General features: G+C 44.2%; 2 protein-coding genes across 2 annotated transcripts; both read right to left on the reverse strand.

The window, feature by feature from the left end:
* Positions 1-47,933: 47,933 nt before the first annotated feature.
* On the reverse strand, positions 47,934-124,582 carry LOC115077627 (vomeronasal type-2 receptor 26-like). The gene is made up of 5 exons (XM_029579922.1): positions 124,473-124,582; positions 116,210-116,501; positions 78,725-78,952; positions 49,348-49,471; positions 47,934-48,850 (listed from the first exon to the last, which is right to left on the reverse strand). Exons 1-5 carry the CDS (start codon positions 124,580-124,582, stop codon positions 47,934-47,936), a joined length of 1,671 nt encoding a protein of 556 aa, XP_029435782.1.
* A 25,267-nt stretch (positions 124,583-149,849) lies between these two features.
* Positions 149,850-216,568, reverse strand: LOC115077628 (vomeronasal type-2 receptor 26-like). The gene is made up of 5 exons (XM_029579923.1): positions 216,287-216,568; positions 192,738-193,538; positions 169,769-169,996; positions 165,245-165,371; positions 149,850-150,745 (listed from the first exon to the last, which is right to left on the reverse strand). Exons 1-5 carry the CDS (start codon positions 216,566-216,568, stop codon positions 149,850-149,852), a joined length of 2,334 nt encoding a protein of 777 aa, XP_029435783.1.
* Positions 216,569-288,358: the final 71,790 nt, after the last annotated feature.

Below are 288,358 nucleotides of genomic sequence, written 5' to 3' on the forward strand. Positions count from 1 at the left end.
GGCGTAGCTGAAGTAACTCACAGGCGGCAGTGGGTCTGCGAGAAGGCTCGTCGAAGATATGTCGAAAGGTTGAGACAAACTGTTCCATATTCCCTAGAAGGGGATCTTTACGCTCCCATAGCGGAGAGGCCCAGGCCAGGGGCTTCCTGTCCAACACAGAGTAATATAACTGGTCTTAATCTGATCTGTAGAAAACTGGGAAGGCAGCAGATTGAATCAGATGAAACACTGTTTGAGGAATCCGCGGCAGTACTTCGCTTCCCCCGAGTACCGTGAGGGTGCCAGCAGCTGTGTGGGCATTGCTGGTCCAGGATCGGCTGTGGCAATTGGCGCAGGAGGTACGAGTGCAGGAGTTTCATCAATATGATTGGCCAGTCTGTCTACAGTCACCATCAAAGCATCAAGGCAGACTTGCTGTTGCTGCAAACATTGGGCAATTCCTGGGATGGCCTTTAAGCCCACCACATCCGCCAGGTCCATGTCCTTGCAAATTGTTGGATTTGTGGACCCTTGAGCTGGCTGGGACAGATGACACACCATGGAAATACCCACAGTGGAAGTCGAAGCCGGGAGGCGGCACAGGGCAGGAGACCGGAGGGATCTTCCTCACTGGAAGCCCGAGGTCCCCCCAGGCGGAGCTGTTTTCCATTCATCTCCATGTTTGATCCAAATTATATTGTAGGCCCCACGGAGGTCCAGCTTTGTAAATACACTAGATCCCTGGAGATGGTCAAATAACTCGGAAATGAATAGTAAAGGGTACTGGTCCCTTTTCATTATTGTATCAACCCACTTTAATTGTTGCATGGAAGTAATGAGTTATACTTTTTGGAGATGAAGAATAAGCCTGCCCTGGTGGAAAATGTGGAGGGACTGATGAAACCCTGGTCATGGTTTTCTTTCATGTAGCCTGACATCGCTTTTGTCTCTGGGGAGGATTAAGAAGAGACTCTCCTATGAGGCGGTTCAATGTTGAGTAGCAGATTGTACCATCATAAACCCTGTGGGAAGACAAAGTTCAGCCTCCTTCTTGGAGAACATATCAATGTAATCTGTGTACTGTAGAGGCAGCCCTACCAGGGTTGTTGCCAAGAGCAAGAGAGGTGGTGGTTCAACACTTTGTAGGCATGAGTTGTAGCAATGGGAGCCACAGCTGGTCAGCTGTAATGAACTCCAGTCAAAGAGTGAAAAGTAGAGTTGAAACCAGGGTAATCCCAGCATGTACCACCTTGTCAATGTGAAAGACTATGCTTTCTTTGTGTAACAAGTTGGTGTGTGGACGCAAGGTTGTCATGGCTAGGGTGATCTGGCTGGGGAGAGTATTCCGGTGAATAGAGGAGTTGACTAGAGGTGTCTTTCTGCTAACCATGGAAGCTGAAAGTGGTTGATGAGGGCTTTCATTATGAAATTCACCCTAGCACCAGAGTCTACTAGGACCTGAGTAGGAAATTATTGGTTACTCACAGCGACAGTCACTGGGAGCATTAGTTGAGGAGCAGTAGTCATGAAGCCTTCCCACTAGATCTTAGGCTGGATATTTTCCTAGCCTCAGTGGACAGCGCACAAGCTGGTGTCTGGTCCCAGCACTGCCCCAGCTGATGTCGAAGGAGTGAAATGCCCTAGTGGAGCTGCATTAGTTCCTCCAGGCAGGCCTAGCCTGGTGCTGCTGTTGGAATCGGAAATAAAGGGAGATGAAATTGAGGAGCCAGCCAGATGGGTCTATGTGGCAGGTGGAGCTCCCGAGCCCATTGCTGGAGGCGACAGTCAATTCTCCCGGTTAAATCAATAAGACCATCCAGGGATTCTGAGAGCTCGCAGGTGGGCAACTCATCCTTGACCAGAAAAGATATCCCCTCCATGAATATACTATAGAGGCTGTCATCTCCCCAATTTAGCTCCATAGCCATGGTCTGAAATTCTATAGTATAGTCCATCAGCATTCAGGAACCCTGGCATAGGTGCAGAAGGTCCGAACTGTGGCCAGTCGGCCGGGTTTATTAAAGTTGTGCTTCAAGGCCTTGACAAATTGATGAAGATCATGGAGAAGAGGATTTGCTCACGCCCATAAAGGGGAGGCCTAGACCAAGGCCTTACAATCAGAAGGCAGAGAACAAAGATTGACTTGACCAAGTCACTTGGAAACAGTGCTAGCTGAAGAAAGAAGTGCATGAAACATTAGTTCAAATACCCTCGGTACTGTTTAGAGACCCCAGCATACAGAAGCAGTGTCAATAGCCAAATCATGGGAAGATTAGGTACAGCTGATGAAGAGGCAGCCGACATTGCCACTGCATCCAGGCATGTACTGATCACTCCATAGAGCTTGCCAGGAGCTCAAGAAACTGCTGCTGCTGCTGCTGCTGCTGGATTTTCTGTGTTAGGCCCAGGATGGCCTGAAGGGCCGAGGTGTCTGAAGGATCCATGGCTTCAGCAATTTGTTGCAGAAGTGAAACCTTAGACCAAGATGGAGTTGGCATAATCCACATGGGAAGAACTCTGCAGGTCCCCACCATCGACAGGTGGAGCTGGCTGTAGCAGAAGCCTAACTGGCTTTTCGCCCAAGCCTTCCCTTAAGCCTAACATAGCTACAATTCTTCCATTTAGCCCAATAGACTAAATGCCCGACCCAGCGATTGTATATCCATTCGTGTTCATTCTCCAGTTTTTTCTGTCCTTTACTTCCTGGCTACCCTAGCCCCCAAGTTCATTCTCCCTGTTTTTTGTAACTGCGCCTCGGCCTTCTTGTTATATGGTTTTGTTAAGTTAAGTTATCCCCTAAATTTGATGTAAACCGGCCTGATATGAAGCTTGTCATGAAGTTCGGTATAGAAAAATGTTAAATAAATAAATAAATAACTGGAGTTTTACCAATACCAGCCCTTGTTATCCTTATGTTGAGCCCTCAAGTGCCAGGACCAACTAGACTTAGGCATGGGACTCTGTGGATGTGAAGATCCGTCACATAGGAGATGTTGTAGGTCAGCATGGAGAAGAAGTAGAGGCTGTATGAGCAGCAATCGAGACAGGTGGCAGGCAATGGAGACAAGTTCAGGATGTGGTCAATGGCAGATTGAGTTCACTCAGTGTTGTGGTTCAGGCAGTGATCTCGGCAGGCAGATTTCAAGCAGAAAGGATAAGCAGGCAGTGGTCAGAGGCAGATGGAGATCAAACAACACAGAGGTCCTGTTAGGAACATGGATCCTTGAGTTGGCTGAGACGGATGGTGATGCTCTGTGGGAACCCACAGTGAATTAGGGATGTGCAGCCAAAAAGTTTTCGTTGCGTACGTGATACGTATTCGTGGGGGGTCAATTCCATTTCATGCAGAAGTATGGAGAATTCCATAAGTTGTCGATCTGTAAATACGTTACTACGGCGAGTTAAATTATTGTCCCAATTAAAATTAACTACAACCCCCCACTCTCCTGACCCCCCCCCCAAGACTTACCAAAACTCCCTGGTGGTCCAGCGGGGAGTCAGGAAGCCATTGCTGCACTCGTTTGCCGGTTTCATCACGGCGCCGATAGCCTGTGTCACAGGAGCTACCAGTGCCATTGGTTAGTCCCTATCACATGGTCACCGGCGCCATCTTGTGCTCCTACCATGTGACAGGGGCTGACCAATGGCATCGGTAGCCCCTGTGACATAGTATGTGCAAAGGCTATCGGCGCCATTTTGAGTCCTGGCGTCGGACGGCAGGTCGCTCCAGGACCCCCGTTGGACCTACAGGGACTTTTGGCCAGCTTGGGGGGGCCTCCTGACCCCCACAAGACATGCCAAAAGTCCAGCAAGGAGTGACCTCCTTGCACGCCGGCCATCCGATGCTAATACTCAAAATGGCGCCGATAGCCTTTGCCCTCACTATAACGGCGATCGGCGCCATTTTGAGTATTGGCATCGGACGGCGATTTTGAGTCTCAAAATGGTGCCGATCGCCTTTGCCCTCACTATGACGGCAATCGGCGCCATTTTGAGTATTGGCATCGGACGGCGATTTTGAGTCTCAAAATGGCGCCGATTGCCTTTGCCCTCACTATGTGTGTCATAGTGAGGGCAAAGGCGATCGGCGCCATTTTGAGTATTGGCATCAGACGGCCGGTGTGCAAGGAGGTCGCTCCTGGACCCCCGCTGGACTTTTGGCAAGTCTTGTGGGGGTCAGGAGGCCCCCCCCCAAGCTGGCCAAAAGACCCTGTGGGTCCAATGGGGGTCCCGGAGCGACCTGCCGTCCGATGCCAGGACTCAAAATGGCGCCGATAGCCTTTACCCATACTATGTCACAGGGGCTACCGGTGCCATTGGTCAGCCCCTGTCACATGGTAGGAGCACAAGATGGCGCCGGTGACCATGTGACAGGGGCTGACCAATGGCACCAGTAGCCCCTGTGACACAGGCTATCGGCGCCATGATGAAACCAGCACCGAGGGTGTGAGTGTGCAAGGAATGGCTCCCGGACTCCCCGCTGGACCACCAGGGAGTTTTGGTAAGTCTTGGGGGGGTCAGGAGGGTGGGGGGTTAAAATTTTTATTTAGGAGGCCGAATAAAACAGAAATCTGTTTAATACGTGGGGAGTCGCGATGCGTTTCGCCTCCCCACGTATTTAACAGATAGCAAAAAATAAGTTGCGGATTACAAATCCGTGGAAAATGGATGCACATCCCTACAGTGAATGTCACAGCCAGAAGGCGGCGCTGAAGAGATGGCCCTGGAAGGCTTCACCCTTGGAAGCCCGCAGTCCCCCCGGGAGGAGGCCGTGAGGACCCAAATCGCTGGGACTTAGGCGAGATCCTCTGCGACCGAGGACCAGAAGAGATAGGCCAGGGAAGCATCCAGCACCAGAAGGTTGATGAAGTCTTCACCCTTGGAAGCCCGCGGTCCCCCAGGGAGGAGCCCGTGAGGATCCGAGCCGCTGGGACTTAGGCGAGGCCCCCTCGTGGGTGAAGAACTGGATACCTGTGGATGAAGAGAAGCCAGAAGCCGGAGTCCAGCCAGGAATGGAAGCTGAAGCCAGAAGTCAGTGGACGAGCCAAGGTTGGAAGCCAGGAGTCAGAAGCCGAAGACAAAGCCAAGGACAGAAGCAGAATTGGAAGTCTAGGGACGGAAGCCAGAGTAAAAAACTAGAAGTCAGAAGCCGAAGACCAGATCAGGGATCTGAAGCAGCAACTAGCAACTCTAAACAGAGAGAAACCTTGTTGCAAGGCAAGGTAAGAAACTAGCTGCAGGGTTAAAGTATCCCTGCAGCATCTGATGTCATCTGGAGGCAGTCCTGTGGTTTCCCGTGCTGGCCCCTTTAAATTCTGAGCCCCTGCGCGCGCGCGCACGCATCTAGGGGGCAGGGCCAGATGCGGATGATCGCCAGCATCTCCCTCGAGGAGGGAGCGGCGTGACCGAGGCCAGGATGGGCCTTGTCGGTGTTCCAGTGGCCCGGGCTGGCCTTGAAGTAAGTGGATGTCCTGGGGCATGGCCCGGGGCCGTAACAGGTCCAATCTGAGGTCAAGCCAGAAGTTTTATCCAAGTCAAAGCCAGAAGTCCAATCTGAAGTCTATACCAAAAGTCCAGTCCAATGAGGTAAGGAACAAAGAGAAGGAGGAGGAGGGAGGACAAGGAACCTCAGGATAAAGACAAGATGCTGAAGACAGATGAAGGGAAGACTGATCACAAAGACAAGGATTCAAAAATCAAACCACTGCCAACAAACGAGAATAGGACACACAGCAGAAGCAGGAAACAGGAACGGAGAGACAAAGCACTATTGCAACAGAGTTGACCTATTGCTGAGGCCAGACGGGTATCTGGAGGAGCTTTATATGTGGTCCTAGCAGTAAAGTCACCTGGATGTGCCCGCAGGCCATTCCTGCCACTGGCCCTTTAGGTTGGAGGAGATCAGACTTGTGCGGACCTTAAGAGCACTCGGGGGAATCAACAGTGTGGCAGGCAAAAAGGGTCTGATGTCTGGCTACAGTGAGTTGCAGCAGCACAGCGGGGCATGCAGCTGTGATACAGGGAGGGGGAAGGCAGAAGTATGGCAGGCAGGCTTGACCCAGCATCTGATCATGTCGGTTTGAGGTTGCACGGCAGGTGGTCACATTCAGGAGAGAGGGGCCAGGCCCAGCATCGGGAGTGCAGATGAGTGCAGCAGTCCATGGCTTTGCTTAGACTGCCAAGCATAAAATATTATAATCATTATTCACTTTTTTCTTGAAAATAATCTTTAATCTTATTGCTTCTTTAAAGTTTAAATACAAATTATATACAAATACACTTGTTGTATAAAACATACAAGTTAACCTGCATGCATGATTCTTACATGCATGTTAATGTTAAAATGTAAACCGAATTGATTTGTAACTCTGCTACATGAATTTCAGTATATAAAAATGCTAAATAAATAAATAATATAAAAGTACTATTTCAACATTTTAAGGATTGTTTCATAACATTCTATCTCCTTAAATGACAGTCATGCAATAAACCAATCCCCACTTGTAAAAAACCTCATTCAGCCAACATACATACAACTCTCCATTCATTCATATATCCCTTCCATCCATATAAAATCAAACCTCTTTATACAGTTATCTCAACACCAATTATCTCAACACCTTTTAAATTTAACTGTTCACTTCCAACGGTAGTTCTTCTAAGTCAATACTAATCAAAACAATTTTCTCCACAATTAACTTCTTATCAGTTGAAATCCAAATTTGACATGTGATATTTCAAAACTTCCTCTACATCTAATATTCTTGGATGAATTATTAATCCCTATCAAGGAGCCCTCGTTTCTCTCTGTCGGGCTTCCTCATGGGATAATATGCCTCTATGCAATTCTAAAAACTCCCACCATTCTTCATCAATGTTAATATCAGTGTTTCATTCGTCCCAAACATAAATCATTCTTAATCCAATCTCAATTGTTTGAGTCAACGGAGAACTGTTGATGTGATTGCTTTCAAGGAAGAAGTAGGAAGATGTAAGGAATTATAACAGTTTACCTGGTATCATTCGTTGACTTAAACAGTTGAGATTGGATGAAGAATGATTTAGTTTCACATGATTGAAACACTGATATTAACATTAACAGAGAATGGTGGAAGTTTTTAGGAGTGCATCCTCTGAGGAAGCCCAACAAGGATAAATGAAGGCATCTTATTAGGGATTAAAAAGACATCTAAGAATATTAGATGTAGAGGAGTTTTGAAATATCACATGTCGAAGCTGGATTTCAACTGATCAGAAGATAATTATGGAGAAGATTGTTCTGATTAGTATTGACATTGAAGAACTATGGATAGAAGTGACTAGTTAAATATGAAAGATATTTTTGAGATAACTATAATGAGGTTTGATTTTATATGGATGTATGTAGGGATATATGAATGAATGGAGAGTTGGATGTATGTTGACTGATCGAGGTTTTTTAGAAGTGGGGGTGCGTTTATTGCAATACTGTCATTTAAGGAGACAGAATGTTATGAAACAATCCTTAAAATGTTGAAATTGTACTTTTGATTTAACTTGTATGTTTTATACAACAAGTCTATTTGTACAAAATGTGTATTTAAACTTTAAAGAAGCAATAACATTAAAGATTGTTATTTTCAAGAAAAAAGTGAATAATGATTCTGAACCAAGCTCAGCCAGAGCCTGCCTGGGCTTTTCTGACCTCCCCCTTCCCCTGCCTTCTACCTCTATAAGAAAATAATAGAGATGTGAATCGTGTCCTCGATCATCTTAACGATCGATTTTGGCTGGGAGGGGGAGGGAATTGTATTGTTGCCGTTTGGGTGTGTAAAGTATCGTGAAAATCGTTAAAATCATGAGCCGGCACACTAAAACCCCCTAAAACCCACCCCCGACCCTTTAAATTAAATCCCCCACCCTCCCGAACCCCCCCCCAAATGCCTTAAATTACCTGGGGGTCCAGCGGCACACTAAAACACGGCACACTAAAACACGGCACACTAAAACCCCCTAAAACCCACCCCGACCCTTTAAATTAAATCCCGCCCCCCCAAATGCCTTAAATTACCTGGAGGTCCGTAGCCTTAAATTACCTCCATAGTGGTGGTCCGTAGCTAAATCAGGGGAAGGGGGAGAGCAGGAAAAGCGGCACACTAAATCGTGTAGTCTTCAGCCGGCGCCATTTTGCAAAATGGCCACCGCAAAATGGCGGCAGCCATAGACCAAAACGATTCGACGCAGGAGGTCGTTCCGGACCGGACCCCCGCTGGACTTTTGGCAAGTCTTGTGGGGGTCAGGAGGCCCCCCCAAGCTGGCCAAAAGTTCCTGGGGGTCCAGCGGGGATCCGGGAGCGATTTCCTGCCGCAAATCGTTTTCCGTACGGAAAATGGTGCTGGAACCCTCGCTGAATGACCTCCTGCAGTCGATCTCCTGCCGGCGCCATTTTCCGTACGGAAAACGATTTGCGGCAGGAAATCGCTCCCGGATCCCCGCTGGACCCCCAGGAACTTTTGGCCAGCTTGGGGGGGCCTCCTGACCCCCAAAAGACTTGCCAAAAGTCCAGCGGGGGTCCGGAACGACCTCCTGCGTCAAATCGTTTTGGTCTATGGCCGCCGCCATTTTGCGGCGGCCATTTTGCAAAATGGCGCCGTCTGAAGACTACACGATTTAGTGTGCCGCTTTTCCTGCTCTCCCCCTTCCCCCGATTTAGCTACGGACCGCCGCTACGGAGGTAATTTAAGGCTACGGACCCCCAGGTAATTTAAGGCATTTGGGGTGGGGGGTTCGGGAGGGGGGGATTTAATTTAAAGGGTTGGGGTGGGTTTTAGGGGGTTTTAGTGTGCCGTGTTTTAGTGTGCCGCTGGACCCCCAGGTAATTTAAGGCATTTGGGGGGGGTTCGGGAGGGTGGGGGATTTAATTTAAAGGGTCGGGGGTGGGTTTTAGTGTGCCGGTTTTCCTGCCCTCCCCCTTCCCCCGATTTACGATTTTTTATTTATTTATTTATTTATTTATTTATTTATTTAAAAGTCTTATATACCGCAACAATGGGTAGGTAAACTATCCGTCTAGGTGGTTCACATATTTGAACATACATAATTTAGTCACATTTTAAAACATACTTACATAATTACAATACTTGGTACATAACAAGATTTAACAGATTGAAGCTATAAGTTGTGTAAAGATTTTAATATAAATTATATGCACTGGAGAAAAGATGAGTTTTTAATAACTTCTTAAATTCTGAGCGATTGGCTGTCAGTCGAATCTGTTCTGGAAGTGAATTCCACATTTTTGGACCTGCTACGGAAAAAGCTCGATTGCGGGTTAATGATAAGGCAGCAGATTTTATTGTTGGTATTTCTAAGATACATTTATCTAAGGAACGAAGTTGCCTAGTCGGTCTATAAATTCTTAAAAGTGAGCATAGCCAGATAGCATTAGGATTACAGAGCAGATTATGTATTGTGGATAAAACTTTGTAAGTTATTCGATATGAAATAGGAAGCCAAAACAGGTGAAATATGGTCTCGTCGAGAAACATTACACAACATTCGGGCTGCGGTATTCTGTATTAGCTGCAAAGGTTGTATAGTTGATTGTGGTAAGCCGAGATATAATGAATTGCAATAATCTAGTGAAGATAGAATTAGAGCTTGAGTAACCGAGCGGAAATCATTTGGAAGAAGACGTGGTTTCAGTTTTTTTAACATAAATATTTTGTAGAATGATTTTTTTACAACGTCCGATATGTGATTTGTCATAGCGAGTCTGGAATCGATGAGTATGCCCAAGTTTTTTGCATATGGTTTTATAGTAATAGTTTGATTCTGAAAAATAAAATTTGAAGCTGGTTGAAGGATTGAATCTGGTACGGTTGATAAGTAAATTAATTCTGTCTTGCTTGTGTTTAATTTGAGTCTATTGTGTGAAAGCCATGTTTTTATAGTAGATAAATATAAATCTAGTAGTGAAAAGGTTTTGGACCAGGATTCCGTAAATGGTATAGTAAACTGTATATTGTCTGCATAAATTTTAAAACTGAGATTCAGTCCTGCAAGGAGACGACAAAGAGGTAATAAATAGAGGTTAAACAGTAAGGGTGACAGCGCTGAGCCTTGTGGAACGCCTGTATCAGTGGCGTACCAGTCCGAGTGGTATTGACCAACTATGATTTTCTGTTTACGTTTTGATAAAAATGAAGAAAACCATTGTAAAACAGACCCTGTGACGATAAATCGGGGGAATTGGTATTGTATCGTGGCCCTAACGATTTTTGATGATTTAAAATATATCGGACGGTATTTTAAATCGTCAAAAAACGATTCACATCCCTAGAAAATAATGGATCCTGGACTTACCTGGCTGTGTTGGGCCAAGCCCAGCTGAGGGGACCTCCATTTCCCCTCCCATCTGGATAAATTGCAGAGGCTAGGGACACTCCTTAATCCCACATACCCCATTTCATGGAGTAGATCAGTTTAAAAGGCAAGCAACAATGTCCACTTTCTTCTGCCCTGCTTCTTGATAATTTAAAAATGATGCTGGTGGTGGCAATTTTTGGTTTGGATGTGCAATTTTTAAAAAAATGAATGCACATCCCTACTCCATTGCCTCCAAGTATTACCTGAAAAAAAGCTGTTAGCTACCCAAACTCCTTTATCCCTTCCTGATCCCCTACCAGTATGTTGCAGTTTGGGAAGCTGCAGTCCGGGAGCGAACCCTTGGGCCGAACTACCCCAATGATAGGGCAGGTTGGGAGGCGGAACCACAGGCCGAGGTATTCACCCGGGAACCAGGAACCCCCCTGGAGGAGCCCGTAGGGTCCTGGAACCTTGGGACTTAGGAGAACAGTCTGAGTCTCTATAGTAGAAGAAGGCCTGGGCAGAGAATATGATAAGGTAGTCCAATAGGAATGCGGTAGTCTGCGGGCTAGTTGGGTCGGACGTGTACTGGAGCAGACCTTGAGCAGAACCAGAGGCTGTAGCATGCTGAGGACTGGAGCAAGCTATGAGCAGGAACGGAGTCTGTAGTGAGCTGAGAACTGGAACAGACTGTGAGCAGGAACGGAGTCTGAGGCGTGCTGTGAGCTGAAGCAAGCGGTGAGCAGGAACGGAGTCTGTAGCGTGCTGAGAACTGGAACAGACTGTGAGCAGGAACGGAGTCTGTAGCGTGCTGTGAGCTGAAGCAAGCGGTGAGCAGGAACGGAGTCTGTAGTAGGGATGTGAATCGTTTTTCAACGATTAAAATTATCGTCCGATAATGTTTATATCGTCTTAAATCGTTATAGAACACGATACAATAGAAATTCTAACGATTTATCGTTAAAAATCGTTAAATCGTGTTAATGCGCACTAACTCGAGTTAGTGCGCACTAACTGAAAATGATACAAATAAACACTTTCCAGGTCACTGAAGGTCAGTTAGGAATGAATATGTGTTCCTATTGGCTGGCTGCCCTCTTATCTATTGATGTTACCACTGAGGTGATGGTTGGGGGGATGGGAAATGGAACTGGAAACTAACGAACACCAACAGAAAATGAAACAAAGTGTTCACACTTCCCAGGTCAGTAAAGGTCACTTAGGAATGAATATGTATGTATGTATTCCTATTGGCTGGCTGTGCTCTTATCTATTGATGTTACCAATATGGTTGGGGGGATGTGAAATGGAAACAGTTGGAAGCTTGACAAAAAAAGTAATGTAATGATCAGCACTCACCTGACTAGAACTTGTTTGTTTATTATTTTTGTTAGCAGGCACCTGAAATGCTAGTGCATGTTGAATTTGCCAATCACTGTGCATTTTAGAAAGGTGGTCCTGGCTGGAACTGTACACAGTTCAAATATATGTAATTGATTGTTGGTAAGTGTATTTTTTAAGTAGCCACACTGGCACCAGTATGTTTACTTTTCCTCCTACTTAACTCACTAGCTCAGCTTTGTAAGAAGGGCTTCTCTGCTTGTGTGTTGTTTTTGTTTGGTGTGAGGAGAGCAGAAACATCAGATCTTTATTCAATCTACTACAGTCATCTCTTACAGTGCCCTATCCCTATTAATACCAGGAGTGTTGTGATCTTCCTGCACACAGTGCCCTAACCCTGATACCAGTCTGAGACAGCTCCCTCCCTGCATTACTAGTGAGAGGCTGGCTTCACAGACAGGGGGGAGCTGCCTGACCCTCACTCCTGACTTCCCCCATGTCCCAGCTAGTGAATGGTGTGTGGGTGAGGGGGGGGGGGGGAGGATGGTGAAGTCTGAGACAGCTCCCTCCCTGCATTACTAGTGAGAGGCTGGCTTCACAGACAGGGGGGAGCTGCCTGACCCTCACTCCTGACTTCCCCCATGTCCCAGCTAGTGAATGGTGTGTGGGTGAGGGGGGGGGGGGGGAGGATGGTGAAGTCTGAGACAGCTCCCTCCCTGCATTACTAGTGAGAGGCTGGCTTCACAGACAGGGGGGAGCTGCCTGACCCTCACTCCTGACTTCCCCCATGTCCCAGCTAGTGAATGGTGTGTGGGTGAGGGGGGGGGGGGGGAGGATGGTGAAGTCTGAGACAGCTCCCTCCCTGCATTACTAGTGAGAGGCTGGCTTCACAGACAGGGGGGAGCTGCCTGTCCCTCACTCCTGACTTCCCCCATGTCCCAGCTAGTGAATGGTGTGTGGGTGAGGGGGGGGGGGGAGGATGGTGAAGTCTGAGACAGCTCCCTCCCTGCATTACTAGTGAGAGGCTGGCTTCACAGACAGGGGGGAGCTGCCTGACCCTCACTCCTGACTTCCCCCATGTCCCAGCTAGTGAATGGTGTGTGGGTAAGGGGGGGGGGAGGATGGTGAAGTCTGAGACAGCTCCCTCCCTGCATTACTAGTGAGAGGCTGGCTTCACAGACAGGGGGGAGCTGCCTGACCCTCACTCCTCCGGGGTATTGTGATCTTCCTGCACACAGTGCCCTATCCCTGATACCAGGGGTGTTGTGATCTTCCTGCATGCAGTGCCCTATCCCTATTAATACCAGGAGTGTTGTGATCTTCCTGCATGCAGTGCCCTATCCCTATTAATACCAGGAGTGTTGTGATCTTCCTGCATGCAGTGCCCTATCCCTGATACCGGGATGTGTGCAAGAAGATCACAACACCCCCGGTATCAGGAATAGGGCACTGTGTGCAGGAAGATCACAACACCCCCAGTATCAGGAATAGGGCACTGTGTGCAGGAAGATCACAACACCCCTGGTATTAGGGATAGGGCACTGTGTGCAGGAAGATCACAACACTCCTGGTATTAATAGGGATAGGGCACTGTGTGCAGGAAGATCACAATACCCCTGGTATCAGGGTTAGGGCACAAGTTCTAGTCACATTGACTGATCACATTACTTGTTTTGTCAAGCTACCAACTGTTTCCATTTCCCATCCCCCATATACTGTCAGTAGGAAACTTGGTAACATGAATAAATAAGAGGGCAGCCAATAGGAATACATATTCATTCCTAAACTGACCTTAACTGACCTGAAAAGTGTCAAATTGTATCATTTTCAGTTAGTGCGCACTAACTCCCAGTTAGTGCGCACTAACTCCCGTTAGTGCGCACTAACTCGAGTTAGTGCGCACTAATCGGAAAAAACGATTTTTAACAATTTTTTAACTAAAAAATCGTGCCTAAGACGATTTTCTTGCCCTGCCACACAATTTCTATCGTTAAGACGATATGGAAAACGATTCACATCCCTAGTCTGTAGCGTGCTGAGAACTGGAACAGACTGTGAGCAGGAACGGAGTCTGTAGCGTGCTGGGAGCTGAAGCAAGCTGTGAGCAGGAACGAAGATGAACCCAGGTCAAAGGCTGGCAGCAGACAGGAGCGGGATCAGGCACAGGCTGTAGTCGGTGGCTGGCGGCGAGCAGAAACGAAGTCAGGAACAGGCTGAAGTCAAAGGCAGGCAGGAGCGAAGTCAGGTACAGGCTGAAGTCAAAGGCAGGCGGCAGGCAGGAGCGAAGTCAGGAACAGGCTGAAGTCAAGTCAGGAACGTAGAACAAACGAAGCGCAACTCAGAACTACTAACCAGTAGCGAACCTCGTTGCAAGGCAATGAGACGGTAACCGAACGCCGGTTAAATCAGGCTTGGGGCGTGGCGTCGGTACCCCGGGCGGGGCCAGACTTCCGGCGGCTGTGCGTCCATAGTGTGCGTCCTCACGTGCGCGCGTGGTGGCAGGAAGATGGGCCGGTAATGGCGGACGCCCTAGGAGGCTGGCAGAGCCCCGGGAGCGGCTTTTCCACCACAGCAGGTAAGCGCAGTGCAGAGCGGATAGGGGGGAAGCGGTGGAGACCGCAACACAGTATTACAATTTTTAAAGCAATGCCAGCAGCCCAAACCCCCATTCCCTCCTGATTTCCTTCCTAGCTTTTAAGAAAATGTTCAGCCATTCCCTTTTTCATACTCTTTAAAGCCTTGTTCAAGATGAGCAAGAGGACACTGTTTTCCCTTTTCTCACTTTGGTGTCCGTAGTTGCTCTGACTCTACGAGTACTCTTTTGTTCACTGCACTGTCAAGAGGGGCATAATACCCAACCAGTATCTAATGGGAGATTGTGGGCTTGAGATGGATTTATTTATTTATTTAAAAACTTTACCAGTATTTGTGGGTACATCATATCGGTTTACAGATAACTTAACATATTACAGAGAACAAGTGTAGGGGAAACAAGGGAACCATAGAGGAACCAAAGAACAAGGGGGGTGAGGAGGGGTAAAATGGAATAATATGAGAAACTAATATGAATGAGGAAGCCAGAGGAAGGTAACAAGGGGAAAAGGGTACTAAAATACACAGGGAAGAGGATTCAGACAAAAAGTGGCGTAACTAACAAATAACGGCTAGATGGTACAGGGGTAACAAGGAATGGGAAATACTGAAGAACGGGGCAAAAATATACTGAGATACAAGGCATAAAAATTACTGAAATATAAGATGTAAAATATACTGAAATTCAAGGCATAAAATATACTGAAATACAAGGCATAAAATATACTGAAATACAGGGGGAATAAAGTACAGGACTAAAAATGGATAATATAAAAAAAGGTGAATCTAGGAAAAAAAGCAAAAGATAAACTGAAATACATGAGAGAGAATTTACAGGACTAAAACTGGATGATATAAGATGAATATATAGTAAACTATATCAAATATGATGAATACAGTGAAATAATGGGGATGAGGATCAGAAGTAAGGGGGGGGCCCTGGGGGAAGGGGTGAGAGGAAGCAAGAAGAATAGAGGGAAGGAAGGGGGAAATGGACTCTATTCAGGGTATGCTTGTTTGAAAAGCCATGTCTTAAGCTTTTTCTTAAATTTCTGAGAACATGGCTCTAAGCGGAGATTGGGGGGCATGGAATTCCAGAGAGATGGGCCTGCCAAGGATAGGGCTCGTTCTTTAGTAGAAGAGAGGTGTGTAGTTTTTGGGGAGGGAGTGAATAGGCAACCTTTATAGGCGGATCTAGTGGGATGGTTAGTAGAGAGGAAGCGGAGGGAGTCTTCGAGCCAGTAGATGTTGTGAGCATGTAGGGTTTTGTGGATAATGGTGAGTGTTTTGTAGAGTATGCAAGAGGAGATAGGGAGCTAATGGAGCTCTTTGAGGATAGGGGTAATGTGGTCAGACTTGCGAGTGTTGGTGAGAATTCTAGCTGCTGCATTTTGTAGCATTTGGAGGGGTTTAATGGTAGTGAAAGGGAAGCCTAAGAGAAGGGAATTGCAGTAGTCCATTTTAGCAAAAAATAGTCACTTGGAGTACAGTGTGGACGTCGTGGACATGAAGGAGGGGTTTAAGTTTTTTGAGAACCTGTAGCTTGAAGAAACCATCTTTTAAGGTTGTGTTATGTTTTTTCATATTTTGTTGTTGGTCAATAGTGGTGCCGAGATCCCGTACACTGTGCGGGAAGGGGATAGGGGGGAGGAGGGGATCACTGGTGAGGCATGATATTATGTTATGGTTAGAGGATGTGATGAGTAGCTCTGTTTTAGAAGTGTTTAGGGCTAGGTGAAGATTGTTGAGAAGGATATTAATGGATGAGAGACAGTTATCTCAGATTTTGAGGGATTAGGATAGCAAGCCATTGAGTTCTCTTGATCCTTGTGGTTATGTGACTGGGGGGATCAGTATAATGATTTTGAGTCTGATGAATCCCCATTAGTAACAGTGTGTGTGTGTGTGTGTGTGTGGGTGTGTGGGTGTGTGTGGGGGGAAGGCAGGTAGGGGAAGTGTCAACATGAGGTCACCAAACCTCTGTCGGCATTCTGATATGCAGGGGGAATGAAAGCATGATCTTAGGGCTGCAGCATTCTGCAATGATGGTAGCCCTAACATCACAGGTAAAGGAGAAAATTGTCATCTTGGTGCCATAAATCCCCTTTGGCATTTTATTTTGAATGGGATGGGGAATTTCAGGGCCACAGAATCCCTTGTTCTTAAATTCAGAGGAGAGATTTTGAGGATCCAGGCCACTGAAGAAGATATAGGCATGGGTGCCTATGGGGAATATGAGGAGAAATAAGTAATTTCCCATCCTCACCTGGATTTTAAAGACAAATTATTTTTGTGACTAACTCTAGGATTCTCTTTTCGTAGATCTCTATGAATTTCAATTGTGTCTTCCTTCCATCTGTAAAATGTTCTGGGGCAATACATGACTGTATGGGAGATTTAGAGTTTCTCAAATGTGGGGACTTAACTTTAGTTGGTTACTACTGAATGTAAGAGAACACTTACTTTCACTAATCTCTATCCTCCCCAAATGCTGGTGATCCCCTCTCCCACCTACCCAATCTGCAATAAAACAAAAAGTATGCCTTGAAAGTTGACCTGATCTCCTCTCCACATGGCTGAAATAAGAACTGAGCTGGGGTTTGGATCTCGATCATCCCCCTACCTTCACAATGGAAAATAACCTGGAGATCCAATCCCCACCCATATCTCCATCCCATCATCCAAAGTCAAACTGACCTCTGTTTTGTTTGCTCCCTTTCCCTCCTGCCTGAAGTTAAATGAAATATTACACCCAATTCTACCAGACCCCCTCCCACCTTCAAAACCCCCAAATTCTCCTCATGCCAAACTGGAAGCTAAGCTAATAGAGGGTAATCCTGTCCTTCTCTTGTCCAGGGTCACTCAGGCACAATGTTTTAAATGTCAGGGAGGGAGGACTGGGCATCTGGGTCATTTTTACTGTGGATAGGTAGCAGGGAGCTCAGAAGGAATAATTGGATCCCCAGGACGCTGGGTGGGTGGGAGGAAGGGATCAAGAGCCATTTTTCAAATGATCTCACAAATGAGGGGTCTCAGGGCTTTTGTCCAGCCATAAGATTTTGTTTTAACATTAGGTGGGAGGAAAGGGATGGATTGCCAGTTCCAGCAGCAGAGATAGCACAGCTGGATTTAAGTCTGCTATTCCTGCCCCTAGGTTTGGCTGGCTAAGGGGGTCATTTTCAAAGGCTTATCACGTGCGATGGCATGCTGGGGGTGGAGTTGGGGCAGGGAGGGGTGGAGTCGACGGTGCTATCGTTGGCAGTAGCGCGCCGAATAGCACTACCTTTCATGGTGCCGCTATTCAGTGCAAAAGCCAGCAGTGAAGGCACCGCGGTGGTGCGCAGGCTGCGGGCTTTTGCAGGCCTGCTCCCCCCTTTGCTCCCCGCCCCCTGTTTTTGTAGGATTCATCATTCTGCGATAGAATGATGAATCCAGGCCTAAGTTAGGTGGTTAGTACTGAAAACCAACACTAGCCACCAATCTATTGACCTCCATACAAACCAATTGCAGAGTCACTTTTAACTACAAATCTAACCAGTAAAAAATCTCCTTCCCCTTTGCCCAGCTAAATTTGTGTGCACTAAATCATATTTATTTAAAAAACCAGTGTTAAAAATAATACAAATAATTGAATTGGGTATTACATGAAATCATTTATAGTCTAGTTAGCTTTAATGACATTATAAGAGCTGAAAAGTTTTCAAGCCTCCTTTTACCAAACTAATGCCACCAGTGTGAATCTAAGTAACTCATGAGATGTTGGCTGTGCTGATTGACTTTGAGACCACATATAGGAGTCACATTGATGCACATAAATCATGAATACAGCAAAGACAGCTGGGGGAAGAATTGTAAATATTGAGAGCCTGATTTCCAAGTGCATTTGCATGCTTAAAACTGGGTTTTACATATGTAAATACCTTTACCTGTCTAAGTGGGCTTTTGAGTTTTGCTACAATATATGCCATTGGTTTTACTTAACCTGGGTAAAAGGCTTTTGAAAATTGCTATGAGAGTATATTACATTTACGTACGCACCTGCTTTGCATATTGACCTGAAAGGGGCAATAGTTAGTGTGGCCACATTAATGCAATTTCTGCAGTTACTGTTTCCCCTTGTGGTTTGCACCAATATTTACCCTTAGTTTTGATTTGATTATTGCCAGAGGAAAAAGTTTTGCTCCTGCTTTTCCCATGTGTAACTTTTCCAGGTAAAAAAGAAATGCATGAAAATTGGAAAATCTAAAACTACACATGTTGTTGCCTCCCCTGACCTCTCCCCACTCCTGGGAACACTTTCAAACAATACGGACAAAATTAGAGAAAGGAATACTTTTCTCAGAGTTCATGTCTGCTCGTAAAATTTGGTTTTACCCATGAGAATGGCTTTACAAATTGCCCTCCCCAAGTATTGCCATGGTGGAAGATGTATTTCATTCAGCCCAATAATTCTTCAGACTAGTGCTAATCAATATCTCATTATTAACTGGAATACCGAGAAAAGGATCCAATGTGGTAGCATAACAATGAGCCAATATTCCGGCCGATATATTAAATCATCTGTGGCTAGCACTTCCAAGGCTTGGTTTCAAGGCTTCTCAGGACATTTTTGTTACTAACTATACACCAACTAAATTCCTACACTGGTGATGTGGGCACTCCAGGGATATATTCAAGTCTTTCTATGGGGGGTGATATGCAAAATAAAATGTACCTTACTAAAAACTGGGGTTTAGCTGAGTAAACCAGATTACAAATCTCACCTCTCTAAACTGGCCAAATTTGAGCCAACATGACCTCAAGTGACATATATTTTACTGGGCAAAAACAGGGGCAATCTGGAAGGCTTCCCAGGGTGGATTTATCAAAGTTAGCCAATTACCACAATATTCAATATGAGCCAGCTAAATTTAATTGCATAAGTCTGGCTGCAGAAATGGCTGGCCTAAAGCTTCCTACTCAGATTTGGAGTGAGTAGATTTAAATGGTATGCACCTGTGAAATTAGCCGGGGAACTGCAACTGATTATCTACCTCTATTTATGTTCCATTTATGTTCACCAGGTTTTAAATATCCACTTTTTGGTGCATATTTAAAAATATTATGGGGCTTAGATTTCCTGTACCATGCTGCCCAGAAGCAGAAAGCTGGCAGATTCCTGCACTTAGAGGCACAGAACGTGCCCTGAGAAATTGAAGATTTTCCCTGCATAAAGTTTCTGCAATGTGCTGCCAGAGGAGAAAGGAGATGGCAAGAGCTGCTCCAGCCTTTGATGCCCCCTTTGATGCCCCCAGTGTCTGTAAGAACAAGAAACCAGTCTCCCATACTCTCTGTGAATCAGCAGAAAACAGTGCACCCTCCTCAGTAGCTTCAGAACTGGCAGGATACAGAGTTCCAATAACTTAGTATCAGGAAGTCTATTTGAATGGTAAACAGCTTTTTTAAAGCAAATTGTAAAATATTCAGAGTCCAAGTATTCTCTGGGATTCTCTGTTCAAAAATTGCTTTTCACCTTTTGTAAACAAACATGGCATCCCTTAATTGATTGAATAAATGAACATACATTGAAGTCAAGGCATTGGGATATTTATGTTAAAGTGCCATTTAAAAATAAGAACTTATTCCACTTTAGAGATGAGGAAAAAGGCTTGTGGCCAAATGTCCTATCTCTTTCAATAAGTATAAACATAGTTTTGTCCCTGCTTTTCTGGTGATTTGAAATCTTTATATAAACTGTGAGCTGCTTTCCTAACCCTCTGTATATCTAAGCTGCTGCAGAGGGCTGCTGCTCTGTCTCCTGCTGGTTGTGTTGTCTGTGAGCCGTTCCAGATCTCTAACCCTGGCCAGTTCTAATGTCTGCAAATCTAATAAACTTCTTCCTGTACGCTTTCAATTGCACTGTAAACTCACTCATAGGGAATAATACAGGTCATTCTAGGCAGAGGAATTTCCATCAAGATAAGTGCAATTTTCTTACCACTAAGGAATGATTTATGATTGTCTTTGAGTTACAAGCAGTGGCATTCCCTTTTCTAAATAAATGATATTACAGCATATTTATTCACAATTTCTCACATACATTATCAATAGAGAAAAATGTTTAGCCCTAAAGAGGTTTTGCATTAATAAAAGAAAAAATTGATATAGACAAATGAAATATGGGAGATTTGTAAGTGGATGATTATGTTTTTTTCGAGCTGAGGAAAGCTGTTTCAGCAAACTTTGCAGAGTCTAAAGTCTTTTCTTCCAGCATTTGCATTATTCTTTTTAAGAGGACATATGAGTAAGTTTAAAATATAAGGTAATTGAAAGTACACAGGAAGAGATTATTGGATTTTCACAGGAAAGTGCTCATCTTTTTGCCTCATATATTTGGGGGATTAACCAGTTTAATCCTGACAGGGGTGGGGGTGGTAACAGCCACAGCAATAATTTTTTTTAAAGAAGAAAGCATTTTACAAAGTTATTAATGGTTGAGATATTAAGAGGATGAATTTAAATATGGATTTGAGGTTGAATCACTCTGTGCAGGAATGATCTCGTAACTTTAGCTCATCCATAAAGTTTACAGCAAAACAAAGAATAACACAACCAGCATATTCACCACAGGATCGTTTGCAAACTATAAATGAGGATACAACATATTGAAAAACATTAGCATAGACTCTAGTCTAAAATAAAGTCTAAACTCGTGACTTACCTTTTCTGCCAATGATGGAGTCTTCATCTCTGTCATCAGTAGACTGAAGATGAAGGAGTTTTTAAGTGATTTGTTTAGCCCATTTGGGAAAAGATATCTGAATGCAAACACTTGGTTTGTTGTACTTTGAATCTTATTTCTAATTTTGTACACATGGCCCTAAATCCCTGGTGTGACCAGGTGCAGGGCTAGATCATGAAGAATATTAGAGCACAGTTTAAAAAATGAGAGGATAATAGTACTGTGCAGGTTAATGGAAAGAACTCATCAGAAGTAATCAAGCTGATTTAAAAAAAAAAAAAAGGGCTGAGTGTCTATCTTAGCAAGTTAGATTTTTTTGCCCCTTAAATTAAGCTGATTATTTGCTGAATCTAGCCAAATCATCAGAAATTCTAAGCTGTTAAAATTAGCTGCCTTGATTTAAGATGTTCATCCTTAGGCCACCTAAAAGCTTAACCTGCTAGTGCAGAAAATCTGCACTAGACTGCTAAGTTCTCTCCTGTCCTAAAAAACGTTGAAGGACCAACATTTCCCCATTTCTCCCATCCACCTGCTCAATTAAAAATAATTTCACAGAAAAGGTCTCCCTAGAACCCTTCTCCCACCCACTTACCTGAATAGTAAATGTATAGGAGTACACTACCGTCCACCTGTAGAAAATGGTCAGACAGATGATGGTCAGACAGATGATGAAATGCTAAGAGAAATCAGGGAAGCTAACCAATAATGGGAGATTTCAATTACCCCAATATTGACTGGGTAAATGTAACATCAGGACTTGCTAGAGACATAAAGTTCCTGGATGTAATAAATGATTGCTTCATGGAGCAATTGGTTCAGGAACCAACAAGAGAGGGAACTATTTTAGATTTAATTCTTAGTAGAACACAGGATTTGGTGAGAGAGGTAACGGTGGTGGGACCACTTGGCAATAGTGATCATAACATGATGAAATTTAAACTAAAAACTGGAAGAGGGACAATAAGTAAATCTACAGCTTTAACACTAAACTTTCAAAAGGGAAACTTTGATAAAAAGAGGAAAATGGTTAGAAAAAAACTGAAAGGTGCAGCTGAAAAAGTTAAAAGTGTTCAACAAGCATGGACATTGTTTAAAAATACAATCCTAGAGGCGCAGTCCATATGTATTCCAGGCATTAAGAAAGGTAGAAGGAAGGCAAAACGATTACTGGCATGGTTAAAAGGTGAGGTGAAAGAGGCTATTTTAGCCAAAAAAGCATCCTTCAAAAACTGGAAGAAAGATCCATCTGAAAAAAATAGGATACAACATAAGCATTGACAAGTTAAGTATAAAACATAGATAAGACAGGCGAAGAGATAATTTGAAAAGAAGTTGGCCATAGAGGCAAAAACTAATAATAAAAGCTTTTTAAAATATATCTAAAGCAAGAAAGCTGTGAGGGGGTCGGTTGGATCATTAGATGACCGAGGGGTTAAAGGGGCTCTTAGGGAAGATAAGGCCATTGTAGAAAGACTACATGAATTCTTTGCTTCCGTGTTTACTAATGAGGATGTTGGGGAGATATCAGTTCCGGAGATGGTTTTCAAGGGTGATGAGTCAAACGATCTGAACCAAATCACTGTGAACCAGGAAGATGTAATAGGCCAGATTGCAAACTAAACAGTAGGAAATCACCTGGACCAGATGATTTGCATCCTAGGGTACTAAAGGAACTAAAAAATAAAATTTCTGATCTATTAGTTAAAATTTGTAACCTATCATTAAAATCATCCATTGTACCTGAAGACTGGAGCATGGTCAATGTAACCCCAATATTTAAAAAGGGCTACAGAGGTGATATGGGTAACTATAGACCAGTGATCCTGACTTCAGTACTGGGAAAAATAGTGGAAACTATTCTCAAGATCAAAATCATAGAGCATATAGAAAGACATGGTTTAATGGAACACAGTCAACATGGATTTATCCAAGCAAAGTCTTGCCTAACAAATCTGCTTCATTTTTTTGAATGGGTTAATAAACACGTGGATAAACGTCAATCAGAAGATGTAGTGTATTTGTATTTTCAGAAGTTGTTTGACAAAGTGCCTCATGAAAGGCTTCTACGAAAACTAAAAATTTATGGGATAGGAGACAATGTCCTTTCGTGGATTACAAACTAGTTAAAAGACAGGAAACAGAGAGTAAGATTAAATGGTCAATTTTCTCATTGGAAAAGGGTAAACAGTGGAGTGCATTAGGGATCTGTACTTGGACCGGTGCTTTTCAATCTACCTTATAAATGGGCTCTGACCAATGGCCCACAAATGCGCAGTAGAGAGCAGCTCTACTGCGCATGCGCGGTACAAAGAGCTCTGCTCGACATGCTGCGCATGCCCGGGCGAGAGAACACGTTGGTTAGAGCGGTGGATGCGGCATTTTGTGGTGTTGAGGAGCAGCGGCGGTATGTGAGTGTCAGTCGGGCCAGCAACGTAGAGCGGCGGATGCGGCATGGAGGAGCAGCGGAGGTGGTAGATGAGCATCGGGCGGGCCAGCAACGAGCCCGGTGGTGAGGCACGTGTGAGATCGCCACTCCAAGAAAAGGCTCCTCAGACATTAACGGCCTGAGCCCGGCCCTCCATCTCTGGTGAAGGGGGGAGGGAGTAGGGCCGGTGACAGAGGGACGGGCTCAGGCTACTAACATGCTGCAGTTTCATCAGCAAATACCTCCTCCTTTAGCCTGGTCCCTCCCAGCCAGCCATGTAGAAGAGAAAAAGAGGGAGTGGAGGAGGGCTGAGGGAGAGGGAAAGGAAAGGGAAGATGAGAGGGAATGGAAGGAAAAGGGATGAGTGAATAAGTGGGAAGGGTAAGAAGTTGTGCAGAAGAGAATAAGAGGGAATGGAGGAGGGCTGAAGGAGGGGGAAGGGGTTGTGGATGAGGTGAGAGGGGAAGGAAAAGGGATGAGTGAGTAAGTGGGAAAGGTAAGAAGTTGTGCAGAAGAGAAAAAGGGAGTGGATGAGTGCTGAGGGAGAGGGAACGGGTTGTGGATGAGGTGAGAGGGGATGGAAGGAACAGGGAAGAGGATATGAGTGAGTAAGTGGGAAGGGTAAGAAGTTGTGCAGAAGACAGAGGGAGTGGAGGAGGGCTGAGGGAAAAGGAAGGGGTTGTGGATGAGGTGAGAAGGGAAGGAAAGGGAAGATGAGAGAGGATGGAAGGAAACGGGATAAGTGAAATGTAATGTGGACAAGTGCAAGGTGTTGCATATAGGGAGAAATAACCGTTGCTGTAGTTACACGATGTTAGGTTCCATATTAGGAGCTACCACCCAGTAAAAAGATCTAGGCATCATAGTGGATAATATTTTAAAATCGTCGGCTCAGTGTGCTGTAGCAGTCAAAAAATCTAACAGAATATAGGAATTATTAGGAAGGGAATGGTTAATAAAACGGAAAATGTCAAATTGCCTCTGTATCGCTCCATGGTGAGACCGCACCTTGAATATTGTGTACAATTCTGGTCGCCGCATCTCAAAATATATATAGTTGTGATGGAGAAGGTACAGAGAAGGGCAACCAAAATGATAAAGGGGATAGAACAGCTCCCCTATGAGGAAAGACTAAAGAGGTTAGGATTTGTCAGCTTGGAGAGAGACGACTGAGGGGGGATATGAAAGAGGTGTTTAAAATCTTGAGAGGTCTAGAACAGTTAAATATGAATCAGTTATTTACTCTTTCAGATAATAAAAGGACTAGGGGGCACTCCATGAAGTTAGCATGTGGCACATTTAAAACTAATCAGAGAAAGTTATTTTTCACTCAACATACAATTAAACTCTGGAATTTGTGGTGAGTGCAGTTATTATAGCTGTTTTTAAAAAAGGATTGGATACGTTCTTGGAGGAGAAGTCCATTACCTACTATTAATTAAGTTGACTTAGAAAATAGCCACTGCTATTACTAGCAACAGTAACATGAGATAGATTTAGTTTTTGGATATTTGCCAGGTTCTTATGGCCTGGATTGGCCACTGTTGGAAACAGGATGCTGGACTTGATGGACCCTTGGTCTAAGCCAGTATGCCACATTCTTATGTTCTTATGTTCTCATGTATACTAACGAAGGAGCCCTTGAACCCCTATTTCACTTGCTGCCAGAAGAACAAGTGTAGCAGCTCATTAGAGCTTAAGACGAGGGCACCCCTGGCGCAGTCTCTGCATGTGCCACATTATTTCCAATCATTAAATGCTCACTTTGCCGGAGTTTTCTCACTCAGTTTGCTGTGGCTATGACTCAAACACTCAAACACTTCATTTGGTACCACAATACCGTGCATAAGCCTGAAATTTCTCAAATCATGCATTTATCTTTATTGCTGTTCTTTCTACTTATCAGTGGTTCCAGGCCTCTTTGCAGACCAGCCAGGGAATACGGCATGACTGGGCAATCTGCATGACAGGAAAGAGAGTAGAAAATTGTATCAGGTCTTTTTGTATATTTAGAAATAGCTTCATGAACCTGAATATGGTCAAAGTTCTCCCCACCAGGAGAATGATCACTAAATCAATAAAGATGGTGAGATTTTCCACTAGTTCTGCATTAGGGATAGAATTATCAGCTCTCAATGCATTGAACAGATGGTAATTAACACTGTCTAAAGCAGTGGATAGGTTACTGAGAATAAAAATAGAAGGAAGGCCTTTTGTTTTAGTCATAAACAGATCTTTGGACTTCTTGGCAAGAGTGGTTTCTTTGGACTGTAGAGGGTGAAATCCAGAATGAGGTGGATCAAGAATGGCTTGAGATGGAAGAAAGTCATAAGAGGTGAAGATAAAATCTGAATAGTTTGTATGTGAAAGGGAGGAGGAAAATGGAACAATTGTTAGCAGGGTATGTAGGGTTCACTGAGAACTTTGAGGAGTGGAGGAATTACAACATATTTAACATCAGTAGGAGCTCTGAAGTAGATTAAGGATGAGATACATGAAAAGGATGACTGCAGATAAAGGACATGAATAGAATAGGGTCAGAGGAAGAAGCAGTGAGTTTGAAGAAGAACAGAAGAGATAGGCAACATTTTTTCATGACCGTGCTCCTCCTCTTCATTTCCTTCCTATATTTTTTCTGGGGCAAGCCCAGTGGTTCAATGCAGAATGCTGTACACTGCCATGCAGAAGTCCTGGGTTGAATACCTGGGCTAGAATTCTGCTTTGTAGGCAATCTAGGATTGGTGATGCTGCGTAATTCAGCAACATGCAAAAGCAACACACGGTGATTGGTTATAGGGTACATTATGGTGGGATTCAAGAGAGAGCCCTGTTGCTTGTCCTCTAAGAAGGACTGTTGCTGCTGTGTCTGGGTTATGCAAGTTGGGTATGCAATTTGAAATGGGAAGAAAGTTGTGAACAAAGTCAAAAGGTATGGCAGCTCAATGGAGGCTGGTTCAAATTTGATCTAGATGCCCAAAGAGCAGGAGGAAGATATCAGGCCAAAAAAATGTACTTTATCTTCTTTAACAGTTTGAGCAGATGATGGCCTTGTGAAAGGGCCCCATTAGAGTTGTTATTTGTGATAGATTTCCAATAGTGTTTAGTGAATGACAATTTTGCTTCCTGCTTACATAGTTTTCAGAACCACTTTTATTTCTTTACTTCTCAATCTATAAATCAGGGTTTTAACAGTGGGAGAGGCAAAGTGTGGTAGGCAGTTGTTTGAATTCAGGTAGAGTCTCCTGATCTTGGCCACATATGAACTTCCATCATAGTTCCACGTAACTGAAAAATAATTATAAAGTTGGAAGAACAGGTAGAGAAGACCTTGCATTTCCCTTCTGAAGAATGGATTTTCAGGATGGTGGGGATGATAAGCAAATAGGGCCTGATTTTAAAAAGCATTTACATGCATACATGTAACTATTTTCAAAAGCCCACTTACATGAGTAATGTGCTTTTACTTGCATAAAACCCAGTTTTACGCATGTAAATGCTTTTAAAATCAGGCCCATAGGATGCCAAGTTTAGGAGAAATGATGCAGAACAATCCTTCTGAGAAAGTCTTCATTTAAATGACAGAGGTGTATATGCAGGAAAGATTCATGAGTTCTGTGAGTTCACAAGAAATACAATTGATGACTTTGGAATCACAGAAGGAAAACTGAGATGCAACAAGAGCACGAGGAATTAGCTCCAGAAAGCCTGTTATCCATAAAATAGATTTTCTTATTCATAATAATGGGATAACACAGGAGATTGCATATTATTACACAATAGTCAGATGCAGTGCTTTTTAATAGAGAATGTGCGAACTGAGCCTCTTCTTATACAAGATGCAGTGCTTTTTAATAGGGAATGTGCCACCTGAGCCTTCTGCTATATAAGGCAAGGTGTAATGTCATCTGAGCTTGTCATAGGGAGTCCTGTTAACAGGACCAATAAAAGGGTTTAAGAGCTGCAGGAAGTTCAGCCATTTTCCTTGGATGAAACATGATGCCAGAGGTGCTTCAGACCAGAGGTGAGGGTCTTTAGAATATCTACTCCCCCCAATTCAAGCTGGGCATTTATACAGATTCTGGTAGTGGCAATATTCTACCAGTATTTATTATTCATTTATTCACTGTTCTGCTCATACTCAACAGCTATTTTTTATTTTTTTTTTTTACTATCAGCATTTCAGGAGAGAGATTAGAGTAAGATGGTGGGAGCACTGAGAGGAGAGGATCACCTTGCTGATGGCTGAAAGGAATCAGTACATTTTTGCTTGGGACATTGTCTTTTTTAAAAGTATTGGGGTGAAGTTAACTATTTGGGAATATTATTTAGTGTGTGTTTTTATGCTTTTAATAGTCAATAAGGCAGCAAATAAACAGAAGTTAGACTATATTTTTAAATAGTCAGTAAGGAAGCTAATAAGCAGTAGATAGTGTGTTTATATTTAATAGTCTGTAAAGCAGCTAATAAGCAGAAATTAGAGTGTTTGTATATTAAAAACAACAACAAAAAAAGTTAACCAGAAGCTAGAAATAAGCTAGGAGCAGTGTATACCTAAGCAAAAAGGTTGAAAAGTTCATTTCAGTTACTCACCTTGGAAAGGTGTGATTTGGTTTCATTAGGTACCAACATTTGTTAATCAAGAGAGCAGTGAGTCACTGGGGCTGACTAACTGAAGTTAGACTGTATTTGTTTTGACATTAAGGACTTTTGAATGGACCCTAGTTAGATCTCAAAATAACATGAGAGAATATATGACTCCAGTTTATCTCTCAGATACACTAGGACTTATTAGTATATCAATGGAACTTTGGATAATAAAATCCAATGAGTTGTTTCCCGTTGGTCACTTTATCTTTGACCAACGAAATGCCTGTCCTCTTTCAGATTCCTTGATGACTTTTCAACATCCTGAGACTGGGAAATCATACTGTCTCAAAAACTGATCTGATTATGTATCTACTGGGGTTATATATGTGATAAGGTACCCATGTTCTCTCTTGGATATTGGTAAGACAACTGACATGGCTAAAATAAGAATTTATGAATAGGGATGTTAATCGTGCTTCTGACAATTGAAATTATCGTACGATATTTTCAAAATCAGAAATTGGGGGTACCCCGAAACCGATAGGAACCGATAGAAAATTTTACATTGTTGTATAACAAAGAACTTTAAATGTTCAATTCTATGTTCCATCCATTGGAATACTTTCCTTTAACCTCTTTGGATGGAAACTATTAAAATGTAATGTAGTATTTTTGTCTATTGGCTTCACATAAATTGTAGCGTGTAACTGATTATCATGAACCTGTCAATTCAGCACAATGCAGGTGCAGGTGCAGTATTCCAATCAGCCGTTTTTACGCTATAGGCATATATGTTCTTCCATATAGGATTACAAGAATTGTGCTACAAAATTAATGGACAAGTTTCGTAATTGAGGTTATCCCAGTAGGTGTATCAAACATGCCTACAAAAGAGCATTATTTGCAGATCGTCAAAATTTACTCCCCATAACATGATTGATAGAGTATTTTGTTTTTTACCTTTTTTTTCAAAAGCTAATTCCATCAAAAAAGTCATCCTTAAACATTGGACAATTCTGAAAACCTTACCAGGTTTCAGTGAGGTGCCCATTTTTGTAATGAAAAAAGGTAGAAATTTAAGACCTATGCTAAAAGCATCAGATGATATTAATGAAAGTGATAACTATTGGGGACAATATGAATGTGGAGGATGCTCAGTTTGTGTACATGTTCTCAACATTAAATCGTATAGCATCACTCATTTGAAGTTTCCACATATTATCAAAGGACACTTCACGTGTAATTCTAGTAATCTATGCAATTATTTACCCATGTAATTTGGTTTATATCGGTCATACTAAGCGGACCATTAAAACATGTTTTATTGAACATAAAAGCTGCCTGAGAACTGGTAAGGTTGGTGCACCCTTAGTAGCTCATTGGCAAGTGATAAAACATAGAATTGTACATTTAAAGTTCTTTGTTATACAACAATGTAAAATTAAACAATAAGGGGCAGAAACCAGGGTTCTTAAGAAAATTGAGCAAAGGTACATATTTAATTGGATAACTGTGGCCCTGTTTAGTCTTAATTAAGAGCTAGAATGGGAGGTTTTTTTTGGATCATCGTGAAGTGTCATGTTCAAGGCTATTTGCTGGGAGTGGATAAAGTTTGTTGAAAATCCGTATTCTACCTGGTTGCTAGGGAGGGTGACGTAGGAGGTAGCTTAAGTGTTTCATTGGATGGAAAGTATTTACATGGGGTTTTGTGTTAGCTTCCAGGTGTTCATAAAGTTGATTGAAAACTTGTCTTTTCCTGGTCATCATGTGGGTTTACGTAGGAGACATACTAAGTATCCCATTGGATAGTGGGGATTTAAATAGGGTCTGGTGGTTAAAGGATTGTTAAAGCATTTAAATGCTGTGGACACTTTCAGCGTGGGTAGACATGTCGGGGTGAAAATCATAAGGAAAGGAGAGTAGGTGTAAAGGCTGTATAAGAAGGTATGTCTATGTTCGAATAGTTAGTAGTTTTCTGGTTGATTTGAGATGTGTAAGGGTGAGAGTGTTCGGAAATTATAGCGAATGTTTATGTCATAGAGTCAATTTATGGTGACATTGGCACAAGGAGGTATCCAGAAAAGCGTTGGAACATGTTATTTGAATAGTAAGTAGAGTTCTTTTGTTTAAAGGAAATGGTAGGTTGATAGTCAATTGCTAAATTATTTTTGGTATTTGAGTTTTAGGTTGAGGAGAAGAAAATTGGTAGGGATGTGCAGAGGGATGCCATAAGTTGCATTCGTGATTCGGATTCGTCGGGGAGCAGATACGTTACATTCAGCCGTATGGCGCCCTGATGCGGTAATACGGTGATTTCTATTTGTGACCCAGCTAAAATTAAAATTAACTACAACCCCCCACCCTCCTGACCCCCCAAGCCTTACCAAAACTCCCTGGTGGTCCAGTGGGGAATCTGGGAACCATCCCCTACACTCTCACACTCCCAATGCTGGATTCATCATGGCGCCGATAGCCTTTGTCACAGGGGCTACTGGAGCCATTGGACAGCCCCGTCACATGGTCATCGGTGCCATCTTGTGCTCCTACCATGTGACAGGGACTGACCAATGGCACCGGTAGCCCCTGTGACATAGTATGGCCAAAGGTTATCGGCGCCATTTTGAGTACTGGCATCGGACGGACGGCGTGCAGGAGGTCGCTCCTGGACCCCTGTTGGACCCACAGGGACTTTTGTCCAGCTTGGGGGGATTTTCTGACCCCCACAAGACTTGCCAAAAGTCCAGCGGGGGTCCGGGAGCGACCTCCTGCACGCCGGCCGTCCGATGCCAGTACTCAAAATGGCGCCGATAGCCTTTGCCCATACTATGTCACAGGGGCTACCGGTGCCATTGGTCAGCCCCTGTCACATGGTAGGAGCACAAGATGGTGCTGATGGCCATGTGACAGGGGCTGACCAATGGCACCAGTAGCCCCTGTGACAAAGGCTATCGGCGCCATGATGAAACCAGCACTGAGAGTATGAGTGCAGGGGATGACTCCTGGACCCCCCACTGGACCAACAGGGAGTTTTGGTAAGTCTTGGGGGGGGTTCAGGAGGGTGGGGGGATTGTTTAAATTTGTATTTAGGTGGCCGTATAATTCGGGGAAGATTCGTGTATTCGTGGGGAATCGCGATATGTTTCGCTTCCCCACGAATACTACAAATAGTGCAATATACATTGCGGATCGCCAATACGGTGAAAACTAATGCACACCCCTAAAAATTGGTATAATATCTGTGGGGGGAAGATTACCGAGGAGTTTGTGACACAAATGTCTGAATAGTAAGTAGTTTATAGATATAGGGTCAGCTGCAGAGTCTTTAGCAATGTTAAATGGGTTGAATATTTATATTTCAGTTTAGGTTTTGTGTCTATGTTTCAATTTAGTGAAATGTAGGTTTGGTAAAAAAAAAAGATTGGTAAATAATGAATGAGAACTGTTTATGTGTCATTGCACCAGTATTACATACAGTAAAATATTTAGAAGTATAGGAGTTATTGTGGGCTTCTAATAGAATGATCAAATGATTATGAAAGTGTTCAAAATTGGATTTAATGTGCTTTTAATAAAGGTGGAATTTTGCAAACTGGACCATGCTTAAGAATAAAGGATATGAAAAATACAATACAGGGTTGATTTGAGCAAAAAGAGGGTTGGTTCACTGAATCTCCCTGAAGAAGCCTTGTTGTACAAGGTGAAACGAGGGTCTCGTCGGAGGAAATAAGATCGCATGTAAAGTGAACGTAAGAAAGAACGTAAGAAAGAACGTAAGAAAGCATTCCCGGACCCTTAAAGATTCACTACCATCAAATGCAGCATTACTGATCATTTCCTATTAAACTGAAACAGTCTCTATCTACCAATCATTACAATGTTCTACGTCTCGTTAAACTGTTTATCTTTCCTCTAACTCTAATCCCAGTTAGAATGACCCCCGTTTTATTGTAACTTTTTTCTTCCATGCACTTGTTTTACTTTTTAATGTATACTCTTATGTTATTAGTTATTTACGTTATAATGTATTTCTCACCCCTTGTTTTATGTAAACCGACATGATACGAACTCCGTGAATGCCGGTATAGAAAAATACAAATAAATAAAAAATAAATAAATAAGATCGGGAGGAAATGAGACTGCATGCAAAATTAAAGAAAATATAGTTGCGTTTGAGGATAAAGGAGACAATACCATTAAATGCAAAATGAAAGAAAATTTACCCGTATTTGAAGATAAAAGGAGTAAATAATATTATTGTATGTAAAGTGAGAGAAAATTTACTTTGGTTCAAGGATAAAACCATATTATAAAGATACAAAAAAGAAATGAAACTGTTATGTAAGTGGACCCTTGACCCAGAGTAAAAGTCACCCACCTGAGGAATCTAGGTGCCTTTCGACTCTGGAAGTGGAAGTCCCGGTACTAGAACCCCTCAGTACCCTATGCTGGCTTCAGCATGAACGGGGTACAGGCCAACGACAACCAGGTACAGCGTCCTGGTTCCAGGCAGGGGTCAGTGTCCAATCCGAAGGTCCGGGTAGACCGCAGGTAAAGCAAGGTCCAAGTCCAATCCGGGGTCCAGGCAGGCAGCAGGCAAGCAAGGTCAAAGTCCAATCCGGGGTCCAGGCAGGCAGCAGGCAAAGCAAAGTCAGAGTCCAATCCGAGGTCCAGGCAGGCAGCAGGTAAGCAAGGTCAGAGTCCAATCCGGGGTCCAGGCAGGCAGCAGGCAAGCAAGGTCAGAGTCCAATCCGGGGTCCAGGCAGGCAGCAGGCAAAGCAAAGTCAGAGTCCAATCCGAGGTCCAGGCAGGCAGCAGGCAAGGCAAAGTCAGAGTCCAATCCGGGTCTAGGCAGGTAGCAAGCAAGGCAAAATCAGGCAGGCAGGAGTCAAACAACCAGGGAACCGCAAACAGGAACAAACCACCAGACCTATTGCAAAGGCAATCAGCCCTACACTGTAAGGGATTTAAATATCCCTCCCTGCTGACGTCCTCTTCCGGGGCCGGCCCCTCTTCCGGGTACCAGCCCCTTTAAGGGGCGGGGCCGATCGCGGGCATGACGACGCTGCTTCCCGGATGGTGGCCATCTTGCTGCCGCGGCCCGTGCGCCACGGACCACGGGGAAGGGGACCCGAGCTGGCCCGGCTGGAGAAGGTAGGGGAGCCCGGTCGCGTGCAAACGCGATCGGGGTTCACAACAGTACCCCCCCTCTTACGTCCCCTCCTGGACGGACCGGGTTTCCCAGGATGCATCCGATGAAAGTGAAGAAGCAACGATTTATCCAATATATTTGCCACAGGCTCCCAGGAGTTTTCCTCAGGGCCAAAGCCCTCCCAGCTGATCAAGTACTCCCACCGTCGATGGTGGTGCCGAATGTCCAGAATCTCACGGACTTGATAGATGGCATCCTCAGCGGACTCGACGGCGGGGCCGGACCCGGGGTCGTATGGAAAGGAGAGGAAGTCAGAGGCTTCAATAGAGACACGTGGAAGGAATTGTGGATTCGAAGACTAGTAGGAAGCCGGAGGCGGTATGTTACTGGACCCAGACGTTTACTGATAAGGAAAGGTCCGATGTACCGGGGAGCCAGTCGCATGGAAGGAACCCGGAGACGCAGATGACGAGTGGAAAGCCAAACCCGATCTCCCGGAAGAAAGAGCGGAGCGGGACGGCGATGCTTGTCAGCCATCCGTTTCGCTGCCGCGGCAGCCCTGTGCAGGCGAGCGTTGGTGGTGACCCAAAGTTCATGTAGGAGTTGAGCCGAAAGTTGAGCAGCAGGAGAAGCTACCTTAAGAGGGAGAGGTAGTGGAGGGCGAGGTTGTTTACCAAAAACAATTTGAAAAGGAGAGTGTCCAGTGGCAGAATGTACATGCGAATTATGAGAGAATTCGGCCCAGGGGAGAAGGCTGGCCCAATCATCCTGACGGTGGTTCACAAAAAGACGTAAGAATAATTTTAATCCCCTATTGACCCGTTCAGCCTGACCATTCCCCTGCGGATGGAAAGCAGTGGTAAAGTCCAATTGGATGCCGAACTTCTGACAAAGCGCCTTCCAGAATTTGGCCGTGAACTGATGTCCCCGGTCAGAAGTGATGTGAAGAGGAAGGCCGTGAAGTCGAAAAATATGCGAGGTGAAGAGATCCGCCAATTCGGGAGCCGAAGGCAATTTGGGTAAAGGCAAAAAGTGGACCATCTTAGAAAAACGGTCGACAACGACCCAGATGACCTGGTTCCCCCCAGAAGGAGGCAAGTCGACTACAAAGTCCGTGGAAATGTGGGTCCAGGGCTCTTGGGGGGGTGGAAGGGGCTGGAGGAGACCCCAGGGTCGACCCGGCAATGGCTTCTGCTGAGCACACTTTGGACAGGAGGAAACATAAGCTTGTACATCCCCCTTCATCCGGGGCCACCAGTAGTAACGGGCAAGTAGTTCCCAGGTTCGTGCTTTCCCGGGGTGTCCAGCAGATAACGAATCATGAGCCCATGAAAGTACTTTGGGGCGTAGTCTGAGAGGCACTACAGTCTTTCCGGGTGGCACCGTCTCAGTGACCGCTAGCATAAGTTTGGCGGGATCGATAATGTGTTGAAGAGTCTCTGGTGAATCTTCGACCTCGAAAGATCTGGATAGGGCATCCGCTCGCCCATTCTTTGCTGCTGGACGATACCGGAGGTTGAAGTCAAAACGTGAGAAGAATAAAGACCAGCGGGCTTGGCGAGGGTTGAGATGCTGAGCTCTGTTAAGATATTCCAAATTCTTGTGGTCAGTAAAAATGGTGATGGTGTGTTGCGCCCCCTCCAGCCACTGTCTCCATTCCTCCAAAGCCATCTTGATGGCCAGCAATTCTTTATCACCGATACCATAGTTTTTTTCTGCGGGTGAGAACTTACGAGAGAAAAAAGAACAGGGAATTAGTGCCCCTTGATCCGAACACTGGCTGAGGACAGCCCCCACAGCTACCTCGGATGCGTCCACCTCAACGATAAATGGACGATTGGGGTTTGGATGATGGAGACATGGTTCTTGTAAAAAGGCCATCTTGATATCCTTAAATGCTTGTATTGCCTCTGGAGACCATCTCTTGGTATCAGCCCCCTTTCTGGTCAAAGCGGTAATCGGAGCTATGATGTGTGAATAATGTGGGATAAAGTTCCGGTAAAAATTGGAAAACCCAAGAAATCGCTGTATGGCTCGAAGTCCCTTGGGCTGTGGCCAGTCTCGAATACTGGCCAGTTTCTCTGGATCCATCTGAAACCCCGTGGTGGATATAATAAATCCTAAGAAAGGTATTGATTGTTTCTCGAAGAGACATTTCTCAAGTTTCACAAACAGCTGGTTCTCTCTGAGACGTTGTAGGACTCGTTTAACATCTTTGCGGTGTGTGTTCAGATCCTTGGAGTAAACGAGGATATCATCAAGGTATACAATCACTTGTTTATATAGCATGTCACGAAAAACTTCGTTCATAAGGTTTTGAAAAACCGCAGGTGCGTTACACAATCCAAAAGGCATGACTAGGTATTCGTAGTGGCCATTACGAGTATTAAAAGCGGTCTTCCACTCATCCCCAGGCTTAATTCGGACCAGGTTATATGCTCCCTGCAAGTCCAGTTTCGAGAAAATTTTTGCATCGTGCAATTGGTCTAGTAATTCAGGTATCAGTGGAAGAGGGTAACGATCTTTGCGAGTGATGGCGTTAAGACCCCTGTAATCTATACATGGCCGTAATGACCCGTCTTTCTTGGGTACAAAGAAAAACCCCGCACCTGCCGGGGATGTGGAAGGACGAATAAATCCTCGGGATAAATTCTCCTTAATGTAATCTGACATGGCCTGGGACTCTGGCCCCGAGAGTGGATAAATTCGCCCCCTGGGAGGAATGGTGTCCGGGAGTAAGTCTATAGCGCAATCGAACCTTCGATGACAGGGTAAAATCTCTGCTTTTTCTTTAGAAAAAACGTCCACAAATTCGGCATATTGTGGTGGTAAAGCCAGCTTCGTGGTGATTACTGGAATTGCAGGTTGATGAGTCCATTGGATGCAAGTCCCATGGCATTCTGGACCCCATGCCGCAATTTGGAGAGTACTCCAATCAATCGTAGGGGAATGTCGTTGTAACCAGGGCAGACCCAGTACCACTGGGTGGATGGCTTTTTCCAGGACAAAAAAAGAAATCTTTTCTTGATGCAACACTCCAGTGAGGAGGAGTAAAGGGGTAGTGCAGGAGGTAATCCGTCCAGGAAGGTTCTCACCACGGATGGAGGAAATGAATAGTGGTGTCTTACGAAGGTAAGTCGGAATCTGTAATTGATGGACCAGTTCTGCCAGAATGAAGTTTCCTCCGGCACCGGAATCAACCAGGGCCTGGGTGGTGAAAGGTCCTGTCTCACATTGAAGTGTCACTGGTACAACAAATTGAGGAGCAGGATTACTCCCTAGGGTCTGCCCCTCCGAGACTCCTAGGACCGGTAGTTTCCCGGGCGCTCGGGACACTGAGCCAGAAGGTGTCCTCGGTTACCGCAGTATAGGCACAGCCCCAGCCTCCTTCGTCGTTGTTTCTCCTCAACCGTCAGCCGACTTCTTCCCAACTGCATGGGTTCATCCTTTGTCTCCGGTGGAACTTCGGCCGTGCCGGGAGTTACCAATGGACGGGAGAAATTGGGAGCCAAGGAAAATAGTCGGCGAGAGGTTCTTGTTTCTCTGGCCCTCTGTTGGATTTGTCGATCGATACGGCCTGCCAAGTCGATTAAGGAATTTAGATCCTCCGGAAGATCTCTACCCGCAAGTTCGTCCTTGATGCGGGGAGATAGGCCTTCAAGAAAAATGCCCCTGAGACAGTCCGATTGCCATCCTAACTCGGAGGCCAGTGTCCGAAATTTGATAGCAAAATCTGCCAAGGTACGGGAACCTTGGCGCAGATTTAGTAGTTCTGATGAGGCTGTGGCCAGTCTTCCGGGTTCATCGAACACCTGGCGGAATGTAGTCACGAACCGAGACAAGTCATTCAATATGGGGTCTGTCCTCTCCCAGAGAGGGGATGCCCAGGCCATGGCCTTCCCATCGAGCAAAGAGATAATAAAAGAGGTTTTTGTCTGGTCATTGGGGAATTGTTGTCCTTGTAACGAAAACCTTATAAAACACTGGTTAAGAAATCCTCAACATAACTTGGCCTCCCCGGAAAAGCGAGGAGGAGCGGGCAAGTGAGATACTGAAGCATGAATAGTTGGTGGAGGTGGTGCTGGAACCGCGGCCTCGGCTCCATGGGGTCTTTCCAGATGCCGAGCTAACCGATCCACCGTGGCTGTTAGTGCTTCCAAGCTCAGTTGTTGTTGTTGTTGCTGCTGACGTTGCTGCATCAACTGCTGGGCGAGGCCTGGGATTGCCTGAAGACCGGACAGGTCCACCGGGTCCATGGCCTTTGCAATCTGTTATGTAAGTGGACCCTTGACCCAGAGTAAAAGTCACCCACCTGAGGAATCTAGGTGCCTTTCGACTCTGGAAGTGGAAGTCCCGGTACTAGAACCCCTCAGTACCCTATGCTGGCTTCAGCATGAACGGGGTACAGGCCAACGACAACCAGGTACAGCGTCCTGGTTCCAGGCAGGGGTCAGTGTCCAATCCGAAGGTCCGGGTAGACCGCAGGTAAAGCAAGGTCCAAGTCCAATCCGGGGTCCAGGCAGGCAGCAGGCAAGCAAGGTCAAAGTCCAATCCGGGGTCCAGGCAGGCAGCAGGCAAAGCAAAGTCAGAGTCCAATCCGAGGTCCAGGCAGGCAGCAGGTAAGCAAGGTCAGAGTCCAATCCGGGGTCCAGGCAGGCAGCAGGCAAGCAAGGTCAGAGTCCAATCCGGGGTCCAGGCAGGCAGCAGGCAAAGCAAAGTCAGAGTCCAATCCGAGGTCCAGGCAGGCAGCAGGCAAGGCAAAGTCAGAGTCCAATCCGGGTCTAGGCAGGTAGCAAGCAAGGCAAAATCAGGCAGGCAGGAGTCAAACAACCAGGGAACCGCAAACAGGAACAAACCACCAGACCTATTGCAAAGGCAATCAGCCCTACACTGTAAGGGATTTAAATATCCCTCCCTGCTGACGTCCTCTTCCGGGGCCGGCCCCTCTTCCGGGTACCAGCCCCTTTAAGGGGCGGGGCCGATCGCGGGCATGACGACGCTGCTTCCCGGATGGTGGCCATCTTGCTGCCGCGGCCCGTGCGCCGCGGACCGTGGGGAAGGGGACCCGAGCTGGCCCGGCTGGAGAAGGTAGGGGAGCTCGGTCGCGTGCAAACGCGATCGGGGTTCACAACAGAAACTTCATGAAGGAAGAGTTGCATATGTTTGAATTATATATAACAGATGTTTAAGATAGTTTTAAATGTGGGGATGGTAATATGATGGGTAATGTATGTATGAGGCGTGGATGAGGGTTGTATGAATGAGGTTATTGGGAATTATATGCCTAAAATGTTGGAATTAGTGTTTTAAGCATGTACCAATAAAGTGTATGTGAATTAATAGTAATAGGTTGGGTCGCTATGAATAAAATATTGTAAGTTGGAAAATAGGTCGTGAATAAACAATTATTTGGACAATTCATTCCTAATTGCCTCTGTTTTGTGAGATAATATCCAATCCTTTGTGCCCATTTATTTTATTTATTTATTTATTTAACATTTCTTTTATACCGATATCCGTTCGCACATCGTATCAGTTCACAGTGAACAAAAAACCATTGGGCAGTGCCCGTACATATAACAGATAACATAATATAATATGATGAACTAGGCAACATATAAATAATTTATGGGAGGAGCCCTTACATATAACAGGCATCAATGGGTAGATGCTATGGAATATAACTATAACTATATACATGATAGTGCAAAGTTAAGGTTTCTATTCCAGTGCCATATGCAGAGGAAGTCCTTAGCCATTAAGTAACCTGTGATAGCCTTATAAAGCAATAAAATACATTTTTTAGGCACATCTTATTACAGAATGAGCTTCTCAAACACTGAGGGAGAGGTTTAATCCCCCCCCCCCTCCAATTATCCACAAAGCACTATCATAAACCTCCTGTAGTAGGCCTCAGACTCCCTTCACGCCCAAACTATGGCACAAAGATCCTCAAAAGATTGAAGGCTGTCTCTTTTCTCCTCCCATAACTGTCCCAAAAATCTTTGGTCTATTCTCAATCACTCAGCTGCATCTTTACAATAAGTATGTACAGTTAGCACTGGATTACACCACATTGGAGAAAGTGGGGAGAATGGTCTCTCTCTAGTCTCTATCTTCTTGCCCACAGCTCTCCAGAACTTGACTGTGTGGGATATAGTGACTCTGGGGGGAAGCAATAGGCTCCAGATGTCGGTGAGATAAGTCTGAGCCTTCTGCTAGGTGTGATTCTAATGCATTCCACAGGGTGGTTTTGTCTCTGTGTATAGTACCAACTGCAGGAATCTTAACAATGTATCAGTATTTATCATTAGTTTAAATTATACACAAAACTTAGTAAATAAGCTATTCAGATACATTAGTCTCAAAAAAATATTACAAATAATGTTTTATTATACTATTCCAAACAATCTTTCACATTAGATAATTTCAATACAATGAATGTATCATACACTACAGGTAAATATTTGTTCACAATATCAAACATTAAAGTAACTATTTTCATTATGGACATGTCAAAGAACATCCTAATCCCTCATTCCTTCAACCCCCATAATCACACACACACATTCACACCAGACATACAACATCCACTTAAAATACACCACCATATAAAATTATTAAAATATAGAGCTCGCGATTTCCCATATAACTCCTTCTCTTCTCACTTGTCCCCTTCTTCCATCTTGCAGAGAGTAACCTCTTTCCAAACTCTTCCCAACAAGGTGCCTTGTTTTGCCTGTTGAGTCTTCCTCAGGGGGTATTTCTCGACCCACTCTCGATATTTCAGGGAGACATGCCCCTAATTCCACACACAAACTCTAATGTGTAGTCACTCTGCTCTTGCCCATATTCTTCTTACAGTATTCTCCTTGAAGTACACTCTTAACTAGCGACATCAACTACCTCCACACGCTTTACAACCAGCTGATTCATCATCTGTCCTCCAACTCATATATTTCTACTTCCAAACACCTCAGATTTTCATAGCGTTTTCACAAACAGACAAAATGTGCGATGCCGGTATGCACCACGGCAGCTCCATACCATGTAACCCCACCATGGCCTCCTGCAAACAAGCCACCCAAAAACAATCCTGCATATTGGAGAAATTAATCCCACCCTACTCCTTAGGGCATCATATTGTCAATAACAATGCATGGCTGCTTATCATACCATTCAAACTTAGAAAATAAACTATTAACATTAAAAAATAATCTATCAGGTAAAAAACACAAGATTTGCTAGAAAAATTGCATGAGATGGTGGAATACATTCATTTATTAATTCTTCTGACCCATGACATAAACCGGTCATCCCATTCTCAAAGGCCCTTCTTTATCCTATTGACCACTGGTGCATAATTGAGTCTATATAGGGCAGCATTGTCTCTGGCACACAAATCTCTAAGTATTGAATGTGATCCTTGTCTATCTTGGAAGAGGAAAGACAATATGGGAATGCCTTCTCAGATGCCACCCCTATGGGGAATATTTCGGACTTACATTAATTAACTTTATACGAGACATCCTCCCATATTCTTGCAGCAGAGCCAATAGCTTGGTACCCAAATTTTTGGAGTTTGGGAAAAAGAGCAAAACCTCCTCTGCATATAAAGAAATTACATGCTCTTCCCCTCTTGCATGGAAACCAGACAATGCTGGACACATCTTCAAGGCTAGAATCTCTACCTCAAGATTAAAGAGCAGTAGTGACAATGGTTAGTCCTGTCTTGTAGTACATAAGATAATAATAGGTAGAAGTTGCCCATTCGTCAGCACCCTCATGCTGGGACAAAGATATAGCACTTATATCCAGGCCTAGAAAGTGCAGGTAGGCCAAACTTCCCCAGGACCATGAAAAGGAAGGGCTATCTCAGCTTATCAAAAGATTTCTCTAAGGCAATTATGGGTCCAGCAATTTTGTCCCTTTTAGCCATTGAAATGATATCAAATACCTTTGATTATTAGCAGTCGATAGGCGGTCCTTTACAAAACCAGTCTGGTCTTGATGAACAAGGTCTCCCATAACCGTTTCCAGCGTAATCTGCAGTACCTTAGCCAGGACCTTTACATCAGCATTCAGTAGGGAGATTGGCAGGATCCAAGGCATCACACTCCTTTTTATGTATCAAGAATGTATTAGTGCTGTTGGTCTCAGGGGACTGTTCTAACTAACCAACATAAGAGGGGCCAGATCCTGGGAAAATCTCTTGTAAAATTCAAGGACAAAAGCAACCTGTTGCAATTCCTCCCTGCACTTCTATAACAATGCATAATTTCTGGGAGAGCAAATGACCCTATGTTTAGCCTCCAGAATCCGAATTGCTCTTTCCAAGGCTTGTTCCTATTTCTTCCTAGATTTATTAAGGTGACTATAAAAACTAATAATTTGCCCTCACAATATAACTTTAAGCATCTCCTGTATTCCTGTATTGCCTGGGTCACCGTGGTGCAGAACTGATCATTTCCCAATCGGGAGAAGTTGAGATGCCACTGCTTGTTCAAAGCTACTGTCAGAGAAACTTGCAGTGGGAGGAGCAGAGGATGGTGATCAGAAATACAAGTCAAGATATCCATTGTCCTCACCAATTTAGCCAAAGAAGCAGCACATAAAAAATAGTCAATACAAATCTAGGTATTGTGTCTAGGAAGAAATACATGCAGTCTCTCACAGATGGATTTTGGGCTCTCCGGGTGTTGTGTTAAGTAGTGTAAGCCTGGCAGCTATTTCCTATATGATTTTGAAGGGGCAAGACTGATCCACAGAAAGATCCATACAGAAATTCCAGTCTCTGCCCATGAGAAAAGGGTGAGGCAAGAACCGCCTAGAGTGGCTGTCAGCATTTTATAATTCACTTGCTGAACATTATTGTGGCTGTATACATTAACTAGTACAAAATTCAAGTCATAAATAGCACACTCCAAGGCAAAAAATCTTCCTACTGGGTCTGCTAAAGATTTGGTCATGAGAGGTCTAAGACGGGAAATGTGAATTGGTTATTACTTCTTTCGGATACTAGAAGGACTAGAGGGTACTCCATGAAGTTAGCAAGTAGCTCATTTAAAAGTAATCGTAGAAAATTCTTTTTTACTCAGTGCACAATTAAACTCTGGAATTTGTTGCTAGAGGATGTGGTTAGTGCAGTTAGTATAGCTGGGTATGGATAAGTTCTTGGAGGAAAAGTCCATTAACTGCTATTTATTAAGATGACTTAGAGAATAGCCACTGCTATAACTAGCATCAGTAGCATGGGATCTACTTAATGTTTGGCTACTTGCCAGGAACTTGTAGCCTGGACTGGCCAATGTTGGAAACAGGATGTTGGGCTTGATGGACCCTTGGTCTGACAATGTATGGAAATTTCTTATTTTCTTATGGTCATGTTGGTCAGATGGAGGGGAAAGGCCTCATAAACTAGGACACATACTTCTCTACTCAGAGTTATAGAAGGAGGAATACAACTGCCCCATACATTTGCAGAGGAGTTTCACATGCTTTGTTTGCATTGAGTCTCCTGTAATATTGTGACCATTTCTCATTTTGTTTTCTAAAAATTCACTATTATTTTCCATTTAAATGAGGTTCTGAATCCCCTTACATTTAAGGAAGGATCGTTAGCTGCTCCTTTCCATTTTTATTCACGAACACTATGTGGACCTCCATCATGTAGTGTTGTGCCATCTTAGGTTTATACCATTTAACCCCAAATCACCCCAAAATAACAAACAGTAAACAGTACACTGCGTGCAACTTCTTCAGCCTAAAGGAAGTGCATCTCACCACCTTCCCCTGCCCTGCACCTCTCACATCGCCTTCCTTTCCCCAGCCCTCCTCCCCCTCCCCACTCATGCTTTTGGGTGAATGAATCCCTGTGACCCTGCACCATCCACTTGAAAACCTACAAAGAATCCCCAACAACAGTTCCCCATTTCAAATTGGATTCCTCCACTCTCCCCCCCCCCTGCTATATAACTCACATCTCTAACACCTCTCCCCCTCTCGCTAAGCCAAATGTCCATGACCCCAAATGAGTTGCAGCTTAATCCCTGAAGTGGTATAAGTGACAGGGGAAATGAATGGCCAGAGAAACCCGACCCACCATTTCCCAGCCCTCCACATTTTTTAACTACTGAACCTTGTGTCCTAGATTCTGGCAGCCCCCCTCTCCAATGCTAATGACTCTGAGCACATAACTAAACCCCTCCATTCATGCAGTATACAGGATGAAGATAGCATGATAAGAGAAAAGGATAAAGAGCATGGGAACAGCTCATTCAGCTCCAGATTCCTGCATCTCAAGCTGCTGCACAAATTGCATGCCTGCTTTTGCATCATTGAATATCAAATTTGTGCTATTCTGATGGAGCCTAAGCCTTGCCAGATATAACAATGTGTACATTAAACCTCTCTTCTGTAGCTCCTTCTTTGCAAAGCTTTGACATTTTATCTGAACGTCCATCAAGAAATCCTGGAAAAAATAGATCCTTCAACCTTGGTACATGATCTCCTTAAGTCTGCTGCTAGCTTACAGGATTCGGCTCTTGTCACTCTAGTTATGAAGCCTCAGTATGAAGGCTGCGAGAGAGTCATTTTCTTTGAGGCTGGCACCAGGGCCATATGGGTCTAAACAACTTTTAACTGCCCGTTCCTATATTTCATTTTGAGTGCAAAAGGAATCCATTTTGCTAGGAACCCAGATGAGTCCCTCTCTTCAGCATATTCTGGCATTTCTACGATGTGCAAATTGTTGTTACACCTCAGGTTTTCAATGCCATCAAGATTCTCACAAGTGAATTTATGGGCCTATTCCAAAATTTCCAAACACTGAGTAGTTTGAATGAGAGACATTTCCTTTCTCTCTACCAAGTTATTGACCAGAGCTATCATCTTTCCGACTGTGGAAACTAAATGCCATACTCAGTCCATTACATTCTTGAGTTTGGTATCAAGGCCCAAGTGGATATTTTGACTAGTTGGCACCACACTGCTCACATAGGGGTAGATTTTAAAAGGTATGCGCGGGCGTCCATGTGAGCGCGCTACCCGGCGTGCACACATGGATGCCTGATTTTATAACATGCGCGCTGGTGCGCATGTTATAAAATCAGGGGTTGGGGTACACATTAGTGCAACTTGTGCGTGCCAATGCCCGCGGCCTTTCCCCATTCCTTCCCAGGCCACTGTGCCGGGAGCCTCTGACCCCACCCTGCCCCGCCCCTCCCCGCCCCTTTTATGAAGCATATGCATAACCGTGCTCTCGGGTTCGTGGGGCTGGAGGAGAACGCCAGTGTGCGACGCTACCTGGTCGATGCCCAGGTGACCAAGGTTGGGGACATGCTAGATGCCCCTGCCTCAAGTCGTCGGCCACATCCTTAAGTTTGTGCCCGACACTCTCCATATTCTAGCGAGAGTCGTGAGTGCGGCGGGCCCGCTGCAGCCCGGGGCTCCCCGCCCAACTGCACCCCCCGGCCCCCCCTGGCACTGATTATAGGGCCCAGGTTTGCCGAGGACAGCGGGCCCCCTCGCAGAGCTGATGTTCCTCCTTGCACCCACAGTCTTAGCAGGCTGTGGGAACTGCCCGTAGCGGACTTCCGGACCATGTCCCGGAGAGTCCTGGGCCGACTGCTGCTACACACCGTGCATCGCCTCGCCCTCGCCCTGAGGCCCGACACTCCCTGCCGGGAGGTGTTGCCGCCGAGGGGCGGGGACGGGAGCGGTCCTCGCTGGGGTTTGTTCTATTCTGAGCTGATCCCCGGCTATGAAGGGGACCGCTCCTGGAGGTTGGTGCACGGGGCCGTGGCCACCGGCTGGTTCAAGGCGTGGGTTTTCCGGGAGGATCCCTCCTGTCCGTTCAGCTGCGGGCAGGAGGAGGACCTCTTCCACCTGGGGCTTCAGTGCCCCAGGCTCACCCCCTTCCTGTCCTTTTTGAAAGGTTTATTTTTGGGCTTTTGGTTACATTTCACCCCGCACCACCTCATTTACGGGCGTGCACTGAGGAGGGGACCTCTACTCCAGAGGGACACCTTGGTCAACTACCTCCTGTCTACCGCCAGATCCTCAGTCTGGCGATCGCAGCAGGAGATGTTGGCCGAGGGCCGGTCCCCCGGGTGCGAGGTCCTCTTCCGTTCGACGGTGCACACCCGGCTGAAAGCGGAGCACTTCTTTGCACTGTCCGCTGGGCAGGTAGAGGAGTTTACCCGCCTGTGGGCAGTGGACGGGGTGCTCTGCTCCCCTCCCCTCCCTCCCCTTTTTGAGTTAATCCTTTTGATTTGAGTTCTTTGTGTTATAGTTCTGTTTTATTTTTTTGTGCACTTTTTGGGTGTCCCTTTCCCCTTTGTTTTTTACCTTTCCTCCCCTCACCCCCCCGTTAAGGATCAAAGCAATGGGGGTGAAGGGGCCCCTTCCCCCCCCCCTTCCCCTCTTTGGTCCCAATAGGATCCCTTCCCTTCCCCTGTTTAGTCGGCGACCCCCCTCTTTTACCTGCCCCAACCCTCACCCTATCGGCGGAAAATGCGGGCCCCTACCCTTGAGGTCAATGTCCCCTCCCTCCCCCCCCCCCCCCTTTACATAGGGTTTGGCGGTCCTTAGCCAGCTAACAGCGCTGGTGTTGGACGCCACCCTGTGTGTCCCCCCCCCCCCCGCCCCCCCAGCGGATTGCTGGACTGAGTGGGTGCAGACTGCCAGTCGGGCCTGTGAGTGGCCGCGTGATGGGGCACCTGGTACAGGTAGGTGGGGAATCCCAGCAGTGGCGGTGGTTATTCCTGGTTTCTAGGCCACAGGGTCTCCTGTGGCTCCTTGTTAAGGCTCCCTTCCCCCCTCCCCCTTATCATTTTTATTAAACTCAGGCGCTCTCTCTAAGGGGCGCCTGAGAATTGTTGTTTTTTCCCCTTATTTGTTTTGTTGACTCCCCTTCCTTTTGTGTTACTTTTTTCTGGGGGCGGAGTAACTTTGGCTGCTCCCGCCTCCTTTTCCCTGTCTTAAGTAGTCCTGTGGCTTTTTTTGTTAAGGCTCCCCCTTCCCTCCCTTATTGTTTGTTTTTCTCTCCGGCACCTTCTTTAGGGGGTGCCTGAGAACCGTTGTCTTTTGTTTTTGTTATTGTCTCTTGTTTTTGTTATTAGACTGCCCTTCTTTTGTTTTCTTTTTCAGGGGTGGAGCGGCCTTCGGTCACTCCCACCTCCTTCTCTCCTGCCTTAAATAGTCACACCAGAGCATCCAGGCTGCTGTGGAGCAGGCCTCGAGTAGGCCCCGAAGGCCTCCCAGGCCGTGGAGCAGGATCCGGACACTTGCTCAGGTGAGGCCCTGGCTTCAGAGCGGCCTCCAGAAAAAGGTGAGATGCCTCCTGTGGTGCAGCTACAGGAGGAATCGTAACAGTTCTTTGACTGGGTACTGGTATGCTTAGGGGTGATATAATAATGTATACTATGGCAAAGGTATGATATTTAATTTCTATAATTTTGTGATCATTTTCTTTTCATTTTTGTTCCCCCAGTCAATATGAGCTGGATACAATCTTGCAATATGGGTTTACCTCTATTTCTTTTCTTTTTATTATATTTCAGTGCTTGATTTGAGTTTCTTTAGGATTTGCTTTGTAAATCTTAATAACTTTGGAAAAAATAAAATAATGGGTTAAAAAAAGATGGGATCTGAATTTCCAATCCATAGAACTTCAGTTTTATTGTTATTAAGTTGCAGTCCTTGCTTAATGGATGCAGAGAAAGGACTCAGTTTTGGGTTGGTGTAAAGAAAATACAATGAAATTGAGAGAGAAAAGATAAATACTTCAGGTGGGGGGAAAAAAGTATTGCTGGGGAATCAGGAAACGAGGACAGCAATTTTCATAGTGGCCACTGGTACTGCAGGCCAGTGGGCACTTTGTACATGTGGCCCACAAGCCAGTTTTCAAAGGCAAATGGCCCAGTGGTGTTGAAACTGAAATCTCCATTCAAACCTAACCATGCCTGCCCAGGCCCACCTACATCCTTCTCATAGGAGGTGGGGAAGTTTCAAAGAGATTATTTCTGTGGGTTTTACACCAATTTACCCAGGGAAATCTCTTAGAAAATTGACCCTTTAAATAATGGCTAAAATGTTATTCTTAAATCAAGCTGGATAACCTTTTCCAGCCATTCCCAAATACAGTCTGGCCCTGTCAGCCCACAGGTGGATCTGGCAGAGGAAGTTGTTTATACAGGAGTGAATCAAAATCACATTATTCCAGGGATATGGTTTGGCCTAGTGAATATAGAACAGAATATGAAATCCTTTATGAAATTTGTTTTACAAATTATTCTAGCCTCTCATACAACTTGCTCCGTTTCCATCCATCTCAAAACATTATTCCTAAGAACATAAGAACATGCCATACTGGGTCAGAGCAAGGGTCCATCAAGCCAAGCATCCTGTTTCCAACCGTGGCCAATCCAGGCCATAAGAACCTGGCAAGTACCCAAAAACTAAGTCTATTCCATGTTACCATTGATAGTAATAGCAGTGGCTATTCTCTAAGTCAAAATTAATAGCAGGTAATGGACTTCTCCTCCAAGAACTTATCAAATCTTTTTTAAACCCAGCTACACTAACTGCACTAACCACATCCTCTGGCAACAAATTCCAGAGTTTAATTGTGTGTTGAGTGAAAAAGGGATTCAAATAGCACAAGTAATTTCCTCCTGTGGAAAATAAAAAATAAATTAACTGTAAAATAAAATTACTTTGATTAAATTAGAAAACAATTCTCATATTTTAAGGGGATATAAATACAAAAGTAATCTGGAAGAAATCCTTTGTCATTTAGGTTTCTTAGAATATTGTTTTCCAATTAAATGCTCCCTTGTATTTAGGTCAGGCCTGAGCAGAATAATGTAGCACTTGGGGATGAAGATACAGCCCAGCAGTCCAGCACTGGAAGCCACAATGGCAAAGATCTCCACAGCCACCATGTATTTACCTTTGGTGCTCAGGTACGCTGGGATGAAGGAGACCCAAACACTGCAGAACACCAGCATGCTGAAGGTGATGAACTGGGCCTCATTGAAAGTGTCAGGCAACTTCCTTGCCAGAAAAGCCACAATGAAGCTTAACAGAGCCAAGCAGCCAATGTACCCAATCACACTATAAAATGCAATGGTGGACCCCTCGTTACACTGTAGGATCATCTTCCCAGGATCAGATTGTATGTCATAGTCTGGGAATGGTGGAGAGATGAGCAGCCATGCAATGCATATCACAATTTGAACCAAGCAGCATAGAAGGATTAGAGAGATGGAGATTCTTGTCCCTGCCCACTTCCTTAGCTTGCTGCTGGGCTTGGTGGCATTGAAGGCAATGACAACAGTGATGGTTTTTGCTAAAACAGAAGAAACTGCAATTGTAAAAATGATCCCAAAAGCAACTTGCCGGAGCAGACAGGTCACTCTTCCAGGACATCCAATGAATACCAAGGAACAGAGGAAGGACAGCATGAGGGAGATCAGGAGGCTGTAGCTGAGATCCCGGTTATTGGCTTTCACTACGGGTGAGTCCTTGTATATAATAAAGATTGCCAGTATTACATCAGTGATGATGGAGAAGAGAATAGCAATGGAAGCCAAAGCTGCACCTAAGGGCTCCTCATAGGACAGGAAGACCACGACTCTTGGGATGCACCCATCCTTCCACTCATTGGGCCATTGATTATCAGGGCACCTCATGCAGTTCTCTGCATCTATAGAAAACAATATTTTTTATTTTTATACATGTTGTTCAAGAAATTCAGAGTTTTTAAGAAAAGGGAAACATGAGCAAGGATTTTCAACATTATGTCCAAATGGAAATTCAAGAAATATTGAAACATGAAGAATATAGTTTATAGATCTATCTACTATCAAATTCTTTCCATCAGTCTCTCTGTTTATCTGTTTATTTGTGCTTTCATTGCATAACATATCCTGTTTTTTGGTAGAGTTATGCTTTAACTAATTTCCCATATAATTCCCATATAATATCCTTTGCAAATTGAAGTTTTAATAGTTCAGAAACATTACATTACACTTAAGAAAAATTATATGATAATAAGCAATCACCCTATTTTAACTAGAAATCCATGGATGTATCTAGTATATGTTGTTTGCTCGTATATTTGAAGTGCACATCTGTATTTGTTTAGATTGGGTGGGGTTAGTCCATATATAGGCATGATATGATAAACTGTATTTTCTCTACCTGTTGTGTTAGAAAATTCTCCTTCAGAGCAAGGGATGCAGTCAAAGCAGCAGACCGGCTTCTGTCTCTGAAGAACTTTTCTGTATCCAGGAACACAACTCTCAGAACACACAGAGTGTGGAGTCTGAGGACAGAATAGGGAGAAAATTATATTCATATTCCATCTTTAGCATTTGGTTCTTTTGCTGAGGGACTAAGGGCCAGATCTAATGAGGATTTTTTTTCCCAGCTTAAGTCTATGGTTAAATATCATAGTAAATGAAGCCCTGTATTCTTATTGTTCTTATTCCTATTTGGGAACTGATATCCAAAGCCATTTATGAAAAAAAAAAGAAAAAACAAAAACAGTTTTGTGTGTATAAATGTAAACATTATCCAGCTCAGTACATATAAATATTCACATTCAACACAGTGTTGTGTGTACTTTTATGTAAACTAAGGACAGGCATTAAAGGTTGGAGTAGGGGCATATTTTCAATTATAACGTATGCATGTCAGATCATAAAAACATAAAAGTATAAGAAATTGCCATGCTGGGTCAGAACAAGGGACAATCAAATCCAGCATCCTGTTTCCAACAGAGGCCAAACCAGGCCACAAGAACCTGGCAATTACACAAACACTAAGAAGATCCCATGCTAGTGATGCCAGTAATAGCAGATGCCATTCCCTAAGTCAATTTGATTAATAGCAGTTAATTCACATCTCCTCCAAGAACTTATCCAAATGTTTTTAATCCCAGCTACACTAACTGTACTAACCTCATCTTCTGGCAACAAACTCCAGAGCTTAACTGTGCATTGAGTGAAAAATAATTTTCTCTGATTAGTCTTAAATGTGCTACTTGCTAACTTTATTGAGTACCCCCTAGTCCTTCTATTATCCTAAAGTGTAAATAACCAATTCACAGTTATGTGTTCTCGAACTCTCATCATTTTAAAGACCTCTATCATAGGGATGTGAATCGTGTCCTCGATCGTCTTAACGATCAATTTCGGCTGGGAGGGGGAGGGAATCGTATTGTTGCCGTTTGGGGGGGTAAAATATCGTGAAAAATCGTGAAAATCGTGAAAAATCTAAAAATCTAAAAATCGCAAAACCGGCACATTTAAAACCCCCTAAAACCCACCCCCGACCCTTTAAATTAAATCCCCCACCCTCCCGAACCCCCCCCAAATGAGTTAAATAACCTGCGGGTCCAGCGGCGGTCCGGAACGGCAGCGGTCCGGAACGGGCTCCTGCTCCTGAATCTTGTTGTCTTCAGCCGGCGCCATTTTCCAAAATGGCGCCGAAAAATGGCAGCGGCCATAGACGAACATGATTGGACGGCAGGAGGTCCTTCCGGACCCCCGCTGGACTTTTGGCAAGTCTCGTGGGGGTCAGGAGGCCCCCCATAAGCTGGCCAAAAGTTCCTGGAGGTCCAGCGGGGGTCAGGGAGCGATTTCCCGCCGCAAATCGTTTTCGTACGGAAAATGGCGCCGGCAGGAGATCGACTGCAGGAGGTCATTCAGTGAGGGTTCCGCACCATTTTTAAAGGATGGCCCGCACCATTTTTAAAGATGGCGCCGGCCGTCCATTACTCCTACCATGTGACAGGGGCCGGCCAATGGCACGGATACCCTGTCACATGGTAAGGGCAAAGGGCCATCGGCGCCATTTTTATTAGTGGCAGCCGACGGCCCGAGAGCTGGAGATCGCTCCCGGGACCACCAGGTAATTTAAAGCATTGGGGGGGGGGGGGGGGTCAGGAGGATGGGAGAAGCTAAGAGAGATGTTTTAAAGGGTCAGGGTAGGTTTAGGGATTGTTTTTGTGTGCCGTTTTTCCCCGCCCTCCCCCAAAATGATAAGAGATCCCCACGAACTATTTTGTGGGGTTTTCCTATTGATTTCGGGGAGCCTCCGATTTCTGACGACTTTGAAAATATCGTACAATATTTTCAATTGTCAGAAATACGATTCACATCCCTAGTAAACAGTGGAGTGCCTCAAAGATCTGTACTTGGACCTGTACTTTTCTATATATATATATATATATATATATATATATATATAAATGATCTGGAAAGGAATACAACGAGTGAGGTTATCAAATTTGCGGATGATACAAAATTATTCATAGTAGTCAAATCACAAGCGGATTGTGATATATTACAGGAGGATCTTGCAAGATTTGAAGATTGGGCATTCAAATGGCAGATGAAATTTAATGTGGACAAGTTAAAGGTGTTGCATATAGGGAAATATAACCCTCACTGTAGTTACACGATGTTAGGTTCCATATTAGGAGCTACCACCCAGGAAAAAGATCTAGGCATCATAATGGATAATACTTTAAAATTGTCAGCTCAGTGTGCTGCAGCAGTGAAAAAAAGCAAACAGAATGTTAGGAATTATTAGGAAGGGAATGGTTAATAAAACGGAAAATGTCATAATGCCTCTATATCACTTCATGGTGAGACCACACCTTGAATACTGTGCACAATTCTGGTCACCACATCTCAGAAAAGATATAGTTGCAATGGAGAAGGTACAGAGAAGGGCAACCAAAATGATAAAGGAGATGGAACAGCTCCCCTATGAGGAAAGGCTGAAGAGGTTAGGGCTGTTCAGCTTGAAGAAGAGATGGCTGAGGGGGGATATGATAGAGGTCTTTAAGATTATGAGAGGTCTTGAATGAGTAGATGTGAATCAGTTATTTACACTTTTGAATAATAGAAGGACTAGGGGGCATTCCATGAAGTTAGCAAGTAGCACATTTAAGACTAATCGGAGAAAATTCTTTTTCATTCAATGCACAATAAAGCTCTGGAATTTGTTGCCAGAGGATGCGGTTAGTGCAGTTAGCGTAACTGGGTTCAAAAGAGGTTTGGATAAGTTCTTGGAGGAGAAGTCCATTAACAGCTATTAATCAAGTTTACTTAGGGAATAACCATTGCTATTAATTGCATCAGTAGCATGGGATCTTCTTGGTGTTTGGCTAATTGCCAGATTCTTGTGGCCTGGTTTGGCCTCTGTTGGAAACAGGATGCTGGGCTTAATGGACCCTTGGTCTGACCCAGCATGGCAATTTCTTATTTTCTTATGTTCTTATGTATTATCCACTATGATGCCTAGATCTTTTTCCTGGGTGGTAGCTCCTAATTTGGAACCTAATGTAACTACTGCATGGCTTTTTTTTCCCCATATATGCAACACCTTGCATTTGTATACATTACATTTTATCTGTCATTTAGATTCCCAATCTTCTAGTCTCACAAGGTCCTCCTGCAATTTATCACAATCCACCAGTCATTTCACTACTCTGAATAATTTTGTATCATCTGCAAATTTGATAACCTGACTCATTGTATTCCTTTCCAGATCATTTATAAATATATTGAAAAACACTGGTGCAAGTATAGATCCCTGAGACACTCCACTGTTTACCCTTTTCCACTGAGAAAATTGACCATTTAATCCTCCTCTCTGTTTCCTGTCTTTTAACCACTTTGTTATCCATGAAAGGACATAGCCTTCTATCACATGAGTTTTTTAGTTTTCTTAGAAGCCTCTCATGAGGGACTTTGTCAAACACCTTCTGAAAATCCTAAATTACATCTACTGGTTCACCTTTATCCACATGTTTATTAACCGATGTGATATCTCGATCGAATGTCGGTATATAAAAGAAATAAATAAATAAAATAAATAAATAAACCCCTTCAAAAAAACAAAGCAGATTTGTGATGCAAGTCTTCCCTTGGGTAAATCCTTGTTGACTTTGTTCCATTAAACCAAGTCTTTCCATATGCCCTGTGATTTTGATCTTTAGAATAGTTTTCACTATTTTACCAGCACTGAAGTCATTCTCACTGGTTTATAGTTTCCCGGATCACCCCTGGAGCCCTTTTTAAATATTGGGATTACATTGGCCACTCTCCAACCTTCAGGTACAATGGATGATTTTAATGATAGATTACAAATTTTAAGTAATAGATCTGAAATTTACTTTTTGATCGCCTGTACAAGTTGATTCTTATATGTGTTTTTTTTGTTCATACCAGAGCACTTACCTGTGAATTTAAATCAAAGTTTGGTGCATAAGTTTTCTTAGATAATTTGAGGTAAAGTCTGTGTAAAAAGTGTGGATGGGCAGAAGAAACAATTTGTTTCAGTTTATTTATTCATCTCATAGAGACCTCATTTCAAAACACACAAAAAAAGTGTATTTGTTTTTTCATTTGTCATGAACATTGCAGTCTATTTTAGGCTGCAGACTTGGGGTTTTCTCATCAATTTTCATCAAGCAAGAAGTTATAAGAAGGAGGAAAGAATTCCAAGCTACCTAGATTATGGCATAGTGACAGCAAAAGTGGCATGAATAGTCTAAGACGCCAAAAAAAAAGGCAACAGCAATAGCAGGAGTGCTCCAAGGCTCATCCAGTTTTGGAGTTAAGCATATTTTGTGTTAACTTTAAAAACTGAAATAAATAAAATAAAATAAAAAAAAGCAAAGAAGCAAAAAGAGGGGAAAGAACTCTTCAAGGCTGCAAAAGAGATCACCAATAAGTGGCATGAACCCTTGGAAGCAGCATGAGAGGCAAAGTGACACCAAAAGTGGCATCATTATTCCAAGGTACCATGAAGGGGGAAGAAACAGATAAGGAGACAGAAAAACCCCAAGACACTGATAAAGGGGTGAAGTAGCATGTAGAGTGGTAACAACATGAAAGCAACATGAGAGTTATAAAACTGCACCCCAGTGCGGCAGGAACACCTCAAGGTGTAACATCTAGGGATGTGAATCGTTTTAGGACGATTAAAATTATCGTCCGATAATTTTAATATCGTCTTAAACCGTTATGGAACACAATACAATACAGATTCTAACGATTTATCGTTATAAATCGTTAGAATCGTGAGCCGGCACACTAAAACCCACCCCCGACCCTTTAAATTAAATCCCCCACCCTCCCGAACCCCCCCCCCAAATAACTTAAATAACCGGCGGGTCCAGCGGCGGTCCGGAACGGCAGCGGTCCGGAACGGGCTCCTGCTCTGAATCTTGTCGTCTTCAGCCGGCGCCATTTTCCAAAATGGCGCCGAAAAATGGCGGCGGCCATAGACGAAAAAGATTGGACGGCAGGAGGTCCTTCCGGACCCCCGCTGGACTTTTGGCAAGTCTCGTGGGGGTCAGGAGGCCCCCCACAAGCTGGCCAAAAGTTCCTGGAGGTCCAGCGGGGGGTCAGGGAGCGATTTCCCGCCGCAAATCGTTTTCGTACGGAAAATGGCGCCGGCAGGAGATCGACTGCAGGAGGTCGTTCAGCGAGGGTTCCGGCGCCTCGCTGAACGACCTCCTGCAGTCGATCTCCTGCCGGCGCCATTTTCCGTACGAAAACGATTTGCGGCGGGAAATCGCTCCCTGACCCCCGCTGGACCTCCAGGAACTTTTGGCCAGCTTGTGGGGGGCCTCCTGACCCCCACGAGACTTGCCAAAAGTCCAGCGGGGGTCCGGAAGGACCTCCTGCCGTCCAATCTTTTTCATCTATGGCCGCCGCCATTTTTCGGCGCCATTTTGGAAAATGGCGCCGGCTGAAGACGACAAGATTCAGAGCAGGAGCCCGTTCCGGACCGCTGCCGTTCCGGACCGCCGCTGGACCCGCAGGTTATTTAAGTTATTTGGGGGGGGGTTCGGGAGGGTGGGGGTTTTAATTTAAAGGGTCGGGGGTGGGTTTTAGGGGGTTTTAATGTGCCGGTTTTTCGATTTTTCGATTTTTAACGATTTTTCACGATATTTTACCCCCCCAAACGGCAACAATACGATTCCCTCCCCCTCCCAGCCGAAATCGATCGTTAAGACGATCGAGGACACGATTCACATCCCTAGTAACATCTAGGGTATGGAAGCAAGGCAAAGGATCAGAACTCCAAGGTGTAAAGTCTTTGAATATTAGCAAATAGACCAACTAGTTTAGCAAGAGGGGTATAGCATCGAGGCAGATAGATAATGGAGATGTCAGTCATTAGGGGTGTGCATTCGGATTGACCGCATTAGTAAAACGCAACTCATATTTTTTTTTTACTTAAAAAATTGATTCGACATAAACGATCGGATTTCCCACATATCGAACATAGATATGTTCGATATGTGGGAAATCGCGATTGTTGAGCCAAAATAAAAATATAAACCCCCTCACCCTCCTTAATCCCCCCCCCCCGACTTACCACAACTCCCTGGTGATGGAGCGAGGAGTGAGGACGCCATTTCTGCAATCCTTGGCGAGAAGCATGTGACGTCGGCGGCACGTCGAGTGACGCCGGCGTCACGTGATTCCCGGCTCGTTCGCGCCGGACGGCTCGTTCGGCCCAAAAAGAACTTTTGGCCAGCTTGGGGGGGCCTCCTGACCCCCTCAAGCTGGCCAAAAGTTCTTTTTGGGCCGAACGAGCCGTCCGGCGCGAACGAGCCGGGAATCACGTGGCGCCGCGTCACTCAGACGCGACGTCACGTGATTCCCGGCAAGTTCGCGCCGGACGGCTCGTTCGGCCCAAAAAGAACTTTTGGCCAGCTTGGGGGGGTCAGGAGGCCCCCCCAAGCTGGCCAAAAGTTCTTTTTGGGCCGAACGAGCCGTCCGGCGCGAACGAGCCGGGAATCACGTGACGCCGCGTCACTCGACGTGCCACCGACGTCACATGCTTCTCGCCAAGGATTGCAGAAATGACGTCCTCACTCCTCGCTCGATCACCAGGGAGTTGTGGTAAGTCTGGGGGGGGGATTAAGGAGGGTGAGGGGGTTTAATTTTTTTTTTTGCACATATGTACATATACCCAACTCATTGGATTTTTTTTATGTCCATATTGGCCGCAAGTGGGACCCCCTTTCGGACATAAAAAATATGAACATAAAATTTTGCTCTGCACATCCCTATCAGTCATTCACATGTCAATTTTAATAGAAAAGAATGGTAAATATTTTCATGATATATGTTGCGGTCCCGACCGCTTCCCTTTTGTTAGGGCCCAAGCCCGCCTACCTCCGCTTCAGGGATCACCGCATTCCGCCCGCTCCGGACCTCGGGGGCTTCTCTCACTCCACGTGGCGGCCGCCATTACGTGCCTGCTTCCCTTCAGTCTCACGCTCGCGCGAGGATGTCCGTCTTGAGCGCCCAGCTCCCTGAAGCCTGTCCCCACCCGCGCTGCTGACATCACGCCCGATATAACCGGCGCTCAAACTCTCTCTCATCGCCTTGCAACGAGGTTCACAACTCCGTGTTGTTCTTAGTTGCGTTCCTGGTGATCTCCACGTTGCCTGCCTCTGACTCCGATTTGCTTCTGACTTCTGCTTCAGCCTGCCGCCTGCCCCGACTCCGGTTTGCCTTTGACTCCGCTTCAGCCTGCTGCCTGCCTCTGACTCCGGTTTGCTCCTGACTCGCTTCAGCCTGCTGCCTGCCTCTGACTCCGGTTTGCTTCTGACTCCACTTCAGCCTACAGCCAGCCTCCGACTCTGGTTTGCTTCTGACTCCACTTCAGCCTGCTGCCTGCCCTGACTCCGGTCTGCTTCCGACTCCGCTTCAGCCTGCAGCCTGCCTCCGACTCCGGTTTGCTCCTGACTCCACTTCAGCCTACAGCCAGCCTCCGACTCTGGTTTGCTTCTGACTTCCGCTTCAGCCTGCTGCCTGCCTCTGACTCCGGTTTGCTTCTGACTTCCGCTTCAGCCTGCTGCTGCCTTGACTCCGGTCTGCTTCCGACTCCACTTCAGCCTGCAGCCTGCCTCCGACTCCGGTTTGCTCCTGACTCCACTTCAGCCTACAGCCAGCCTCCGACTCCAGTTTGCTTCTGACTTCCGCTTCAGCCTGCTGCCTGCCTCTGACTCCGGTTTGCTTCTGACTTCCGCTTCAGCCTGCTGCCTGCCCTGACTCCGGTCTGCTTCCGACTCCGCTTCAGCCTGCAGCCTGCCTCCGACTCCGGTTTGCTTCTGACTTCCGCTTCAGCCTGCTGCCTGCCTCTGACTCCGGTTTGCTTCTGACTTCCGCTTCAGCCTGCTGCCTGCCCTGACTCCGGTCTGCTTCCGACTCCACTTCAGCCTGCAGCCTGCCTCCGACTCCGGTTTGCTCCTGACTCCACTTCAGCCTACAGCCAGCCTCCGACTCTGGTTTGCTTCTGACTCCGCTTCAGCCTGCAGCCAGCCCCTGACTCCGGTCTGCTTCTGACTCCGCTTCAGCCTACAGCCTGCTTCAGACTCCGGTTTGCTACAGACCCCGCAGCCGCCCGCTGCCCTGCCTTCAGCCGGCCCTCGGCCCTGTGCAGCCGGTTCCCTGCCTTCCGGGTCCTTGGACTTCCTATCCTTTCTGCTGGCTCTGGTCCCGGTCTACGCCTATCTCAGCCTCTGGACTTTCTGTCTCAGTTCCTAGTCCTGAGGACCCGGGACCCTACGGGCTCCTCCTGGGGGGTCCCTGGTTCCTGGGTGAACTCCAGCTTGTGGCTCCGCCTCCCGGCCTACCCTGCCTCCCTAGGTAGGCCGGCCCAAGGGTCCACTATATCACCAGCAGTGTCCAACTGCAACAGTTTGCAAGGCCATGGACTCGGCGGAGGCCCCAAGCCTGCAGGCCATCCCGGGGATGGCACAACGCCTCCAGCAGCAACAGCACTGTATCGACACGCTTGCTGCTACCATGGAACAGCTGGTCTCCCGCCTGGAGGCTTCTCCTCCGGAACCGCCTCCAGCCCCTCCTCCGGCTCCAGCACCCAGTTCAGCTTCAGTGACTCAGCTACCCACGCCGACCCGGTATGCCGGGGATATCAAGACATGCCGTGGCTTTTTGAATCAGTGCTATGTGCGTTTTGCCCTTCTGCCTGCACAGTTTCCCTCAGACGCAGTTAAAGTAGCATATATATTCTCGCTACTGGATGGTAAGGCTCTTGACTGGGCTTCACCCATGTGGGAGCGTCAGGACCCCTTGTTACAGAATCTGCAGGAGTTTGTCCTCAACTTTCGCCTTGCTTTTGATGATCCTGCACGCCAGACCACCGCAGCCTCGGAGCTCTTGCACCTCAGGCAAGGGACACGCTCGGTGGCCGATTACACCATATACTTTCGCACGCTGGCCATGGAAGTTGGCTGGCGGGATGATTGCCTTAGGGGAAACTTCCTGGAGGGGCTTGCCAGCCGCATCAAAGATGAGTTAGCCGGCCGGGACCTCCCAGAGGACTTAAATGACTTAATTGACATTGCCGTCTTCAGCAGCGGGACAAGGAGACCCACTCCTACCATAAAACATCACTGCAGTCGTCCACTGCCTCCAGAACCCCGGCACCTAAGGCTCTTCCAGTCTCTGCACACAGTGGAGAACCCATGCAATTGGGTAGATCTCCACTAACTCCCGAAGAAAGGAGGAGGCGCCGCTCGCAGGGACTCTGTCTCTACTGCGGAGGCAAGGGTCACTTCCTCGCCAATTGCCCGGAACGTCCGGGAAACGACCGTGCCTAGGTTATACCGAGGAGCTGCACCTAGGCTCTACAAGATCAGCTCCTCTATGTACCTTGCCAGTGACTCTTAAATACCCCGGTGGGGAACTCCAGATCCGGGCTTTCATCGACTCTGGTGCTGAGGGGAATTTCATTGTGGCCGATCTGGTGAAGCAGTTGTCTCTCCCCACGCAACGGAAGGTCCCTCCGCTATGGATTTCCTCTATCCAGGGCACGCTGCTCCCTGGTACCATCACCTGCTCCACAGCCCCTTTGACTCTCCAGACAGGCTTGTTCCATTTGGAAGAAATCTCCCTGCTAGTCTTGGAGAGAGCCGTGCATCCCCTGGTTCTTGGACTACCGTGGTTGCGCCAGCATTCACCTGTTATTCAATGGGATAACTTTCAGCTAACCCAATGGAGTCCCTTTTGTTTTGAACATTGTTTACGCCTCCCACGTCCACTGAAAACCTTGCACCTCTGCTCCTCTCTCCTGTTGCCCGAGCCATATCGAGACTTCGCCGACGTCTTCTCCAAAGAGATGGCTGAAATACTCCCTCAACAACGGCCTTTTGATTGCCCGATTGACTTGCTACCGGGTACCACGCCTCCCCGTGGCCAGGTGTATCCTTTGCCTTTGCCAGAGACTGCTGCCATGTCCCAGTATGTGACTGAGAACCTTGCCAAAGGCTTCATTCGTCCCTCTCGTTCACCCGCCGGAGCCGGCTTCTTCTTTGTGGCCAAGAAGGACGGCTCCCTCTGTCCTTGTATAGACTATCTTGGCTTGAATGCCATCACCAAGCGAGACCGCTATCCGCTTCCCCTGATTCCTGAGCTTTTGGATCGCCTACAGGGAGCACGCATCTTCACCAAGCTAGACCTCCGAGGGGCCTATAACCTCATCTGTATTCGTCCCGGGGATGAGTGGAAGACGGCCTTTAATACCAGGGATGGGCATTACGAGTACCTAGTAATGCCCTTTGGACTCTGCAACGCCCCCGCCGTCTTCCAGAATCTCATGAACGAGGTCCTACGCGACATGCTCCACTCCCATGTGATTGTCTATCTTGATGACGTGCTCATCTTCTCCAGAGATCTGGATACTCACCGTCACCACGTCACACAAGTTCTGCAGGCTCTCTGAGACAATCACCTCTACGCCAAGCTAGAAAAATGCGTTTTTGAAGCTGAGGCCCTGCCCTTCCTGGGGTACATCATCTCCTCCACAGGCTTCCGGATGGACCCCGAAAAAGTATCCGCCATAACTAGATGGCCTCAACCCAAGGGTCTCAAGGCCCTCCAGAGATTCTTGGGCTTCGCCAACTTTTATAGACATCGGGTTGCTCCCCTTACTGCCCTGACCTGCAAGGGAGCCGACGCCAAGAACTGGCCTGACGCTGCGGTTGCAGCCTTCACCGACTTGAAAGAGGCGTTTCTCATGGACACCTGTCTCCTTCATCCTGATCCGGCCAGATCTTTCGTCGTCGAGGTCGACGCCTCCAGCATAGCCGTCGGGGCGGTCCTCAGTCAACACTCCGAGTCCAGACAACTCTTGCCTTGCTCTTACTTCTCCAGGAAGTTCTCCCCTGCCGAGACTCATTATTCCATCGGCGACAAAGAGCTGTTGGCAATCAAACTCGCGTTTGAAGAATGGAGACAATGGCTCGAGGGGGCCAGACACACGACCACCGTATATACGGATCACAAAAACTTAGAGTTTTTGTCCCAGGCTCAATGGTTAAACCCTCGCCAAGCCTGCTGGGCCTTGTTCTTTAGCTGCTTTGATTTTGTCTTACAGTACCGGCCGGCGGCTAAGAATCTCCGAGCTGATGCTCTCTCGCGGACCTCCTTATCCGAAGAAGACCAAGAACCTCCACAGTACATTCTAGATCCTAGTAAGGTTCTCCTGTCCGCCCTGACGGTCCCCTCCCAGGAAAGGACCGTGGTTCCCCGACGAGACCGTTTAAAGACACTACGCTGGGCTCATGACTCCCTCACTGGAGGGCACGCAGGATGCAAGAGAACCTTGGAACTCCTTAACCACTTCTACTGGTGGCCCAACATGCGACAGGATGTTCGCATCTATGTTAGTTCCTGTCCCACTTGTGCTCATCAAAAGCCCAGTCCTGGACCCCCGTGCGGTCTCCTACAGCCTCTGCCAGTTCCCACAGAGCCCTGGACCCATCTCGCTACAGACTTTATGGTGGACTTGCCTCCATCGCGCGGTCAAACGGTTATCTGGGTTACCGTCGACTGCTTCTCTAAGATGGTGCACCTTGTTCCATTGACTAAGCTACCCTCTTCACCCGAACTAGCTCTCCTCTTCACCCAGCATATTTTCAGGCTACACGGCCTCCCGCAAGACATAGTTTCCGACCGGGGGCCCCAGTTTGTTGCATGCTACTGGAGGGCTCTCTGTAAATGCTTCAAGGTGAAGCTCAGCTTTTCTACCGCTTTCCACCCACAGAGTAACGGACAGTCCGAAAGGATGAATCGGTCTCTGAAGACCTATCTTCGAGCCTTCGCCAATGAAAAGCAAGACAACTGGTCAGAACTACTTCCCTGGGCCGAGTTTGCCTATAACAATCAAGCTCATGCTGCCACCGGGCTCTCACCGTTCCAGCTAGTCTATGGGAAACAGCTGAGACCTCCGCTTCCCATCGCTACTCCCAGCGCCTCTCCAGCCGCCTAGCTAATGGCTCGTCAGCTACAGACCTTGTGGCAGAAAACCCAGAACAAACTGATTCGCTCAGCTTCTTCCGCCAAACTGGCGGCTGATTGTCATCGACGACCAGCTCCTGCCTATCAGCCGGGAGACCGGGTTTGACTTAGCACCAAGAACATTCGTCTCCGCCTCCCCTCACGAAGATTTGCGCCCAGGTTCTGTGGGCCACTCCGGATCGCCGAGAGAGTGGGCTCGGTTTCATATCGACTGAGGTTGCCGTCCTCTCTTCGAGTCCACAATGTTTTCCAAGTATCCCTGCTAAAGCCCGTAGTCCTCTCTCGCTATCACCGAAAACCTCCGGATCCGTCTCCTACTACTATCGACGATGATCCCACTTACCAGGTATGCGAGGTCTTGGATGTTCGCTTCTACAACCGGAGGTGGGAGTATCTGCTCGCATGGGAGGGTGTGGCGATGAGGACAACACCTGGGAGCCCAGCCGCAACATCTTGGACAAATCCTTGTTGCAACAGTTCCACCGTGACCACCCAGAGAAACCCGGTCCTCTCAAGAGGGGCCGTAAAGGGGGGGGGGTACTGTTGTGGTCCCGACCGCTTCCCTTCTGTTAGGGCCCAAGCCCGCCTACCTCTGCTGCAGGGATCAACGCATTCCGTCCGCTCCGGACCCCGGGGGCTTCTCTCACTCCACGTGGCGGCCGCCATTACGTGCCTGCTTCCCTTCAGTCAAGCGCGCACGCGAGGAAGTCCGTCTTGAGCACCCAGCTCCCGGAATCCTGGCCCCGCCCGCGCTGCTGACGTCACGCCCAAGTCCCGATATAACCGGCGCTCAAACTCTCTCTCATCGCTTTGCAACGAGGGTCACAACTCCGTGTTGTTCTTAGTTGCATTCCTGGTGATCTCCACGTTGCCTGCTTCTGACTCCGGTTTGCTTCTGACCCCGCTTCAGCCTGCTGCCTGCCTCCGACTCCAGTTTGCTTCTGACTCCGCTTCAGCCTGCAGCCAGCCCCTGACTCCGGTCTGCTTCCGACTCCGCTTCAGCCTGCTGCCTGCCTCTGACTCCGGTTTGCTCCTGACTCCGCTTCAGCCTGCTGCCTGCCTCTGACTCCGGTTTGCTCCTGACTCCGCTTCAGCCTGCTGCCTGCCCTGACTCCGGTCTGCTTCTGACTCCGCTTCAGCCTACAACCAGGCTCCGACTCCAGTTTGCTTCTGACTCCGCTTCAGCCTGCAGCCAGCCCCTGACTCCGGTCTGCTTCCGACTCCGCTTCAGCCTACAGCCTGCGTCAGACTCCGGTTTGCTACAGACCCCACAGCCTCCCACTGCCCTGCCTTCAGCCGGCCCTCGGCCCTGTGCACCCGGTTCCCTGCCTTCCGTGTAACTTGGACTTCCTATCCTTTCTGCTGGCTCTGGTCCCAGTCTACGCCTATCTCAGCCTCTGGACTTTCTGTCTCAATTCCTAGTCCCGAGGACCCGGGACCCTTTGGGCTCCTCCTGGGGGGTCCCTGGTTCCTGGGTGAACTCCTCCAGCTTGTGGCTCCACCTCCCGGCCTACCCTGCCTCCCTAGGTAGGCCGGCCCAAGGGTCCACTATCTCACCAGCACTGTCCAACTGCAACAATATATGCTTTTATTACATTCCCTGCTTAAACTTGATCTAACTGCTGGATGGCATTATGGGTTTCTTCTGAAATTTACTTTCCGATTAAAACTTTAGTCACTATATTAAATTGGTTTCTCCTCAGAGAGGCTTTCCTAGTATTTGTGGTTTTAATAACACAACTCTTCTCATATTCTGTAGCTTAACATATGCTCTTACATTTCTTGAATTTCTGGTTTACACAAGTTCTCACACTACTGAATCTTTTACCACATTCTGAACTTCAAATCGGTTTCTCCTCAGCATCTTTCCTCTTGTCCTTGTGTTTCTTCTTTCTAACTAATGTTTTTTTGGTGTTTTTTTTTTTTTTTTTGTGGAAAAGACACCCCATTAAACCTAAACAAACCACCAGTGTAGGAGAACCAGGCTGGGATTTTGGACAAAAAAGCAGGTACAGAGGAAAGAGAAACTTATTTATATTTTTTTTTACAATTATGTTATGACAAGAAAACACTCCAATATAAAATAAAGAAGCACCCAAAGGTTTTAAAAGAGCACATGCGCCATGGCACAGATAAAAAGACAAAATAGCACAGTCACATAAACACACTAAAGAACCATGTGTTGCATCCGTCGCTGCTCGACGCCCTCACGCCATCCTCTTTACCTCTGTGGCAACTCCCTCCGGGTCTGATGGATGCTTATCAGCCGCAGCGTCTTCCTACCATTTCCCTCTGGCATTCCCGACCGGCGCGATGCTGCAGATCCGCCATGTTGCCTGATGACGTAGGGTGCACGAGCTCACGCGCTCCGATTGATCTACCAGCAAGGGTGCAAACCTCGGGGGCGTCCCCCTGATATGACGTCATCCTCTTCCAATATAAAAGGTCTCAGTAAATGCTAACAGCCTGAGTTAGCAAGGACATGGACATGAATATGGATAAGGATTCGTCCAAGCTACTCTGCCTCCTCAGACTTGCGGGGGCCTTGCTCTCTTTTCTTTATTTCAGATTGCAGATAGGAACCGGTACTCGATCCTCGAAGGCTCATGTTCCTGAATACTCTGAAGATTATCTACTGCCTGGAAGCTATCGCAGATACAGACAGAGCTTTCCCTGGAACTAGATACTCTCTCCTCGAGGGCCTAACCCTTTCCAGCTACTGAGCTTCCTGAAGACCTTATGTGAGTTTTGTCATCTAGTTCTGGCTATGAACACAGCATACCCTGTCTACTCACTATCTATAGTTTCTCTACAGCTCAGCAACCCTGGAATCGTTGTTCCAGTACCTGAGGGACTTCAGCCCTGCCGGGCATATCAGCTCACTACTGCCACCTCTGGTGTTTCTACTAACCTGTCTAATAAAAGACCTATCTGTGTCTGTCTCCGTACCCAAGCCTAGTTGGTGGTCCCTCTCAGGATATCCTCCTGGGGGAGCAGTCATCTGCCATCGGCCCAAGGATCCACCTATCTACATTCCTCTATAGCTGGGTGCTCTTTCCAAGCACTCCGCTGGTAACAGATTGCTACTCCTTCTCATCAGGAGTCTTCAGCTACAGATTCATAACAGATTGCTACTCCGCAGTCTATACCTTAACAGTTTGTTAACTCCTCCCTCTACAGGAGCTGGTCATACAGATCGCTACTCCTCATGGAGAACCCTAACATATTGTTAACTCCTCCCTCTACACTAGCTGTTCATACAGATCGCTACTCCTCACGGAGAACCCTAACAGATTGTTAACTCCTCCCTCCTCGGGAGCTGATTTGCAACAGATTGCTAACTCCTCCCCTCTTGAGGAGTAGTTCCTAACAGATTGATAACTCCTCCCTCCACGGGAGCTGATTCATTACTGATTGCTAACTCCTCCCTCTTCGGGAGCTGAGTTCCTAACACCATGAGAAATGCAAACTAATCCCGCAGAGTGGCAAGAAGTCCCCAATGTGTAGAGTTTGGAGTACATAGGTATAAAGTTTGGGTATGGCAGCAAGTCTGACCCCAAAGATGTAGCATGAAGTGTACTGCAGCAGGCAATGTCTCTTTTCCAGAGGAAGTACTTGCCACTTGTCAGATTTAGTACAAGATAAAGGTCTGTAGTCAGCATAATTTTTGTGACATGAGCTTTAATTTTTATTCTCTACTTGAGCTTGATTTTGCTACTGGTGGGAATTCTGGGTTCCTTGTGAAATGGGTTTTCTGATTGGAACTTCAGTCACATTCTGAATGGTTTCCCCCTCAGTGTGGTTTTCCAGGTAAGTTGTGAGGTTGATTTTCAGGTGCAACTTTCATTCTCTCTGCCTTCTGAAATAATTACCACACTCAGAACATGAAAATAGTCATCTACATGTTTCAGTTCTGCCTGTATTTCTTCATTCTGATTGAGGGACAATCCACCCCAGTTTAATTAAAAAAAACAGGAACCTATATGCCTCAGTCTGTTGCGCACCCCGGCCGCATTCGTACTGCGATCGGCCCTGCTCACCTCGCTAGTCCTTCTACCAGCTCTGGGCACTCCTCCTCCGTGACCACAGCCAGTTCACAGCGTCCCTGGCGCCCTGTGTCATCAGCGTCCCTGGCCCCGCCCCTAGATGCATGCGTGGCCAATACACAGACATTTAAAGGGCCAACGGCAGGAAAACCCGCGTGGGCACCTCCCGATGAATTCACCTAGGCCGGATACTTAAGGCGAGTCCCTGCTTCCTGTCCCTCACCTTGGCAATTGGGTCAACACTTCGGTGTATTAGTTTGCCTTGTCTTGTTCCAGCGTTCCTTGTTCCAGGGTCTCCGGTTCCAGTGTTTCCTGTTCCCGCGTCTCTCGTTCCCTAGTAGTACCCTCCGGACTGATCTCACGGTACTGACCATTGCTTGCTTCTAACCATGTCTGACCGCTGCCTGGAACTGACCTCTGCCTGTTCATTGACCACATCTGACTGCTGCCTGGAACCGACCTCTGCCTGTCCACTGACCATGTCTGACCGCTGCCTGGAACTGACCTCTGCCTGTCCATTGACCATGTCTGACTGCTGCCTGGAACCGACCTCTGCCTGTCCACTGACCACATCTGACCACTGCCTGGAACTGACCTCTGCTTGTCCACTGACCACGTCTGACCACTGCCTGGAACTGACCACTGCCTGTCCTTTGACCACGTCTGATCACTGCCTGGAACCTGCCCTTTGCCTGACCTGACTATACCTGGACTGACCACTGGTACTGACCCTTGCTTCAGCTGACCTTTCTGGACTGATACTCTGGCCTTGAACCTCACTATACACTCAGACACTCTCTTTCAGCCTTCCATGACCTCCGTACCATTCTGTTGGGACATTGACCATGCACCCTTGTTTGTAGTGGGCACTCCCCTGCACTTCCTCTTCAGGAGACCCTGTGAGGCCCATCTAAGACCAGGTGGCTCGGGTACCCAAGGGCTCAACCTGCGGAAACCTCAGGTTGCTATTGGTGAAGCTCCTGCTAGCCTCTGTCTCCTCCTGTGCTCCGCCTCCTGGTGGCAGGTGCTCTCTGGGTCCGACCAGAGGGCCGTACCAATCCTGCACCAGGCCAAGGGTCCACCTCCAGTGCAACACAGTCTCTGTATGGTGCTCACCTTACTGGACTGGTGCCTGCTGCCCAGATGGAGAAAAAAGTAATGCAGCAACTCTCCCACTCTCTCCCTCCCAAACCCAGAACCTGCTTCCACCCCTCCCTAAGGGAAGAGAAAAATCATTAGAAACATAAGAAACATAAGAAAATGCCATACTGGGTCAGACCAAGGGTCCATCAAGCCCAGCATCCTGTTTCCAACAGTGGCCAATCCAGGCCAAAAGAACCTGACAAGTACCCAAAAACTAAGTCTATTCCATGTTACCATTACTAATGGCAGTGGCTATTCTCTAAGTGAACTTAATAGCAGTAATGGACTTCTCCTCCAAGAACTTATCCAATCCTTTTTTAAACACAGCTATAATAACTGCACTAACCACATCCTCTGGCAACAAATTCCAGAGTTTAATTGTGCGTTGAGTAAAAAAGAACTTTCTCCGATTAGTTTTAAATGTGCCCCATGCTAACTTCATGGAGTGCCCACTAGTTTTTCTACTATCTGAAAGAGTAAATAACCGATTCACATCTACCCATTCTAGACCTCTCATGATTTTAAACATCTCTATCATATCCCCCTCTCAGTCATCTCTTCTCCAAGCTGAAAAGTCCTAACCTCTTTAGTCTTTCCTCATAGGGGAGTTGTTCCATTCTCCTTATCATTTTGGTAGCCCTTCTCTGTACCTTCCCCATCTTTTTTGAGATTCGGTGACCAGAATTGTACACAGTATTCAAGGTGTGGTCTCACCATGGAGTGATACAGAGGCATTATGATATTTTCCGTTTTATTCACCATTCCCTTTCTAATAATTTATTTATTTATTTTATTTAAAACGTTTCTATACCGTTGCTAAGTTAAATACCATTGCAACGGTTTACATGTAGGCACATACTTAATGTAGGTGAAAGTGTACTATAGTACATTCTAACAGGTGCCGTCTAAGGTTCGGTTACAATAAATCATTAGACATAATCATTTAGTGAAGTAGTTCAAAACCAATGGTACCAAGGTACGTACACGGGTAGCTTTATCACACGTAGTATTATAGTTAGGCTTATTGTGTAGAGTTCATAGACTAATCTACTGCTTTTTTGACTGCCGCAGCACACTGAACCGACGATTTCAATGTGTTATTCACTATGACGTCTAGATCTCTTTCTTGGGTTGTAGCACCTAATATGGAACCCAACATTGTGTAATTATAGCATGGGTTATTTTTCCCTATATGCATCACCTTGCACTTATCCACATTAAATTTCATCTGCCATTTGGATGCCCAGTTTTCCAGTCTCACAAGGTCTTCCTGCAATTTATAACAGTCTGCTTGTTATTTAACTACTCTGAACAATTTTGTGTCATCTGCAAATTTGATTATCTCACTCATCGTATTTCTTTCCAGATCATTTATAAATATATTGAAAAGTAAGGGTCCCAATACAGATCCCTGAGGCACTCCACTGTCCACTCCCTTCCACTGAGAAAATTGTCCATTTAATCCTACTCTCTGTTTCCTGTCTTTTAGCCAGTTTGCAATCCACGAAAGGACATCACCACCTATTCCATGACTTTTTACTTTTCCTAGAAGCCTCTCATGAGGAACTTTGTCAAACGCCTTCTGAAAATCCAAGTATACTACATCTACCGGTTCACCTTTATCCACATGTTTATTAACTCCTTCAAAAAAGTGAAGCAGATTTGTGAGGCAAGAATTGCCTTGGGTAAAGCCATACTGACTTTGTTCCATTAAACCATGTCTTTCTACATGTTCTGTGATTTTGATGTTTAGAACACTTTCCACTATTTTTCCTGGCACTGAAGTCAGGCTAACCGGTCTGTAGTTTACCGGATCGCCCCTGGAGCACTTTTTAAATATTGGGGTTACCTTTGCTATCCTCCAGTCTTCAGGTACAATGGATGATTTTAATGATAGGTTACACATTTTTACTAATAGGTCTGAAATTTCAATTTTTTGTTCCTTCAGAACTCTGGGGTGTATACCATCCAGTCCAGATGATTTACTACTCTTCAGTTTGTCAATCAGGTCTACCACATCTTCTAGGTTCACCGAGATTTGATTCAGTCCATCTGAATTATTACCCATGAAAACCTTCTCCATTATGTGTACCTCCCGAACATCCTCTTCAGTAAACACCGAAGCAAGGAAATCATTTAATCTTTCCACGATGGCCTTATCTTCTCTAAGTGCCTCTATAACCCCTCGATCATCTAGCGGTCCAACTGACTCCCTCACAGACTTTCTGCTTTGGATATATTTTAAAAAGTTTTCACTGTGAGTTTTTCCCTCTACAGCCAACTTCTTTTCAAATTTTCTCTTAGCCTGTCTTATCAATGTCTTACATTTAACTTGCCAATGTTTATGCTTTTTCCTATTTTATTCTGTTGGATCCTTCTTCCAATTTTTGAATGAAGATCTTTTGGCTAAAATAGCTTCTTTCACCTCCCCTTTTAACCATTTTTAATTATTTTAACCCCTTTTAATTATTACTGCACTACCAATTTGGTTAGCTTCCCTAATTTCTCTCAGCATTTCACTGTCCGTCCCACCATCTTGACCAGGTGGATGGTAGTATACTATCACTATCGTCTTCTCCGACATACAAGGGATTTCTACCCATAAATATTCAATTTTATATTTAGTCTCATGCAGGATGTTTATCCTGTTGGACTCTATGCCATCCCAGACATGATGCAGATTGCACCAGTCGGTTTACTTGGAAAAATGCTTTGCTGTGATATGTCTTATCTATGGTCTTCTTGACTTCATGTCCTGCCCGTGAGATCATATATGACTCACAGGGAAGGGCTTATTGCTATAGTTACTTAACTTTACACGCATTGATTCTTATGTTTCAAAAACTTCAAAGGGCTATAGAAATGAATGGAAAACAAAATAAATGAAATACATAGGATTTTCTCTCTGTGGGTCCCAAAAAAATGGAGGCACCCCGAGAAAGAAGTTAATGTTTATCTCTGCTATAACTGGCCATGGAAGATATGGCTCATTATGCTCAAGAAGTTCCTTGCCTAGGCCTGATTCCTCTCTCATTCATATTCCTTTATTACACTCCACCAAACAACAATCATCTTCATCTCTTTCTTCTTTTAAACTTTCATTATTAAACATTAGATCCATTAAAAAAAGAAAAATATCACCTCTCATCTATGACATCCTATCTGATCCACCATTGACTGTCTTTGTATAACAGAATCATGGATCACCTCAGGAGATGAATTCCTCCTAAACCTTTGCTGCCCCCACAATTACACTTTTTAACACCATCCTCGCACCACTGGTTGAGGTGGGGGTTTAATCATTTTTCAGAAACTTTCCTTTACTTTTTCCTCTTTCCCTGTAGTTATACCACCTCTGTTTAAGATAATGTTAGTCTAGTAGTCCACACTTTGATCTCAGCCTAGCATAATGGCCCCCGAGACTTCTAACTCACAACTCATCGCCTCTACTTGAATATTTTGCCACTCTCTTACCTCATCCTGATAAAACCATCATATTAGGTGATTTCAACATACATGTTGACACAATTCCACTATCCACTTCAACTGAATACTTCCTGAATAGCATGCATGCTCTAGAATGGAAAAATTCATCTCTCATCCAACCCCTAAAGCTGGTCACACACTAGGCTTGTTATTCTTAAACCCATCAACTTTTAAATACAATTCTCACCTAACAAAAATTCCTTCCATACCTTCGTCAGGCCACTTGATTGTGAATACCACTATTAAAATTAATCAGTTTCAAAACATCAATAGTTCACCAACCATTTTAAAAAATAAAGAAAAACACATCAATATGGAGATCTTGTTGCGCTGGAGGTGGACCCTTGGCCTGGCGCAAGATTTGTATGGCCCTCTGAGGGATCCCAGAGGGCGTCTGCTGCCAGGTGGTGGTGTACACAAGGAGAGATTCACCAATAATGGCCTGGGGGCTCCACGGGTTGAGCCATTGGATTCCCGGGCTGCCTGGGCTTAGGTGGGCCTCTGGGGGTCTCCAGGAGAGATGGCATTATTAATGGCTGTTTGATAAATTGAGAGTTCAGTAGTGAAGAGGCTTAAATTGGTTGAACTTTATTGTTTTTTCCATTTGCTTTCAAGAATTCATAATTTATGTTTATGAACCAGTAATGTATGTGTAAACCATGGTGCAGACTTGGTTCTTTTTATTTTTATGGTGTGTAAAGGGTGAACTTTTATCTAAGGTGTTATTATTATTAAGGAGTTATTTTGATACATGTTCTGTTCGATGGTCTTTAGATTGTAAAGCTTGTTGCTGAATTATTGTTTATTTTAACCGAGGTGATGTTCTTAACGTGCCGCGGTATATAAAAAATTTCTAAATAAATAAAATTAGTTAAAGCACTGTTCCAAGTGTCTACTAGCTCTTTGGCATCTGAAACGAAAAAGTTATTAATCAATGGTAAGAAATTATAGAGAAGATCTGTTGCACGCCCTGGCTGCGCAATGGGGTGCGTCCAGCCCTGTTCACCTTCCAGACCCAGCCTTGACTGCTCCCCCGGTCTCTCCCGCGGTCGCAACTACCCATCTGCGCCCTCGGGCTCCTAACTCCTCGGCCTCCTTGACTCTGGACCCAGTTCCCTCCTGCTCCAGTGCTCCGCATCCCTCGCAGTGCACAGAGTCTCGCGCCACACCTTCCTGCAGTCGGCCCCTAGGCGCACGCACATGTTCCTGTGCTTGTTCCAGTGTTCCTGAGTTCCTGTGCTTGTTCCAGTGTCCCAAGGCCGGTCCTGTGTTCCTTTTCTAGTTCCAGTGTTCCTGCGTTTGCTCCTGTGCTCCAGTGGTTCTTCCTGTGTTCCAGCGCCTATTCCTGTGTTCCTTCATTCCTGAGTTTTGTTCCTTCGTTCCTGAGTTTTGTTCCACGTTCTGCAACCCAAGTTGTAACTTCTCGGACTAAAACCCGGTACTGACCTTGGCTTGCCTCTGACCACACTTGGACTGATACCTGGAACTACCCTCTGCTTGGTCTGACCACACTTGAACCAATACCTGGAACTGACCCTTGCTTTGGCTGACCATCCTTCGTCAGATACCCTGGCTTTGACCATTGTGCTCCATTCGGGCACTCTCTTTGCTTCTCCTGGGACCACAAGGTCAGTCTGCCTTGACGCTGTCAGTGACCTTCCTCGAGCTAGACCACAAGGCGTTGCCTACCCTGCCAAGAGGACCTTCAGTTTCTGCCTCGTACCCATGGTCTCCAGTACTATCTGTTCCGGTCTAGCTCGTCTGTACATCATCAGCCATGCACCTCTACTCTTCGTGGCACACCACCATCTCTCCGGGAGACCCCCAGAGGCCCACCTAAGCCCAAGCAGTCTGGGAATCCAAGGGCTCAACCCACGGAGCCCCTGGGCCATTATTAGTGAAGCTCCAGCTTGCCTCTGTCTCCTAGTGTGCTCCACCTCCTGGCGGCAGGTGCCCTCTGGGTTCTCTCAGAGGGCCGTACCAATCCTGCACCAGGCCAAGGGTCCACCTCTAGCACAACATCTTGGTTTTGACATAGGATCTTCACACATTTCCATTTTCCTAGATCTTTCTGCTGCCTTTGATACCATAAACCATCAAATTCTACTGCCCGTCTATCAAACCTAGGAATATCCGGAACAGTGCATACTTGGTTTCAAATCATACTTAAAAAAACAGATACCAGCAAATATTTATAAATCAAACATATTCCATTCCTTTCGCTCTAAACACAGGTGTTCCCCAAGGATACTTCACTTTCAATGCATATCCAGCATGGCTCTCTGCTTCAACGGCAGGGGAGAAGAAAAAAAAACCAACAAGGGCTGTACAACATAGTCTAGGTAAAACAAATAAGCATGGGTGTAGCTTGCTTATCGCAGCAGTTACTGCCCCTACTACCCCTAACTAATCAAGCTAGATATTTCACTTGGATGCAGCTCCATCACTGCTCTCTACATTAATGGTGGGGGTGGAAGGGGAATAGAACAAGGAGCTAAGAGAAACAGATAAGAATGAGAGAAAAAATGTGTGAGGCTTGCTGGGCAGACTGGATGGGCCATTCGGACTTCTTCTGCCGTCATTTCTATGTTTCTATGTTTCTATGTTTCTATGATCTGCTTTATCAGCCACTCTATTCAAGAAATACCTCACACTCATCTGTCAATTATTGTCCACCTTAGGTGTAAAATATAGGGATGGATTTTAAAATCCCTATGCGCGTAAATCCAGAGGATGATTTACGCGTGTAGTGGGGGTTACGAGCACCGGGCCTATTTTATAAAAGCCCAGCAACGCGCGTAAAGGCCCGGGATGCATCTAAGTCCAGGGGCTTTACAAAAGAGGTAGTCCAGGGGCAGGGTGTGGGTGGGATGGGGGCAGGGCCAGAGACCTCCGGCACAGTGGCCATTTGCCGCTGTGTTGGAGGATCACGTGCCGGCAGGTGCAAAAGGTGAAATAACAATTTAGGGGATTTAGGTTAGTGTTAGAGGGTGGAAAGGCTAGGCAAAGGAGTGGGAAGGTCAGGTTAGGGGGTAGGGAATGGGGTAAACTTGCGGCCATGTGCGTGCGCAGGGTGCACAATTGTGCATCCCTTTGCACGCGCCGACCCCTGATTTTACAATAATATTTCCACCTGGTTATCCACAGCATTACATGTATACATCCCTTGCAAAAACCTCAGATCCAAAAACAAACTCCTCTTACAAATTCTGTTCCCTAAAACAACACGACTAGACCAGAGAGAGAGCTTTCTCAATTGAAGGCCCTATTCATTGGAATACACTGCCTCCTGACTTAAGACTATCTGCCAATAAAAAAGATTTCAAAAAAGCTCTTAAACAAACATCATCTTTTCTTATAAGCCTTCCCAGATTTATGTGTGCCATGATTATCCTTGTCACTGTCACTTTCCCGTCCCTCAATATCTTCAGTATTACACCATCAAAGTGTTTATCTTAATCTCTATTAATATTTCTGTGAAGTATTTTATTATTAGTTTATTTTAATATTTATGTTGTTGAACTTATTTGTCTTACTCTCATGTATCGATTTCCATTATGTTTGTTATTTGTAACCCGCCCCGAACTTTGGAGGCTGCTGGAAATAAATATTTATAAATAAATACATTAATAAATTAGTTTCAGCCTGTGCATTCTTTTTCAAATGACTACATCCCTAGTAAAATGTATGTGCAGTCTTTACCCAACTCTGCACAGTATGGGGTAGATTTTCAAACAGGGCGCCCTCGCGTACTTTTGTAGGCGCATCAGGCGCAAACAAAGTACGCTGGATTTTAATAGATATGCACGGAGCCGCGCGTATCTGCTAAAATCCTGGATCGGCGCGCGCAAGGCTACCGATTTCGTGTAGCCGGCGCGCGCCGAGCCGCGCAGCCTACCTCCGTTCCCTCCGAGGCCTCTCCGAAATCGGAGCCGCCTCGGAGGGAATTCGCTAACGCCCTCCCCTCACCTTCCCCTCCCTTCCTCTACCTAACCCACCCCTCCGGCCCTGTCTAAACCCCCCCTACCTTTGTTGGGGGATTTATGCCTCCCAGAGGGAGAAGTAAATCCCCGCGCGCCTAGACGCAACCCGGGGGCGGTTCCGGAGGGTGCGGCCACGCCCCTGGACCACCCCGGGCCGAAACCACGCCCCCGAGCCCGCCCCAAAACGCTGCCGACACGCCCCAAAAACGCCGCGGCGATCGGCCCCGCCCCCGACATGCCCCCCTCGGAAAACCCCGGGACTTACGCGAGTCCCGGGGCTCTGCGTGCGCCGGCAGGCCTATGTAAAATAGGCGCACCGGCGCGCAAGGCCCTGCTCGCGTAAATCCGGGCGGATTTACGCGAGCAAGGCTCTTAAAATCCGCCCCTTAAGGTATTACCATCCCAGTGTCTTAACTGCAACATCCTCAAATTCTTCCCAATAAAAAGAACATGTCTGATAATGATGTACATGTAAAATATTGGACAATTTTATGGCTGAACTACATATCTTTCCTCTTCCCAATATGGTCTCCGCAAATCACGCAACACAGAAACCCTGCTCATCTCACTAACAGACCATATTATTATGGGACTGGACAAAGGACACTCATTTCTTCTAATCCTTCTAGACATCTCAGCAGCCTTCGACACGGTCAACCACTCCATCCTCCTAGATCGTTTGTCAGACATTGGCATAACCGGATTAGTCTACAGCTGGTTCAAGTCCTTCCTTGACAACAGAAACTTCAGGGTCAGGATCAACATCAAAGAATCGCCATTGACAAATTCTTCTCTTGGCGTGCCCCAAGGATCCTCCCTTTCTCCCACCCTTTTCAATATCTACCTCCTTCCCCTTTGCCATCTGTTAACAAGTCTCAACCTCATTCATTACATCTACGCTGACGATGTTCAGATTCTGATTCCCATAACAGAATCCATCACCAAAGCTCTCTCGCTTTGGAAAAATTGTCTTCAATCTATCAACAATCTCCTCAACAATCTAAATTTGGTCCTCAACTCCACTAAGACTGAACTACTATTTATCTCCTTCAACCCAGACAACCACCCTCCACAAACACAACACAGTTATCATCTCACCCTCACTCGAGTAAGAGATCTGGGAGTAATCCTTGACAACCGCCTTAATTTAAGGACTATGATCAATACAACTACCAAAGATTGCTTCCACAGACTACAGGTGTTGAAAAGACTCAAACCCCTCCTTTATTTACACGACTTTAGGACTGTTCTCCAATCCTTAATATTTGCAAAAATAGATTACTGCAGCGCTCTTCTCACTGGCCTACCCAACTCATCCATCAAACCACTTCAAATGATACAAAATGCTGCGGCCAGAATTTTAACCAACACCAACCGAAGAGAACATATTACTCCCACTCTCCGAAACCTACACTGGTTACCAGTCTACCACAGAATCCTTCACAAATCTCTCACCCTGATACACAAGTCCATCCATAACTATCTTCATCTTGACCTTGAATTCCCTCTCAAACTCCATACTTCCAACAGACCAATTAGAGAAATCCACAAAGGAGCGCTACAATCCCCTCAAACCAAAGCTATTCGCCTCGTCTCGACCAGGGTCCGAGCTTTTTCTTTAGCATGTCCAAACATCTGGAATAGCCTCCCCGCAGACCTCAGGCTGGAACCATGCCTAATAACATTCAAAAAAAAACTTAAGACTTGGCTGTTCCAACAAGCCTTCTCGGATCCTTCAGACTCACAATAGACAAACAACCTATTCACGAGCTACGGAACCATGCTACTATTTATGTTGCCTATTATTATGATTATCCTAATACCTCAGATAATATTCTTTCCTGTTTAATCTGAATCCATTACAACTTTTGTGTTTAAGTTATTGCCCTTCTCGGGCCTTTTTATTCTACTTACTTCCAAGCTGTAAAGCCTCCAAGTTTATAGTCCTTGTTTAATGTAACTTACTGCTCTCCTCTGATTATATTGTACTGTTCCATTTCTGTTACAAGTTCTCTATCCCCCGTTCGATGTAAACCGATTTGATATGGTATTTAACCATGAAGTTCGGTATAGAAAAATGCTAAATAAATAAATAAATAAATAAATATCTGGTGGTCGCGGGGAAGGCGGGGGTCATTTAAATCTGATTTTTTTTTTTTCAGAAAATTTGCTGAAATGAAAAAGGCAAAAATTTGAGGGCGACGGGGAGGAAGCATATTTTATTTTAGATTTAATGAAAAAAGAAAGGCCTCAATTTATTCAGCATGCACATTCATTTCAGATGAGCATAGGTCCCTAATGTCTGCTTTACAAAAGAGATTCAACAAGGACACTAGGAAAAAGGTTTATTTTACACTATGAATTTTTTACCAGAGGGTAAGATATTATGTTTAATGCTATACAGGGTGGAATTTAAACTGCCCTCGTGCATAAAATCCTGGTTTTATGCACATGGTTGGCCCATGTGTGTGCCGGGCACATTTTCCAAGAGGCCTAGCAATGCACATAAAGGCCGGTACGCACACAAGTGCCAGGCTTCCTGGAAGGGGTGGCCTGGGGGGGCATGTTCTGGGTGGTGGGGTGGGCTGGGACAGTGCTATTGATGGCTGACCTGAAGACTCACATGTCAAACAAAGGGAAAAAAAGAAAAAAGGTAGAGTTTAAGGGGTGGGGAGATAAGAACAGGGAGGGAGTATGGGTAGGGGGATAGGGAAGTTCACTCCCAGTCTGCTCCTTAAGTGAAGCGGACTGGGAGAGAACTGGGGAAGGCCTGAATGCGTCGCTGCATGGGAATTGCAAACCTCCCCTTGTGCACACTGCCTGCACGTACATGTGCGGATTATAAAATCCGGTGCACATGTGCGCGCGGCCCATGGATTTTCTACCATGTGTTCACACTAGTGCACACATGGTAGAAAATCAGCTCATCCATGTGTGTGCCGGGAAGCACGCGCACATGGACGCAGCGCACACATGTGGAAAATCTACCCCTATATCTTCATTTTTAGGCAAGATTCACTTGTTCCAGCTGTTTTCAATTGCTGGTCTATCCATCTCGCTATCAGTCTATACTCATAGGGCAAAAATAGTGTATAATTTGCACAAAATTTGGCATGGTGCGTCTGCGCTAAACTTGACTTTAATTCATATTTGTCCAATATTACAATTATCTGACAATTTTTCATGTAGAAACACAGCGCTAAATAGGAGGAATGAAGATGGCAAGTGCTGCATTCACCAAAAGCTCTAATTTCCCTCCCACCATCAGCAGCCCAATAGATATAAAAGCTACTGGAGATTTGCATCCTTGCCCAAAAACCTGATGGAGCAATAAATATTGCTGTCATCACCCCCATTGCCTCTTCCAACATAACTACCACTTCTCAACAGCCTACAAGGAAATATCCTCTACTCATCCACATAAGGAGGTATGACCTTACCTCATCCCTGCTCCAATGCAGCATTTCTACTGCTGCCAGTAGGAGGCTTAGTCTACAACTACTTATTAATGTATGCATTTCACTTTCATAGAAGCAACAACTCCCCACTTCTGAACTGAGATTGGGTCACTAGTTCTAAATGGGGATTGGTTCCTTCTTTTAATGAGCATTAAATAAATGAATAAGAAGCTTGCTATGCATTCTCATTTGTATGCTAGGGTGCACATATTTAGATCTCTACATCATCTCTCATAGGGTTTTTGGTATAGACTCAACACCATTTTGGTAGTCCCTTTTTTTTGGACCACCTTTAAAATCTTCCTATACTGCTTTCTGAACTGCAGGCAAATAAACAGCAAGATAAGATGCAAATAACATTTTTGTAAATCCTTATTGGCCTCCAGTCCCATTCCCCATCACCCACCCTGCTAAATCACTAACATTAATGCCAGGCATAGTGCCTAATCTCCCCTCCACCCCTCAAAAGAGTCCAAGAGTGCCTTCACCCACTCAACCCCCTTTTCAAATTCAGAAAAAAGAAACATGGTCCATTTCTAATCCTCACCTTCTTGCCTCTCCCCTCCCACTCACAATCCCATCTCAAATCCCCTACCTGATCCAGTACCCTAAAAGACCCTCAGAGCACAAGCTTCAAGTCAAACACCAGAAAAAGGACCAGCTCCAGCCATATAAAATACCCTAGCACCAAACAGACTCATCCCATATCTCCCAACCTTCTGAAAACTGGTAAAAACATAAACCGTTGAAGCCCTGTATAACATTAATCCTGTATAATCTAATCTCCATAAATATATATGGATATATAAACCCTAGGCCCCCTGTACTAAACCTGCTGTTTTCACAGATTTAATCTGATATATCTGATATACTTCTGTACAATCACCTGCACTCTGATTTGCACCTCTACTGCACTAAATCATTCTGTTTTTTGCATATTGGATTTTAAATATCTGCTATAGAACCTGTAACATGCTTTGGGCTCTTATTGGAAAAGCGTGAATGATGATTTGACATAAAGCTGGTATCTTACGATGATATGATCATATAAACAGAATGCAATGCGTAGTCTAATGAGAACAGAGTAGAAAATGCCAAACCTCAGTAAAGGACGGATTCCACAAGATGGCACTTTGGTTCACAAAGAGCTGCTGACCACTTGATGCTGATAAATTAAAATTTCCAACACTGCTGCTGATGAATGAGCCATTAGGGAGCAGGAGCCAGTTTATGATGTCATAGTGAGCTGGCACATTCCCTTTCTCATCAAAGAAGATCTCATCTCCATCATGGGTTTTAAAGTGAACCTCCTTAATGTATTGGTTGAGCTACAAATGAAAACAAAAGGTTAGAAAATTCTGTCTCAGACTGGACCTGAAACCATTGCAAATGGTGCTACTGCACACTTGATTCAAACTTTTGCAAATTCAACCCTTTGTATGTCTATTATCATATACCCAATGTAAGCCCACATTTTTCTGAGCCTAAAAATTGTGAATAGATGTGATACCACATTGAGTTATTACAGTGAGAGAACATGCATTTCAGAATGAAGTGTAGAGATAAATGTCATAGTATTACCTAAAGATCTAACATCATAAAGGAGATTCTGGAACAAAATGAGAAGCTTGGGAGTGGGTGCCAAAGTAATAGCATGGATTGCAAATTGATTGACTGACAGGAGACAGTGAGTAATGGAAAATGGAACCTGGCTCTTCCCATTCCTTCTCTTCTATAAACAGAGTTTTGTCTACTCCACCCCCATCCACAGTCTTGTTAACTAGTGACAGTCCTTATCCTAGGGTCTTCTTTAAAGAACACTGAACTGAAATATTTGTTCAATATTTCAGCCATTTCTTCATCTCTCTCCACACATTGATCTTTGTCAGTTTTCAATTTTACTATACTACCTCGGACATTTCTCCTTTCTCTGATATATCTGAAAAATGTCTTGTCAGCTCGCTTTACCTCTTTAGCAATCCTTCTTCTGCCTGAATTTTTGCTTTCTTGTACCTGAGGCAATGGAGGGTTACAAAGAGCGACAGTAAGACTTGAACCCTGGATCGTAGCCCACTTCTCTAAGCACTAGGAATCCAGGAAAGACTATGTAAGAAAAGTAAACCCAGGGGTGGGAGGGTGGGAAGAGGGGAAGGGAGGGAGGGAACTGAACAGTTGAGATTATCTGCAGGAATTTTTTTTTCTTTCAGATACCTTCTAGCTGCCTCTCACAGGAAGAACTGCAAACACTGGCTAATATCTGTTCCCCAATCCTGGTCTCTAGTCCAATGATATCTACATAGAGTCCTTCCCCCTAGACAGACTGGTCAAACATGCAACTTATTTTTTCTCTTTTTCAGCCTCAATACACAGTTGAGGAATATTTGTTCACAAGTAAAATAACCTCCCCCAGGGTACAAAATATTACAAAAATCAGACAAGAAATATACTTAGCCCAGAAATAAATGATTACGCCCATCGGCTCCACTCGCTCCAGCGCTGGTTCCGAGCTCCGGCAGGGCCCGCACTCCTCCTGTACTGCTGAGGCCATGGCATTTTTCCTTCAGCCGAGACGTCAGCCATCTTGGCTCCGCCCCCTAGGGGCACACATGTGCATCCTCCGCATGGATTTAAAGGGCCCATGGCAGGGAGACACCGCCGACCCTTTCTGTGCATGCCGGGCCTTCCTCCCTTAAATTCTCTGCAGTGACTCAGGACAGACGACTTGGCAATGAGTCTGCTTTCCTTGTGGAGTCTTCTGAGTTGTGTGTTGAGCCTTGTTCCTGCCTTCCGAGCCTTGTTCTTGCCTTTCTTGGTCCTGACAGTCGGATTCTTCTGGCTTTGACCTCGGAGTGTCTTATGGTGATTCTTCTGGCTCTGACCTTGGACTGGCTTATGATGATTCTTCTGGCTTCGACCTTGGACTGGATTTTGATGACTCTCTGGTTTCTGATCCTGGACTGACTTCAGATGACCCTTCTAGCTGTATTTCCTCCATTTTTGCAGGGGCCCACCTAAGACCAGCCGGTCCTATGCACCCAAAGGCTCAACCCATGGGGAATGGGGCTGGTATTGGTGAAGCTCCAGTTAGCCCCTGCATCAGTCTGGCCTCGCCTCCTGACGGTAGGGACCTGCAAGGGTTCACACTCCCAGGTAGCATCAACTCCTCCTCAGGCAAAGGGTCCACATTCTCCTCCGTGAGTACAACATAAATAAGCAAATTATTTCATATAGCTTGTAGCTCCCTCTCAGATAAGGAACTGCAAACACTGGCTAATGTCTGCTCCCCAGTGCTGGTCTCTAGACCGATGAAATCTAGAAAGAACCCTTGCCCTGAGTCAAATGGGTAAAACTCATGCAACTTTTTTTCTCTTTTTCAGCCTCAGTACACAGTTAGGACTTTTTTTGCTCACAAGTAAAATACCACTCCCCCCCAAAGGCACCTTATTTGGACCTTTTCTGCCATCATTTTTATGTTTCTATGGGATTTATTCCATGCCAACTACAATCAAAGAACTGTGCACCAGCTACATGGCATGGCATGCGCACCATGGCAACCAACTACAACTTTACAGTGGTTGCCATGTAAGAAACCCTGAGCTCATTTAGTTACTTTTCTATCTTCCATCCACCAATTAAGACTTAGATTCATCAGATTGCTATATTTATCGTGGGAATATTGTGCGTAGTGGCTACGATAAAAAGGGGATGTGGTTATGTAAATTTTTGAGATGCTGCATTGTGTAGCTAAAAATCATAACCTGCGATAAATATTTGTGTCATGGAATGGCTTATCACGATGTGAGATGCATTAGCGCTGCCCGCGCACAAGTTGGATTGAATCGTAGAGAGTTTTCTTTTTAATGCCACCCGAATATGCGCATACTTCTGAGTGTGCACACGTGTGAAAAGTAGTGAAAAAGGGATAGGGCATTGGCGTGTTTGGGGAGGCCAAGAGATGTGCACGTTTAAACTTTAAGCGCACAGGCACGCGCCAGGGTCCCCTGTATCATAACTTTACTGTTTCTATGGATGGCGTGTAAGTCTTAAAAGAAAAAGAAAAAAATGTAGGCTAGACAGCAGCTCTTATGGCTAGAGGCTAATTGGGGGGGGGGGGGGGGGGAATACAAATAGCTTAGGGAGCTTTGGAAGTCCTATCCCTAGCTTAGGTGAACTAGGAACAAACAGGCGAAACTGGTAATAATGTGAGGGCATTTCCCTTTTAGTATAATTTTTTTTATTAATCCAAGTAATCAAATACACAATCCTTTAGAGTGCATTGTGTCTTATGCACTCCAAAGCAAAAAAAAAAAAAAAAAATCACCATTTTCACCTTCTTGTATACTCTTCCCACCTTGCAGCCCAGAACAAATTCACAATGGATTCTTATCTCATCCTTTAAATCCTCCCACTTACATGACAGAAGTAGGATTTGCACCCACATGTGCATGCTCATATCAAATAGGGTACACATGTAGGCGCATTCAGCCAGATACCAAGTATGCATGTACACATGCCTGGAATGAAATGGCTTCAACCCTTATAACCAAGGCACATATATGTGTGCTTGGTATCCATTAGGCTGAAAGCACCACATGTGCGCCCTATTTGAAATGTGTGCATATGCAAATCCAGATTCCATCACATAACCGGGCAAGTAAAGCAGCCAGTATCCCATTTTCCCCTAACACAGAATATTTTGGAAGACAGGGCAGGTAAGAAAAGGTATTTTATTTGGCCTAGGAGGGCTGTGTAGGTATGTGTGAGAAAGAGAAAAGCCCTCGTTTTCACGATCACAATATTAGCCATCATCATAGCCATGACCCATGATAAAGGCAGCTATCCCTTGATAAAAACTTTCTCTCCCTTTGCTGAACCAAAAAAAAGGTGTCATTTCCAACATTAAATCCCACATTACTGTGCATTCAATTTTCATGACACAAGGTAAGAGTCAGTCATTTGCATAAAATGTTAGCTTTTGCATACTTACTATAAAATTTGCATGCAAATGCTTGATAGGATTAAGATTGCATGGATATCATGTGTTAGACTGTTTTTTTATTATTCATTGAGGCCCTAACATGATTTGATGAATGTCCCTGTGTTATATATCTGCTGCTTGAGTTAGCAATCTGTTATAGATATCCATGAGGAGATAGCAATCTGTTGTGAATCTGCTATGGAGAAGATGCTTGATGGGAGGAACAATCAGATGGGAGGATCAATCTGTAGAGAAAGCTCTTTGTAGCGGGCTCCTGGAGAGGAAGGAGGCCATCGCAGAAAGATTAAATGATTTCTTTGCTTCGGTATTTACTGAAGAGGATGTTGAGGAGGTACCCATAATGGAGAAGGTTTTCATGGGTAATGATTCAGATGGACTGAATCAAATCACGGTGAACCTAGAAGAAGTGGTAGGCCTGAATGACAAACTGAAGAGTAGTAAATCACCTGGACCGGATGGTATATACCCCAGAGTTCTGAAGGAACTAAAAAAATGAAATTTCAGACCTATTAGTAAAAATTTGTAACCTATCATTAAAATCATCCATTGTACCTGAAGACTGGAGGATAGCAAATGTAACCCCAATATTTAAAAAGGGCTCCAGGGGCGATCCAGGAAACTACAGACCTGTTAGCCTGACTTCAGGGCCAGGAAAAATAGTGGAAAGTGTTCTAAACATCAAAATCACAGAACATATAGAAAAACATGGTTTAATGGAACAAAGTCAGCATGGCTTTACCCAGGGCAACTCTTGCCTCACAAACCTGCTTCACTTTTTTGAAGGAGTTAATAAACACGTGGATAAAGGTGAACTGGTAGATGTAGTATACTTGGATTTTCAGAAGGCGTTTGACAAAGTTCCTCATGAGAGGCTTCTAGGAAAAGTAAAAAGTCATGGGATAGGTGGCGATGTCCTTTTGTGGATTGCAAACTGGCTAAAAAACAGGAAACAGAGAGTAGCATTAAATAGACAATTTTCTCAGTGGAAGAGAGTGCACAGTGGAGCACCTCAGGGATCTGTATTGGGACCCTTACTTTTCAATATATTTATAAATGATCTGGAAAGAAATACGACGAGTGAGATAATCAAATTTGCAGATGACACAAAATTGTTCAGAGTAGTTAAATCACAAGCAGATTGTGATAAATTGCAAGAAGACATTGTCAGACTGGAAAATTGGGCATCCAAATGGCAGATGAAATTTAATGTGGATAAGTGCAAGGTGATGCATATAGGGAAAAATAATCCATGCTATATTTACACAATGTTGGGTTCCATATTAGGTGCTACAACCCAAGAAAGAGATCTAGGCATCATAGTGGAAAACACATTGAAATCGTCGGTTCAGTGTGCTGCGGCAGTCAAAAAAGCAAACAGAATGTTGGGAATTATTAGAAAGGGAATGGTGAAGAAAACGGAAAATGTCATAATGCCTCTATATCGCTCCATGGTGAGACCGCACCTTGAATACTGTGTACAATTCTGGTCGCCGCATCTCAAAAAAGATATAATTGTGATGGAGATGGTACAGAGAAGGGCTACCAAAATGATAAGGGGAATGGAACAGCTCCCCTATGAGGAAAGACTAAAGGGGTTAGGACTTTTCAGCTTGGAGAAGAGATGGCTGAGTGGGGATATGATAGAGAAGTTTAAAATTATGAGAGGTCTAGAACGGGTAGATGTAAATCGGTTATTTACTCTTTTGGATAGTAGAAAGACTAGGGGGCACTCCATGAAGTTAGCATGGGGCACATTTAAAACTAATCAGAGAAAGTTCTTTTTTACTCAACGCACAAATAAACTCTGGAATTTGTTGCCAGAGGATGTGGTTAGTGCAGTTATTATAGCGGTGTTTAAAAAAGGATTGGATAAGTTCTTGGAGGAGAAGTCCATTACCTGCTATTAATTAAGTTCACTTAGAGAATAGCCACTGCCATTAGCAATGGTAACATGGAATAGACTTAGTTTTTGGGTACTTGCCAGGTTCTTATGGCCTGGATTGACCACTGTTGGAAACAGGATACTAGGCTTGATGGACCCTTGGTCTGACCCAGTATGGCATTTTCTTATGTTCTTATGTTCTTAGCAATCTTGTAGTGTTTCAGATATCATCTTGCTAGGAGTAGCAATCTGTAATAAATCTGATATAGTTGTGGGTGGATCCCTGGGCCGATGGCAGATGACCACGCTCCCGAGAGGATACCCCGAGAGGGATCACTGGCTAGGCTGGAGTATGGAGACAGACACACATTAGTTCTTTTATTAAACAGGTTATTAGAAACCACCAGAGTTGGCAGTAGTGAGCTGATATGCCCGACAGGGCTGTAGTCCCTCAGGTACTGGAACAACGATCCCAGGATGGCTGAGCTGTTGAGAAACTGTAGAAAGGGAGTAGGCAGAGTAGACAGAGTTCATGAATAGAACTATATGACAATACTCACGTAAGGTCTCAAGTAAGCTCAGGAACTGAAAAGGATTAGGCCCTCAAGGAGTGAGTACCTTGTTCCAGGGAAAGCTCTGAGAGAGCGATGATAACTCACAATTGTTTGTAGCAGCGATAGCTTCCAGGCAGTAGAGAATCTTCAGAGTGTCCAGGAACATGGGACCTCGAGGAGCGAGTACCGGTTCCTATCTGTAATCTGAAAATAAAGAAAAGAGCGAGGCCCCCGAGGAGCGGGTACCTCTGGTAAGTCCGAGGAGGCAAAGTAGCTTGGGAGGTGTAGCCAAATCAATCCCCTTCCCCTTGCTAACTCCTTCCCCTTGCTAACTCAGTTTGTTAGCGTTTTCAAAGACCTTTAAATATTGGAAGCAGATGACGTCATCTCAGGGGGATGCCCCTGAGGTTTGTGCTTGCTCGTACTTTCCTTTACAATTGATACAAAATTCAGCAGCTCGGATTTTATCAGGAGTTGCTCATAGAACCCATATTACCCCTATTATCTTCTCTTTTCATTGGTTGCCAATTAAATACCGTATTCATTATAAGGTACTGAATATTATACACGCGTTAATTTACAACACGAACTCAACATGGCTTTTTTCAAATTTACGTATTTATAAACTGGCCAGACAGCTTAGGTCTCTTTCAAAAAATTTACTAGACATACCCGCTATTAAATTGGCAAGATTAGAACTAACCAGGAAGAGGGCCTTCTCAGTGGCTGGCCCTATTCTTTGGAATGGTCTCCCTGACTCTATTCGTCTCACATCCTCTGTTCCACAATTCAAAAAAATGTTAAAAACGTATCTATTTCAAAAAGCTTATAGCTCATTATCCACTTCATAAGCCTGGTATCATTACTATTTTGTTGTTCTCCTTACCATCATAAAACAATCCCGTTACCTCTTTACATTTCAATATTTTACTGATTTGATGTATCTTATAGGTTTATTATTTGTTTTAAGTGTTGATGTTGTATGCTGTTAATTTTTTATTGACTGTTTTTGGTGGCTTAATTTTATTTAATTACGAAAATGTGTATGTTTTCTGTAAACCGTTTTGATTAATTATTTGAATTGGAAAGGCGGTATATAAACATTAAACATTAAAACTTCAATCAGAGCGTGCACGCGCACCCTAAGTCTTCAGGCAACATGGCGGATCTGCAACGTCGAGCCGGTCCGGGGATGCTGGAGGGAGACGGCATGGAGACGCCCCGGCAGCCAACCGTCCATCAGATCCAGAGGGAGTTGCCACAGAGGTAAAGGGGGCGAAGTGAGGACGTCAAGCTGGGAGTCTGGGACATATTTTCAGTATCAGGTGTTACAGAATTCATTACCAGAATGTTTGCAGCAGGAACCAAATTTTATGTCTTAAAAAAAAAAAAAAATAACAACTTTGTTCTTCCATGAAGCATTTAACCTGCAGTAGCTGGTGCTTGATTCAGATGTGATTTGATTTCTTTAAACTCAAATCACGTTTTAAAAGGATGTGAATCTTCCGGCAGAGGAATTTATTATTAAATTGCTTTAACTATTTTTTCTTATTGTAAATATAAATGCTTTAGATTTTTAAGCCATCTAGAACTATGGATTGGCAGCATATAAGTATTTAAAGTTATATTTAATTAAGCCATTGTCCCATCAAAACTTAGAAACAAATCATCTAAACAGTGACTGATCCTGTCCAATTGTGCATGTGTAACCCCACCCCTGGGTGTGGACTGCTATCTAATGGGGCCATAAAAATATTTATAGGCTTTTTGGGACAATGACCCCGATTAGTTCTTATGTTTCCCTTTACTCAAGTTAGGGGTCATTTTAAGTCCCACTGTGGGGTGACTTTCCTTGAATCCCCTAGGTGAAGTGAATTTTCATACACTATAGACTTCTTTGGGAACCCAGTGCAAAGTGTATGAAAATTCACTTCACCTAGGGGATTCAAGGAAAGTCACCCTGTAGTGGGACCTGAAAGGATCCTCTTTACTGTAGACAATAATGGATTGATAATGGATTGATGGAACAATAAATCTGAATGTCCAGCATCACAGTTCTTTCTCTCTTTACTACAAATCTTATCCTCTATCTGTGCATGGGTCCTTTCTACAGGCTGGGAATCTGGCCACCCTTCTGGCGTATGTTATGTGTCAATCATCCTTTTGGTCAGGGCTTCTTTTTGTGGATAGCTAAACTCTTCCCCAGTGGCAAAAACTGACTCTGCACAGAAAGTGATTCTCTCTCTCTTTCCAGGGGTTGTGAAGACTCTGGATGGATTCCCTCTCTGATAGATGGATTCTTATTCACAGTTAGATGTCCTTTGTCTTGATGAGAATCCCTGATGAGAGGGATCCTGGATAGAAGTGCAGATCTCACAGGTCCATGGGTGGGTAGGAAAAGGGACAGAAAAGATGCGTCCTTCCAGTTCTTCTGTTTCCCAAAAGTAAATAACACTGGAGATCCTTTGCAATGGTCACCACCAGTTCAGTGGCAGGTCTTCCATATCCCTAGCTATCCTGAGCACAGGTTTCCCCACTCCCTGAGTCCTGGAAAGGTCCTGGTGTTCAGCAAGGCTCTGACCAAGCAATAGTCCAGAAATCCAAAATAGTCCCTGGACAACCACTCTTCACCTCAGCTGGAAAGAAGAGCAGTGGAGTCCTGACCAGAATTGGAGGATCTCGGAGGGCTTCTAAGGCTCCAGAAAATCTCCAACCTTCCTCTCAAATGATCAACTAAGACTGCCCCCAGAGGCCTTTTCAGAGCTCTGCAATAAAACCTCCTGCAGGGGATGTCCGTTACAGCCTCCTCAATGGGAGGGGCTGCCAACAAATGGATGCTCCCCTAATTATCCCTCTCTAACTGCACTAACATGTATGGTCCCAGGGCTTACTGGTAACCCGGATAGAGGCCCAGGTTACACAATCTTCACAATCATCCAATTCAATACAATTTATAATGTAGTGTGATTCTGGTGCTGGTGGGCGTAGGTGGGGTATCTGACAGCCACTGACTGTTAGAGATGTGAATCGTTTTCCATATCGTCTTAACGATAGAAATCGTGTGGCAGGAGAAGAAAATCGTGTTTGGCACGATTATTTCGTTGAAAAATCGTTAAAAATCGTTTTTTCCGATTAGTGCGCACTAACTCCCCGTTAGTGCGCACTAACTCAAAATGATACAAATAGACACTTTCCAGGTCACTGAAGGTCAGTTAGGAATGAATATGTGTTCCTATTGGCTGGCAGCCCTCTTATCTATTGATGTTACCAAGGTTACCACTGAGGTGATGGTTGGGGGGATGGGAAATGGAACTGGAAACTCATGAACACCAACAGAAAATGAAACAAAGTGTTCACACTTCCCAGGTCAGTAAAGGTCACTTAGGAATGAATATGTATTCCTATTGGCTGGCTGTGCTCTTATCTATTGATGTTACCAAGGTTACCACTGAGGTAATGGTTGGGGGGATGTGAAATGGAAACAGTTGGAAGCTTGACATGTGATGATCAGCACTCACGTGACTAGAACTTCTTTGTTTATTATTTTTGTTAGCAGACACGTGCATGTTGAATTTGCCAATCACTGTGCATTTTAGAAAGGTGGTCCTGGCTGGAACTGTACACAGTTCAAATATATGTAATTGATTGTTGGTAAGTGTATTTTTTAAGTAGCCACACTGGCACAAGTATGTTTACTTTTCCTCCTACTTAACTCACTAGCTCAGCTTTGTAAGAAGGGCTTCTCTGCTTGAGTGAGGGTCAGGCAGCTCCCCCCTGTCTGTGAAGCCAGCCTCTCACTAGTAATGCAGGGAGGGAGCTGTCTCAGACTTCACCATCCTCCCCCCCCCCCCCTCACCCACACACCATTCACTAGCTGGGACATGGGGGAAGTCAGGAGTGAGGGTCAGGCAGCTCCCCCCTGTCTGTGAAGCCAGCCTCTCACTAGTAATGCAGGGAGGGAGCTGTCTCAGACTTCACCATCCTCCCCCCCCCCCTCACCCACACACCATTCACTAGCTGGGACATGGGGGAAGTCAGGAGTGAGGGTCAGGCAGCTCCCCCCTGTCTGTGAAGCCAGCCTCTCACTAGTAATGCAGGGAGGGAGCTGTCTCAGACTTCACCATCCTCCTCCCCCCCCCCTCACCCACACACCATTCACTAGCTGGGACATGGGGGAAGTCAGGAGTGAGGGTCAGGCAGCTCCCCCCTGTCTGTGAAGCCAGCCTCTCACTAGTAATGCAGGGAGGGAGCTGTCTCAGACTTCACCATCCTCCCCCCCCCCCTCACCCACACACCATTCACTAGCTGGGACATGGGGGAAGTCAGGAGTGAGGGTCAGGCAGCTCCCCCCTGTCTGTGAAGCCAGCCTCTCACTAGTAATGCAGGGAGGGAGCTGTCTCAGACTTCACAATCCTCCCCCCCCCCCCTCACCCACACCATTCACTAGCTGGGACATGGGGGAAGTCAGGAGTGAGGGTCAGGCAGCTCCCCCCGGTCTGTGAAACCAGCCTCTCACTAGTAATGCAGGGAGGGAGCTGTCTCAGACTTCACCATCCTCCCCCCCCCCCTCACCCACACACCATTCACTAGCTGGGACATGGGGGAAGTCAGGAGTGAGGGTCAGGCAGCTCCCCCCTGTCTGTGAAGCCTTCCTCTCACTAGTAATGCAGGGAGGGAGCTGTCTCAGACTTCACCATCCTCCCCCCCCCTCACCCACACACCATTCACTAGCTGGGACATGGGGGAAGTCAGGAGTGAGGGTCAGGCAGCTCCCCCCTGTCTGTGAAGCCAGCCTCTCACTAGTAATGCAGGGAGGGAGCCGTCTCAGACTTCACCATCCTCCCCCCCCCCCCCTCACCCACACACCATTCACTAGCTGGGACATGGGGGAAGTCAGGAGTGAGGGTCAGGCAGCTCCCCCCTGTCTGAGAAGCCAGCCTCTCACTAGTAATGCAGGGAGGGAGCTGTCTCAGACTGGTATCAGGGTTAGGGCACTGTGTGCAAGAAGATCACAACACTCCTGGTATTAATAGGGATAGGGCACTGTAAGAGATGACTGTAGTAGATTGAATAAAGATCTGATGTTTCTGCTCTCCTCACACCAAACAAAAACAACACACAAGCAGAGAAGCCCTTCTTACAAAGCTGAGCTAGTGAGTTAAGTAGGAGGAAAAGTAAACATACTTGTGCCAGTGTGGCTACTTAAAAAATACACTTACCAACAATCAATTACATATATTTGAACTGTGTACAGTTCCAGCCAGGACCACCTTTCTAAAATGCACAGTGATTGGCAAATTCAACATGCACTAGCATTTCAGGTGCCTGCTAACAAAAATAATAAACAAACAAGTTCTAGTCACGTGAGTGCTGATCATTACATTACTTTTTTTGTCAAGCTTCCAACTGTTTCCATTTCACATCCCCCCAACCATTACCTCAGTGTTAGCCTTGGTAACATCAATAGATAAGAGCACAGCCAGCCAATAGGAATACATACATACATATTCATTCCTAAGTGACCTTTACTGACCTGGGAAGTGTGAACACTTTGTTTCATTTTCTGTTGGTGTTCGTTAGTTTCCAGTTCCATTTCCCATCCCCCCAACCATCACCTCAGTGGTAACCTTGGTAACATCAATAGATAAGAGGGCAGCCAGCCAATAGGAACACATATTCATTCCTAACTGACCTTCAGTGACCTGGAAAGTGTTTATTTGTATCATTTTCAGTTAGTGCGCACTAAATCGAGTTAGTGCGCACTAACTCCCGTTAGTGCGCACTAACACGATTTAACGATTTTTAACGATAAATCGTTAGAATTTCTATTGTATCGTGTTCTATAACGATTTAAGACGATATTAACATTATCGGACGATAATTTTAATCGTTGAAAAACGATTCACATCCCTACTGACTGTAGCCTGGCTCAGGGACTGGTGCTCTGGCGTGTGCCTATAGGTTTAATATGGCAGTGGTCTGCTTATTTCCTCTCTCTAGTCAGGTGTCTTGGCCTAATGCCTCACTTACACCCTGTTTAAGTTCCCTAGAGCAATCTTACTTGATTCCCTTCAGCCCCTTTAATAACTCATCAGCTCTTCAGTTAGAGGTCTGAACCTTATTTAATTTATTACACAGCACAAGGCTTTCTTCCAAGCTCCCCACATTTCCCAACTTTCTAGTCACACTGATGAAATTCCATTACATAATTTCTATCAGTCTCTCATGAATACATCACAATTCCTATATTCAAGCTTAATTCTTCAAAAGTCTTCCCTGCGTTTAAGTGCAGAATTTCTGTGATTTCAAGGAACAGCCTTAATTTAATTCCCCCCTTTCCAGATACAAATCTTGTTTAAAAAAACAAAGACCTAACATCCTGGATTTAAACCCAGAAATGTCACAATGCAGCGTTGCCACTCTCTAGTCCCACATTATACTTAATTGTTACCCAACATTGGCAGCTTAAAAGCCTGGATTTCCCAAAAGTCCTGCTACAGTCTCTAAAGCTTTACTTAACTTGTTTAACAAACATACAAAGCATTTAAACACATTAACCCAGACACAAAGCTGCAGTTTCCCTGTGAGTTTACTTTAAATGAAGTCAAACAAACTTCCAATATCAAGAAAGCCCTCAGCTGTGTTGCAACTTCCCTCCCTGCATTTACTTTAGCTGTGCAGTTTAAACCAGAGGCGTAGCCCACCCACTTTGGGCTGAGGCCCACCCAAAGAGAACTGCCCAACACTACAGCAGCACAGTGATGACTGCCCGAGGATATTCCACCCCCCCACAGGCACCTGAGCAGACCTGTGATGGAGCAATGATGATTTGTCCGCAGGGATCCCCCCCATGAGCAGATGATCAGAACCACGGGGGTGCATTGAAAACCTGCTCACGAGTGTCCATCCCCCGTGGGCTGAAGAAGACGCTGACAGCCTGGCAAAGAATGCCCTGCAAGAGGATCCATGCCAGTGGGCTAAAGAAGACCACGGTGATATGACAGGCCACAGGAGGTGAGGGAGGCAGGCAGTGAAAGGTAAGGGAGGAGAATGTCTTACTCCCACACCTCCTCTCCCCGTCTCTTACATTTCCTTCTGCCTCACTTGCTCAGCTTACTTTCCCTCTCCTTCTGTCTTACTGCGCAAAATAAGAAGAAAGGAAATAAATGGAGAGGGTTGTGATTGAGGAGAGGTTTGCGTGAGAGAGAAGGGAAGAAAAGGGAATGGAAGAGAAGTGACTGAGAGGAAAGGGGAGAGAGGGGAGGGAAGGAATTTAAGGGAAGGAGGAATGAGTAAGAAGGAAAGTGGTAAGGGGGAAGGAAAGGGAGGAGTAGTGAGAAGAAATGAAAGGGGTGAACGAGAGTGAAGTGGGATTGGAAAGGGGATTAGTGAGAGGGAATGAAAAGAAATGGAGGAGGAGGGAGAGAAGAGGATGAGAAGGGAGGAAAGTAAAGGTAGGAGGGGTGAATGAGTAGGAGGAAAGGAATGGAGGATGAGTGAGAGGGAAGAGGGAAGGGAAGGAATGAGAGAGGGAAGAGGGAAGGAGTGAGTGAGGGAAGGGGAAGGGAAAGAGAGTGAAAGGGAAGGGGGTGAGTAAGTGGGAAAGAACAAGAACAAGGTAGGCAGTGAGAGAATGACTGAGACATTTCTCGTGTGTTTGTGAATGCGTGTATATGAGAGTATAGGTGGGTGGGTGTGAGATGACAGAGAATGGGGGGGGGGCTATGTTGTGTGTTGGAACCTGAGAGTGAGAACCTGTGTGTGTGTGTGAGCAAATGTGTGTGAGAGTGAGCGTCTGTGTGTGTGTGTGTTTATGTGAAAGTTAGAGATGTTAGATTCCATATTAGGAGATACCATCCATGAAAAGGACTTGGGCATCATAGTGGAAAATACTTGGCAATACTCTGTTCAGTGTGTGGCATCAGCCAAAAAAGAAACAACATGTTGGGAATTATTAGGAGAGGGAGCCTGTATGAGAGAAAAGAGAGAGCATTTGAGAGTAAATGAGAGAGAGAGAGAGAGTGAGTGTGTGTGTGTGTGTGTGTGTGTGTGGTGTGTGTGAGGGAAGAAGAAAGGAGGAGAGAGAGGAAATAGAGAAGACTGACCCTGGAGATAGAATTAGGACAAGAAAGGCAAGGGGAAAGTGGAAAAAAGAGACCAGGACCAACAGATTAGAAAAATGAAAATGTCAGATAAAGGTAAAAAAAGATATGATTTTTTAGTTGTTCTTTAGAGTTCCACTGTTCAGTCTTATTTCTCAGGCTTTCTGTTTTGGTTTTTTCTGCATGTTTCGGTTTCTAATTTGAAGTTGCTATTTCTCTATTAGATAAGGGTCGGCCTGTGTTCTGCTCTTGTGTATTTTCTCTGTAGGGATTTGTACCAGTCCAGCTTATTCACTTTGCCTAGTAGGTGGTGTATTAGTGCTGTGGGTCTGGTGTGATATTTGTATTGCTGCCTTTTATAAATAAGAGTGCTGTTTGATGCCTGAGAGTCAGTGCTGTGATTGTATGGAATGGTAAGGTTCTTGATATCTTTTATAAATAAGAGTGCTGTTTGATGCCTGAGTGTTAGTGCTGTGACTGTATGGAATGGTAAGGTTCTTGATATCTTTTATAAATAAGAGTGCTGTTTGATGCCTGAGAGTAAGTTCTGTGATTGTATGGAATGGTAAGGTTCTTGATATCTTTTATAAATAAGATTGCTGTTTGATGCCTGAGAGTCAGTGCTGTGATTGTATGGAATGGTGAGGTTCTTGATATCTTTTATAAATAAGAGTGCTGTTTGATGCCTGAGAGTCAGTGCTGTGATTGTATGGAATGGTAAGGTTCTTGATATCTTTTATAAATAAGAGTGCTGTTTGATGCCTGAGAGTTAGTGCTGTGACTGTATGGAATGGTAAGGTTCTTGATATCTTTTATAAATAAGATTGCTGTTTGATGCCTGAGAGTCAGTGCTGTGATTGTATGGAATGGTGAGGTTCTTGATATCTTTCATAAATAAGAGTGCTGTTTGATGCCTGAGAGTCAGTGCTCTGATTGTATGGAATGGAGAGGTTCTTGATATCTTTCATAAATAAGAGTGCTGTTTGATGCCTGAGAGTCAGTGCTGTGATTGTACGGAATGGTAAGGTTCTTGATATCTTTTATAAATAAGATTGCTGTTTGATGCCTGAGAGTCAGTGCTGTGATTGTATGGAATGGAGAGGTTCTTGATATCTTTTATAAATAAGATTGCTGTTTGATGCCTGAGAGTCAGTGCTGTGATTGTATGGAATAGTAAGGTGCTTGATATCTTTTATAAATAAGAGTGCTGTTTGATGCCTGAGAGACAGTGCTGTGATTGTATGGAATGGTTAGGTTCTTGATATCTTTTATAAATAAGAGTGCTGTTTGATGCCTGAGAGTAAGTTCTGTGATTGTATGGAATGGTAAGGTTCTTGATATCTTTTATAAATAAGAGTGCTGTTTGATGCCTGAGAGTCAGTGCTGTGATTGTATGGAATGGTAAGGGACTTGATATCTTTTATAAATAAGTAGGGATGTGAATCGTGTCCTCGATCGTCTTAACGATCGATTTCGGCTGGGAGGGGGAGGGAATCGTATTGTTGCCGTTTGGGGGGGTAAAATATCGTGAAAAATCGTGAAAAATCGAAAAATCGAAAAATCGCAAAACCGGCACATTAAAACCCCCTAAAACCCACCCCCGACCCTTTAAATTAAATCCCCCACCCTCCCGAACCCCCCCCAAATGACTTAAATAACCTGCGGGTCCAGCGGCGGTCCGGAACGGCAGCGGTCCGGAACGGGCTCCTGCTCCTGAATCTTGTTGTCTTCAGCCGGCGCCATTTTGGAAAATGGCGCCGGCTGAAGACAACAAGCTTCTTGAGATCTTTTATAAATAAGAGTGCTGTTTGATGCCTGAGAGTAAGTTCTGTGATTGTATGGAATGGTAAGGTTCTTGATATCTTTTATAAATAAGAGTGCTGTTTGATGCCTGAGTGTTAGTGCTGTGACTGTATGGAATGGTAAGGTTCTTGATATCTTTTATAAATAAGAGTGCTGTTTGATGCCTGAGAGTCAGTGCTGTGATTGTATGGAATGGTGAGCTTCTTGATATCTTTTATAAATAAGAGTGCTGTTTGATGCCTGAGAGTAAGTTCTGTGATTGTATGGAATGGTAAGGTTCTTGATATCTTTTATAAATAAGAGTGCTGTTTGATGCCTGAGAGTAAGTTCTGTGATTGTATGGAATGGTAAGGTTCTTGATATCTTTTATAAATAAGAGTGCTGTTTGATGCCTGAGTGTTAGTGCTGTGACTGTATGGAATGGTAAGGTTCTTGATATCTTTTATAAATAAGAGTGCTGTTTGATGCCTGAGAGTCAGTGCTGTGATTGTATGGAATGGTAAGGTTCTTGATATCTTTTATAAATAAGAGTGCTGTTTGATGCCTGAGAGTCAGTGCTGTGATTGTATGGAATGGAGAGGTTCTTGATATCTTTTATAAATAAGAGTGCTGTTTGATGCCTGAGAGTCAGTGCTGTGATTGTATGAAATGGTAAGGTTCTTGATATCTTTTATAAATAAGATTGATGTTTGATGCCTGAGAGTCAGTGCTGTGATTGTATAGAATGTTAAGGTGCTTGATATCTTTTATAAATAAGAGTGCTGTTTGATGCCTGAGAGGCAGTGCTGTGATTGTATGGAATGGTTAGGTTCTTGATATTTTTTATAAATAAGATTGCTGTTTGATGCCTGAGAGTCAGTGCTGTGATTGTATGGAATGGTAAGGTTCTTGATATCTTTTATAAATAAGAGTGCTGTTTGATGCCTGAGAGTCAGTGCTGTGATTGTATGGAATGGTAAGGTTCTTGATATCTTTTATAAATAAGAGTGCTGTTTGATGCCTCAGAGTCAGTGCTGTGATTGTATGGAATGGAGAGGTTCTTGATATCTTTTATAAATAAGAGTGCTGTTTGATGCCTGAGAGTCAGTGCTGTGATTGTATGAAATGGTAAGGTTCTTGATATCTTTTATAAATAAGATTGATGTTTGATGCCTGAGAGTCAGTGCTGTGATTGTATAGAATGTTAAGGTGCTTGATATCTTTTATAAATAAGAGTGCTGTTTGATGCCTGAGAGGCAGTGCTGTGATTGTATGGAATGGTTAGGTTCTTGATATTTTTTATAAATAAGATTGCTGTTTGATGCCTGAGAGTCAGTGCTGTGATTGTATGGAATGGTAAGGTTCTTGATATCTTTTATAAATAAGAGTGCTGTTTGATGCCTGAGAGTCAGTGCTGTGATTGTATGGAATGGTAAGGTTCTTGATATCTTTTATAAATAAGAGTGCTGTTTGATGCCTGAGAGTCAGTGCTGTGATTGTACGGAATGGTTAGGTTCTTGATATCTTTTATAAATAAGATTGCTGTTTGATGCCTGAGAGTCAGTGCTGTGATTGTATGGAATGGAGAGGTTCTTGATATCTTTTATAAATAAGAGTGCTGTTTGATGCCTGAGAGTCAGTGCTGTGATTGTATGAAATGGTAAGGTTCTTGATATCTTTTATAAATAAGATTGCTGTTTGATGCCTGAGAGTCAGTGCTGTGATTGTATGGAATGGTAAGGTGCTTGATATCTTTTATAAATAAGAGTGCTGTTTGATGCCTGAGAGGCAGTGCTGTGATTGTATGGAATGGTTAGGTTCTTGATATCTTTTATAAATAAGATTGCTGTTTGATGCCTGAGAGTCAGTGCTGTGATTGTATGGAATGGTAAGGTTCTTGATATCTTTTATAAATAAGAGTGCTGTTTGATGCCTGAGAGTCAGTGCTGTGATTGTATGGAATGGTAAGGTTCTTGATATCTTTTATAAATAAGTGTGCTGTTTGATACCTGAGAGTCAGTGCTTTGATTGTATGGAATGGTGAGCTTCTTGAGATCTTTTATAAATAAGAGTGCTGTTTGATGCCTGAGAGTCAGTGCTGTGATTGTATGGAATGCTAAGGTTCTTGATATCTTTTATAAATAAGTGTGCTGTTTGATGCCTGAGAGTCAGTGCTGTGATTGTATGGAATGGTAAGGGTCTTGGTATCTTTTTTTTTCCCAGGGGTTTCTTACTTCACAAACGACCTGATTTTAAATCAGGGGTGGGGGGCGTGGTCTGGGCAGAGAAGGGGTGGTCCGGGGGGTGGGTGGGGGTGGATAGGACAGACCCATTAGCCACTGTCCCAGGCAACCACGTACAGGCAGCTGGCCAGAGATTACGTCTGATTCCAGGAAGCAATAAGTATTAAAATAAAAACATTAGGAATCAGTAGGATTAGGCTAGGGGCGGGGAGGAGAGGGGAAGAAGTAGGAAGGGTAGGGTTAGGGATAGGAAAGTTCCCGCCAATTCCGCTCCTTAATTGGACTGGGAGGGAACCGGGGGAGGCCTGATTGTGTCGCAGTGCATATTTTGCTAGAATCCCAGCCCTTGCACACACGAGTCATAGGCCACCCACACATGTGCATGGCCATCGGATTTTATAACATGCGCACTGGTGTACATGTTATAAAATCGGTGCATCCCTATGTGTGTGAGTATTAAAATTAACCCCAACCTTTTTAGGAGTGGAAGGATTTTGTTTTGCTGAGGTGATACCAGAATTAGAATTTGTTTTTCTTTTGCATTTTGGGTTGTAATATGATCTGTCCTAGTTCTGCTCTGCACTTGTTCTAATGTTTATGATTAGTGCTATTTTATTGTAGTTATGATTATCTCTGCTTTTCTGGAAAGTGGATTCCTGAAAGAATACATTGATATTTGTTTTATTACTTGTTTGATTGGATATGATGTCTATGTTCTTTGCTTTTTATATGATATTCTTATGTATTTATAAACTACAATAAATAAATACAGATTAATATGATTTTTAATGTTGGTAAGTGCTTGAAATAATTAATTTAACATATTTTAAAGTTTCACATGAAGCATAACAGCTGTTGTAGCCTACTTGGAAATTCTTTGTAGGATGCACTCAAATGTTAATTTTCAAAGGGCTGCACGCTTAAAAAATAGTGGTTACCCGCATGGCTTGGCCTTGCGCACAGTGTGCACATTTTAGAACATGCCCGGCCACGCATGTTACCCTCGTTACGCACAGAAGTGCCAGGCCCTGAGAAAGGGGTTGGCTGAGAGGGGGCATAGTCTGGGCTGGGAGGGGAAGGGTGGGATGAAGGCTGGCAGACTGGGAGGGAACTTGAGAAAAGGGTGATTGCGTCGCCAAGTGTAATTTGAATATTCCCGCCCCCTGTGCATGTGAATCTTGGTCTGACCACACATGCGCACATGGATGTTAAAATCGGTGCAATAATCTGCCCGCGCCGGGAACCACATGCACATGGATGCACACACGGTTTTTAAACTCGACCCCTAAAGCATCATTTATGGATAAGATTACAACCAAGAGGGCTCAGACCTGTATGTCTCCTGCCCACCCATGTTAAACTTGGGCCCCTCTCAAAAAATGAGCTCAGGCAAAAACCTTCCTGTATTAATGAAATCATTAGAATGGTTAAATGCTGCCCTTCACTTACGCGTACAGAAAGGAATCTAAGATCAGCAAACAAAGGTCTGCTTAATGTTCTGTCGATTTTAAATGCACACTTATCAGAGGTCAGGGAAAGAGCAATATCGATAGCGGGTGCAAATTATGGAATCTGCTCCTGGCAGAACTGAGGCTTCAAAAAGACTATACAAAGATTAAAAAGTTCTAAAAACCTGGCTTATCAAAAGGGCGTATTATAACTGAGGTTAAAATGGCAATTGTGGATAGAGAATAGCTCCACAAATGGGCAAATAAAGCTTTTCATTTTCATTTTCTTTGACTAATATTATTTTAGATTTCTAATATGATGTATCTTCCTTTGAATTTATCTTAATTGTTATTTTAATGCTTTTATTTTATGTTATTGTATTGTAAACTGTTAAGATTGTATTTATTTATTTACAGACTGACGGTATAGAAAACCGACAAATACATAAAACTAAATAAATAAATAAATAAGATTATCCCTCAGCAGTGCTGCAGTCTTTCAGGGGGGATGGCCATTCTCTTTTCCCTGACCTTTAACCTTCTATGTCCCAGGCTTTCCTCTCACAAAGCAAACCTCACATGGCTGCTTATATTCAAAAGTACAAGGTATTTCCTTTAAACCAACCTCCCCCGTGTATTTTTCACCAGATTTAAAAAAGGAGATTCTCCATACATTATATTCCCTTTCTTTCTAAATGTCTGAACTCCAGTAAAGTTTGTCTAAGCCCTTCAACGTCACAACTTCTTTAAATGCCAGCACAAAGTACTTTTCTTTTAATCATCTAAGGCATCAGCTTCACTTAATGGCTGCAGGAATCAGGAGCTCTGCTTCATCTTCTTCTGAGGCTGTCTCCATGGAAGACCTAATGTCCATCTATCCCACAGCCTCCCATCTCCTTCCTTTTTGTCTCTTCACTAATGCAAAGTCTGCCCTAATTATTGTACCTGGTAGCCTTCAGCAGAAGGGGTGTGGACCACTCCCTGATCAGCTGTTCCCTGAGAGGATCATCCTGGATACTAACCCTGGGAAGTCTGGGTAATGTAGTTCTTAGGGGCATCCATCTTAAATGTCCTTTTATGGCTCTAAGCAGCTCCTATCTGATAGTTTTAAAGCTGTAAACTTGTGCAGAGAGTCCTAAGAATCACCATAATATTTTATATCACTTTCAAGCAAGAAAAAAACTGAGAGTTTCAAAACATAATCTAAATTCAAGCAAATAATTACATATGAAATGATAGCTAAATACGAACAAATACAAAATCCCCTGGTACTTTCTCTGACCCCAATCCCTTCTCTCATTAAGGGAAGAGGCAGAGGAAAGCACCCACTTTTGTGTCCATCCCCAAAGAAAAGAAGTAAAATGTGCACTCCCTAACAGTCCTGACTGCTCCTGAAGGAAATCCCAAAGGGGCAACCTCCTTTAGTACAACTGTTAGGAGTGACCCCCACCTGAGGCAGGTAACACAGGGGTCAGGAGCTCCCTGCAGCACAGGAGAGGAAAGAGCTGAAGGTAAATGACAGAACGGGAGCTGCAGCAGATAGGACAGGAGCAGTGTCCCCCACCTGAGGCAGGTAACACAGGGGTCAGGAGCTCCCTCCAGCACAGGAGAGGAAAGAGCTGAAGGTAAATGACAGAACGGGAGCTGCAGCAAATATGGTAAGGGCAAAGGGCCATCGGCGCCATCTTTATGGCCTGAGAATGGGAAATCGCTCCCGGGACCACCACTAGACCACCAGGTATGTTTTTGGGGGCTCGGGAGGGTGGGGGAAGCTAAGGGGTCATTTTTAAAGGGTCGGGTGGGGTTTTTTTGTATCAGGCCATCAGCACCATTTTTGAGTGGCAGCCAAAATAGCGCCGATGGCCTGAGAGCAGGAGATCGGTCCCCGCGCCCCCACTGGACCACCAGGTAATCGTAAAAAGTTTTGGGGGGGTTTGGGAGGGTGGGGGAAGGTAAGGGGTTAATTTTAAAGGGTCGGGCCTCACTACAAAAAAAATAACGATGTGAATCAGAACCAATTCCGATTCACATCACCCACATCACCCACGATCAGATTTTTTCCCCCCTCTAGCCGAACCCGATCGTTAAGACGATCGGGCACACGATTCACATCTCTAATATTTAACACGTTTTTATTATGAGTTTTTGCCTCTACAGCTAACTCAAATTCTCTCTTTGCCTGTCTTATCAATGTTTTACACTTAACTTGACAATGCTTATGGTTTTTCCTATTTTCTTCAGATGGATCCGTCTTCCAATTTTTGAAGGATTTTATTTTGGCTAAAATAGCCTCTTTCACCTCACCTTTTGACATCAGAATTCTCTGAAATAAACAGAATTGTTTGAAATTCTCAGTGGAAGAGAGATTTGTCCTGCACCAGTGTGGCTGAGTACTTGCAGATGTGCAAGGGTTGTGCTTCAGTGTATTAATTGAAATCTCCCATTATTATTGCACTGCCAAATTGGTTAGCTTCCCTGATTTCTCTTAGCATTTCATCATCTGTCTGACCATTTTGTCCAGGTGGATGATAGTATACTATCACTATACTCTTACCCAAACCACATGGGATTTCTAACCATAGATTCTACTGAACATTTAGTCTCTAGTATGATCTGTGTCCTGTTGGATTCTATACCCTCCCGTTCATAAAGTGCCACACCCCCACCAAGTTGATACACACTTTCATTGCGATATAATTTGTACCCTGGTATAGCACTGTCCCATTGGTTATTCTCCTTCCACCAGGTCTCTGTGATGCCAGTTATGTCAATCTCATCATTTACTGCTATACACTCTATCTCTCCCATCTTACTTCATAGACTTCTGGCATTGGCATACAGACATTTCAAAGTATGTTTTTTTTATTTGTATTAACAACCTGCTTTTCAGTTGATAGGGATAATTTAGATATCTTTAGCTCAGGTGATTTTTTAAATATAGATACATGGACTACATTTACTTTTATTAGAACCTCTCTGTTGGGATGCCCTAATTCTCCTGTTTCATTAGTATCCTTCAATGATACATTTCTCCGAACCATGCACTGCTGAGTGACTGTTGGCTTTCCCCCTTGTTCTAGTTTAAAAGCTGCTCTATCTCTTTTTTAAAAGTTAGTGCCAGCAGCTTGATTCCACTCTCATTAAGGTGGAGCCCATCCTTTCAGAAAAGTCTCCCCCTTCCCTAAAAGTTTCCCCAGTTCCTTACAAAACTGAATCCCTTTTCCCTGCATCATCGTCTCATCCACGCATTGAAACTCTGGAGCTCAACCTACCTCTGGGGACCTGCACGTGGAACAGGAAGCATTTCAGAGAATACCATCCTGGAGGTTCAGATTTCAGCTTTCTACCTAAAATCCTAAATTTGGCTTCCAGAACCTCTCTCTCACATCTTCCTATGTTTGTGCCCACATGTACCATGACAGCCGGCTCCTCCCCAGCACTGTCTATGATCCTATCTACTGACAACTGCTGGGCACCCCTGGTGGAAAAAAAGGGCAATTTGTCTGTATAGGGATCTATTTTACTCTCTCTTCTATACCAATGTATACCTCCCTCATTTAACTATGTTGCACAAAATGAATATTACAATAAAAAAACAAATGCATTCTTCTTAAAAGAATCAATCGGGAGGGTTTACCTGCCATGGCTGAAATTCCAGTTTTAGATTCCCCCCATGTTGAGACTTGGCTGTGTATATGTTGTGCAAAGCATGAGCCAGTGCATAGACTGCGGTGTAAAGACTGTAAGTGAACTGAAAATTATTCACATCAAATAGCCGAGATGCAAGGTTAGACAGATTCTCCTGCCCTGTGCAGCTGCGTAAACGTGAATGTTCAGTGCCATTTGGAAGTTCACAGAAGAAAGCAAACCTCCACAGAGGTCGCAGAAAAGAGAGGTCTGGAAATGAGGCTGGATGGAGATTATAGAGGAAATCCTTGAATCCTGGAATCTTTCCTTTAGGAATGGCAAATGCTAGAGAGCCGTTGAATGGGCTGCAGGCTGAAGCAGTGCTAGTGGATGGGAAATCTATGTTAGCAAGGGAAGATGAGGCCGCAGAGATGATCCACACTTTATCAGCAGACATGCTCCACCATGGCATGCAGAACTGTACCACCATGTAACTGTTAGTACTGTAGAGGATAATAACCTTAGCTAATGACTTGTCGATCATGTCAGTAATCTTTTTATATTTTGCATACTGCTCAACCTTAAAACCAAGTGAAAATTGTATCTTTTCCAGAAAAGCCACACAGCTGCCACTCCTGATAATCTCCCTCTTCAGTTCCTCACTGCCCTTCTGATCACTGTCATCATCTGAAGTGAGAATCCCCACCCAGGTCCATCGGAAGAGGGTCAGGAGCTGAATCAGGCCCTGGTACTGAGATTGATCCTGTGGGACCGTGCGATAAAAGAATGGGAAGTCAACCCGGTCATTGAAGAGAGCATCCATAGATCCATAACTGATCTGTGATTAAAACAAAATATATGAACCAGGGTCAACGAGTGATTCTTTGTTTCTTCCTGTATTTAACTCTTATCTCTATCAGTTTCTATGCTGCATACAACTTTGTGCTGAAACATGCAGGCACACTAATTAAACCAGTCACACATATAAGTACAAGGGATCCACTGGGACCTTTGCTTTGCTTCATTTTACTATTAGAAAACTTGGAAGCTCAAAGTGGTAAAACCAAGAAAATGCTTGCACCATAAGGAGGCAAATAACCCAAGGCTACTCAAAGCTATATTAAGATAGTCCAATGGAAAGGTATCCATGCGTGCAATGGGATAAAACAAGGACTGCCTCAGCCTGCCCTAAATTAAAAGGAAACAGATGGTAACCTTGACTTCGGATGTTCCACAATTTTGAGTTTTGAGTTTTTGAGTCACATCTTTGAAAATGGAATTGTTTATCACTTAATGACAATTTTATGAAAGACTGGCATATGATGACATTGGGTGGGGAATTTCACCCAAAAAAAATCAATTGATAAATTTCCAAGTTTTATGCCTCACAAAAATATTGATAATACATTTTTATGTTTCATAAGTTCTGTGTAATTGTACATTCACGTTTGCAACAATATTAAGTTTTTCCAGCATATTGCTAAGACATTTTCTGAGCAAAAATCAAAACAATCAGGGTATAATATTCAGTCACTGGCTGGATTGCAAAGTTAATCTGATAAACTTAAACTTTGGAGGGATATTCAGGAGTGCAGCGGCACAATTGAATAAGGCCACTATCTTAAAGATATTAAGATGGACTTATTAAAATCCACTACTAATTCCTGGGATGGGCACCATGGAATCCATTGACCTTTGGGACCCTACTAGGCAATGCTCCCTCCAAGGAATAACTAGCCGTGTGCACATTTCTTTCCTGTGAGGAACAGTTTTCTAAAACCAACAATTTTTGAGTGCTCGTATTAGCGTTGAATTTCTGTATATATAGCATAAATAAAAATGTATGTGAATGACCATGTAAAACCTGTGAGCGATGTTCTAAAATATATGAACAATTTGTTCATGCACTCAGCTTAGAGGGAACTATGCTGCCAGGTACTTGTGACCTGGATTGGCCACTGTTAGAAACAGGATATAGGACTTACATAAGAACATAAGAAAATGCCATACTGGGTCAGACCAAGGGTCCATCAAGCTCAGCATCCCGTTTCCAACAGTGGCCAATCCAGGCCACAAGAACCTGGCAAGTACCCAAAAACTAAGTCTATTCCATGTTACCATTGCTAATGGCAGTGGCTATTCTCTAAGTGAACTTAATAGCAGGTAATGGACTTCTCCTCCAAGACTTGATGGACTTGATGGACTTGATGGACCTTAGGTCTGACCCAGGATGGCAAATCATGTTCTTAACTTTAGGATAGCTCTTTGGCATGACCAGAGTTAGCTGTATGTTACCTGACTAACAGGCCGATACAGTAAAGCGCGGCTGCGGTTACTCTGCTTCTAACCCGCTTCTAACTCACAATTTGGCCGCGTAAGTCCAACCCGCGATTTACTATCCCTTTTAACTCATCCTTACCACTTCTTTAAATCAACCGGTAACCCTTTCTGCCCGCAGCATGTATATGAGATGTAAATGCTCCGATTAGCTATTCCCTCCCATACAGAATGTGCGCCCCGACTATCGCCTTTTTAACCTGCAGTTTTGCCGTGTGTTTAACCTGCTAACTTACCGTCTACCCTTACCCCTGCATTAGTGTGGAGCGTCAGGTCAGAGAGACAAAATTTAATGGGCAAACAACCCCCTCACCCCCCCCGGGACCCTTACCCTGGCGTTAGTGTGGTGTGACAGCAATAGGCAGGCTCCAGTCAAAATCCCCCCCTCCCGAAGCAAGGCGCAGGGCGAAAATCGGCTCGACATGTCATTAAAACAAAACTAAATAAAGTATAATAAAAGTAAACTTACAGCATGTGAATTTTCTTTGAACAGTCCTCTCTCCCCTCCTCCCGAGGCGCGCACTGCGGCTCCCCTGCCTCCCGGGGGCAGCCAGCAGCGAAAGCGACTTCCAGCAGCCCCCGCCGGCGAAGGTGGATGAAAGGACACTCATACGCCTGGATGAATGCACGACCGCCGGCGAAGGTGAGTGAATGAATGCACGCCCGTACGTGCCGGCGGGCGTGCATTCATCCAGGTGGAGAGAGCCGGCGGGCGTGCATTCATCCAGGTGGAGAGAGCCGGCGGGCGTGCATTCATCCAGGCGGGAGCCGGCGGGCGTGCATTCATCCAGGCAGAGGGAGCCGGCGGCGAAAGCGGCTTCCAGCAGCCCCCGCCAGCGAAGGTGAATGAATGCAATTTGGGCGCTCAAGGCAGTGCATTAGCAAACACTGACGTCACACGCCATGACGCCAAACGTCGTGACATCACGCCTTGAGCGCCCAAATTGCACGCACAGGCGCACATTCAGTCACCTTTGCCGGCGGGGGCTGCTGGAAGCCGCTTTCGCCGCCGGCTGCCCCCGGGGGAAGTGGCCCGGTTGTCCACTAGTGGGCATGATCACTGGTGTGATAGTGTGGTCTGAGCACTGGGGGGAGGAGGGATGTCATCACTGGCAGGAAGTGTCCAATTGCTAGCAGGGGCAATACATTGGGTGGGAATGAGGATTGATCACCACTGGGGAGATGCACAATTGCCAAATGGGTGTCGTAGCTCCCAGTTTGCTGGCATGTCCGATTTAAAACTGTGGTGCTTGTTTTTAAGGCCCTTCAAGGATTTGGACTTAAGGCCCTAGAGTCTGTTCTTCATGAGTATGCAGCTGGTTGCCTTTAACACTTTGGCATTCAGGCATTGCTTGCTGTCATTTCAGCTAAAGAAGTGCGGTTAATGGACTCTGAAAATTACTCCTTTACTTTGGAACACGTTGCCCGTAGATCTTCGTGTAGAGGAAGGTTATCCTTTCTATTTCAGCCGGCCTTTGCCAGCGTGGTGGGGGATGGGAGATATGGAATACTGGGGGCTTGAGCGCAAATTATCTGGCTGATAATTCGCCATTAGCGAACACCGACGTCACACGCCGTGACGTCAAACGTCATGACGTCACGCCTTGAGCGCCCAAATTGCACGCACAGGCGTACACAGGCTGCATTCATTCACCGCTGGCGGGGGCTGCTGGAAGCCGCTTTCGCCACTGGCTGCCCCCGGGAGGCAGGGGAGCCGCGGTGCGTGCCACGGGAGGAGGAGAGAGAGGACTGTTCAAAGAAAATTCACATGCAGTAAGTTTACTTTTATTACACTTTATTCACTTTTGTTTTAATTTTCGCCCTGCGCCTTGCTTTGGGAGGGGGGGGGGGGGGAGAGAGGACTCGCAATGCCCAAGCATAGGAGAACCATCCACTTCCTGGTACCTGTCATTTCAAACATCATTTGAAATGACAGGTACCTTCCTACCGCCATTTGAAAGGACAGGTAACTTCCTACTGCTCCTTACTGTATCGGCCTGTAATTATGAATATCAGAGTTAGATAACTTGTTTAGCTATCTTAACTCCTCCCGGTAATGCCTTCTCTGTGTCCCCATTTTTATCTGGCTAAATTTTTGCCAAATAATGAGATATCCAGCTGATAGAACAAAAAGTAAAATGCCAGCATTTAGCTGGATAACTTGTGTGTTTTCTGGCTAAATGCCTCTGAATATAGTTGCATTGTATATTTTTCTGTGCTATTATTTTTTTACCCAATAATACACTAATACTCGAATAAGATAATGATCTGTTGATGGCACATGTAATGTATTATTTCTTATCATTGCCCTAGATTTTTCATTCCACTATAAATATAGCAGAATGATTGCCCATGGGAGCACTGAGAGGAGAGGATCACCTTGCTGGTGGCTGAAAAGAATCAGTAAGTTTTTGCTTGGGACATTGTCATTTTTAAAAGTATTGGGGCAAAGTTAACTATTTGGGAATATTATTTAGTGTGTTTGTGTTTTTGTGCTTTTAATAGTCAGTAAGGCAGCGAATAAGCAGTAGTTAGACTGTTTTTTTAAATAGTCAGTCAGTAAGGAAGCTAGTAAGCTATAGTTAGTGTGTTTATTTTTAAAAGTCCGTAAGGCAGCTAGTAAGCAGAAGTTAGAGTGTTTGTATATTTAAAAAAAAATGTAGCCGGAAGCTAGAAATAAGCTAAGAGCAGTGTATATGTAGGTAAAAAGGTTGAAAAGTTCAGTTCACTCACCTTGGAAAGGTGTTGAGGTAGTGTGATTTGGTTTGATTAGATAACAACATTTGTTAGTCAAGAGAACAGTGAGTTACTGGCTGATTAACTGAAGTTAGACGCGGGAAACCCATTGATAATCTGCCCCACAGTGAATTCACTAATACATTTAAAGGACATTAATTAGATACATTCCTAACCCCCTGGCAACTTAAAACTTAAGTAGGAACTGAACAAATATGAGATGAAGGCAGCAGTGCAGCAGCAAGAGGGGGGCTTCCCAGTCTTTTGCATCGAGTGTCAAATGTATGATTTTTTACTCGCCGGTGAGAAATTGTACATGTGCATGTAATGCAAAGAGCTCCTGGCTTTCAGAGAACAAGTCCGATCTCTGGAGGCTAGAGAGGCAGACCTGGAGGAGCTGAGACAGACAGAGAGTTATATAGATGAGGCCTTCAGGGACATAGTATCCAAGTTCCAACTTCAGACTGGCAGCCCTGGTGCTGCCTTGGAGGAAGAAGCTCTCATAATGGGAGAGCATCAACCTGGTGCAGCAGGAAAGGATCCTGTAGCAAGGACCTGCTCTCCAGATGATGCATTGTCCTTTCACACTGAGGATATCTCCCCAAGGCCTAATGCCCAGGAGGGAAGGGTTAGTTGGCCGTCATAGTTGGTGATTCGATTATTAGGCATGTAGACAGCTGGGTAGCTGGTGGGTGTGAGGATCGCCTGGTAACATGCCTACCTGGTGCGAAGTTGGCAGACCTCACGTGTCACCTAGATAGGATTTTAGACAGTGCTGAGGAGGAGCCGGCTGTCGTGGTACATGTGGGCACCAACAATATAGGAAAATGTGGGAGGGAGGTTCTGGAAGCCAAATTTAGGCTCTTAGGTAGAAAGCTTAAATCCAGAACCTCCAGGATAGCATTCTCTGAAATGCTCCCTGTTCCATGGGCAGGTCACCAGAGGCAGGCAGAGCTCTGGAGTCTCAATGTTGGATGAGACGATGGTGCATGGAAGAGGGATTCAGTTTTGTTAGGAACTGGGGAACCTTTTGGGGAAGAACACAAGAACATAAGAAAATGCCATACTGGGTCAGACCAAGGATCCATCAAGCCCAGCATCCTGTTTCCAACAGTGGCCAATCCAGGCCATAAGAACCTGGCAAGTACCCAAAAACTAAGTCTATTCCACGTTACGATTGCTAATGGCAGTGGCTATTCTCTAAGTGAACTTAATAGCAGGTAATGGACTTCTCCTCCAAGAACTTATCCAATCCTTTTTTAAACACAGCTATACTAACTGCACTAACCACATCCTCTGGCAACAAATTCCAGAGTTTAATTGTGTGTTGAGTAAAAAAGAACTTTCTCCGATTAGTTTTAAATGTGCCCCATGCTAACTTCATGGAATGCCCCCTAGTCTTTCTACTATCCGAAAGAGTAAATAACCAATTCACATCTACCCGTTCTAGACCTCTCATGATTTTAAACATCTCTATCATATCCCCCCTCAGTCATCTCTTCTCCAAGCTGAAAAGTCCTAACCTCTTTAGTCTTTCCTCATAGGGGAGTTGTTCCATTCCCCTTATCATTTTGGTAGCCCTTCTCTGTAACTTCTCCATCGCAATTATATCTTTTTTGAGATGTGGCGACCAGAATTGTACACAGTATTCAAGGTGCGGTCTCACCATGAAGCAATACAGAGGCATTATGACATTTTCTGTTTTATTCACCATTCCCTTTCTAATAATTCCCAACATTCTGTTTGCTTTTTGGACTGCCGCAGCACACTGAACCAATGACTTCAATGTGTTATCCACTATGACGCCTAGATCTCTTTCTTGGGTTGTAGCACTTAATGTGGAACCCAACATTGTGTAATTATAACATGGGTTATTTTTCCCTATATGCATCACCTTGCACTTATACACATTAAATTTCATCTGCCATATGCATGCCCAATTTTCCAGTCTCACAAGGACTTCCTGCAATGTATCACAATCTGCTTGTGATTTAACTACTCTGAACAATTTTGTGTCATCTGCAAATTTGATTATCTCACGTGTCGTATTTCTTTCCAGATCATTTATAAATATATTGAAAAGTAAGGGTCCCAATACAGATCCCTGAGGCACTCCACTGTCCACTCCATTCCATTTAATCCTACTCTCTGTTTCCTGTCTTTTATCCAGTTTTCAATCCACGAAAGGACATCGCTACCTATCCCATGACTTTTTACTTTTCCTAGAAGCCTCTCATGAGGAACTTTGTCAAACGCCTTCTGAAAATACAAGTATACTGTATCTACCGGTTCACCTTTATCCACATGTTTATTAACACCTTCAAAAAAGTGAAGCAGATTTGTGAGGCAAGACTTGCCCTGGGTAAAGCCATGCTGACTTTGTTCCATTAAACCATGTCTTTCTATATGTTCTGTGATTTTGATGTTTAGAACACTTTCCACTATTTTCCCTGGTACTGAAGTCAGGCTAACCGGTCTGTTGTTTCCCGGATCACCCCTGGAGCCCTTTTTAAATATTGGGTTTACATTTGCAATCTTTCAGTCTTCAGGTACAATGGATGATTTTAAAGATAAGTTACAAATTTTTACTAATAGGTCTGAAATTTCATTTTTTAGTTCCTTCAGAACTCTGGGGTGTATACCATCCGGTCCAGGTGATTTACTACTCTTAAGTTTGTCAATCAGGCGTACCACATCTTCTAGGTTCACCGTGATTTGATTCAGTCCATCTGAATCATTACCCATGAAAATCTTCTCCATTACGGGTACCTCTCCGACATCCTCTTCAGTAAACACCGAAGCAAAGAAATCATTTAATCTTTCCGCGATGGCCTTATCTTCTCTAAGTGCCCCTTTAACCCCTCAATCATCTTATGGTCCAACTGACTCCCTCACAGGTTTTCTGCTTCGGATATATTTTTAAAAGTTTTTACTGTGAGGTTTTTGCCTCTACAGTCAACTTCTTTTCAAATTCTCTCTTAGCCTGTCTTATCAATGTCTTACATTTAACTTGCCAACGTTTATGCTTTATCCTATTTTCTTCTGTTGGATCCTTCTTCCAATTTTTGAATGAAGATCTTTTGGCTAAAATAGCTTCTTTCACCTCCCCTTTTAACCATGCCGGTAAGGGGGAGTCTCATCCAAAGGGATGGGCTCCACCTTAACAGGGTGGAACCAGACTGCTGGCGCTAACTTTTTAAAAGGAGATAGAGCAGTTTTTAAACTAGAACATAGAGGAAAGCTGACAGTCGCACAGCAGCACATGGTTCGGAGAGAGGTATCTTCAAAGGATACTAATGATGCATGAGAATTAGGGCATCCTGACAGTGAGGTTCCAATAATAAGAAAAGTAGTCCAAGTGTCTATAACTAAAAACTCACCTGAGCTAAAAAATTCTAACTTATCCCTATCAATTAAAAAGCAGAATGAAAATACAAACAAAAAACAAACTTTGAAATGTTTGTATGCTAATGCCAGAAGTCAAAGAAGTAAGATGGGAGAATTAGAATGTATAACAGTGAATGATGACATAGACTTAATTGGCATCTCAGAGACATAGTGGAAGGAGGACAACTAATGGGACAGTGCTATACCAGGGTACAAATTATATCGCATTGACAGAGAGGAGCACCCGGAAGGTGGTGTGGCGCTTTATATCTGGGATGGCATAGAGTCTAACAGGATAAACATCTTGCATGAAACTAATTGCACCAATAAATCTTTATGGATGGAAATTGCTTGTGTGTTGGGGAAGACTATAGTGATAAGAGAATATTACTGTCTACCTGGTGAAGATGGTGAGATGGACAGTGAAATGCCAAGAGAAATTAGGGAAGCTAACCAAATTGGTAGTTCGGTAATAATGGGAGAATTCAATTACCCCAATATTTACTGGGTAAATGTATCATCGGTACATGCTAGAGATATAACGTTCTTGGATGGAATAAATGACATTTTTATGGAGCAATTGGTTCAGGAACTGACAAGAAAGGGAGCAGTTTTAGATCTAATACTCAGTGGAGTACAGGATTTGGTGAGAGAAGTAACGGTGGTGGGGCTGCTTGTCAATAGTGATCATAATATTATCAAATTTGATTTAATGACTGTAAGGGGGACAATAAGCAAATCCATGGTTCTCGTGCTAAACTTTCAAAAGAGAAACTTTGATAAAATGAGAAAAATTGTTAGAAAAAAACTGAAAGAAGAAGCTACAAAGGTAAAAAGTGTGCAAGAGGCGTGGTCATTGTTAAATAATACCATCTTAGAAGCACAGTCCAGATGTATTCCACACATTAAAAAAGGTGGAAAGAAGGCAAAACGATTACTGGCTTGGTTAAAAGGGGAGGTGAAAGAAGCTATTTTAGCCAAAAGATCTTCATTCAAAAATTGGAAGAAGGATCCAACAATAGGATAATGCATAAGTGTTGGTAAGTTAAATGTAAGACATTGATATGATAGGCTAAGAGAGAATTTGAAAAGAAGTTGGCTGTAGAGGCAAAAACTCACAGTAAAAACTTTTTAAAATATATCCAAAGCAGAAAGCCTGTAAGGGAGTCAGTTGGACCATTAGATGATTGAGGGGTTAAAGGGGCACTTAGAGAAGATAAGGTCATCATGGAAAGATTAAATTATTTCTTTGATTCAGTGTTTACTGAAGAGGACGTTGGGGAGGTACCCATAATGGAGAAGGTTTTCATGGGTAATGATTCAGATGGACTGAACCAAATCATGGTGAACCTAGAAGATGTGGTAGGCCTGACTGACAAACTGAAGGGTAGTAAATCACCTGGACCGGATGGTATACTCCCCAGTGTTCTGAAGGAACTAAAAAATGAAATTTTAGACCTATTAGTAAAAATTTGTAACCTATCATTAAAATCATCCATTGTACCTGAAGACTGGAGGATAGCTAATGTAACCCCAATATTTAAAAAGGGCTCCAGGGGCAATCTGGGAAACTACAGACTGGTTAGCCTGACTTCAGTGCCAGGAAAAATAGTGAAAAGTGTTCTAAACATAAAAATCACAGAACATATAGAAAGACATGATTTAATGAAACAAAGTCAGCATGGCTTTACCCAAGGCAAATCTTGCCTCACAAATCTGCTTCACTTTTTTGAAGGAGTTAATATACATGTGGATAAAGGTGAACTGGTTGATGTAGTGTACTTGGATTTTCAGAAGGTGTTTGATAATGTTACTCATGAGAGACTTCCAGGAAAAGTAAAAAGTCATGGTATCGGTGGCGATATCCTTTCGTGGATTACAAACTGGCTAAATTTTAATAAGTTTGCTGAATGCAATAATCCTATAATCCCTTAACCACATGAAAATTTGCTTAGATGATATCTATACATACTTTTTTTCTTTTACCTTTTTTTACTTTTTTTTTCTTTTTTACTTTTTTTGCTTTGATGATACTATTTATACTTGTTTCATGACTCTGTAAACCGTTCTGATGGCGAAACCAAATGATGGTATACAAAACACGTTAAATAAATAAATAAATAAATAAATGGAAGACAGGAAACAGAGAATAGGATTAAAGGACAATTTTCTCAGTGGAAGGGTGTGGACAGGGATCTGTATTGGGACCCTTACTATTGTATTTATAAATGATCTGGAAAGAAATACGATGAGTGAGGTAATCAAATTTGCAGATGATACAAAATTGTTCAGAGTAGTTAAATCACAAGCAGATTGCAATAAATTGCAGGAAGACCTTGTGAGACTGGACAACTGGGCATTGAAATGGCAGATTAAATTTAATGTGGATAAGGGCAAGGTGATGCATATAGGGAAAAATAACCCATGCTATAGTTACTCAGTTAGGTTCCATATTAGGTGTTACCACCCAAGCAAGAGATCTAGGCATCTTAGTGGATAACACATTGAAATTGTCGGTTCAGTGTGCTGCGGCGGTCAAAAATGCAAACAGAATTTTGGGAATTATTAGAAAGGGAATGGTGAATAAAACAGAAAATGTCATAATGCCTCTGTATCGCTCCATGGTGAGACCGCACCTTGAATACTGTGTACAATTCTGGTCGCCGAATCTCAAAAAAGATATAACTGGGATGGAGAAGGTACAGAGAAGGGCGACCAAAATGATAAGGGGACTGGATCAGCTCCCCTATGAGGAAAGACTAATGAGGTTAGGACTTTTCAGCATGTAGAAGAGACAGCTGAGTGGGGATATGATAGGTCTGAGTGGGGACATGAGAGGTCTAGAATGGGTAGATGTGAATCGGTTATTTACTCTTTCAGATAATATAAAGTCTAGGGGGCACTGCATGAAGTTAGCATGGGGCACATTTAAAACTAATCAGAGAAAGCTCTTTTTTATTCAACGTGCAATTAAACGCTGGAATTTGTTGCCAGAGGATGTGGTTAGTGCAGTTAGTATAGCTGTGTTTAAAAAAGGATTGGATAAGTTCTTAGAGGAGAAGTCCATTACCTGCTATTAATTGAATTGACTTAGAAAATAGCCACTGCTATTACTAGCAACGGTAACATGGAATAGACCTAGTTTTTGGGTACTTGTCAGGTTCTTATGGCCTGGATTGTCCACTGTTGGAAACAGGATGCTGGGCTTGATGGATCCTTGGTCTGACCCAGTATGGCATGTTCTTATGGGGAAAAAGGGATGGATGGCAAACTGTGCAGCCCGCTGCATCTCAGCGGTATGTAGGGATGCACATTTGTTTTAAATGAAATAGACAATGGCAATGAAAATGTCTCATCATGTTTCAGGAGCACTCCAAAATATAAAATAATTGGCAACATTTCGTGGAATTTCGTATTTCGTGTTAGTGTGCACTAAAATTTGGTTAGTGCGCACTAAGTCCCATTAGTGCGCACTAACTATAGTTTTTTTATTTACTGGCTATGGGGTAGATTTTTATAAAAGTACGCCTGCGCGTACTTTTATTCACGCACCAGGCGCAAACAAAAGTATACCAGATTTTAATAGATTTAATAGATACGCGCCGAGCCACACAGCCTGCCTCCGTTCCCTCTGAAATTGGAGTGGCCTCAGAGGGAACTTTCCTTCTACCCAACCCCGCACCTTCCCCTCCCTTCCCCTACCTAACCACCCCCCAGCCCTATCTAACTCCCCCTACCTTTGTTTTAAAAGTTACCCCTGCCAGATGACTTAGGGTGCACTAACTGGATGTTAGCGCACACTAACTAAAGTTAGTGTGCAGTAACAAAAAATTTTACCAAAAAGTTAAAAAGTTTAAATTGTGGAGCAGTTTGTTAGCTAGAGCTATGGTTCTGCATAACCACTGGCTGTCTCCTTACTTCCTATTTAGAAGGAGACAGTCAAAGGGAATGCAGAACCTTAACTCTGGCTAATGAACTCCTCCCCAATTGACACTTTTTAACTTATTGGTATTTATTTATTTATTTATTTATTTATAAATTTTTATGGTAACATTTTTTGTTAGCATTCACTGCCTTTAGTTACTGCATAGAAATGTGCTTCGTGTCTAAATATCATGTTGGGCTTCATTTTGGGGCCCCCCTGCAGGAATTTCATTTTCCAACAATTCGGGGTTTTTTTTGTCGAGAACCCCAATTTTAGGGTTAATGCGCACTAACTCCCTAATCGTACCCACTAACTCTGCCTCGTTAGTGCACACTATCTGGAGTTAGTGCGCACTATCCTGCAAATTAATTTTTGCCAGAACTTCAGAAAATGTTTGATCATTTTTCGGTTCTCCCGAACCATTCCAAATTATGCAATTTCATTGAAATGATATGCCCTAAAAGGCCATAACACAATTTGCGATAAATTTTGCAAATTATATTTTGGCCCTTTCTGGGCTGGGGGGTGGGGGGGGGGAGAGAGAGAGCGAGCCTCTGGGGAAGCCTTCACAGTATTCAACTATTTATTTGACTATAGGAAGGCCAGCTAATAGCTTGAGGTGAAGTGTCATTGGTGGTTTAGGGTTTAGGGGCCAGTTTTACATTCAGAGTGAGACGTGCAAACAGCACAGTAGACCTCAGTGAAGATTTGATGTCATTTGGATGAGGAAAGTCTCACAAAGATGAAATTTCTAAAATGTTCTCTCACCCTAACTTGATAGACTCTTTAACAGGGTACCATCAAGACAGACATAGATATCATAGTAGAAATCTCATCTTTATGAGACTTTCCTCACATCACCAAGGTTAACTGTGTGGTTCGTACATTTCACTCTGCATGTAAAATTGGCCCCTAAACCACCACTGACACCTTACCTTGAGCTATTAGCTGGCTCCCCTGTAGAGATATAGTTGACTACTATGAGGACCTTAGAAATAGTCTCTTTCTCTCTTTCTCTCATGAAATAGAAGTATTGTGGGGTGCAAAAACTATAACACGGTATGCGATACTACTGGTGTGGTAATTCTAAGCATGCCTCTTTCTCTTACCATGGGTGTTATGCTTGCAATATTATAGCATTTTGATGAATCTAGGGGTTAGTGCCTGATTTTCTAAGACTTTTCACCTGTTATTTATCTATGAGAGAAAAATATCTTTAATAAGTCCTTACATCTCTGTTTTGACTGGCAAAGTCTAATCTTGCTATGTTGATGTGAACTAGTTAACCAAGGCAAGCCCCAATTCTGGTGACATGTTTGTGTAATCTTAAGCATGCTTTTCTATGGTGTTCACCAAAATAAATTTCCTGTGATGGCTCTACCATGATTAATAATAGTTCTAAATCTAGGTGGAAAATTACTGCATCAGTTGTACAATTTTAGCAAGCTATCATACCCAGAAATAACCTGCATTAAACCAGGCTGTGAAAACAAGGACACGACAAAACAGTTAAGGATGCAGCAGATCCAAGCAATTATACAGAGAGACAAATTCTTGATTTACCTGTGGGTACCTATAGATGCCTGTAACTCTTGAAATTGCATGCGATGTTACTGAAGAGAAGCTTCCAATTAAACCTGCCAACTGGCCTTGCTGGTGACAGCTAAAGCCAGGAACAGGATTCAATATCCCTGTCAAGATCATCAGAGTACCACATAGTGAAAAACCTGCATCAGTGCAAGAGTCAGAAATATGGAAGCCCAGGGTGATGTTGGGTAATATCTCCAAATTTTGGTTAATCTCCTGAATGGCAAAATAAAAGACGAAGAGATGCCGAAAATAACGTAGACTCCATCTGAGAGCAAGTAAACATATCTTTAATAGATATTCAATAATTTAATGATTCACATATATTCAAATTAAGAAAAAACATAAGCTATAGATAACTATGCAAATGCACCATAATCCCGAGCTACAGCACCTTCTCCTATGCCACTATAGAAACCCACCATCAAAGTCTGCAAGTGTTCCTCAACCCTGTCCTGCAAAACATTGTGCTTCCTATGAATTGAAATGCCTTCCCCCCCAGTCCCCATATTTGCTCATTCATCTCAATCCCAATCTGTATCTCCCTTTTTATTCCATTACTGAAACTCTCAAGCACACATGGATTCAATCTTGACCTGCAGGTCACCCTCCAGCTAGACCCAATGAAGGACTTAAAATCAATCATTGTACTTTTATTGACATCCCAATCCAATCCTATCCAACCCAGTTTGTCTTTTTAGACTGCTAATCCAAAGTGCCCAAAATGTTAAGCATAGCAAATCAAATAAACTACATGCAGGACGTTTGACACCAAACTGTTTTTGAAGATTGATGTCCGAACTGAATTATTTATTAATTTAAACCTTTTAAGTTCCACCTAATTCAGCATCACTGCTCTAAGTAGATCACAGATAAATACCTACATAGAAACATAGAAACATAGAAATGACGGCAGAAGAAGACCAATTGGTCCATCCAGTCTGCCCAGTAAGCTTCACACTTATTTTTTCTCATACTTATCTGTTTCTCTTGGCTCTTAGTAACCTTATGTTCTAATTCCCTTTTCACCCCCACTATTAATGTAGAGAGCAGTGATGGAGCTGCTTCCAAGTGAAATATTAAGTTTGATTAGTTGGGTAAGCGGCAGCATAGCTCTCTGCCATGAAGCAGAGGGCAATGCTGGAAATGTGTGAAGTATCAGTTTTTCTTTTCCCCTGTCATTGAAGCAGGGAGTCATGCCGGACATGCACTGAAAGTGAAGCATGCCTTGAAAGTAACATTAACTATCATCAAATATTTAAAAGCCTAATAATTGGTAATACCTTTAGCCCATGAACCCATCCCTGTTTTTTTCTTTTTTTGTTTTTTTTTAATTTACACACAAACATGTTGCATCAGTACACGTTATCCAGAAAGACACAATATGATCATTGAAAATAAAATCAGAAAACTGATTAAATCACTTGTGAACCATTAATAATGTGTTTTAAAAAACCTGTTTAAACAGGTCTTTAATTTGTTCTTAAAATATTTGCTGTCAGCATCTTATTGATTTATTTCTAAGATTTCTATGCCAGTTTATCTTTGAGTCAAAGCAGCTTACAGATAAAAATGTATGTAATTGAATAAGTACAATAGCACAAACTACTAAAAAAACAAAGTTAATAAAATTAATTAAATTAAAATCAATAACTGGCATGCATGGAACAAGAAAGTCAATTTTCTTGTTAAAAATTATAAACCTGTGAAATGTGGTTACATATTAGAGGTCTCTCAAAATAAGAGGGTTTATAGATGTTTTCTAAAAAATGATGCCTTCTTTACGAATATCAATGTGTAGTCGATTTGTCCATGCTGGGCCCATATGCAGAAGCTTTTTTTCTCTGCATTCGGTGGGCATCATATTCAGTAAGTCATTTAGTGGACAAGTTATACAACTAAAGTTAGCCATATTACTTGTCCTTTATATTCTGCGAGCTGAACGTCTCACTCTATATATTAGTTCATACTTATCTGGCTACATGTAACCGGGTACATGGGAATATAGCATAGTAGGTTTTTTAGTTATCCAGCCTTGTGTGCAGGATAATATACATCTTCACCAGAGAGCTTTAAAATATATCCGGCTAAGTAGCACTGTTAGTAACCAATCCAATCCAAAAAATTACACAAAGGCCCTGTTGAGCCATGCTTTTATTACCTCCAAACCCATTTTATTCCTTTAACAATCCCCAGTATTTTACCCAGGCCCTGTGTTCCTCTCCCCTCAGCCCCATCTACCTAACCTCCCATAAAGATGACAAATTGCACAGGCCCCCTTCCTGCTTTCCCCTGACCCTTCCTATACCCCTGGGATACCTTAATTTTGCAGCCAGGAGTGAGAGAACCTCTGCCCCACTCCAGGGACCTCCAGTGCTGCTCTGACAGAGGCAGCATTGGAAGCAAAGCTTGAATGTAAACTTACATAAGAGGATTGTGCGAAATTGCAACCTGACCTTGCAAAACTGGAAGAGTGGACATGCAAATGGCAAATGACATTTAATGCTTCCTATAGATGGGATCTAAATGTTATCAATATAATAAACAAATAGATAAACAAACAAACAAATAAATAAATAAATGGTGCGAATCACTTTACACTTAAGAACATAAGAACATAAGAACATAAGAAAATGCCATACTGGGTCAGACCAAGGGTCCATCAAGCCCAGCATCCTGTTTCCAACAGTGGCCAATCCAGTCCATAAGAACCTGGCAAGTACCCAAAAAAGGGAAAGATAGCCCAAATTACAGCTACATAATGGCCAAGGTATCAAACATTACTGATATATATGATAATACAAGCATGTCGTTAGTACCATTGTCTCCCCTGATGAAATCTATGCTTAATTTCAAAAGTAGCTCAGTACTATGAGGTCTAAAACCTAACTGGGGCTTGTTCCAGACTGTGAGTCCTGCCAATGAGAATGCTTGGGTGTGAGTTGTTTGCAATCGGCATTTTCTTGTGGAAAGTACCACTATCTATGACTTATCTGCAGGACATAAAGGCCAGGGGGCCTTTATGTCCTGCAGACACCTCCTCCAGGTACAACATTTTCTTGTATAATGATTTTGAACCAGTCTTTATATTTTAAAATGTATTTGAAAACTTTCTGGGAGCAAATGTGGCTCTAACAATGAAAGGGAGTTAAGCTCTCCGCATTCACAACCAATAATTAATATGGCTACATCATTTTGCATTTTCTATAAAGCATGCAACCAGTCTTTTGTTAGGCCAACATGAAGTGAATTGCAATAGTCCAATTGGTTCAAAACCACTGCATGAACTATAGTATGAGAAGCCTCCTTCATAATGACATATTTAGCATTTTAAAAGTTTTAAAAATGAGGATTTCTGCATTGCATTTAACTGGGAATGTAATGTGACATCAGAATCCAACATAAAATGCAGATTACAAATGTTATTTGAAATAGAATAAACCTGGTCATCCAATTGTATATAATGCAAATCAGCAGAGGTTTTATCCAGTTTGGTCTTTCTAATGTGCAGAATTAACTTATTAGGCTGAAACCACTCTCTTGAATTGAAAGTAGGGTGTGAAATAGAATATTACAACCAAGTGGTTTGATTTCACAAGAAAGGAACAACATTAAAAGCTAAGTACACGTGGTGTGGCTGTTTTTTGAACAACAGACTGCGGGATAAAGAGAAGAGGTTTATAATGAATGATGTCATAAATTACTGACTATTGGATTGAATTGAAACAAGCTATCATTACTATTTTTAAAGATTGGAGGTTAGATATCGTTTTGGATTATGCTTCATTTTCATTTTGAATTTTAGGTGTAAAATAATTTTAAAAATTGGGATAAAAATTGAATACAATTTCAATTTAAATTAAATTAAAAACAAATATAATAGAGAAAATGGAGATTATGTGGACCAATGTTTAAATAAGCATACAGAATGCTATAGGATAAAATCCCTTGAGTTTAAAAATCTGTTCTGAGGTCCGTTCCTCCTGTTTACAGTGCAGTGTGATGTGCGGGAATCAATCAATATTTTGTATTACGTGGTGTGCACATATAGATTCCGGTCTCTGTTAGTTATTGAAGCTCAGGACTGACTGCTGATCTATCTTGGCGCACAATGAATAATTTTACATTTCTCCCCCTCTACGATTCACCTGAGCGCTGTAACAGAAGCAAGGTAAATTCACCAGGAAACAGGGCGGCATATACTCTGGAGGAATTTTTGAAAGTACCTAGCCAGGTAAATAGCCCTTGTCTAAAACCGTCCTTCTTAATGCATAAAGAGGAATGCTCCTTCTGTCACAAGATGCACAATTTAACCTTGATTAAGAGGAGGCATTCAGAGGGGCGAGAAGAGAGCAGGGCAGGGAAACAATGCACACAGAGTTTATTTATTCTACACAAAGATTTTACAGGTGAAGGTCCATGGATGATTTCTTACCAAAAAACCCATAACACAGCTAAACTTTGAAAATTAGGTCCATGGGAACAAAAGTGCCTAAGTTCTTTGCATCTAAGCAGGCTCCTAAGAAATCTCCTGCATCACTCGCTGTCTTTGGTAATCACTAAGACAAAGGCAGAACCAAAGCAATGAATGGAGAAAATCTTAAAATGCTGGTCCTGCAGACTTTCCACTTCTGGGTGTGCTATGGGGTAAATGTCACATGTGAGAGAGAGAATGATTTGGTCACATGAATCCTATGAAATGCCTTCTTAAAAAGCAAACATTGTGCACCTTATATATTGCTGTCACTCACTCTTTCAAGGTCATGCTAAGATGAGAAGCAACCTACATTTTTTCTAATTAAAAATAAAATGCTACCCAGTGAGACACAAATAGACAGAAATCTACTTACACAGCGCATGATTGAGGAGCAGGGGATGTTCTAAAAGATTGCAGAGGTATTGTGGCGAAATCAGACATCTGAATTATCCCACCTACGATCAGGTCTCCACCACTGTAGTAAGTCTTGGCTGTATTACCAAATGGGATACAGAGAGGTCCGGGGCCTTTGTTTTGATTAACAGCTGGAAAGGATATCTGCACAGACCCACTCACTACCTGAAACGGCGGTTCCGGATCCATTTCCTCTTTAACAGGTTTTCTGTTCTGGCTCCAGTTCAACCTATGGTGTTATCTTATCTTTGTCTTGAATTAAGCACAAGTTGACTGCAGAGTGAGCAGAAGATATTTGAAGACATTAAAAAAAATAAAAAGATTTGCTATCTTCCAGCTCCTGTGAAACTGGGGATTTGTTCTTCATATGAATGGATGTGTATTCAGGCAGTTGCTATATGTAGCCTTGGTCCATGCTGCACTATAATTGCAGGGCAGGTACAAATAAGGTACTCAGCTGTGATGACACATTTGTTCACATCTCTTGTGTATTGGAGATAAAATTATTAGTTAGATAAAATAATATAATTATTATCTTTTCTCCAAAATTGAACTTCAAAACATGTTTTGCTCTATAGGCTGTTTTGAATCCTCATTCCTCCGATTCTGTTTGTGACCTTGAAACTGGAGGAGAGGACTGTGAGCTGTCACCTCAGAATGGCAGATTTTACAGAACTGTTTCATGCAGTTACTTTAGAGGGTAGACTTAAGGGACAAAATAAATCTGTTTCTTCTTTGAAATGTCTTCTCTACCCCCATTCCTTAACCCATGCTCGTTCAGTCACAACTTATACATTCACATTTGCATGCCTCAGTTTCTGGGTAACATTGACCTAGGCTTAGGTACATTTTTCAGATGTAAAACGAATTCTAACATACCTAACTCACCCATATCTGAGTAGGTGGGAGTTTTCCTGCCTGTAAATATATTTTCATAGCATGTTAGTCAGACAGTCCTTCTGGCCACATAGAAAAGAGTTTGTCTCAGGTGAAGGGTGGGTGAGGGCAGATTGGACGCAATGAGGATAATTCTTAGAGGGGAGGTGGGTTACCTGGTAACTTTTGCAGGAAGGGTTTCCACTGAATATATCCAGATAACTTTAATATTATGAGCAAGTTTACCCAGATTTCTTTAGACCAGACATATAGCTAAGCTAAAACCCAACCCAAGAATGGCCCCTCACTACCTCTCTGTTGTCTGGTAAGTTTTATCCAGGTAATATTTTATCTGGCTAAAAGTTACTTATTTTGAGGGGAAGGAAATTCAAACATCAGGGTTTTTCCAGCTAATATCTAACTTAGGCCTAGATTCATCATTTATCGCAGGGATAACACTAACGTTAGAGAAAGGGACGTTCCCATTTAAATGAAGCAGTTATCGCTTCGCACAGGTAAATTTCACAGACAGCCATGGTATCACATTTCGTGAAACCACTTAACAATTCGCAAAATGTTTTCGCGATTCATGAAACTCTTCTTGGTTCGTGAAACGTCATCGCGTTCTGTGAAAACTTCATTGCGTTTTACGAAACATCATCACATTCTACGAAAATGTCATCACATTTTGAAAAAAAACCTAGAAACTTTATCGAGTCCCATGATATTATATCAATGTGTAAAAGCTTACTTCCTGTCCCTCCTCCTTTGAGGGTGTGTAAGGAGTTTGGTTTGATGAGGTAGGTTTTTTAGGTGGTTTGGAGGAGATTTCTATTGATTACTAATTGCAGAGCCTTGTTTGCTGTTGTCCTCATTTTCCCTTTCCCTTTTTCTTTTGTCATATCTGTTGAGTAAAAGTTTGTTTGTCACGTTTGTCTTTTTCTGTGAGGAGTGGAGGAGGAGACGAGGAGTGGAGGAGTGATGTGGAGGAGGAGATGAGTAGTAGCGGAGTGGTGTGGAGTGGAGAAGTGGTGTGGAGGAGGAGGAGGTGAGGATTGGAGGAGGTGAGTACAGGAGAAGGTGAGGAGTGAAGGAGTAGGGTGGAGGAGGAGGAAGTGAGGAGTGGAGGAGTGGTGTGGAGTGCAGGAGTGGTGTGGAGGAGCAGGTGAGGAGTGGAGAAGAGGTATGTAGGATGCAGCGTGACAGTAGTGGTAAGAGAGGTGAGGAGAGGGGTGAGGAGAGTAGAGGGAGGGGAGGGAGAGGGAGAGGGAGGAAGAGGGGCAGAGTGGCAGGGGAAGGAGGAGTAGGAGTAGAAGTAGGGATGGGGATGTGTGAGAGACAGTCAGGAGGGAAGGGATAGGAGGGTGGGGGTGGGGGAAGGGGTTAGTCAGGTAAGAATGGGGGAAGGAGTTACTCACCATAGGGGTAGAGAGACAGGCCAGAGGGGAAGGGAGTTGTACGTGCAGGGTCAGGTGGTGGGGGGGCGATTCGAGTGGAGAGTCCGGTGGGATAGAGAGTGAGGGCAGGGAGGACACCCCTCCAGAACAGGAAGTGGCACCCGCTTCAGGCAGCCAGGCAGCAGGATGGCAGAGACAGCGTGCAATCCGCTTCAGTGCAGAGGAGAATGATCTTCTGATCTCTTGTGTGCTGCAGCACTATGCATAACTTGTTCAGTAATCACTCAGCCAAGACCTCCAAAGCAGCGAAGGTTATGCTTCCATCTAGATGGAAGCATAAGCGCAGCTGGGAGCAGGTTTCACATTGATACCGGGATGTCAAGGCCCCCCTGAGAGGCAAGATTGTGGCACATAACAATTATCAGCAGGAAACAGGAGGAGGCGCCCCTTGCCCAATAAGTTTCATGGAGATGTAGACCCAATTGATGGAGCGGCTGGGACCCGATGTATTTGAATGCATGGATCAGCGGCTAGACACCTCACATCTCGCTGCTGGTAAGTTGGGCTCTACCCTCTGGGCCTCCAAACATAGAGCTTAACAGATGCACATAAGGTTCAAAATACCCTGCTATGTGAGAAGATCACTAGGAAAATGAAAAAAACTGCACCTGTCATGGAAATAAAGACATTGGTACTTATGTACTCTCTTGTTTTCCCTCTATTTCAACAGAACACTCCAGTCCCAGCCAGGAGCATCCAGGACCCAGCTGGGAAGGCCCAGGGATGAGTCGTGATCCCCCCAGGGATGAGCCGCCCACCCATATTCCAGAGGCCCTTTTCTAAGGATGCCCAGACACAGTGGTCGGCGTTGGAGGAGGAGGAGCAGGCTATACAGAGACCACGCTCCCTCTATAGTATGGAGTCACCAGCAGCAAGAAGTCCGTTCAATCTCTCATCTAGAACTGCACTCATTAATGGAGCAGCACACAGAGTGGGAAGCGTCCAAGGAGCCTTCTAGCAGCACCCCATGCTGCTTAAGCGTCAGCCCAGCAATGCCGAGCTTGCAGACACTGACCCCATCATGAAGCCCTGTACCACTGCCACCCTGACATGCACCTGTGCCACCAATAGCTTCAGCACCTGCACCAGCACAACCAACACCACCACTATTGGGCCCTGTTCCATTGGCCCCAGAATTGGCAGATCCCATGACAGGCAGGCATCCAACGCAATGGCATGCTGAACTGCGTGGGGTACGCAGAGCCTTGACCCGGCAAAATAGACTGAGAGAGCTTGAGATAGCAGCAGTCACACAAACAGGGAACAGCTTAACAGCAGCTTTCAGCACCCTCTCCAACATTTATTTTTTATTTATTTATTTAAGGTTTTTCTATACCGGCATTCATGATAAGATCATATCATGCCGGTTTACATATAACAGGGGGTGCAAAAACTGTTCTTTTAACAAGTGCAACGGAAGCAAAAGTTACAATAAAACAAGGTTGTAGAACTGGGAGAGGAAGGAAATAAGGATAGTAGCGTAAAAATTTACAGAGGTAACTTATTTACATTGTGCAGTGATGTCTCTTTATGGATATTAACATTGTGCAGTGAGGTCTCTCAATGGATATTTGACTCCGGAAAGGCTTGCCTGAATAGCCAAGTCTTAAGTTTTTTTTTTAATGTTGGTAAGCAGGGTTCAAGTCTAAGGTCCGGTGGTAAGGTATTCCAAAGAGAGGGGCCCGCTGTAGAAAAGGCCCGGTCTCTGAGTGCCTTATGGAGTGTAGATTTAGTTGGAGGAACGGTCAGGGAGCCTTTGTAGGCGTCTCTGATAGGTCTGGATGATGAGTGCATTCTGAGGGGGATTTGGAGGTTGAGAGGGGCCTGTGAGTGGATGGATTTGTGGATGATGGTGATGGACTTGTGTAGGATTCTGTAGTGTATTGGCAGCCAGTGAAGATTAGATAGAATTGGCGAGATGTGGTCTCTTCTTCTGGAATTTGTCAGAATTCTGGCTGCCGCGTTCTGTAGCATCTGAAGTGGTTTTATGTATGAGGCTGGGAGACCTAGCAATATTGAATTGCAGTAGTCCATCTTGGAGAAAATTACTGATTGCAAGACTGTTCTGAAGTCATGAAAGTGTAGTAGTGGTTTCATTCTCTTGATTACCTGCAGCTTGTAGAAGCAGTTCCTGGTTGTATTGTTTATAAATGCTTTTAGGTTCAGGTGTTTGTCTATTACTACCCCTAGGTCTCTTGCATGTGTAGCAATGGTGTTAACTGTTGCAGAGTGTGGGGAGTTGCTATTTTCAGGGGAGATGAGGAGGAGTTCTGTTTTGGCCGAGTTTAGAATCAGGTTTAGGTTAGCGAGGAGTTGGTTGATCTCTTGTAGGCAGTTTTCCCAGTATTTGAGGGTTTTAGAGATGGTTTCTTTGATGGGTATCAAGATTTGTACGTCGTTGGCGTATAAGAAATGTTTTAGTTGTAGGTTGGTTAACAGTTGGCATAGAGGAAGAAGGTATATGTTGAAAAGGGTTGGGGATAGTGAGGAGCCTTGAGGAACTCCTTGTGAGGAATTGTAGCGGGGAGATTCTTTATTATTGATTTTAACTTTGTAGCCTCTGTTACAGAGGAAAGACTTGAACCAAGTGTAAGCAGAGCCTGTAATGCTCCAGATTTTGCAGCAGATGCCAGAACAACAGTCAAGGTCCTCAGCAGGTTCTATCCCATCCACACCATGCAGCAATCCCTCAGGGATCTGAGGGCGCAGGGGGCATCCAGCCAAAACTATGCCACCGCCCACAGGAAATCCACAGTGTGGCAAGGGCCCGTGAGCCCAAAAAAGCCATGAATAGTCAGGGAAAGGCCAGAAACTAATGATTTAGCACAGGGATGGCCCCCTCACAGAGTTGCTGTGCCATCTAGATGGAAGAATCCGGATCCGCGTGTGCTCTCCACAGAGTTGATGTGCCATCTAGATAGAAGAATCCGGATCCGCGTGTGCTCTCCACAGAGCTGCTGTGCCATCAAACGGAAGAATACGGATCAGCATCTGCTCTCCACAGAGTTGCTGTGCCATCTAGATGGAAGAATACGGATCAGCGTGTGCTCTCCACAGAGTTACTGTGCCATCTAGATGGAAGCATAAGGATCAGCGTGTGCTCTCCACAGAGTTGCTGTGCCATCTAGATGGAAAAATACAGATCAACGTGTGCTCTCCACAGAGTTACTGCACCATCTAGATGGAAGAATAAGGATCAGCGTGTGCTCTCCACAGAGTTGCTGCACCATCTAGATGGAAGAATACAGATCAACGTGTGCTCTCCACAGAGTTACTGCACCATCTAGATGGAAGAATAAGGATCAGCGTGTGCTCTCCACAGAGTTGCTGCACCATCTAGATGGAAGAATACAGATCAACGTGTGCTCTCCACAGAGTTACTGCACCATCTAGATGGAAGCATAAGGATCAGCGTGTGCTCTCCACAGAGTTGCTGTGCCATCTAGATGGAAAAATACAGATCAACGTGTGCTCTCCACAGAGTTACTGCGCCATCTAGATGGAAGAATAAGGATCAGCGTGTGCTCTCCACAGAGTTGCTGTGCCATCTAGATGGAAGAATACGGATCAACGTGTGCTCTCCACAGAGTTACTGTGCCATCTAGATGGAAGCATAAGGATCAGCGTGTGCTCTCCACAGAGTTGCTGCACCATCTAGATGGAAGAATACAGATCAACGTGTGCTCTCCACAGAGTTACTGCACCATCTAGATGGAAGCATAAGGATCAGCGTGTGCTCTCCACAGACTTGCTGTGCTGTCTAGATGGAAGAATCCGGATCAGTGTGTGCTCTCCACAGAGTTACTGCACCATCTAGAAGGAAGAATACTGATCAGCATGTGCTCTCCACAGAGTTACTGCGCCATCTAGATGGAAGCATAAGGATCAGCGTGTGCTCTCCACAGAGTTGCTGTGCTAGCTAAATGGAAGAATCCGGATCAGCGTGTGCTCTCCACAGACTTGCTGTGCCGTCTAGATGGAAGAATCCGGAACAGCGTGTGCTCTTCACAGAGTTGCTGTGCCATCTAGATGTAAGAATAGGGATCAGCATGTGCTCTCCACAGAGTTACTGCGCCATCTAGATGGAAGAATCCAGATCAGCGTGTGCTCTCCACAGAGTTGATGTGCCATCTAGATGGAAGAATCTGGATCCGCGTGTGCTCTCCACCGAGCTGCTGTGCCATCAAATGCAAGAATACGGATCAGCATGTGCTCTCCTTAGAGTTGCTGTGCTATCTAAATGGAAGAATACGGATCAGCATGTGCTCTCCACAGAGTTGCTGCGCCATCTAGATGGAAGAATCCGGATCAGCGTGTGCTCTCCACAGAGTTACTGTGCCAACTAGATGGAAGCATAAGGATCAGCGTGTGCTCTCCACAGAACTGCTGTGCCATCTAGATGGAAGAATCCGGATCAGCGTGTGCTCTCCACAGAGTTGCTGTGCCATCTAGATGGAAGAATACAGATCAGCGTGTGCTCTCCACAGAGTTACTGCACCATCTAGAAGGAAGAATATGGATCAGTGTGTGCTCTCTACAGAGTTACTGCGCCATCTAGATGGAAGCATAAGGATCAGCGTGTGCTCTCCACAGAGGTGCTGTGCCATCTAGATGGAAAAATACGGATCAGCATGTGCTCTCCACAGAGTTGCTGTGCCATCTAGATGGAAGAATACGGATCAGCGTGTGCTCTCCACAGAGTTACTGCGCCATCTAGATGGAAGCATAAGGCTCAGCGTGTGCTCTCCACAGAGTTGCTGTGCTATCTAAATGGAAGAATCCGGATCAGCGTGTGCTTTCCACAGACTTGCTGTGCCGTCTAGATGGAAGAATCCGGATTAGCGTGTGCTCTCCACAGAGTTGCTGTGCCGTCTAGATGGAAGAATCCGGATCAGCGTGTGCCATCTAGATGGAAGAATAAGGATCAGTGTGTGCTCTCCACAGAGTTGCTGTGCCATCTAGATGGAAGAATAAGGATCAGCGTGTGCTCTCCACAGAGTTGCTATGCCATCTAGATGGAAGAATAAGGATCTGCTCGTGCTCTCCACAGAGTTGCTGTGCCATCTACATGGAAGAATCCGGATCAGCGGGTGCTCTCCACAGACTTGCTGTGCCATCTAGATGGAAGAATCTGGATCTGTGTATGCTCTTCACAGAGTTGCTGTGCCATCTAGATGGAAGAATACGGATCAGCATGTGCTCTCCACAGAGTTGCTGTACTGTCTAGATGGAAGAATACGGATCAGCATGTGCTCTCCACAGAGTTGCTGTGCCATCTAGATGGAAGAATCTGGATCTGTGTGTGTTCTCCACAGAGTTGCTGTGCCATCTAGATGGAAGAATACGGAGCAGCGTGTGCTCTCCACAGATTTGCTGTGCCATCTAGATGGAAGAATATGGAGCAGCGTGTGGTCTCCACAGAGTTGTTGTGCCATCTAGATGGAAGAATACGGATCTGTGTGTGCTCTCCACAGAGTTGCTGTGCCTTCTAGATTAAGGAATATGGATCAGCGTGTGCTCTCCAAAGAGTTGCTGTGCCATATAGATGGAAGAATACGGATCAGTCCAGGCCTTACATCTCTACAACAGTTTGACTTCGATTGTTGTGCCTGTCTTTCCAGGCCTTATGTCCCTAGTTGGGCTTGACCTCTGTCCTCGATTGCTGTGCCTGTCTCTCCAGGATTTACATCTCTACAAGGGTTTGACCTCGATTGCTGTGCCTGTCTATCCAGGCCTTAAGTCTCTATGTGGGCTTGACCTCTGTCCTCGATTGCTTTGCCTGTCCATCCAGGCCTTATGTCTCTACACGGGTTTGACCTCTGTCCTCGATTGCTGTGCCTGTTCGTCCAGGCCTTATGTCCAGTCCTAATGGCTGAACCCTCATTGCAAAGGGAAACCTCAGTCTCTGGCAATTCAAACTAGTATTCCTTCACAGCATGGATCCTTAAATAAAACAAACAATTAGTTTCAGGGCAGAGAAGAGAACTTCCTCCGTCTTGCTTATGTAGTCATGTTCTGTTATCAAATGCTTAAATCCTATCAATTTGTACCATTATACACTCTAGGGGACAACCCATTCTGGGGAGCCCTTTCCTGCTCAAAGGAAAGGGAACTCTCCCCGGATGTAGCAGCCTATCTCTTAGCACCTGTTGACCCTTGTTCAGAACGAAAAAAGAGCTCCAAGGTACTTAGACGGTGGCAAACACAGTGAGACCATGCTCACAGTGAGACCCTGCGCTACGTCACCATGCTTTGAAGGCTCGCCCTTCACTCTAGGGGCCAACCCATTCTGGGGTGCCCTTTCCTGCTCAAAGGAAAGGGAACTCTCCCCGGCTGTAGCCAGCCTGTATCTACCCTCTGACTCATGTTGAACCGCTGTTTACATGAAAACCTCCTCCGCCTCGGCCTTGAAAATTCTTGTTTGTATATCTGCTAACTCCACTTGATTCTAAAAGACCAGCGAGAGCTCACTAGACACCAACAGAAACACCCCACTCTAGGGGCGAACCCATTCTAGGGAGCCCTTTCCTGCGCAAAGGAAAGGGAACTCTACCCGGGTGTAGCCAGCCTGTATCTACCCTCTGCCACTCTGCCTTGCTGCCATACACCAGATGACTCACTCAACGCCTTGTGGTGTTATTGCCACTATAATGGTTCCTCAGTGTGTTGGTGCTAGTATTTCTGCTTGCTATGTTCCTCCTTCATTGTGCTGTAGGATGTTGATGCCACTTGTCTTGCTGCTTTGCCTGTCGCGTTGCCTTCAAGGGTTCATGCATCTGTTATCGGTGCTCTCTTTTGAAGCTGTGGTATGTTTTTGACACTCTCGCTGCTGCTTTCCGCCTCTGTTAAAGCACTCTTGCCACTCCTGGTGCCCCTTTAAAGTACCTTAGGCTATTCATGCCACTTTGGTGCCACTTTGTCACAGTCTAAGTGCATTGGAGCTCTTTTCTTGTTCTGATGATCGCTCCCCAGAAGTTTCATCATAATTGATAAGAAAACCCCAATTGTGCAGCCAAAAATAGGCTGCAAATACTTCCCCATTGACTTTAATGGGACCGGAAAACGAATGCAACGTATCAACGGATCGGGGGCGCCATTGAACGAATGCAACGTATTTGGGCCCTGACAAATATGAATACCGAATTGGATGAATCCGTACCCTTTGCACATCCCTAGTTCTTATCTCTGTCATGCCATTTCCCCTTTGCCCTTATTTGGTATTACTACTCACATTTTCTCTGGTATCTATAACATTCCTAAGCCCTGACCTCATGTCCACCACAGTGCTTGGTATCTGTGAGTTACATGGCACATAAGATTAGGGTCAGAGGCCTAGTATAAGTGTTGTTACTTCCAGAACCTTTTAAACTACATTTTCATATTATTCCTCATTGCCCAATTCAGAGTTAAGTCCTCAAAACCACCCTGGTTTAATAGCCTACACCCACCCAGTTACCCCAAACTAACTGGGTGATTATTTTTTAACATTACACCTCCTCCATAGCAAAATTAAACTTACGTAGCACTGGATCTGGGCACATGTGTATCTATGTGTACATCTCTTGGCCCCCACCCCAGAATGCCCATGCCTGGCCCAGACCATGCCCGAACCACACCCCTTTTTGAAATCAAGTGAGATATGCCTGTGGTGGGAGATGTAAGCATCTGGGCAGCTTTTAAAATTTACTGGGTGTGTGTAAGCCTGACTTGTGCACATCCCCTAACTGATGCATGCACCAGGCTTTTTATATCTACCTTATAGTCTTCCTTAAACAAAAAAAATCCAACAATTCCTGATCACCCCTCCTTCTCAATGGCCAACTATCTATAATCCTAAGTCACCCAAAAATTTGTGTTATTGATCATGCAGTAGATTGTATTTTTTTCAAACTTTGCTTTACTTTCTGTTCTTATTATTTTTACCTTATTTAATTTTAATTTATATTTTTAAGTTGGTTTTGTTTGATTTATAATTATTTTATTGTAAACCGCTTTGGTCAATTTTGTATTGGTAAAACGGTATATAAATATGTTAAATAAATAAATAAATAGATAAACTAATAAAAAAAATGTAATTGCTCCCCCTAACAACCCAATCCTCCACCTTTCCTCCCAAAGAGTAGCCAATACAAAAATGCCAAAAATCTCATCTTTTGGCACTGAGTTCTTTCTCACTCCCTGCCAACACAAGCTAAAGAAATAAAACAAGAAAATGCCAATCTTCTTGTCAAATCGTCTTTCTTCCCCTATTTAAAGAATATTCCCCCTTTGCAAAAGCCTACCCAATCTGTACCCCTCCAGAACTCCCCAAAATCTCATCAGTGTCAGCTGATAGTGTTCTTGTCAGATCAATGTGGGATGCCACGTTGACATATAGATGTAGAGAATCCACCTGCTGGATCTGGTTAAAGTGACTTTGAAGAATTCTGGGGGATGAGGTGGTGAATATCTTTAGGATGAGGAATGGATTAGATGGAGGGTTTGTCTCTCCCTCATTTCACTTCTTTAAATACCCAAGAGGGAGGATAGAGGATCTGGGAGCTGGAGGGGGTATATTTGAATTGTTATTATCACATGCCTGTTGAGATAGTGAGAGATAGGAAGATCAGGTTGCAGGAAAATTCACATATTTTATATTATCAGGTATCCAGAAGGAGACAGGGGCATTGAGAGACTTTTTTTGTAAAGGAGTTTAGTGAGCGATTGCCAGACAGATTGTAGCTTGCTCTTGCAGTACATAATTTTAAACAATCAAATTTAGATGGTTGTGATTTGATTACAGCTATACAGTTAGATTTGAAAACCCATCCCAGAAAGAGTTCTGACCAACCCTTTTATGTCTAACTAATGAATAATATTTTCATAGCAGTTACACATAGAAAATTAACATATACATGTGTAAGTAATGTGCATGTGCATATATGGTATTTTGAAAGTATCCAAACTATGCACATCATGTATTTTGGTTTCACACGCACATTTACCAGTGGAAAAAAAGGGTGGTCTAGGCCCATTCTGGGGAGAGCAAAGAAGAACGTAGGTAAATTCTATTTTATCAGATTTTATTTAATACATTAGGCAACAGAATTTTCTTCCACTAGTATCCCTTTGATATCTTATGATTCAGGCAATCCAAGGTAAAATTGTTCCTCTGAAACAGTTGATGAAAATAGTTCTGTCATTGCCTCAGTGGTAGTAAGTAAGGAAGAGCTGATGGTTTTAGGCATTGCTCTTCTACTGCCCCTGCCTTTGATGCCTCTCCAAAATCAGAAGGGAGAGAAACAGACTCAGCAGTCTATAGTGATGCATTCTTTCTAAATTTCAGTTTCTTCTAGGTACAGCTGCCTTCTGCCATTCTTGCTTTGAAAAAGTCCCATATCAATTTAAATGCAGGACTACTTGTTTTCTTACTGTTGCCAACTCTGCCAGCACTGCCAACAATCCCTTTCCTGCCTCTTCCTTTCTCTGACATAATATAATTTGTCACTTTTAGTGTCTGAGATAGGATATTTAAATGATTTTTATTAGTATTGTAAATATACCCCCACTGACAGAACCACTGTAATATGTGTTTGTGTGAAGAGAACTGCCCCCCCCCCCACACACACACACATACACACACACACAGAGTGCAGTGCAGTGCCCTAACAGTGACTGCTGACAAGCTTCCACATTCACGCACAAAAAGACTGGTGGTAGGCTGGTATGCTTCAATCTCTGTGCATTCATGCTCAACTTGCTAGTGCCTACACAAAGGCAAAAATATTTCTAGCACTGCTGTTACAATTCTCCACAATATCTCCTTCTTGCTTGACTTTCTCCCAGTACAGAGTGTGACAAGTGGCAATGGCTTTCTTTCTCTGACTGGCTCAGTGAGACCAATGCAGCAGAGAGATCAAAAGCAACCCATTAGGGACTTCTGGTTATCACCTGAGAAGATTGGCAGGTACATGGCTGAGCTCCCATTGGGCCTAATCCTGTAATGTATATTTTGTATGAATAAAAGGTTGAATCACACTGGACACATAACTTCTGATGTTTGCAAATGTTCAGTACCCAAATTCTGTTCTATGAATCAACACAAACTATGAAAAAGCACTATGAAAGGGAATAGCACAAGCATGGCATCAGTGAGGATGGTGGAGCTGATGTGCTGGACGCATGCTTGGACAGTGCAGATCACAAGTACCCGGTAGATCCCATTAAATTGAACTATATACTCACTGACAAGGATACCACTAGCTTCCCTTAGTCTACCTGGCTAATAATGTATTATGGATGTTTTCTTCAGAAGCTTTTCTAAACCACTTTTAAATTTTGCTATGGTAGTTGCCTTGAACATATCTTCTGGCAGCAGATTCCACAGTTTAATTGTGCACCATAGTTCTTCTTATAAAGGGCCTACATCCCAACAGAAATATTTCAGACATGGAATAGTTTATTATAAACCTAGAATGAAGTCCATATATCCAAATGGCATCCGTAAAGACAGTACCAGCAAGAGATGTTTTAGAGAGGTAGATTAAGGCATCATCAGCATATAACAAAACTTAGTAACACAGTAATGATAGCAGAAAAGGAGCAAAATTGTCCATAGATTCTGCTCAGCAAGCTTCTTATGGTAGTATCTGCCATGCTGTGCCAGTTACCCCCATGTTTCTCATTTACTGGGTGATAATGCCTCTTGAAAATTCAGACAGTGCTGCTTGATGTGCTTTGCTTATGGACTTGGCTGTAGAAGCAGTCCTGTGCTTTTTCCGTTATCTCTGATAAAGTGGTTGATACTCTTGAGAGGATGTGAGGACAGATCAAAGGGAGGGATTGGCACTCCCTCATGTCACTTCTTTTATCAGGTGTTGGCAAAGAGTGAGAGTGGCATTAAGGCACTGTGGGGATAAAGCTGGCATTTTATTAAATAAGAACATAAGAACATAAGAAAATGCCATACTGGGTCAGACCAAGGGTCCATCAAGCCCAGCATCCTGTTTCCAACAGTGGCCAATCCAGGCCATAAGAACCTGGCAAGTACCCAAAAACTAAGTCTATTCCATGTAACCATTGCTAATGGCAGTGGCTATTCTCTAAGTGAACCTAATAGCAGGTAATGGACTTCTCCTCCAAGAACTTATCCAATCCTTTTTTAAACACAGCTATACTACCTGCACGAACCACATTCTCTGGCAACAAATTCCAGAGTTTAATTGTGCGTTGAGTAAAAAGAACTTTCTCCGATTAGTTTTAAATGTGCCCCATGCTAACTTCATGGAGTGTCCCCTAGTCCTTCTACTATCTGAAAGAGTAAATAACCGATTCACATCTACCCGTTCTAGACCTCTCATGATTTTAAACACCTCTATCATATCCCCCCTCAGTCGTCTCTTCTCCAAGCTGAAAAGTCCTAATCTCTTTAGTCTTTCCTCATAGGGGAGTTGTTCCATTCCCCTTATCATTTTGGTAGCCCTTCTCTGTACCTTCTCCATCGCAATTATATCTTTTTTGAGATGCGGCGACCAGAATTGTACACAGTATTCAAGGTGCGGTCTCACCATGGAGCGATACAGAGGCATTATGACATTTTCCGTTTTATTCATCATTCCTTTTCTAATAATTCCCAACATTCTGTTTGCTTTTTTGACTGCCGCAGCACACTGAACCGACGATTTCAATGTGTTATCCACTATGACACCTAGATCTCTTTCTTGGGTTGTAGCACCTAATATGGAACCCAACATCGTGTAATTATAGCATGGGTTATTTTTCCCTATATGCATCACCTTGCACTTTTCCACATTAAATTTCATCTGCCATTTGGATGCCCAATTTTCCAGTCTCACAAGGTCTTCCTGCAATTTATCACAATCTGCTTGTGATTTAACTACTCTGCACAATTTTGTGTCATCTGCAAATTTGATTATCTCACTCGTCGTATTTCTTTCCAGATCATTTATAAATATATTGAACAGTAAGGGTCCCAATACAGATCCCTGAGGCACTCCACTGTCCACTCCCTTCCACTGAGAAAATTGCCCATTTAATCCTACTCTCTGTTTCCTGTCTTTTAGCCAGTTTGCAATCCACGAAAGGACATCGCCACCTATCCCATGACTTTTTACTTTTCCTAGAAGCCTCTCATGAGGAACTTTGTCAAACGCCTTCTGAAAATCCAAGTATACTATATCTACCGGTTCACCTTTATCCACATGTTTATTAACTCCTTCAAAAAAGTGAAGCAGATTTGTGCCTGTTGGAAGAGAGGGAGGAGGATCAGGGTGCAGGGGAGTAGGAGGAATTTGAGACATTTTTTGAATAAGGGCTTGGTGATGGTTGGCTGGACACAGGAAGAGGCATTGTGGTTTAATCTGGAAAGAGAGGATGAAACATCTATTTATATTGGTGTAATATACTCCATAATAATCCATCACAAAGAGGAAATGGATAGAGATTTAATGCAGGATATTCACAAAATTATAATGAAAGGGGAGGTGCTATTAAATGGGAATTTTAATCTGCCGGATGTTGATTGGGAAATCCAAGATGTTTGTCTTTGGTCTTGCAGAAGCAGGGAGATCCTGAATTCTCTACAGGGACATTTCTTTTCTCAACAGATAAGGAAACATGGGAGGGGACCTTACTGGACCTGGTACTTACCAATGCAGACGGTATCTATAATATTGTAATGGACAATCATTTGAGATCAATGATCATTAGATGGTGGTTCAGTATTAGAGTGCAGGGGATGAATGTCCATTCAAAGGTTAGGGTCATAGGCCATTAAAACTAACTTTTGTTACAATGGGGGAGTACCTCAAGGAATGGTTAGTTGGATGGTAAATTCTAGGGCAAGTAGAAAAGCGACAAGCAACATTAAAAGGAGATAGAAGGGCAACTAAACTTTTAGTTAGGAACAAAATAAAGAGGAAGCAGAGAGTATATTCTTTTCTAAAGAAGTAGCTGAAAAGGTATGGGAGAATAGGTTAGAATTCAGAAAGCACGAAAGGTCACAGAAAGAGGGAGACAGGTAACAATATTTGGAGAACTTGCTGGAAAAGTTGTCAGAAATGCAAAAATTCAAATGTAAGAAAAAATAGCAAATACAGAAAAACTGGGGGACAAGATTTTATTTTAGATATGTTAATGATAGAAGAGAGTGCAAAAGTGGCATTGGGAGATTTGAAAGAGAAAGGGAAGAATTTGTAGAAGACAATAAGGAAAAAGCAAAGTAGCTTAACAAATATTTAATGTCAGTGTTGACTGTGGAAAGGCCAGGAGTAGGAGTATATAAAATGAACACAAATAAGGGTGGAAGTGGAGGATACTTGTGGGGAGTGCTGCTGTTTGAGCTGAGGCAGAGGAGAGGACTCCTTTATCACCTGAGACTCTCCAGCTGAGATCACCGTAATTGAAGCCCTACTCCCACTGTGCCGCTGGTGTCATCAAGCGGCGCCTAAACTGTTGACAATGTTAGAGTGCCTCTGCGGTGCTCAGCTGCAGGCATGCAAATGAGGACGTGCACCAAAGGTACACGCCCCTTCTGACTAATTTTGTAATTCTTTTTTTTTTTGTTGATTGGGGAAGAAAAGAAAGGGTAGTCTTTGGTCTTCATCTCCTGTGAACAGCTTGGTTCTATACCCTATGGATCTTCACATAGAACTATTAAAATCAAGTTTGGCAGGGTCTAAGACTATGGTAGTTTCTGATACTTCTGGAGCCTCTCTAAGCCCTGGCTGTTACAACCATCCTTTCCTGACGGCTTCACTCTGCCTACCTTTCTTTCTTTGCACCTCCTCTCACTATGGATGGCCACCTGGCTGCTGCGACATCTGCCTGCCGTCCTCTCCGGCGTCCCTGGACTGGCTTGGGCGCTGACTCCCACCATGCTCCGCTAGTACCTTATGACGCGTGCGCCACGCGGGCCTCACTCTTATTTCCTACTTGGCGCGAACCTCAGGGGCATCCCCCTGTGATGACATCTCACTGCCTGGATATTTAAAGCCTACGAAATTTGCTAGCCTTTGAGTTAGCAAGGGGAATATTTACGGATGGGATTCGCTCTCCCTACCCAGCTACTCTGCCTCTCCAATCTTCCATTGGACTCAACGCTAACGGGGTACCCTCTCCTCAGGGGCCTCACTTGCTTTTCAGGTCGCTATCAGGAAACCGGTACTCGCTCCTTGAGGGCCCATGTTCCCTGACTCGCTGCTTGCTCCTACCTTCTCTTCTGCTTGGAAGGATTTGCTATCTTCAACACCAGTGAGTACTACCATCTTCACCTCAGAGCTGTTCCCTGGAACTAGGTACTCTCTCCTTGAGGGCCTGCCTCTGTTCCAGCCCTAGTGCCTTCTCCTACGTGGAACCACTGTGTGAATATATTACCTTTAAGCCTCTCAGCTCTCAGGGATCAGGTACTCGCTTCTCGAGGGCCTGCTCTCCCTATCCTGGGGTTCTCCATACTGGGGCTTTGTGCATATTCCACTGTACTCATTATTCTCAGTTCTTTCCACTACAGCACTGCTACCGGAGGAGTCACTGTTCCAGTTCCTGAGGGACACTAGCACAGCCGGGCTCCTTCTACTGCTCACTTCTGCCACCTCTGGTGGCCTCATTACATTGTCTAATAAAAGATCAATCTCTGTGTGTCCAAAGCTGAGCCTGACCTGGGCCCCTCACGGGACTTCCCCCTGTGGGCGTGATCAGCTGCCACAGAGTCCAAGGGTCCACCCAAACCTCACTAATTATAACAGATTGCTAACTCCATGGATCCTGCTCAGCTCAATGCCTTGCAGGCCATTCCAGGCCTGGCTCTATGCACTGCTGAACTGCAATATGCATTGGAGAAACTCACTTCAGCGTTTCATCAGCTACAAGCACAGGAGATGCAAGGCGCTACTTCCAGTAATGAAGGTCAGTTACCTGAAGTAACTATAAAGACTATGGTACCTCTGGCTGCTCCAGTTCATTTCTCTGGAGAGATTCAAAGAACTAGAGGTTTCCTAAACCAATCATGCATGCATTTCACATTGCAGCCTGCACACTTCCCCACTGCCTACGCCAAGACTACTTATATTCTATCTTATCTTGAGGGAAGGGCCTTGTCTTGGGCTTCAATGCTGTGGGAATGTAAGGATCTGATCCTGCAGGATATTGATGGATTTCTAAAATTATTTAAATCCATATTTGATGATCCTGCTCGAGTGACTGTTGCTGGTTCTGACCTGGTGGACCTGAAGCAAGGCAACCGACCACTGGCTGATTTTGCAATAGGGTTTAAGACTCTTGCTGCGGAACTATGCTGGGAACATAGATGCTTGAAAACTCTCTTCAGAGGTCTGAATATCCGCTTGAAGAACCAGCTTGCCACTCGTGAGACACCTGACTCGCTCGACGAACTAGTGGCTTTGGCTACTAGAATTGACCACCGGCTTCGTGATAAGGTGAAAGAACTCAAGCCTACTAAAAGACTGGTTCAGAAGGAGACTCATGCTAAACTTGAACTTTGGATGGTTCCAGCAGTACTTGTTGCCAGTGGAGAAGAATTGATGCAACTTGGTCGCAGTCATTTGACTTCAAAAGAGAAAAGACTTCGGAAGAGGCATGGCTTATGTATGTACTGTGGACAAGCTGGTAATGATGTCCCAACATGCCCTATTTGTCGAGAAACGGATGGGCCTAAGTCCTGCAGGAGGACTGTTCTTAGTCCTTACCTCGCCTTCTCCTCCGCTCTCTCTACCAGTCTCCCTGACTTGTGGACCACCTACAATCCAAATTCTTGCCCTTGTGGATTCGGGGCAGGAGGCAACTTTATACTTCCAGGCCTAGTGGAACATTTGAAGATTCCCCTCGTTACTTTAGAAGCTCCACTACTCTTGTCATCCATCCATGGAGAGCCTTTGCCTGGTGATGTGAATGCCGCACTGAACCAGTGACTCTTCGCACTGGAGCCCTCCATACGGAGACAATCCTCTTCTTTGCGTTAGAGAAGGCCATACACCCTATCGTTCTGGGATTACCCTGGTTGCAGTTGCATCAACCTCAATTCGACTGGTCCTCCTTGGAACTCTCCCGCTGGGGCCCAGGTTGTCATGGCAGTTGCCTCAAGGAAGTTTCTCATTTTCTCTGCATGCCTACAACTCCAGTGATGGCAGGACTGCCGCCTCAATACGCATCATTCAGTGATGTGTTTTCCAAAGAAGCTGCTGACATCCTCCCTCCACACAGATCTTATGACTGCCATTCAGCTAAAACCAAACACTGAACCTCCAAAAGGATGTGTCTATCCATTCTCTGCAATAGAGAATAAGGCTATGTCTGAGTACATCAAGGAGAATTTACAGAAAGGTTTCATTAGACCTAAGTCGCCAGCTGGCAGGATTCTTCTTTGTGGGAAAGAAGGACGGAACCTTACGTCCTTGTATTGACTATCGAGCTCTGAACTAGATTATGATTAAAGACCATTACCCCCTGCCTTTAATCTCAGAGCTGTTTGACCTGCTTCAAGGGGCCAAGATATTTTTGAAACTAGTCCTGAAGGGGGGCCTACAACTTAGTCCAGATTTGCAGTGGTGATGAGTGGAAAACGGCTTTCAATACTCAAGACAGTCATTTTGAGTACTTAGTAATGCCCATTGGCCTGTGCAATGCACCTGCTGTGTTCCAGAACAATATGAATGACATTCTGCTGGATTTGTTGTACAAGAGTGTCGTAGTGTACCTAGATGACATCCTGATATTTTCTCAGAATCTGTCTACTAATCTAGGAGACATCAAGCAAGTTCTACTAAGACTTGAGAACACTGACTCTACATCAAGCTATCCAAGTGCAAATTCCATAAAGACTCCGTGCCTTTTCTTGGCTACATTGTGTCTAAAGATGGCTTCCAGATGGATCCCCAAAGATTAGAAAGTATCAAGAATTGGTCCCAACCTACCAGCCAATGCTTCTAAATGGTCTGCGGAGGCCATTTCCACATTCGAAGATTTAAAGACTGCCTTTTCCATGGAACCATGCCTACATCATCCAGACCCCAACAAGCCATTCATCATAGAGGTTGATGCCTCTGACGTCGGTGTGGGGGCTGTTGTGAGCCAGACTGGAGATTCCAAGTCCTTACATCCCTGTTCTTTCTTCTCACGATGTTTCTCTCCAGCAGAAAAGAATTATGGGATTGGTGACAAAGAGCTCCTGGATATTAAGTTGGAATTTGAGGAATGGCGACCTTGGCTTGAAGGTGCTCAACATCAAATTACCGTGTTTATGGACCATAAGAATCTAGAGTATCTCCACCATGCGCAACATCTTAACCATAGACAAGTTCGATGGGTCCTTATTTTTCAACCGCTTTGACTTTGTGCTCAAATATCACCCCGGAGACAAGAACACCAGAGCTGATGCGCTAACGCGCTCCTTTCTCTTGGAGGATATTCCAGAAGAGACGCAGCACATAATCGATCCTAAGAAAGTCGTCTTAGCAGTTACTCATTCTGTGCCTGCTGGTAAAACCATTGTGCTAAAGCATCTCAGAAAGAAAGTGCTCTATTGGGCACACGATTCCAAGCTGGCTGGCCATCCTGGTCAATGCCGTACCCTGCTGAAGTTACAGAAGTATTATTGGTGGCCAACTATCAAGGAAGATACACTCTCTTATGTGACATCTTCTGCCAACTGTGCCAAGAACTGGCCAACTGTGGGGATTGCTGCTCCAGCTCCGGAACAGCCCTGGATGCACATCGCTACTGATTTTGTAGTTGATCTACCTCTTTCTGGAGGTATGAATACCATCTGGGTCACAGTTGACCGCTTCAGCAAGATGGCCCACTTTGTGGCACTGCCTGGCTTACCCTCAGCCTCGGAACTTGCAATGCTCTTCATAGTCCATATCTTTCACCTCCACAGCCTACCAAAGCACATAGTCTCAAATAGAGGATCACAGTTCATGGCAAGATTCTGGAAGACCCTGTGCAAACTCTTCAACATCTCTCTAGATTATACATCTGCCTATCATCCTCAATCTAATGGCCAAACAGAACGGATGAATAGGACCCTGAAACAGTTCATTTGGGCCTATGTGAGTTGCCGTCAGAATAACTGGGCCAAACTGTTACCATGGACTGAATTCACCATTAATTCTCATCCAGCAACATCAACTGGATCAACACCATTTGAAGTGGTATATGGACATTCACCATCACCGCCACTTCCACTGAAGCTCTCAGTGATGTCCCCAGCCCTGCAGCTCAATCCACTGCTGAAGAAATCCATCAATTATAGACTCAGACAAACAATGCTACTCAAAGCGAGTGATCGAGCCAAAAGGTTTTATGACGCTCATCATTCCAAAGCGCCTGTGTTTCAATCTGGTGGCAAAGCCTGGCTATCCACTAAGCACCTTAGACTGAAGTTACCCTCCTCTCAATTTGCTTCTAGCTACTTTGGACCATTTCCAATGCTCCAATGTCTTGGCAATGTTACCTACAGTCTGAAGTTACCACCTGGATTGAACATCCATAATGCTTTTCATGTTTCGCTTCTGAAACCACTCATCATCAGTGAATTCTCTTCCAAATCTCAGGAACCATCTCCTATCAATGCAGAAGATGACCTAGAATACAAGGTCGAAGTCATTCTTGATGTCCACAAATGAGGCAAAACCTGGGAATACCTTCTCTCATGGGAAGGTTTTGGCCCCGAGGAAAATTCTTGGGAGCCTCTGGCTAATATCCTTGACAAAGAGATGCTCCATCAGTTTCATCTCTCACATCCTTGGAAACCAAAACCTGGTACGTGCAGAGAAGATCGCCCTTTAAAGGGGGGTACTGTTGCAACCATCCCTTCCCGATGGATTCACTCCACCTACCTTTCTTTCTTTGCACCTCCTCTCACTATAGATGGATGCCTGGCTGCCGAGGTGTCTGCCATCCTCTCCGGCGTCCCTGGACCGGCTTAGGCGCTGCCTCCCACCATGCTAAGCTGGTACCTTACGACGCATGCGCCGTGCGGCCCTCACTCTTATTTCCTGCTTGGCGCGAACCTCAGAAGCATCCCCCTGTGATGACGTGATGAGGCCCGGATATTTAAAGCCTACGAAGTTTGCTAGCCTTTGAGTTAGCAAGGGGAATCTTATAGATGGGATTCGCTCTCCGTACCCAGCTACTCTGCCTCTCCAATCTTCCATTGAACTCTTAACGCTAACGGGGTACCCACTCCTCGGGGGCCTCACATGCTTTTCAGGTCGCTATCAGGAAAACGGTACTCGCTCCTCAAGGGCCCATGTTCCCTGACTCGCTGCCTGCTCCTACCTTCTCTTCTGCCTGGAAGGATTCACTATCTTCAACACCAGTGAGTACTACCATCTTCACCTCAGACCTGTTCCCTGGAACCAGGTACTCGCTCCTCGAGGGCCTGCCTCCTTTCCAGCCCTAGTGCCATCTCCTACATGGAATCGCTGTGTGAGTACATTACCTTCAAGCATCTCAGCTCTCAGGAATCAGGTACTCACTTCTCGAGGTCCTGCTCTCCCTATCCTGGGGTTCTCCATACTGGGGCTTTGTGCATATTCCACTGTACTCATTATTCTCAGTTCTTTCCACTACAGCACTGCTTCTGTAGGAGTCGCTGTTCCAGCGCCTGAGGGATACTAGCCCAGCTGGGCTACTTCTGCTGCTCACTACTGCCACCTCTGGTGGCTTCATCACATTGTCTAATACAAGATCAATCTCTGTGTTTGTGTGTCCTGAGCTGTGGCCCCTCACGGGACTTCCCCCCGTGGGTGTGGTCAGCTGCCACAGTGTCCAAGGCTCCATCTAAACCTCAGTATTTATAACATTAGCATATTGCAACCTTCACTCCAGCCATCAGGTCTGTCCAATATAGGGGCATGAAATACCTCCCTAAGGGTGAGAGGTTTGAAATCTGCTCATTCCTGATTTCCTCAAGTACATTGGTTTCTTCTAATGTTGTACCTCAGGTTAATATAATAGATGCTACCATTTTAGAGGAAGCACCTAGAGTGATTAATATTTCATTTAATTCCTCCTCTTGAGGTGCAACTGACACTAATTTATGTTCAATTACCTTAATGGATGTCTGGAAAATGATCCTTAAAATGGATAGGACCCTGACCGAAATTTCATCCCAATTTATCCAACTTATGGCTAACTTTAAAGCTTTTCAGTTGATCATGAGTCTCATATATCCGCATTGGAATATACTATTTTATCTGTGACTCCTCAAGTTTCATTATTGCAGAGGTTTAGTGTTAATTTTGTTAAAGATAGCTTAATTTATCATAATCTGTCAGAGAGATCAAAGAATATCTAGAGGAGTTAAAACCTTTGTTTTTTGAATTTTCCTGTTTCTACACAATTATTACCAGTAGATTTACTCAAGAAATCTGGTAGGGAAATTATGAGTAAACCTGAAGAGCATCATAAGGCTCTTTCCAACATATATTATACGTATATCTGGGTTTAGAAGAGATGAAGTAGGCAATGAAGGGTGGACCGATGTTTTGTCACCGGTAAGCCCCCATTTATCAACCTTTTTGGAAACTTCTATTGATGAGATCCCTCTTAGAGCTACACTGTTAGTGTCTTTCTGTGCTGAAAGTCATAAAAATCTAATTCTTCAGAAATATTTTAAAAACAAAGATTTCCTATTTTGCGGTAATAAAATTCAAATAGTTCCTGATGTGGCCTGGGTGACTCAGCCTCATAAGAAGCATTTCCTGCAATTGACAAACAGGATAGTTTCCTTAGGTGCTAACTTTTTAAAACATTTTCCTGTAAATGTTTAGTGACATCAAAATAATAAGTTTGTTTTTTCTGATTTCTACATCTCAAGACATTTTTTGCTGACAAGAATGGATAACTGGTATGAGTCAGACAGTAGTAGGACTGTGGGAGGTAAAGTAAATGTATTTCTCCCCTTATTTGGGTTCTCTCTGTTACTTGTGATATATTTATTTTCCTATTAAAAAATATGTATAGGTATCCCCTAGGATTTAAAGGGCACTCTTTCTTCTGAATCTAATGTTTTCTTTAAAAATATGTCATGTTAAGGTTGTAAATGTATTAATGTTTAAAATTAATGATTCAATAAAACATTAATTAGAAAAATAAGCTTGTAAGAGAGGTAAACCTCAACTGATTTTCAGAAAACTGTGTTTGTGAGGAGCTAACTACTAGAGATGTGTATCGTGTGATCGATCGTCTTAACGATCGATTTCAGCTGGGGGGGGAGGGAATCGGATCGTCGCGGTTTTGTGTTTTTAAATATCGTGTAAATCGTAAATTGGGGGAGGGCGGGAAAACCGGCACACTAAAACATCCCTAAAACCCACCCCGACCCTTTAAAATAAATCCCCCACCCTCCCGAACCCCCCCAAAATGTCTTAAATTACCTGGGGTCCAGTAGGGGGGTCCCGTTGTGATCTTCCACTCTCGGGCGTCAGGCGCGTTGATAGAAAATGGCCCCGTCGCTACCTTTGCCCTGTCATATGACAGGGCAAAGGTAGCGCCGGGGCCATTTTGGTTCCTGTTCCCCGACGTCACGAGCATAGGAGATCGCTCCCGGACCCCCGCTGGACCCCCAGGGACTTTTGGCCAGCTTGGGGGGGCCTCCTGACCCCCACAAGACTTGCCAAAAGTCCAGCGGGGGTCCGGGAACGACCTCCTGCACTTGAATTGTGTTGCCGTATGGCCGGCGCCATTTTGCTGTACGGCAATATGGTGCCATACAGCAAAATGGCGCCGTACAGCAAAATGGCGGTGCCAATGGCACCGGCCGTACGGCAACACGATTCGAGTGCAGGCGATAGCGTGATCCAAGGCAATAACCAAATAATCTTTTTCACTGGACTCCGATAAGAGTGATCGTATCATATTACCGGACATGTGCAATTAACAAGTTACCTAATGATTTAGAAGTTTTTTCAGACTCATCGCCACGATAGCTATTACTATGCATCGTATGAAGGTAAACTTGTTTCAATAATGAGATATACCATATAACAGGTCTACATATATTATGTGATTATTTTACATGCTATTTATTATGGTTCTATGATAGGCATGTAGTGCAGCTGTAAAGATGTATGTACTCAGAAAATGCAGGGAATTTTGCTTGTTGCTATAGCTAGTATCTCTTACAATCCTGGTGTGATCTGTGACCACCTTTAAATCACATAGGCTAAGCACTCCTGCGCCAAACAGCTTGAAAATAGTTCCATTTCCAATGTCAGTCCTCACATTTCTGTGCTTTCATGCTTGCAGGCCCTTGCTGATCAACATGCCTGTCACGACTTGTTGGGAATCAGGAAGAGCTGCCATCCTCTAGGCTGTACCTCATGTGATGAAAGTGACTTTTACAGTTAGTAGTGAGCAGGGCAGGTGTGCTCCAACACTGTCAGTGATCTGGTCTGTGTATAGCATTATGGCTAGAGAAACTGTTCTCAGATGATGACTTAATGAGCCTACAAGCAGGCTCCATAGTGAACAGGAAACAGTAGGGATGTAAATCGTTTTTTGACGATTTAAAATATCGTCCGATATATTTTAAATCATCAAAAATCGTTAGGGCCACGATACAATACCAATTCCCCCGATTTATCGTCAAAAAATCGTAAATCGGGGGAAGGGGGAGGTCAGGAAAACCGGCACACTAAAACACCCTAAAACCCACCCAGACCCTTTAAATTAAATCCCCCACCCTCCCGAACCCCCCCCCCAAATGCCTTAAATTACCTGGGGGTCCAGCGGCGGTCCGGAACGGCCTCCTGCAATTGAATCGTGTTGTCTTCAGCCGGCGCCATTCTGCGCCGCCATTTTGGAAAATGGCGGCGCAAAATGGCGGCGGCCATAGACCAACACGATTCGACTGCAGGAGGTCGTTCCGGACCCCCGCTGGACTTTTGGCAAGTCTTGTGGGGGTCAGGAGGCCCCCCCAAGCTGGTTAAAGTCCCTGGGGGTCCAGCGGGGGTCCGGGAGCGATTTCCTGCCGCGAATCGTTTTCCGTACGGAAAATGGCGCCGGCAGGAGATCGACTGCAGGAGGTCGTTCAGCGGGGGTTCAGCGGGGGTTCCGGGGGTTCAGCGGGGGTTCAGCGGGGGTTCCGGACCCCCGCTGAACGACCTCCTGCAGTCGATCTCCTGCCGGCGCCATTTTCCATACGGAAAACGATTCGTGGCAGGAAATTGCTCCCGGACCCCCGCTGGACCCCCAGGGACTTTTGGCCAGCTTGGGGGGGCCTCCTGACCCCCACAAGACTTGCCAAAAGTCCAGCGGGGGTCCGGAACGACCTCCTGCAGTCGAATCGTGTTGGTCTATGGCCGCCGCCATTTTGCGCCGCCATTTTGCAAAATGGCGGTGCAGAATGGCGCCGGCTGAAGACAACACGATTCAATTGCAGGAGGCCGTTCCGGACCGCCGCTGGACCCCCAGGTAATTTAAGGCATTTGGGGGGGGGGGGTTCGGGAGGGGGGGGGATTTAATTTAAAGGGTCGGGGGTGGGTTTTAGGGTGTTTTAGTGTGCCGGTTTTCCTGCCCTCCCCCTTCCCCTGATTTAGCTATGGACCGCCGCTGGACCCCCAGGTAATTTAAGGCATTTGGGGGGGGTTCGGGAGGGATGGGGATTTAATTTAAAGGGTCGGGGGTGGGTTTTAGGGTGTTTTAGTGTGCCGGTTTTCCTGCCCTCCCCCTTCCCCCGATTTAGCTACGGACCGCCGCTGGACCCCCAGGTAATTTAAGGCATTTGAGGGGGGTTCGGGAGGGTGGGGGATTTAATTGAAAGGGTCGGGGGTGGGTTTTAGGGGGTTTTAGTGTGCCGGTTCACGATTTTAACGATTTTCACGATACTCTAAACACCCAAACGGCGACGATACGATTCCCTCCCCCTCCCAGCCGAAATCGATCGTTAAGACGATCGAGGACACGATTCACATCTCTAGGAAACAGTGCTGAATGTATAGGCCTATGGTCCCAGAGGTCTCATGTGGTTGCCATGATGGCTGATGGCCTTTTTGGTCTCTTGCCAGACACCCATTTAGTGCCACCTAAGCCCTGGAGGGGCCCATGTCAGTATCACCAAATTAGGTGTCATATATGCCTCTGACAGATGTGTTTTATGTGGCCAGAAATAGATAATCTGTGCCGAGGAAGGAATCAGACTACTTCATTAGTAGTTATGGGCAAGCAGCCACTTACATCATTGTTGTTTGATGACAAACATTCCAGGAAAATATGCATTGCCCATGTGTAGGTGCAGGAAGTGCTGCAGGTAGTCCGTACTCAAGTGTGAGTGTGCGACTCGGTGAGTGACGTGATATGTTAGTGTTTGTCACTCTCTGTGTCTGGGTGCTGTTTCACTCAGAGGTCCCTCCATTACCACAGCAATCCATACCCCAGAGCAGGCAGTGTGTGTGTGCTCTAATTTTGCACACACAGGACAGCAGTGATCAAGTGCTTGCACTCTTGAGAAGGGGCGCCTCTGACAGTTGAGCATATGGGCTGCAGAATGATTGGCCTCACGCCTTGTACTCTAAGATTTCCCATAGTACACTCACAGTTTATACCTAGCGTTGAGAAGGGGCAGAGGTCTGAAAGTTACCACCATGGTACATCAAATATACAGTCTTATGTGTACATATTAGTTGACATTTCCCTATCATGCACTCCAGGAACAAGATGGCAGTCGTGAGTGGCCACGCTATCCTGTGAACGGCAGGGAGGTCGGCAGTGGTTAGTGAAGGACGCCATTCTTCCAATGACTGACAAAGTAGCAAGAAAAGAGGTGAGCATGAGAGGTCACAGCCATCTGCGACCGACAGGCGCAACACACTGGAAGAAGAATCTTTTCAGAATAAGACTAAAGACTGCACCCTATGGAGCTCACAGGTCTGGAAGTCTGGCTTGCCCTCGGCCTCCTCACCTTTATGAAGGGATTGAAAACAGGGCCATTTGTGCTGACTTTGGCCCACAGCTGGAACTCTGACCTCCTGATGACATCCCTTAACCACAGTTTTGGTCTCCAATGGCTCATATAAAATGCACTACAACACAAACACTAATTACTACCTCCTCCCACCAAGTAAGCACCACATCAAATCCCTCAGATGTACTTGACTCAGATTCCTTTATGTCTGTAACATAACTTATACTTGCAGACGCTCATTCAATCAAAGAGTTTTGGGTTAGATTTTAAAAGATTGCGCGCATCCATATGCACACGATTTTATCACATGCATACCCTGGCACATGCATGTTATAAAATGCCAGCTCGGCACAGGCAAGGGGGGAGGATTTTCGCTGTTACGCATGGTGACGCATCGGGACCTTCCCCAGTTCCCTTCCAGTCTGCTCCAATTAAGGAGCGGACTGGGAGGGAACTTCCCGATCCCCTAGTCTGACCTCCCTTCCCCTTTCCCTATCCCACCCTCCCTCTATCCCTATCCTAACCCCCCCCCCCCCCCCAAATGTGTTGTCTTACCTTTTATACCTGCTTCGAGCAGGCGCAAGTTGCGCACGCCGGCACCCTGCTGGCATGTGATCTCCCAGCACAGCAGTAAATGGCCGCTGTGCTGGGCGCCTCTGGCCCTACCCCTCCCTGCCCCCTTCACCAATCCCAGGACTTTCATGATTAAGTCTTTTAAAATCTACCCCTTAACATTTACTTTCAACATATACTACATTCGTCCTGTATTATGTTTCCATTTATAATTGTATTTGAATCTATAATTATGTATTGCCTGTGAATTGTAACTGAATTCCATTTACAAATGTACTCTACACATGTAGTATAAACTAAAGTCCCATTCAGTTCTAACATGCTTTGTACTCTATGCTGTGTAAAGCTTGATATAAATGATGATGATGATTTCTGACTTTAATTCTTAGAATTGGTGATTATGACTAGAAGATGATTCATCTTTAATATGATTGTCCACACTTATTCTACTTCATGAAAAGTGTTTGTTGCAGAATTGGAAGATAACAGGTATTTTCAGGTGTATGCAAAGCATTTTTTTCCACAGAAACTTTATTTACATTCAAAGCAGTTGCAAAATCCATGACAAATTTTACCCAACACAATTTTGAAGAATGAAAGTATTTGAAATCCTTGATCTTGAATATTAGATAAAAGGTCTATAAATATAAAGTAAAGCGCACTTCAAGCCTGATAGACAATTTGAAGACTGCCGCTTTTGAGTGGTGGGGTACTAGAAGAATACACAAGCTGTGACACAAGTATTATTATTGTCCTTTCTCCACCTATATCTATTTTCTTCACGTTATTATTTTAGAATCTCTTGAATTTAATGAAAATTCAAGGGAATACATAATTACAAAACTTCAGATTGTCACAGAATTAACTTTGCCATAATTCTCAGAAGTATTAATAATTTCAGTTGATTGTCAGGTACTTCCTGTTATTCCTATTAGGCCTCATTATAATAATGTAGCACTTGGGTATAAAAATACAGCCTAACAGTCCAGTACTGGAGGCCAGGATAGCAAACATCTCTACCACCACCATGTACTTTCCGCTAGTGCTCAGGTAGGTTGGGATGAAGGACACCCAAACACTACAGAACACCACCATGCTGAAGGTGATATACTTGGCCTCATTGAAGCCTTCAGGTAGATTTCTTCCTAGATAAGCTACTATGAAGCTGGTAGCAGCCAGAAGACCCAGATAACCCAAGACACAGTAAAATGAAATTATTGACCCTTCATTACATTCCAATAGTATTGTTCCAAATTCTGATTGCATGTTAAGATATGGGAATGGGGGAGCAGTGGTCAACCAGACAAGGCACACAACAACTTGAATAAGGGAACAGGAAAGGACAATAGAGTTTGAGACCCTGGAACCCAACCATTTCTGGAGCTTACTTCCTGGTCTGGTAGCTTGGAAGGCTATGACCACAATGATTGTTTTTGCCAGTATGGAGGAGAGACAGATGGAGAAGATAATCCCAAAGGCACTCTGTCGGAGTATGCAGGTCACCTGATCAGGACGGCCAATGAATAACAAGGAACAGAGGAAGCAGAACATGAGAGAGAAAAGGAGAATATAACTGAGGTCCCGATTGTTGGCTCTCACTATAGGAGTGTCCCGATAATTAATGAAGATTCCCAGAATAGCAGCAGTGATAAGGAAAAAGAAAATGCTGAAGAATGTCAAAGCTGTACCCAAAGGTTCATCATAGGTCAAATACTGAACTGCTTTTGGGATACAGGAAGTTCTATCCTTATTGGGCCATTGATCCTCTGGGCATCTGGAACAGCTGTCCATATCTGTTAAGGAAAAAATATGTCCTTAAATTTGAACACTCATCAATGCACTTCTCAAATATTTAAGAATATTGCAGTGTTGAATTACAATATCGATTAGACAATCCAAACATTTTGGAACCAATATTCAAAGAGATCAATCCATCTAATTCTGGATTTAGATGTCTAGATCCCCAAGATGACAATTTCTCCTTATAGTGTAGATTCAATTAGATGCCTAATTTCATTGTTATAATCTGTCTCTTTCACTCTGATTATGCTACCACATCACTCATCCACTCACTTAACACCTTCCATTTAGATTGTTGCAACTTGATCTTATTGGGCCTCTCATTGAACTAACTTTCTCCATTGCAATCTAATCAATATGTAGCCAAACAGCTTATTTTCTTTCAGTCTTACTATGTCTATGTATCCTAGGGGTGTGCATTCGGATTGACCGCATTAGTAAAACGCAACTCATATTTTTTTTTTACTTAAAAAATTGATTCGACATAAACGATCGGATTTCCCACATATCGAACATAGATATGTTCGATATGTGGGAAATCGCGATTGTTGAGCCAAAATAAAAATATAAACCCCCTCACCCTCCTTAATCCCCCCCCCCCGACTTACCACAACTCCCTGGTGATGGAGCGAGGAGTGAGGACGCCATTTCTGCAATCCTTGGCGAGAAGCATGTGACGTCGGCGGCACGTCGAGTGACGCCGGCGTCACGTGATTCCCGGCTCGTTCGCGCCGGACGGCTCGTTCGGCCCAAAAAGAACTTTTGGCCAGCTTGGGGGGGCCTCCTGACCCCCTCAAGCTGGCCAAAAGTTCTTTTTGGGCCGAACGAGCCGTCCGGCGCGAACGAGCCGGGAATCACGTGGCGCCGCGTCACTCAGACGCGACGTCACGTGATTCCCGGCAAGTTCGCGCCGGACGGCTCGTTCGGCCCAAAAAGAACTTTTGGCCAGCTTGAGGGGGTCAGGAGGCCCCCCCAAGCTGGCCAAAAGTTCTTTTTGGGCCGAACGAGCCGTCAGGCGCGAACGAGCCGGGAATCACGTGACGCCGCGTCACTCGACGTGCCACCGACGTCACATGCTTCTCGCCAAGGATTGCAGAAATGACGTCCTCACTCCTCGCTCGATCACCAGGGAGTTGTGGTAAGTCTGGGGGGGGGGATTAAGGAGGGTGAGGGGGTTTAATTTTTTTTTTTGCACATATGTACATATACCCAACTCATTGGATTTTTTTTATGTCCATATTGGCCGCAAGTGGGACTCCCTTTCGGACATAAAAAATATGAACATAAAATTTTGCTCTGCACATCCCTAATGTATCCTCTCTTTGCAAGCCACTACTTTAGTTCTCCCTCTGCTTCAGCAGATAGTTTAACCTTCCATTTTTCCTTCAAATGCATTCATTCTGCAGCTCCTCATTATCTATCATTTCTCCCTTACATCCTTTCTTTTGATCTCAATTCATCGGGTAATTTACTCTTATCTGTAGCTCCCTCCTCCACCATCATTTCTCACCTCAGTACATTCTACCTTGCTGCACCATATGCATGGATTAGACATGTTGAGTTGGTGCAGTAATGCTCTCTCTCTCACCACAATCAAACCTGGTATGAAAACAAATCTTATTGCTTACTATACTAATTTTTAAGGGTAGCATTTTATTTTAATGATGAGAGTTTTTATACTTTTAGTTATAGTTTTAGATTTTATAATATGATAATATGTATTCTTTTTTCATCTTTTCAACCGGTTTTTCACGTTTTATATTATGTTTTATTCTTTGTGAACCATTGAGATGGATTCTTCCATTCAACGATATATAAAACTGTTTAAATTAAAAAATAAATAAATAAACAAATAAATAAATAAATACATCCTTTTGAGGCTGCTTTTAAATCCTACCCACTTCTCTGTGATAAATAAACTTCCCATTGACTCTTTTATGTAATTTATTTTGCAGTGATTTGATAGTAAACCTCTCTGAGCAGGGACTATGTCTTGAGATTATCTGTACAGTGTACATAATTGCATATATCTAGGAGCACGTTATACATGATAAATAGTAGTAAAATTAGCAGCAGTTTTAGTTGGCAGCTATTGCTTTCCAATCAAAATAATGTCCATTTTATGAGCAAGGTTAGGAGAGGGGAAAATGTAAGTTTGTTAGAACTGCTTTTCATCGCTAGTTGCTGAACACAGCTAACCAAACCTTCGTGTAGAAAGTGGAGGTTTCTATTCAGGAGTTCATGTGTTAGCTGGGTAAAGTTATGTTGACATCAGCAACTTATCTTTCCTGGTTGTGGCTGTAATGTAGCATAAGATATTTGGATAAGACATGTCTGACTTTCTTAAATGTTCAGCTAAAGGCTGAGAAATGTCCATTATGGATTCTTTTTCAAAAGCATAGTTAACAGTTGTAAAAACAGAATTCAATTGCATATGCAAATTTGGGATTGCCAAAAGCCAAAATATTTCACAAAATTGTATTTCCTGCATGCATTTAGCTGAGGAATTATGGGGGGATTCTAAGTGGCTTATTGAGATCATACTAAGGGGCAGATTTTAAAAGTTATGTGCGCGGCCTACATTTGTGTGCACTACCCGGTGTGCACAAATGTAAGACCAATTTTATAACATGCGCGCGCAGTCATGCGCATGTAATAAAATCAGGGGTCTGTGCGTGCAAGGGGGTGCACACTAGTGCAACTTGCACGCTCCAAGACCTCGGGGAGACCAGCTGGCTTTTCCCGTTCCCCCACACCTTCCCCTCCCTTCCCCTACCGGTCCCGCTCCCCAGCCAAAAAAAAACACCCTCTTACCTTTGTTGTGGAAGTTACGCCTGCCAAGTACTGGCGCATGATCCCCGGCCCAGCATCCGTACAGAGGCCTCTGGCCATGCCCACGCTCCGCCTCAGATCACCCCCGCCCCATCCTCACCCCTTTTTTCAAGCCCTGGGACATACGTGTGTCCCGGGACTTTATGCGCGCCACCAGGCCTTTTGAAAATAGGCTAGGCGCGCGTAGGGCTTTTAAAATCTACCCCAAAGGATTTACAAACTGGAAAACTCAAAACCCTTCTAATAATGCATGCAAATAGATAAAACCAAGTCTATATCCTGTGCGGTTCCACACAGGAGACTGGTGAATAAAACAAGAAGCTTGGGAGTGAGTGCCGAGGTGGTGACCTGGATTGCAAATTGGTTGACGGACAGAAGACAATGTGTGATGGTAAATGGAACCTTCTCTGAAGAGAGAGCGGTTTTAAGTGGTGTACCGCAAGGATCGGTGTTGGGACCGGTCCTGTTCAATATCTTTGTGAGCGACATTGCGGACGGGATAGAAGGTAAGGTTTGTCTTTTTGCGGATGACACAAAGATCTGCAACAGAGTGGACACGCCGGAAGGAGTGGAGAGAATGAGACGAGATCTAAGGAAACTGGAAGATTGGTCGAAGATATGGCAGCTGAGATTCAATGCCAAGAAGTGCAAAGTCATGCATATGGGGAGTGGAAATCCGAATGAACTGTATTCGATGGGCGGGGAAAGGCTGATGTGCATGGAGCAGGAGAGGGACCTTGGGGTGATGGTGTCTAATGATCTGAAATCGGCAAAACAATGCGACAAGGCGATAGCTAAAGCCAGAAGAATGCTGGGCTGCATAGAGAGAGGAATATCGAGTAAGAAAAGGGAAGTGATTATTCCCTTGTACAGGTCCTTGGTGAGGCCTCACCTGGAGTACTGTGTTCAGTTCTGGAGACCGTATCTTCAAAAAGACAAAGACAAGATGGAGGCGGTACAGAGAAGGGCGACCAGGAAGGTGGAGGATCTTCATCGGATGACGTACGAGGAGAGATTGAAGAATCTAAATATGTACACCCTGGAGGAAAGGAGGAGCAGAGGTGACATGATACAGACTTTCAGATACTTGAAAGGTGTTAATGATCAAAAGACAACGACAAACCTTTTCCGTAGGAAAAAAATCACCAGAACCAGGGGTCACGATTTGAAGCTCCAGGGAGGAAGATTCAGAACCAATGTCAGGAAGTATTTCTTCACGGAGAGGGTGGTGGATGCCTGGAATGCCCTTCCTGAGGATGTGGTGAAGACCAGAACTGTGAAGGACTTCAAAGGGGCGTGGGATAAACACTGTGGATCCATAAAGTCAAGAGGCCGCCAATGAAGAGTGGGTGACTCGCCAGAATGAGGGCTACTGCCTGGAGTCAATACCCTTATTAAATAAACATATACATGCTTACTGTGACTCCAACATCGCTCTAAGCTTCAACAGCAAGAGGAAATGTGGAAAAAAGGATTCACACTCACAAAGAGGGGAGTAGCTGGCTTGTTATGGCGGTTACTACCCCAAATCAAATAAGTCTGATACTTCACTTTCAATGCATATACAGCATAGTTCTCTGATTCAATGGCAGGGGAGAAGAAAAACCGATACTTCACACATCTAGCAGAGCTCTCTGCTTCAACGGCAGGGGAGAAAATGAGGGTTCGCACTCACAGAACGGGGAGTAGCTGGCTTGTTACGGCGGTTACTACCCCAAACCAAATGTGCCTGATACTTCACTTTCGATGCACATCCAGCATGGCTCTCTGCTTCAACAGCATGGGAGAAGACTGATACTTCACGCGTATCCAGCATAGCTCCCTGCTTCAACGGCAGGGGAGAAGAAAAACAACCAATAAGGGCTGTATAACATAGGCTGGGTAAAACAAATAAGCATGGGTGTAGCTTGCTTATTGCGGCGGCTACTACCCCGAACTAATCAAGCTAGATATTTCACTTGGATGCAGCTCCATCACTGCTCTCTACATTAAAACTGGGGGTGGAAGGGAAATAGAACCAAGAGCTAAGAGAAACAGATAAGTATGAGAGAAAAAATGTGTGAAGCTTGCTGGGCAGACTGGATGGGCCATTTGGTCTTCTTCTGCCGTCATTTCTATGTTTCTATGTTTCTATATATATCAACCTGCTCTGAAAAGATGGATCCATTTGGTAAACTTCTATTATTTAAGGTCTCTGATCATTTTCTAATGGCTTGTTGGACCCTAAATAATTTGTTTGTTTCCTGATTTTAAACTTCTCCATCTATGAAAACTCAATATGATGTACAGAAATAATATATATTAAGTATAACATAATTTGTTAATGCTCTTTTAACTGAATAGCTAACATTTATGGAAACACAATCATGTAGTCAAGCCATACATACTGGAATAAAAATAACTTCCTAATAGCAGGCATTGCACCTGCACTATGCCCCTCAGCTTTGCTTACAAATATCACTCTTGCATATGTTTTAATAAATCTTAAGTCCAATAAAATCCAGGATCGGCGTGCGCAGGGGGGTGCACAATTGTGCAGCCTACGTGTGCCGAGCCGAGCAGCTTGCCTCGTTCCCTCCGAGGCCGCTCCGAAATCGGAGCGGCCTCGGAGGAAACTTTTTTCCACCCCCCCACCTTCCCCTCCCTTCCTCTACCTATCCCCATCTAACCCACCCCCCAGCCCTAACTAAATCCCCCCCTACCTTTGTTGAGAAAGTTACGCCTTCCCAAGGCAGGCGTAACTTGCACACGCTGGCTGGCCAGGCCCTGACACAGGCTGCTGTGTCGGGGCACTCAGCCACACCCCTGGACTGCCACCGGACCGCGGCCCCGCCCATGGACCCGCTACCGGACCTCCCATTTTTCGAAGCCCCAGGACATACGCGCGTCCCAGGGCTTGTGCGCACTGCCGAGCCGATGCAAGATACAATGACTTACACCATACACTTAGACGTACAATCAGTATGGTTGTGTGACTAATTCTTTGATGTCTGGGGAATATTATTACCGGAGGACGGGGATGAACAACGCTGAACTGATACCATTATGGCCCCATGAGGAAAGTGTTTAACCGAAACACGTACCGTGTCGGGCAGCTTGTCAGAAATACCTCAAGGCACTAAGTCAAACTGTTTCTTCACAATAAAAGCTAAGTAGCTGAAATTTCACAATGCAATGTAGAAAAATGATATATTGAAGAATGATTAAGATCATAAGAACATAAGAACATAAGATTCTTGAAGTAAGTCAAAAGATATGCAATAACTTCAATAATTGATTTTATTCACTTACAATGGTGCATTGACACGAATGGGAAAGAAAAATATTTGAATGACCAATGATTATATGAAGTGTGATGCTACATGCTATCCTGCATAAAAACAGCACATAACGGCCAAATGATTGTGCAAATGTTGCACCACTAAGAGCCTAGTATGAGGTCATTTAAATAACAAAAATTTGTTTTGAGTTAATCACTTGGGACAATTATTTTGGAAAACAGAGGTACTTTGGTCTTCCATGTTTACCCACTATTGTTAATACCTCACTTGAAAACAGTGAAAAGTTTGGACATTGGATATTATTCCTTTCCAGTAATCATCTGCTGGCAATGAAACAGGATCTGCAATTAAAATGACCGACTGGAAGTCTGCACTCTGTAGATGGGCCAGATAAAACTGCCTTGGAAACATTTTCTTTAGCATTCCTGCCCTGTGTAAAGGCAAATCAAGATAGCTTCCCAAAACCATGATGCCATGTTAAAATATGCTAATGCTTCCTAATAAAAGAAGAGATGTCTCTTGATCTAGTGGAATGTCTCAGCACACATTTTGGATAAGCATCTTCCCTAGAAGATAGGTATTCCAAAGGCAAATCACGACTGGCATATAGTGTTCTTTTATACCTTGATTTAATTCGTTGAAGTGGAAACTCTCTATTGAAAAAATGTTCCATGATATTTCGAGCCTGATGTTTGAATTTTGGTTCATCTGAATACAATCTCATAAGACACAGAAATTGACTGATAGGTAAACTTAAACTTTGAAAGTTAGTTTATTTAGTTCCATTCTGCAACTTTTACAATGAATTGATATACTGATGGTATGGTCCCTAAACATCAGCTGGATTCAGGAAAGGACAATATAGAAGGATTATATTCCATAATAAGGAATTGAAGATGTGGATAAAAAAAATTGATCTGTTGCTGAAAATGACCTAATTCTTTGACAGATGCAGTAATTAGAAAAGTAATCAGATCTCAGACTGTTGTATGGATGGAGATCCTACAACTTATGAATCCCTGTCAGCTGTAGCTCTCTACTTTGTAATGCCTCCATGGAAGCAGCCCCCACCAGTCTTTGCAGCACCACCATCCTGGATAGTGCAGCCCAAGATCATAGGTCTGCTTGGCTCATCAATTGCTCCATCACTATCCATTCTGATTCCACTTCCTATTGTGGCCCCATCACCCACTCCTATGCCAGCTTCACCAGTACCACCACCACAGACAGATGTTCTTTCCTTCTCTGAGGACCAAGGTGAAGGAAGATGAGATGCACACAACTGCTCTGAGGTCACCTTCTCAACAGCCTCAGAGACTCCAGGTCTCTCTGAGGGCAACATTAGCTGTGATTGGACACTGCTGTGGAAGAATACAATATTGGGGTAGGCTGAGGCAGCTGAGGATCTACCATGAAAATGGAGGCAGCCAAGGAAGCAATATATATTTTTTAATGTAAATTTTAAATATAATCCTGTTACGGGACCAGGCCGTGCCGCTGTCCTTCCTTCTACCTCGGGGCTGGCCCGGCCTGAACGGACTCCTCTTTGGCCTGGTAGGCCCGACCAGCGTCCTGCCGTGGCTCTCCCTGTGCGAGGGAGATGCCGCCGACCCAACGTGCTTGGCCCCACCCCCTAGGCACGCACGGGCCCGGGAGCTGGAGCCTTAAAGGGGCCAGCATGGGAAATACGAGGAGGGCGCACCAGATGACATCAGATGCTGCAGGGTATTTAAACCCTGCAGCTTTACTAGGACGGGACCTTGCAAGGAGGTTCACTCTTCGGAGGATCTAGTTGTGTTTACTGCTTCCCAGTTCATGACTACTTGCAACGTCTGACTTCTGGTTTCTGACCCAGGCTTCATTCTTCGACGCCGACTTCAGCTTCCCCTTTGCCAACAGGTATCCAGTTCTTATTGGCCTGGAGGATTCTCCTAAGTCCCAGCGGCTCGGGCTCTCATGGGCTCCTCCCGGGGGAGCCACGTCCTTCCGAGGGTGAAGACTCTTCTAGCCTCCTGGGCCCTGCTGTCCTCATCTTCCATCTCTTCGGCTGCTTCCTGGATCATTGGTCGCATAGGGTCCCGCCTAAGTCCAAGAGGTCTGGGTCCCTACGGGCTCCTCCTGGGGGGACCTCGGACATCCAGTTATGAAGCCTTCTTCGGAATCTCTTTTCAGCGTTGCCTCCTGGCTGCGACGCTCACTGTGGGTCTCCACAGCACAACACCTGCAGTCGCAAATGGCCCAAGGGTCCACGATCCTAACAAATCCACACATAAAGCACTCCATATAAATACATGCTTCCTTTCCTGTAGTACCTGCTGTTGAATCTGGTGATGAATCTCTGGTAATGTATCTCCTCCTCTTCTTTGTCAGATGATTTTATGTCCCTGTGAAGTAGACAGACCTCTAATTTGACAACGTTATGATGCATATCGAAGGTGGAAAGATCCCAGGGACCTTAGCAAGGTTGTAAAGAAAACATCCCTCAGATCTGAAACATGTTTTGATTAGATCAAAGGGTCTCTCTATGACAGTCCTGGTCTGCTCATGGTCTCTGTTGTAACAAACATCAGCAGTAGTCTATGGATTATGCAATGGGATAATGAGCCAAGTTTTGTGTAGATATCCTCTATCAACTGTAGTAAAAAAACAGAGAAGAGCGGAGTCAGAAAACCCTTAGTGTTGGGCAGTGTGGTAATTCTTTTGACAAGGTTAGAGCAGTCCTCTTGGACCAATGTTGTCACTCTACCTAGATAGGTAGGAGACAAAAAGAAGATGCTAGTTGCTGTGTGGTGGTAGTGATACGTGTATTCTTACCTGAAAGCCAGCTCCTGGTGATGTGATTTTCCTGGAAATTATCATTAATTTCTGACTGAGAGTAGATGTAGATAATATGACTGGATACCAGAAATCTGGCAATAACTTGGAAGATTATCCCCTTGGCCTTTGAGACAATATGCATATCGATTGAGTGGAAATCCTTGTGGTTACAATTGGTGTACCCATCATCCCCTGCTGCCCTTACAGGGACATGAATAGAATTGGTAGCCTCCAATATAAAGAGGAATTTTGCTATTTGGATTTTCCCAGGTCTTAAGCAATTAGCCCATGACACAGGGTGGGATTATGTAAATATTTATTCAGTAGCCTTGTAAAAGTATACTGTCTGCCTTCACATGAGAATGCAAATAGATTTTGACTAATTTCATTGATTAATATAAAAAACAGAGAGATCTAATGCCACAGCCCTTTCAAGTTACTGATTCCTGCCAATTAAAGTAATCACATCAGGATAAGCACTTGCTAATGGTTGAGCATGCTTATTCTGCTCTCTGTATTCAATAGTCATTCTTCAAGTGCCATTAGAAGTTTGACTGGACATACTGAGCTGTTGAAGAGGAAACAGCTGGGTGAATTACACCCACTGCCATCAAATCCTAAATGGTTTGGGTTATCTCAACAAGCCACCCAGGTATGCATTAGCTTAAAGCAAATAGGTTTACCCAGAAGAGGTATGTAGTCTGGATTCCAATTTCCTGCTCCTACATGGCCAACAGAGATATTGCTCTTATCCTAAACCAGAAAGAGCCTTATTGTAACTGCAGCCTTAACCTTTGTTAATGACATATGTATTGATTTCAGTAATTAGTACCTGGTATTCTCTGGATGTGTAGTCTCGATTTTGCATCTTCAATTTCACAGACACAGCAGTGGTTCTCTTCCCTCCAATTAAAATGAATCCCCATTAACCCCATGAAAGCATTTTGGATTTTCATAAATTAATATAGCCTCCACCCCTGTGTCCACTAAAGCTAAAGTTCTATGAACATCATCCCTTCCCCAGAAAATTTTCAATGAGACATATGGTTTCTGGTCAATTTGTGAATATTTGTACAGAATTTGACTTAACCATTAGAGATGTGAATCACATCGTTAATTTTTTTTTATGGGGCTCAATCGCGGTTTTGTTTATCGGCTGCGCCCGAGCCGATAAACAAAAAAACCACCCGACCCTTTAAAACTGTTCCCTTAGCTTTCTCCACCCTCCCGAACCCCCCAAAACTTTTTACAAGTACCTGGTGGTCCAGTGGGGTCCCGGGAGCGATCTCCCACTCTCGGAGCCGCCGGCTGCCACTAATAAAAATGGCGCCAATGGCCCTTTGCCCTTACCGTGTAACAGGGTATCAGTGCCAGGCCCTGTTACATGGTAGGAGTACTGGACGGCCGGCGCCATCTTTAAAAATGGCAGGGGCCATCCAGTGCTCCTACCATGTGACAGGGGCCAGCCAATGGCATGGATACCCTGTCACATGGTAAGGGCAAAGGGCCATCGGCGCCATTTTGATAAGTGGCAGCCGACGGCCCGAGAGCTGGAGATGGCTCCCGGGACCCCCACTGGACCACCAGGTACTTGTTAAAAGTTTTGGGGGGTTCAGGAGGATGGGGGAAGCTAAGGGAACAGTTTTAAAGGGTTTAGGGATTGTTTTGGTGTGCCATTTTTCCCGCCCTCCACGAAAACGATAAGAGAACCACAGGAACAAAATTGTGGGGTTCTCTTATCGGGAGCCTCCGATTTCTGACGATTTTGAAAATATCTGAGCCCATTCAGGAAGCAAATGCCCAACTGATGTTGGGCATTTGCTTCCTGAATGGGCTCTAAACCTAGCCACAGAAATGATTTCACTGGAGGTGATGTAGAATACACATCTTCTACTGACCTGTCTTTCCTCCTTTCTAACCCTTTCTTGTGTAATTCCTATATAACCCCAGTGTCTTTTTGATCAATGTCCTCAGATGCTACTACTGTCCTCTGAAGGACATTACATATTTCAGTTTGAGGTTTCCCCCAAATCTTCAATCTATTCACAACTGAGTTTTTTCAGTGGTGGAGCCTACTCTTTGGCATGAGCTACCTTTACAGCTCTATACAATACCAGATTATAAACCTTTCAGAAAGCAGCTAAAAGCCCATTATTTCAAAATGGTTTTTTCTTTATTTTTAAATCTTTTGATATATGTTGTGTGTTATCTGTTCATTGGCTTTATTATTTGGTTCATGATTTGCTTAATATATTGTTTGTGCTTTGTGCATTTTAGATGATTTTAAACATAGTAGTATAGAAATGATGGCAGAAAAGGATCAGATGTACCATCCCATCTGCCCTGCCAGCTTCTCATGGTAGTATCTGCTGCTGCATACAGGAGACCCCCAAGTCTTATGATGGGTACTAATATATACAATCAATTAAAACCAAACAACTTTAAAACCAATTAATTACTGCTAGCAATATTTTTACTGGAGGAGGAGCCTTCTTGATAATTCAGACAATGCTGCTTGCCATTCTTTGCTTTGGGACTTGGCCATAGACGTTACCCTCTACTTCCCCCTTATGTCTGCATGTCAGTACCCCAGATCATAAAAGCCAGGGCCCATGTTGGTTGTTGTCTGTATCCAATTCCCCTTTCCCACCCACCCCCCGCTATCAAAACAGGGAGTGATGTTGCAGTTGTGTCAAAACCATCAAGGCTATTGATTGATGGTAGTAATCCCTATGCCTTCTGTTAAGTGTAGTAACTGCTGCTCCATGCAGGTTAACCCCATGCACCCGCTTCTTCATTTCCGTCCTCTAGCCTTTAGGGATCCACAGTGTTTAGCCCATGCCACTTTGAATTTGTTGACTGTTTTCTACTTTACCACTTCCTCCAGAAGAGTATTCCAAGCATCCACCACCCTCTCTGAGAAGAAATATTTCCTATGTTAGTTTTGAGTCATCCCCTCTGGAGTTTCATTTCGTGTTTCCTTGTTCTACTGTTTCTTTTCCAGTAGAAAAGGTTCAAAGTGTGTGCATCATTAAAATCTTTCAGGTATCTGAGTATCTGAATCATATCTCCCCTGCACCTTCTCTCTTCCAGAGTATGCATATTTAGATCCTTCAGCCTCTCCTCATAGGTCCTCTGATACAGACCCTACACCATTTTGGTCTCCCTTCTCGACACTGCTTCCATCCTGTCTCTATCCTTTTTGAGATACAGTCTTAGGTCCATATGTGACAAATTTATAAAATATGGAATACACTTAAAATTACCCACAAATTACCCAAATTCATCACATATAGTGTATATGAACATTTTTTTCACATATAACCTTTGAAAATTTACTCTAGAATGTCCAATTTTATCCACAGAAATACTTTGAAAATGTCCTCAAAAATAACAATTCTCTCAGTACATCAACCAAATATCATAGAAATATATATAGTGTATACACTGATAAAAGTTATAAAAAAATGATAATCCTTAACACATGCTGAAATATGCAAACTATAACTAAGCCCTCATAACATAATAGTAACATAATAAATGATGCTAGATAAAAAAAACAACTGGTCAATCCAGTAATACCAGTATGCCTAGCAAATTGCTCTGTGCAGGTTACCCCATGCCAAAATGTTATACCAAAAGTTACCACATATTGCTAGATGTCTTGATTTCCCTCATGTAGCTACAAGGGATCCTATGTGTTTATTCTACATCCTTTTGAAGTCTGTCCTCATTCTTTTTCCACTCCAACTCTTCAAGGAAGGCATTCCGTGCATCCACCACTGTTTGGATGAAGCAGTATATTTGCTGGCATTGCTCCTGAGTCTCCCTCCTGTGAAGGTTCATATCATGACCCCTAGTTCTTCAGCTTCTTTACCATTGGAGAAGCTTAAATTCATGTGCCTTAATACCATTAATACTGCTTCTTCTCTCCTCCAGAATATACCTACTTCGGTCCTTCAGTCTCATCTCATATGTCTTTCTGTTTAGATACCATATATATTAAAAAATATGTTAGGAATTATTAGGAAGGGAATGACAAGTAACACAGTGGATGTCATAATGCCTCTGTGAGATCAGACCTTGAATACTGTGCACAATTCTAGTCACCGCATCTCAGAAAAGATATAGTAGCACTGGAGAAAGTACAGAGAAGGGCGAACAAAGTGATAAGTGGAATGGATATGGAATGACTTCCCTACGAGAAAAGCCTAAAGGGGTTAGGGCTTTTCATCTTGGAGTAGAGACGGCTGAGGAGGGATATGATAGACGTCTACAAAATCATGAAATGACTTGAACAGGTTAATGTAAATTGGTTACTTACTCTCTCAGATAATAGAAGGACTTGGGGGCAACTCCATGAAGTTAGCAAGTAACTCATTTAAAACAAATCAGAGAAAATTATTTTTCACTCAAAGCAAAGTTAAGCTATGGAATTCATTGCCAGAAGATGTGGTTATGGCAGTTAGTGTAATTGGGTTTATAAAGGTTTGGATAAGTTCCTGGAGGAGAAGTCCATCAACTGCTAGTAATAAAAAAGGAATAGTAGCTTATAGAAACATAGAAACTTATAGAAACAAAGAAGTGACGGCAGAAGAAGACCAAACGGCACATCCAATCTGCCCAGCAAGCTTTCACACCTATTTGTTTTCATGCTTATCTGTTACTCTTGGCCCTTATAAGTAACTTTTTGGTTCCAATTCCCTTCCACCCCCACCGTTGATGCAGACAGCAGTGCTTGGGATGTATTTAATGTTTGGGAATGTGCTGGGTACTTGCCAGGTAATTGTGACTTGGATTAGCACTGCTGGACACTGGATGCTGGGCTTGATGGACTCTTTGGCTAACCCAGTATGACATATCTTATGCTCTTATATGATCATTTTGTACCATTTTGGTTGCCTGGGTGGCTTTCATCTTGTTTCTATCATTTTTGAGACATAGGCTCCAGAGCTCATCATGAAACTCCATTTGAGGCCTCACCAATGACCTGCACACTGGCATGATCACCTCCTTTTTCTTGCTACTTATTCCTCTCTGCTCTTCAGCATTGCTCTGGCCTCAGTCACTCCCTTGCCACATTGTTTCACCACATTCAGATCAGCCCAAAGTCTTATTCTTGGTTCATGTACATCAGTCCTTCAGCTGCCATGAAATACAGCTCATGTGATTGTTGTAGCCCAAAGACCTGACTCTGCACTTCATGGCAGTGAAACCTTTCTGTCAAAATATAATCCACTCTTTGAGGTTTCTCAGATCACTTCTCACTCTCTACTCTCTCAGGACTGTCTACTCTGTAGCAGACCTTAGTGGACAGGGTCTTATACTTGAATTTATAATTTCATTGTAAACTACCAACGCATTCAGTACAACCATAACTATAATAACTGTTATATTTTTTTATATAAAAAAAACATGAAACCTACCAGGGAATAATTGAGCATGCTATATGGAAATTTGATCTTTTTCATAAGCTTTTGAAGACCTTTGAGTTTTATATCAGTGGTCAAATTGAAGAATTTACAGTCATGAACCCTTCACATTTTACATCATATCACCTACCAGTCTGGTTGGAGGCCTCTCCATCTGGACAAGGAATACAATCATAGCAGCAGATGGGTTTTTCTTTACTTGTTAATTTCCTGAATCCTGGAGGACAACTCTGACTGCATTTGGACTGTGGAGGTGTCTAAATATTGAGAAAAACATCTGGTAACTTGGGCTATAATTTTCTCTACTTTCAATTTACATATATGCCAACTCAAACCAGGTATTTTGAATTCCAGTTCAAAGTACTCAACAGTTTATGGTGGTGACCTATGAGCCCTATTTGATAAAATATAAAATGTGAAACACCTTTCCATCTGGAATCAGAAGTTTCAGTTTAGCTGGGAATGAATTATTTCCTGTGAACAAAAGCTATAGTTGAAATTTGAAATAAAGAATTGGCATCAAAGCATGTAACAATATTTGTTTCCTCTATTAGCAGTCAAATTACCATTAGCTGGTAAGAGAATACAATTGTTTGTGATAATTTCTAGAGATATGAATCAGAACCGGAATCGGTTCGGTTCCAGTTCTGATTCAAATCTTACAATTATTATAGTCCGGCACGATTGGTTTTTTGTTTATCGGCTGCGCCCGAGCCGATAAACAAAAAACCCACCCGACCCTTTAAAAAATGACCCCTTAGTTTCCCGAACCCCCCAAAACGATTTTAAAATTACCTGGTGGTCCAATGGGGGTGCGGGGAGCGATCTCCCGCTCTCAGGCCATTAGCTGCGCTAATAAAAATAGCGCCGATGGCCCTTTGCCCTTACCATGTGACAGGGTATCCGTGCCATTGGCCAGCCCCTGTCACATGGTAGGAGCACTGGATGGCCAGCTCCATCTTTAAAAATGGTGCTCTTTGCTTCCCCCATCCTCCCGAACCCCCCAAAAACCGTTTTAAAATTACCTGGTGGTCCAGTGGGGGCGCGGGGAGCGATCTTCCACTCTCGGGCCGTCGGCTGCCACTAATAAAAATGGCGCCGATGGCCCTTTGCCCTTACCATGTGACAGGGTATCTGTGCCATTGGCCAGCCCCTGTCACATGGTAGGAGCACTGGATGGCTGGCACCATCTTTAAAAAGGTAAGGGGAAGGAAAGGGTTTAGTTTTAAAGGGTCGGGGTGGATTTAGGGGTTGTTTTGGTGTGCCGGTTTTCCAGCCCTCCCCCCAAATAGCTCCCGTTAGTGGACACTAACCCATTAACGATTTTTCACGATAAATCGGGGGCATTTCTATTGTATCACGCACTCTAATGATTTTTGATGATTTAAAAAATATCGGATGATTTTTTTAAATCATCAAAAAACGATTCACATCCCTAATAATTTCTATTAGAATAACAGAAAAAAGTATTTATGAAAGCTGTGGAAGTTATTGACATCCTTGAGGGCCTCTTTAAGTGAATGCCCATCTGTCTAATCTAATTTCCCTGTGGCCCGTAACATTCTCTAGGTATAAATTCTTGCTCTCTAATACCTTAAAATGAGATTTGTAAAGTCTGCTAGGACTTTATGCTAGGATGAGTCAGCATTTATGGCAGCTAATCACATAGCAGCTCTTCTGACCATTTCATAATATTATGAATTAGTGAAGGGCATTTGGGGGAAATTAAATAGGAAATGAGACAAAATTTCCTATGGATCATTTTCAAAATGGAGCAAGATAAATTCTAGTTAAATTTACTCAGAATCTCATTTTGATTTGAAAACCTATCTTTAAAAAAAGTTGCCAATCGGGCCAGGGTCTCACATAGGAAGTAGCCAGAGACCCAAAGGAAGGGTCCCAGCCTATGCCCAAGCTTGACTTTGGTGCCTTGGCCTAGGCTTAGGCCTGAAGCTTGAGTCTTGCCTGGGCATAGGCTTCAACCCAATGAAGAGGTCATGGCATATGTCCAAACATGACAACAGGATATTTTCCTAGACCCTGGCCCAATGCTGCGGCCTAGGCTGAGACCCAAGCAAAAGCCTAGACCTGGGAAATTTCTTGACTACCTTTCATACTTCCTCCATGATTCTCTTGCCTTTGTGCAAACCCAGGCCCAACACCATGAACTAGCCGGGGCTAGATGGCCCTGGTGCTGGAGCCTCAATCTGGACTCAGACCCGACACCAGATGCCATATTGGAGGCCGGGTCCTAACACCTGGGCCTCAAATTAGGAAAGGGCCCAGCCATGATGCTGTGGCCTGGCCAGGATGCCTGATTCTGACTCTGGGGTCTCAGCACTGACCAAGGCTCAATGTCAGGGCATGCATTAGAGGCCAGGTTCCAATGTCTGGAACTCTGCCTAGATCAGGGTCGAACCCAGACCCCGGCCTGATACTGCTGTCTGATCTGGATGCTGTGTATCAACACTGAGGCCTCAGCCAGGAGCTATGCCCAATGCCATGGCCTGGCCAAAAGGTTGGGAACCAATACCTGAGCCTCAGCCTAGGACAGAACCTAGACCAATGCCTGATGATACAGCCCAACCTGGATGCTGGGGCCCGACACTGGGGACTGGGCTTGGACAGAGGCCCAATGCTTTGGCCTAGCCCAGAGCCTGGGGCATGACACCTGGGCCACATCCTAGACCAGGGCCTGGTCCCAGTCAATGCCACGGCCCAACACGAAGGCTAGGTCCCAACATCGGGGGCCAAGGCACAGACTCACACTCTACACCAGGCTCTAGGGTCAGGCACAGGCCCAGAACCCATGCTTCAGAGCTCCTCTTCAATGTCTTCTTTCTTTAGCTGTTCTTTGCCAACTGACACCATCCACTGGGGTCACTGCACCAGAGATAATTAACTCCGGGGCACCATCTCCAGTGGAAGGCACCATTTTGATGGACGGCAGCTAATTCAATTGTTAAGTCTGATGTAAATAACCTCAGCAGATAGCATCAGTTGGAGAAGAAGACCCAAAGAAAGAAAGAATGGCTGAAGAGGAGTTCTGAGGCCTGGGCTCTGGGCCAGGGCTGGACCCTATACAAAGGCCAAGGCCTGGTATTTGGACATGGCCTTCAGGCAGGTCCATGGAATCAGGCCTGGGATTGGACTTTGGCTTAGGCCAAGGTTCAACCATCAGTCCCTAGCTCCAGACATTGAGGCCGTCTCTGGGACTATCCACAGCCTGACTTAGGCTGAGGCCCAAGCATTTGGTCAGGCATGAATGCAGGTAGAGACCTTGACATCTAGCCCCAGCCTCAGGGCTGGGCTGTTGCATTGAATGTGAGTCCAGTCGTTGGCCTAGGCAGAGACCAAGGTTTCTGAACCTGGCTGAAGCATCAGGGGTCCGTATATGGTAACAAATAAGAGAGACTATTATCCACCCTTATACTTAAACCGAATCACAACACATAAGGGTAATTATTTAGTAATTTTTCAAATATTTACTATTACACATATCAAATCCACAATCCTTTAATTATTAAATCACTAAAATAGTATTAAACATTTCAACACATCAACATTACAATGTTTCGATACACAATAATATATTATTTATTCCATAGTATTTGGACACCCAATTTGTGCACACAACCTCCCTATTGCACTGATAATTAATCCCCTAAAAAAGGGACAAGATGGATGAATGTGATGAGAATTTTTAGGGGATTAATTAATATCAGTGCAATAGGGAGGTTGTGTGCACAAATTGGGTGTCCAAATACTATGGAATAAATAATGTATTATTGTGTATCGAGACATTGTAATGTTGATATGTTGAAATGTTTAATACTATTTTAGTGATTTAATAATTAAAGGATTGTGGATTTGAGATGTGTATTAGTAAATATTCGAAAATTTACAAAATAATTACCCTTATGTGTTGATATTCGGATTGAACCATCAGGGTGCCATGTCCTAGGCCAAGGCCCAGGCATTAGGTCCAGCCACCGAGTTTCAGCCTTGCATAAGGCCAAGGCCAAGATCACAGTGTTCTACCTCTGAAAGGAAAAGGCATCAGGACCAGCTGGCCTCGAATGCATAGGCCCAGTCTGATGCCTCAGCCTCGAATGCATAGGCCCAGTCTGATGCCTCAGCCTCGAATGCATAGGCCCAGTCTGATGCCTCAGCCTCGAATGCATAGGCCCAGTCTGATGCCTCAGCCTCGAATGCATAGGCCCAGTCTGAGGCCTCAGCCTTGTATAGGCTTAGGCCATTGCAGTAGCCACAACCTTGGTCTAAACCCCACACAAGTCCCTGGCTTGGGCCGGGCCCCAGGTCCTGTCTACTGATCCTCCTCAGACCATGTAAGTGGAGGCTGAGAAGGCTCCGGGCCCTGGTAGTTTTCTAGGTGGGAGAAATGAATGGGGGGCACAGGAGGCCCTGTGACATCCCATTTCTTTTTTCTTCTCTCTGATTTTTTGGGGGTTTCAATATTTATTTCATTTTTATTAAACTAAAGCAACAAAATAAACATTACATGAAACAAATTTTGTGGTGGATAAAGCCCCCAAAAATGAAACAAAACTTTCCCCTCTTTACACCACTGTTATGAATGACATTTTCATGTTTCAATGATTTCTTTCATGCTGTAATGTGACTTAATTCTGACCTGGGTGAATGCGCTTTCCCATACGATTGCCTTCTCATTGATAGTGAAATCCTGTCCCGAGGGAGCATTTGGGTTATAACCTCCAACAACTTCAATATTCTGCATCCCATTGGCTAGAAAGACTGGATTTATAATATAATATCCCATGGAGTAGTCACCATTCTCATCAAAAGAAAGATCTTCACCCAGAACGTTCTTAACGTGGAGGTTCCTCAGATAATGATGGAGCTAAAGAAAGAAGGATCATTTTTCAGGAGTGTCCCAAAATGGAGAGTGGTTCAAATATTCTCAAGAATATACAATATACAAAACAAAATAATGTTCCCCTATTTGTGTTTTATTAGATAAATTTGTATATAATAAATTATACCAGTCACTCACAAACTAAAATAAAAACTATCCTAGATTGCATATCCAGAGAACACACACGCATTTTAGGACTCCGTTCCATTATATTTCTCTATTACTGATCTGCACAATAAGAAAAAATAAAGCTGTGTTTTAATTTGTTTTATTTTTGTTTTTTAAACAAATTTTAGAACATAAGAACATCCGATTTTTCATTCTGGGTCAGTCCAAAAGTCCTTCAAACCCAGTAACCTATTTCAACAGTGGCCAATCAAAGTCACAAATAACTAGCAGGATGCCAAAAGATTGATAGACTTGATGTTGCTTATCCCAAGTATAAGCAGTGGATTTCCTTCTAGTCCATCTTAATAATGCATTATGGTCATTTCATGAAGGAAATAGTCTAAAACTTTTTTATAGAAAGATCAATAACAGCTTTCACTACGTCCTTCAGCAACAAATTCTAGAGTTTAATTATACAATGAATAAAAACTATTTTCTCCTATTTGTCTTAAGTGTATCACCCTGTAACTTTGTTGAATATTCCCTAGTCTTTGTACTTTTTGAAAGATTAAACAACCAATTTGCATTCCCCCGTTCCACTCCATTCATTATTTATTTATTTATTTAAATTCTTTTAATATACCGATGCTCAAGACAAGGTCTTATCGTACCGGTTTACAATAAACAAGGGGGGGGGGGGAAACCAGTTAACACAGGAAGCGAAAGTTACATTAAAACAGGGAAGTCGAACATGGCTGTTTGAAGAAAAAGGGATAGATTAACAATTTCTATTCTAAAAGGTATGCAATGGACACACAGGAGGAAAAGAAGGCAATAGTGTCAACGTTCAGGTGACAACATGGAAAGAAATATATAGGAGAGAAGATGAAAATTACAGTGGCTGTAGATGATAAAATGTGTGTGTGTGTGTGGTGGGGGGGGGGGGGGGGGGGGGGGGTTAATATATGAAGATATGATTCAGTGATGTAGAGACAGGCTCCCAGGAGCTCTTCATTAAATGCTGGGAAAGCAGAGAGTCGCAGCAAATAGAAAAGAGCCCCCTTCAAATAAATGAACAGCACGAGTGAAAGCATAGGTGTAAAAGGCAGAAAAGTTACATAAGGAGGAAGCAAAAAAATAAAGGATGGGAACTATAAAAAGCATCCCCAAAATTGGAACCACTCGCCCCCAATCCCTCCACCAAAGGACCTAAAGAGGTTAAAGAAAAGGAATAACTTAAAACAACTCAGGGAGAAGGCTGAAAAGACAAAAAAGACACCAGTTTAAGAGAGAAGCAGACTATGAAAACAAATGGAAATTGATGGAAAAATGGGGGGTCTTGTTAGGAAGGCCAAAAAAAGTTACTATTGAAATGACTGAAGCTGTACCCTGCAGCCAGGGTTACTACAGTTTGAAATCTGGAATAATTGCATTTATGTGCAAGGTCAGATCAATATTTGGGTTAATCAAGTTGAAGTAGTGACGAGGGGATGGGAGAGATGAAGGCATACATGGAGTGCTTTCAGAAACTTCACCTTGTTCTCATAAAAGGTGTGCGGCGGGGAAATATTTTAAGGAAATATTTGACACCAGTTATTCTTCAGCAAAATCTGAATAATGTGAGCTCTCTGTCTCCTTTAAGTAGAAAATTAAGCTCTCTTCTCTCCCTTCCAGTGCATTTTCCTGACTGTAATCTACCTATCTTGTTGGCTTTCAGATCCCACAACTATTGTCCTTTTAGCAGGGTTCTTGGTGGGTTCCGATAACATTTTTTGAACCAATGTAAGATTGACAGACCTTCTCCTTTTGAGACCACATTGCTTTCTCCTTCAGATTTTTATTTTGGTCCAGTGAAAGGCGTCTCAACCTATAAAGGATTCAGTATCTCCAGGACAAAAAAAAAGATAGCTGTTAAGAACACTGCATTGCTTCTTACAGAAGATGAAGAGATTGCAACCAAAATGAATGGAAATTCTGAATGGTTAGGTTGCCGAGTCAAAAGCAACATGCAGCCAAGCACCCGCAGGATGAAAATGCTAGTGAAAGGAGCCATGGGCCATGGACAAATTAGAATCAACTTATAGGTGAAAGAGATCTCACCACAGGAAACAAAAGGAAGATTCAGATAGGTAAGAGCAGAACCAAGAGTGGAAGGAGCAAAAGGTCCAGAGTACAGAGATTTAACTCAGTACTGCTACATGCTAATTAGAAGCATGCCACCTTGAAGCGCTGCAAATCTTTTAACTCTACATTACAATTATAATTGACATGCCTAAATCCATCCTACCTATAACCATCCTGTGACTCAAGCTTTTACTGATATTATTTTGTCTTGGTAGCACAGTTCATTAGAGTGCATTAAGCCATGATTCAAGAAATAAAATGTCACCTGCTGATGATGATTGAGCTGTGAAAGCTTGCCTGTACACACACACACACACACACACACACACACACACACACACACACACAATACAATGACTTGGATAGATTAAAAAAATCTTATATAATTATCTTATAGACCTCTATCATATCTCCCTTCAGCCATCTTTTCTGCAAGCTAAAGAGTATTAACCTCTGTAGCCTTTCTTCATAGAGGAAAATTTCATCTCCTTTACCATTTTGGTTGCCCTTTTCTGTACATTTTTTAATTCCGCTATGTCTTTTTTTAGATGCAGTGACCATTTTTTGCCCAAATTTTCATTAACTGTGAGGTATTCAAACTACTTTCCGAAATAGTGCTCACTGTTTCCATGGCTATTTGAAAATTTAGATTGCATGAATAAATCTTAAAAATGCCATTTAAATAAAACTGTTAATCCTTACCCTCTGTTTTTTTATGCAAATTTAGCCATAAAGGGGCAACTTTAAAATATCTGCAAAATATGGGGGTACTTTATATTCCCAATCGCACCAGTTTTCAAAGAAGGAAAGAACATGGGCACTTTCTCTTAGAAAACAGCCTACAGGAAAAGCATCTGAACCAGTAATAGTGTACACCCAGTCCCAAGCCCCATTATGACCCTGTTGTAGTAACTCCTCCCATTGCTGCACATGAACTAAGCCTCATATATTGTGGGCTGTGAGGGAGTATACAAAAGACTCCCTCAAACCACTTTAAAACCCCAGCTAGAGCCTTCGTCCCCAGTCCACCTTAAGATACAGACACGCAAAGGATTCTGGGTCCAGGGAGGTTCCCTGCCTAACACTATAAGAGATCAAGGCCTAGAGGAGTTAAGCAGGCCCCAGGGAGCTGCTGTGAGCTCATTGCATGCCCCTACTGAATACGTATGAACTGCTTGATGTTTAAAGTGAGGTGAGCTGCTTTTGTTTTGCTGTTTATTTTGACTTCACTAAATAAATCCTTTTCCCTGACTCGAACAGTCAAGTCTTGCTGTATTCCATGGTGTTCCAGATGCTGTGGCAGGTCCATATGCTACACGTGATGGTAAAAGTGTGATCTGGTGGCCTAAGGAAGGAATCACAAGCACCGACCCATAGCTACAGTAAAAAAAAAAAAAAAAAAAATTCAGAGATTTGTTTTCTCTTTTCCCTGTTTCCTGGAGTCTTTCTTGTTTCTCACCTAGTGGTGCTACAATTAGGCTAAGGGAGTAGCCTGGAATAGAGAGAGGGTTCAAAAAGTGAGAAAGAGATGGATAGGCCAGCAGGATTTTCTTTTTTCTCTCTCTCTGCTTCCCCTGTAGAGGTGCTTGCCTAGCCCCCATAAAGCAAGTAAATACGGAGCAAATTATAGAAATTCTGGCTACCAGGTAGCAACAGCTGCAAAATGCTTTGCAGATCTAGATAAACCAGCAACACACACTGTGGGAGCAAGTGCCTCAGCAGAACACTTTTCTGACTCAAGTGGCACTGTCGGTGCAAACAGCGGTGGCTAAACCACCTTCCTTGGCCATGGTCATACTGAGGAGGACCCTGACAGCCTCTTAAATTTTGAATGGACTGCTAGACTGACCGGCTGGCCAGAGGACAGGTGGACAACCTACCTACGTAACTTACTAATTGGAGAATGTAAAGCTGCTTTCCAGACTGTGAACCCCGATAGCACAGACACATACCAGGAAGTTAAGACTGCCATTCTTCTGAGAGCTGGGCTCATCCCAGAGATCTATAGACAATGCTTCTGGTCCAGCTTCCTACAGCCTCGAGAGAATCCAAGAAACCATTTCCATAGACTTTGTGATCTCACCTGAAAGTTACTTCATCAGGAGGGGAAGACTGGTTAGGAGGTCACCAAGATAATTTTCTTGGAGCAATTCCTAGATGACCTCGGACATCTCCTGTGGCAATGGGTCTCCAACAACTGAATCGAACACTGGGAAAGGCCTTGGAAGTGGCTGAGGCCTACTACCAGGATCATTTTGTGCTAGAAGTACTGTGTTCCCTGACAAGGTATGGGATGTGCATAAAGTCTTGTGAGATCCTAAGATTCAGAGGCACCGTCTGCTGGAAGAGCAGGCCCGAATGCGAGTTGTAACCCCAGAGCCTAATGTGGGGAGACCCGCATATTTCACTTGTGGATAAAGTGGCCATTTTGCCCGTGAAGGTCCCCATCATAAGAAGCAGCTATGGACAATAATGCTGTGTCTCCAGATTATTTCATTTTTGGGTAACTTTGAATTAGAGATCATAACATGATAACATTTTAATTAATGACTAGAAGGGGGACATTAAGTAAATTCACAGCTCTAGTATTAAACATTCAAAAGGGAAACTTTGAGAAAATGAGAAAAATAGAAAAAAAAACATTGAAAGGTGCAGCTACAAAGGTTAAGAGTGTAAATCAGGTGTGGACATTGTAAAAGAATACTATCTTAGAAGTGCAATCCAGATGTATGCTAAAAATGGTGAGGTGGAAGAGGTTATTTTATCCAAAAGATCTTCCTTCAAAAATTGGAATAAGTATGCATCTGATGAAAATAGGATAAAACATAAGCATTGGCAAGTTAAATGTAAAACATTGATAAGACAGGCTAAATCAGAATTTGAAAAGAAGTTGGCCATAGAGGCAAAAACTCATAATAAAAACTTTTTAAAATATATCCAGAGTAGGAAGCTTGTGAGGGAGTCAGTTGGACCATTAGATGGTCAAGCATTAAAGGGGCACTTAGGGAAGATAAGGCCATCGTGGAAAGACTACATGAATTCTTTGCTTCAGTGTATACCTAGGAAGATGTTGAGGAGATATCAATCCAGAGTTGGTTTTCAAGGGTGACAATTCAGATGAACTGACCCAAATTACGGTGAACGTAGAAAATGTAGTAGGCCAGATTGATAAACTGAAGAGTAGAAAATCACCTGGACTGGATGGTATACATCCCAGGGTTCTGAAAGAACTCAAGTATGAAATTTCAGACCTATTACAATGTCTTTTTGTGGATTGTAAACTGTTTAAAAGACAGAAAACAGAGAGTAGGATTAAATGATCTGTTTTCACAGTGGAACAAGGTAAACAGTGGAGTGCCTCAGGGATCTGAACTTGGACCAGTGCTTTTTATATATATTTATAAATGATCTGGAAAGAGGTATAATGAATGATATGATCACATTTGCAGATGACACAAAATTATTCAGAGTAGTTAAATCACAAGCTGATTGTGATAAATTGCAGGAGGACCTTGCGAGACTGGAAGATTAGGCATCCATATGGCTCATGAAATATAATGTGGACAAGTGCAAGGTGATGCATATAGGGAAAAATAACCCATGCTTAGCTACATGATGTTAGGTTCCATTTTAGGAGTTACCACCCAGGAAAAATATCTGGGTGTCATAGTTGATATTACATTGAAATCATCAGCTCAGTGTGTTGTGCAGTCAAAAAAGCAAGCAGAATGTTAGGAATTATTAGGAAGGGAATGGCAAATAAAACAGGAGAATGGGGTGATGTCTCTGTATCGCTCCATGGTTGGACCACATCTTGAATACTGTGTGTAATTTTGGTTGTTACATCTCAAGAAAGATATAGTTGCACTGGAAAAAGGACAGAGAAAGGCAAACAAATTGGTAAAGGGCAGGGAATGGCTCTTCTATGAGGAAAGGCTAAAGAGGTTAGGGCTGTTCAGCTTGGAGAAGAGACGGCCGAGGGGGAATATGATGGAGGTCTACAAAATCATGAAAGGACTTGAATGGGTAAACATGAAATGGTTATTTCATCTCTCGGATAGTATAAGGACGAGAGGGCACTCCATGATGCTAGCAAGTGGCACATTCAAAGCAATTCAGAGAAATTATTTTACACTCAATGCACAATTAAACTCTGGAATTCATTGCCAGAAGATGTGGCCAAGGCAACTAGTGTAGCTGAGTTTAAAAGGGGTTTGGATAATTTCCTGGAGGAAAAGTCCATAAACTGCAATTAATCAATAGAGATTAGTCACTGCTTATTTTCAGGATTAGTAGCATGGGATCTATTTAATGTTTGGATACTGGCCAGGTACTTGTGACTTGGATTGGCTATTGTTGGAGACAGGATGCTGGGCTTGAATAACCCTTGGTCTGACCTAGAATGGCATATTGTATGTTCTTATGCAGACATTCCCAGGCAAGACTCTATCACTTTTGAAATCTCAGTAAAAGTATATTGCATACCAACACAGGCCCTGGTAGATTTGGGAAGCGTGAAGACCTTCATTTGATGTGAACTGTTGAATTGAGTCTAAATCAACTATCATTAAATGGTACTGTTGACCTGCATACATGGCGACCACAGATATCCAACTTGCCAACTGCATTTAAACACAACTATCATGCTAGACAAAAAAAAGTGTTTTTTTTCCCCCATGACTCCCCTAACCCATCTTAATTGGGATAGACTGTCTGAATGCTAACAGTCTTTGGACCCTGCTCAGAATGGAGACACCCACTATTATTAATGAAGAGTTATCATTTCCCAAACTCTTACCCATGGACTTGTTTCCTAAGGTCTCAAAGATGCCAAAATCACAGAGAGCATGAAAACAAGACAAATATATATATGTAGCTGACCAAGAGACAGAGGGGGCAGGTACCTTCAACTCAGAGGAAGAACCATGCCACAGCTTAAATCTGATGTCTGACTCTTTTAACTGGGAAAGGGAGGCTAAATCAAAGGGATTAAATTGTACCCAGAGGGAGGATGACTCCTTTAAGTAGGCTAGGGAGCACCTACAGAGGATAGCTGGGAAAGACATTCCAGCAGCTCTGTCTACCGCACCTGAGCTTCCAAATTTCAGAATGAAATGAGATTTGCTATACTGAATCATAAAGGGGAGTGTGGAAGGAGTGCTAATAGAGCAACTTCTAGTTCCCAAATCTTATGGCCAGAATGTCATGCAGCTGGTGCATAGACACCTTCTCGGGGGCTACCTGTACAAGGGGAAAACCTGAGAGAAAATATTGGCACAATTCTATTAGCCAGGGATATATAAACAGGTCTAGTGGTATTGCCAGCTCTGCCCTACCTGCCAGCTCACCAAACCTACTGATGTCCGGACAGCATCTCTCATTCCTATTCCCATAAATGAAACTCTTGAAAGGATGACCATGGACCTCATGGGGCTGTTAGAGAGAACAACTTGAGGTAATAAGTATGTTCTCATGATCCTAGGTTATGCTACAAGATATCCTGAGGCACTATCCCTGAGAAATATGAATACCCTTGTGGTGGTGGCAGCCCTAATGGAGGGTTTCTTTTGGCTGGGGCTTCTTAAAGATATCCTGATGGATCAAGGAACTCAATTTGTCTCTAAAGTTATGAAGTGATTCTGCAGTCTAATGAAGGTGAAAACTCTACATACCTCAGTGTACCATTCACAGACCGAGGGCCTCATAGAATTCTTCAGACACTTAAAAAATGTTATAGAAATTCATAGATGAAGATGGCAAAGATTGGGATTTTCTACTGCTCTATGTACTATTTGTGGCTCACAAAGCACCCCAGAGCTCGATAGGCTTTTCACCTTTCGAGTTATTATACAGAAGATGACCAAGAGGCATATTACTCAATGATTGAGAGACATGGGAGGATGAAGGAAATCCCAGACAGAATCTCATGGATTATGTCATACAGGTTCAAGAGCATTTAAAAAAGGTTGGAAAGGTGGCACACATATGCTTGGAGAAAGCTCAGACCACTAAGACTCAGGCGTATAACCATCCCATAGTTCAGAGAATCTTACAGCCTGGAGACCAGGTCCTTGTTCTTTTGTCCTCTTTTGAAAACAAGTTGCTCACCCATTGGCAAGGGCCCTATGAGGTCTTCCCAAAAAATGGCTTGGTCGATTATAAACTAGCTCAGCCGGCTAAAAGAAAGAAAACTCCTATTTACCATGTTAACCTACTAAAAAAATGGGTTCCATAGGAGTGTGGAGTGCTTCAAGCAGAATTAGGCCCAGAGCTTGTACCGGAGGCAGCTTGTCAATTTCCCAGGAAATAGACTTAAAGCTGCTGCTCGAGCAGAATAGAGATATCTTCTCCAGTGGAAACACTGAGAGGAGAGGATCACCTTGCTGGTGGCTGAAAGGAATCAGTAAGTTTTTGCTTGGGACACTGACTTTTTTAAAAGTATTGGGGCAAAGTTAACTATTTGGGAATATTATTTAGTGTGTTTGTGTGTTTGTGCCTTTAATAGTCAGAAACCAGTGAATAAACAAGTTAGACTGTTTGCATTTTTAAATAGTCAGTCAATAAGGTAGCAGTAGGTAGGCAGTGAATAAACAAGTTAGACTGTTTGTATTTTTAGTCAGTCAATAAGGTAGCAGTAGATAGGCAGGGAATAAACAAGTTAGACTGTTTGTATTTTTAGTCAGTCAATAAGGTAGCAGTAGATAGTGTGTTTATTTTTAAAAGTCTGCAGAACTGAGTGTTCTGCAGACTTTTAAAGAGTTGAGTGTTTGTATTTAATACTAACTGAGTGCATTGTATTGAAAAAAAAAAAAAACCACAAAAAAAAAAAAAAAACCCACAAAAAAGTAGCCAGAAGCTAGAAATAAGCTAGGAGCAGTATATACCAAAGTAAAAAAGATGAATAGTTCAGCTCAGTTACTCACCTTGGAAAGGTGTTGAGGTAGTGTGATTGGGTTTGAATAGGGATCAACATTTGTTAATCAAGGGAGCAGTGAGTCACTCAGGCTGACTAACTGAAGTTAGACTGTTTGTATTTCCCAACCCTCGCCCACCCACCCCTAGCTCATCCCTTAATTTATAGGCAGGTGCCACTTTCACAAAAAAAAAAAAAAACCATCAACAAAAACTTTATTGAGAATTCGATCAGACCCCGGTAGGCCACTACCAGACACATAGTGAATTCACTAATACATTTAAAGGAAGTTAGACACATTCCTACTCCCATAGCAACCTAAAACTTAACTAGGAACTGATCAAAATTGAGATGAAGGCAGCAGTCCAGCAGCAAGAGGGGGGCTTCCCAGTCTTTTGCATCGAGTGTCACATGTATGATTTTTTACCCACCGGTGAGAAGTTGTACATGTGTATGCGATGCAAAGAGCTCCTGGCTCTCAGAGAACGAGTCCGATCTCTGGAGGCTAGAGTGGCAGACCTGGAGGAGCTGAGGCAGACAGAGAGGTATATAGATGAGACCTTCAGGGACATAGTAGTCAAGTCCCAACTTCAGACTGGCAGCCCTGGTGCTGCCTTGGAGGAAGAAGGTCTCATAATGGGAGAGCACCAACCAGGTGTAGCAGGAAAGGATCCTGTAGCATGGACCTGCTCTCTGGGTGATGCATTGTCCTTTCGCACTGAGGATATCTCCCCAAGGCCTACTGCCCAGGAGGGAAGGGTTAGGTCGGCCGTCATAGTTGGTGATTCGATTATTAGGAATGAAGATAGCTGGGTGGCTGGTGGGCGTGAGGATCGCCTGGTAACATGCCTACCTGGTGCGAAGGTGGCGGACCTCACGTGTCACCTAGATAGGATTTTAGACAGTGCTGGGGAGGAGCCGGCTGTCGTGGTACACGTGGCCACCAAAGACATAGGAAAATGTGGGAGGGAGGTTCTGGAAGCCAAATTTAGGCTCTTAGGTAGAAAGATTAAATCCAGAACCTCCAGGGTAGCATTCTCTGAAATGCTCCCTGTTCCACGCGCAGGTCACCGGAGGCAGGCAGAGCTCCGGAGTCTCAATGCGTGGATGAGACGATGGTGCAAGGAAGAGAGATTCAGTTTTGTTAGGAACTGGGGAACGTTTTGGGGAAGGGGGAGTCTCTTCCGAAGGGATGGGCTCCACCTTAACCAGGGTGGAACCAGACTGCTGGCGCTAACCTTTAAAAAGGAGATAGAGCAGCTTTTAAACTAGAACAAAGGGGAAAGCCGACAGTCGCTCAGCAGCGCATGGTTCGGAGAGAGGTATCTTTAAAGGATACTAATGATGCATTAGAATTAGGGCATCCCGACAGTGAGTGTCCAATAATTAGAAAAGTAGTCCAAGTGCCTGTAACTAAAAACTCACCTGAGCTAAAAAATTCTAACTTATCCCTATCAATTAAAAAGCAGAATAAAAATACAAACAAAAAACAAACTTTGAAATGTTTGTATGCTAATGCCAGAAGTCTAAGAAGTAAGATGGGAGAATTAGAATGTATAGCAGTGAATGATGACATAGACTTAATTGGCATCTCAGAGACATGGTGGAAAGAGGATAACCAATGGGACAGTGCTATACCGGGGTAGAAATTATATCGCAATGACAGAGAGGAGCAGTCGGGAGCAGGTGTGGCGCTTTATGTCCGGGATGGCATAGAGTCCAACAGGATAAACATCCTGCATGAGACTAAATACAAAATTGAATCTTTATGGGTAGAAATCCCTTGTGTGTCAGGGAAGACTACAGTGATAGGGGTATACTACCGTCCACCTGGTCAAGATGGTGAGATGGACAGTGAAATGCTAAGAGAAATTAGGGAAGCTAACCAAATTGGTAGTGCAGTAATAATGGGAGACTTCAATTACCCCAATATAGACAGGGTAAATGTATCATCGGGTCACACTAGAGAGATAACGTTCCTGGATGGAATAAATGATAGCTTTATGGAGCAATTGGTTCAGGAACCGACGAGAGAGGGAGCAATTTTAGATCTAATTCTCAGTGGAGCACAGGTCTTGGTGAGAGAGGTAACGGTGGTGGGGACGCTTGGCAATAGTGATCATAATATGATCAAATTTGATTTAATGACTGGAAAAGGAACAGTGTGCAAATCCAAGGCTCTCGTGCTAAACTTTCAAAAGGGAAACTTTGATAAAATGAGAAAAATTGTTAGAAAAAAACTGAAAGGAGCAGCTACAAAAGTAAAAAATGTCCAAGAGGCGTGGTCATTGTTAAAAAATACCATTCTAGAAGCACAGTCCAGATGTATTCCACACATTAAGAAAGGTGGAAAGAAGGTAAAATGATTACCGGCATGGTTAAAAGGGGAGGTGAAAGAAGCTATTTTAGCCAAAAGATCTTCATTCAAAAATTGGAAGAAGGATCCAACAGAAGAAAATAGGATAAAGCATAAACATTGGCAAGTTAAATGTAAGACATTGATAAGACAGGCTAAGAGAGAATTTGAAAAGAAGTTGGTTTTAGAGGCAAAAACTCACAGTAAAAACATTTTTAAATATATCCGAAGCAGAAAGCCTGTGAGGGAGTCAGTTGGACCGTTAGATGATCGAGGGGTTAAAGGGGCACTTAGAGAAGATAAGGCCATCGCGGAAAGATTAAATGATTTCTTTGCTTCAGTGTTTACTGAAGAGGATGTTGGGGAGGTACCCGTAATGGAGAAGGTTTTCATGGGTAATGATTCAGATGGACTGAATCAAATCACGGTGAATCTAGAAGATGTGGTAGGCCTGATTGACAAACTGAAGAGTAGTAAATCACCTGGACCAGATGGTATACACCCCAGAGTTCTGAAGGAACTAAAAAATGAAATTTCAGACCTATTAGTAAAAATTTGTAACTTATCATTAAAATCATCCATTGTACCTGAAGAATGGAGGATAGCAAATGTAACCCCAATATTTAAAAAGGGCTCCAGGGGTGATCCGGGAAACTACAGACCGGTTAGCCTGACTTCAGTGCCAGGAAAAATAGTGGAAAGTGTTCTAAACATCAAAATCACAGAACATATAGAAAGACATGGTTTAATGGAACAAAGTCAGCATGGCTTTACCCAGGGCAAGTCTTGCCTCACAAATCTGCTTCACTTTTTTGAAGGAGTTAATAAACATGTGGATAAAGGTGAACCGGTAGATATAGTATACTTGGATTTTCAGAAGGCGTTTGACAAAGTTCCTCATGAGAGGCTTCTAGGAAAAGTAAAAAGTCATGGGATAGGTGGCGATGTCCTTTTGTGGATTGCAAACTGGCTAAAAGACAGGAAACAGAGAGTAGGATTGAATGGGCAATTTTCTCAGTGGAAGGGAGTGGACAGTGGAGTGCCTCAGGGATCTGTATTGGGACCCTTACTGTTCAATATATTTATAAATGATCTGGAAAGAAATATGATGAGTGAGATAATCAAATTTGCAGATGACACAAACTTATTCAGAGTAGTTAAATCACAAGCAGATTGTGATAAATTGCAGGAAGACCTTTTGAGACTGGAAAATTGGGCATCCAAATGGCAGATGAAATTTAATGTGGATAAGTGCAAGGTGATGCATATAGGGAAAAATAACCCATGCTATAATTACACAATGTTGGGTTCCATATTAGGTGCTACAACCCAAGAAAGAGATCTAGGTGTCATAGTGGATAACACATTGAAATCGTCGGTGCAGTGTGCTGCGGCAGTCAAAAAAGCAAACAGAATGTTGGGAATTATTAGAAAACGAATGGTGAATAAAACGGAAAATGTCATAATGCCTCTGTATCGCTCCATGGTGAGACCGCACCTTGAATACTGTGTACAATTCTGGTCGCCGCATCTCAAGAAAGATATAATTGCGATGGAGAAGGTACAGAGAAGGGCTACCAAAATGATAAGGGGAATGGAACAACTCCCCTATGAGGAAAGACTAAAGAGGTTAGGACTTTTTAGCTTGGAGAAGAGACGACTGAGGGGGGATATGATAGAGGTGTTTAAAATCATGAGAGGTCTAGAACGGGTAGATGTGAATCGGTTATTTACTCTTTCGGATAGTAGAAAGACTAGGGGGCACTCCATGAAGTTAGCATGGGGCACATTTAAAACTAATCGGAGAAAGTTCTTTTTTACTCAACGCACAATTAAACTCTGGAATTTGTTGCCAGAGAATGTGGTTCGTGCAGTTAGTATAGCTGTGTTTAAAAAAGGATTGGATAAGTTCTTGGAGGAGAAGTCCATTACCTGCTATTAAGTTCACTTAGAGAATAGCCACTGCCATTAGCAATGGTTACATGGAATAGACTTAGTTTTTGGGTACTTGCCAGGTTCTTATGGCCTGGATTGGCCACTGTTGGAAACAGGATGCTGGGCTTGATGGACCCTTGGTCTGACCCAGTATGGCATTTTTTTATGTTCTTATGTTCTTATGTTTCCAGGAAGTACCCACTTGGTCCAACATGATATCATTACTCTGCTGAGGGGGATTGTACATCAATGACCAATCCAGATTCCAGAAGCCAGGCATCATATTTTCAAAAGAGCTGTAAAGAAAATGCTCCCACTTTGAGTTATAGAAGAATCTAATAACAACTGGTCTTCACCCATAGTCCTGGTACAGAAGCAGGATGGGAGCATAAGATCTGTATAGACTTTAAAAAAAATCAGTGGACAGGAGGATCCAAGATGGTGTCACTGCACGTTGAACGTCCTTTTCCTACCCTATTCAGAGGAGATTCATGACACACTCCAGCCGAAAATGGAGGGCCTGGGGACAGTCTTGGAAGCCTTCCCAGCCGACCCCCTAATTAGACTGATGGATGCCGACTTGCTTCATGGAATTTGGGCAGCTGGGTTCACAGTCACTGGAGTCGGGTCGAGAAGACGGAATAATAGAGAACCCTCTCTATGACTGTATTACATCTTTATCGCCGGCTGAAAGAATGGCCCATGAGAACCCGGCGGAGATCAGATCCATCACACAGCATTTGCCCCCATTGCAAGTGGATGAGGTGGAATCCGAAGGCCATACAAAGACCACTGTGCCTACAGACTCCATCATGGATCCCAATATCTTCAGTGCCTCAGGGGAGATCTCTTCCAGAGGATTTTCACAGCACCATGGAGATTCAATACAGGGTGCAACTGTTTCTCATGGAGCTAAAGTAAAGGTTTTAGCCATGGTAAGACCTGATGTCTTTTCCCTAGAAATAATCTAGGATGCTATTATTACTTTAAATTCTAATGTTACACTTCAGCTTAACCCTGTGTTGAGAAAGTCAGTGAGATTAAGTCTCAAGTTAGGCTATTGCAGGAGGAAAATGTTAAAAATGTTCAGAATTTAGATTCATTAAAACAAAATCTAGGGAATTTAAATACTCAACAGCAAGCTATAATTCCTCTCAAGATTGAGAATTTGGACAACCAAATTCAGGGAAGAAATCTAAGGTTGATAAATTTTCCTAAAGTTCCCCTTGTATCGGCAAAGGATATGTGGACTATAGGGATGTGCAGAGGGACGCCATACGTTGCATTTGTGATTCGGATTCGTCGGGCAGCAGATATGTTGCATTCGGTCGTACGGCGCCCCGATGTGTTAATACGGCGATTTCTATTCGTGTCCCAGATAAAATTAAAATTAACTACAACCCCCCACCCTCCTGACCCCCCCAAGACTTACCAAAACTCCCTGGTGGTCCAGCAGGGAGTCAGGGAACCATCCCCTGCACTCTCACACCCTCGGTGCCGGTTTCATCATGACGCCGATAGCCTTTTGTCACAGGGGCTACCGGTGCCATTGGTCAGTCCCTGTCACATGGTCATCGGTGCCATCTTGTGCTCCTACTATGTGACAGGGGCTGACCAATGGCACCGGTAGCCCCTGTGACATAGTATGGGCAAAGGCTATCAGTGCCATTTTGAGTACTGGCATCAGACGGCCGGAGTGCAGGAGGTTGCTCCGGGACCCCCATTGGACCCCCAGGGACTTTTGGCCAGCTTGGGGGGCCTCCTGACCCCCACAAGACTTGCCAAAAGTCCAGCGGGTGTCCGGGAGCGACCTCCTGCACTCCGGCCATCCGATGCCAGTACTCAAAATGGCGCCGATACCCTTTGCCCATATTATGTCACAGGGGCTACCGGTGCCATTGGTCAGCCCCTGTCACATGATAGGAGCACAAGATGGCGCCGATGGCCATGTGACAGGGGCTGACCAATGGCATCGGTAGCCCCTGTGACAAAGGCTATCGGCGCCATGATGAAACCGGCACCGAGGGTGTGAGTGCAGGGGATGGCTCCTGGACCCCCCGCTGGACCACCAGAGAGTTTTGGTAAGTCTTGGGGGGGGGTTCAGGAGGGTGGGGGGTTTGTTTAAATGTTTATTTAGATGGCTGTATAATTCGGCAAAGATTTGTGTATTAGTGGGGAATCCCGATACGTTTCGCTTCCCCACGAATACTACGAATAGTGCAATATACGTTGCGGATCGCTAATACGGCGAAAACGAATGCACACTCCTAGTGTACTAGATATGTACTGGAGATTAAAAAGTTGCCAGAACAAACACTGCCTCCAATCACAAAAATGTATTATTTACCACAATTCAAGAAAAAATCTATAGGAGGGCCAGAATTCTAAAATATTATCACCTCAGAATGTTTCAGAGATTTTAGAAACATCTGATTCTGACTCAGCTCAGCTCTCAACTTTAATTGTATCTTTCTACTTGATTTGGACAGAGACTGCATCCTGAGAATGTACTTTAGGAAACATATGGAATTATTTCTTCAGCTGAAAGTTCAAGTGTTCCCAGATTTGGCAAAAGGAGGAAACAGTTCCTTATAATGAGACCAAGAGTATTACAGATGGGTGTTTCATTATTGTTAACGTTCCCATGTAAATACCTTACTAAATATTGTGACGTTAGATAGATATATCTCTTTTCACCCTTCTCAGCTTTCAAAATGTATTTCAGACAGAATTTCTCCTTCAATTTATTTATCTCTATCTGATGCTGTATAAACCTCATGCAACAGGGATTTTCTTTCTTTATTATGTAATCACTCCATATTAGCTAGTATTTCTTGCTCAGTTTTTTCCGTAAAATTATTAGTCTTCAATGGTGTATTGGATCTCTCCAGTGTCGAGGACTTCGATTCTTTGGATACTTTGGGTAAGAGTATAGTGATAGGAGTATTCTACCATCCACCTGGACAAAATGGTCAGACAGATGATGAAATGCTAAGAGAAATCAGAGAAGCTAACCAATTTGGCAATGCAATAATAATGGGAGATTTCAATTACCAAAATGAACAATACTCTTATAGCCACTGTAAAACAAATTAAATAACCTCGGAAAAAATGTTGTATCACACAGTTTTGAATCAAGTAGGTATCAGTATTTAAACATGTATGTCATATTTGTAAATTAGGGACCTTCATAACAACCACGGTGCTGCAAGTTAATACTTGTTTTTTGCACCTATGTGGATCATTTTTAATCATTGGTCCAATAGTCCTTTATGCAATGTCAAACTTGTATACTTTTTAAGATGTTTTTATAAATTTTTCAATTTTTTATGTTTTGGTAAAACACAGAGGATTACTTCCCTGTTTGTGGTCAGCTCAGCTGGAGTCAGAGGTCCAACGCTTGCGTTTCGCGGTCCGCTGCTTCAGGGATGTTTTTAAATTGACTTATGTCACCCGGCGCACTTCACCACAGTGCTGTTGTGGGTAAAGACTCCACTTGACAATTTTGCAATGGTCCCATTAGTTATTCCTAAAAATAAGGCACTTTAAATTATGTATCATCTTAAAAACTCAATCGCCAAACATTTTGCAACAAACACATCTCACTCAGTGGGTAAACCGGCGCTTACCGGACCTGTCTCCATATGTGGTTTTGGCATGATAGCAACTGTGAGACTGAAAACGAGACTGTTTTATAGGCAGATATCCCTAATTTACCAATATGACATACATGTTTAAATACTGATACCTACCTGATTCAAAACTGTGTGATACAACATTTTTTCCGAGATTTCATTTACCCCAATATTGACTGGGTAAATGTTAGGGATGTGCAGACAAAAAGTTTATGTTCATAAGTCCATAAGTCGAAAAGGGGGGTCAATTTCGGTCAATATGGACATATGGAGAATTCCATAAGTTGAGTCTATGTCCATACGTGCACCGGTTCCCTAAATAAAAATTTAAACCCCTCACCCTCCTTAATCCCCCCCAAGACTTACCAAAACTCCCTGGTGGTCCAGCGGGGAGTCAGGAAGCCATTCCTCTATTCCTTTGCGAGGAGCACGTGACATCCGCGTCACGTCGGAGTGACGCGGCCGTAACGTGGTCCACTGCGGTTCCGCTCCCGGACCCCTCGTTGGACACAAACGGAACTTTTGGCCAGCTTGGGGAGGTCAGGAGGCCCCCCCCCAAGCTGGCCAAAAGTTCCGTTTGTGTCCAACGAGGGGTCCGGGAGCAGAACCGCGGTGGGCCACGTGACAGCCGCGTCACTCCGACGTGACGCGGATGTCACATGCTCCTCGCAAAGGAATAGAGGAATCGCTTCCTGACTCCCCGCTGGACCACCAGGGAATTTTGGTAAGTCTTGGGGGGGGATTAAGGAGGGTGAGGGGTTTAAATTTTTATTTAGGATCAACGATCGCGATTTCCAACTTATTCAACATAGCTATGTTGAATAAGTTGGAAATCCGATCGTTTTCGCCTCATCACTTTTTTAAGTTAAAAAAAAAAAAAGTAGCATTTTACATATAAGTTCAAAACGAATGCACACCCCTAGTAAATGTAACATCAGGATTTGCTAGAGAAATAAAGTTCCTGGATGTAATACGTGACTGCTTCATAGAACAATTGGTTCAGGAACCAACTAGAGAGGGAGCTATCTTAGATTTAATTCATAGTGGAACTCAGGATTTGGTGAGAGAGGTAATGGTGGTGGGGCCACTTAGCAATAGCGATCATAACATGATCAAATTTAAACTGATAACTGGAAGGGGGACAATAAGTAAATCTACAGCTCTAACTTTACATTTTCAAAAGGGAAACTTTGATAAAATGAGGAAAATAGAAAAAAATTGAAAGGTGCAGCTGCAAAGGTTAAAAGTGTTCAACAGGCATGGACACTGTTTAAAAATACAATCCTAGACACACAGTCCAGATATATTCCATGCATTAAGAAAAGTGGAAAGAAGGCAAAACGATGACCATCATGGTTAAAAGAGGCTATTTTAGCCCAAAAAAAACAAACAAAAAACCTTCAAAAATTGGAAGAAGGATACATCTTAAGAAAATAGGATAAAGTATAAGCATTGTCAGGTTAAGTGTAAAACATTGAAAAGACAGGAAAAGAGAGAATTTGAAATGAAGTTGGCAGTAGATGCAAAAACTCATAATAAAACATTTTTAAAACCTTTTTCAATATATGATCTGGAAAAGAATACGACGAGTGGGGTTATCAGATTTGTGGACAATACAAAATTATTCTGAGTAGTTAAATCACAAGCGGATTGTGATACGTTCCTGGGAGGACCTTGCAAGACTGGAAGATTGGGCATTCAAATGACAGATGAAATTTAATGTGGACAAGTGCAAGGTGTTGCTTATAGGGAAAAATAACCCTTGCTGTAGTTATACAATGTTAGGTTCCATATTAGGAGCTAACACCCAAGAAAAAGATCTAGGCATCATACTGGGTAATACTTTAAAATCATTGGCCTAGTGTGCTGCAGCAGTCAAAAAAGCAAACAGAATGTTAGGAATTATTATTTATTTATTTATTTATTTATTTAAAGCTTTTTATATACCGGCATTCGTAGGACACATCATGTCGGTTTACAGGTAACGGTGAAAGGAAGTTACAATGAACGATGATAGCAGGATATATAGATAACAAATGAAAGTACATTTTTATAGAAGGTCAACAAGCAAAATAAAATTAGGAAGGAAATGGTTAATAAAATGGAAAATGTCATAATGCCTCTCTATCGCTCCATGGTGAGACTACACCTTGAATATTGTGTACAATTCTGGTCGCCGCATCTCAAAAAAGATATAGTTGCGATGGAGAAGGTACAGGGAAGGGCAACCAAAATGATAAAGGGGATGGAACAACTTCACTATGATAAAGGCTGAAGAGATTAGGGCTGTTCAGATGGGAGAAGAGATGGCTGAGGGGAGATATGATAGAGGTCTTTACAATCATGAGAGGTCTTGAACGAGTAGATGTGACTCAGTTATTTACACTTTCGAATAATAGAAGGACTAAGGGGGCATTCCATAAAGTTAGCAAATAGCACATTTAAGACTAATCGGAGAAAATTCTTGTCATTCAATGCACAATTAAGCTCTGGAATTTGTTGCCAGAGGTTGTGGTTAGTGCAGTTAGTGTAGCTGGGTTCAAAAAAGGTTTGGATAAGTTCTTGGAGGAGAAGTCCATTAATGGCTATTAATCAAGTTTACTTAGGGGTAGATTTTCAAAGGGTTACACACATAAGATATGCACATAACCCCCGAAAACCTACTCCTGTGCGCGCCGAGCCTATTTTGCATAGGCTCGGCAGTGCGCGCAAGCCCCAGGACGCGTGTATGTCCCGGGGCTTTCAAAAATGGGCGGTCTTGGGGTGGGGCCATGGGCATGGTGGCGGTCCGTGGGTGGGCCAGGGGCGGGGCCGGGGGCGTTCTCAAGTTCTCTGGCACTGTGGAGATGTCAGAGGTTTGCACGCCGGCAGCTGGCCAGCGCGCACACGTTACACCTGCCTGTAACTTTTGAAACAAAGGTGGAGGGGATTTAGTTAGGGCTGGGGGGTGGGTTAGATAGGAAAGGGAGGGGAAGGTGGGGGGGCCCAGAAAAAAGTTCCATCGGAGCGGCCTTGGAGGGAACAAGAAAGTCATCGGGGCTCCCCTCGGGCTCGGCACATGCAAGATGCACATGTTTGCGCCCCTTGCATGCGCTGACCCTGGATTTTATAACATGTGCGCGGCAGTGTGGGCATGTTATAAAATTGGGTGTACATTTGTGTGCCGGATAGCGCGCACAAATGTACCCCGCTCACGTAATATTTAAAATCGGTCCCTTAGGGAATAGCCACTGCTATTAATTGAATCAGTAGCATGGGAAATTCTTGGTGTTTGGGTAATTGCCAGGCTCTTGTGGCCTGGTTTGACCTCTGTTTGAAACAGGATGCTGGGCTTGATGGACCCTTGGTCTTACCAAGAATGGCAATTTCTTATGTTCTTATAATCTTATCCGAAGCAAGAAACCTGTAAGGGAGTTGGTTGGACCGTTAGATCACAGAGGGGTTAAAGGGGCTCTTAGGGAAGATAAGGCCATTATAGAAAGACTAAGTTAATTATTTGCTTCTGTGTTTATTAATGAGGATGTTGGGGAGATACCAGTTCCAGAGATGGTTTTCATAGGTGATGAGTCAGACGAACTAAACCAAATCACTGTGAACCTGGAAGATGTAGTAGGTCAGATTGACAAACTAAAGGGTAGCAAATCACCTGGACTGGATGGTATGCATCCTAGGGTACTGAAGGAACTAAAAAATGAAATTTCTGATCTATTAGTTAAAATATATAACCTATCATTAAAATCATCCTGTTGCGTCCATTGGACTCAGACAACTTCGTCCCACATGCCTCACCTCTATTTCTGCTTTTTCCACTGGCCTCTGGAGAATGACGTCTGTAGTATTTGCTTGCCACACCCTACGGCGTCCCCAGAATGGCTCTGGCGTGGCGACCTGCCATGTTCTACCTGAGGGCCTCCTAGGGTGCAAGCCCCACATCTTTATTGCAGTGTTGGCGCAAATCTTGGGGGCATCCCCCTCGAGTGACGTCACTGCTTCTGACTATTTAAGGTTGCCTATTTGCTGACTCCCGTTGAGTTAGCAAGGATTGGATTTGTCCAGTCTAAGCTGCTCTGCCACTTCTGCTGCTGCTGGAAGCTCTTTACACCCTTTGGGGTTCTACTAACTTGGGTACACGCTCCTTGGGGGCCCTTTGCTTATTTCCAGATGCCTATCCTGAATCCAGGTACTCGCTCCTCGAGGGCCTGTGTTGTCTGTCCTGGTGCCTGCTACCAATTATTCTGCCTGCTGGGAACTCTACCATTACAGCTACAAGAGAGTGAGTAATAACATCTTCCAGTCTGTCTCGCCTACAGCTTCTTGTTGAATACCTGCATCGGAGTCTTATACCACCATTGTGGGACAGGTCTCCTCTGCCGAGGATCCCAGACTGTTGCTACAAGAATCTACTCTCTACTGCAACCTCTGGTGAACTCTACAAGCTGCATAATAAAGATTTAATCTCTGTGTGCATCTGAGTCTAGCCTGGAGCTACAGTTCCCCGTGGGGCTCCTCCCCATGGGAGTCACTACCACTGTTGCCCACCAAACACCTCAAAAACATCCATTGTACCTGAAGACTGGGGAGTGGCCAATGTAACCCCAATATTTAGAAAGGGCTCCAGGGGCGAACTGGGAAACTATAGACCAGTCAGCCTGACTTCAGTGCCAGAAGAAATCCAGCATAGGACTGGGATGGAGAACATCAACACTGACTTTTTATCAAGAGAGTTGTCCCTGTAAAGCAACACAATAGCTCTGCTTTCAGTCTGTTCTTTCATGCAGAAAACAGAAGAAAGAACAAAACATTTGCTTCCTGACTTACAGATTGTAGGTAAACAGCCAAAGTATTAAGAGACACAGTAACCCCTCACCACATAAATTGAGGAAAGATCCAGTTCAGCTCACAAAAGCCTTGGCACAGCCTGGTTCAGACCCAGTAATAAGAGCTCAGGAAACATTGCAGAAGCAGAGAACTCTCTGATGGGTTGCACTTAACAGCTTGGTGAGTAAGGTGGATTCACCTATTACCACTGGGAGTCTGGCTGGGAAAGTAAAAACACTACAACTTCCTCACTTCTTCACAGGTAAAATAGATCTCTCCACAAAGCTACACTCCACCCCCTCCAGAGATGGCACAACACTTTCATCAGAAAGCTTTTTCTCATTCTAGAAATCATATTATTACTTTCTTCTGTGTAAATTAAGACAAATCTAGAATCAAATAAAGGATTTATTGTGTATTGCATTGAAAAATAAAACACATCCCACCAATCTAACACAAAGAAAATAATCTATTCATTTATATGGCTTCAAGGACTGATTTCTTTCTTATTTAGATGGTGGAGCTCCAGGGTGTTTTCTCCCTCTCAAACCCCATGGGCCTTTATTTACCTTCCCTACTGAGTGCTTTAATTCATTTACCTCCCTTTTCTCCATAAACAGGCACATTTTCATTGTTAAATATAGCCAGACAAAGGTTCCTTCCAGTACTCCTCTCACAACATCATCTGCTTCGCTTCTGGCAAATTATCCCAGCCTAGCAGCATTTTGTGAGCATAAAGATTCCTTGACACCTTCTCCCTTTAACGATTTCCTTCCACCTTGTGTCATTATATATCCCTTCTTTTCTTCTAAACACAACTTTAACAATTGTTATTACCTTCCATGGTAAATAATCAACATGTTTACTTTCTCCACTCTGCATGGAGTTTCCAGAGCCAGATCTGACCATGTCATGCAGTGCATGTGCCAGGGCATAGACAGCATTGTACACACTGTAGCTGCTCCCAAAGAATTTGGCAGTGCAGTGTTTCATGAAGACCCGTGGTTCATCTCTGCGACATGTTCGTTTGATGTTCTTATTGCAAAGATAGTCACACAGGCTCCACCAAAATAACTCAAGCTTATCATATTCTGGAAGCAGGGTAGGATTCACCTTCTGGACAAATTTTGAAAAGTCTGGAATGTTCTTCTCTACTGTTGTGAATGCCAAGGTGTTATTCTTTATCTTAGGATTGAAACGTATATCATACCTGCCTGAAACAAAGTCTGATTTATGTGTTGTGATCCAGACCTTGCCAGGTATCTGCAACATGTCTATTTCATCTAATAGATTAAATGCAATTTCTCCATTACAATAGTATATGATCACATTAGTCGATGATGTATATATGGTCTCATTAATTTTATGTATTTTCTCTGCTGACAATTCATTTGTGTGACTGAAAATTTCTGTGAATTCAATACAGCCACTGTTCTGCTCTATCCCTTCTTTCAGGATATTGATAGCCCTCATGCTGCTTTCATCATCAGAAGCAATGATGCCAACCCAGGTCCAGTCAAAAAGCTTCAGTAACTTTAATATTCCCTCGCAGAGGTGCAGCTCATTGGGGACAGTCCGGTAGAAATAAGGAAACTTAACAGCATCACTCATTAAAAGGTTCTCTGAGGCATAGCTGATCTGTTGAGAAAAAAAATCATCATTAGCTTTGATAAGGTGAGTCTACATATTAAATTCCATGCTACATATTTAAAAATAATTAGCTCTGTCCCTTCATTATGACTACAGCTTTATGACTTTGTTGTTTTTTATGACATCAGAAACATGCTTTCATCCTTCAGTGATTCAATGACGTTGTTCCTCTACTTGCCCAGTGACATTTTCAGGCTATTTTATCATTTTGCAAAAGATATATGCAGATAGATTACCAAACTTATCAGAGAACCACAGAAACTTAGAAATGATGACAGAAAGGGTCTGTATCTGCTGCTTTTTGCAGGTTACCCCCATGCTTATCAGGGTCTTCGGATGCTGTTTGAATCCAATTTCCCTTAACAGTTGCCATGAAAGCAGAGAGCAATGTGGGAGTTGCATCAAAACTATCAGGCTTAGTGAGTAAGGGTAGTAAGCACCACATCAGCTAGTTACCCCCATGGTTTATTTGTTCCCCAGCTGTAAAAGTTGGGTCCCCTTTGGTTGCTGTCTGGGTATGGCAAACTCAGAAGCTAATTAGTGACCTGGCTAGAGCATTGCAGACTGCGTATAGGCAGACCAACAGAGGAATCTTCTGTTCCCGGTGCAGATAAGGCTGTCTTAAAATTGAATTACTATATAGTAGAGAATCTGTGCATAATAGATCTGTGTTTCTTAATATTCCTCTATTAGTGATTTGATTTACTAGCCTCTGAGCTCTGTGTAATAGGAAAGTCTCTCAATTTCCCTTCTTTCAAGTGCTCTTACTCTTAAATTCTGTGGTGCTCTTTCTGGGGGAAAAAAAACCACAAAAACCCACAAAAAAAAAACAAAACCCTGCTGGTTTACTTTCACTTTTCCTTCTAATCATTGCTCTGTGCTCCATTAATATCTGGGTTCTCTGTGAAGTAGAACTGCTGTTTATGCCTTTCTCTAGGTCTGTTATTATATAATAATTATAATTGGTTCCTTGCAAACTGTTTGCTTTTTAAGATCCAATATAACTGCATTTCTATTTTGTATAGCTGTTCTTTAATAATCTGCTTAATATTGGCACAGAAGTGCTGAGGGATCTTTAATAGCTAAAGGACAATTAAAGTTCTAGAAAGTGTCCTGCTCTACCCAGCTTGTCCCAGGTTCAACTGTTTGTTTCCCTCCCAACCTACCCCTCTGCCCACCCACCCCTGGAGTTAGATTTCTAATATAGACTGACTAAATTAGCATTACCAACAAGATAAATTAGTAAATTGTTAACAGCTAAGACTTACCAATCCAAAACTTTACCAATATGAGAACTATCCAATGCAACTGTTGTGGAGCCTTTATTCTGAGGGAAAGCATCTGGAAACTTAGAGCTTGCCCAATCTGTACACAACTCTCTTCTATGAAAAAGGAGCTGACTGAGGTTAAAGCTCAATTAGCTTTAATTACAAGAATTACACCCACATTGCATTACTCAGATAATAATTCCCCAATACCAAAGAATAACCAGGAGTCAAGAAAAAGAAATACAGTAGGCTCAGGTAGGATAACACATGTGTCCCACAGTCACCCATTCGTGACAGATGGGCAGCCAACAAGTATACCCCCCCACTCAAGCAGGTCATTAAGTAAATCATTAAAAACCAGGATTACAGTGGGCTCTGGTAGAATTGGACCAGTGACTAGGAGACACACACAGTATCAAATGCAACAAGAACAAAAAGCCTTCCCAATATTAATTACTGAAGTTCTAGAGAAAAACATTGAAGTGTTACCAGAAAAGAGAGAAAACCAATGCATGCATAATTTCAAGATCCATAACCAAAAGAAAGAGCTAATTGAGATGGATAACTCTGGCATCAGTGGCACAACTGCAAAAGGAAAGAGTGAAGTGAATAACAAATCTCAACTAAAGTCTCATAAGGAGTACAGGAAAAGCAATAACCTTAAACCGAGTACCTGGAAAGCTATGACCACAAATGCTCATAGTTTGGGAAATAAAATCCCAGATCTGCATGCCCTAATGATGGAGGCAGAATTGGACATTGTTGCTATCACAGAGACATGGTTCACAGAATCTCATGATTGGGATACAGCAATACCAGGCTATAACTTGTTAAGGAAGGACAGAGTGGATAGAAAAGGGGGAGGTGTGGCTCTTTATGTCAGAAACAATATCCAAGCATCTGAGCTGCAAGGAAATTGGGGGAAGGAAGAAGCACTATGGGTCGACCTAAAAAAAGATGACGGAGCGTCCATTTATATTGGAGTGGTTTACAGGCCCCCGAACCAAAAGGAAGAGCTGGACAGAGACCTGGTTGAAGACATCCATAAGATAGGTAAGAAGGGAGAAGTGGTGATCGTTGGTGACTTTAATATGCCAGATGTAGACTGGAGAATCCCATCTGCAGAATCTAAAAATAGTAGAGAGATAGTGGATGCCTTGCAAGTAACTTTGTTCAAACAAAGGGTAATGGAACCCACGAGAGAAGGAAATATACTCGACTTAGTGCTCACTAATGGAGATAATGTCTCTGATGTCCAGGTGGGCGCCCACCTCAGCACCAGTGATCATCAAATGGTATGGTTTAATATCACTAAAAGAATAGGGAAAAGAACCACAAAGACCCGAGTTTTACAGTTCAAAAACACGGACTTTGAGGAAATGGGGAAGTACCTGGAGGAAGAACTAAAAGGATGGGAGAACGAGAGAGATGTGGAGCAGCAGTGGACCAATCTAAAAGGAGCAATCACCAAGGCAACTACTCTATATGTTAGAAATATAAAGAAAAGCAAAAGAAAATTGAAACCTATCTGGTTCTCAAAGGAGGTAGCTGACAAAATTAAAGCTAAAAGAACAGCATTCAAGAAATATAAAAGATCCCAAAGGGAGGAGCACAAAGAAGAATATTTGATTCATCTGAGGGAGACAAAGAAATTAATCAAGTTGGCAAAAAGCCAAGCGGAAGAGAGGATTGCCAAGGAGATAAAAAATGGTGACAAAACATTTTTCAGATACATCAGCGAAAAGAGAAAAGTCTGCTGTGTGACCTGTTCAATAGATCCCTAGAAACGGGAGTGGTGCCGAGTGATTGGAGAAGAGCGGTGGTGGTCCCGCTTCACAAGAGTGGGAACAGAGAAGAGGCTTGTAACTACAGACCGGTTAGCCTCACTTCGGTGGTGGGAAAAGTAATGGAGTCACTGTTGAAAGAGAGAATAGTGAACTATCTACAGTCCGGAGAATTGATGGACCAGAGGCAGCATGGATTCACCAGGGGAAGATCCTGTCAGACAAATCTGATTGACTTTTTCGACTGGGTAACCAAGGAATTGGATCAAGGAAGAGCACTAGATGTCATCTACTTGGATTTCAGCAAAGCTTTTGATACGGTTCCGCACAGGAGACTGGTGAATAAAACGAGAAGCTTAGGAGTGAGTGCCGAGGTGGTGACCTGGATTGCAAACTGGTTGACGGACAGAAGACAATGCGTGATGGTAAATGGAACTTTCTCTGAAGAGAGAGCAGTTTTAACTGGTGTACCGCAAGGATCGGTGTTGGGACCGGTCCTGTTCAATATCTTTGTGAGCGACATTGCGGAAGGGATAGAAGGTAAGGTTTGTCTTTTTGCGGACGACACTAAGATCTGCAACAGAGTGGACACGCCGTAAGGAGTGGAGAGAATGAGACGGGATTTAAGGAAGCTGGAAGAGTGGTCGAAGATATGGCAGCTGAGATTCAATGCCAAGAAGTGCAAAGTCATGCATATGGGGAGTGGAAATCCGAATGAACTGTATTCGATGGGGGGGGGAAAGGCTGATGTGCACGGAGCAGGAGAGAGACCTTGGGGTGATGGTGTCTAATGATATGAAGTCTGCGAAACAATGCGACAAGGCGATAGCAAAAGCCAGAAGAATGCTGGGATGCATAGAGAGAGGAATATCGAGTAAGAAAAGGGAAGTGATTATCCCCTTGTACAGGTCCTTGGTGAGGCCTCACCTGGAGTACTGTGTTCAATTCTGGAGACCGTATCTACAAAGAGACAAGGACAAGTTGGAAGCTGTACTGAGAAGGGCGACCAGGAAGGTGGAGGGTCTTCATCGGTTGACATACGAGGAGAGATTGAAGAATCTAAATATGTACACCCTGGAGGAAAGGAGGAGCAGGGGTGATATGATTCAGACTTTCAGATACTTGAAAAACTTTAATGATCCAAAGACAACGACAAACCTTTTCCGACAGAAAAAAATCAGCAGAACCAGAGGTCACGAGCTGAGGCTCCAAGGAGGAAGACTAAGAACCAATGTCAGGAAGTATTTCTTCACGGAGAGAGTGGTGGATGCCTGGAATGCCCTTCCGGCGGAAGTGGTGAAGTCCAAAACTGTGAAGCACTTCAAAGGGGCGTGGGATAAACATTGTGGATCCATCAGGTCCAGAGAACACGTATAAAATAGCAGGTAGCAAAACACTGCACGGAGCGGCAGTAGCCACAGAGGCATTCACGGAGCGGGATGCCAGTGGCCAGTGGTAGGTGTTCCACCTTCATGGAGCGGAAGGATGGAGGGCTGTCATCTTCCAATTAAATTAAAAAAAAACAAAAAAACAGGGATGGGATCCATCAGGTCTAGAGGACGCATATAAAGAGCAGGTAGTAAAACACTGCACGGAGCGGCAGTAGCCACAGAGGCATTCACGGAGCGAGATGCCAGTGGCCAGTGGTAGGTATCCACCTTCACGGAGCGGAAGGATGGAGGGCAGCCATCTCCTAATTAAAAAAAACAAACAGGGATGGGTTCATGGGCTATAGGTATTACCAATTATTAGGCTTTTCAATATTTGATGATAGTTAATGTGACTTTCAAGGCATACTTCACTTTCAATGCATATCCAGCATAGCTCCCTGTTTCAACGACAGGGGAGAAGAAAAACTAATACTTCACACATATCCAGCATTGCCCTCTGCTTCATGGCGGAGAGCTATGCTGCCGCTTACCCAACTAATCAAACTTAATATTTCACTTGGAAGCAGCTCCATCACTGCTCTCTACATTAATAGTGGGGGTGAAAGGGAATTAGAACATAAGGTTACTAAGAGCCAAGAGAAACAGATAAGTATGAGAAAAAATAAGTGTGAAGCTTGCTGGGCAGACTGGATGGACCGACTGGTCTTCTTCTGCCGTCATTTCTATGTTTCTATGTTTCTATATATGTTTTTTCATTGCCGTTGAAGTTGCATTAGGAGTATAAGGGCTTACTTGTTAAGGGTAGCAACTGCCACACCAGTAAGCTACCCCCAGTTACCCCCATGCACTCTTTTCTATATTTCCAACCTCTAGCTGTTAGGGATCTACAGTGCTTATCCCATGCCCCTTTGAATTACTTAAATATTTTCATCTTCACCAGCTCTTTCGGAAGTGTATTCCAGGCATTCACCACCCTCTCCATGAATAAATATTTCCTGACATTGGTTCTGAATCATTCTACCTGGAATTTCTTTTCATGACCCCTAGTTCTACTGATTTCTTTCCAATGGAAAAGGGTTGACATTTGTGTATCATTAAAACCTTTCAGATATATGAAGGTCTGTATCATATCTCCCCTGCATCTCCATTTTTCCAGGGTGCATATGTTCAGATCCTTCATCCTCTCCTCATAAGACACCATTTCAGTCACTCTTCTTTGGACTGCCACTATCCTGACTTTATCCTTTTTGAGATATGGGCACAAGTATCGGATGCAGTTCTACAGAAGAGCCCTCACTAAGGGCCTGTACAAGAGCATTATCAACTCGTTTTTCTTACTGGTTATTCCTCTCTCTATGCAACCCAGCATCATTCTGGCTTTAGCTATCACCTTGTCACATTGCTTCACCATCTTCAGATCATCAGACACTATCATACCGAGGTCCTTCTCCCAGTCCATGTGCATTCGTCTTTCACCGCCCATCACATAAATCTCTTTTGGATTGCTGCATCTCAGATGCATGACTTGGTACTTCTTGGCACAGTATCCCAGTTGCCAAATTTTTGACCACTCTTCAAGTTTTCTGAAATCACTTTTATTATCTCTACTCATTCAGACATGTCCACTCTGTTGCAGATCTTATTATCATCTACAAATAGGCAACATTTTCCTTCAATCCTTTCCGCCAGGTCACTCACAGAAATATTGAACAGAATTGGTCGCAAAACTGATCCCTGTGGCACTCCATTTAACACCGTTCTTCAGAGTAGGTTCCATTTATCATTACACACTAGAGATGTGCATTCGTTTCAATGAAATTGCCTAATTTGTCATGGTTCGGGGGACCCAAACCACAAAACGGATTTTCCCTGAACTTCGGGGAAAATTCATTTTTCTGGTTAGTGCGGGGGGAGGGGGAGGGGCACATTTATTAAAAATAAAACCCACCCCCAACCCTTCAAATTTACTGTATTACAATCCCCCCACCATCCCCATTCCTCCCCAAGACTTACTAAAAGTCCTGGTGGTCCAGCGGGATCCCGCGAGTGATCTCTCCCTCTGGGCCGTCGGGCTGTCGGGCCTGCTACGAATCAAAATGGTGCCGATGGCCCTTTGCCCTTACGATGTCACAGGGGCCGACCAATGGCACCGATAGCCCCTGAGACATATTAAGGGCAAAGGCTATCGGCGCCATTTTGAATACTGGCAGCCGACAGTGCGAGTGCAGGAGATTGCTCCAGGACCCCCACTGGACCACCAGGGACAAGTCTTGGGGGGTCAGGAGGCCCCTGTCTAGGAGCACAAGATGGTGCCGGCCATCCATTGCTCCTACCATGTGACGGGGGCTGACCAATGGCACCAGTAGCCCCTGTGACATCGTAAGGGAAAAGGCTATCGGCGCCATTTTGATTCGTAGCAGGCCCAACAGCCCGACGGCCCGGAGGGAGAGATCACTCGCTCGTGGGACCCTGCTGGACCACCAGCACTTTTAGTAAGTCTTGGGGAGAGATCGGGATGGTGGGGGGGGGGGGGGGTTGTAATACAGTAAATTTGAAGAGTTGAGGAGGGTTTTTTTCCGATTTGGATTTTTTTTTTTTAAATTCATTTTTCCGGGTTCGGGTTGGGTTTCAGCTTTGTTTTTGCCAAAAAACGATCCGTGGGATCGACCCAACCCAGAAAAATGAAACTCATCTCTATTACACACTGTCTCCTGTCAGTCAACCAGTTTGCAATCCACGCTACTACCTTGGCACTAACTCCCAAACTTCTCATCTTGTTCACGAGTCTCTATGTGAGTAGTCTATGGGTACACTGTCAATCAAAATGATGTCAGCCAATCAGCATTCACTTTCAGTCTAAGCCCTGCCCATGCCCACTCCCAACCTCACCCCTCCTGCCCCTGGCCACACCTCTCCTGCTCCTAGCCCCACCCCTAGCCCCACCCCTGTCCCCACCCATGCTCCTCCCCAATAGAAGTAAATGGAGTGGCACCTCCCACACCCCACACACAAACTAGCCCCCCTGTGATGTCACTGGTGTCCCCTCCCACACCCCACCCCAAGCCAAACTCCCTATGATGTCACTGGTATAACATCACCGGAAGTTCATCCCCTTGACCACAACCCCCCAAAACACCCCCCCCCCCCCCTATAATGCCATCAGAAAGGGCCCTGTTGCTTTTTAATGATAACAGAATTAATGGACTCTAGCTATTTTTTATTATCTCACCGGAAGTACAATACAAACTCAACCCACTCCCAAAAATGTATCCCCTAGAACATTAGCAGATATGTCCGTCACTTTTTAATGATGACAGAGCTGGAAGCAGGCTTATTTTTTTCTAGCCCCTCTGTTTTAAAAGTTACTAGCTGTGAGGTGGCAGAAGGCTGTGTCTCATTCTGTACACAGAGACAGGGAGAATCTCCCCCCCCCTTCCCTCCTCCCCTCACTGTAGATACCCATGCCCCAACTGCCCCTATCCTGGCAGAGTGAAATCTGAGCAGAGGATAATTAACAGCAAGCTGTTGGGTGTTGGAAGTTGTGGGACTTCAAAAGTGAATAAAACAAGGATTTAGTTTTCTTTTAAAAAACAGAACTCTGTGTTTACAGCCATACAAAAGAGACATGCACCATCAGATCTTAAATAAAATGTATTATGAACCAGATGCTGTAGATAGTTTTGCTGGTGTAAATCCATGCTGCTAAAACATGTAATCAAACAGTGACCAAAAAACAAGTGACTGGCTTACAGATCAACATAGAAACATAGAAACATAGAAATGACGGCAGAAAAAGACCAAATGGCCCATCCAGTCTGCTCAGCAAGCTCCCACACTTATATTCCCATACTTCTGTTTCACTGACCACCAAGTTCAGGGCCCTTGTTGGTAACTGTTTGATTCTAATTTCCTGCCACCCCCTGCCTTCGATGCAGAGAGTAATGTTGAAGTTGCATCAAAGGTAAATCATAAGGATTAATGGTTAAGGGTAGTAACCGCCGCATCAAACAAGTTACCCCAATGCTTGTTTACCCAGACTCACAGATCAATGCCTTGTTGGATGTTGTCTGAACGTAAATCCTCTTTTCCACATTTCCCCCTGCTGTTGAAGCATAGAGCAACGCTGTATATGCATTCAAAGTGAAGTGTCAGGCTTTATTGGTTTAGGATAGTAACCACTGCAATAAACAAGCTACCCCAATGCTTATTTGTTTACCCAGACTGTGTAGTTCAGTCCTTGTTGGTTGTTGTCTGAATGCAAATCCTCTTTTACACATTTCCCCTTGCCGTTGATATGGCGAGCAATGTTGGAGTTGCATTAACCATGTGAAGGCTTAGGGGCAGATTTTAAAACAAATGTATGCCCAATTTTATAACATGCACGTGCAGCTGCGTGCATGTTATAAAATAAGGGGTCAGCACACGCAAGAGGGTGCACACTAGTGCAAATTTTGCATGCCGAGCCCTCGGGGTGCCCCGCTGGCTTTCCCCGCCACCCCCACCTTCCCCTCCCTGTCCCACTCCCATCCCTAAAGAACCCCCCGTACCTCTTTGTTTTGTAAGTTACACTTGCCAGAGACCACTGTGCCAGAGTCCTCGGCCATGCCTCCAAGATCGCCCCCAGACCACCCAGGCATGCCCCCAGACCATCCGCCATGCCCCCAGACCATCTGCCCTGACCCTGTCCCGCTCCCATCCCGCCCCCTGCCCACCCATTCAGAAAAGCCCCGGGACATACGCGAATCCCGGGGCTTTACTCGCATCACCAGGCCTTTAAAATCTGCCCCTTATTAAGTAAGGGTAATAATCACCAGGTAGTAGCCATCACCATTTCAGCAAGCCACCCACTTGGCTATTCTCTTCATTCATATCCTCTAGCCTTTATGGTTCCACAGTGTTTATCCCATGCCCCTTTGAATTCCTTCACAGTTTTAGTCTTCACCACTTCCTCCGGAAGGGCATTCCAGGCATCCACCACCTTCTCCGTTAAGAAATACTTCCTGACATTGGTTCTAAGTCTTCCTCCCTGGAGTTTCAAATTGTGACCCCTAGTTCTACTGATTTTTTTCCAATGGAAATGGTTTGTTGTTGACCATGGATTATTAAAACCTTTCAAGTATCTGATAATCTGTTTCATATCACCCCTGCTCCTCCTCTCCTCCATTTAGGTTCTTCAATCTCTCTTCATAAGTCATTTTATGTATACCCTCCACCTTTTTGGTCGCCCTTCTCTGGACTGCCCCCATACTGTCTCTGTCCCTTTCGAAATATGGTCTCCAGAACTGAACACAGTACTTCAGGTACGGCCTCTCCAAGGCCCTGTACAAGGGGATCATCACTTCCTTTCTCTTACTAGATATTCCTCTCTCTATGTGTTATGAACTCTGCCCGCGGGTTTCCCCACGAGCAGGCCACTCACCCCATGCTGCTGATCTTCGCCGGCGCGGCTGGTCGCCACCGTCGGCCCTCCCTCACTGCCGGTGCCGCGGCCTTAAGTTCTCCATGCAGCCCAGAGGCCGTCTGCGTCTCTCCTCTTCACCGCGGCCGGAGCCGCGGACTTTTCCATCTTCTTCGGGGCCCGGGACCGCCCCGTTGCCGACTGCATCTTCGTGCCGCTTAGGTTGCATCCCCGGGCTGGCCGGCAGCTGGAGCCGCCCCCGGGGCTCCCCGCAGCGGCTGGAGCCGCAGTTCACATTGGGCCTGCGTCCCAGGCCAGCCCTGGCTCTGCTGAGACACTACGTCGGTGCAGGCCGCTGTCCGCGGTCCTGCACAGCTCCTGCTTAGGCGCCGGCGCACGTCTTCTTGCTGCATTTAAAGGGTCAGACACAGGAAGTGTCTTGGCCCCACCTTGGTGACTGTTTCCTGCTTCAGCCCTTTAAAGGGCTGCTCCGTCTGTTGTTCCTGGCCTTGCATCATGGTGACTTCACCCTGGAGGTTCCTCCTGCCAGAGCCTTTGTAAGGTCTTCTCGTCTTCGTGGAGATCCTCGTCTCGTCCGTCTATATCTTGTCAAGTCTTGATGCCTGAGGTCCTTGTCCAGGTGTCCTGATCTTCATGTCCTGGTGTCTCATCCTGATCCTCAGTTCCTGATGTTCCAAGTTCCAGGATGTCCTGTTCCTGTGTCTCGTCTTCGCTCTTGAGCCTTCTGGTACCGGTAGGCCGGGGGTCCCTCGGATGATGTGAGCCTGAGTGGACTAGCTGGTGGACATCTGTCCTGTGCTCCTGAGCCGTCATGTCCCGCCAGCCATTGTGGAGCTCCGGGCGACTTATGGCTCCGTCATCGAAGTTCTGCCATGACTGGACTCTCTCCTGCATCTGTCCCGTTCTCCTCGTGGTCCGTGACCAGCCTCTGGGCTGTGTAGGGCATGTAGTGGACAGGGAGGTCAGCGACCAGCCCATTGGATGCGCCCGTGAAGGTGGGCTGAGTAGGGTGCCCTGAGAGACAATGCAAAAGTCCTTCCAGCCATAGCCAAGTCCAAGTGTCTTGTCTGCGATGCCGTCTGCATCGATCCTAAGTCTCATCTGTGATGCCGTCTGCATCAGCCCAAGTGTCTTCGCCAGTGGTGCCAGCTTGAGATCTGGGCCTTCTGACCTGTTGGGCCTAGGAGTGGCCAACAGGTGGGATCCATCCCTGTGCCCAGGAGTGTCTATTTCCGCTAGCCAAGAGTCTTCGTCTAAGGATGCCATTGCATCAACCCTGTGTCTTTGTCCGGATGCCATCGCATCATCCCAGTGTCTTGTCTGTGATGCTGTTGCATCAATCTTCTTGTCTTCGTGTCAAGGTCCATCTGCCCTCAACCTCAGGCCAGGCCTGCTGCTCCATGCTGCTTGCAGCAGGTCTGAAAGGGCCCGGAATGGTCGGAGAACCATTCATCTTCCAACATCCTTGGATGTTGGCCATGGGAGCTTGCCGGCCTGGCTGAGGGCAAGATTGTTCAGCCATGCGGAGCCACCGTCAACCCTTGGCTCGGCCCGGAAGGTCTGGGTCAGGCTTAGACCCATGGGCACACAAAAAACACCGCTCTCAACACTATGCATCTATGCAGATGCATATTTACTACACAAACCTGCTAGGGTACATTTTAAAAGAAACAAAAGGTGATGATCTGCATGTACTGTAATTTGCATGTACATGTCCAAACTTGCACGACCGGATGTAGAAGATAGAGGTCACTTGAGAACATAATCTCCTTATAGCAGGGGCAGTAGCTGTTCGTGAAAAGCTTTAGCTTTGTGATCCTGAAAGTAAAATAATGGATTTGTATGCGACCCCTAAAAGGCTGGAAATGGAAAGTGAGCAGCAGCCAAAACTAAAGAGGTACCATAAGTGAAGAGGCCTTCTGAAAGATGTTGAAACAGAAGTTGATACACCAGTGCACAAATTGTACACTTGCAGGAAGAGACACGCAGATAAAATGACAGATCCAGAATCTGATGAACTTCCGTTGGGACAAAAACTTTTTGATTCACAGGATCCAGCCTTTGTCAATGAAAAGACTCATTGATAATAATGTACAGACTGTAAAATGGTTGATATAGCAACCATTTCATTAACTAAGGAATTAACATTGCAATGACCTAAGTGTGGGGGAAGTTGTCTGGACTCGAGATCTGTAAATTGTTAATCTAATCAGGGTGAGACAATGTATATGTGTGATCTTTGGAGGAAAAAAACAAGAGGCCTGGAAGACAAGCCATTCAAGAGAGATAGGCCTTCGCCATAAGTAGTGGTGGGGTTACTGTAGACAATACAGTTGTTCAACATGTGACGATTTGGGCAGAGAGTTTTGTGTTATAATACACAATATCTTTTAGGATTTCTGTGTGGGGGGATGAAGGAATACACACTGAAAAGATCATCAGTTTACAATTTATAAAGTGCCCCAAGACCTAAAGAGGCATTGATAACACACTACCTTTCATGAACAAAAGGGGGTAGATATTGTAATGACGTAGGTGCGAGTAGATGTCTGGACTCAAGATCTAATCAGGGAGAAACAATGTCCAGGAACCATTAAATCACAGAAGGTTCAACGGACTGTAGCTTTGTGAAATGGCTTCAGATCTAAAGAGATATTGACAATACACACAAAAGGCTTGTAAATGATAATCCAATCAAGAGAACTATCTTATACTATAAGGGGAGAGTCTGGGATAGTTGTAGCAGATGTCCATCACATGACAGAGAAGGGCCAGGTAGCTTTTGTGTTACAATACACAAGTTTTGAGGGATGCTAGTGGTTTTGCCCTTATGATGGAAATAAAAGGTATAGCCAGTGACCAGAAAGGTTCACCAGTCTGTAGTTTGTAAGGCCTGAAGAATTTTAAACAGAAATTGATTTTTCAAACAAAGAAAGGCAGAAGTCTGGATTTGTTAGTAAATTGTCACTCACTAAAAAGGCAGCAAAGAAAACTGAAAGGTGGGTTAATAGTGTTATTGTATCTTTTGTTTTTAGATATGATTTTAAAAGTGTGGTAAAAAAAAGTGTTTATTTTATTTTTATTATTAGAACAAGAAAATATTGCAAGAACGGATACAGTATAGAGTAGAGATGTGAATCGTGTGCCTGATTGTTTTAACGATCAGGTTCGGATGGAGGGAGAAAAAAATTGGATCGTTAGAGATGTGAATTGGAATCGGTTCCGATTCCAATTCACATCGTTAATTTTTTAGTGAGGCCTGAGCAGATAAAAAAACCCCCACCCCGACCCTTTACAAATGACCCCTTTGCTCTCCCACCCTCCCGACCCCCCCCCCAAATGTTAAATTACCTGGTGGTCCAGTGGGGGGGGGGGGGTCCCGGCGTGATCTCCCACTCTCGGGCCATCGGCGCCATTTTGGCTACCACTGATAAAAATGGCACCGATGGCCCGATAAAAAAACCCCACCCCGACCCTTTACAAATTACCCCTTTGCTTCTCCCACCCTCCTGACCCCCCAAAAAACCTTTTACATGTACCTGGTGGTCTAGCAGGGGGTCCGGGAGCTATCCCTTCAATCATACCCTCGGTGCCGGTGCTGGACTGGTTTCAAAATGGCGCCGATCGCCTTTGCCCTCGCTATGTCACAGGGAGCGACTGTCGCTCCCTGTGACATAGTGAGGGCAAAGGCGATCGACTGCCAGGCAGTCGATGTAAAATTACACGAGTAAGTTGTTGCCAGGCAGTCGATCGCCTTTGCCCTCACTATGTCACAGGGAGCGACTGTTGCTCCCTGTGACATAGCGAGGGCAAAGGCAATTGGCGCCATTTTGAAACCAGTCCAGCACCGGCACCGAGGGTATGATTGAAGGGATGGCTCCCAGACCCCCCGCTAGACCACCAGGTACATGTAAAAGGTTTTTTGGGGGGGTCGGGAGGGTGGGAGAAGCAAAGGGGTAATTTGTAAAGGGTCGGGGTGGGTTTTTTTTTTATCGGGCCATCGGCGCCATTTTTATCAGTGGTAGCCAAAATGGCGCCGATGGCCCAAGAGCGGGAGATCACGCCGGGCCCCCCCCCCCCCCCACTGGACCACCAGGTAATTTAACATTTTGGGGGGGGGTCGGGAGGTTGGGGGAGGGTAAAGGATTGGTTTTAAAGGGTCGGGGTAGGTTTAGGGGTTGTTTTGGTGTGCCGGTTTTCCCGCCCTCCCCCCCAATAATTCCCGTACTCGATTTAACGATTTTTCACGATAAATCGAGGGAATTCCTATTGTATCGAGTCCCTTACCGATTAATGACAATTTTAAAATTATCGGACGATAATTTAAATCGTTAAAAAACGATTCACATCCCTAGTATAGAGCACAGACCAGCAGCCTGGTTGCAGCGAGGTCTCAGTGTTGCGCATCCATGCCGCATTGGTGCCGCGACCAGGCCTGCTCACCTCGCGCTTCCCTCCACCAGCTCTGGCTCCTCTTCCTTTGCCGCCGCTGCCAGCTCCCAACATCGCCGACGCTCTCCTCGGGCATCTCCGGCTTCCTCCACGCGGCAGGCCTCTCAGCGGAGCTCCCGTAGGGGCTCTGCGTCCTCAGCATCCTCGGCTCCACCCCAAGGTGCGCGCATAACCGTCTCCACATTTAAAGGGCCGAGGACGAGAACCTCGACCCGGACGCCTCCCGATGACGTCACCTAGCAGGACTATATAATGCAAGGCCCTGTCCCCTGGACCTCGCCTTGGCAATCGGGTCGACACCTCTGGTATAGCTAGTTGCCGTCCTACATTCCTGTGTGTTCCTGCTTCCTTGATCCAGTCTCTGTTCCAGTGTTCCTGCATTCCTATGTTCCCGTGGCCCTCTCTGTGTCCCAGCGTCTGTCCTGATTCCTGCTCCATGTTCCTCCTCTGGTAGTACCTTCTTGGACTGATACTCGATACTTAACTCTGCTTGCCTGACCATGTTTGACTGCTGTCTGGACCTGACCTCTGCTTGCCTGACCACGTCGAACGTTGCCTGGAACTGACTGCCACTTGCCTTTGGACCATGCTGACTGCCGCCTGGAACTGACCCTTGCTTGGCTGGCCACGCTGACTGCCACCTGGAACTGATCTCTGCTTGCCTTGACTACACTCGGACTGATCTCATAACTGATCCTTGCTTTGTCTGACCACTCTCGGACGGATACCCTGGCTTTGACACTTGCGCTCCATTTAAATACTCTGTTTGCTCCTCCTGTGACCACCAGACCAGCCTGCTCGGACGCTGCCCGTGGCCTACCTCAGACTAGAACACTAGACACTGCTATCTCGCCTGGAAGACTTTCATTTCCTGTTGCCTTCCTGAGGTCTCTGGTGATCCTTGTTCGGGTCTAGTCCCTCCTCTCTTCACCAGCCACACACCTTTGCTCGTGATGGGCACACCTCTCCGCTACCTCTCCAAAAGACCCTCCGAGGCCCACCTAAGTCCAGGCGGTCCGGGTATCCAAGGGCTCAACCTGCAGAAACCCCGGATTGCTATTGGCGAAGCTCCAGCTAGCTTCTGTCTCCTTGTGTACTCCACCTCCTGGTGGCAGGTGCTATCTGGGTCCAACCAGTGGTCCATACCAATCCTGCAGCAGGCCAAGGGTCCACCTCCAGCACAACATATACAGTTAAGCCTCCAATTAGTTCTCATCTGTATAAATGAAAATATATTACCATGTGTTTTTTACATAAAAGACCAAGAGTAGCATATGCCAAAGAAATCTGACAAAAGATCATACCAAAAACCAAGAGATAAACAAAATAGTAAGAATTTATACTGTTATAGTTTTACAAAATTCTTCTTAAAATATTGTAAAATCAATAAAAAGTATGACCCCCCCATGTTCATTTTTTATTATTATTTTTAATTTTTAGACCATGAAAATGCTACAAAAGGATCTATTTCTGAAAGAAAAGACAGTGAGAACCTAAGAGACAGCGGACCAGCACATAGTGACACAGTAGAGAAAGAATGTGAAAGCATGGCCTTAGATAATTGTACTGATGACAATGTTTCAGGGGGGTTGATAAATAATTGTATATCAGGCCCCTCTGAAAATGCATCTGCAGAAAATGAACTGGTTAATTTTGTGCAATTTGTGAGAAAGTGTTGCTTGAAGACAAATGACAGACCTGAATTCCATAAAACTGTTTTTATGTTGCTACATGATGACCATGTCAACAACTTGATCGTTTGAGAAATCCTTCAGTTCTTGAGGAAAATATTAGAACCACCACAGGTCAAATACTCAATGAAGAAATGAAAGGTATACTTCAAAGTTCTGGTATGTCTGAATATGAGAAAGCCAAACACTATTCAGAAGTGCTACAGCGCTATCTGGTGCTTAACAGACATGGAAAAATGGAAAAGAGGAAGAATAAATCTGTAGCTATCCCTGCAGGATGATACAGCAACCTCTGCATTTCTAGAGCACAATAGCAAACCAGACCCCATCCTGCAGGAAGTAGGGATGTGAATCGTTTTTGAACGATTAAAATTATCGTTAGATAATTTTAAAATCATCCTAAATCGTTAGAGTGCACGATACAATACAAATGCCCCCGATTTATCATCAGGGGCATTTGTATTGTATCGTTAAATAGGGCATGGGAATTATTTGGGGGAGGGCGGGAAAACCGGCACACCAAAACAACCCCTAAACCCACCCCGACCCTTTAAAACCAATTCCTTACCCTCCCCCACCCTCCCGAACCCCCCCAAAATGTTAAATTACCTGGTGGTCCGGGGGGGGTCCAGGCGCGATCTCCCGCTCTCGGGCCATTGGCACCATTTTGGCTGCCACTAATTAAAATGGCGCCGATGGCCCGATAAAAAAAAACAAAACACCCGACCCTTTAAATCGACCCCCCTTAGCCTCCCCCACCCTCCCGACCCTTTTTTTTTAGGGAGGCCCACGCCGCTAAAAAAAAACAACCCACCCGACCCTTTAAATCGACCCCACCCTCCCAACCCCCCCAAAACCTTTTAAAATTACTTGGTCGGCCAGGGGGGGCCTCTGGGGGCCTCTGGGAGAGATCCAGGGGGGCCTCGGGGAGAGGAGAGATCCAAGGGGGCCTCGGGGAGAGATTTCCTGTTCCCAGGCATCAGCTGTTCTAAAAAAAATGGCGCCGATGCCCCTTTGCCCTTACCATGTGACAGGGTATCCGTGCCATTGGTCGGCCCCTGTCACATGGTAGGAGCACTGGATGGCCGGCACCATCTTTAAAGATGGCGCCGGCCATCTTTACTCATCAGCCCTACCCCGAGGCCTCGATTGCTCTGCCTGTCCGTCCAGGCCTTATGTTCCTACAAGTGTTTGACCTCGATTGCTGTGCCTGTCAGTCCAGGCCTTACGTCCCTAGGTGGCATTGACTTCTGTCCTCGACTAAGATATGTGAATTGGAATCGTTTCCGATTCCAATTCACATCGCTAATTTTTTTTTTTTAGGGAGGCCCGCGCCTCTTAACGATCAGATTCAGCTGGGGGGGGGGGGAGGAAATCTGATCGTTAAGATATGTGAATTGGAATCGTTTCCGATTCCAATTCACATCGTTAATTTTTTTTTTAGGGAGGCCCGCGCTGCTAAAAAAAAAAAACCCATCCGACCCTTTAAATCGACCCCACCCTCCTGACACCCCAAAACCTTTTAAAATTACCTGGTGGTCCAGGGGGGCCTCGGGGAGAGATCCAGGGTAGGGATGTGAATCGTTTTTCAACGATTAAAATTATCGTCCGATAATGTTTATATCGTCTTAAATCGTTATAGAACACGATACAATAGAAATTCTAACGATTTATCGTTAAAAATCGTTAAATCGTGTTAGTGCGCACTAACTCGAGTTAGTGCGCACTAACGGGGAGTTAGTGCGCACTAACTCGATTTAGTGCGCACTAACTGAAAATGATACAAATAAACACTTTCCAGGTCACTGAAGGTCAGTTAGGAATGAATATGTGTTCCTATTGGCTGGCTGCCCTCTTATCTATTGATATTACCAAGGTTACCACTGAGGTGATGGTTGGGGGGATGGGAAATGGAACTGGAAACTAACGAACACCAACAGAAAATGAAACAAAGTGTTCACACTTCCCAGGTCAGTAAAGGTCACTTAGGAATGAATATGTATGTATGTATTCCTATTGGCTGGCTGTGCTCTTATCTATTGATGTTACCAATATGGTTGGGGGGATGTGAAATGGAAACAGTTGGAAGCTTGACAAAAAAAGTAATGTAATGATCAGCACTCACGTGACTAGAACTTGTTTGTTTATTATTTTTGTTAGCAGGCACCTGAAATGCTAGTGCATGTTGAATTTGCCAATCACTGTGCATTTTAGAAAGGTGGTCCTGGCTGGAACTGTACACAGTTCAAATATATGTAATTGATTGTTGGTAAGTGTATTTTTTAAGTAGCCACACTGGCACCAGTATGTTTACTTTTCCTCCTACTTAACTCACTAGCTCAGCTTTGTAAGAAGGGCTTCTCTGCTTGTGTGTTGTTTTTGTTTGGTGTGAGGAGAGCAGAAACATCAGATCTTTATTCAATCTACTACAGTCATCTCTTACAGTGCCCTATCCCTATTAATACCAGGAGTGTTGTGATCTTCCTGCACACAGTGCCCTAACCCTGATACCAGTCTGAGACAGCTTCCTCCCTGCATTACTAGTGAGAGGCTGGCTTCACAGACAGGGGGGAGCTGCCTGACCCTCACTCCTGACTTCCCCCATGTCCCAGCTAGTGAATGGTGTGTGGGTGAGGGGGGGGGGGGGGGATGGTGAAGTCTGAGACAGCTCCCTCCCTGCATTACTAGTGAGAGGCTGGCTTCACAGACAGGGGGGAGCTGCCTGACCCTCACTCCTGACTTCCCCCATGTCCCAGCTAGTGAATGGTGTGTGGGTGAGGGGGGGGGGGAGGATGGTGAAGTCTGAGACAGCTCCCTCCCTGCATTACTAGTGAGAGGCTGGCTTCGCAGACAGGGGGGGAGCTGCCTGACCCTCACTCCTGACTTCCCCCATGTCCCAGCTAGTGAATGGTGTGTGGGTGTGGGGGGGGGGGGGGGGAGGATGGTGAAGTCTGAGACAGCTCCCTCCCTGCATTACTAGTGAGAGGCTGGCTTCACAGACAGGGGGGAGCTGCCTGACCCTCACTCCTGACTTCCCCCATGTCCCAGCTAGTGAATGGTGTGTGGGTGAGGGGGGGGGGGAGGATGGTGAAGTCTGAGACAGCTCCCTCCCTGCATTACTAGTGAGAGGCTGGCTTTGCAGACAGGGGGGAGCTGCCTGACCCTCACTCCTGACTTCCCCCATGTCCCAGATAGTGAATGGTGTGTGGGTGAGGGGGGGGGGGAGGATGGTGAAGTCTGAGACAGCTCCCTCCCTGCATTACTAGTGAGAGGCTGGCTTCGCAGACAGGGGGGAGCTGCCTGACCCTCACTCCTGACTTCCCCCATGTCCCAGCTAGTGAATGGTGTGTGGGTGTGGGGGGGGGGGGAGGATGGTGAAGTCTGAGACAGCTCCCTCCCTGCATTACTAGTGAGAGGCTGGCTTCACAGACAGGGGGAGCTGCCTGACCCTCACTCCTGACTTCCCCCATGTCCCAGCTAGTGAATGGTGTGTGGGTGAGGGGGGGGGGGAGGATGGTGAAGTCTGAGACAGCTCCCTCCCTGCATTACTAGTGAGAGGCTGGCTTCACAGACAGGGGGGAGCTGCCTGACCCTCACTCCTGACTTCCCCCATGTCCCAGCTAGTGAATGGTGTGTGGGTGAGGGGGAGGGGGGAGGATGGTGAAGTCTGAGACAGCTCCCTCCCTGCATTACTAGTGAGAGGCTGGCTTCACAGACAGGGGGGAGCTGCCTGACCCTCACTCCTGACTTCCCCCATGTCCCAGCTAGTGAATGGTGTGTGGGTGAGGGGGGGGGGAGGATGGTGAAGTCTGAGACAGCTCCCTGCATTACTAGTGAGAGGCTGGCTTCACAGACAGGGGGGAGCTGCCTGACCCTCACTCCTGACTTCCCCCATGTCCCAGCTAGTGAATGGTGTGTGGGTGAGGGGGGGGGGGGGAGGATGGTGAAGTCTGAGACAGCTCCCTCCCTGCATTACTAGTGAGAGGCTGGCTTCACAGACAGGGGGGAGCTGCCTGACCCTCACTCCTGACTTCCCCCATGTCCCAGCTAGTGAATGGTGTGTGGGTGAGGGGGGGGGGGAGGATGGTGAAGTCTGAGACAGCTCCCTCCCTGCATTACTAGTGAGAGGCTGGCTTCACAGACAGGGGGGAGCTGCCTGACCCTCACTCCTCCAGGGTATTGTGATCTTCCTGCACACAGTGCCCTATCCCTGATACCAGGGGTGTTGTGATCTTCCTGCATGCAGTGCCCTATCCCTATTAATTCCAGGAGTGTTGTGATCTTCCTGCATGCAGTGCCCTATCCCTATTAATACCAGGAGTGTTGTGATCTTCCTGCATGCAGTGCCCTATCCCTGATATCGGGATGTGTGCAAGAAGATCACAACACCCCCGGTATCAGGAATAGGGCACTGTGTGCAGGAAGATCACAACACCCCCAGTATCAGGAATAGGGCACTGTGTGCAGGAAGATCACAACACCCCTGGTATTAGGGATAGGGCACTGTGTGCAGGAAGATCACAACACTCCTGGTATTAATAGGGATAGGGCACTGTGTGCAGGAAGATCACAATACCACTGGTATCAGGGTTAGGGCACAAGTTCTAGTCACATTGACTGATCACATTACTTGTTTTGTCAAGCTACCAACTGTTTCCATTTCCCATCCCCCATATACTGTCAGTAGGAAACTTGGTAACATGAATAAATAAGAGGGCAGCCAATAGGAATACATATTCATTCCTAAACTGACCTTAACTGACCTGAAAAGTGTCAAATTGTATCATTTTCAGTTAGTGCGCACTAACTCCCGTTAGTGCGCACTAACTCGAGTTAGTGCGCACTAATCGGAAAAAACGATTTTTAACGATTTTTTAACTAAAAAATCGTGCCTAAGACGATTTTCTTGCCCTGCCACACGATTTCTATCGTTAAGACGATATGGAAAACGATTCACATCCCTAATCCAGGGGGTCTCGGGGAGAGGAGAGATCCAGGGGGGCCTTGGGGAGAGATTTCCTGTTCCCAGGCATCAGCTGTGCTATCAAATTTTCAGTTAATTCCTTTTCCTGTATGTGTAACCTCTCCCCCCCCCCCCCGCCAACTCCCCCAAACCCATCCTGAGTTGAATGTGCCCATCTACAGTGCTCCTTATATGGAGAGTCCTAGTCATCATCTTAAAGATTCTCTCTCTTTCTCACTCTCACTCTCATAAAAACATTTGCGCTGCTAACATGGGTAGAATGCACAGCAAAAAGGTGTAGTTAAATCCTGCTTTACTCTACCGCATTCCATGCTAGGAGACCCTCATTCCCATTAACTCTGCCAAAACTCCTCCCACTTGGATATAAAATGTAAAATTTGCATACTAATGTGTGATGTACTACTTATTGCTTTCATTATATCTGTTAATGCTGCGTTAGAAATGACACTCTTTGTTTGGCCACTGCTGGAAGCAGGATAATGGCTTGGTGGACCATTGGTCTTACTAAGTATGGCAATGATTAAGTCTTTATGCATTTGAATTTGGTAGGGTTAATCTTAAGTTTATAGAAGGTCATTGTCAAAGCCATTTCTGACAGTAAAACATCAATCTCTTCTAATTATCAATATGGAAATAAATATTCATGCATTGAGTTCCATCATTCTTCGCGGCAGTGTTGGAGAGGAAATAAGATTTACACAACTAATTTACATTTTAAAAAGTATGAGGTGAATTTTCAAAATGTTACTCACATTAAAATTAGCTTAAATATGCATAAACAGTCTCTATTCATGTAACCAGTACTTTATAAAAGTTGAAAATGGATGTGTATTTTCACTTTCACATGCACACATGTTCGCACATAAATAGGAGATGAATCTAGTGACATTCCAGTGTGGAGCAACAGTGAAGCAGCTAAGTCAGCTTTAAAACAACAACTTACTCGTGTAATTTTACACTTGCTAATTATCCTGCAGAAGTGATATTTAAAGTGTTTGTAGTATATTGTTTTGTTGGATAGTGGTCTGGGTGAACTGAGGGGAGTTCAGGCTGAAGAACCAGAAGGATCTTGATGATCTGGAGATGGACTAGGGAAAATGGTGGACTATGTGGTAAACTGATTAATATCATTTATATGAGAATATTTTAAATTTTGCCAACTTATTTGCATAATTTGGTACTTGCTTGAATAAGTCCCATGTTATTTCCTAATGTAAATTATACATTGTCATGCTTTTTAAATAGGTAGGAAAAGTTTTCATGTGCAAAGCAATGATAAACACTGTTTCCATGCATACAGTGTACATGGGTAAAGATATGTGTATTTTATAGTGCATGTGTATCTGATATACGGGGGGTATAAAATGCTAGCATAGATTTGCATGCAGCCATATATGAATATATATGCTGCAGCGCATAGTTATGTGAAGTTATCCTCTATGCATCTAAATGTTCCCACAAAACCTACAGTTTAGCAGGTGTAGATCTTTGTAGGTAGTTTTCCCAGTATACATTTATTTCAAAGTGAAAGTACAAGTGAAAGAAATGAGAGTAAAGTCTACAGGTAAAATCTATGCACAGACATTTCCAGCTTTGAAGGTTACCCTCTATATAGGTCAAGTCAATGAGATATTTCTGTGAAGGATGTCTTTAGGCTTTAAATGTGCTGTAATCATCCTTAAGAAGAACAATGCTCTGTATGGGTGAATTGTACAGTTGGGTATAAAGTGAAAGCTGAGAATCGTACCTGTGGGTAGTGATAGATCTTGAACACTTTGGACAGCTGCATCGATACCTCAGATGGAAGGCCTTCAATGACAGCAGTGAGCAGGCCTTTTGTCCTACATTGGTAATTAGGGAGGCCATAGAACCTCTCTGAAAACAGATCCATTAAAACTTTAGTTGATAGAAATGGGTTGTTGCAAATCCTGTACAGCTGAAGCCCAAGTGTGATGTTGGGTAAAAGCTCCGGGTTCTTGTTGATATCCATCACAGCAGAAATAAAGGCCAGGAAATTATAATAATACATGTTGTCAGAGCTGAAATGTTTTAAAATGTAAAATCAAGTTAGTATCTAAGTAGGAAGTATAGGCAATAGGCATATGTTCACTGAAGAATATATAATAGTAATAGAGAGAGAAGAGAAAGAGAGAGAATTCTTGTGGCACTGGTTGGCCAGCATATTTTTACAGTGAAACAAAAAAGACTGATAACAATTACCCTTATATCGCTGATTTTTCAAAGTTATTTACCTGCATAAAACTCAATGTTATGTATGTAAATGTGAATAGTGAACTGAATTCCCCATCTTTGGATGGCTACTAACCCTCGATAGGACCATAAAAGAGTTAAAGTCTGGATTTTAAGAAGCACCGAGTACTCGCATGTCTCCCGGTCCTTGCACAAATGGAAAAGGTAAAAAAAAGAGGCAGATTATGGGCAGGGTCTGGGAGCTTTAAGGGTTTGGGGTTACAAGGGTAAAAGGGAGGCATATTAACGAGGGGGGTTAGGAAGTCCTATCCATCACATACATGAACTGAGAAAGGACCAGAGAACTTGAAATTGTGTTGGCACGTGTATCTAATAAAATTCCCCACTTATGCGGTAGAGTCGTATGTTAAATAATGGTCGCGTCTCTGTGTGTGAGCCGACATACATGCATACATGTGCGCTCACGCAACTGTTTCAAAGTTACCATCTTAATGTCTCTTCAGGATTGCAACCACTCCTGACTATTCACAGTCTTGTTTTCCCCAGGGTCGGGAGTCTTTCTTGGTGGGGTAAAGACTTATCTTTCAGGGCCCGGAGTAACAGGAGTGACTTTTGGTGACTTTCCTTTCCCTGAGAGAGGGGAGCATGTTTCCTTCTCTGTGTGTGGTGCAAGTGACAATAAATACTAGGGATGTGCAATCATTTAGGAAAAATTAGGCAATTTCAATGGGTAACCCGAAAATCGAATTAGGCAATTTCAATGGGGAACCCAAAAATGAACCAAATTTTCCTGAAATTTCGGTTTAGTAGTCAGAGCAGTGGGCTGCAAACCAGGAGACCTGGCTTCAAGTCCAACTGTTGTTCCTTGTGACCTTGGCCAAGTCACTTTACCCTCCATTGTCTCAGGTACAAACATAGGTTGTTTTTTTCCAAGCTGCATCAGCACCATAACTCGTGGTGCGATGCTAATTTAGAAAAGGGGTGGAATTTCTGGCCAAGTGGGCTGGATTTGCAAGTTGCAAACCCATATCACACAGTTTTAACACAGCAAATAACTACACCTCTTTCATATGTGTTAAGCTGTGTGATATGGCTTTAGAGTACTTTGCAATGTTTTTGTTCATAGCATTGTTAGTCTTTTAAGCTACAGGGGGAGAAAGAGAGAGAGACTAAACCAAAATGTCCTCCTACTAGGTAGGTATTTATATCTCTATATGAGGCCCACATAGTTACTCGAGGTGAGGTTTAGTAGGTATTAGTGTAGGAGTTAGGGGCCACTTTGACTTTCAGAGTGAGATGTACAAACAGAACAGTGCTCTCTTGTGAAGATTTGATGACCTTCGGAGTGAGGAAACTCACCCAAAGATGAGATTTGTGCAATGTTCTCGCCACCTAGCTTGATGGACTCTCTAATTGGGTAACAGGCCTTAGATTGTAAGCCCTCTGGGATAGGAAAAATACCTACACTACCTGAATATAATCCACTTTGAAGTGCTATCTGGAATCTATTTGTAAGATATATATTTATATATGTTTTTTGTTTGTTTATTTATTTATATTTATATCTTACTCTGAAACTCCCAGAACAAAGCACTACATTTTGATATCTGGTACAATATTTAGAAGCAAGTATAGAAATCAAATATTATTTGTAAATTAATCCCTGGTTTTGTTCTCAGCCATAGACATATGCTTATTCAAACCATCAAGATACACAACTCCTGGACGATCATACACCACTTCTAATTGTACACATGAATTGTAAGGTTGGAGTACCTTACTAAATATTTAAACATGTGCATCTGTTATTGCAAAGGGAAAGAATCTCTCACACTAGGATTTCCCTTTGAAGGGATTTTGAATCTGAAATGAGTAGATCATATTTTTGATTGTCTCTATGATAACTGAGGTGCCAGTGTAAGGTGATTTCTAGAGACTGCATCTTACACTAACAAAGGATCATACCATATCAATGGAACAGTTTATTAGCAAAAAAATAATTCTCCAAGAATAATGATTAAACTATGATAACACTTCCATAAAAACTGTGTCACAAGGTACATGTGTAACTAGCATCTAGGTTATGATGTCTTTTTAAAATACAATGGAGTGTTGTAATTTGTCTCTAGTGAAATTATATTTTTGTGGATTAATGTCATTAACACTATGAAGATTATTTTTGTGCATTGTAAGACCATGCTCATATCATAATGTCTGAAAGAACACCAGCAAGAAAATATAACATTAAGGAAGCAGCTATTCATCCCTCTTACAGGGCAAAATGACATTCATGCTTATGTCAGTGACCTCACAAAATTTCCTTGATGTAAGCACAAAATTTCACCTCACGCTATTTCACTCGACGTAAGCACTTTGCTATAGTTGTTGAGTTATCTCTCCACTTCTGGCTTCCTCTTCCTTCACCTCCCGGTTCCATTCCCCCTGTTTTTTATGTAACATTTTTCCTTCCTTTGTTTTGTTGCCTTTTTTTGCTTTGTTGTTGTTATTATACCCCTGTTCCATGTAAACCGATATGATATGATTGTATCATGAATGTCGGTATAAAAAAAAAAAAAAAAGCATTAAATAAATAAATAAATAAATAAATAAATAAAATGAATTTCACAATTGGATCTTAGACAGAAAATACATTATGACACTGCTTACCTCTCCATTATTGAGAATGTTGGCAAAGACTTGAAGGATGGAAGTTGGGTTATATAACAGCTTCCGGAATTTGCAATTCCTCCAATTGTGAAGTCTCCTTCTATGTAGAATTCCGATAGTCTTCTTCTAAACCTTTTCTTTGCACACTGATGGGTTATGGTCTTCCACATGACATCAATGAATAATAACAAAATCAGAAACTTGCAGGCTACCATCTCTCAGGCTGCAGGATATCACATCCAGAGAAACCTCAGATTTTTCTGACCCTACAGGAGTTAATGAGCAATGCAGGAAAGGGTTTCACTCACTGCCCCTATCAGTCACATTCTTCCATTCTGATTTGGAAATATTCTGTATTTTTCTGGCAGACACTGGCAAACATTTGAAAAAGCTGAAGTGAAGACCAGAAAAGACTAAGGCTACTGCAGATGAAATGAGACTTCTATTTCTTGCTGAGACCCCTCAGCTGTGATCTTTATAGAGCCCTGCACCTGAAAGGAATGTCCTCAACCTATCATTAATATTAAGTAAACTGGTTCATCAACGGTATTCTTAATATTAATGATAGGTTGTGATTTTATTAATGTAACCTTTCATAATTTCTGTTTTTCTTTCTTTGATTTTACCAAAGGCACAAATACTAATCAGAGCAGAGCACCTGCAGGATCTAATAACATTAATTCTTCTCTTTGTGTATTTGAGTTTAATTCTAGAGAAAGCAAGCCAATATGGAAAACACTTTCATGGACTGGGCTGCAAATAATTTAGTTGTCTAATGCTTTGTTCTCTGCCTCTATGAGAAGCACATTCACTTCTGGGCAAAGCCGTGCAGGTCTCTATTGTAATGGGAAGGGCTTGGTCCATGGATGTTTGTTTCAAAATTATGATCGGACAATACAGTAAGGAATAATACAATGAGAAAAAAATATAGGGGTAGATTTTAAAAGCTGTGCAAGCACGTCCATGTGCGTGCACTACCTGGCGAGCACACATGGACACGTGAATTTATAACACAGCATGTTATAAAATTGGGGTCGGCATGAGCAAGGGGGTGAACAATTGTGCACCTTGGACACGCCGAGCTGCATTGCCTTCTCCCATTCCCTCCCAGGCCGCTCCGAAATTGGAGCGGCCTGTGAGGTAACATCCCCCTAGCTTGACCTTCCCACCCCTTTCCCTAACCTTCCCTCCCCCTAGCCTTACTCTAACCCCCCCCTGACTTTTATCTCACCTTTTGTGACTGCCTCCAGGCAGGTGCAAGTTGCACGCACTGGCAGCCTGCCAGCACGTGATCCTCCAACACAGCGGCAATGGCCGCTGTGGTTGGAGGCCTCTGGCCCTGCCCCTTCCCTGGACCACCCCGCCCCACCCCTAGACTGCCCTGCCCTTGCCCCACCCCTGGACAGCCCCTTTAGTAAAGCCCTGGGACTTTCACGCATCTCGTGGCTTTAGGCAAGTCGCCGGGCCTTTTTAAAATAGGCCCGGCGCTCGTAGGGCTTTTAAAATCCGGCCCATAATACTTCTTTACTGAGAACAAGAAAGATGATTCCAAATAAGTTTATGTTAGAAGTGTTGTCATCAAAATCCTTGGCACAATTCAAACTTTATTTAGGAAATAAACACAGCTGCAGAATCAAGGATTGTAGATAGTCGTATGAAACCAACCCTCCCTTCACTCCCTAAAGAGCAGGGGCAAGGAGAGAGAGGAAATGGAGGAAACCAAGGGCAAATAAGGGAAGCATGGCCTAGTGTTACCCCAGGTTATGAAGTAGCTGGGTGGTTTTCTGCAGGCCACACCTCTAAGGAAGCTAACTGGGGCAATGCTGACAGGCTCATAGAGGTCAGGAACCATCCTGAAAGGCCAGAAGGACATAGAGGGGGAGATTTTAAGCTAATGGGAGAAATCAATGCCTGAGAGGAGTGAAGTTGCTGGCCTGCTCTCTGGAGAGAATTTTCCAAATTTTCACTTTTTCACATACAAATATCAGTCATATTTTCACATAGAGAGGGAGTGCTCCTGTTTCACATAACGTTTTCCAGTTTTTAGGGGGAAGCTGCCCTTTTCTTTTTTTCCACCATCTTGGAAAGCTCAGCCTTCTGCAGAACCTTTCTGTCAAGGGATCTGTGGTGAGGGGCTTCACATGCACAGCTGGGAACTGCGTTCCTTTTTGTGCAAAAGAAGTTGAGTAAAACATTTGGCGTGTATCAATCTCATGGAAAAGAGTCTGAAACAACTGTTGAAAGATTTCAGCACTTACAGGAATTTCCAAGAAGCTGAAATAGTAGCTGTAGCTCTGACACTGTTTCTGCAGAGCACTTGGGGGATAGAAAGAATCTCTGTTCACTGCTCTGCATTTTATTTACGTCCCCTGAGAGAAAATGGATGAACCATGGGCAGGCACAACATGTGCTGGGCAGCAGATGACGAGCCAGCTAGGGGAGGGGAAGGTGAGTCAGGTAGGAAGGGAGGGCTTGGGTCGGGCAGGCAGGAGGTTTCAGGGGAGGATAAGGAAAGGTGAGCCCCTAAAATTAAAAGGTGAAGGGGGTTAAAAAGGGGAGGGAACAAAGGTTGCCATTGGACGCCCGCCGAAGCTGAAAAGCTTCCGACCTGCAAGAAACACCCCCCCCCCCTTTTTCCGTTCAGCAGGCATCCTTGGCAGCAGTTCCCCACCCACCCACCACACAGGCAGGGTGGCAGGGGTGACCAGAAGGCGAAAAAGGGGGCTAAGTAGGAGACGCTCGCAACAAAAATTAACCCAACATAGCGATGGGACGCATAACAAGTTGGACACTTTCTCCACTCGCTTCAATGGCAAGGGACATATAAAAGCGGAAACACAGATGTTGGGGTCCCAGACTTCTATGGAATGGGCACCTGGACAAGACAACCGGCCAGCTGGCTACTATGGAGCAATGGCTTCAACGGCCAGGAACGGACAAAACACTGAGAGCAAAGATTCGGGCGAGAAAGCAAAGCATGGTCACCCCCTGCTACAGTAGGAAGTTCAAATTGTATGCAAATGTTGCTGTATGCAAATGTTGTTATGGTTAAAAACTATATGCAAATGTTGTTAGGTTGATATTGATAAATGTTTTAATATCCTAACAAGTATTGTGTGGTATAGAACCTGTGCTGCGGCCAAATGACCCAGATAAAGATCTCTTTTTTCGAAAAACGTTTGTGCGTTGCATTATTTTTATTTTAAGTAAGCGATGGTGAATGTGCATGATAGGAGGAAGAGGAAGCTTGCCCGCACACATAGGGGTAGATTTTCAAAAACGGCTCGGCCTCGGAGGGAATTCCTCGGAGGAAATTTTGAAATCGGAGCAGCCTCGGAGGGAATTTGCTAACGCCCTTCCCTCACCTTCCCCTCCCTTCCTCTACCTAACCCACCCCCCCGGCCCTGTCTAAACGCCCCCCCTACCTTTGTTGGGGGATTACGCCTCCCAGAGGGAGAAGTAAATCCCCGCGCGCCAGCGGGCCACTGGCGCGCCTAGACGCGACCCGGGGGCAGTTCCGGAGGGCGCGGCCATGCCCCCGGACCGCCCCAGGTCGAAACCACGCCCCCGGGCCCGCCCCCGAAACGCCGCATCCCGCCCCGAAAACGGCGTGCCGCTCAGCCCCGCCCCCGACACGCCCCCCTCGGAAAACCCTGGGACTTACGCGAGTCCCGGGGCTCTGCGCGCGCCGGTAGGCCTATTGAACATAGGCGCACCGGCGCGCAGGGCCCTGCTCGCGTAAATCCGCCCGGATTTACGCGAGCAGGGCTCTTAAAATCCGCCCCATATTGTGTCTAAGAAAAGACAATGAGGAATCTGGATGCAAACTTTGAAGGGTATCCGTCCTTGGAAGAGTAGAGAAGAACCATTGCTGAAGAACCTCAGTAGTTGCGAGTATCTACATGAAGCTTATTTCTAACTGTGGATGAAAGCTGTTTCTGGGGAGACAAATGGAAAAGCCAAAAGGGGCTCCTGGAATCTGTTTTTACTGTTCTATATTTTTCTAATTTTCTTGGGTTTTTTTTAACTCTTTATTTTCAAATGTTTCCAAAATTACAAGTCAAAAAATTAATATCACTTTATTTTGGATATCAAAGAAAAAAAACAAACATACAGAAAAAAAATTCTTCCACAGGAAAAGAATAATGATTGAAAATAAGACCTCAACATCCGGGACGTAATCATACAGTTATAGATAAACTAAGAGGAAATGTGGCACAAGCATGCAATATAATAATAGCTCATTATAATGTAAACATAATTGGGCAGCTAGACTAAAAAGAGACAGCCATAGGTCTTTCTCTGTTTTGAAGGAACCCTTCCATCCATTTGGGTTCAAAGAAAAGATATTTATTTATGCCTTACATTTATAGAAATTGAAGGAGCAATGTAGCTCCAAGATCAATTACTTGTTGCCTTTTAATTAAAAAGGCCTTCCATCTTAATTTTGTCACCTTAGCTACATCAGGAAATAATGCCAATTGATGGCCAAGAAACAAATTTACAGAAACATGAAAAAAACATTTTCATAGTCCAGATATAATCAGGTTCCAAGGCAAAAATAACAAGCAATGTGGCAGTACCCTGAATTTCTATTTGAGATTCTTGCAGCATAATAGATTCCTAAAACTTTAGGGGTAGATTTTAAAAGGAGCGCGTGCAGCGAACATGTGAGTGCACTACCCGGCACACGCACATTTATGCCCAATTTTATAACATTTGCGCGCATGTTATAAAATCGGGGGTCGGCGTGTGCAAGAGGGTACACAATTGTGCACCTTGCTCGTGCTGAGCCGCCCTGCCTTCTCCTGTTCCCTTCCACCTAGCCTGACCTTCCCACCCCTTCCCCCAACCTTTCCCCCCCCCCCCAGCCCTACTCTAACCTCCCTGATCTTTGTTTTACCTTTTGCGCCTGCCTCTGGGCAGGCACAACTTGCATGCACCAGCTGACTGCCGGCGCACGATCCCTGGCACAGCAGCAAATATGACCGCTGTGCTGGGGGCCTGACCCTGCCCTGCCCCACCACTGGACTGTCCCGGACCGCTTATGCCCCCTCCCCCTCCCTACCCCTTTTTGCAAGCCCCGGGACTCACACGTGTCCTGGGGCTTTATGCTCGTCGCCGGGCGTAACCCTTTTAAAATCTGGCCCTTAGGTTCCAAAGGAGAAATAATAGCAGGTACATCACCTTGCCTAGAGGGCAAGTAAAAGGCTTTAGTGATAGGTGGAACAGAACTAAAAGGAACCCTAAGAACATCTACATAAAATATCCTAAGCAATTCTATTGGGGAAATTGAGGATTTAGGAAAATTAAGTATCATTAGAAAGTCTTCTAGAATTATTTTCCAGTACTTCTAGTGTATACTGAGTAAGATCATGACCCTTAATCTAAGCCCCATCATATTTTCCCAAGGAATAACATGCTTTTCTAAAGGGGACATTCTCTGTATTACTCTTAATCGTTTGATCATGTCCTACTGCTTGATTTTGAACTTTACCCACAGCTGACATTATTAAACCTAGATACTAGGGATGTGAATTGTGTCCTCGATCGTCTTAACGATCGATTTCGGCTGGGAGGGGGAGGGAATCGTATTGTTGCCGTTTGGGGGGGGTAAAATATCGTGAAAAATCGTGAAAAATCGTGAAAAATCTAAAAATCTAAAAATCACAAAACCGGCACATTAAAACCCCCTAAAACCCACCCCCGACCCTTTAAATTAAATCCCCCACCCTCCCGAACCCCCCCCAAATGAGTTAAATAACCTGCGGGTCCAGCGGCCGTCCGGAACGGCAGCGGTCCGGAACGGGCTCCTGCTCCTGAATCTTGTTGTCTTCAGCCGGCGCCATTTTCCAAAATGGCGCCGAAAAATGGCGGCGGCCATAGACGAACACGATTGGACGGCAGGAGGTCCTTCCGGACCCCCGCTGGACTTTTGGCAAGTCTCGTGGGGGTCAGGAGGCCCCCCACAAGCTGGCCAAAAGTTCCTGGAGGTCCAGCGGGGGTCAGGGAGCGATTTCCCGCCGCAAATCGTTTTCGTACGGAAAATGGCGCCGGCAGGAGATCGACTGCAGGAGGTCGTTCAGCGAGGGTTCCGGCGCCTCGCTGAACAACCTCCTGCAGTCGATCTCCTGCCGGCGCCATTTTCCGTACGAAAACGATTTGCGGCGGGAAATCGCTCCCTGACCCCCGCTGGACCTCCAGGAACTTTTGGCCAGATTGTGGGGGGCCTCCTGACCCCCACGAGACTTGCCAAAAGTCCAGCGGGGGTCCGGAAGGACCTCCTGCCATCCAATCGTGTTCGTCTATGGCCGCCGCCATTTTTCGGCGCCATTTTGGAAAATGGCGCCAGCTGAAGACAACAAGATTCAGGAGCAGGAGCCCGTTCCGGACCGCTGCCGTTCCGGACCGCCGCTGGACCCGCAGGTTATTTAACTCATTTGGGGGGGGGGTTCGGGAGGGGGGGGGGATTTAATTTAAAGGGTCGGGGGTGGGTTTTAGGGGGGTTTTAGTGTGCCGGCTCACGATTCTAACGATTTATAACGATAAATCGTTAGAATCTCTATTGTATTGTGTTCCATAACGGTTTAAGACGATATTAAAATTATCGGACGATAATTTTAATCGTCCTAAAACGATTCACATCCCTACTAGATACCAAAGGCTATTCCAACCCTTTAATAGCTGTCCAAAGTGTTTCCTTGTGATCTGTGCAGGTCTCTCAAGAACTGCAGCTTCAGACACAGTTTCTGTAGCAGGAACAGCCAGAGTCTCATTATCGTTCCTTACAGATTGAAGGGGCTTAATCAAAGTAGCTTCCCCCACCACAGGAGTTAATAACAGCTCTATGAGGCTGAAGAGAGACCTCTTGAAAAACTGAAGAAACCACAGGATTCAAGTGAAGTGGTACGAGAGAGTCAGGGCTGAGGGAGATTGAATTCCCAGAGGAAGCGGCATGGTTAGCCATGAAAAGCTGACTGGGCCCTGACGGAGGGCTTGTGTCCAGTGGAATCATAAACCCCTCTATAGATGTTTGAGATAAAGGAGAGTTTATGGGCCTTGATGGGAGAAAATGCACAGACCCTTTTCTCTTCTTTCCCATCCAGTCAGAGGGGAAATATGGTAAGAAAAAACAGAGAGGAAACTTACATTCCAGCAGGTCTTCAATGGAGAATCACAGAGTAGATTTTATAGCCAACCTCCTGCTGTCCCGGCTCCATGACATCAGATGCCCAGGTCTCAGACAGGGAAATGGAATACCACAGTAAGCAAGGCAAACCTCTGCAGCAGCTCGAAGGTCTCTCTCCACAACAGACCGAGGGACAGATGTTACTCTCTCTGCAGTCCCACTCTAATTTTCTTGTTGATCTGTGAGCTGTAAATCTGGGAAAAATCCCAATGTCTGGTCTGAATTTTTTAGTTTCTCCTACCTTATTAATTTTCAGTAGATACTTTTTGCTTTGGAACAACAGATTTTTATGAGGACTTTTTATTTACATAGATATTGAGATTGTATATTAATTTGCTGTGGGTTAATTGTTTCAAGACAAAAAAACAAAAACAAAAAAATCCTCTTAAGATACTCCTGTCACTATAATCACTCTACACTTTAATCTCTATCTTTAACTACATATAGCTGTTATTAAAAATCACTGTTTGTCTAGATATAAACATTGGGGCAAAAAATCGATGTGGAGATAACTTTAAAGCAAAACTGAAAGCATTCCTGAAACAGCCTTGCTCTAACCAGCTTGGGCAGCAGACTCACAGAACCAGCAGGGGGCAATTGGATCATAAGAACATAAGAACATGCCATACTGGGTCAGACCAAGGGTCCATCAAGCCCAGCATCCTGTTTCCAACAGTGGCCAATCCAGGCCATAGGAACCTGGCAAGTAGCCAAAAACTAAGGGGTACATTTTAAAACACAGCACGCGCGTGTACTTTTGTTTGCGCATCAGGCACGAAAAAAAGTACACTGGATTTTATAAGATGTGCGCATAGCCGTGCGTATCTTATAAAATCCGGAGTCGGCACGCACAAGGGGGTGCACATTTGTGCAACTTGCGCGCGCTGAGCCCAGTGCGCGCTGCCCGTTCCCTCCGCACCCCCGCCCCTTCCCCTCCCTTCCCCTACCTAACCCACCCCCCGGCCCTATCTAGACCCCCCCTATCTTTATCTGAAAAGTTACTACTGCCTCCGGGCAGTAGTAACTTACGCGCAGTGGTGTGGCAAGCCCTGACACAGGCCACTGTGTCGGGGCACTTGGCCACACCCCCGGACCGCCCCACACGCCCCCGAACATTCCCCGATCCAAAACTGTGCCCCCTGGCCACACCCCCAACCGCCCCTTTTTGCAAGCCCCGGAACTTACGTGCATCCCGGGGCTTGCACTCGGCGCCGAGCCTATGCAAAATAGGCTCGGCGCGCGCAGGGGGGGTTTAAAAGGGTTACGCGCATACCTTATGTGAGTAACCCTTTTAAAATCCAGCCCAATGTTACCGTTGCTAATAATAGCGGTGGTTATTATTTAAGTCAACTTAATTATTAGCAGGTAATGGACTTCTCCTCCAATAACTTATCGAATCCTTTTTTAATCACAGCTATACTAACTGCGCTAACCACATCCTCTGGCAACAAATTCCAGAGTTTAATTCCCCGAGTACACCTCTCTCTCTTTTACACCTCCAGTTTCTATTTTGTCTAATTTTGCCAGGCTGGATTTAGGCGAATATTCAGCTGAAAACCTAGTCTGTTAGATTCCGCTTTTACACCTCCAGTTTCCCCTTAAATAAACTATATCCTAGTGAATACTGTCGCCTAATTAATGTAGCCGGTTTCCAACACTTCCGTAGGACTACCTAAGTTAATAGTACCTGTACATTCTTCAACTGTACATAGTCTCCCCCTTTTATTTATTTTATATTTATTTCTGTTGTTTTTTATACTTCATCTAGCTATGCCTTTTTCCCCTCCCGCTCCCCATCTCCCCTTTTCCCATGCCACCTACCCCTACCCTCCCTCCCTCCCCATACCCTGCCCCCTGCCTATCCTCCCCCACCACCCCCTCCTCCTTCCTCCCTCCGTTATCATTGCTCCTTTGGCTCTCTTTGTATTCTGATTTTTGGTTCTTTTATTAACGTGTTATTGTTATATTGTTATATTGTTTCATTGTATTTCCCGCCTGAGTTCTTTGTAAACCGGCATGATGTGCTTCACGAATGTCGGTAAATAAAAGTTAATAAATAAATAAATAAATAATTGTGCATTGAGTAAAAAAGAACTTTCTCCTATTAGTTTTAAATGTGCCCCTTGCTAACTTCATGGAGTGCCCCCTAGTCTTTCTATTTTCCGAAAAAGTAAATAACCAATTCACATCTACCCGAACTAGACCTCTCATGATTTTAAACATCTCTATCATATCCCCCCTCAGCCGTCTCTTCTCCAAGCTGAAAAGTCCTAACCTCTTCAGCCTTTCCTCATAGGGGAACTGTTCCATTCCCTTTATCATTTTGGTCACCCTTTTCTGTACATTCTCTATCGCAATTATATATTTTCTGAGATGCGGCGACCAGAATTGTACACAGTATTTAAGGTACGGTCTCACCATGGAGCGATACAGAGGCATTATGACATTTTCCATTTTATTCACTATTCCCTTTCTAATAATTCCCAACATTCTGTTTGCTTTTTTGACTGCCGCAGCACACTGAACCGACGATTTCAATGTGTTATCCACTATGACGCCTAGATCTCTTTCTTGGGTAGTAGCAACTAATATGGAACCTAACATTGTGTAACTATGGCATGGGTTATTTTTTCCTATATGCATCACTTTGCACTTTTCCACATTAAATTTCATCTGCCATTTTGATGCCCAATTTTCCACCCGCACAAGGTCTTCCTGCAATTTATCACAATCTGCTTGTGATTTAACTACGCTGAACAATTTTGTATCATCTGCAGATCTGATTACCTCACTTATCATATTTCCTTCCAGATCATTTATAAATATATTGAACAGTAAGGGTCCCAATACAGATCCCTGAGGCACTCCACTGTCCACTCCCTTCCACTGAGAAAATTGTCCATTTAATCCTACTCTCTGTTTCCTGTCTTTTAGCCAGTTTGTAATCCATGAAAGGACATCGCCACCTATCCCATGACTTTTTATTTTTCCTAGAAGCCTCTCATGAGGAACTTTGTCAAATGCCTTCTGAAAATCCAAGTGCACTACATCTACAGGTTCACCTTTATCCACATGTTTATTAACTCCTTCAAAAAAGTGAAGCAGATTTGTGAGGCAAGACTTGCTTTGGGTAAAGCCATGCTGACTTTTTTCCATTAAACCATGTCTTTCTATATGTTCTGTGATTTTGATGTTTAGAATACTTTCCACTATTTTTCCTGGCACTGAAGTCAGGCTAACCGGTCTGTAGTTTCCTGGATCGCCCCTGGAGCCCTTTTTAAATATGGGAGTTACATTAGCTATCCTCCAGTCTTCAGGTACAATGGATGATGTTAATGACAGGCTACAATTTTTTACTAATAGGTCTGAAATTTCATTTTTTAGTTCCTTCAGAACTCTGGGGTGTATACCATCTGGTCCAGGTGATTTACTACTTTTAAGTTTGTCAATCAGGTCTACCACATCTTCTAGTTTCACAATGATTTGGTTCAGTCCATCTGAATCATTACCCATGAAAACATTCTCCAGTACGGTTACCTCCCCAATATCCTCTTCAGTAAACACCAAAGAAAAGAAATCATTTAATCTTTCCACGATGGCTTTATCTTCTCTAAGTGCCCCTTTAACCCCTCGATCATCTAATGGTCCAACTGACTCCTTCACAGGCTTTCTGCTTCGGTTATATTTAAAAACATTTTTACTGTGAGTTTTTGCCACTACGGCCAACTTCTTTTCAAATTCTCTCTTAGCCTGTCTTACAAATGTCTTACATTTAAGTTGCCAACATTTATGAATTATCCTATTTTTTTCTGTTGAATACTTATTCCAATTTTTGAATGAAGATCTTTTGGCTAAAATAGCTTCTTTCACCTCCCTTTTTAAGCATGCTGGTATTCGTTTTGCCTTCTTTCCACCTTTCTTAATGTGTGGAATACATCTGGATTGTGCTTCTAGGATGCTATTTTTTTTAACAATGACCATGCCTCTTGCACACTTTTTACTTTTGTAGCTGCTCCTTTCAGTTTTTTTCTATTTTTCTCATTTTATCAGTTTCCCTTTTGAAAGTTTAGCACGAGAGCTGTGGATTTGCTTACTGTCCCCCTTCCAGTCATTAAATCAAATTTGACCATATTATGATCACTATTGCCAAGCGGCCCCACCACTGTTACCTCTCTCACCAAATCCTGTTCTCCACTGAGAATTAGATCTGAAATTTCCCCCTCTCTCATCAGTACCTGAACCAATTGCTCCATAAACCTATCATTTATTCCATCCAGGAACTTTATCTCTCTAGCGTGTCCTGATGATACATTTACCCAGTCAATATTGAGGTAATTGAAGTCTCCCATTATTACCGCACTACCAAATTGGTTAGCTTCCCTAATTTCTCTTAGCATTTCACTGTCAGTCTCACCATCTTGACCAGGTGGATGGTAGTATACTCCTATCACTATAGTCTTCCCCGACACACAAGGGATTTCTACCCATAAAGATTCAATTGTGCATTTAGTCTCGTGCAGGATGTTTATCCTGTTGGACTCTATGCCATCCCGGACATAAAGCACCACACCGCCTCCCAGGTGCTCCTCTCTATCATTGCAAATTAATTTGTACCCCAGTATAGCACTGTGCCATTGGTTGTCCTCCTTCCACTATGTATCTGAGATGCCAATTAAATCTATGTCATCATTTACTGCTATACATTCTAATTCTCCCATCTTACTTCTTAGACTTCTGGCATTAGCATACAAACATTTCAAAGTTTGTTTTTTGTTTGTATTTTCATTCTGCTTTTTAATTGATAGGGATAAGTTAGAATTTTTTAGCTCAGGTGAGTTTTTAGTTACAGGCACTTGGACTACTTTTCTTATTATTGGAACTTCACTGTCAGGATGCCCTAATTCTATTGCATCTTTAGTATCCTTTGAAGATACCTCTCTCTGAACCATGCACTGCTGAGTGACTGTCGGCTTTCCCCTTTGTTGTAGTTTAAAAGCTGTTCTATCTCCTTTTTAAAGGTTAGCACCAGCAGTCTGGTTCCACCCTGGTTAAGGTGGAGCCCATCCCTTCGGAAGAGACTCCCCCTTCCCAAAAAGGTTCCCCAGTTCCTAACAAAACTCAGGCAGAATACAGGAAATACTAAAGCTTCTTGTGTCCAACTAAGTAAAACGTTTAACAAAGTAAGCCAATCTGGGGGAGGCTATTGTCAAATGCAATAGCAGATACAGGGTCCTGAGAGTAACCTTGATCAAGGGTAACTGTTTAACTCCCTCCCACCCTGCCCCACTACCCACTCACCCCTAGGGTTGGGTTTCTGATATAATCTGCCTGAATATATAATTTGTCAACTATATAGGCTGGTAATTTGATAATTCCTTAAGTGTTATCCATCAAATTTACCAAAATGAGGACTATCCAATGCAACTGCTCTGGAGCCTTATATTGAGGGTAATCATATGGATACTTAAGGCTTGCCCCATTTGTTCAGAACTCTCTACCTTGGAAAAAGAGCTGGCTGAAGTTAAAGCTGAATTAGCTTCAATAAAGAAAGTCTCAGCCACTTTACATTATTCAGGAATTAATTTTCCATTACCACAGAATAACCAAAAGTTAAGGAAAAAGAGATTTACTGTGGGCTCAGGTAGGATAAGACCTGTGACCCACAGACACCCTTTATTGACAGTTGTGCAGCCCACAACTCTAACCCCCCTCCCCCCCCCCACACACACACTCACATAGGGCATTAAGAAACTCAAAAAACAGTATTACAGTGGGCTCTGGTAGAATTAGACCTGTGATCCAGAGATACACACTGTATCAAGTGCACCAAGTACAAAATGCCATCTCTGTATTAAATACTGAAGAAGTTCTTGAGAAAAAGATTGAAGTTTTATCTGAAAAGAGAGAAGAAACCCAATGCATACAGAAATTCCAGCTCAGAAACTAAAGAAAAAAGCTCACTGTGATGGATGAATCTGACATCAGAGGCACTAATCTTTTCCCTTGCACAAATGCAAAGGGAAAAATGGATAACAAAACTCAACTAAAGAGGTTTCAAAAGGAGTCCAGGAACAGCAGTAACCTGAATGAAGAAAGCTGGAAAGCTATGAGAACAAACGCTCGTAGTTTGGGCAATAAAATCCCAGATCTTCAAGCCCTAATAGTGGAGGCGGACTTGGACATTGTTGCTGTCACAGAAATGTTTTTTATGGAATCTCATGACTGGGATACAGCAATACCAGGCTGTAACTTGTTAAGGAAGGACAGAGAGGATAGGAAAGGGGAAGGAGTGGCTCTTTATGTCAGAAACAATATCCAAGCATCTGAGCTGCAAGGAAGATGGGGCAATGAAGAAGCACTATGGGCTGATCTAAAAAAAGATGGGACATCCATTTTTATTGGAGTGGTTTACAGGCCTCTAAACCAAAAGGAAGAGCTGGACAGAGATCTGGTTGAACACATCCAAAAGATGGGAAAGAAGGGAGAAATGGTGATCACTGGAGACTTTAATATGCCAAATGTAGACTGGAGAATCCCATCTGCAGAATCTAATGATAGTATAGAAATAGTGGATACCCTGCAAGTAGCTTTGTTCAAACAAATGGTAATGGAACCCACGAGAGAAGGAGCTATACTCAACTTAGTGCTCACTAATGGAGATAATGTCTCTGATATCCAGGTGGGCGCCCACCTCAGCACCAGTGATCATCAAATGGTATGGTTTAATATCACAAAAAGGATAGGAAAATAAGCACAAAGACCCAAGTTTTGCAATTCAAAAACACGGACTTTGATGAAATGGGGAAGTACCTGGAGGAAGAACTAAAAGGCAGAGAGAACGAGAGAGATGCGGATCAACAGTGGATCAATGTAAAAGGAGCAGTTACCAAGGCAACTAATCTATATGTTAGAAAAGTAAAGAAAAGCAAAAGAAAAATGAAACCTATCTGATTCTCAAAGGAGGTGGCTGACAAAATAAATGCTAAAAGAACAGCGTTCAAGAAATATAAAAGATCCCAAAGGGAGGAGCACAAGGAAGAATATCTGGTAGAACTGAGGAAGACAAAGAAAGTAATCAAGATGGCAAAACGCCAAGTGGAAGAAAGGATTGCCAAAGAGGTAAAGAGAGGTGACAAAACATTTTTCAGATTCCTCAGTGAAAGGAGAAAAGTCCAAAGTGGTATAGTGAAACTGAAAGATGAAAAGGATCAATGTGTGGAGAGAGACGAAGAAATGGCAGAAATGTTAAACAAATACTTCAGTTTGGTGTTCACTAAAGAAGACCCTGGAGAAGGACCATGGCTAGTTAACAAGAAACTGGAGGGGAATGGTGTAGATGTAACTCCATTTACAGTAGAGAATGTATGGGAAGAGCTGGAGAAACTGAAAGTAGACAAAGCCATGTGGCCTGATGAAGTTCATCCCAGGATACTGAGGGAGCTCAGAGATGTGCTGGTGGGTCCGCTGTGTGATCTGTTCAATAGATCCCTAGAAATGGGAGTGGTGCCGAGTGATTGGAGAAGAGCGGTGGTGGTCCCACTTCACGAGAGTGGGAACAGAGAAGAGGCTGGTAACTACAGACCGGTCAGCCTCACTTCGGTGGTGGGAAAAGTAATGGAGTCACTGTTGAAAGATAGAATAGTAAACTATCTACAGTCTGGAGAATTGCTGGACCAGAGGCAGCATGGATTCACCAGGGGGAAGATCCTGTCAGACAAATCTGATTGACTTTTTAGACTGGGTAACCAAGGAATTGGATCAAGGAAGAACACTCAATGTCATCTACTTGGATTTCAGCATAGCTTTTGATACAGTCCCACACAGGAGACTGGTGAATAAAATCAGAAGCTTAGGAGTGAGGTCCGAGGTGGTAGCCTTGATTGCAAACTGGTTGCTGGACAGAAGACAATGTGTGATAGTAAATGGAACTCTCTCTGAAGAGAGAGAGGTTTTAAAGCGGTGTACCGCAAGGATCAGTGTTGGGACCGGTCCTGTTCAATATCTTTGTGAGCGACATTGCGGATGGGAGAGAAGGTAAGGTTTGTCTTTTTGCAGATGACACTAAGATCTGCAACAGAGTGGACACGCCAGAAGGAGTGGAGAGAATGAGATGGGATTTAAGGAAGCTGGAAGAGTGGTTGAAGATATGGCAGCTGAGATTCAATGCCAAGAAGTGCAGAGTCATGCATATGGGGAGTGGAAATCCGAATGAACTGTATTTGATGGGGGGAGAAAGGCTGATGTGCATGGAGCAGGAGAGAGGCCTTGGAGTGATAGTGTCTAATGATCTGAAATCGACGAAAAAATGTGACAAGGCGATAGCTAAAGTCAGAAGAATGCTGGGCTACATAGAGAGAGGAATATCGAGTAAGAAAAGGGAAGTAATTATCTCCTTGTACAGGTCCTTGGTGAGGCCTCACCTGGAGTATTGTGTTCAGTTCTGGAGACTGTATCTCCAAAGAGACAGAGACAAGATGGAGGCGGTCCAGAGAAGGGCGACCAAAAAAGGTGGATGGTCTTCATCAAATGACTTATGAGTAGAGATTGAAGAATCTAAATATGTACACCCTGGAGGAAAGGAGGAGCAGAGGTGATATGATACAGACTTTCAGACACTTGAAAGGTTTTAATGATCCAAGATAACGACAAACCTTTTCCGTCAGAAAAAAATCAGCAGAACCAGGGGTCATGATTTTAAGATCCAGGGAGGAAAACTCAGAACCAATGTCAGGAAGTATTTCTTCACAGAGAGGGTGGTGGATGCCTGGAATGCCCTTCCGGATGAAGTGGTGAAGACCAGAACTGTGAAGGACTTCAAAGGGGCTTGGGATAAACATTGTGGATCCATAAAGTCTAGAGGACTTGAATGAAAAGTGGGTGGCTCGCAGGAATGACGGCTACTCCCTGGAGATAATAACCTTATTCAATAAACATACACATGGTTGGTGCGACTCCAACATTGCGCTAAGACTCCAACATTGCTCTAAGCTTCAACAGCAAGAGAAAATGTGGAAAAAAGGATTTGCATTCACAAAAAAGTGGGGAGTAGCTTGCTTGTTACGGTGGTTACTACCCCAAACCAAATAAGCCTGATACTTCACTTTTCAATGCATATCCAGCATAGCTCTCTGCTTCAATGGCAGGGGAGAAAGACTGATACTTCACGCATATCCAGCATAGCTCTCTGCTTCAACGGCAGGGGAGAAAGTCCGATACTTCACTTTCAATGCATATTCATCATAGCACTCTGCTTCAACGGCAGGGGAGAAAGTCTGATACTTCACGCATATCCAGCGTAGCTCTCTGCTTCAATGGCAGGGGAGAAAGTCTGATACTTCACTTTCAATGCATATCCAGCATAACTCTCTGCTTCAACGGCAGGGGGAATGAAGAAAAGTGGATCTATATACAGATAACAACCAACAAGGACTGAATTACATAGTATGGGTAAACAAATAAGATGCAGTTCCAACACTGCTCTCTACATTAATGGTGGGGGTGGAAGGGAAATAGAACCAAAAGGTTACTAAGAGCCAAGAGTAACAGATAAGTATGAGAAAAAAAAGTGCAAAACTTGCTGGGCAGACTGGATGGGCCGTTTGGTCTTCTTCTACTGTCATTTCTTTGTTTCTAAGAACATAAGAGATGCCATACTGGGTCAGCCCAAGGGTCCATCAAGCCCAGTATCCTGTCTCTAGCAGTGGCCAATCCAAGCCAGAAGTACCTGGCAATTACACAAACATTGAATAGATCCCATGCTATGAATGCCAGCAGCAAGCAGTGGCTATTTCCTATTGATTACCAGCAGTGAAGAGACCCCTTGGTCTGCACTAATTGGCTCCAGCTTCTAGCCCTTAGGATTTTTATCAGCTTAGGTGGAGACTGCATTTCTGCATAGGTCTTCCCCCAGAGACAGCCTGTGAGTGATGATATCCTAATCCATGGGGGGGGGGGGGGGGGAGGGTTGAGCCCTAGTTAGAGGGGCAGTGGTTTTGATTTCAGCAACGGAGAAAGTGTTTCTGTGCGCGCTCTGAATTAGGCCCCAAGGTAGCACAGCAAAGGTGAGACACAGCCCTGACAGTGCTTTGTACTAAAGGCTGGAGGGAAGGAGGATCAGAGAAGGGTTTTGTCCATTTTAATATTTTGGGAGTGTTCTGACTTGCATTTTTTGGGAGGCAGAAATCCCCTCTCAGGAGTACAGGAAGAATCTGTTTACCTTTCACAACCAGCTAGGAAGAGTTTGCAGAGCCAGCACAAGAGGTCTGTTCTGATTAAACTTATTCGGCGAAAGCTCACAGCGATGGTGGAGTCAACAACACACACATATAGAACAAAATGCAACAAAAAGAATGTGTGGCAAAAAATAAATCACTGTTCAATACATCTCCATGCATTTATTATTTTTTTATAACAGAAACACACAAACAATATCTACAAAACACTCATTTTATTCAAAAGAAGACCTGACACAGCCATGTTTCACATCAAGGGGACAGACAAATGTTCACATCAAGTAAGGTGAAAGCACAGGTGTATACACATACTAGGGCTCAAGCTTTGGGAAAAACAGGAGAGCTAGCTTCAGAGATGGTATTCAGGGGTGATGAGACAGATGAACTGAACAAAATCACTGTGAACCTGGAAGATGTAGTAGGCCAGATTGACAAACTACAGAGTAGCAAATCACCTGGACCGGATGGTATGCATCCTAGGGTACTGATGGGACTAAAAAATGAAATTTCTGATCTATTAGTTAATATTTGTAACTTATCGTTAAGATCATCCATTGTACCTGAAGACTGGAGGGTGGCCAATGTAACCCCAATATTTAAAAAAGGCTCCATGGGCGATCCGGGTAACTATAGACCAGTGAGCCTAACTTCAGTGCCGGGAAAAATAGTGGAAACTATTCTGAAGATCAAAATCGTAGAACATATAGAAAGACATAATTTAATGGAACACAGTCAACACGGATTTACCCAAGGGAAGTCTTGCCTAACAAATCTGCTTCATTTTTTGAAGGGGTTAATAAACATGTGGATAATGGTGAACCGGTAGATGTCAGTGTATTTAAGCTTTTCGGACCTGGCTTCCTATGAGTTAGCAAGGACTTCCTTCCTGCTATATTCCACTTCTTCAGAGATGCTTCACTCCTGACTCTTTTTATGCCTTAGGTACCCACTCCTCAGGGGCCTTGTTACGTTCAGGGCTATCCGCTCCTCGGACAGCCTTCCTCAATGGAGTCTTCTCCTGTTATCCTGATGACGGATTCCTCTGATGTACCCTATGCCTCGGGCCATTGCCATGCTCCTGCAGCAAGACTACCATCTACGCTTCAGTGTGAGTAATTCTTGCTTCCATCTGCCTTTCTGTCAGAACTATCCGGTGTACCCCGTACCTCGGGACATTGCCGTGCTCTCCGCTCCTGTCTATCCTCTGGGGCGAGGACATTCGCTTCCACCATCTCTGCAGACGATACTGCCAGGATACACCATGTCTTGAGTTACTACAGAACTCTCCTCAGCAAGATCATCTCCCTCGGAGTGAATACAACACTCTTCTCTACTATACTGCCTGCTTACTTGATTCTATCTACTGCTGGATGGATTCTCGGCAACCCCGCGCTGCGGGTCACAACTGGATCCACCTTTTACAAGACAATGAGGAGACAGCCTTCATTGGCATACCCTGCTCCGTGGACCACTACCAAGAATCGCCATCGAACCATACTTCAACCCTGGACTGAGCCTCTCAGCTCTTGTGGTAGGCATTCTACCATTTACAGTTTAATAAAGTCTCTCCCTGTGTCTGCCCTCACCATCCTGCACAACACCCTGCACAAAAACAATGCCACATGGCTCAAGGACATGCCTCGTTTCCGTACCTCAAATCGCCCCACCAGAACTGCCCTCGCAGGCACCCTGCACGTCCCACCCCTTAAGACCGCACACCTCTCCAGCACTAGAGAGAGAGCCTTCACCATCATCGGTCCCACCCTCTGGAACTCCCTTCCTCTGTACCTATGACTTGAGCCCTCCCTCCATATTTTCAAAAAGGGCATCAAGACTTGGCTTTTCAGACAAGCCTACCCAGAAGCTAACCAAACATAGCCGTCATCTCTCTTACCTCCCCCCGCCATCCCCACCATTTCTTAATCCCCCACCCCACTCCCCTCCCCTCACTCACCCCACCCCAGACACCCCGGAGAGTAGGATAGGTGTCTCCCCCTATCCCACTCTCCGCACCTCTCCCGCCCGTAACCTCCCTTCCACTCCGCCTGCCACGGAGACTCCCCCCCAAGGACTACCTTGAATGATAAGATTCTTACTGATGCATATAGTGCCATATAAGATGTATGGAGATGTACATAATTCCATTGTATATAGCTCCTCTGTATATGCAGTTCCTATGTATTCTTTCTTACTGCCTTCCACCTTTTTCCTTTTCCACACTCCCTCTCGTCCCTCTTGCATTTCCTGCCTGCTCCACCTCCCCCTCCCCTGTTTATTGTAATTTTCCCCCTTTTGTTCATTGTACACCGGCATGATGTGTTCCACGAATGTCGGTAAAGAAAAGTTCATAAATAAATAAATAAATAGATAAATTTTGAGGCTAGCCTATCATGGTGAGTCCCCTCAAGGCTCCTCCCTGAGGGTGGAATCAGCTCTCACCATGATCCAAGAGTGCACAATTACACCAAATTATAACACAGATCTTTAAGGTACCTCCACCTCCCACCATAGAAAGCAGAAGCAGGCTTGAGTTCTGATCCCTCTTTTATCATCTCTTCTTAAAGAAAGGAATTCCTTGCTCTGGCCTAACTCTCCTACTCCTCACCCCCATTATAGAATATTCTCCTGGCCCCATTCCCCATCCAATTTAAACAAAAAAAGTGGCTCACCTTGGACCTCCCCATTCTTTTGACACTGGGTGATATTTAAAGATAGCTGGTTAGTTTTAAAGTTATCCAGATAAAGGCAATCTGGATAATTTTATTCAGGGATATTCAGCAAGACATTTATCCTACCATATCTCTCTGCAGAACTTTTAACCCTAGTGATTCAGTAACCCTGTAACAGTCAACAGAGAGATTACAGAATTTCTTATGACGTAGTGACACTGACAACAGTCATCTGATTCTGTTCTTATATTGATCTTTATTGAATGAGAACTAAATAAAGATTAAATTATAATTTCTACATTTATTAGTGTAGTTGCCCCTACATAATGGCACTTAAATCAAAGTTTTATCCTACCGTGCCCCACTCTACTGTATATTCCCTGTACTGCTACTATTACTGTCCACATCTCCAAATAAAATTAATTCAGAACAGTATGAGCAGAAAGCTCCCAATCTGTCATGTAATAATCCCTAATTATATTTTCATGTTTGCTCTCAAAAGTAATTAAAGCCTTTAAAAAATTGGTTCATTTCAGTTGAGCTTCCAAAAGAGTTTAGTGACTGACAATGCTGACTTCCTGCTTATGGCTTTTCTCAGGGCCACTTTTAATTCTTTACTTCTCAGGCTATAAATTAGAGGGTTTAATAGTGGAAGAGTGACTGTGTATATTGCTGTAACCAACTTGTTTGATTTCACAGAATCCCCTGAGCCGGGCTGCATATAAACTCCTAGTATAGTCCCATATAACAGAATGATGACTGTGAGGTGGGAGGAACAGGTGGAGAAGGCCTTGCTTTTCCCCTCTCTAGAGCGGATTTTCAGTATATTGGAAATGATAAACACATAGGATGTCAGGGTTAGGAGAAATGGGGTGAAACATGAAAAGACCGATTCCACAAAAGTCAGAATTTCAATGATGAAGGTGTCTGTGCAGGAAAGTTTCAGCAGTGCCATGGAATCACAGAAGAAGTGATTGATTACATTGGAATCACAGAAAGAAAAGTGGGATATAACAATTGTGTATGGCAATATCTCAAGGAAACCTGCTATCCATGAAACAGCTGCCAGAAGAGCACAGACTCTCTTATTCATGACAATGGTATAACGCAGGGGATTGCATATTGCAACGTAACGATCATATGCCATGGCAGTGAGAAGTGTAAATTCTATCCCCACACAAGTCATAAAAGAATACAGCTGTATTATACATGCATTGAAAGATATAATATTGCTCTGTGTCAGGAGGATTGACAGTAATTTTGGCACAGTGACTGTGAGAGAAGAGATGTCAAGGATGGACAAGTTGGCCAAGAAGAAATACATGGGAGAGTGTAGGTGTCGATCAGCACAAACTATGAAGATTACAAGAAGATTCCCCAACACGGCCATCAAGTAGAGGAATGAGAAGAGAATGAAGAGAGGGAGCTGCAGCTCTGGGAATTCTGAGAATCCCAAAATCAGGAATTCTGTAATACTGCTGTGATTTCCTGTTTCCCTGTAGGCATGCTTCATGGGGTGCTGATGAGAGGAGGGAGAGACAGTATGCATAATAATTAGGCAACACTGAGTCCAAAATATTTTCAAAAAAATCCTGTGAAATACTAAAGATATTACTTGGAACAGCCAGGGCAACATGTAAGTGAAATGTGCTGTTAATCATGCCATTGTTATCAGTAAATGGTTTTATTGCCCATCAGCTTTCCTGTTTTTATTAGCATCACCATTATCTTTTTGGCAAAACCTCCTGTGGGATCCCACAGTTTTGGATTTCCACAGTAACACCTGTATACTGTCACACAGCTACATACTCTTGCAATAAAACATTTACAGAGTTATATACCTACACTCTCAGTGCCAGATAGTTTCATAGTTAGATATCTATACAATTACACAATAACATACTTACATGCTGCTGTTTCCTACTTATATAATTGCACAGTCTGAGAGATGTTTCTAAATTTAAATTTGCAGAGCAATAGAGTCATAGTGAGAGGGTTACACAGTGACAAATGCAAGGTGACACAGTCACCCTATCAACATAAGAACATAAGAACATAAGAAAATGCCATACTGGGTCAGACCAAGGGTCCATCAAGCCCAGCATCCTGTTTCCAACAGTGGCCAATCCAGGCCATAAGAACCTGGCAAGTACCCAAAAACTGTCTATTCCATGTAACCATTGCTAATGGCAGTGGCTATTCTCTAAGTGAACTTAATAGCAGGTAATGGACTTCTCCTCCAAGAACTTATCCAATCCTTTTTTAAACACAGCTATACTAACTGCACGAACCACATTCTCTGGCAACAAATTCCAGAGTTTAATTGTGCGTTGAGTAAAAAAGAACTTTCTCCGATTAGTTTTAAATGTGCCCCATGCTAACTTCATGGAGTGTCCCCTAGTCCTTCTACTATCCGAAAGAGTAAATAACCGATTCACATCTACCCGTTCTAGACCTCTCATAATTTTAAACACCTCTATCATATCCCCCCTCAGTCGTCTCTTCTCCAAGCTGAAAAGTCCTAACCTCTTTAGTCTTTCCTCATAGGGGAGTTGTTCCATTCCCCTTATCATTTTGGTAGCCCTTCTCTGTACCTTCTCCATCGCAATTATATCTTTTTTGAGGACTCTCATATTTATTTATGAAGAAATATCTATAATTTACAAGGATAAATGATGCTTACTACACATAAAAGGACCAACAAATTATTTTCATTATTCATGTGATTGAATATAAATGCTAATTGCATTATTTAAATGCTATTATTAATACTGATGCTTTAAGTAAATATTTTCTTTTTGGAGCAAGAAAAACAACTTTAAATGTAGTACCTTATGAATAACTGGAACAACTTAACAATAAATATGACCAATAAATATGACCAGTTGTTTTTCTTGCTCTAAAAAGAAAATATTTACTTAATGCATCAGTATTAATAATAGCATTTAAATAATGTAATTAGCATTTATATTCAATCACATGAATAATGAAAATAATTTGTTGGTCCTTTTGTGTGTAGTAAGCATCATTTATCCTTGTAAATGTTAGGTATTCCTGGGGGAAAGTTTAGGTTGGTGAGAAAAAATGCATACATATATTGCATGTTTCAGTAATGGCATATACTGTATTTTACCCTTTAAATCAATCCACAAAAATAGCAGACTTATCTGGTTAAATAGTGACATATACATGGATATTCAGCAGCATAGCTGTGCTGCTGAATATCCGATCTAAGTTAACCTGGCTATCTTACATAACTTGCTAACTTTTAAATATCTACCCCATTATTGTTTGTGAAGATTACCTCCCTAAAGGAAATATATTATCTTTAAAACATGGTCAGTGTTTGGTGTTCTTCAAAATCTTGGATATCCTTAAGAACCCCAATTCCCTGAGAATAGTGAATGGGTTTTACTCTGTCATATCAGACTGATACAGTTTCTTCTTCAAAGATAAAGAGTTTTTATTTGCAATATCACAAAATTCTTTAAAAAAAATAAGACAATATGATTAAAACATATAGACATTTTTAAATATTAAAATTTGATGTGTGCATTTTGCATCCAAAGGATGACAGTCAAGTAGGTTATGAAGAGTATACAAATGCCTTTTGACCCTTGAGCAAAGAATTTTTCTTTGGCATTTATTGTTTTTTTTCACTGATATGGTTTAATTTTTAGAGTTTAAATAAGATACAATGTTGACAATCTCTCATATATTTACAGCTTGAAACCCTGAGCACAATACTGGCCGGATTGGCTCATGTATGGGCAGATCCAAATGCGACACAGTGACTTGCAGGAGTCTGAGATTGTCGAGCTTCTCAACACAATAACTGGCAAATTCTTCACAATCAATGGAAGAAAGATTTTGCAGGATGTTTTTCAAATGTGTCTTTTACCAATCAGAATAATTCAAGGGGGCCTATTATTTGAATTAAGTATTACTGTGGAAAATGCATTCTCCTGGCGATAGCAAAGGCAACCTTTACACTGTCTAAAGGCAGTCAAAAACTGCACTTTTAATAAGGCTATGGGACTGTTACACTAAAGTCGCTGAAAGCATCGATAAAAAAAAAAAAGAGTTTAAATGATTCAGTTGGTTTTTGTATTCAATTGTGTTCAAGAGAACTTTGAAAGGATTTATTTAGGATTTACCTGGAGGAATCTTAAGTTGGTGAGAAAAGTGCATGTTTATATTGTTTACACCCATAATTCAACCTGCAGAAATAGCAGGGTTATGATATGCGGCCATTGTACACCTGCATTGCTTTTTTGTAGATTTTCAAAGATAAACCACAGGATAGTTTCTGCTGGAGAAGTCACCTAATGTTATGTGAGTGTAAGCTTTTCATGAGGGTCACTGCTTATGGCTTAGTGCAAATTTCCACCTAACGGCCAGGTTTACAAATTTAAAAATTGCACATAATTAATGAAACAATATATTCACTTCCATTAAAAATAAGAAATATTGTACAATTTGTATCTGAGGATACATCATATTGCAGAACATTAGCATAAATTCATGTATAGCAAAGAAAGGTCTGATCCCATCACTTACTTTCATGGCCAATGCTTTCTGCATCTGTGTTATGAATTGCCTTATAAGCTAGGAGACTTTAAATAGGTTGATCAGCCCATTTGGGATGTGATCTCTGGACACACACCTTGTTAATTATCTTCTGAATCTTTACACTGGTGTTGTACAGATAACTCCAATGAAGGTGCAGTGCTTGAAATGTCCCCTAGAAAGATGCTGAGAGGGCTTAACACTGAAAGAGAGGAAAGGGACAGAGAGAGAGAGAGAGAGAGAGAGAGATGCCACAGGATTCAGTCATCTTTTATCTCCTTGAGAGATCCCTAATCATTATGCCTCTTTCTAAAATGAATTACTGCATTCATTCCTCACTGCTTAGTAGGAATGTACATTCATTTGGAATGAATGCCAAAACTGCAATGAATGAGGCCATTTTCAGTTTGTTCCATTTGGAATCCCTTGAAAATAGCCTCCTATGAAAATGCCTGCATTTGTCTTTTCAATGCAGTTTTTGGGTGGGAGGTCTGGATTAAATGGCAGAGGAAGAGTGAGTATCAAGGTGACAAGCTAGAGAGTGTGAGAGAACTGGAGAAGGTGTCAGCAAACTGGAGATTACATGTATGTGAACAAATCAGTTTATTCCTAAGCAGAGTTCTTGAATATATTATAAAATACCTAAGTATTTAACTGCAGTAATCATGCATGTATTTATTTATTTATTTCAAGTTTTTATTAGAGATGTGAATCGGAACTGGAATCGGTTCTGATTCCGGTTAGATTCACATTGTGGATTTTTTTTTTCGGTCCCCTCGTTTTTTTTTTTATCGGCTGCGCCCGAACCGATAAACAAAAAACCCACCCCGACCCTTTAAAACCACCCTCTTAGCTTCCCCCACCTTCCCGATCCCCCCACAAAACATTTTAAAATTACCTGGTGGTCCAGTGGTGGTCCCGGGAGCGATCTCCTGCTCTCGGGCCGTGGCTGCCACTAATAAAAATGGCGCCGATGGCCCTTTGCCCTTACCATGTGACAGGGTATCCATGCCATTGGCTGGCCCCTGTCACATGGTAGGAGCACTGGATGGTCCGCGCCATTTTTAAAGATGGCGCCGGCCGTAATGGATGGCCGGCACCATCTTTAAAAATGGCTCTGGCCATAATGGACGGCCGGCGCCATCTTTAAAAATGGTGCGGGCCATCCAGTGCTCCTTCCATGTGACAGGGGCTTGCCAGTGGCATGGATACCCTGTCACATGATAAGGACAAAGGGCAATCGGCGCCATTTTTATTAGTGGCAGCCGACGGCCCGAGAGCAGGAGATCGCTTCTGGGACCACCACTGGATCACCAGGTAATTTTAAAACATTTTGTGGGGTATCGGGAGGGTGGGGGAAGCTAAGGGGGCGGTTTTAAACGGTCGGGGTGGGTTTAGGGGTTGTTTTTGTGTGCCGTTTTTCCCGTCCTCCTCCCAAAACAATAAGAGAACCCCACAAACAATTTTGTGGGGTTTTCCTTTTGGTTTTGGGGAGCCCCCGATTTCTGATGATTTTGAAAATATCGTACAATATTTTCAATAGTCAGAAACACGCTTCACATCCCTAGTTTTTATATAAAGGTATTCGTTTTCACATCATATCAGTTTACACAGAACGGTTTAACAAAATAAGAGAGATACATTGAACTGGAAGAGCTAAATATAAGGGCAGGAAGAAAAAGATAGGTAATAGCATTAATATATTTCAACAAGGTTGTAATATTTACAGATTCACAAGAGGCAAAATGATGATATTATTTATACTTTCACAGGGGGCAGGTTGTGAACAGGAGAGGCAGGCAAAGGGGGGAGGGAGAAGAGGCAGTGGGAGCAACTTGACATAAGGTGTGTGGAGGGAGGGGAGAGGGAGAAGTTATGCAAAAGCCTGTTTGAAAAGCCAGGTTTTTAGCTTTTTTTAAAATTTCTGAATACAATGTTCCTGGCGCAGATCAGGGGGCATGGAATTCTAGATTTAGGGCCCAGCCTATAGAAATCAATTATTTTGAGTAAAAAATATGTTTGTGCACTTTTCTAAAATAGGTGCAGAAAGTGTGTGGCTCCCTGCACTACAAACATTTAGGAATATTGAAATACATGCATCTATATTCAGGACACAGATATGTGGTGTTTCATAAAATGGTCAGCTCCTGCCTCCCAGTTCATAAAGTATAGGCACAGTTATCCCCTTCTGCGTGTATTTGCTGATTTATGTGAGCAGTTGAAAATGATCCTTCCCTATGGGACGGATTTTAAAAGGGTTACACCCACCAGGCCTAAAGCCCCGGGATGCGTGTAACTTCCAGGGCTTGCAAAAAGGGGTGGGGAGGGGGCGGTGCATGGGTGGGGTGGTCCAGGGGCGGGGCAGGGTCAGGCTCCCGGCACAGCGGCCATATTTGCCGCTGTGCCGGGGATTGTGCACCAGCAATCATCCGGCTAGCACAATAATACTAGCACAATTTACGTTTTGTAACAAGAAAAAAAAGAAGAGCAAGGTTCGGGGGAAAGTGCAGGGGAGGAAGGGGAAGGGAAGGGAAGGTGGGGTAGGGGGGAAAGGGAAGTTCCCTCCAAGGCCGCTCCAATTTCAGAGCGGCTTTGGAGGGAACGGGGGAAGGTAGCGCGGCTCGGAGTAGGCTTGGCGTGCGCAAGATCCACAATTAGTCCCCGGGTCAGATCTTAGGGACTCTGAACCGGGGGCTAATCTCACTGGGGGTCTACACTGGAAGTTAACTGAGAGGTTTGTCACCTGCTTGTACTCAGGACTTCCTCGGGGGCTTACCCAATATAAAAAGACACAATTACTGGGATTATACCTGGGGGCTTGAACTCAGGAGCTTATTCCCCACACAAATAGTCACATCCATACTCTGATTCAGTATATCACGGGTCCAGGTATTTATGAAAGCAGGTTTATTGAGTAATAAGAGGACAGATCAGAGAATAAATAAAATCAGATAATATAAAAGATTCAGTTGCAAATGATAACAATTAAAAAACAATATATATATATATTTATACACTCTCCCTCTTTGCTTCATGGGGTGCTTAGGAGGATGGATAGACAGATTGCATAGAAAATAGGCAACAATGTGACCAAAACATTTTCAAAACAATCCTGTCAGATACTAAAGATATTACTTGGTGTTGTGAGTGTTTAGGGGACACTTGGGCCGGCCTGGCAGAGACTGGGAAAGGTGGACCACTGTCTCCATGGAGAGAGGTGCAGGCCGGGAGGCAGACACTGGACCAGGTGAAGGAGTAGGCCTTCACCCTGGAAACCCGTGCTCCCCTGGGAGGAGCCCGTAGGAGTCCGGCTGCTGGGACTTAGGAGATCAGTGAAGATGTCTTCACCCTGGAAGCCAAGACTCTCCCGGGAGGAGCCCGTAGGAGCCCGGCCGCTGGGACTTAGGTGAGCGGGGATGCAGAGATGATGATCTGGGATCAAGGCAGACACCAGACTGGAACTGAAGCAGGGCACAGAAGCAGGAACCAGGCTGGAACTGAAGCAGGATACTGAGGCTGGAACCTGGCTGGAACTGAAGCAAGACACAGAAGCAGGAACCAGGCTGGAACTGAAGCAGGATACTGAGGCTGGAACCAGGCTGGAACTGAAGCAGGATACTGAGGCTGGAACCTGGCTGGAACTGAAGCAAGACACAGAAGCAGGAACCAGGCTGGAACTGAAGCAGGATACTGAGACAGGGGCCTGGCTGGAATTGAAGCAAGGCACAGAAGCAGGAACCAGGCTGGAACTGAAGCAGGATACTGAGGCTGGAACCAGGCTGGAACTGAAGCAGGATACTGAGGCTGGAACCTGGCTGGAACTGAAGCAAGACACAGAAGCAGGAACCAGGCTGGAACTGAAGCAGGATACTGAGGCTGGAACCTGGCTGGAACTGAAGCAAGACACAGAAGCAGGAACCAGGCTGGAACTGAAGCAGGATACTGAGGCTGGAACCTGGCTGGAACTGAAGCAAGACACAGAAGCAGGAACCAGGCTGGAACTGAAGCAGGATACTGAGGCTGGAACCTGGCTGGAATTGAAGCAAGACACAGAAGCAGGAACCAGGCTGGAACTGAAGCAGGATACTGAGGCTGGAACCTGGCTGGAACTGAAGCAAGACACAGAAGCAGGAACCAGGCTGGAACTGAAGCAGGATACTGAGGCTGGAACCTGGCTGGAACTTAAGCAAGACACAGAAGCAGGAACCAGGCTGGAACTGAAGCGAGATACTAACAGACGTTAGTGAACTCCGAGGCACACAGCAACTAGGAACCCCAAGGTAACCTCATTGCAAGGCGTCTAACCGAGGCAGGCGCCGGCCTTACATACCCGCCGGCGTCTGACATCACTGAGGCGGGTGGAGCATCGAGTGGCGGGAAAGGGCCTACAAGTTCGGGCTCGTTGCGTGCGCACACGCCTAGAAGGAGGGCGGCTGGCTGTACGTCCCGGCGGCGTCGCCCCCGCGGAAACGCCATGAAGAACAGGCCCGGGACCCGGTGGACCCCTGCAGCAAGGCCGAGTCCGAAACCCGGAAGAGCGAGGTAAGGTCCCGGTTGCGAGTGCTGCGACCGGGGCTGCAACAACTTGGAACAGCCAGGGCAATGTGTAAGTGAAATGTGTCGTTAATTGTTCTATAGTGATGTGCAAATGGCATCAAGGTAACTGGCCCTTTCTATTTTCTATCTGGATGGAATTTATTAATATTGTTGTCCTGATTGTTAGAGATTTTCACTTCAGGATTTAGGGGAAGATTATGTGGTTTTATTGCCTATCGGCTTTAGGTTTCTCCTTAGTACCACAATTTTCTTTACAGCAAAATCTCCTGTGGGATCCCACAGTCACGGATTTCCACAGTAACACCTGTATACTTAACTGCGATACAGTTACATCCTCGCTGAACCAGTTACAGAGTTACACACCTACTCTGTCAGTATCAGACAGCTTCATGGTGAGACATCTACACAATTACACAATAACATTTGAATGCTATAGTCTCCTACCTATATAATTGCACAGTCTGAGAGATGTTTCTAAATTTACATTCACGGAGCTTCTGAGTCATAGTGAGAGGGTTGTATGGTGACAAATACAAGATGATGCTCTCATCCTATTAAACACTCATACATTGACTTACAGAGTTACTGATGGTATTGCATTTATAGATATTTTTGTTGTTCCAAAAAGAAAAAGTTTGGTTAAAGCATCATTTATATTCAAACATGTGTATGGGATTTTGAAAATAGTTGGGTTTTTATCTGTGTAACAGGCATCGTTATAGCTGTGTAAAGCATACTTTTACTTTCTCCGGGAGGCATTTCTAGGGTGGCGAGAAATGTTCATGCATATAGTGTATTTTTCCATATGGACATACCCCATAAATCAACCTGCAGAAATAGTAGTGTCCTACTAAGTGGCCATGTTACACCTAAATTACAATCAGAAAGATTTTCAAAGAGAAATTACAGGACTAGTTTCTTCTGGAGAATTCATCTAAACTTATGTGCATGCAGACTATCCTTGTAGGTCATTGTTTATGGCGTAATATAAATGGCCCCTAGCAGCCTAGCTTACCTTTTTAATAATTGCATTTAATTATGGAAACAACATATTATCTTAATATTTATGTTTATTTGTACTTGATACACTGCCTATATAAAAAGATCTAAACGATTTAAAAAAATACCTACATAAGTCCATAGATAAACATGGAAAAGACATATAAAACATAAAATCCATGACACATAAGAGATGCATGCTGCTAGTAAAGTATTCAGATAATCTTCTCCATATTTCTGACACGGATAATTATTAAATTGTCCCTTTCCCCATTGTTTTTAAACTTCAATACTAACAAACTGGTACCACCTAATTTTTATTTATTTTATTATCAAATATCTGAGTGAACAACTAGGATTTTACCAATTCCTGAAATTCAGGTAATTTGTCTCTATCCTAATATCAAGTGGTAAAGAATTCACTTAGCATTTACAATAAAAGCATTTGCAAATTCTACCTGAAGATATTAGGGATGTGAATCATATTTCTGACGATTGAAAATATCGTACGATATTTTCAAAGTCGTCAGAAATTGGGGGCTCCCCGAAAACGATAGGAAAACCCCACAAAATTGTTCTTGGGGTTCTCTTATCATTTTGGGGGAGGGAGGGAAAAATGGCACACAAAAATAACCCCTAAACCCACCCAGACCCTTTAAAACTAATCCCTTAGCTTCCCCCACCTTCCCGACCCCCCAAAAAACTTTTTACAGGTACCTGGTGGTCCATTGGGGGTCCCAGGAGCAATCTCCCGCTCTTGGGATGTCGGTTGCCACTAATTAAAATGGCGCCGATGGCCCTTTGCCCTTACCTTTTGTAAACCGTTTTGGTCAAATCCGTTTGAAAAGACGGTATAGAAATATTTTTAAATAAATAAATAAATACCATGTGACAGGGAATCCGTGCCATTGGCCGGCCCCTGTCACATGGAGGGAGCACTGGATGGCCGGTGCCATCTTTAAAAATGGCATGGGCCATCCAGTGCTCCTACCATGTGACAGGGGCCGACCAATGGCACGGATACCTTGTCACATGGTAAGGACAAAGGGCCATCGGCGCCATTTTTATTAGTGGCAGCCGACGGCCCGAGAGTGGCCCGAAAACGGCACACAAAAATAACCCCTAACCCACCCAGACCCTTTAAAACTAATCCCTTAGCTTCCCCCACCTTCCCGACCCCCGAAAAAACTTTTTACAGGTACCTGGTGGTCCAGTGGGGGTCCCAGGAGCAATCTCCCGCTCTTGGGCTGTCGGCTGCCACTAATCAAAATGGCGCTGATGGCCCTTTGCCCTTACCATGTGACAGGGAATCCGTGCCATTGGCTGTCCCCTGTCACATGGAGGGAGCACTGGATGGCCGGTGCCATCTTTAAAAAGTGAGGCACAGCCGATAAAAAAAACCCGATCGGGCTGGATGAAAAAAAATCACGATGTGAATCGGACCCGGAATCGGAACTGATTCCGGTTCCGATTCACATCTCTAGAAGATATATCATATCAGAAACTTTAGAAAAAGAGAAACACAATGGTAGAAAAATACAATATGACCCATCCAATCTGCCCATGCTTCCAATTAATTTAGCATTAAAATTCTCATCACTTCCTTAGAGATCCTCTCTAGTTATCCTATGCTTTCTTGAATTCAGATACTAGTGCTGTCTCACACTCTCTTTGTGAAGAAATATTTTCTAAAATTACTCCTGAGTCTACTTCTTTTCAACCTCTTCTCATGACCCCTCATTCTAGATCTTCCTTTCTATTGGAAAAGGCTCAAATCCTGTGCATGGAAAACTTTGAGATATCTATCACATCTCCCTTATCTCACCTTTCCTCTAGGATATACATATTTAGATCTTTAAGTTTATCCATATATTTTATAATGAAGACAACTGACCATTTTAGTAGCCACCCTCTGGACCAACTCCATCCTCTTTCTATCCTTTGAAGTTGCAGTCTCCAGAATTGTACACAATATTCCAAGTGAGGTCTCACCAGGGACAGGGTCAATATCACCTCTTTTTCTGCTGACCATTCTCCCTATGCATGCAAGCATTTTACTGGCTTTTATCATCACTTTATCCACCTTTTTGGCCACCTTAAGACTATCAGATACAATTATCCTCAGATCCCATTCTTCCTTTCTGCTTAGAAGAATTTAACTTCCAATACTGTTCCTTTCCTTTGGGTCCCTAAATGCATTACTCTGCATTTTTTAGCATTAAATCTTAGATGCCAGACCTTTGAGGAGCAGTTTCAGACCTTTGGATACCTCACTTTTTAATTATCACCTGCACATCAATCCCTCCCAGTATGTTCATGAGAAATGCTATTCTCCTGCTCCTTTAGCAGAAGGCCATGCATAGTGCAGAATGCAGCCCATCTGCATATTTATCCCAGGTTCCTAGGCGGTTTACTCCTGAAGTCACCACAAACTAGAGATGTGCATTCATTTTCAATGCATTGGCAATCCGCAATGAATAAGACCCTATTCGTTGTATTCGTGGGTTCATGAAATGCATCGCAATCCCCCACAAATACAACATATCATATTAGTTTCATTCTTTTGGCTTGCAGTGATTTCTTAGTGGCCATTTGAAATAGGAGACAGCAAACACCAGCCCTTTCCTGTGAGTTATAAGTGACCTCACAGCCCTGTCATAGAGTGTGTCAGACAGGTTGACAAGGAGACGAGAATGCAACCTATCAGAGCTAAGCATTTTTATAATGCGGCCAATCGCCGCTCTCACTCAGTGCTCTGTGACGCTATTCCTGATGATGCAACAGTATTTATATATTAAGCATGCGGCGTGCCACGCACTTTCTTTGCAGGGATGGTCTGGAGAGGTGGTTGCACTGAGAGTTAGTTTCAGTGTCTGAAATCTATATTCAATTGCTCGCTAGGGATGTGCAGAGGGACGCCATATGTTGCATTCGTGATTCAGATTCGTTGGGGAGCAGATACGTTGCATTCAGCCGTATGGCGCCCCGATGCTTTAATACGGCGATTTCTATTCGTGTCCCAGCTAAAATTAAAATTAACTACAACCCCCCACCCTCCTGACCCCCCCAAGACTTACCAAAACTCCCTGGTGGTCCAGCGAGAAGTCCGGGAGCCATCCCCTGCACTCTCACACCCTCTGTGCTGGTTTCATCATGGCGCCGATAGCCTTTGTCACAGGGGCTACCGGTGCCATTGGTCAGCCCCTGTCACATGGTCATCGGTGCCATCTTGTGCTCCTACCATGTGACAGGGGCTGACCAATGGCACCGGTAGCCCCTGTGACATTGTATGGGCAAAGGCTATTGGTGCCATTTTGAGTACTGACATCGGACGGCTGGAGTGCAGGAGGTCGCTCCGGGACCCCTGTTGGACCCCCAGGGACTTTTGGCCAGCTTGGGGGTTGGCTCCTGACCCCCACAAGACTTGCCAAAAGTCCAGCCGGGGTCCAGAAGCGACCTCCTGCATGCCGGCCGGCCGTCCGATGCCAGTACTCAAAATGGCGCCAATCGCCTTTGCCTTCACTATGTCACAGGTTCTGACGGTTGGCCATTTTGAGTACTGGCATCGGACGGCCGGCATGCAGGAGGTCGCTCCGGACCCCCGCTGGACTTTTGGCAAGTCTTGTTGGGGTCAGGAGGCCCCCCCAAGCTGGCCAAAAGTCCCTGGGGTCCAACGGGGGTCCCAGAGCGACCTCCTGCTCTCTGGCCATCCAATGCCAGTACTCAAAATGGCACCAATAGCCTTTGCCCATATTATGTCATCCATATTATGTCACCGGTGCCATTGATCAGCCCCTGTCACATGGCCATTGGCGCCATCTTGTACTCCTACCATGTGACAGGGGCTGACCAATGGCACTGGTAGCCCCTGTGACAAAGGCTATCGGCGCCATGATGAAACCGGCACCGAGGGTGTGAGTGCAGGGGATGGCTCCCGGACCTCCCGCTGGACCACCAGGGAGTTTTTGGTAAGTCTTTGGGGGGGGGTCAGGAGGGGGGGTTGTTTAAATTTTTATTTAGGTGGCCGTATAATTTGGCGAAGATTCGTGTATTCGTGGGGAATCGCGATACGTTTCGCTTCCCCACAAATACTACGAATAGTGCAATATACATTGCGGATCGCCAATACGGCAAAAATGAATGCACACCCCTATAAATGCTCGCTACTTTGATAGAATTTTCCATTGAATAAGATATTTCTTTGATTTGGCTGAAGTGCCACCAGCTATCCATGCTTTATTTGACTGAACTTTTTTTTTATTGATCTGAGATGATTTTTCTATCTGTACCACTGAGAGAAGCTGCTAATAGTGGCATGTTGCTGGTTATTTTTATTAGGGATGTGAATCGTGTCCTCGATCATCTTAACGATCGATTTCGGCTGGGAGGGGGAGGGAATCGTATTGTTGCCGTTTGGGGGGGTAAAATATCGTGAAAAATCGTGAAAAATCGTGAAAAATCTAAAAATCTAAAAATCGCAAAACCGGCACATTAAAACCCCCTAAAACCCACCCCCGACCCTTTAAATTAAATCCCCCACCCTCCCGAACCGCTCCCAAATGAGTTAAATAACCTGCGGGTCCAGCGGCGGTCCGGAACGGCAGCGGTCCGGAACGGGCTCCTGCTCCTGAATCTTGTTGTCTTCAACCGGCGCCATTTTCCAAAATGGCACCGAAAAATGGCGGCGGCCATAGACGAACACGATTGGACGGCAGGAGGTCCTTCCGAACCCCCGCTGGACTTTTGGCAAGTCTCGTGGGGGTCAGGAGGCCCCCCACAAGCTGGCCAAAAGTTCCTGGAGGTCCAGCGGGGATCAGGGAGCGATTTCCCGCCGCGAATCGTTTTCGTACGGAAAATGGCGCCGGCAGGAGATCGACTGCAGGAGGTCGTTCAGCGAGGGTTCCGGCGCCTCGCTGAACGACCTCCTGCAGTCGATCTCCTGCCGGCGCCATTTTCCGTACGAAAACGATTCGCAGCGGGAAATCGCTCCCTGACCCCCGCTGGACCTCCAGGAACTTTTGGCCAGCTTGTGGGGGGCCTCCTGACCCCCACGAGACTTGCCAAAAGTCCAGCGGGGGTCCGGAAGGACCTCCTGCCGTCCAATCGTGTTCGTCTATGGCCGCCGCCATTTTTCGGCGCCATTTTGGAAAATGGAGCCGGCTGAAGACAACAAGATTCAGGAGCAGGAGCTCGTTCCGGACCGCTGCCGTTCCGGACCGCCGCTGGACCCGCAGGTTATTTAACTCATTTGGGGGGGGTTCGGGAGGGTGAGGGATTTAATTTAAAGGGTCGGGGGTGGGTTTTAGGGGGTTTTAGTGTGCCGGCTCACGATTCTAACGATTTATAACGATAAATCGTTAGAATCTCTATTGTATTGTGTTCCATAACGGTTTAAGACGATATTAAAATTATCGGACGATAATTTTAATCGTCCTAAAACGATTCACATCCCTAATTTTTATATTTTAGGTTGCAAGCAGGATTTGGGTGTTGTGGGTGGGAGATATATTCCGTTTTTAGCTAGTTTGATATAATTTTCCATTGAAAAAGATATTCCTTCATTTTTGCTAATGTGCCAAGCAAGTCATGCTTTTTATTTAACTGCAGTATTTTTTAATTGAACTCAGGCTATCTCTTTGTGCTCTTTTAAGCCAAGAAGACAGTGAGTGCACTCACCGGGCATCAGAGGGCACTGGGCATTTTTACAGACTCACATTATATTATTGGGACAGCAGTGCTCTCTGAAGCCAAATCCCCAGTGGGCCATTTTCTTAGTTACAAGCTTGCTGTATGCATACAGCGGTCCCGTTTTACTGCACATCCAGGCACAACCTCATGGGCCTGGTGGCACATTGGCACACTCATATATATTGGGACAGCGGTGCTCTCTGAAGCCAAATGCCCAGTGGGCCTCTTTTGTAGTTACAAGCTTGATGTGTGCACACATACAGCGGTCCCAGTTTTAGTGTACATCCAGGCACAGCCTCGTGGGCCTGGGGGCAGTTAGCAGACTCACGTATATTGGGATAGCGATATTCTCTGAAGCCAAATCCCCAGTGGGCCTCTTTTGTAGTTACAAGCTTAGTGTGTGCACAATACAGTGGTCCCCGTTTTAGTGTACATCCAGACACAGCCTTCTGGGCCTGGGGAGGTTAGCATACTAACTTATATTGAGACAGCAGTGCTCTCTGAAGCCAAATCCACAGTGGGACTCTTTTGGAAATAATTCTTTTAATTAAAATCCCTAGTAAGCAGTGACATTAAATCCATAATGTCAGGGAAAGCTAGACATGGTCAAGTGATTGGGACTGGCAGAGGAGGCACTTCAAAAGGCATGCCAGTTCCCCATTAAAGTTAAAAAGGGACCTGTTCCAATCTAAAATCTCTGGAGGGGCAGGCAGTTCCATCTGGAAAAAAAATGAAGTTTAAAGATGATGCATCGCTACCACTGTTTCTGAATCTGTAGTTTTGGAGGTGAGGGAAGAGGAGTCTGAGTCATGCCAAACAAAATGGCGACATCCAAAAGCAGCAGTGTGACAGCAGACTCGACTTAGCATTGACAATGTAGCACAGCCACTGCTTGCTTCTGATTCTGATGAAGACTAATCTTGTGTGGGTTTCTCATCATCAGAAATGGAAGACGTAATTGCTGAAGAAGGTTTAAGAGGATTAGTTAGTCCTGTCTTAGCCTCCACTTCAGTGCAGCAGGGGAGAGATGAAACTGATGATGATGAGGAGGAAGAGAAGTCAGCACAGGCAAAAAGTGTGACTTATGCCCCTTGCATTGCTTCTCAGGGTACACCCACTTCAGCTCCAGTTCCAGCATCTACCCCAAAGGCTATAGAGAAGGGATCATGAAAGAAATGGAACTGTGCACAATTCTGGTCACCACATCTCAAAAAGATATAGTTGCGATGGAGAAGGTACAGAGAAGGGCAACCAAAATGATAAAGGGAATGGAACAGCTACCCTATAAGGAAAGACTAAAGAGCTTAGGACTTTTCAGCTTGGAGAAGAGATGGCTGAGGGGGGATATGATAGAGGTGTTTAAAATCGTGAGAGGTCTGGAATGGATTAATGTGAATCAGTTATTTACTCTTTTAGATAATAGAAAGACTAGGGGGCACGCCATGAAGTTAGTATGGGGCACATTTAAAACTAATCGTAGAAAGTTCTTTTTCACTCAACACACAATTAAACTCTGGAATTTGTTGCCAGAGGATGTGGTTAATGCAGTTAGTGTTTAAAAAAGGATTGGATAAGTTCTTGGAGGAGAAGTCCATTACCTGCTATTAATTAAGTTGACTTAGAAAATAGCCACTGCTATTACTAGCAACAGTAGCATGGAATAGACCTAATTTTGGGGTACTTGCCAGGTACCTATGGCCTAGATTGGCCACTGTTGGAAACAGGATGCTGGGCTTGATGGACCCATTGGTTTGACTCAGTATAGGCATGTTCTTATGTTCCTATATTCTTAAATCTGAGATCTGGAGCCACTATAATGTGATGGAGGACCCATGTGTTGCTCAGTGTAATTACTGTGCCCTGGATATTAGCAGAGGCAAGTAAATGGGACATCTATCTAATTTTGGCATGACGCATCATATGAAGAGGCAACACACAACAACAGTACTGCTATCTGGGGATGGTGGGAGTACCAGCCAGGGGACCCCTTTTTCCAGGCAGCATAATGTGGTTGAAAAGTAGCAGAGTCATCCCACACTCTCAGCCCCTTCTAGCAGTCAGGTGGCAGGCCAGCAACCCCCAGCTATGTGGCAGAAGCGACAACACATCATAGAGGAAATGGGGTGGTGTGTGTTAATGCTATCCTGGGGTAGGAGGCAGGTAGCCTCAAAAGTTGTAACCAGGAGCATTGGGAAAATGATTGCACTTGATGACCAGCCCTTGCAGATAGTGGAGAATGTGGGTTTCAAGCATTTGCTGAAGGTCTTAGTTCCAAATTACAAAATCCCATCCAGAACCACATTTAGCAGAAAGGTTATCCCCAACTTGTACAACCAATGTCACAGTTGCATCCAAGCACTGCTAGCTAAGGCAGAGGGGAGTGTGCATTTCACCTGTGATATCTGGACAGCCATGAATGCTGCACACTCTTACATCTCCCTGGCAGCACACTGGTGGGACCTGGCTGAGGCAGGGGCAGGCAGCAGCTCTACTAGTGAACAAGTATCAGGGTGGAGGTGGGCTTTACTGCACATCCACCTGATGGATGAGGCCCACACCTCAGCCAATATTCTACCATGCATCAGACAGATGCTGGCGGGCTGGCAGCTACACCAGCAAGACAGGAATCCTCAGGCAGGGTTCTTTTGGATTCGTGGACCCTTGAGTCAGCTAGAACTGATGATGACGCACTGTGGGAAGGCCCTCAGTGGATGTCAAAGCTGGGAGGCGGCAGATGCAGGAGAACAGGAAGATCTTCACCACTGGAGACCCAAGGTACCCTAGGAGGAGCCCATGAGGACGGGGTCCGAATGGACTTACGAATGGTCTCCTGTGGGCAAGTGCTGGAGGAGTAGCTCCTGAGGATAGAGGAGAGTAGAGCTGGAGCCAGGAGGCCAACTGGAACTTCACCACTGGAAGCCCGCGGTCCCCCCCGAGAGGAGCTCGTGAGGACCCGAGCAGCTTGGACTTAGGTGATACCTCCTGGATGAAGGCTGAAATCAGGAACCAGAGAATGAAAGCTGAAGTCAGAAGTCAGTGGATGAGAGCCGAAGTCAGAAGCCAGTGGACGAAAGCCAAAGTCAGAAGCCAGTGAACCAAAGCCGAAGTCAGAAACAGCAACTAGCAACTCTAGGAAGAGTGAACCTCGTTGCAAGGCCAAGAGTGGAGTTGGTGAAGGGTTTAAATACCCTGAGAGCATCTGATGTTACCCCTGGGAGGTGCAGTGTTTTCCCGCACTGGTCCCTTTAAGTATCGAGCCCCTGCACACGCACACACCTAGGGGGTGGGGCCAGTTCCGAAGCATCGATGGCATCTCCCTTGAGGAGAGAGCACCGCGGATTGAAGCCAGGCATCCTGTGTTGGCTGAAAAGACGCCGTAGTGGCCCAGACCGTCCCTGAGTTAGGTGGAGGGACTGGGGCACGGCCTGGGACTGCAACAGATTCTTTATCCCAGACAATGGTGGAAACATGGATAAGGCAAGATATTATGGCTGCGTTCAGAACATCCGATGTTTTGCACACACTCTGCACCTGGTAGTGAAGTCAGCTCTGGGGTTAGAGTCCAATCACCAAGAGAATGAATACCTGTATACATTAATATACAAGTGCAGGAACATAGCAGCGCACTTCCAGAGATGTGTAAAGGCGGTGCAGGTTCTCCGACAAAAGCAGACTGATTTGTTCATGCCTCACAAGCATCTCATTCAAGACATTGCCACCTGGTGGAATTCCACCTTTATGATGATGTAGAAGTTAGTGGAGCTGCAGACACCCATTCATGAGCTTTCTGGTTCAATGGACATAGGTATGCAGAATCCCCTAGGGCATCATGATTGGTTAGTCATGAGTCAGCTGGTAAAAATCCTGCAGCCCTTCAAGGATGTCACGAAGGAGCTGAGTTCCAGAAGTGCCACCTTGGCTAACATCATCTCTATAGTTAATTTCCTGGATGAAAATTTGGAGGGCTTTAAATAGGAAGAGGGAATGACATTTGAAGTTGTGCATTGTCTGGACTTTTTGCTGAAGCAGGTGCAAGAGAGATTAAGGCCTTTAATAGAAGACCACACATACATGCTCGCCACAGTCTGTGGTCCCCGTGTGAAAGGGAAACTCGCCCTACAGTCCAATTGTCTCTCATTTGTGAAAGAACTGCTGTTAGCAAAAGTCCGTGATCAGGAGTGCCATAGGCAGAGACAAATTAAGCATGAAGCAGAGGAGGAAACAGGGGCAGGCACTTCAGAGAGTTGTGCTAGCCCAAGCAGGAGCAGCACTCTGTCAGCGACATCTACTACCTCCTCCTTCTCCACTTCAGTATGCCAAAAGCATGTTGTCCATAAAGAATCATCTGTTCTGCTATGGGCTAGAGAGAAAGAAGTTGGCATGAGTGACTCTCAGGCCACCCAAGCAAAGGAGACACCAGCACAATTGTCAGTGACACGGTATCTCGCAGAGCCACAGAGGACATGCAGACAGATCCGCTGGCATATTGGGCGCACAAGTCCACTGTATGGCCACACCTAGCCAAAGTGGCTCAGTCATATCTGTCATGGCTCAGTCATATCTGTCATGTCCACTAACCAGTGTGCCCAGTGAACATGTCTTTCAATGACAGGAGATATCATGAGCCCTCATCGCTAAAGGCTGGCACCAGAGTTGATGGAAATGGTAGTGTTTTTGAAAATAAACCTGCCTTTGCTTGGGTTTCCAAATTTTCCCTGTGAATGGCAAGATGAATAAAAGCAATTGAAAGCCTTGCAGCAGCTCCAACTGCCTCTTATGCTCCAGATAGTATCAGCACATTTACCTGACCTGAAATGCTATGCCTGTCCATCCACTCTTTAGGCCGTACATCCCTACAAGGGTCTGCCCTGAAATGTTGTGTCTGTTCATCCACTGTCCAGGCCAGAGGTGGGCAATTCCGGTCCTCGAGGGCCACAAACCTGTCGAGGTTTTAGGATATCCTAATGAATATGCATGACATAGATTTGCATACAACTGAGGCAAAGTGCATGCAAATCTCTCTCATGCATATTCATTAGGGATATCCTGAAAACCAGACTGGTTTGTGGCCCTCGAGGACCGGAATTGCCCACCCTGGTCCAGGCCATATGCCCCTATAAGGGCCTGACCTGAAACACTGTGCCTGTCCATCCACTGTCCAGGCCGTACGCCCCTACAAGGGCCTGACCTGAAACGCTGTGCCTGTATGTCCACTGTCTAGGCCGTATATTCCTACAAGGGCCTGATCTGAAAAGCTGTGCCTGTCCGTCCACTGTCCAGGCCATACATCCCTACAAGGGCCTGACCTCAAACGCTGTGCCTGTCTGAGTTTAGTTCTAGTATTTCTAATTTCAGTTTCATGTATTTGTGCATCACTTCTTTCCAGAATATTCTTTTTCCTGTTTTGCAGCATTTGGAATGTAAGAACATAAAAAGCTGACTTAAGATATTTGGAGCTTGCATATTTCACATGCTCAATAGTTTTCATGACCTTTATAATACGGGTAATGTTCCTGAAATCTTTCTTATTTGCCAACAGTAATGTTTCTAGTACTATAGAAAACTGGTATCCCTACAAGGGCTTGACCTCTATCCTCTAATGCTGTGCCTGCCTGTCCGTCCAGGATTTTTGTCCCTATGAGGGCTTGACCTCTATCCTCGAATGATGTGCCTGTCCGTCCAGGCCTTACATCCCTAAAAGGGCTTGACCTCTAACACTGTGCCTGTCCGTCCATATTTGGAATGTAAGAACATAAAAAGCTGACTTAAGATATTTGGAGCTTGCATATTTCACATGCTCAATACTTTTCATGACCTTCATAATATGGGCCATGTTCCCGAAATCTTTCTTAGGTGCCAACAGTAATGTTTCTAGTACTATTGAAAACTGGTATCCCTACGAGTGCTTGACCTCTATCTCTAATGCTGTGCCTGTCCTTCCAGGCCTACAAGGGCTTGACCTCTATCTTTGAATGCTGTGCCTGCCTGTCCATCCAGGCTTTATGTCCCTACAAGGGCTTGATTGCTAATGCTGTTCCTGTCCATCTAGGAGCCCTTTCCTGCTCAAAGGAAAGGGAACTCTCCCCGGGTGTAGCCAGCCTATCTCTTAGTACCTGTTGACCCATGTTGAACCACTGTTCACATGGCACCCTCCTCCACATTGCCTCGCTTTGAAGGCTCATGCTCCACTCCAGGGGCCAACCCATTCCAGGGAGCCCTTTCCCACTCAAAGGAATGGGAACTCTCCCCGGGGTAGCCGGCCAGCCTATCTGTTAGTACCTGTTGACCTATGTTGATCCGCTGTTCACATGGTACCCTCCTCCGCCTCGGCCTTGAAAATTCTCGTTTGTATATCTGCTAACTCCACCAGACTTTAAAAGACCAGCGAGAGCTCACTAGACCCCAATGGAAACACCCCGCTCTAGGGGTGAACCCATTCTAGGGAGCCCTTTCCTGTGCAAAGGAAAGGGAACTCTCCCCAGGGCCAGCCTGTCTTGTTCCTATCAAAACCACAGGGACCTGACTGCCTCTGCTCTGCCAGCCTGTCTTGCCCCTATCAGCTTTCTGCCACTCTGCCTTGCTGCCATATACCAGATGACTCACTCAATCCCTTGTGGTGTTCTTGCCACTATCATGGCTCCTCAGTGTGTTGGTGCTAGACTTTCTGCTTGCTATGTTCCCCCTTCATTGTGCTGTAGGATGCTGATGCCACTTGTCTTGCCATTTTGCCTGTCGTGCTGCCTTTAAGGGTTCATGCAACTGTTATTGGTACTCTCTTTTGAAGCTGTGGTGTGTTTTTGAAGCTGTGGTGTGTTTTGAAACTCTCACGTGTGCTTTGCACCTTTGTTAAAGCACTCTTGCCACTCTTGCCACTCCTGGTACCCCTTTGCCCCTTTAAAGTGCCTTAGGCTATTCATGCCACTTTGGTGCCATTTTGCCACAGTCTAAGTACCTTGGAGCTCTTTTCTCATTCTGATGATTGCTCCCCAGGAGTTTCATCAGAATTGATAAGAAAACTCCAATTCTGCAGTCAAAAAGAAGCTGCAAATACTTCCCCCCTTGACTTTAATGGGAAATCAGAAAACGAATAAAAGTAATCAACAAATTGGTTTTTCCCCCTATGAAACGAATGCAACAAATTTGGGTCCCAGCGAAATGAAAACCAAATTGAAACAAATGATTTCCTTCTGCACATCCCTACCACAAACCATTTGTCCGGGAGCTGCTCCTTCCCTGTGTTTGAGCACCTTCAATATTGTCTGCAATATCCCTGTGAACTGGTAGGTGATTGCTCCATCCCTCTGACCTGCAGTTGAATTTATTTATTTATTTATTTAAGGGTTTTTATATACCGCAGTACGTAAAGAAATACATCACCGCGGTTTACATTTAACAATAACTTAGCAACAGGCTTTACATTGACATTATTAATAGGTATTAAATAAACTAAATTCCATATAACAGTTTTGACGGAAAACAGGCTGAACAGACTGTAGACCATCCAATAAAGTATAACATACAATTAAAATATTGATGTAACTATTAAACCAAACACAAAAACTAAGTAGTATCTAAAACAATACCGTTCTGAGTGTGGCAGGGCAATATCAGATGAAAGTACTTCATGTGGTTGTCATATCTAAAATGAGGATGTGAGGGGGTGCTTAATTGTTGGTGAGCATATACCTATGCTCACCATGGGGCTCATGGGGATTAATCCCCATGGGCCCCCATGGGCACCATGGGGCACCATAGGGGCCGACTGTCGGCCGACCGTCGGCCCCTATGACATAGTGAGGGCAAAGGTAGTGCCGGTGCCATTTTGAATACTGGCAATACGGCCCGAGTGCAGGAGGTCGCTCCCGGACCCCCGCTGGACTTTTGGCAAGTCTTGTGGGGGTCAGGAGGCACCCTCAAGCTGGCCAAAAGTCCCTGGGGGTCCATCGGGGGTCCGGGAGCGATCTCCTGCACTCAGGCCATATTGCCAATATTCAAAATGGCGCCTGCACTACCTTTGCCCTGTCAGATGGTAATGGCAAAGGGCCATCGGTGCCATTTTTATTAATGCAGCCGATGGCCTGAGAGTGGGAGATCGCTCCCCGTGCTCCCGCTGGACCACCAGGTAATTTTAAAAACTTTTTTGGGGGTTTGGGAGGGTGTTTTGATTATCGGATTGGGCGCAGCCGATAATCAGAACTCAAATCGGGCTGGGCGATAAAAATTTTAAGATTTGGATCGGAACCGGAACCGATCAGATTCCGGTTCCGATTCACATCTCTAATCTTGGATCTTGCAATCCATTGGATTCTAGGGATGTGAATCGTTTTCCATATCGTCTTAACGATAGAAATCGTGTGGCAGGACAAGAAAATCGTGTTAGGCACGATTTTTTAGTTAAAAAATCGTTAAAAATCGTTTTTTCCGATTAGTGCGCACTAACTGGAGTTAGTACGCACTAACGGGAGTTAGTGCGCACTAACTGGGAGTTAGTGCGCACTAACTGAAAATGATACAATTTGACACTTTTCAGGTCAGTTAAGGTCAGTTTAGGAATGAATATGTATTCCTCTTGGCTGCCTTCTTATTTATTCATGTTACCAAGGTTCCCACTGACAGTATATGGGGGATGGGAAATGGAAACAGTTGGTAGCTTGACAAAACAAGTAATGTGATCAGTCAATGTGACTAGAACTTGTGCCCTAACCCTGATACCAGGGGTATAGTGATCTTCCTGCACACAGTGCCCTATCCCTATTAATACCAGGAGTGTTGTGATCTTCCTGCACACAGTGCCCTAACCCTGGCACCAGGGGTGTTGTGATCTTCCTGCACACAGTGCCCTATCCCTATTAATACCAGGAGTGTTGTGATCTTCCTGCACACAGTGCCCTATCCCTAATACCAGGGGTGTTGTGATCTTCCTGCACACAGTGCCCTATTCCTGATACCGGGGGTGTTGTGATCTTCCTGCACACAGTGCCCTATTCCTGATACCGGGGGTGTTGTGATCTTCTTGCACACATCCCGGTATCAGGGATAGGGCACTGCATGCAGGAAGATCACAACACTCTTGGTATCAGGAATAGGGCACTGTGTGCAGGAAGATCACAACACCCCTGGTATTAGGGATAGGGCACTGCGTGCAGGAAGATCACAACACTCCTGGTATTAATAGGGATAGGGCACTGCATGCAGGAAGATCACAACACCCCTGGTATCAGGGATAGGGCACTGTGTGCAGGAAGATCACAATACCCCGGAGGAGTGAGGGTCAGGCAGCTCCCCCCTGTCTGTGAAGCCAGCCTCTCACTAGTAATGCAGGGAGGGAGCTGTCTCAGACTTCACCATCCTCCCCCCCCCTCACCCACACACCATTCACTGGCTGGGACATGGGGGAAGTCAGGAGTGAGGGTCAGGCAGCTCCCCCCTGTCTGTGAAGCCAGCCTCTCACTAGTAATGCAGGGAGGGAGCTGTCTCAGACTTCACCATCCTCCCCCCCCCCCCTCACCCACACACCATTCACTAGCTGGGACATGGGGGAAGTCAGGAGTGAGGGTCAGGCAGCTCCCCCCTGTCTGTGAAGCCAGCCTCTTACTAGTAATGCAGGGAGGGAGCTGTCTCAGACTTCACCATCCTCCCCCCCCCCCCCTCACCCACACACCATTCACTGGCTGGGACATGGGGGAAGTCAGGAGTGAGGGTCAGGCAGCTCCCCCCTGTCTGTGAAGCCAGCCTCTCACTAGTAATGCAGGGAGGGAGCTGTCTCAGACTTCACCATCCTCCCCCCCCCTCACCCACACACCATTCACTGGCTGGGACATAGGGGAAGTCAGGAGTGAGGGTCAGGCAGCTCCCCCCTGTCTGTGAAGCCAGCCTCTCACTAGTAATGCAGGAAGGGAGCTGTCTCAGACTTCACCATCCTCCCCCCCCTCACCCACACACCATTCACTGGCTGGGACATGGGGGAAGTCAGGAGTGAGGGTCAGGCAGCTCCCCCCTGTCTGTGAAGCCAGCCTCTCACTAGTAATGCAGGGAGGGAGCTGTCTCAGACTGGTATCAGGGATAGGGCACTGAGTGCAGGAAGATCACAACACCCCTGGTATCAGGAATAGGGCACAGGTTCTAGTCATATTGACTGATCACATTACTTTTTTTGTCAACTACAAACAGTTTCCATTTCCCATCCCCCCAACCATCACCTCAGTTGGAACCTTGGTAACATCAATAGATAAGAGGGCAGCCAGCCAATAGGAATACATATTCATTCCTAACTGACCTCTACTGACCTGGATAGTGTCAATAATTTGTATCATTTTCTGTTAGTGTTCCTGAGTTTCCATTTCCATTTCCCATCCCCCCAACCATCACCTCAGTGGGAACCTGGTTAACATCAATAGATAAGAGGGCAGCCAGCCAATAGGAACACATATTCATTCCTAAAAATCGTTAAATCGTGTTAGTGCGCACTAACTCCCGTTAGTGCGCACTAACACGATTTAACGATTTTTAACGATAAATCGTTAGAATTTCTATTGTATTGTGTTCTATAACGATTTAAGATGATATTAAAATTATCGGACGATAATTTTAATCGTTAAAAAACGATTCACATCCCTATTGGATTCCTAAAATTGTACTACCCTCTGTTTTAGCAGTGATTCCATTAGTTTGCTTACTAAAGAGATCAAACTAATTGGCTTGTATTTCTCAGCCTCCTCCTTACATCCACTTTTAAGAATGGGAACCACATTTATCTTTCTCCAGTCCTCCAGAACTACTATAGACTCTATTGAAGCATTGAAAAGGTCAGCCAGTGGAGCTGCCAGGACATCTCAACATTAGTGCAGAGCCTAGTGTAAAGTCTAGCCTATAACAAAATAAGATGTGATCCAAGGCTATTGCAGAATATATCTCCCAACTTTATCTCAAATACCCTATATTAATTGTAACTGGGGATTTTAACATTCACAAGGGGAATACCCCCAAGCAAGCAGGGATGAGATTTTCTATCTGCTTTACTCCCTTGATCTATGTCAGCTCATTACTTTCCCCAACCATTGGGCCAGTCACATGCTAGATCTTATTTGAGTCCCATATCCTGGACTTTTGGAGGTTGTGTAGTAGGTCCTTCTGTCACTCCTGTGCTATGGTCAGACCATGTCATGTTCTCTTTTACAATATGTATCAATCAGATTCAATGCTTCCTCTCTAAAGGTTCTATCACAAAGCTATTTCACTAGCAGATCGATAAAGAAAAATTTGAATCAGAATGTGTCCTATTATCCCCAATTAGATTCTGACCAAGTTAATGGCTTGATGAACTTCTTTAATAGCTCTTTGACCACAGTGCTTGATGTGGTTGCCCCAATCAGGACATCAAATCTTTTCTCATTAGATAGATATCATATTCCCTGGATTTTGCTTTACCTTATAAATCTGAAGAGACTTATGTATCGTGCTGAGCAACATGATGTGCACACAAATCAGCCCATTCAGAGGAAGACTATAAAATAGTCTAAGGCCAATATAGTGTTCTTTTTTTCATCTTTAAAATGCTCATTTTACACAACTTGCCTTCTTTCTTCTCTTAACTGACCCCCATGAGCTTTTTCCAAATGTTAACAGCTCGCCTCACTCTGCAGTCAAGCCAGCCAACCAATGTGGGATTGACTGTGATATGTTTACCTCATTTTTCTTGAGTAAACTTGCTTTGCTTCAGCCAGCTTTGCTAATTGTACCTTCAGAGAATGGACCACCTGTCTCAGATTACCCTATCCCTCCATGGTTTCAATTTGAATTTGTTAGTAGCACCTAGGTAAATACAGTTATATATTCATTAAGTTCCTCTCACTGTCCCTTAGACCAGTATCCTGTTGGTCTCTTGCTTGGTCTACAATCTATATTTGAGCCAATTCTCTAATATACTGAATCTGTCTTTGACTCAAGGCATTGTTCCAGACTTTTGTAAGTAAACTGTAGTGACTTCCATCTTAAAAAGTGCACAGTCTGAGAGAAATTTCTAAATTTACTTTTACAGAATCAATGTGAGAAGGCTGCATGGTGATAGGTTCAATGTGACAGTCCACCCTATTAAATACTCACACATTTATTCATAAGTTGTTACAGTTTTTCATATTTCAAAAGTTTCTTATTAAAGAATGAAAGGAAAAATTGAAGGTACAACATGTTATTTTTCTTGCTCAGAAAAATATTTGTTTAAAGTATCAGTGTTAAAAAGATGAATTTTAATAATTCACTTGGCATTCAATCATGTGTATGGGAATTTTGAAAAGAGTTAGTTGGACTCCACCTGTAGAACAAATTCATTTTATCCACATGTGATAGAGCATGTGATAGAAAGCCTCAGACTGCCTTAACGGACCAGCTCCAGCTATCTGCCCCACCTTAAGACAGACAGGAAAGGGATCCTTGGGTGGGGGCGTTTCCCTTCACAAAGGTGAGGCCCTGAGAGAGTTAGAGAGGCCCCAGGAAGGAAAAAGAAGCTGCAATCCAATGCTATGTTTGTTCTGGACATTTTTCTTTGCATGTCAGTCTGCTGAGGTAAGCAGCCATTTGCTTCTTTTCTGTTATGTGATTTACAAAATAAATTGATGAAAAGCATACCATTCTCCAGCCTGGTCTGTTCTGCGGCCTACTCCAGCCATAGACCACTCCAAGGGCATCACACCACATAAAAAAATAGGTATTCCTGGAGGAATTCTTAGGTTGGTGAGAAAGGTGGCATGCCCCTTTGTATGCTCCTTCGTACATCCCTTCACACACCCCGAGAAAAAAACAACCAGACAAAGACAACCACTCGCCAAGCACCAGGAACATGACAACAAACAAAAATTCAACATTCCCAATCCGAGTATGCACAGGAAAGGGTAACTATGGAAATAACACAATGAGAAAACAATACAAAAAGCACTATATTGAAAAAGAAATCAGTGATCCAAATACAAATAACCTAATCCCGATAAAGTGAACCAACAGTATCAAATTAAACAGCCTATTAATGATCACCTTCCTTCTAGTTAACACACAATCAGTGACAAACATATTTCCAATCATTACTGACCTGCTTAAATGACTCAAAACCTAATTTTATAGCAATAACAGAATCATGGCTAAAAAAAAAATCAGATCTAGTCTTAAAAAATCAGTTACCAAACAAAAACTATTAGGTCTTCTCGATCCCTAGAATAAATAAAAGAGGAGATGGATTAATATTAGGGATGTGAATCGTTTTAGGACGATTAAAATTATCGTCCGATAATTTTAATATCGTCTTAAACCGTTATGGAACACAATACAATACAGATTCTAACGATTTATCGTTATAAATCGTTAGAATCGTGAGCCGGCACACTAAAACCCCCTAAAACCCACCCCCGACCCTTTAAATTAAATCCCCCACCCTCCCGAACCCCCCCCCAAATAACTTAAATAACCTGCGGGTCCAGCGGCGGTCCGGAACGGCAGCGGTCCGGAACGGGCTCCTGCTCTGAATCTTGTCGTCTTCAGCCGGCGCCATTTTCCAAAATGGCGCCGAAAAATGGCGGCGGCCATAGACGAAAAAGATTGGACGGCAGGAGGTCCTTCCGGACCCCCGCTGGACTTTTGGCAAGTCTCGTGGGGGTCAGGAGGCCCCCCACAAGCTGGCCAAAAGTTCCTGGAGGTCCAGCGGGGGTCAGGGAGCGATTTCCCGCCGCGAATCGTTTTCGTACGGAAAATGGCGCCGGCCATACGCGTATGGCCGGCGCCATTTTCCGTACGGAAAATGGCGCCGGCAGGAGATCGACTGCAGGAGGTCGTTCAGCGAGGGTTCCGGCGCCTCGCTGAACGACCTCCTGCAGTCGATCTCCTGCCGGCGCCATTTTCCGTACGAAAACGATTCGCGGCGGGAAATCGCTCCCTGACCCCCGCTGGACCTCCAGGAACTTTTGGCCAGCTTGTGGGGGGCCTCCTGACCCCCACGAGACTTGCCAAAAGTCCAGCGGGGGTCCGGAAGGACCTCCTGCCGTCCAATCTTTTTCGTCTATGGCCGCCGCCATTTTTCGGCGCCATTTTGGAAAATGGCGCCGGCTGAAGACGACAAGATTCAGAGCAGGAGCCCGTTCCGGACCGCTGCCGTTCCGGACCGCCGCTGGACCCGCAGGTTATTTAAGTTATTTGGGGGGGGGTTCGGGAGGGTGGGGGATTTAATTTAAAGGGTCGGGGGTGGGTTTTAGGGGGTTTTAATGTGCCGGTTTTTCGATTTTTCGATTTTTCACGATTTTTAACGATTTTTCACGATATTTTACCCCCCCAAACGGCAACAATACGATTCCCTCCCCCTCCCAGCCGAAATCGATCGTTAAGACGATCGAGGACACGATTCACATCCCTAATTAATATTAATCATTGAAGAGAAATTCAAAACTAAACTGCTCTCAATCACGACGCCAGCAAATCATGAAATGTCCTTTTTTGACACCAACCATTTTCTAATCTGTCTGATCTACTGCCCACCCAGTATCCTCGAACTAAACATCTCCCCACTAACAGAATTCTTTACAACACATCTAAACCCAACTAAACCTACAATAATTTTAGGTGACTAACCTTCAAATGGATGTTCACCCCTTATCAAATACCTGCCAAATGTTAATTGATGTAATGACTGCACTAGGTTTCAAACTTATCACAGATAAACCAACACACAAAGCAGGCCACTCATTAGACCTAACATTCATTAACAGTAACCTCTTAGAAAATATAAAAACTGAATATACACAAATCCCATGGTCAGACCACTTCCTCATTAATTCTCAGATCAAACACACAGGCCCAATAAAGAAACAAAGCATGGAATCAGCTGAATTCAAATATGAATTAAATATCTTTAATACAGATATTCTAAAAGACAAATTACATGAAGAACTAACACACGTCAATTACACAAAAAGCCACACTGCAACATCTGATTGGAAAAACAGAACCATGAATTTGGCAAACAAAATAAATCCCCCAAGAAAGGTCCACATTAAGGAACCAAAACAGAATACTCCATGGTATAATGAGCAAATCAAAGAAGTGAAACTGATACTTAAAAAGATAGAAAAAGAATGGAAAAAAAACCCAAAACAACTGATAATTTAACAAAATACAGAAAACTGGTTTACTACAAAAAAAATAATTTTAGAAACCAAAAATAAATGTTTCAGCTCAAAAATAGAAAAGTTAGCAAATAATGTTAGAACTATATTTAACATAGTAAAAAACCTCACCAATGACAATACAATCATCAGAAATTACAAGAGAATTGATGTAATGAAGTAGTTAAATTATTTAAAGATAAAATTGAAAACTTAAGAACAAAAGTCCTTAACACAACCAAACAAGAGATTAATATACCCAAAAAGGATGTCAGAGTTTGAATAGATATCATACACTGAAGTCAAGAACATGATAAAAAAAAATTGAACCCTGTTCCTCACTCAATTGATACCATACCCATAATGGAATTTAAAAAACTAGCCAACCCAGTAGCTCCAACATTAACTAAGATCATCAACCTTTCCCTAGTTGTAGGATCAATGCCAGATATCCTGAAAGGAGCCATAATCAAACCAATCATTAAGAAAAAGAACCTTGACCCCCTAAATCTGAGCAACTATAGAACAGTCTCCAACTTACCCTTAATAGCCAAACTAATTGAAAAAAAATCATTTCAAAAACAACTATCAAAACACTTAGAAAGTAATAACATATTATATCCTGCACAACATGGTTTCCGCAAACACTACATTACTGAGACATTATTACTAGCTCTATCAGACAATATCTTAAGAGGCTTTGATACAGGAACATGTTACATTCTGATTCTATTGGTTCTCTCTGCAGTATTTGACACTGTAAATCACAAAACACTAATCAATAGACTAAAAGAAATAGGACTCAATAAAAAAACAATAAACTGGTTTGAGTCATACTTAAACAATAGATTGTTCCAAGTACAAATCAAAAACACACTATCAGACAAAGTTAAACTATAAACAGGAGTCCCACAGGGATCAGCCCTGTCTGCAACACTCTTTAATATTTACCTCCTCCCAGTGTGTCACCTACTCGCAGGACTTGGAATATTACACTACATACACGCAGATGGCATACAACTATTGTTACCCATCGTAAACACAATTGAAGAAATAATGAAACTGGCCAATATGTATCTTGAAATAATCAAACAACTCCTAAACCAAATGGAATTGGTAATAAACATTGATAAAACTGAATTCTTACACCTAGAATGAAAAAATATACACCCTAAACAAACTACAATCTCAATCAAAAATAATCAAACTGTAGAGTTAGCAATAAAAGTACGGAATCTAGGGGTAATAATTGATCCTGAGCTTAACATGAAACAACACATTTCACAGAAATTAAAAGAAGGTTATGCCAAACTAATGGTCCTTAGAAGACTGAAACCCCTGCTAACGCTGAATAATTTTTGCACAGTCTTACAGGCAATGATATTCACGAGCACAGACTACTGTAACTCTCTGCTATTAGGGCTACCTCAAGATACCATTAGACCACTCCAAATATTGAAAAATTCCTCTGCTAGGATTTTGACAGGTAAAAAGAAAAGAGACCACATCACAGGTACACTTGCTGAGCTACACTGGCTTATAATTGAACAAAGAATACAATACAAAGCATTGTGTGTAATTCATAAACTAATCCATGATGAAAAAGCCAACTGGCTTAACACAGCCCTGCATGTACATGTACCACACAGAAACCTGAGATCTACTAATAAAGTTCTACTAACTATTCATTCGGTTAAATCAGCATGCCTCACTCAGGTAAGGGAGAGAGTACTGTCGCTGGCTGGACCTGTTCTATTGGAACTCCATGCCACTCAAAATAAGGCTGCAGAGAAATTTGAAACTTTTTAAAACTAGTCTGAAAACCTGGCTTTTTAAACAAGCTTTTTATAAAGGCAAAGTGAAGGAGGTAAACAGTTGAAAGATAAGGACGCGCCAAGTAATCAGTTTTTTTCCTTTAATATCTCCAATTGAATAATAAATCTAGATATGAACCGCTTGACAGTTTCTCAACCGGCATATAAGCCTTAATTAACACATAGTTTCTCTTATTAAAATATGTTACCGTTTTATGTTGGCACATGTATAATTTGTAATCTATACCAATTATAGTTTTTCCTTATTATGCTTTTCTGTAAACCATTGTGATGGTGAATTAACTTAACAACGGTATAGAAGAGTTTTTAAATAAGTAAGTAAGTAAGTAAGTAAGTAAGTAAATAAATAAATAAATAAATAAATAAATAAATAAATAAATTGCATTTTTCCATTTGGGCCTGTAGTGTACACCCAATAATTCAACCCACAGGAACAGCAGGGTCATGATATGTGGCCACTTTGCATCCAGCAAAGTCTCCAAGCTCTGTCTTGCGAGCGAGTTCAATACGCTCCACAAACTTGGGCTAACCAGAAATTAGCAGAGCGAGTTAAAGACGCTCAATGGACTGCAGCAATTTTGCTACATTAATGAGATAAGTACAATCATTTAATTTGATGGGAAATATGGATATGATTGGAGAGTCTTGAAAAATTTGAAAAAAGAAAAAAAAAAGTTTCAAAAAAAATTGTGAAAAATCTTTCTTTGAAAGTTTTGCCTTAAACAAACGGCAGTATATAAGCGGCAGTGGTAATCACGGTTCTAAAAACGGTTACCCTGTCATTGAATTTTGAATGGGCAGCCAGAGATTTCTTGGCACAAAAGTTATTAACGCTAAATCAGCGAACATGTACATTAGCCCATCTATGAGGGTAAACCAATGAACTGTGTTTCATATGTGACTTTCTTTTTGAGATAGTATTTGTATTAAGTCACAATTTTTCCAGTTTTTCAAATAAAGCTTTTTTATACCGACATTAAAATACACATCATATCGGTTTACATCATAATGAAAGGTTGAAATTCATGCAGTAAGTGTAACGATCCTGACACTGCAATGTTTCGAATGGAAATTCTTCATCAGGGAATCACTTCTAGGCATGGAATCTGCTTATATATCTCGGCTGTAATAACATACTCAGCATATCATGGTAACTGCGCTCCTTCATTAGAATGCTGTGCGTGCACTACAGGTAGAGCGTTGACTCTTAAGGTTGTGGTCGATGTGCTTCTTCAGTGAAAACTCCTTATTAACTGAGATTGCGCGATTTCGATCTACTCGTCTTGCTGCTATTATATCTAGGCATAACTAGTAGAGTTGATATAAATTTGTAGTCATTTCAAGGACCTCAATATTCTCATGCCTTAACTCAAAAGTAACCAAAGCTTTTATAAAATGCCATGTTTGGGAAAGACAACATTGAGATGATAATGGGCACATATGTGCACATTTAATTGCCCACCTCCCGGGACATGATCATTTCATATCATATATATGTATATGTATATCCACATGTTTCAAATGAGCTTGAACATGTGTACATGTGTCCTCAATTTTAATTCTTCATGTACATGTGTGAGCAAATCCCCTATCTACTGAGAAAGTGGGGAGATTTTACAGGGGATGTGCAATGATGCCATTCATCTTTTTCTCAGTTCATTCCCAGTTTGACCAGTTAAGGGAAAGGACTTCCAAAGCCACTGAGTTTAATAGCCTCCCATCCCCCCTGTTATCCCAACCCTTAAAATCACACTGACTTGCCTAAAATTTTTTTGTTTTAAAACTTACCCATTATCCATAGCTGAAGCGAAGTTACACAGCAGGAGACCTCCAGTGCATGCCTATGCGTGAATATATTTATGCATACATCTCATGACCAGACCCTGACATGCCTCTGCCCAACCTGTTTTTTAAGAACATAAGAACATAAGAAATTGCCAGGCTGGGTCAGACCAAAGGTCCATCAAGCCCAGCATCCTGTTTCCAACAGAGGCCAAACCAGGTCACAAGAACCTGGCAATTACCCAAACACTAAGAAGATCCCATGCTACTGATGCAATTAATAGCAGTGGCTATTCCCTAAGTAAACTTGATTAATAGCCGTTAATGGATTTCTTCTCCAAGAACCCAGCTACACTAACTGCACTAACCACATCTTCTGGCAACAAATTCCAGAGCTTTATTGTGCATTGAGTGAAAAAGAATTTTCTCTGATTAGTCTTAAATGTGCTACTTGCTAACTTCATGGAATGCCCCCTAGTCCTATTATTTGAAAGTGTAAATAACTGATTCACATCTACTCGTTCAAGACCTCTCATGATCTTAAAGACCTCTATCATATCCCCCTCAGCCGTCTCTTCTCCAAGCTGAACAACCCTAACCTCTTCAGTCTTTCCTCAAAGGAGAGCTGTTCCATCCCCTTTATCATTTTGGTTGCCCTTCTCTGTACCTTCTCCATTGCAAATATATCTCTTTTGAGATGCAGCGACCAGAATTGTACACAGAATGCAAGGTGTGGTCTCACCATGGAGCGATATAGAGGCATTATGACATTTTCTGTTTTATTAACCATTCCCTTCCTAATAATTCCTAACATTCTGTTTGCTTTTTTGATTACTGCAGCACACTGAGCCGACGATTTTAAAATATTATCCACTATGACGCCTAGATCTTTTTCCTGGGTAGTAGCTCCTAATATGGAACCTAACATCGTGTAACTACAGCAAAGGTTATTTTTCCCTATATGTAACACCTTGCACTTGTCCACATTAAATTTCATCTGCCATTTGGATGCCCAATCTTCCAGTCTTGCAAGGTCCTCCTGTAATGTATCACAATCCGCTTGTGATTTAATTACTCTGAATAATTTTGTAGCAGAACTTAAACAACTCATTGATCATCTCAAAACAAACAACATCTTGCACCCCACCGAACACGGATTCAGGAAAAATCATAGCATAGAAACCTTACTCCTCAATTTATCAAACACAATAATAAGAAGTTTTGACAATGGGCAAAGATACATCCTCATCCTACTTGACCTCTCCGCCGCCTTCGACACGGTCGAACATAAAAGCCTAATCTCCATACTTGCTGAAATTGGTCTATCTGGTAAAACTCTAGTCTGGTTTACCTCTTTCCTTTTGATCGTCTTATTTGTGCACATCACTGCATGTACGCATGTAACCAGGTGGCTTTTAAAATCCACTTGGCACGCGCCGGCCTGACTTGTGAGTGTATCTCTTAATGTGCATGCGGGACTTTTAAAATTTACCTAAAAGTGTTTAGCAGCTGACAACATTGACTTCCTGTTTAAAGCTTTTTTCAGAGCCACATTTAACTCTTTACTTCTCAAGCTGTAAATCAGTGGATTTAACAGTGGGAGCATGATTATATACACAGCGGTTGGCAGCTTGCTTGATCTGATGGAGTCCCCTGACTCAGGATGTATATAGACTCCTGTGATAGTCCCATATAAGAGAATGAGGACCGTCAGGTGGGAGGAGCAGGTGGAGAAGGCCTTGCTTTTCCCCTCCATAGAATGGATTTTCAGGACAGAGGAGATGATAAACATGTAGGATGTCAGAGTTAGGAGAAATGGGGTGAAAGCTGCAAACAGGGATACTACAAATGTCATATTTAGAATGATTGCAATGTCTGTACAGGAAATTTTTAGCAGCACTGTGAGGTCACAAAAAAAATGATTGATTACATTGGAGTCACAGAATGAAAAGTGAGATATAATGACAGTGTGTGGCAATACGTCTATTAAACCTGTTACCCATGAGATACCTGCCAGAAGAGCACAGACCCTCTTATTCATGATGATGGTGTAACGCAGGGGATTGCATATTGCAATGTAACGGTCATATGCCATGGCAGTGAGAAGCAGAAATTCTATATCAATGCAGGCCATGTAACAATACAACTGTAAAATACATGCACTAAAAGATATGGTATTTCTCTGTGTTAGGAGGATTGCCAGTAATTTTGGCACAGTGACTGTCAGGGAAGAGATGTCTAAGGCAGATAAGTTGAGCAGGAAGAAATACATGGGGGTGTGCAGGTGTCGATTGCCACATACTGTAGAGATAACGAGGAGGTTCCCCAGCACAGCCATCAGGTAGAGGAGTGAGAAGAGAGCAAAGAGAGGGAGCTGCAGCTCCGGGAACTCTGAGAACCCCAGAAGCAGGAATTCTGTCACTCCAGTGTCATTTTCCATTTTGCTATTTTCTATGGCATGGAGGTGCTGAAACAAATAGAGATCAAATTAGAAAAAACAGACAAAATTGCAGTGTCACTGAAATCAAAGAGAAAGAGAAATATCTTCCTGCAAATACCAGGACAAAATATAAGTAAACTAAGTAGTTTATTATATAATAATTAATGATCCGTGAAATGGCATTTTTGAAGTTCAGCCTCTCTGACATAGTAATAGGGATGTGAATCGTTTTCCATATCGTCTTAACGATAGAAATCGTGTGGCAGGGCAAGAAAATCGTGTTAGGCACGATTTTTTAGTTAAAAAATTGTTAAAAATCGTTTTTTCCGATTAGTGCGCACTAACTCGAGTTAGTGCGCACTAACGGGAGTTAGTGCGCACTAACGGAGAGTTAGTGCGCACTAACTGAAAATGATACAATTTGACACTTTTCAGGTCAGTTAAGGTCAGTTTAGGAATGAATATGTATTCCTATTGTCTGCCCTCTTATTTATTCATGTTACCAAGCTTCCCACTGACACTATATGGGGGATGGGAAATGGAAACAGTTGGTAGCTTGACAAAACAAGTAATGTGATCAGTCAATGTGACTAGAACTTGTGCCCTAACCCTGATACCAGGGGTATTGTGATCTTCCTGCACACAGTGCCCTATTCCTGATACCGGGGGTGTTGGGATCTTCTTGCACACATCCCGGTATCAGGGATAGGGCACTGCATGCAGGAAGATCACAACACTCCTAGTATCAGGAATAGGGCACTGTGTGCAGGAAGATCACAACACCCCTGGAATTAGGGATAGGGCACTGGTGCAGGAAGATCACAACACTCCTGGTATTAATAGGGATAGGGCACTGCATGCAGGAAGATCACAACACCCCTGGTATCAGGGATAGGGCACTGTGTGCAGGAAGATCACAATACCCCGGAGGAGTGAGGGTCAGGCAGCTCCCCCCTGTCTGTGAAGCCAGCCTCTCACTAGTAATGCAGGGAGGGAGCTGTCTCAGACTTCACCATCCTCCTCCCCCCCCCCCCCACCCTTACCCACACACCATTCACTAGCTGGGACATGGGGGAAGTCAGGAGTGAGGGTCAGGCAGCTCCCCCCTGTCTGTGAAGCCAGCCTCTCACTAGTAATGCAGGGAGGGAGCTGTCTCAGACTTCACCATCCCCCCCCCCCCCCCCTCACCCACACACCATTCACTAGCTGGGACATGGGGGAAGTCAGGAGTGAGGGTCCGGCAGCTCCCCCCTGTCTGTGAAGCCAGCCTCTCACTAGTAATGCAGGGAGGGAGCTGTCTCAGACTTCACCATCCTCCCCCCCCCCTCACCCACACACCATTCACTAGCTGGGACATGGGGGAAGTCAGGAGTGAGGGTCCGGCAGCTCCCCCCTGTCTGTGAAGCCAGCCTCTCACTAGTAATGCAGGGAGGGAGCTGTCTCAGACTTCACCATCCTCCCCCCCCCCTCACCCACACACCATTCACTAGCTGGGACATGGGGGAAGTCAGGAGTGAGGGTCAGGCAGCTCCCCCCTGTCTGTGAAGCCAGCCTCTCACTAGTAATGCAGGGAGGGAGCTGTCTCAGACTTCACCATCCTCCTCCCCCCCCCTCACCCACACACCATTCACTAGCTGGGACATGGGGGAAGTCAGGAGTGAGGGTCAGGCAGCTCCCCCCTGTCTGTGAAGCCAGCCTCTCACTAGTAATGCAGGGAGGGAGCTGTCTCAGACTTCACCATCCTCCCCCCCCCCCCCCTCACCCACACACCATTCACTAGCTGGGACATGGGGGAAGTCAGGAGTGAGGGTCAGGCAGCTCCCCCCTGTCTGTGAAGCCAGCCTCTCACTAGTAATGCAGGGAGGGAGCTGTCTCAGACTTCACCATCCTCCCCCCCCCCCTCACCCACACACCATTCACTAGCTGGGACATGGGGGAAGTCAGGAGTGAGGGTCAGGCAGCTCCCCCCTGTCTGTGAAGCCAGCCTCTCACTAGTAATGCAGGGAGGGAGCTGTCTCAGACTTCACCATCCTCCCCCCCCCTCACCCACACACCATTCACTAGCTGGGACATGGGGGAAGTCAGGAGTGAGGGTCAGGCAGCTCCCCCGTGTCTGTGAAGCCAGCCTCTCACTAGTAATGCAGGGAGGGAGCTGTCTCAGACTTCACCATCCTCCCCCCCCCCCTCACCCACACACCATTCACTAGCTGGGACATGGGGGAAGTCAGGAGTGAGGGTCAGGCAGCTCCCCCCTGTCTGTGAAGCCAGCCTCTCACTAGTAATGCAGGGAGGGAGCTGTCTCAGACTGGTATCAGGGTTAGGGCACTGTGTGCAGGAAGATCACAACACCCCTGGTGCCAAGGTTAGGGCACTGTGTGCAGGAAAATCACTTAAAATCTACACTTACCAACAATCAATTACATATATTTGAACTGTGTACAGTTCCAGCCAGGACCACCTTTCTAAAATGCACAGTGATTGGCAAATTCAACATGCACTAGCATTTCAGGTGCCTGCTAACAAAAATAATAAACAAGCAAGTTCTAGTCATGTGAGTGCTGATCATTACATTACTTTTTTTGTCAAGCTTCCAACTGTTTCCATTTCACATCCCCCCAACCATTACCTCAGTGTTAGCCTTGGTAACATCAATAGATAAGAGCACAGCCAGCCAATAGGAATACATATTCATTCCTAAGTGACCTTTACTGACCTGGGAAGTGTGAACACTTTGTTTCATTTTCTGTTATTGTTCGTTAGTTTCCAGTTCCATTTCCCATCCCCCCAACCATCACCTCAGTGGTAACCTTGGTAACATCAATAGATAAGAGGGCAGCCAGCCAATAGGAACACATATTCATTCCTAACTGACCTTCAGTGACCTGGAAAGTGTTTATTTGTATCATTTTCAGTTAGTGCGCACTAAATCGAGTTAGTGCGCACTAACAGGGAGTTAGTGCGCACTAACTCCCGTTAGTGCGCACTAACTCCCTGTTAGTGCGCACTAACTCCCGTTAGTGCGCACTAACATGATTTAACGATTTTTAACGATAAATCGTTAGAATTTCTATTGTATCGTGTTCTATAACGATTTAAGACGATATTAACATTATCGGACGATAATTTTAATCGTTGAAAAACGATTCACATCCCTACATAGTAATAATAATGGATATAATTTATGTACTAGCTGAATCCTGCAACATATTTGTGGTCTATTTGGTATCTGTATTGAAATACCTCTCCTCCCCTCTTCAATTTCCCCTCCTTCTTAGTTTGGTTTATTTATCTTAATATAGCATCTTTAAGAAAAACATCAAAGAGTTTCCTTCCCTCTCTACCCTCTTCCCCACCTTCTCCCAACAGCCTCTCACTTCTCTCACCTCTCCATCCCTTTACTCCTGTTCCCGTACCCCTCCTTCTTCCCTCTTCTGTACCTCATCCTTCTCCCCTTTAACCCTGTCAGGGTGAAGCCGACCCAGAACAGCAGCTTCTCCTTCCTCTGGCTCAGCCTGGTGACTGGCACAACACTTCTACTTTGCGAATAGGACACGCTATTTGCCAAGGCTTTATGTTCCTCTCCTTTGAATATGTGTTAGAAAGTGTGCATTATATCATTCACAACGTATGTTTTTTGCAGGATTATATCACATTTTAACTGGTCATCAACTTTTAACTTCTGCTTAGCATCCCTTATGCTTTTGAGTCTAACTCTCCTGTGTGACCGGAATCCCACAGTGAAGGTTTTATACAAATAAATTTATACAGTGATACAGTTACTTTCTCACACAATCAGCCACAGAGTTATAAAGTCACACTGTCATATGGTTTCATGGTAAGACATCTATGCAGTCATACTATTATACACATATCACTTCCTACCCACACAATCCTACAGTGGGTGGCATATTACTACAATTACTGTCACAATTACTACAGTTACAGATTTATAGTCTCACAAGGTCATAGTGGGATGGTTGCACTGTGATAGATAGAAAGTGACACAATCACTGTGATACAGATTCGCACATTTACTGTTAAAGTTGTTCTTGTTTTTCATATTTACCAAATATATTCTTGTTTACAAGCGATTATGTTCAAGAGAATATAAAGGTACTAGCTCTTGAAAGAAAATATTTGCTGAAAGCATCAGTCAAAAAATAATTTAAATAATTCAACTGACATTTATATAAAGCAGGCAATAATCAAAGGCTGTGCTACAAGTGGAACAGTGTTTTGCCCACAGAAAAGGACTTCTCTGATTATCTGCCCACCCTGGATGCTCAATAGCATTTATTTTTATCCACTTACTATGGAGGTAAACTGAGGGGGGGGGGGGGGGAGAGGGCAGAGAATTGAAAAAAGTACATCGTTTTGTGCCAAAAATATTACACATAGAGAAAGTAGGAGAAGATTTATGTAAGAAATTTTTCTTTAGGAAGTAAGCAAAGCTAAACTCCCAGCATAGTTTTACTTTAATTATTAGTGTAGAATACATGGGGTAAAGTAATCCAATTGTGTCCCAAAGTGCACACATTGGTAAGGAAGGTAAAATGATTGTCAGCATGGCTAAAATGTGAGGTGAAAGAGGCTATTTTAAAAATTGGAAGACGGATCCATCAGAAGAATATAGGATAAAGAATAAGTGCTAGAAAGTTAAATGTAAGACATTGATAATACAGGTTAAGAGAGAATTTGAAAAGAAGCTGGATGTAGAGACAAAAACTCACAATAAAAACGTTTTCAAATATATCCAAAGCAGAAAGCCTGTGAGGGAGTCAGTTGGACCATTAGATGTTCAAGGGGTTAAATGTGCACTTAGGGAAGATAAGGCCATTATGGAAAGATTAAACAATTTCTTTGCTTTGGTTTTTATTGAAGAGAATGTTGGGAGATACCCATTCTGGCGATGGTTTTCAATGACGATGATTCAGATGAACTGAACCAAATCACGGTGAACCTAGAAGATGTGATAGGCCAGACTGACAAACTGAAGAGTTGTAAATCACATGGATTGGATCACATACAATCCAGGGTTCTGAAAGAACTGAAAAATGAAATTTTAGACCTATTTTAATTAATTTGTAACCTATCATTAAAATCATCCATTGTACTTGAAGATGGGAAATGGCCAATATAATCCCGATATTTTAAAAGGACTTCAAGGGTGATCCAGGAAACTATAGACAAGAGAGCCTGACTTCAGCGCCAGGTAAAATAGTGGAAACTGTTATAAAGAATAAAATCACAAAACATTTAGATAGATGTTGTTTAATTGGACATAGCCAACATGGATTTACCCAAGGGAAGTCTTGACTCACAAATCTCCTACATTTTCTGAAGGGGTGAATAAACATGTGGACAAAGTTGAACTGGTAGATATAGTATATTTGGATTTTCAGAAGTCATTTGACAAAATCCAGCATGAGAGACTTCTAAGAAAACTAAAAAGTCATGGGATAGGACGTAATGGGGTAGATTTTCAAAGGGTTGCACGTGTAAGATACGCACGCAACCACTGAAAACCTCCCCCTGCCTCCCCCTGCGTGCGCCGAGCCTATCTTGCATAGGCTCGGCGGCACGCGCAAGCCCCAGGACGTGCGTATGTCCCGGGGCTTGCAAAAAGGGGCGGGGCATGGGCAGTCCAGGGCGGTCCGGGGGGCAGTCCGGGGCGTGGCCTGAGCCTCCAGGCACAGTGGCCATTTGCCGCTGTGCCTGGGATCGCGGGCCGGCCATTAGCCAGCACGCGTAACTTCTTCAACAAACGTAAGGGGGAGTTCTAGGTAGGGCTGGGCGTGGGTTAGGTAGGGGAAGGGAGGGGAAGGTGCGGGGGGGGGGCAGAAGGAAAGTTCCCTCTGAGGCCGCTCCGATTTCAGAGTGGCCTCGGAGGGAATGGAAGCAGGCTGCGTGGCTCGGCGCATGCAAGTTGCACAATTGTGCACCCTCTTGCGTGCGCCGACCTTGAATTTTATAATATGCGTGCGGCTTCGTGCACATGTTATAAAACCGGGTGTAGATTTGTTCGCGCCAAGTTGCGCGAACAAATCTGTGCCCGCACGCAGGTTTTAAAATCTTCCCCAATGTATTTTTGTGGATTGCAAGATGGTTAAAAACAGGAAACAGAGAGTAGGATTAAATGGTCTATTTTCACAGTAGAAAAAGGTAAACAGTGGAGTGCCTCACAGATCTGTATCTGGACTGCTGCTTTTTAATATATTTATCAATGATATGGAAAGGGGTACAATGAGTGCAGTGATCAAATTTACATATGGCACAAAATTATGCAGAGTAATACATTTCAGGTGTACCTTGTGAGACTGGAAGATTGGGCTTCCAAATGGCAGATGAAATTTAACATGGACAAGTGCAAAGTGATACATATAAGGAAAAATAACCCTTGCTATAGTTACACAAAGTTAGGTTCTATCTTAGGAGTTACCACCCAGGAAAGAGATCTATGCATCATAATGGATAATATTTTGAAATCGTCAGCTCAGTGTGCTGTGGCGATCAAAAAAGCAAACAGAATGTTAGGAATTATTAGGAAGTGAATGCTTAATAAAATGATAGATTTCATAATGCCTCTGTATTGGTCCATGGTGAGACCACACCTTGAATTCTGTGTACAATTCTGGTCTCCACATCTCAAAAAAGATATAGTTGCACTGGAGAAGGGTGACCAAAATGATAAGTGGCATGGAACGGCTGCCCTATGAGGAAAGACTAAGGAAGTTAGGGCTGTTCAATTTGAAGAAGAGACGACTGAGCGGGGATACAATAGAGGTCTACAAAATCATGAAAGGACTTGAATAAGTTAATATAAATTGGTTATTTATTCTCTCAGATATCAAAAGGGCTAGGGGGCATTCCATGAAGTTAGCAAGTAGCTCATTTAAAACATATTGAAGAAAATTATTTTTCACTCAGTGCATAATAAAGCTCTGGATGTGGTTACAGCAGTTAGTTTAACTGGGCTTAAAAAAGATTTGGATAAGTTCCTAGAGGAACAATCCATAAACTGCTATTAATTATTAAGCAATAGTAGCTTGAGAATTATTTAATTGTGGGTACTTGCCTGGTACTTGTGATGGATTGGTCACTTTTGGAAACAGGATGCTGGGCTTGATGGACCCTTGGTCTGACCCAGTATGATATATCTTGTGTTCTTATGATTGTTTACCTGTTAGATCCTAGCTTCTCTTTATAAAAATATATTTAATTAATGAAATAATATAATCACTAACAGATTTTAGAATGTATTTATATTGACCTGCTACCACCATCTTGAATACGCGTACAGTTCTAAACCTTATCAGAGCCCCATGCAGGCATTAAACTAATATAGTACAGTACAGACAGCTGAAGAGCAGATCTTTATCAGAGCTCCCCTGCACACATCACACTGATACACATAAAGGGGCGGATTTTCAGACTCCGCGAATAGGCCTACTTTTGTTTGCGCTCCAGGCGCAAACAAAAGTACGCTGGATTTTAGTAGATACGCGCGGAGCCGCGCGTATCTGCTAAAAACCTGGATCAGCGCGCGCAAGGCTATCGATTTTGTATAGCTGGCGCGCGCCGAGCCGCGCAGCCTACCCCCGTTCCCTCCAAGGCCGCTCCGAAATCGGAGCGGCCTTGGAGGGAATCCTCTAACGCCCTCCCCTCACCTTCCCCTCCCTTCCTCTACCTAACCCACCCGCCCGGCCCTGTCTACACCCCCCCCCCTTACCTTTCTCCGGGGATTTACGCCTCCCGGAGGGAGAAGTAAATCCCCGCGTGCGAGCGGGCCTCCTGCGCGCCGGGCCGCGACCTGGGGGCGGGTACGGAGGGCGCGGCCACGCCCCCGGACTGCCCCGGGCCGTAGCCACGCCCCCTTACCCACCCCCAAAACGCTGACGACATGCCCCCGAAACGCCGCGACGACCGGGCCCGCCCCCGACACGCCCCCCTCTGAGAACCCCGGGACTTACGCGAGTCCCGGGGCTCTGCGCGCGCCGGTAGGCCTATGTAAAATAGGCTCACCGGCGCGCAGGGCCCTGCTCGCCTAAATCCGCCCGGTTTTGGGCGGATTTAGGCGAGCAGGGCTCTGAAAATCCGCCCCAAAGCATGAATACAGCATAGACAGCTGAGGAGCAGATCTTTATTAGAGCCCACTGCATGCATCACACTGATAAAGCATGAATACAGCACAAACAGCTGAAGAGCAGATTTTCATCAGCACCCCCATTCAAGCATCACACTGATACATATAAAATATAAAAACAGCCTGGGCATCCAAAAGCAAGCCTAAGAGAAGGCAATTTAAAACTAACATTGAAGTCAATGAATCTGCAAATATATATTGTAAGATATGATTATGGAGAGGAAATCTAAGGAAAAGAGGTATATTGGGAGCTAAGAAAAAGTTATCAATGATTCTCAAAAGCCTTTCCTATTTGCACTTCGCTGGCTAATTTACTATAATGGTGAAATGGATTCTGCAGGGAAACATTCAGCGGTTTCTATGATGAATATTTAAAAAGATTCTGGCATGGGGATTCCTTATGGAGAGAAATTCACACTACAGGACAATACAATTACATTTTTAGATCATGTGCAGTTAGTTCATGCTATGTAGATATTGCTGAACTGGAAAAGATGCAGAGAACAGCATAAAAAATGTTAAGAGGGGATTGAAGAAAGGCGTAACAGGATAGGGGTCTTCGGGCTTGGAGAAGAGATGACTGAGAGGGGATGTGTGCTTTGGGATAAGTTATAGAGAACAGTTATGTACTCTTTTGAAACAGTGCTAGGACTAGAGAATGATCCATGAAATAACTTGAGGCAGATGGAAAGCAAAATATTATTTGTTTGACTCAATGCACAATTAAGCTATGGAATTTGTTGTTGATGGATGTGATTAAGGCTAATATCCTAACTGGGGTTTTAAAAAGTTTGGTCAAGCTCCTAGAGAGTGGGTCTATTAAATAATTATTAGCCAAGTAGACTTTGGGTTCAGCATCTGTTATTCCTGGGAGTGTGGAATGGAGTGGATCTCCCTTTTAGGATTTACTGAGTAATTCTAAATGACCCAGACTGGACAATGTCTGACCCAGCATGACTCTTCCTAGGCTGTTATGTTCATCACAGAGTATGCATTAGAACTAAATCCTCCTGCAACTTGTCTTTCTGTCAGCACTAATCATTCTCTCATACAAGTGATGATCAATAAGTGTAATTTAACAATCTGCAATGACATGCAATGGCTTCCAGTCTCCTGAAAACCAAGTGCAATCACAAAGAATGTGTTTATGAATAAAAAAATAATGTTCCTTCTCTTTATAGATACAATCTCAGTGTTTGCCCTTGATTTTTAAGGGGTTGAAAGTAATTGCATAGTAGGCAAGTAACTTCCCTTCCCCTCAGAGTTTTTTCAAGCTGCTGCTGCTGTGAGCTGGTGTTCTGCAAAGGTTTCACCTGGTCAGCTGTGAGCCATTGTGAATTACACTGCCACTCTGACCGGGACGGCATTCTAATGTTTATTGGGGTGGTGGGTTCACTGCATGAACTTCCAACCCAGTTACATTATATAAATGAAGCAGAAAGTGATTTACCTTGCACCGGATTGGATCTGAGGAGGACACATGGATTTCCGACATGTTGATGAATCAGTCCAGACATTATCTAGCTACAGCAGATCATCCTTATTTCAATGTTACAATTGTAGCAAAGAATAAAACAAACAATCACATTCGTAATAAGCAGCATTTGGATACGGTGTGTGAGGAGAACATTAGTATAGATTCCAGTCGATAGTAAAGTAAGTTCTGATCTCATCACTTACCTTCTTGGCTACTGGGATCTGCTTCTCTGGCATGAAGTGTCTGATGAACTAAGAGTGCTTAATTTGGTTGATGGGCCCACTTGGGATATCATCCCTGGACACTCAGACATTGCTAATCTTTTGACTGATGATTTTATATTTTGGAAGAATGCCAATCAGAAAAGACAGGAGTTTAGAGTTTGAATGTTTCATGGAGTAGCACACACACACACACACAAACACATACATACACATACACATACACACACACACACACACTCACACACACACACACACACACACACATACACACACATACACACACACACACACACACACACACACACACACACACAGTGCTCCATAGAGTATTTCCAGAGTCATTCTTCACATTATGAGGGTGATTTTCTTCAGCCTCCTCTTTCTTCCTGCCTCAGCCCATCCGCCTCTCTCCCCTGCCCCCTCTTCATTTCACCCCTCCTCTCTTCCCTATTCACACCTCTGATTGCTCGTATCCCCTGATCCATCCTTTACTCTCAGCCCCCTTCTCTCCCCCCAACCTTGCTCTCTCCCCTTAAGGCTGGAGGCTGCAGCTTATATGTTGGCTCATCAGCCACTCACATTTACTCCTGTACCTTATGAGGAGCAAGACTGCAGAAATCCCGTTTTAGGCCTAACATGAAAATGTGAGGCATTTGGGTCAACTGAGGGGCAGTGCAGATAAAGAACCAGAGGGGTCTAGATGACCTCGAGATTGGCTGCTGCTTTTTCATATTTAATTCTGCTACTTAGCAGGTGTTAGAATAGAATTCTTTATATCCAAATACTTACTAGGTGAGGGGTCTGGGTAAACTGGGGATAGTGCAGGCTCAATAACCAGGAGGGTCTAAATGACCTAGAGATAGACTGGGCAAGCTGGTAGACAATTGGTAAAACTAGGAATTTCCTTCTCAGGTGCATGTTATAAAATGTGCTGACTTGCATGCAAGAAAGCCAACAAGTGCAAAGGAAAATACACAAATAACATTTCCTCAAGTAAATGCTTAAAATTAGGGGCACACACGTGCGTGAATAGGCATATTTATAATAATGTGTGTGCCCTTGTTGGGACAATATATAACTCATGCACATGCTCATTCGTGCCCACAGCGCATAGATGGGGACTCGTGTGATTGTTTTAAAGTTGTCTTCCCTAAGAGTAACTTTCAAAAATGCTTCTGTGCACCCATTTATGTGTGTATATAGGTGCAGGCAAAGTTGCTACTATATTATATAACTTGCATGGAAATTATATGATCAGATTATAAAACACAGGTACAGTTGGGCACACAAATGCTCGTGTGTGTAAAAACCATGAGCCACACAAATTCGGGCTTATACAGATAAATGATGCTTTATCTGGCTAAGTAGCAGCATTTAGATGGAAGTCTGAAAATTGCTACTTAGACAGACAAGTAGCAATTTTCAAACTTATCCATCTAAGTAGGCCTGCTGCTATGTAGCCAGATAAATCGGAATATAGCTGGATAAGTGTTATTACTTCATGTGTCAATGATGAAAAAATCAGAGAGGGAACAATATTTCTCCCAATCCCTAATACTAAAAAACTAAGGGGGTTATTTTCTAAGGGTTTATCGTGGGCGATAAGCCTCTATCACATGCTAAAAGGTCCTTTTCATGTGCGATAGCATGCAAATTAGATTGGGGGTGGAGTTGGGGTGGGGAGGGGTGAAAACGTGGCGGGGAGGGTGTGGCGTTGTTGGTGGCTTCGCTGCCGGCGATAATGTTACTTACATTATCGTAGGCAGTAGTGCGATGAATAGCAGCACCTTTCACGGTGGCGCTATTCGGTTAGAAAGCAGGCAGCCGGTGCACCATGGCCGCCAAAATTGCACCAATTGCACCAATCTGGTTCACAAAGGAGGTGGCTAATGTAATAAAAGCAAAAAAAGCGGCTTTCAAGAAATATAAAGGATCTCAAAAAGTGGAACACAAGTAGGATTATTTGGCAAAATTGAGGGAGATGAAAAAAGTAATCA

This window comes from Rhinatrema bivittatum, chromosome 16, assembly GCF_901001135.1.
Source record: "Rhinatrema bivittatum chromosome 16, aRhiBiv1.1, whole genome shotgun sequence".
In the NCBI taxonomy this organism is placed as follows: Eukaryota; Metazoa; Chordata; class Amphibia; order Gymnophiona; family Rhinatrematidae; genus Rhinatrema; species Rhinatrema bivittatum.

Coding starts and splice junctions, on each gene's coding strand:
- LOC115077627 (XM_029579922.1), bottom strand. CDS start 124,582: ATGGAACAGGGCCCAATAGTGGTGGTGTTGGTTGTGCTGGTGCAGGTG. Junction 78,953..116,209: donor GCATCTATAGGTACCCACAG/GTAAATCAAGAA, acceptor TTTCATTTGTAG/CTCAACCAATACATTAAGGA. Junction 48,851..49,347: donor AGAATTTTCTAACACAACAG/GTAGAGAAAATA, acceptor TGTTTTCTATAG/ATGCAGAGAACTGCATGAGG.
- LOC115077628 (XM_029579923.1), bottom strand. CDS start 216,568: ATGTATTATTATAATTTCCTGGCCTTTATTTCTGCTGTGATGGATATC. Junction 193,539..216,286: donor AGATCTATCACTACCCACAG/GTACGATTCTCA, acceptor TTTTCTCAACAG/ATCAGCTATGCCTCAGAGAA. Junction 165,372..169,768: donor GGGAAAGCGCATTCACCCAG/GTCAGAATTAAG, acceptor CTCAATATTTAG/ACACCTCCACAGTCCAAATG.